The sequence below is a fragment of the Pholcus phalangioides genome, unplaced genomic scaffold (assembly GCF_987345545.1).
Source record: "Pholcus phalangioides strain wild (caught in Gottingen) unplaced genomic scaffold, Ppha-v1.0 ptg000015l_1, whole genome shotgun sequence".
NCBI classification, from domain to species: Eukaryota; Metazoa; Arthropoda; class Arachnida; order Araneae; family Pholcidae; genus Pholcus; species Pholcus phalangioides.
In genome coordinates, this window is record NW_028301608.1 from 66,493,407 (window position 1) to 66,743,076 (window position 249,670).

Sequence of the window (249,670 nt, forward strand, 5' to 3'; positions counted from 1 at the left end):
CAAAACTTAACTTTTTATCTGGTCAACTAGTCCTAAAAAAATCAACAAGAAAATTGTTTCCCTGTCTATATATATATTATGGGGACCACAAAAAAAATTCCACGTTTCCGAGTGCAATATTCACTGAGATATTTAAATTAAAAAATCGGAAAAAAGGTGGGAAAGAACAGGATAAACTAACGGACAAGCTCATTATGTTGATCTTTCCAATTTTTTCTCAGATTTTTGAATTCAAATATTTCAGCGAATATTGCACTTGAAAACGTCGGGTTTTTTTTGCCTCAGAAGAGACAGGTCAACACAACTCTCTAGTTGTGCTTTTTAAGACAGGTTGAATAGATAAAAAGTTAATTTTTTTTTGTTTCTTCATGAATACAACCCTCAAATAAATTACGAGATTTTAAGAAACCGCATGTCGTTTGCAAACTTTTTATAATTAAAAGTATACTTCCAAAGTCAACGGTTGCAGAGATAGTCCCACGGACAAATAGCATGAAACAGCTCGTATTTTAATATTTCTATCATCTTATATATAATGTGTTTCGTATAATATATTATTTTTATTCAAACTACTCATATTAGGAAATAGCTAAATTTATTCAGGAAAGTAAGTGATAATGAACGTTATAAAAATACAGAAACAAAGTTCAAACATGCAAAATGCCCAACTAGATGTGGAAATCTAAAATCGAAAAACTACGGAATATGTCGCCATTTATACAAACAATAAATCTACTCCGAATCGGAGAAAATATGACAAAACAAAACTTATTGGAAAAATAATTTTTTTGTGTATGTTAGTTACTCTGCCATGTTTGAAATTAACGATATCTGAAGTTTTAAAAAACGGTTTCAGCCATCAATTTCGTTCTTCCAGTAACACATCATTTCTGATCTGGCAATCTCATGTTGTTGTTCTCGTTCCGGAAAATCGGATGCTTAATTGTGATCGAAAAACTAAAAGTTACGCGCTTTTAGTGTTTAAAAACTTTTTTTTTAATTTGTATGTAAATCTTTTTTTGTTTTAAGCAAAAATTTATAGATTCCATCATAGAATTACATTCGAAAAGTTCTGTATGTTTTTAAAATCAGAGCTTATGTCAAGAACAAAAACCTTCCTGAAAATTATTCGTCAATAAATTAGCTGATTTCTATTTGATAAATGCAAATTTTCAAGCTCAGAGCGAGAGAAAAGGGGAAATTCTTTTTAAGATGTTTGAGAAAGCGAATCATCGAACGAGAATTCGATTAAGGGAATCCAAAATTAACTGGGTAAAAAAAAGCACCAAACAACACGAGAGATTCTAAATTTACGTTCGATCCGAAATTCCTTCTGGCATTTCTAAGGAAAACCGAGGAACCGAAAACTCGATTCCTTTCAAGTTTGACACAAGCTTTTTGACGACTCCAAAGTAGGTGCGATCGATTTTTTTTAGAAAGTGTAGATACGTACATATGAAATGAAAAATAAAACTTATACCCCCACACACCGTAAAACGAAAAGTTTTAGGTTATGGAAAAACGCTAAAAGCAAGAAAATGGATAAATGGTAGGTAAAAGGGGAAAGTTAGATCCCAGAAATGATAAACGGATTAGGTTTCTCTCCTTTGCACGCTCCCAAAATTCCAGAGAACAAACTTTGTTAGAATCTGTCAAAAGAAATTAAGACCCAGTAATATTTTTCCGAGACCACGGGGAATAAATTATGCGTTTTTCGCTATAAAAATCCCTTTAAGAAAGAGGAAAGGTTGGTGCTGGAAAGAACCCTAATCCTTCTCCTACTAAAAGTGTCTTATATTTTACTCCGCGCATATTTTTTTCCCCCTTCTATTAGTGATTTCTCTACTAAAAATTTATTTTTCTCTTGGTCATAAATCTTGATTAGTAAGACCGTTACACGAATAAGATTTATGGGGACTGTTCGCTAATTTAAAATTAGATTCCTCTCCGGTTTAAGGATAGCGAAATTAACAACTGCGCTAATATTAATGAGAAAGATTTCTTCGCGATATAAACCTCTGATTTTATGTAAATTTTTAAGTAGCTTTTTCCTCTCTGGAATTAGAACGAGGCTTTATTAGTTGAGTTAAATAAATATTAAACGGTTGAGCTTTGAATTTCGGATGATTTGTTTGAGACCTGGAGGAAATTAAATATTTTCTGTTTTTGTAAATATCTTAATGATTCGATGAATATGTTTCGAAATTTTGAGCATTAGAAAGTCATGGAAATGAAAAGAAAATAAGCGCTAATGCTTTAAAGGTGCTACAGAATAGGAATAAATTTTGCAAGAAAATTTTAGTATCTAAAATAAATTTGAAGATTTGCCGTAAAGTGTGTCAATTTTTTTTCCTATATAACTTCATAACTAACAGTTAGTCAAAACTATTTTGGCATAATTGAATTCTTAAATTAAAAATTAATGCCAAATCAGAGGGTATGGAAATATTTAAGATTTCATCTCATTTGTGATATTTTCCCTTATGTGTGTGACCATCTTTTTCATTTTAAATATGTTTTCCATATGTTATATGTTCTGGCGCAGATCCACAGCGGGCGATGCAGGTAATCGCTCCTCTCAAGGGCCGAATAATATGGGAATTCGTTGCTGTCACATAATATACGGGATGATCCAACGAGCCAACACGATAAATCCCTCCTCTTTTGACACATCGCCCTGGACCTCCACCATCGTTATCGCACGAGATATCACGATGGTGGTGACTAGACTCTCGCCAGCTTCCTCTTCATTCACAGCTGGAGATGTCTTTCTCTGCTTCATTTCCAGCTGAAGATGCCTGCCTCGGCTTTATTCGCACCTAGAGATATCTTTCTCTCCTCGTTCGCTGCTGTAGATACCTGCCTGGATGTCATTCACAGTTGAAGATGTCTATCAACGCACCCTTCTCAACTGAAGATGCCTTCCTTCGATTCATTTGTGGCTGACTGAAGATGTCTGCCTCCGCTTCATTCACGGCTGGAGATGCCTATATCGGCTTCATTTGAAAGTGAAGATGTTTTTCTATGCACCATTTCAGTCGCAACTCAAGATACCAGCCTTCACTCCATTCGAGATCATCAAATACGGCTTTAACACGAAATAAAATGGAACCCTGACTGTTTTTAGCTGGGAAAAAAAATATGGAATTTGATTCTCTCTCTCTCTCTCTCGTAAGGAACGAGAGAAGGAACGTAACTAGAACGTAACTCTCAGGAACGTAACTAGAACTTTTGTTGGTGGCCGTGGGGGAATAAATTTGTGACTCCATTACTGTAAAATTCGATGATTTTAATGCGGTATTTTCGCTCCTTCCCGAAATTGACCGCCCCCTAAAGTTTACCACACTTGGCAATTGCCCCCATTTGCCCTTCTTTAGTTTCAACCCTGCGTTATCATAATAATTATTTCATTCTCCGCGTCGGTTTATTCTTATACGTTTCTAACCTCTTCGCTCCAGAAGAACACATGTGTTCCTCATTTTAACGGTTTTAAATAATTTTAAAGATGCGTGCCTCGACTCCATTCACAGCTAGAGATATCTGCCCTCGCTGTGGCGTGAATCCAGGAAGTGGGGTTCCGAAAAGCTGAACAGATGGAAATATTTGTTCTCTCCCGTAAAATATGGGAAGATCTAACGAACCTACACTACAAGTCACCTCTTTCGACAAATCACTCTGGATCCTCCCCTGATTATTATATAAGATGAGCTTTTGCCTTCATTAATTTCTGGTCGTTTCATGTAAATGTATCTCAACTTTTAATTTAATATTTGAGTGAGAAATTTTGGTAATGGCGATATACAATAGTACACATAAAGGAACTTAAAATCAGTTTTTATTTTAATGTCAGATCTGCGTTATTTTATTTCTTTATTTATTTATTTGATTTGATTTATCGCTATTATACGAATAAATTTCGGTTCATAAATATGATTTTTTTTTAATTAAATGTATCACAGCTTCCTTAATTCTTCAATATTACAAGAAAAAAATTGCAACTGTGTGTGTGTGTGTGTGTGTGTGTGTGTGTGTGTGTGTGTGTGTACCTATTCAGTCTATTCAGTTCCCATATAATGTTATAAAAGTGCGCATTCCTATTCTAAAAATTATCCCAAATACTTTTTTTCGTAACGAACAATTTTTTTCATCGGAATATTTCGTCCTACACCTACCATTACGTATAAAATATGTGATGGCGTGGATCTTGATGGGTGGGTGGCTGTAGAGGCTTGATTACAAAATCGATTCTGAAAGATCACTATCAGTTGTAAAACAACGAAAATCTGAAGAAGAAAAAAGCAAAATAAATTTTAGCGCAGTGGATGCAATCAATGAAAGAATTTTTTTCATAAAAAATATAAAAAAAGGAAAGATTGATGACCACAGCAGACGAAATAATAAGCTTACCTTCTCCTCTTATCGAGACGATCAAAGTCGTGTTTACGCTCTCAAAATTGTCGATTACATCCTGTAAAACATTTGAGATCATCAAATACGGCTTTAACACGAAATAAAATTAAACCCTGACTGTTTTTAGCTGGGGGAAAAAATATGGAGAAGTTGATTCTCTCTCTCGTAAGGAACGAGAGAAGGAACGTAACTAGAACTTTTGTTGGTGGCCGTGGGGGAATAATTTTGCGACTCCATTACTGTAAAATTCGATGATTTTAATGCGGTATTTTCGCTCCTTCCCGAAATTGACCGCCCCCTAAAGTTTACCACGCTTGGCAATTGCCCCCATTTGCCTTTGCCCTTCTTTAGTTTTAGCCCTGCGTTATCATAATAATTATTTCATTCACCGCGTCGGTTTATTCTTATACGTTTCTAACCTCTTCGCTCCAGAGGAACACATGTGTTCCTCATTTTAACGGTTTTAAATAATTTTTAAAGATACTTTTTTCAAGTTAAGACCTCAAATGGTCCTAGTGAATAAATCGACCAAATTAATTAATTAATCAGTTAATTAAAAAATCTTTTTAAAGGGTATTTTGACATACAATAAACAAAAATCAGTCAAAAAAATTCTTTTTAATAGCCAGTTTTGGCTCAGGCGTGAATAGGTTATACATTCCGAAAACTTGTTTAGGACTATTTTGTGAAAAAGAAAATCCGATAAAACAATTTTTTCGACGTGTATACAAAAGTGTGTCAAATTGATAGTTAACCAATATCGAACAATGTATTGAAAAAGTGATCAACATTGGAAGTAACTTCCAAAATGTTAAAAATTCTTACAAAAACATTGAAATTTTTTATGAAGTATTCAAAATATGTAGAAAAAGTTAACAAAACTATAAAAATATAACTTTTCAAGTTGAAATAACATCCAATTTAAAATAGATTTCAATAGAAATGAATATTGAAAAGAAGGAGAAGAAAATAGATTAAAACAAAACTTACTGAAAAAATAAAAATACCGAAACTTTTATGAAATTACATTTTTCAGACCAAACGTGGGTTTCTTTATTTGTGTGTTTTATAAGAACATAACTTTCCGAACACTTCTCTCCCAATAATTTTATTGTAGACTTACTAGAAGAAATGGCTTTTTTGGAACAAGTAAAATGTTATGATGAAAACGTGTGATGAAAACATTCTGTAATCATAATATATTAATTGATAATAATATAATTAATAATAAACTCTTTGCTTCACCATTTTTAACGGTTTTAAATTTTTCTTATATAATGATTCTTTTTCCCATTTAAGATATGAAGTATGCGTAAGGGTACTTAAATCAAATGGTCCTAGAATAGATATTGACCCTAATTAATTAATTTAAAAAAAAAATTTTAAGGGAATTTTGACGTACAATAAACGAAAATCAATCAAAAAAATTTTAGTAGTCAGTTTTGGATCGGGTTGAAGAGGATAAATATAATTAATAATATGTTAATTAGCAATAGATACATGACAGTCGTAATGCTTAGATAAATTAAGACAGTTTGCTACAATGACTAATGTCTAAACACTCTTCTATTCAATTAAAAAACACAGCAGTAGACAACCTATTCAGTGCGGTATATATATTTAAATCTAGTTTTTGATTCATAAATCATAAGACGCACACAGTTCCTGAATAATTAATTCGTCTCTCACGTTACATTTTCCGAATGGATTTATGGAAATATAATGATTCTCTGCAGGTAATACTTTCTCTTCCGAATCGTGACACTCTCTGCCATATTAATTGTGCAAAATACGTTCTCATATTACATTTCTCTGCTAAGATAATAAACTTTCCCGGAACAAGCTCCACAAACAGCTGTCTGATAGACAGAATTCCCGTCATGTCCTAATTCACGTAAAACTCCATCTTATAGGCTTAAAGAGTGATGCTCACGTTGGAACAAAATCATACTACCGTCTTTCTCTATTTCTAAATAGAGTTCATTGTTATACGAACATTTTTAAACACATGGTCAGAAATCGTCGATGCTGTTGAACTCAGTCAGAAAATGCAGTATATAGCTTGCTTGTGGAATGGCTCAAGTTTTGGGTAATACCGTGCTTCAATGTGTATATAAATATATAAAATTTTATACATTTAAAATTTACTTCAAAATAATTCCTTGTTCGAATTGAAATGTTATTTCATTTAATTATTTATTCATTTTCATTAAAACTAAATCCTTTTCAACCTACTACATGCACCTGAAAAACTTGTAACGGATTGGTAAATGTCGAACCTGTGTTCTGAGTAAAAGTGTGGCGCTTACGTATCTACTTCGTCAGAGTTATGCACGTATCGTACTGGTGCCATTATCTGTCTTCCATCATTTTTGAAGTTCCCTCTTGCTCTTGGTTGGGGGACTTTTTCAAATGGGAGACCGTCTCTTATTCGCACTTTAAAAAAAAGCAGAAAACTAACTTCAGCCGACCATCACTGCACCGCCAATGGGATTCTAACCAAGATTCTCACGATGAGAGTTCAGCACAGCACAGTGACCACGTGACCACACAGCGGCCATCCAGAGTTAACTACAGTCATATTTGGATCACTCCATTTTGTTTTGGGGCCGCCTCAGAGCCATCGACCTTAGGGTGCGCGACATTTGCAGTCGCACTGGGCGACTGCGGTTTAAGGGGGCTCCGCACTTGATGGAAGTGGAAAAATATACATACAGTCGATCTCGCTTATAACGTTCCCACTTGTAACGTTCTCCCGCTTAGTACGACGTATTTTCGCAGTCTTAACCCTAAGTAATTCTCATTAAAATTTCCTGTTTAAAGCGTTTTCCCGCTTACAACGTTTTTTCACGACGGTTTTTTGAAAACGTTATAAGTGGGATCCACTATATATTAAATACTTTTTCTGGAGTAAAGAAGGTGTCTGAGCTTCAACTAATTTGGTTTTGGAATTTCGTCAATATTCTGGAATTATGTCTTCCATTAATTCTTGAATTTTCATCAATTATGGGATTTTTCCCCTCTCAATGAGATTTTAAATATATATATATATATATATATATATATATATATATATATATATATATATATATATATATATATATATATATATATATATATATATATAATTCCGGGATTTTTTCTTTCTCATCAATTCTGAATTTTCATTGTTAGTAGCATGTATTTTTCAGCATTCTTGTGTATATTCACTGATAATACATGAATCTTTGGATATGCCGATTCTAATTCCTCCCTCCTCCCCCCCCCCCAAGTATATACAAGGGGGATTAAGGAACCTGAAATTATTTTCGCACCGGGTCCCGTGTCTGATGAGGGCGGCCCTGCTCCTTCTTGGACGTTTAATATTTCGGGCGTACCAACTAATTCAAAGTATTTGTGGGCGATCAGTTTTGGTGTTTTCTAACAATGTTTTCACTTCAATCGTTTTATTTTCTGTCATTTATATGGTGTCAATAATAGCGCTGTTTGTGGCATCGCATCTATACTCTACAATCATTAACATGAATATCATTAAAACTAGATATAACCATGTGTATATCACGTTCCTTCTATAATATTACTTTAAAACACACACACACAAAGCTTCCTCCTTCATTATTCTTTCCATTCAGTGATATTCGTGTTAATGCTCGAGGCGAATAGATGCAAACAGCATTATCATTGGCACAATATAAATGTCAGTGCGAAATAAAGAGAGTATGTGTATCTGGAAAATGTGTCGGTCGTTGGTTTGATAGGATTGTGCTCGCGAGAGCAGAAAAGAGATAGAAAATGTCTTTCCTTTTGTTTTTGTTTTCTAACGTTTCTGATTTACGATCATGTCACTTGCAATCCATACGCCAATAAATATAGACAAAAAGAACGGAGAGGGAAAAAATAATAAGTGCGTTTTCTCTCCTACGAACGACACCAGAATTTTTGAACTCTCTTCCAACGATGAATGTTGTAATATTATACTGTACTTATCGATATTTGATCGCTTCTTTATGTCGCTACTCGGTGTTGTAAATGACCACTCTACTAAAAAAAGGGAAAGGAGAAAAAGGAATGGCATTTCTCTCTACGGTGAATACATCATAATAAAAAAAAGCTATTCTTTTCCAAAAAAGAACGTGGAAAATGTTATTGGTATATGAAAGTCTCTCTGGGATGATAATCATAATTTAGATGTTGTCATCGCCAATACATCTGTACATTAAAAAAATTGGATTATGTGTAATCACGGGGCGGATAAAATGAATGAGAATCAAAATATATCAAAACACTGGACGTAAAGGTCATCAGAATTTCAAGCAAATACTGTACTTAATATTGTTTCAATAATTCCTATTCAGCATCCACAATGAAAAAGATAAGTCTGAACAAAAAAACTTGCAATGTAACTTCTGTTTTTCGCATTTGAACGCGTGACTAAGTATTACTTGCTTATGCGTCGTAGGCTGCTACAAAACATTCGCGGAAATATTTTTAATAATCATTTTTGTATTTATGATAGAAAATTAAAAATAACTCATGTACTATTTAACTTTTACTGCATCTGTTTTTTTGGTGTTGTTGATCCATTTTTTTTTAATGCTACAGTAATTATTGTTGCTATTAAAATATAGAGGCTCATTTATGAAAATAAAGCTTATATTTTTAAATTTTCAGTAAATAATAGATTTTACATCTGCGTTCAGTAAAAAATAAATGGCCAAAAACTAGGAGAAATAAACTGAACGAAAAACTGGGAGGGGGGGAGTTTTTCATAGGTTTATTAATTTTTTTGAAAAAAATAAACTTTTTTTAATTTTACAGTAATATTTCCCCACTATAAGGTATTAAAAATTATTTAGCCAACTATTATAAAAAATTATTTTGTCAATTTTATATGGAAATTATTTTGTCAATTTTATATGGAAATTATTTAATCAATTTTTTATAAGAAATTATTTAATCAATTTTTTATAAGAAATTATTTAATCAATTTTTTATAAGAAATTATTCAGTCAATTTTTTATGAGAAATTATTCAGTCAATTTGATATCGTCTCCCTTATGACAGAAAACATGAATGTGTGAATTCTTGGGGAGGGGAAAGAACGTCGGAAATGGCGTTTGAATGTTTACTCCACCTATGTTACTCAGTCCATGTCATTTTCTCATATGTTTTGTAACATTGTTTCAATGGGGGGTACACAATCGCGTTTCTGGCAAACTGAAAGCAAAATAAGGGATACAACCAATTGAAAAACCCAAAAAGTGAAAATTTGCACATTCGTGTCTCTGGCATTATGAAGACGATATAAAAAATTATTTAGTCACCTTTATATGAGGAATTATTTAGTCAATTTCATATACGATTTCATTACAATTTCATATAAATAACCAATTCTATGCGAGGAGTTTTGTCAATTTATAAGAAATTTGTCAGTCAATTTTATGTGAAATTGTTTAGTCAATATTCTTTAAGAAATCATTTAGAAGAGCAAGTCAAACTGCACCAACTTGCCCTAAATGTGTTTTGCTTGATTCAAAATGCCAAATGATCCGATATCAATATGGCATAAACTCATAATTATAGCGAGGAATACAAGAAAAAATCATCTTTATTATTCATGATAAATACGTTACTGTATCGCTAATCTATCGGGAAAAAAAATAAATCAAATAATTATGGAAGAAAGTGACTATATCAAAATATATAATAATTATAAATCACTCACTATATACAGATTTCGAATTTAAAATGCACTTTACTATCATAGAAGATAGATTTAGAATTTATTAAAGTATCAGTCATAATATTAACCGGAATTAATTGGGAGGGCTTGGGGTCACCTCGGTTAATGAGATCATAAAGGAGACGATCGTCCGAAACAGAACAAATGTCTGCAGCGATCACAGAAAAATTTACTTCCAAATAAAAATCGAGCTTCGATACATGGTAGAGGTAATTGTAATTATGTAAAAATGTTTTCAACTCACCATTCGACTAGTTAGTTCTCTTACCCATAATATACAGCAAAGCGTCAATGAAAGTTTACGCTGCCCCGGTTTATCTTAATCCATCCCCCGTGGCTCAGTTAATAGAAGCTTCCCCTAAGTAAGCTCGGTTAATTATCTCGGAATAGAATTTCGGCCGAGACTGTGTAGGTGTATAACCTTCTCCAATGTTGTAAATCTGTATAACGTATTCCCCACATTAGCCGGCGTGCCGGGAAACATTGAGGGAGACAAACATTCTGAAAATACCCGCATTCTGAAATTACCACAGATGCTGTAAAATTCTTAAATATCTTTATTCTAAAAATCAATTGAATTGGCTGAATGCATACTTCAATCTCTATGAAACCTCGCTTTTCCCGGCATGCCGGGAACAGGCCAGACCCCAACATTCGCAAATCTGGTATCTCTTCGTGTTGATACAGTTAATGCAGGGGAAATACGGTATTAGCTTATTTTCGCAAGTCCTGCTGATCAACTATAGTCTACCCAATGTATTTTATTCCTTTTGTAAGGGGTCATTAAATTATTACGTCAGCTTCGATAGGGAAGGAGGTTTCGTGCTTGCTGACTTTTGATGACAAGGAGGAAGGAGGGGTTTGAATGAAGCTTATACGCCATCTCAACCACCCTTTATATATGAAATATCCTTAATGGCATCTTACTCGATGCACCAAAAACGAGAAAAACCTTTCGATAGTTTGTGGGCACCTGAACTAACATTCTCTCCCTATTAATAAGTTCTTTATAGAGACACTTGAGTGATCTCTAAATGTTCCTCGAATTCTTCAAGTGATCGGAAAATGCGTCCGGGCCGCTCAAGTGTTCTAGAAACGTGTTGGGAGTCGCTTAAGGGCTGTGGAACTGTCCTGCACGTCCCTCAAGTGATCCGTAATTATATGCAGTGGATCTCTTAAGTAATCTGGGAATTGGCCGCTGGTAACTAGAGTGATTTAGAACTGCACTGTGGGCCGCTTAAGGGCTCCAAAACTGTGCCACATGTCACTCAAGGGATCTCTAAATTTATCCCGGACCTCTTAAGTGTTCTGGAATTGTGTAGCGGAACACTTGAGTGATCTGTGAATGTGCCATGGGCCTACTTGATTGATCTGAATATGTGCCACGGGTCACTTAAGCGATCTGTAAATGTGCCGCTTAGCTCATTTTTACAAAATTATGTTTGAGGTGTGGCGAAACACATCGATAACCCCGACGGCCATGGGTTCAGCATAGTGAACCCTACACAGATGAAATAACGTCAGCATCTCCATCGAATTTCCTACCAGGGAGCTTCTCTTTCAGCGTCGGAAATAGCCAGATATCGTATGATGCGAGATCCGGACGGTAAGGGAGTTACTGCATGATTTTTAATAATGCATTTGCATGCTATTATTTAGTTTCGATAAGTTTGCAACGCATATCGAGAGAAAGCGTCGTTGAACTGTTAGGAAATTGGACACGATATTGATCACGATAAAGCCCGCTCGCATGTCGGTACTTCTGTGTTCAGAAATATCTTAGTACAGTGATGAGCAAACTTTTCTAGGAGCATGCCGAAAAATAAAAATAAAATATTTCGACGGGACGGAAATTTTCTACCATTGATTCATAATTTCAATTTTTACGCTTAGAAGTGGAGTGGTGAGATATATTGTATTCTCCGATGACTGCGACGGTTTCATTGCACAGGACAAGTAATGATCCTATACAACTGTGAAAATAAATAAGTATATTTTAATAACTATGCATATTTATTAGGGCGTGCTTCAGTTTTTTCACATGCAAAAGTTTTAGATAAATTTCTATTTAAATTCTCCCAGATATATTTTGCGTATGCAAAAAAATGGAACAAGCACTTAAATGAATTTTTTTTGACACTGAAATTGCAAATTTCTACACTATTAATCTAAAATTTATGGCGGACTGGATAAAACCTCTAAACAGGTCGCAGTTTGCTCATCACTGTCTTAATATTAAAATCTACCACAACCTCCTCACAGTCCGGATCTCACACTGTGCGGATTCTGGCTGTTTTTGATATTGAAGGTGCTAAAAAACTCAATGAAGATGATGAAGCTATTTTTAGCTATATTTGAGACAGCTTCCAGAAAAAGCCGTCTCTACTTGCTCTGAATGTGTGTGTGCGCACCTTGTAATTACGAATGGAGTAGAACGGGGCAAGAGTTGACTGGTAGGACTTGTGAAAAAAAATCAAATATGCAGATTTGCATCATTAGAGAAGGCACTTAGTCTCGACCGAGATTCAATTCCAAAATAATTAACTGAGCTTCCATCAATCGAGGCTTCTATTAACCTAGGCACGAGGCCAGATCAAACCAGGTAGCTTAACTTTTCAACGATGGATTGATATGGGACCATTGCATATCATCTGAAAGAAGAGATTTTGAAAAAGAATTGATTATTTTTTGCTGTACATATATTTCTTTATTTCTTTTCTATGTGATTTTACTCTGAGTTCTTATGGAATGCACCTTGTCTAAGCAACACAAAATGAGAATGTTCCTGAATGGAAATAATCAACTCAAGCAAATAAAACGATTTTTCAGTGAATGAAAAAATAAACTTTACATTTCACAAATAAATAGGTTTTTTTTTAAGAATACAATTTACAAAATTATGGTAATTCGGAAGTGAAAATAAATTAGAGGGGAAAAAAGGAACTGAGATAGTTAATGTTATCATTTCATCTACATAATATTCTGATATTATAATATTTTCAGAAAAGTATTTTATGGCTCTTTTTATCATACCCAACTCATAGCACGTGTATGTACATCATTGTACGCAGGATTTTTTTTCTTCCGAGAGAAGGACCGCCCACAGCAAATGCGAATACATCACGCATAAAACTTTTGATAAAACCTCGGGAACTTATCTTAGAAAATAATGGAAGAAAAGTTGAATTACTTTTTAAAAATATAGTTCATACTTTATTACAAGAGAAATATAAGGAGTAAAAAAATTATTAGTTTGCAGGGGTTTTAAGCGGAGAGATTTAAAATTACGTCAAGTAGATAAAAGTTATGGATCATAACTCCGTTATCTTAGAGAGAACCTCTTTTCGGTGGAAAAGCTTCTACTTTTTTTTTCCGTTTAATTTTCCAGATTAAAAGCGCCAAACATATACTCGGGGCATTTGAATTTATGATTAGAGTCATCTTTTTGTTATCTCAAGATGTGGAGGATTTAGAGACGGGAAAGTTAAAAAATAATTGTAAAGCACATTTTTTTGGATAAGAATTAATTAATTATACGTTTCAATAACTTTTCTTAATTATATTTCGATTCTCACGAATGAATTTATGATGATAAGTTTTGAACAAATTAATGATGTTTTGTTTTTGTCGTGTTTTGTCCCTGATTTTTTTAAGGAAATCTTTCAATTAATTTTTTTCTCTTTTCACTTAAAATACTATTAATCAGATATTTTCCATAATATAAATTTTGCAACTAGCTATAGTTGAACAATAATTGTTTTTTCTCCTGTGTAATTAGATTTATCAATTTTTAAAATTCGATTGTTTTTTCGATATAATTGTCATTAACACGGACTTCATAGCAAATATTGCCATCATTATTTTTCTTAGGAGAAGAAAAGACAGATACTAAAACAGAAATACATATGCCGTAGTGTATATTTTTTTAATATGAATTTAATTTAATTTTTAGATAAGTTTTTTTTTATTTTTAAACAGAAGTTTTAGGAACATTAATAATATTAATACTTCTTATTTATATTAAAGAAATTAAATTCTAACGAAGTGAAAAATTGTTATTTCAAAATAATTCAATCATGAAAGTTAATCATGTCATTTTTTTGTCCTGGAGAAATACTTATAGACTGTATTTAAAATTTTTAAAAAGTGTCCTTTAAATTGAAATTTTGGTTTTAAATTGGGAGGAAAAGCATTAAAACAATTTTTTCTTTTTATGAAATGTTTTAAAGCCGACAATTGTTGTATAAAATCTGATAGACAGTTTGTTTAACTTGAAGAAATTGGCGACCAATACATTTTCAGATTTCTTATGTTGAGGTAAATGTGATAAATCGGTGATTATTCATAATTACTGGTAATTATGCATAATCACCAATCTCTTCGGTAAGTTTGATAAATTCACCCATATTTATCACTTTTACCGATAATTATACGTATTTGCTTAATGACATTGGTAAGTATGATAAATATGGAAAAAATCATGCGGAAATATCACTTAAATTCAACCATTTATCGGTGTATTATTAAATTACAATAATTGTTATACGAATAAAAAATTTTAATATATGTATATAATATGTATAAATTATTATGAGGCTTTCTTCAGATTTTCATTATTTTCAAATATGATCACCATCATCCCAGACTAATCTGAGCAAAATTTCCAATAAATTTAAGTAATTCTTCACGATTTACCATACATACTGAAAAAAAACACATGATCACCGGTAAATGTGATAAATTAGCAAAATTTGTCAAAATTGCTGAAATTGTCGGCGATTATGCATAATAACTAGTAAATATACATAATCATCAGATTTATCTCAGTAACCGTACACTTACATCTTATCATAGCTAAGCACCAAGAAAACTCATATCTAGGCCATTAGGTATACCCGTTGATGTCGAAAACACAAGACAGTCATAATAATGTAGCTCGACTGTGTAAAAAAAATGTGAAAAAAAACAGTTGCGAACGAAAAATGGAGAATAAAAACTAAAAATATCATTTATGTAGCTTGTTGAAATATATTAAATATTTTGTATGTTTGCCTTTCGTTTTTTTCTGCCGATTTCTCGGAGTAGGAAAAGATCTTACATTATCAGTTTTTCTCATTATCGAAATAAAAAACAAGATTCTCATCTTTCCTCTCTTTTTTCTTCCAGTTATGCCTTAACAATAAATAAATAAATGAAAACGATGGAAAAATTTGAAACGGGGCCCAATAGCAAAAACACTGTTAATATGTCTTCCCATCACATGAAAGAAAAAATAAATAGCTAAAATAAATTATTATATATATATATATATATATATATATAAATTATGTTGGGCAAAATAATTTCCATCTTAGATTCAACTTTTGATCAGTCTCAAGAGATGAATTGAACTGACCTTAACCTTTTTATAATGAGACTAATCTAAAAAAATTAAATTAACTTTTATTTGTTTTATCAGATATATTTCAACAACCTGATTACTTAGATGTAAACCCACTTTTATATTTATATAAACGGTTCGGGCGGTCGAACCAGTGTCCGCAGTCACGATAAATTATTGGAGGCTTTCACCTGTGAATTTTTATCAATACTGAAATTGTTTTACACCGTCAATTCTGAATTTTTATCAATTGCAAAATTATTAATTTCATTAAATTTTAATTTCATCAGTTCTTTAATTATTATTTCCTTCAGTTATTTTTAATTTTTTAATTCATCAATTTTGGATAAAACGAATTTGATTTTGGTTTGGATTTGGAAAAATTAAGAAAATAAATCTTATTTCGTGAATATTTTGGCAAAAGAAAAATTTATTGCCAATTTCATGTGTAACATTAGCATATTTTCAGTACTTGTGCTAGACATTGTACACCAGAAACTACTGCTTGTATAAACATGTTCTTCACACATATTATTGCTATGACATTGTTCTGTGCAATAGACTGAAATTTTTAGAATACTATGACAAATTTTTGAGATAAGATAGTTTACGTGAAAAAAAACAACGAAATGTTTCGTAAAAAAATGCTTGATATTCTCAATTCAAAAATTATGCAAATGAAAAGTCTCAAACATATCGCTTAGTTTTTAGTTCATTGCACAGCCAGAGCTGTTTAAAATACAGTGGCAAAGTTCCATAGAGATATTTTTAAAATTATTATTATCGCTTTAAAATTATATTTATTGCTTTTTCGTGAAATGAAAAAGCAAAAACAAATCTTCAGAAAACGCATTCAAAGATTTCGTTTTCAAATTAAGAGCATTAAATTCGTTCTACTTAATTCGCAATAATGTTGCTTCTAGTTATTGTAGGTATGAAAATGAAACAGTTTTGGATTTTTTCTAGATTAACTGCACTTTCAAATGAAACAGTTGCCTTAAAACACAAAATATTTTTTAAATTGCTTTGTTGTCCAAGAAAAAATTAATTCACTCATATGGGCACCATTTTGAAACAAAAAAAATAAATAAACACACATTATTTTTTCACTTCACTAAGTTCACATTTTTTCTTATATTCAAGTTCAAAACATTTTTCTTCTTTTAACAAAAATATTAATATATTCATCTGTTTTGAATTTTGAAGATGAACACAACTTATTTAACCATAATTCGGAAAATGAATTTATGGAAAAGAAATTTCATTTACATTTTACATTTTTCATATAAAACAAAAAAAAGAAGCTTTCTTAATTGAAATCTCGATTCATTTCGTCATTATGAAAGGAGGGAGAGAGAGAAAGCAATTGCTAAATGTGTTTATCATTATTTCCGCCTGGCATAACCCTAATGAATATTTTTAAGGGGTTTTAATCATGAGAGGAAAAAGAAAGAAAGACTAACAAAAAAAATTGTTCGCAAAAATGTTTTTATTCGCTGGTGATTCTCACATATCCGGAGCTATTTCCCGTGTTTAGCAAGCTAAAGTATATATACAGTATATTGTTAAGGTAAGTATAGGTAAAAGCTGCTTGTGTGGATGGTCCCGTTGTTATCACAGCAGTCTACCCCCGTTCCCCCCGACAAACAAAGACCATCATTATGTTACCCTCTTCGCTTTCTTCGTCTCCTTTGAGATGACGCCGACGAGAACCTAATTACGTTGTTAATTAGAGTTCATTAGCGACGGTGAAACGAGTTGCTGACGCCGTAAAACTCCCTCGGCTACCCTTAAAATATTTCCATCACTGAAAAATGTCGCTTCTCTGACTCGTTGTCTCGCCCCCTTCATCGTCGAATGAGGGAATACGTGACTTTTCCCATCAGTGGAATACGTGTGTTCGCACCGTACTCGTCGTCGTCCTCGCTGGTGAAATTTATGACAAATAAAACCGTGAGCTTGAAGAGAATGCATCTCGCACGTGTTTTAAGTCTCTTCTTCCAACATAAATACAGTTATATACACACATATATTGATGCTAGTTTTAAGCAACTCCTCTTTTTAGATCGTTATCCTGGTGCACTCAGTTTTTTGTATGAGAAACATAATAAACTCGTTCATAAGCTTCATTGATTTCTACCTTTATGAAGTGTATTTCCCCATTTAAACTAAATGGAATTTTTTTTACTATGTTGGTGAAGCTTGGCTCCTCTCACATAGTACATACGATAATGGGTTGTTGTTGTTTAAAGTACATTTTCCATAAAGAAAGAAATAGGTTCATTGGTAGTTGATGAATGTATTCCTATAAATCGTATTTTTAAATTTGCTTTTTGTTTTAATTTTATGCCATTCCAGATACTTTTTTTTTCTTTAACCCTCAGAATGCTCACATCATGCACAGATCAGCTTAGTAGCCTGCTCAATCATCCTGTGATAATCTGAATCTTTTTTTTACACGAAGTTCTTAAAATGACGTATAGATGGCGTACGCATATATATATATTCGAAGGATTTTTTTTAAATATAATTTTCAACCTGATTTTTTTGCTTGTGCTATATAGGAATGGGGAACATTGTTGAATAGTAGTAGAGTGTCTCGGAGTATCTCTCACCATTGTTGGTGATTGTGGGTTCCAATCCAGGTTCTCTGTGTCACACTTTTTTTTTCGATTGAAAAATACCGTGAAACCTGTACGAAACGTCAAGACACTGAAATAATGTTCTAGGTTTCACTGTATTTGCAACGTATGAGTTTAAGTGCCATCTATTTTTCACAAAAAGCAACTGAAAAAAAAAGGAAAATTTTTTACACTGCCGGGAGGGCAGTGCATAGGCGGAGATAGACTTGGAAGTCTGGGGGGGCACGGTCATTATTGCTGGGGGGGCAAGATGATGATGATGACAATTCATATACGCATATATACATTAGATCAGTCGATTCCATCTTTGACACTGAGGGGGCAATGCCCCCTCACGAGCCCCCCCCCCCCGTATCTCCGCCCATGGGGCTGTGTGGGAAGTTTTGAGGGGAGGAATTCTCTGACTATTCTTGCAGCGTAAGAGTTAAATGACTCACGTCAAAAATATGATCACCATACATGAATCCTAGCTTACAGATCTTCATTCGATCCAGGTCTAGTTTAGTACCATGAGCCGCCGTGCTGTCGTGTGATCATAGTTCGAGGCGTGAATGCGACCCATCTCCCCGTTAAAATGTCTCGCCATAAACGTACAACGGTACATGTATTCAATCATAATACTTCACTCATAGTTTATTAAATAGATGGCAGCACTGTTATTTCTTCAAGAGAGCAATGAGGCCACCAACATTTAAAATATTCACACGTCACTGCAAGCAAAAATTAACCAGCCGAGTTATTTACTTCTGAATTCGGAAAAAAGATGGCAGCACTTCATAAGCAACGCATTCCAAGCATTCTTCAAAAATAAACTTCTCGTTAAGTTCACAACATATACACGCACATTCTGATATGTATTTATTTATTAGAAATTCTACAGACTAATGTGGACGAGACCCATGTGCGGTTTAGTAGACGTAGTAGCGCTATATATAATTCACTTGCAACACTAGATACGCACTCAGACAGTTTTGCACACATGCACACTTTCGGCATAATTCATTCGGTAGTAAATTACCCATGACGATAGACCGGAGTTGTGCTGAGTTTGGTGCATGCCGGAATGTGTTGTGTGTATGTATATGTGTGATCCTAACGTATTTATTGTGAGAGTTATAGATACGCGGGGTAGTTATAATTGATCCATGGCCCCCCACATTCTGGAGCAGGTCTCTTGGGCTGAGATATTTAAAATTATGTATTAAGATGCCTCTGGCCCCACTATTATTTTTGACCAGGTCCAGCGTCTGACAAGGGTAGTTTTTCTGTATTATTATTCATTAATGTTTAAGAGAGTTTCACGTTCTAAACTTGCATAAAATCTTAAAATTTTCATGTTATATCATCAATCCCCATGATTTTCTGAAATTCTTGGAAATGATTGAAAAACTGTGATAGAATATAATTAATAAATCGTTGCTTTTAGATTGCAGGAGGAGGTGTACTATACTAATTTAGAAATCAAAGAATAATTTACGCATATTTTATACAAAGTTTTTTATGAAGTTAATCTTTTATTTAAGAATATATGCGTAAGAGCTTTTTTTTTTTGTCGTAAAGACCAACTATTCTGACGTTTTCTACGTCAGGAAAAAGAACTAAAATTGATTTTTCTCTGCCACCGAAACACATTCGTATAAATTATATCCGCAAACACGATTATATTCTACGATGTGGAAAAAATTATTTCTTCCAATTTTTTTTTTTTCTTTTCTCCTCAAAAGTCACCGGGGAATACGAATGAATGAGAGAAGAATCGATAGTTGGTGGCTCATCAGAATTCAGACGATGGTATTTCTTAAAATATCCGTCCACAAATATTTAACATTGCCCTTCGTTATATTGAAAGAGAGCTCCTTGTCCTCAGAGGTCTCCAGCTGATCATGGACTCGACGTTATCGGTCCCAGAAGGTACTTAGAGAGTCTTATACTCTCGGTCGGTGACTCTTGAATCAGATTACGTCGTTCATCAATTATACGGGGATGTTCAAAACATCTAGTATCGCAGGAAATCCTCTTAAGGGGGGGGGGGGAGTCGTACAGTCGTGTGATAATAATTCTTCGCTCCTCTGAACGAGTTTAAAGGCAGATACACACACACACGAAAAGATGGTAAAGGGATTTGAGAGGGAGTATATTTTTGGAAGACAGCGAATGCATTATTTCCATCTTTCCGTGAATTATTTTTGATATGGGAATTATTTCACCGTGAAATCAGGTATAAAATTTTCGCAAAAGGAATATTTCCCGAAATCATGTCTTCAATAGGATGGCTTTTCCCTATGTTGTAATAAATAGAACGATTTTCTTAGATAGCGATGTTCGTCTGTTGAATATAAGAAAACATCCAGCTGTTTGATAATGTTTTTTTTATTATTATTATTCTACAGCTATTTGTAATCATCATTTCTGTTTCTACTGTTCTGAAATTATAACCTAAACTCGATGTATCGTATTTTCTTACGCATAATCCGCGGATTGTACGTTAAAAAAAAAGTCTATAAATTTCTTTTGGATAAAGTATATACCGCTGCATCTTATCTGTGTAGATATTTTTTCCCGAAAGATTAAAATGGGAATTTTTAAAAGAAAAGATTTTATAGATAGTACTTACTTATATATATAGTATAGGGAATACAGACCTACATAGAGATGGTAGCAGAAAAATCAACATTTTTTTTCCACAAAAGCGTGGCAAAAAACTCCTCTTAACCCTTAAATCAGTGGTTCTCAAACTTTTGCAACTCGCGTCTCCGTTGAGCTATTTATGATTCATCTGCGGCTCCCCAGAACAGTTTGGTAGGTAGTGAACATCCATAAAAAAACCGCATCAAAGCATTAATAGGCCAAGCACATCAAGATTTCCAGCTCATCACGACTTCCCTAGGAGCCGTGACGCACACTTTCAGAAACAGTGCCCTTATGGCGGCAATATGACGAGATATCTTGTCTTACTTGACTACTTCGATTTCGGCAATTCCAAAATATCTCGTCTTTTCAAAACCCTCTCATTTGGGCAATCCCAAGCCCAGCTAAATCTGTACAGAGACTTTGTACAAACTCTTTTTGGGGGCACTGGTTGCCACCTGTAGTTGGTATTTTGCAGTTTTACAACTTTGAGCTGCGCATGTGTGTTCTCGCCCACCCTGTATAATTTATAAGTTGGAAAATAATTTTTACCCTTGATCCCAGTAAGGAATAAAAATTCAACTGGGCTTCTTTGAAAATACGGGAAACAAAGGGCATTTTTATAAAAGTCAGAATGGCCGAAATTATGTGAAAATGCCTGAATTAAATGCGTCCCGAGAAAATACACGTCATATGGTCACTCTACGTTTTATCTGAAAAAAATGGCTGAGAAAATCTTAAAAAGTTTAATTTCTCATACGAAAACTCACGCATATAATAAATCTGGAAATGAAAACTAAATAAATAATCTTCTCCTACAAATATTAAAACTTATTTATGCGCTGCAGCACATCAACCTCATCATATCCAAATAAATGTTAATTTTTTTTTCCTAGTTATGAAGTCAATCCTCGTGTTGTGAATAAATATTTAATAACATGTCTCTGTGTATAACAATAAAAATGCAAAGCCAACCTCTCCCTCAACGTCCCGCTTTGGTCCCGAATTAATCTTCATGCTCGGATGCTTTTTCAAGAGAAAACCATGATTAGTAAAAACAAAGACAATTATAAAGACCTGCAATGCTCTACACACACACACACACAGTGCGGGAACTGTTTTCCCGGGCTTTCCCTGCTGCTACCCCTTTTATCCTCTTATTTGAATTAGGTTTCCCCCCCCCTCCTCATTCTGCGTTAATGAAAGAAAGCAATTACGCCAAAAAAAATGTTATTTTTCTCTGGCGTTTTTTAAGGACGTTGTTTTTAATTTAGAAGAAAGGAAAATAATAGAGCATATACAGTGTAGCAAACATTACTTTGGGAGAAATTATATGAACACAAAGGAATTTTTTTTTTAAATCTGCAGATTGAAATACATTTTAAAAACTAATAACAAATCAACCAATTGCCATAAGAAAGTGCGGTTTGCACTACTGCACTTCTGCTACTGCTTGACCGTGCATAGCACCTCGTACACATTCCTCTGCTGAATTTCCAATAGATCGGTACATGCGGAACGTGTCGTAAGTGTGTAGGTATATGCGTGCCCCCCCCCCAACTACTCTAACTACTCATGTTATCAGAATTGCGCTAGTTTCGTGTCCTTGGTGCTGCCATCCTGCACAGTTTGCACTAAAATACTTATCATGGAAAAGAGTTGTTTTTTGATAATTAAAAAAAATTTACTTACAAGTGGCACATTATAACGAAAAACTGGGCATAACATATAAAATGCATAAATTGCAACATAAACAGTATATAATTAATGTTTATGACAATTTGCTTTGCATAAAACTACCATATTTCAACATGAGCACCCTTTCACCGATTTAGATGTAGTTCGACCTGAAAAAGAGCACTCATATTGAAATGTGATAGTTTTATGCAACGCAAATTATCATAAACATTAATTAAGCACTGTTATTACACTGTTAGAATGGCATTTTACGTGTTTTATGTCGAAATTTTCGACTTACAGCGCTACCTTTGAGTGAAATTTGAAATTTTTTCAATTTATCAAAAAAAAAACTCTAGGCCACGATAATCAAAGCCGAACCTTTTATGTGAATTATTTGATTGGTTATTAATTTTCAAATGTCCCCAGTTCCAGTTCACGTTGTATATTCGCCTTCGAGGAGCGAATGCGAGACGATCTCCACATTATAAAGTCACCGCAGAGAGCAACAGGCCTACCCTACAACGGTACATGTATTGAATCATTACACTTCACTCATAGTTCGAAAAAATAGATGGCAGCACTATAATAAGCATTATACAGAAACAAACTTCACACTAGATTAACAACACATACATGCACATTCCAACGTGTGCTCATTCGTTAGAAATTCCACAGAGAAATACGGGCTAGGTACATGTTTAGTATTAGTAGTAGTCCACCCTGTATATTTCCGAATGGTTATTACTTAATAATTTGAATGTGAAATAGTCAAAAACATGCTTCTCTCTCACTATGGGAGAGTAAAAAAAATCCTTTTTTTTTCAGTTTCCTTTTGTGAAAGATAGATGGCAATCGAACTAGAGCCGTGACTAAGCTGGGGCACTGCCCCTCGGCCCCCCCCTAGCCGAATGGGGGACACAAAAGTTTACATTTGTTTTGCCCAATAATAAGCGTATCAAAAGGAGCCCCAAGGAAAGTCTGCCCGATACCCCGAGAAGGCACACTACTGCCCTGAATCAAACGCATACGTTGTAAATTCAATACAATCGCAAAAACGGGGTGATACAGACCCAAAATCACCAATACGATATTGATTGGAGCCATACGCTCTACCACCACTCAATCACATGTATACCCTTCCATACAGTGCAAGCAATCACCACATGATGATGAGCAGGTTACTGCTCTCATCAGCTGTGAATGATGGAAGCGCTCTGAGAATTTAAAAAAGTAGACCTTGTATTGAATTCCATTACAAATTTCCCGTCCTATATGTCGAAAGCAATACTATACTATATTATACACACTTATACTATATACTATAGTATAGACTACTTGTTAAAAGTTTTGTAATCCTGACTCGAGGACGTCAAATGGCATCTTCCAGCACTGTACGTAAAGACTGCTGATAGCCTGATACCATTTTTGGATCGACTTCCATGAGTTTTTCCTCACTTTTCATGCATAATTTATTTTTTCAAAAATGATGTGATGAAGTGTGTGCGCGCGTTCATTCCATCGTCATACCTAGCTAGGGTTATAGAAGATAGGGAGCGGGATTTTGCGGAACATTTTTGAATTTCGTTTAAATCTTCAGGCGTTAAGAACCCCCCCCCCCCTTCGATTTCAGCGGAAATAACGACGAGAAACGAACTTCCGACATCTAAAGGACGAGACTTGAATTTCCCGCAAACAATGTTCGTCTAAATTCAAAGGCTCCGAAAAGAAAAATGGAACAGCTTTTAACATTTGAAAGTATAATGAAGCCGAAATGCCACTTTCGCGTGAAATGCGTCTCGAGGGGAAGGTCTTTTTCAGAAAGAAAAAAAAAGAATGATTTTTCTTTTCTCTTTTTTCTACGTGCAGTGTGTGTGTGGGGGGGGCTATTTTGACTAAAAGTTAACGTTATTTCTGCCATCCGACGATCAGAGTAAACTCTCAATACTGGTACCTTTTCTTTCATGTTTGTCCTTAAAAAAGCTTTGTAAAACAATATTGATGACAACAACAAAGTCGTATTTACAGACGAGGGGGGAGAGTTATAACGAACTATAGCCCAGGATAGCGAGTTCGGCGGTGAGGAAAATTTGAGGAATAAAGAAAGACGGCAGAAATTGCGTAGCCCACAGGCAGTAAAAGTAAAACCATGAATATACATCCCTGTCTGGAAAGCAAGAGCCCTTGTATGCCAGAGAGTGACGTATGTAAAAATGTGAAATGACCCAGACAGCGTGAAAACATGTGATTGAATGACCCAGACAGCGTGAAAGTGAAAACATGTGATTGAATGATCAAAAGGTGACGTAGAGAACGAGGGACCAGATCAGTAAGTGACCAAAAGGGTAATACCAGAATGTTTGCAAACATATGAATTTCGAAAACAATGTGCAGGCATGTGAGTGACGAAAAGAATAACTTGGAGACAGAGGTGTGAGTACGGGGTGGGCAGCAAATTTGAAGAATGAATGATCAAAAAAAATAAATAGTATGACAGATGGAGGGCAGAATTTTCATATCCCACAAGCAGTAAAACCATGAATCCACTTCTGCCTAGAGAGCAAAAGACGGCTAAAAGAGTGACCCTGACAGTTTGCAAGCATGTCATTGAACAAAGCAGTGTGCAAGCATGTGTTTGACCAAAACAGTGTGAAATAATGTGTTTGACCAAAACAGTGTGAAATAATGTGTTTGACCAAAACAGTGTGAAATAATGTGTTTGACCAAAACAGTGTGAAATGATGTGTTTGACCAAAACAGTGTGGAAATAATGTGTTTGACCAAAATAGTGTGTGAGCATATGATTGACCAAAACAGTGTGCAAGCATGTGATTGATCAAAACAATGTGCAAACATGTGAATGACCAAAACAGCTTGCAATCAGTGATCAAAAAGTTACTCAGAGAACGAGGAACCAAACCAAATCAGTGTGCGACCGAAAGATGGGACCTAGAAAGTTTGTAAGCATGTGAGTGACCAAAACAATGTGCAGTGTGCTTTGAGTGATAAAAAAGTGACCGGAGAACGAGGAACTAGATCACTGAGCGGCTAAAAAAGTGACCCTGAGAGTTTGCAAGCATGAACATTGAACAAAACAGTGTGTAAACATGTGATTGAGTGATGGTCAAAACGGTATGCAAGCATGTGATTAATAAAAATAGTGTGCTAGCATGCGACTAATTAAAAACAGTGTGCAAGTATGTGATTAATAAAAACAGTGTGCAAGTATGTGATTAATAAAAACAGTGTGCAAGTATGTGATTAATAAAAACAGTGTGCAAGCATGTGATTGTGATAAAAATAATGTGCAAGCATGGGATTGAGTGATGGTCGGAACAGTGTGCATGAATGTGATTGAGTGATTAAAAGTGACCAATAGAGCAAAGTATCAGGTCAGAGAGTGACTGAAACAGTGACCTAAAGAGAGAAGGACCAGGTGGGGCCTTCGTGATTTTTTTCCTTCTTACCTGCTTAGGAGGGGGGGGGGGGGAATAAGAGGAAAAACGAAAATCAGATCAGGTCAGCGAGTAAGAAAAACTGTGATCTAAAGAGCGTGCAAGCATGCGAGTATACAAGCTTGCGTTTTCGTAAAAAAAAACTACTATTATTATCAACACTGTTTCAGAAGAAATGGGTCACGTACGCGAAGCCGAACGACGAATCCAGCAGCAGCAAAGGGCCGCAAAATGAAAATAAAATTTTTTGAGAGACTCTTCATCATTCATTTTTCCTCGTAACAAAAAAATTCCATTCTCATCTTTAAATACTCCAAACTCGATTCCTTTTCAAAATTAATAAATTCGTTTCTTAATTTCCTTTCTTTCATCTTTTTTGAATTCGTTTTATTGTTAAGCAACAAAAGAAAAAAGAGAGACGGAGGGAGAAAAAATAAATTTTATTTCAAGAAACAACTTTAATGATGAATAATTTTGAATATAACTTTTTCTTTTGCAAAATTTTTGATTTAAATACAAAAATGGCTTTTCGACTAATTTCGATTAATCTTTTACAGCAGAACATCAAAGAAGAAATAACTGTATTAGTGCTTTTCCCTCTCAGTTTTAAATATTTGATGAAATTTTCCTTTTACAAAGGGATTTCGGATAAATTTGTTATTCAAATTTGATCCCGTAGGGTTTTTAGATTCCGTTTTAAAATTTGATCAAATCGAATTTCATCAAAATGACCTTCGGCATTTGGTTGTTCGTATTTTATGGGAATAGATTAATACTTTGAATTACAGTATTAGCTGAGTGAATTCCAAGATGAGGAAATAATGAAACGCTGCCATCGATTTCCTATCGAGTGGAAATGTTAGGTTATTTACTCGAGCTTTTACATCAATGTAACCGATAATTGGTTGTTTTTTCTTCAAATTCTGTAAAAGATTTTTATTAAACTTCTACTGTGTAGTCCCGATTTTGGACATATACGAGGGTCGTTTGATAAGTAAGGCCGGCATTACACTATAAAAGTTTAATGAAATATCTTTTACGAAAATTTAAAAAAAACCTATAAGCCCATTTGTTATATTCGGTCGAATGCGCTTATTGGCAGTGTTTAATAACCGATGCGCTTATTGGCAGTGTTTTGAAGTTTTATAAATGAACTTTTGTAAACTTTTATATGTAATCCTGGTGTCAAAGGTGTTCACTTTTTTTTTTGTTTTCTTTTTTTTTGGAAAATTCATCAAATTTTCCTTCAAGTTCCATCTATTTTTTCAATGATGTTCAAATTTCTTTATCCCGTCAGAAATTACATACTGCAAAAAGTCATTTGCAGCGATCTCTTCATTTGATGAACAATTTTTTCAATATTGGGGGGGGCAGGAAAAATTCTCGTGGGGTCAAATCCGTAGAATACAGTGGATGGGAGATTTGTACGTAGCCCAATTCCTGAAATTGGACCATTGCAATGGTGTATCTGTGCGTTGGGGCATTGGCTCAGTGAGGTAGGGCTCTTATGTGAGTCAAATCTTGGCCACTGCTTCCCAAAATGGCAATATTGTCCCCTGGGGGAAGATGGAATGGTCCAGAAGGGTGGTAGAAGTTGTGAGTATAAGTTTTGATTGCTGTTTCGTCTGTGGTGTACACTGGTGAATACACGTTTCACCCACAGCCGAAAAGCAACGCCGAACGTCTCAAGTGTAAAAAAGCAAAATTCGCAAATTTTCTTTTTGAAATGTCTTTTGCGTTCGCTTTTGTTCAATCGGGACCATTCCCTGTGCACCCATCTTGGACAAAGCTTTTTCAATTTCTCGTAGAGAATATTGTAAACTCGTTCTATTCAGAGGCCCACTGCTTCACTTATCTCAAGCAACTTCAATCTGTCATCAAGGTGGCGGCCTAAACCTAAGGTGGAGTCGACTGTATATGTGCACATATGAATTGACATCGTCATCATCGTGCCCCCAGCAATAATGACTGTGCCCCCAGACTTTCTGCGCCTATGAATGGAGCAGAGGCAGGTACCTCCAACTGCGAACGTAGCCAAGGCAGATGCAGTACATTTAGCTACGAATTAAATCGAGCAGATGCAGTATATTCAGCTACGAATGAAATCGCCAGCAGATGCAGTATATTCAGCTACGAATGAAATCGCCAGCAGATGCAGTATATTCAGCTACGAATGAAATCGCCAGCAGATGCAGGTTCGCTCGCTTCTTTGATATAAGTTCGTAGGTTTTGGACGTTAGTGTTAGCAAACAGTGTATACTTTTTCCCGGGTACTCTCAATAACGTTGTTTTCCTTCCATTTGGGCCTATTGTTGTAGTGTTAGTGTTTTGAGATAGTTAGCTAAGTTGTTAGTTAGTTAGAGTCGATAGTTAGTTAGAGTTGTAATTCTAATAAGTATAAATTGTACTTCGTAGCTTAATACTTTTTTTAGAGGGTGTTGTATTCTTTATATACATATTTATTTTATTCTTCGTGATTTAGTGCTGAGCATTCTACTTTACGTAAGTTTTTCGTATAATCTCTTACGTATATTTTGCATAGTAATGTATTTTACATTATTTTAATTTCCAGTTAACGTTTCTCATTTTCGTATTGTTAAGTATTATTATTATTATCTAGCTTTAGCAATAGTGTTAGTATGCCTCGACCTCGACTAGTGTTGTGTAGAGCTTGCGACGGGAGGTTTCCCTGGTCTAGGGGTATAGTAGCTGATAGTTTCAATTGTAAGGGGTGCTTGGATAGAAAAAGGCTGGAACACGAGGTCGAAGCTTTACGGGAAAAAGTTAGGGTGCTAGAGGGTCCGGTTATAACGGACCCTCTGGTCGTCGAGCCACCTGTTGATGAAGAAGCAATCTCCACGAACAACGACTTTTTAGAGGGCGAATGGGTGGTCGTGGATGAGGTAGAGGGGGATAGTGATAGGGGTTTAATCATCGGCGATTCTATGGTTAGGGAACTTGGGAACCGAGTGTGTAGGGATTTTCGGGGTTTCGAGCGCTGTTGTCTTCCTGGGGGGAAGATTGGCAACGTTCGAGACGTTTTTCATCGCCGAAAGTTGCCCTTGCGGGTGATTCTGTGGGTGGGAACAAATCAGGTAGGAGCGAATATTAGTGAGTCTCTGTCAGAGTACCGGGATTTACTATTATCCGCTAGGGAGGGGGGTTCAGATGTGGCAGTGATTCCAGTGCTGCCAAGGGGTAGTAGGGGATATAGGAGTAGGATCCACCAATTCAATATAGGCCTGAAGGACATTTGCTCCTCACTTGGGGTCACGTTCTTGGAGCTTCCCGCATTTACCGATAGGTGGCTTCGTTCGGATGGGATCCATCTAAATAAGAGAGGGGTCTGGGAGGTTTACGATAGTCTTAGGTCAGGTTTTTTACTCCCAGACCACGTAGTCGGGAATGCGGGTTAGTTAATGATAATCACAACAGTACTGACGGGGAATTACCCACCTCTGACTTGGATGGCTTCTCGATTGACAACAAACCACCGGGCAAATTAAAATGTGTGTTAATAAATGCCAGGAGCTTGGGTAACAAGAAAGATTTTTTAGAAACTATGATAGTTGTGGAGGGCTTGGATCTTATAGCCATTACAGAATCTTGGGCAAACGATGGGGATGAATCTTTCTTACACATCTCCGGATACGATACTTTTTTGAGAAATAGATCTGATAGGAAAGGGGGTGGAGTGTTGATATACGTGAAATCATGTTTGAAGGCTAGAGAGTGTAACGTACAGAGAAGTGATATTGAAACCATATGGGTTGAACTTGAGAACAAAAGACGTCATAAGCTTATTGTTGGGGTTTGTTACAATCCACCGAATAGGGATCAAAACTACATCGCCAAAATGCACGATGAAATTTCCTACATGTGTAAGCGAAAGAGGGTTCTCATACTAGGGGATTTCAATTACCCGGGTATTGATTGGGAGAACCTTTCATCTGGAAATCAGTATGAAAGAGACTTTCTTAAGTTGGTGCTCGAAAATTTTTTGTATCAGCATGTATCAGAAGCCACTAGGGGTACTGCTATTTTGGATTTAGTTCTTACTAGTTCTGAGGATCTAGTTGAACATGTTTCGGTGGGGGAAGAGTTTTCTTCCAGTGATCATCGTATCGTCAGATTTCACTGTAACTTTTCCTCGGGTAAGGTTGATAACAAAAGACTGGTTCCTTGTTTTCGGAGAACTAACTTTGATGTTTTGCGAAGAAGGTTAGCGGAAGTTTTCAAAGACCGGTTGGAATCAGTAGGGGTGGTAAGTCAATGGGAAGAATTTAGTACGAAGCTGTCCTCTGTTTTGCACGACGTCATACCCTTTGTTCGAAAAAAGCGTGTTTGTACATCACACCCTCTATGGTTCACGGATAGCGTGCGGAACCTTTATCTTGAAAAGAAAAGAGCATTCAGAGAGTATAAAAGTGGACGAGGTGACCTATCATTGTTTACTGATAAAAGAAGACTGTTGAAGAAAGCGATAAGGGATAGTAAAAAGCAAGTTGAATCTAGGTTGGCAGATAACATTGGCTCTGACCCAAAATCATTTTTTCGATACGTCAATAATGGATGTAAGGGGACAGTTGGCCCCCTCTCGATAGGAGGCTCAAAAGTAGAGAGCAATGTAGGCATGTGTAGTGCTTTCAATGACTTTTTCGCGTCGGTTTTTAATGGAGATAATGATATTCGATATACGGGTGTTGCATGGGGTAATAAAACGCTCAACGATATTCAAGTGGAAGACGTGGAGGTCCTAAATCTTCTAAGAAATGTATGTGCAAGCAAAGCACCAGGACCAGATGATATCTATCCCAGGGTTCTCAGGGAAGGTGCTAATGAATTGTTGGGGCCAGTCGCACAGATATACAGGAGTAGTGTTGCTGAGGGTATCGTCCCGAGAGATTGGAAACTGGCTAACGTTGTTCCGATATTTAAGAAGGGTAGTAGAGAAGTGGTGTCTAATTATCGTCCAGTGAGTTTGACGAGCTCCCTCTCGAAAATTTTGGAAATTATCATCAAAAGGCAGTTTGTGAAGTGGATAGACGAGAATAATGTATTGTCGGATAATCAGCATGGGTTCAGGAAGGGGAAGTCATGTGTAACTAACCTCCTTTGCTTCTATGATTACGTGACTAAGGCTTTGGGTAAGAGCAAAAATGTCGACGTTGTTTACCTTGATTTCCAGAAGGCATTCGATCGGGTCCAACATGGCAAACTCTTGAAGCGTTTACACGAGATTGGAATAGGGGGCAACTTGCTGAATTGGATAGAATCGTGGTTAAGAGATAGGTCGCAACGAGTTATGGTGAACGGGGAATTCTCTGCTTGGACAGACGTCACAAGTGGAGTTCCTCAGGGAAGTGTCCTTGGCCCCATACTTTTTTCACTTTTTATCGATAAACTCGATCAGGGTATCGATGGAATTACTAGCAAATTCGCAGATGATGTGAAGCTAATGGGGGTAATCGGGAATGAAAGCGATAGGGAGTTGCTCCAGACCAACTTAAACAAGATTGCAGCATGGGCAAATGAATGGAGCATGACGTTTAGCGTAGATAAGTGCATGGTCGCTCATTTTGGTTCGAACAACCCACGGTTCTCTTACGAGTTGAATGGTGTCACTATCCCGGATGCAACTAGAGTCACCGATTTGGGAATTCTCATTGACGAGCGACTTAAGTTTTCTGAACATTGTTCAGCGGTGGTCAAAAAAGCGAATAGAATGCTTGGTCTCATTTTCAAAAAGTCTCTTCGCATTCTCCTAAAGTCATTCTTCCGCTTTTTCGAGGCTTAGTTCGTCCTGGACTGGAGTATGCTGTAAGGTTTTGGAGACCATACCTACAGAGGGACATAGACTTGGTTGAAGGGGTGCAGAGAAGAGCTACGCGTGTCCTTATTGGCACACAGGGCTTGAGTTATGAAGAAAGACTTCATTTTTTGAATATGTTTACATTGGATGAACGCAGGTGTCGAGGAGATATGATCGAAGTGTTCAAAATTTTCAATGGGATGGATAGGATGGACCATGAACTTTTAGTACACCGCCAATCGACTGCTTTTACAAGGGGACATCAGTATCGATTGGTGAGGGACAATGCAAGGTTATGGTGTCGCAGGGAATTTTTCTCCAATAGGGTTGTTAATAAATGGAATAGCTTACCCCCGGAGGTAGTAAATTGTAACACAATTGACACGTTTAAAAAGAAATACGATAAACATGTTGGGGTAAATCGAGAAGCTATCCATTCTTAGAATAAGACAACCATAAGTAATCTTTATGGGCATCGTATAATATTTTATCATGTGTATATATTGTTTGTAATTTGTGTTAATTGCATTTTTAATTGGGTTGCTGTATTTTTGAAACATATGACAACCATATTTTTATGGGCATCTTTTTATCAGCCACCTCGTTGGGCATTTTGCCTGTTGTGGCGTTGTATTTGTATTTGTATTTGTATTTGTATTTGTATATTCAGCTACGAATGAAATCGCCAGCAGATGCAGTATATTCAGCTGCCGCTGTGGTGGTCGAGAGGTCATAGTGACGGACTCGCATCGCAGGAACCCGGGTTCGAGCACCACAGTGGTTCCCAACTTCAAGGTGCAAATGCGAGCCGATCTCCCCGTTAAAAAGTCGCGCCACAGAGAGCAACAGTCCTACAAACAGTACACTAGATACGCACTCAGACTGTTAGGTACACATACTTACACTTCCGGCACAACTCACTAGGTAGTAAATTGCCCATGGCGATAGACCTGAGTTGCGCTCGGCTTGAAGAAGAAGAAGAAAAAAGTATATTCAGCTACGAATGAAATCGCCAGCAGATGCTATCGGCTTCGAATAAAGCAATGACAGACGTCTTCAGCTGCGAATGAAGTGAAGACGGACACCTTCAGCTAAGAATGAGGTGGAGACAGAGATACCATCTCCTGCGATACATTCATATTCCCATGCAGATATGTCCAGCTCCGAATGGAACTGAGGTAGACTTATTCAGCTTTGAATTGAGTGGATACTGATATCAGGGCCGCTGATATAGGAGGGTGCAGGCGGGTCTCGTGCCCTGGGCGCTAAACCCGTGGGGGCGCAAATTTCATTCTGTAACCTTGCCTTCAACATTACAAGGGGGGCATCAAAATGCGCGCTTGCCCCGGGTGACCAAGCATCTAGTTGCGGCCCTGGCTGATATCATCAGTTATGAATGAACCGAGCCATTAGTTTAGTCTCATCATCCCGCATTTCGTCAGATAGAACACTTTTCTCCTCATTTTTTGGCTGTTGCAAGGGGTGATTGCCCCCCCCCCCTTCTAGATCTGAATATGAGATGACCCTGCAGAAACGTGTAGTTATATCACGCTACGCATTTGTGTCTTCCTAGCGTGGTGCATCAACTGTTCTGTCGTCTGCATATCCAAGCGTTTGATTTTCGATGTGAACGCAACAGAAATGAAGACGCATTTGACTCCAGAAGCCAATCGCGCCAGACGTAAAGAGCTGGCATGAGTTGTGCTGCGCTCTGTGGGAAAGTAGTCGTACTGCTTCTCCTATTGGTGAGTGGACGGCATGTCATGTTGCGTGAATCACGTTGCGAGTGGCGCGGAAAACTTGCTTTCACGAAAACCCGGCTTGAACTAAGACATTGTAAAGGCAAAAAAACTGTTTATCATAACCCCCCCCCCCCCACAACATGTAAACAACAATGGCGGCGTCGTTAGTATCGCATTGCATTTTCAATAGCATTTCATGTTTCAGCTTCCGCCGTTCGAGTAAGAAAAACAATTTTCTTTCTCCTTGATTTGAAAAAGTTTAATAATTAATTATCTATAATTGATAATTGATAATTATTACTGAGGGAAAAAATTATCTCAAGACAAAAAAAAAACCGCAAATTTTTTTCTAAATATTGCCATCCACTTTGTTTTTCGCACACTAGTTTGAACCTATTGAACTGTAAAACATACATGCTCAACCCACGGCTCGTGAATTGATCTGATGTGGCCCGCAATCTCAAACCTAGTTTTGTAAAAATGAACTATATGAGCTGGCGACACATTTACCTATCGCTGAAGTCAATTGCAGCCCAGTTTAAGAGCATTTAAGCTGGGAACAGGTGCTGTATAATCCAGAGATTGGCGATTTCTGGCGACTTTTTTTTCGGCGCCAAACATGTTCGACGACCCGACCAAAAGTCGCCAAGGCCGTTAGACACTGCGGACGCCGAAAAAAAAAAATCGCCAGCCATAATAAAAACCCATTCAAGTATGAAAAATATCAGGAAACATAAATGAAATATAATAGTATAATTAAATAAACAACGGTCATGCATGTTGTATAAATAAGCATATTCTACGTATAAAAAAAATTAAAACCCGGACTATTTCCGGGTATCCAGATTCTTTTAAATAAAATAACGAATATTAATAAGAAAAATAAATAAAAGGGATAGAACCTTACTGGTCGACGAAAATGTAATCCTAACGCTCAGAACAAATAAAAATAAATGACTATTCAAACATTGGAAAAGACACGCTAAAAATTACTAACAAAAGGTAATTGCATTGGGAATAATCCAAGACAACGACGCTACTGCACAAAGGGAAAAAACGCTGTTATCCGTTTGAATTGCCCACACTGTAAGCGCCATCTATAATGGATGGGTAATGGAAGCTACCGAAGAACAATCTAGAACAGTGACAACCCGGCAAAACAAGTGAGAGCCCCAATTTTCAGAACTGAGAGCGCCGGCGTTGGCGACTTATAGCACCCTTGGCGATCTGGATTATATTGGATTTGGCGGTCTGGATTATACAGCACCTGTTCCGAGTTTGTTATAACTGTATTTGACTGTATTCCTTACGTTCATTCCCCCAGCGCATCAGTCGAAATGTGGCACGCAACCAAACACATTGACCTGGCTATGCCTGGGGTTCTGACGGGTAAAGTCACACCTTCGTTTGTTGAATTGAGTCAGCCGTGCCTCAGTGCAGTTCCGCATTGCTTATGTTACCCGCAGCACAGTTCCAGATCACTTTGGCTACCTGTGGCACATTTCCAGATCATTTACGTGATCCACTACTACTACTTCTAAACCAGACACGCACCTTATCCATATTTCTTTGCGGAACTTCTAACGAATTGGTACATGTTGGAATGTGTGTGTATTTATAGTGAACCTTCCATGAAGTTTGTTTCTGTGTAATGCTTGTTATGTGTAGTGCTGCCATCTACAATCAATTTTTAAAACTGAGTTTTTTCTCAACTCATAGTGAGTGAAGTGTAATGAATGAATAATTGTAATGTTGTAGGCCTGTTGTTTTCTGTGGCGAGGCTTTTTAACGGAGAGATAGGCTCGCATTCGTGCCTCGAAGTTGGGAACCGCGGAAAACCAACTCCAGCTGACCACCACTGCAGCGACGGGGGAAGTGATCCACAGCACATTTATATATCATGGAAGTTACCTGCAGTGCTGTTTTGGCTCACTTAAGTGGACTGCGACACGTTTTCAAACCAATTAAGTAGCCCACATTCATATATAGGTTGAGCACCCTTGCTATGAAACCTATCAAATTTCTCTAGCGAGTTGATATTTTATTGACAGAACTTTTCATAAATCGAGGCAAAAACTAAGAAAAATCAAATATAATTTAAAAACAAATTATTGCATGATTGTGATGTTTCTATTCTGTATGGTCGTTTACAAATACATTTCTGTGTGTTTAAGCCAAATATTCACCCATAATTGGTTGTTTTTAAATTATTTACAGGTTTTGGCATCGCAAGGCACTTTTTAAGATCTTCCTCACAAGCAGCGGCAACAAATACAGAGAGTACAGATGAACCTACAGAAAATGTTGCTAAAGAAGACTCGCCTCAAAGCTTCCAGACCCTTGCAGATTATCGGTTTGTACATAGGTCGCACTTCTTACATAATCTGTATTCAACCCTTATCTATTTGCACCATTTTTTATTATATATTTTCTCATGCGCAGTTTACCTACTTCATACACACCAATATCCAGTGAAAATCCTGTATAACAATATTCTCTATAGCGATAATAATCTATACAAGATCGGATGTACACCCCACAGTGCTACGCAGCTTCAACTGCAGAAAAACCATGTTTGAGCTATGGCTGGCATAGCGTTGTTGGGCTATTTCAATAGACAATTTTGCATAACCACCCCTCCAAACCAGTTTTGTGCAGACTCAGCTCGATGATATTACTCTGGTCCTCAGGTGCACTTTAATAGTGTCAATACATTCCATCTATAACAATAACTCCTTTATAACGATAAATTTCTCTGGTCTCTTGAGTATTGTTATATAGGCATTTAATAGAAGAGAAAAGGAAGTCCCCGCTCAAAAATGAAATCTGGTTCAAATTTTCTAGAGTAGCATATGACTTTGCCTGGTAGAGGGCTTCAGAAAAATTGCTTGGCCTGGGACCCATGATGCCCTTAAGATAGACGGCACTGTCCCAAACTATCTATCCAATATGTGGTAGCTATGTTCAGAGAGAGTTACGTTTCTCTTTGGATATAACCATCAAGAGTGAAGATGCACCAGCTGAATTTCTTAGGAGCCAAGCATGATTTTTTTTCCCATGAAAAACGTTCCTAAATAATGTTTTTTCTCACTTTTCTGGGACTTTGTATCACCTTCCTATGTTAAAAGACACACTGTCATGAAATCAGAAAATTTTGTGTCATTCACGTAGACTCCAATTTAAAAATCACATATAGAAACATTTTGTCACTAATGATGATTCTGTGGTTGCTGTTGTGACCTTGCGCCTGGGATTTGTCATGCCCTGTCCTTGACTGTTTGTAAATAAAAAGTGACTTGGTTCGAACAATTCCTCACAAACATATTTTTATCAAGTTATCAATATTCAGGAGTCTGTCCAGGCTTTTCATGTAGGGTCCTGTTTTTGTGAAAATGATCAAGAATTTTGCAAAAAGGAAATTTAGGGAAGCTAAACAATCTGATATTTCATAAAAGTCAGCATGTCAAATTTACAGTTTTGTAAATTTGTGTTTTGTGAAGGGTCCATTTTTCAGACCCAGAACTTTATGAAGGATCCGAAAAATGGACCCAAATTTCTGCTGAACAGGCCTTTGTGATATTCATACTAAAAATTTGGTGAAGCAGGCCACATTAAAGGTGTCCCTTAAATAGCAAGTTTGCCCATCCTCTAGATCAGGCAGGACTGCAATCCGGGAGGGAGCTGGCAGGTCTGGTGCCCCGGATGCTGGGCTGGAGGGGGGCCATTGAATTCACCCTTCAACTGCTCCTACATTACACAGAGGTGTCAAAATGTGTACTTGCCCTAGCTGATAAAGTATGTAGTTGCAGCCCTGAGATCAGGGGGTGCACAACCTGTTTGCTAAATGTGGCCTGCAAAGGAGTTCCATCCAGCCACAAAAGCAGTGGCATATTTACCGGGGGCTAAGCAGGTTACTAAACCACACATGTACCTTGTCCATATTTCTGTGCAGAATTTCTAACAAATCGGTACATGTTGAAACATAGGACAGCAGAATTTAAATAACCCACAAGCTTCGCAAAACCATAAATCCGCCTTAGCATGAAATAGGTTTCAAAAGATCAATCCAAGGATAGTTACACCAGTTTATGTGCGGTACATAGCCATCTTGCCTATCTGACCCACCAATTCAAAACATTATGCACCCCTGTTCTTGATCATCAACTGTCTTAGACTTTATGACCACCCAAAAGTGAAAGTCTGATTTAATTACTCAGAAAGTATTGATCAGCACCAGAGCTTGGCAAATCCTCAGCACCAGATCACCATAGCAACTGAAAAAAGTGGCGTTGGTGCCTGAAATTTTCTGTACATATGATGACTAAATTGGAATCTGGGGAGGGCAATGCAAAATTTTTGGAATTTATTTGGTTCCACAAACATAGGAAAAGATCACAGAGGTCCGAAAAGCCTAAAAAAAATATCCTTTGCTCCTAAAAAATTTGGCTGGCGCCTAACTTTTTTTTATTTGTCAAGCCCTGATCAACACCTCCATTGCAATTACATTAACATTCCTCCTAAGGATTTAAGTTTAAGGCTCTGTCAAAATTGGCTACAAATCAAAAAGCTTGAGTCTGCAGATCTGACCATCATTTCATGGACATTGACAGAAGTAGATTTACGGTTTTGCTGCCTGTGAGCTACACAAATTCTGCCACCCTTCTCCCATTCTAGTCTGATTTTCATGGCCACACATTCTTTGAATTTGCCACCCTAGGCTATTGCCCGCTTAGCCCCACTCCTGTAAATATGCTTGTGTCTCTTTTGGTCACTCACATACTTTTGCATACTTTTTTGGTCGTTCTCATGCTTGTACACGCTCTAGATCACTTTTTTGATCACTCACTGACCTGGCCTCTTGATTACTATTTTGGTTATTCAAATGCTTGCACACGCTCTAGGTCACTCTTTTTGTCAATTGCATGCTTGTATATTTTTTTGTTCTGTCAGGCGCTTACAAACTCTGTAGATCACTCATTGACCTAGAACCTCATTCTGTGGGCAGAGGTGGATTTATGGTGGGCTGCATAAATTTTGTTGCCTTTTGTCCTATTATAATGTTTTTGGACACTTATTCCTCAAATTTTCCGCCTCTCCGAACTTGCCACTCTAGGCTATTAGCCTGTTTAGCCCCCCCCCCCCCACACACACACACACACACACACACATTAATAAGCAACTGAGCATTGAATGAATGGTATTGCAAATTGATTCATCTGTGTAATTTAGTTATTACAGTGCAACCTGTAAATTGTTAATTTTTCAGTTTTAATTTTAAAAAAATGCTTTTGAATCTCTATAAACTTGGAATATAATGATTCGAGTTGACATATATTTTTTATTTATTTTTTAATCTTTAAAGTTTCATCTACCCTGAATTTCTACCTGAGCCGCAGTTTAATGAAAGGCACAAGATCAAAGAAAAACTAGAGAGGCAAGATATGCTGAAGAGAAGAAGCGTCATTGATATTCCTGAATTTTATGTTGGTACGTAACAATATTTCAAAGTTCTGAATCTTCGTAACTCATGCCAGTTCAAGTTTCATGTGAAAACTCTTTCTTCATTATCTTTTGTAAATTAATGCATCTTTTAAAGGAGCTTGAATTCTTGCTCACCAACTAAACATTAATGGAATATAAAGCCTGTACAGTTTTTCATTCAACGTTTGTCGTTGAATGAAATGAATATTTTCGTCTTCTTAAGTCTTTCATTCTTAAGTGCAAAGGCAGCCAAAGTGAGCACATCATTGTCCAAGTTGTACATATCCCAAGTACAAACTGGTTCTTATGCAAGCATACTTGTACCGTGCTATATGGTAAAAGGAAAATTGGAAAATTGTGTGTTCTTGTACTAAAAAAATTAAAGCCTTGTACTAAAAAATTATTGTCAAGCTTGCAGTTATGTTTGTGGCCGCCTGAAGAAAAGATATCATTGCACACAATATGATAAGTACATGATATACCTGTGAGGGGTTAGCCATATTGTATATCTGGTTCAAAAATTGAAAAGGTTCTGTGACCCTGACTAATCTGTAAATATAAAATTGGTTTTCTGTCTGTGTATGTGCTCTCTATACAAATCTACAATTTTAGATAATTTGTTGCCAAATTTTGCATATATATACCAATCGGGACCCGACTTAAATAATAAGCTACTTTAAAAATTCCACAGAGCTGAGAAAATGCCTGAAATGGGCGAGAAACTGTTGAGCAACAACAGTTCCTTGACCCTCAAAATTTTGTTAATGTTTACTTTGGTTACAGTGGTTCCCAAACAATTCGTTTCTGACATGTATATGCCTTTACAATGGTTTGTCACTTTTTTAATGCTGTCGGTAGGATGTATAATAGTTTATTCCAGGGGTTTTCACACTTTTTGCCTCCTCCAACCTTTGTCATGACAAAGGTTTTCGAAAAGATTATTTGTTAAACTGCTCTAGGGAGCCGTAGATAAGCGTTGATTAGGAAAAGTGGATGCCACAGGTTGAAAGTTTGAGAATTCCTTTTTAATGGTTTGTCACTTTTCAATCCTCCCAGTGATTGAAGAAAACCTGAGCAACACCGGATATTATAGCTTGTACAATCATAACAGTTCAAAGCACATCAGAGTCATTAAGAAACTGGATACTCTAATGGTCACCATTTTATTGTCCATAGATTCATTTTAAGAATTTTTTTGTACGTGGACCACTGAGAAGCACAGATATCAGTTGGTGTAGAACTGTGTCTGCTGATTACCTAATAGAAATGTTCATTTGCTGTCTAATCCCACTCAATTTTTTCTTCTCCTAATTTTAGGCTCTGTGCTCGCTGTCAGAACATCTGATTCTTTCGCTCCTGGAAAAGAAAGCAGATTCGTAGGAATATGCATCGCAAGGACTTACTTCGGTCTCAAAGCAACATTCACTTTGAGAAATATTGTTGATAGGCAAGGTAAATAAATGTGTTTAATAACCAAGTTATTAAATGCCAAATCAAGAAACTAATAACGTGGTACACATATAATGATGACAATCAAACAATTTATATGTGTGTGAATATTATTTTTCAATTTCAGGCATCGAAATAATGTATGATATGTACAACCCGACGATCCAGCAGATACAGGTACTGAAGTTGGAAAAAAGACTAGATGATGAGCTCTACTACTTAAGGGATGCACCACCTGAATACAGTACATTTCCATTTGACATGGAACCTGAATTCATTGCTGAGGGGGAACCTGTTCGTGTTAACCCACTGAAGGTATCTAAAATTTTATTTTTAGAATGAACTGAAAATTGCAAAATATGAAATCAACCAGTTGGGAAGAGGAACAACTCGTATTAAAATGCTCATCATGTTGTAAAAAAAATTTCAAAAATAATAATTCAAAATTTCACATATTGATGACACTGTTGGTATGGTGCAACTAGATACAGTAGACTCTGGACTGTCTTGCCTAATGTGGCGGAAGGACGGGTTGGATAACATAAAAGCCGGATAGGGCAGACTTCTATAAATGCTCACTTTCTACCTCCACCCATACCATCACAAACACCCTTTTTATACCAAAACCCCCTTCTTTTCATAATTTCTGAATTCTAGACTGGTGTCTTCATTGGGCTTCCAACATAGAATTTTTCACAGGCCCCTTGTCACAAGGCTGTGGTCTCACCAACATATTAAATATTAAAAGAAAATATTGCTCAATAAAATAATCTATATTGTGCCTCATTAATTATTTATTACTTAAAATGTAAATATAGATGGGTAATTATGTTTGTTAAGAAATAATTGTCTATTATCAGAAGTGTCTAATTAATTAAACAAGTAATATTAAGTCAGCATTGTATGGCACTCATCCCTTTCAAAAAATTGATAACGATAAAAAAAAATTGGCATGGGCAGAGATGCAGAGATATGGGGGGGGGAAAGCATCGCTTCCCCCCCCCCACTGTCAAAGGTGGAGTCGACTGATCTAATGCATATATGTATATATGAATTGACATCATCATCATTGTGCCCCCCCCCCCCCAGCAATAACGAAATGACTTCCAAGTCTATCTCCGCCTATGATCCTGAGAGTGTTTTGTGATGCAACACCGAAGTTTTCAAGGCCCCTCATTTTAAAAAATTTAGTGCTTCGAAAATTAAAGACACTGTCACAAACAAATCCCAAAATGCCTAGTACTTTGAACTACACCCTTGTCAAACTGTTCCAAGAACGAGTGAGCTCTCTCTCTTTTCTCTCAAGAGGCTATTCAGAGAGTTAACTTTTTGTTTTGGTTCCTTTGTTTGTTCAAACAACCAATTTGACTGGTTGGACAAATCATGAAAAATATTTACATTTATCTGGCTCTTTAGTGTGTCATTGGAGCTAAATCTCAGGAATCATGACTCATAGCTGCACTACACATAACAAGCATTACACAGAAACAAACCACGTCCACTTCACTATGCACACGTGCAGGGCTGCAACTGGGAGGGGTGGGGGGGAGAGCAGACAGGTCTAGTGCCCCGGGCGCTGTACCAGAAGGATCGCTGAATTCACTGTGCAACTGCTTCTACATGGCTAGGGGCACCGAAATGCTAGTTTGCCCCTGGTGACAAAGTATCTAGCTGCCGCCATACATATGCACGCATTCCAACATGTATCAATTCGTTAAAAGTTCTGCAGAGGAATGTGGACAAGATGCATGTGTAGTTTAGTGGTATTATTAGGTGCCACTGTGGTGGTCAAGTAGTTATAGTGATGGACTCGCAAGGGTATCGCAAGGATCCAGGTTCAAACCCCACCATCACCACAGGGGGCGGTCGGCTGAAGTTTGTTATCTGTGATTCTCAAATTTAAAGGAGCGAATGCAAGCCAATCTCTCTGTCAATTAAGTCTCACAGCATAGAGCAGGCCTACAACAGTATATTATTTGATCATTGCATTTCATTCATGGTTGAAAAAATTGATAGTAGATGGCAACACTACACATAACAAACATTACACAGAAACAAACTTCGCGGAAAGTTCACTATACGTACACACATATTCCAACACATACCAATTTGTTAGAAGTTGCGCTGAAGAATATAGACGAGGTGCATGTCTGGTTTAGTAGTATTATTAGGCAAAGTTTATCTATGCTTCCATTTTTTAAAATCATGTTATATTTAATTTAACATTAGTTTACATTATATTTGGCTTCAAAATTTGGTTTGTTTTGCTGTGATTGAATAAAATATGACTGTAATCAATTAATTTTTTTACTTGCATGCTGAAATAGTAAATAAAGTAGTTATTGCATTTAAAACTTTGGTAAATGCGAATTAAAAAATGACTATTTTTTTTACAAAATAACCATTTTCTAACCTTTATATTCATACAAAAAACAAAATTAAGCTGAGAAAAAATTCCCATTTTTAATGCATTTTTCTGAAATAATATGGCACTGTCAAGGGATTAAAAATTTTCCTCCAGTGATCTTCAGTCAAAGTTCACTATTTGATTTATTCAGTTCACTATTTGATTGATTCACTCTGTGTATTTTTCGCAGGTGAAATTGAAGCCAAAACCATGGCACTCGAAATGGCAGTTGCACAATTTGAAAGGAGTGGAACCGTTCGACGAGCATCTCGACAAGAAAGAGGTGGAGAAAGCGGAGAGGTTCCAGAAACCATGGGAGAAGTACGACTTGATGAAGCAGTATCGAAGGAGCATCCCAGAGGAGGACCAGAAAGAGATCTGGGAGGAAGTGGACGAACACAGGAAACTTTTCCAGCAGAGCAAACAGAAATGGAAGCAGAGGATTTTGCTCAAGGCACCGAAACTAAAGAAAAAATATTAAAAACACACTCCTTTTTTTTGTATTTGAACTGATTTATTTCTTTTCTGTGTGTTGGAAGATTGTAGCGAGACATGCAATTTACTACATAATTCAGGCACTATACTCAGAAGCTCTTCAATTTTTGGAAAATTAAAAACAAATTTTTTTTTAATGTAACACTTTTTTAGCATTTAAAGTACCTTAATTTCCTGCGTATAATCGGCACTTCAAAATGTCTGGTAACTGCATAACCAGACTGGTAACCTGAATAACTGCTGATGGAATTTTCAAGAATGGTAAGGTTTGTTGATCACAAGCATCAATCATTCTACTCATATCCAGCGGCATATTTATAAGGGAAGCTTAGTGGGCCTAACCTGACAGGGCGGCAAGTTTGGAGAGAAAAAATTTTGAATAATGAGTAGACAAGAAAAGTTGTAGAATGGAAGAAAAGCAGCAGAATTATCTTTGCTCGCGAGTGGTAAAACTATAAATCTGCCTCTGCTAGAGAGCGAGGGTCAGTGAATGACCAAATGAATTGCATGAAGAATTGCAAACATGAAAGTGACCCAGAGAGCAAGGGGCCAGGTCAGTGAGCCGCCAAAAGAGTGGCCTAGAGACCATGTCGGTGAGCATTCAAAAGGGAGTTTATGACCAAAATAGTGTGCAAGCATGTGATCAACCAAAAGAGTGACCTAGAGAGTATGCACCTACAGGTCATTAAGTGACCTAAGTCAGTGAATAACCAAAAGAGTGTGTGTGGCCATAGGAGACCTAGTAAGCAAGGGGACAGGTCAGTGAATGCTCAAAAGAATGATCAAGAAAATGTGCATGTGAGTGATGGAGAGAGTGACTTAGAGTGGTATTCAAAAATGGTTTAAACCAGTGTTTCCCAAAGTGGGCGATGGAAAGGGCCAAGGGGGCGATAAAAGCCACGGGTATAACATAGGTTCCTATGGAGTGAGTTGGGGGGCGATGAGGGAAAAATTTATCTGAAGAGGGGGGGGGGGCGATGGAACAAAAAGTTTGGGAAACTATGGTTTAAACTGTAGTTAAAATTTTTGGGTAGGAGATTGGTTAAATTCGAGTTTTTGACCAATCTGTGCCGATCTTCTATCCAAAATTTGTGACTATAGTTTAAACTATGTCTGTGAATAAAGACACTCTTAGAGACAGTGGCATGTTTATAGGGGTTTGGGGGAGGGCTGAGCATGTTATAGCCTAGAGCAGTAAATCTGAGGGATGGTGAATAAAATTAGAATAGAGAGAGGAGAAGGGCAGCAAAATTATGAATCCGCCTCTGCTCATATCAGTGCTTGACAAAATAATAAGTCATTTATGTGGACAGTGTCTAAAAATTATATATACATGATATAATATCATGTATATATAATTTTTAGTTTATATAATTGCACTTTTTATTAATTGGATTGCTGTACTTAGAAATATATGACATCCATATTTGTTATGGGCATCTTTTTCTCAGCCGCCCCATTGGGCATTTTGCCTGTTGTAGCCTTACATTTGAATATTTTGGGAGTATGGGTGGAGATACGAAAGGGTGGGCGTGTACGGTAAACAGGGCCGTCTTAAGAGCATCATGGGGCCCCCGGGCCAAATGGTTTTTCTGAGGCCCTGCCTGGTAAATTCTATAAAATTTCCAGATCTCATTTTTGTGAGGCCCTTCTTCTCTTGAGGCCCCCTGGCCGTGCCCGGGAATGTATTGTGCCGTATTTGAAATCAGAATATACCGTATTTTCTCGAGGAGATGTGGCCCTCCTAATGGTCATTGTTTTCATGCACTTTTCTTTTTGTCTTTACCAGCTATAATACCTGGCGCTGCAGGGGTTTTCTTCAATTACTGGGGGGATTGAAAAAGTGACAAACCATTATAAACCCACAGCCTTAGAGAAATGACAAACCATTGTAAAGGCGTATACGTGTCTGAAACGCATTGCTAGGGAACCAACGTAACCAAAGTGAACGTTCCGAAAGTGATTGTTGAGGCCCAGGGGAACCATTGTTGCCCGGTAGTTTTTTCCCATTTCGGACATTCGCCCAGCTCGGACAACAAGTAGCCTATGGTTCAATCCGGCCCCGTTTGGTGTACATACACAAAATTTAGCGACGATCTAAAATTCTAGATTTGTATAGAGGATACACAGACAGAAAATCAACTTTATCCATATATAGCCTGACCGTATTTGCCCGAAAAAAATACGTAAAGCTGGGCTTCGAAATACGGGACATTGCCAATAATCGTCAAAAATGTTGCCGAAAGTAAGCAAAGTCGCTAATAGAGGAAAATGAAGCGCCACTTCAAATTGCGAATTACAAAAACCATGACAAATATGTGAAATAAATGTTTGTTGTTTTTTTTTTGGTGTAGCAGCAAAATTATCGTAATGCAATTTCTGAGTTGGGAAGAGAATTTGAATCGTTGATTTGAAGAATAAAAGCCAAGTTGGTTTCGTTGAAAATACGTGAAAAACCGGGACATTTTTGCAGAAAAGTCGGGACTGTCCTGGAAATTTTGGGACGTATGGTCACCTTAACTATATAGATCTCGGGGAGGGGGGATGTTTTTTTTTCATCTAGCCTATGCTAAAAACGGATTAACCTGGGGCACTGCACTGAGCTATAAGTAAAGCAGGTTTAGTTATAGCTCAGTGACCTAGGGGAATCATACGTTCGTATTTGTCGGGACAGTCCAACATCATACTAGAAATAATGCCTCGGAACTGGAATGTGACGTCAGCACGAAATGGCTCAGACGAAGATGCATTGGTGCAACACCACACTAGAAATAGTATATTTCTAGTATATTTAGTGTGGTGTTGGACAGTCCCGGTTTTTCCTGGCTGTCCCGACTTTTTCGCAAGAACGGCCCGGTTTTTCACGTATTTTCAACGAAGTCAACTCGACTTTTATATTCAATGGAATCAACGATTAAAATGATCTTAACTCAGAAATTACATTTAGGATATAGTTACGAATACAAATAAAAATATTTATTTCACATATTTTTCATACTTTCTTTTAATTCACTGCAATTTGTAGTGGTGCTTCATTTCCCTCGATTGGCAACTTTTCCTTGATTTCAGCACGAGTTTGCAATTTTGCCTACTTTTAGCATCATTTTTGGCGATAATTGGCAATTTCCTGTATTTCGAAGCTCAATTTCATGTATTCTTCTCGAGTGAATATGGTCAAATTAGATCAGCGATTCTCAACTAGTGCTCCGTGTGCACTTCCCAGAGGCTCCGCGGCGACTCAAGGAAAATACTTTACAATAGATCAGTAACTTTGATAGATAAATAAAAAAAAGAGGTCCCTGCCATAAAAATTGCGTACAAAATCTCGAGTCAAACAGGGCTCGGCCATAGGAATTATGTACTGAAAAGGGCTCCGCGAGTGAAAAAAAGGTTGAGAACCGATGGCAGATTAACCTGTTCAAGTGGAACATAAACAGGTCTCTTCGCTAGATGGCAGCACAACCTAAATGATTCATGGCAATTTCGGAGCTCTCCCTTTTCGCCAGTAGGTGACAGCAAAAGTCGCACAATGAAATTCCAGGGAGTACGGTTATATATTCTTACACAGGAACAAACTTCACGTCAGGTTTCACTACACGTACACACACATTCCCGCATGTACCGATTCGTTGGGGGGTTCCACGGGGGGTTGTGGGCGGGGTGCATGTGTGGTGTAGCAGTAGTAGGTAGGGCTCGTAGGTAGGGTAAAAAAGGGCTCGGGGGTCCATGATGTTCTTAAGTCAGCCACCTCGTTGGGCAATTTGCCTGTTGTGGCGTTGTATTTGTAAATTTAATGAACATAGAAATACTTCACAGTGGTTTCAGCTCAACCTTTGGATTATCAGACGTCATCCTACATTTCGGAAGATTCGTCCTTTTTCAGGAAGGGGGGGGGGCGGTTTCCGGGATTATTTTCTTTTTTCCCACTGAAACATTATACAGTAACTCTTTTGAGCTTGGCCTCAGTCAGGCATTCCGCCGTCCACGTACGGTCCCTTTTACGAGCTCCGAGGGAAGATTGAGATTCGTTGCCTTTGTAGTCTAGCGCGTTCACCCGGAAAGTGAAAGGACGTGGAGTCGAGATTCCCCGCAAGGGCAGTTGAGAATTCTCTCATTTTCCAAAAATTCATCTTCGCAACAGCCAGTTCTTCAAACCTTCATATACAGTCGAATCCCGTTATAATGAACGCCAAGAGCCCGGAGGAATCACTTCGATAAAACGAAATTTCGTTATAAAGGAATTCCAGGTTACCTAGTATCGTTCCTATGTAAACTTATTTGCGGGATTAGAAAAGTATTCGCTAAAACGAGATTTTCGCTATAACGGCATTCGACTGTATCACTTCATTGTTTTTTTCAGCGATTGTTTCAGTTGAGAAAAGTTGTTGCGGGCCGGTCGAAATGAAAGCACCATCTGTTGTGAAAAGTGACGTTACTGAGGGTGTGAGCAGGCATCTTCCTTTCTCAATTTAAGAGCATCATGGGCCCCCGGGTCAAGATGTTTTTGAGGTCCTTACCTGGAAAATCCTCGAAAATTTCAACCACACTTCATTTTTGTTAGACCTCACCCTCCTCTTGAGGCCCCTGCGAGCCCATGCGTTAAGACGGGTAACATCAGAGCAGGGGTTTCTAACCGGGTGTTCAGCGAGTTGTCTGTGAAATATATATCTCTCCCGATTACAAAAATCAAACGTCCATCCTCAATGGGCCAAGTGTGTACCATGGCCCATAGGCGGAGATTGACTTAGAAGACTGGGGGGGGGGGCACGATGATGTCATTCCATATATATACATTAGATCAGTCGACTCCACCTTTGACGCTGGCAATGCCATGTCTCTTCTAGAACGGGAGGCTCGGCACAAACTTCAGTTTTTTACGCTATAAATCAAATATAGAGGCACGTTTCCCCCTCCCCTCTGAAGCCTACTAGAGAATTTATCCAGTGGGTGATTGAGTGAGTGTTGAACCTGGCTCTGGAATGTTGCAAGGGGGGGGGGGTTTAATAACCAAGATGTGCTCGCAGAAAAGGATTTTTTTCCCCAGAACATAATGAAATGTTCCCTCTAACTTTTTCTCCAGGTGAGGGCTTGTTTCTCTTCACATAGAATTTTGATATCTGTGCAGTGATAAAATAACATGTTACCTTATACGAGAGATGTGGGAGAAAACTGGTCACCAATGGCAACCGAAGTATAAGGGTGTTTTTATTTGATAGGTGACAGCAGGTGCTATAGTTAAATGTTTTTTTTTTTTGAACATGTAATATAATACTGTACTGTATAGTTATTTTCAATATTTTTCAGAAGGCATATTTTTACCTGTTTATTGGTTATGAACCAGTCATTTAGAAAGGCATAATTTTTCCATGTTGAATAAGTTTAAAAAATTTGAAATGTTAGGAGTCTGAGAATGTGCTATGCTTCCATGCAGTGCCGTAACTAGGCCAGTGCAACTGCACAGGGCCAACTTGGAGGGGGCCCTGTATATAGTTTTTGCTGCGCAGCAAAAACTATATACACATGGAAGCAGTGCCGTAACTAGCCATTCCTGTGCAATAATTTGCATTTAGGCCCATTTTGCCCCCCTCCAAGTGGGCCCTGTGCAGTTGCACTGGCCTAGTTACGGCACTGCATGGAAGCATAGCACATTCTCAGACTCCTAACATTTCATATTTTTTAAACTTATTCAACATGGAAAAATTATGCCTTTCTAAATGACTGGTTCATAACCAATAAACAGGTAAAAATATGCCTTCTGAAAAATATTGAAAATACCTATACAGTACAGTATTATATTAAATGTTCAAAAAAAACATTTAACTATAGCACCTGCTGTCACCTATCAAATAAAAACACCCTTATAATACTTCGGTTGCCATTGGTGACCAGTTTTTGATCGATGATACAGCATAAAAAAACAGTATGGTATATTAATAGATATTTTTTAAGCAATAATATAAATTTAATAATTAAGTTTGCCTTAGAATTTTAACAGTTGATGTGCCCTCAGTCGAATCAATTACAAAAAGCCAAGGAGGGCTCCAACCCATCTTTGCAATTTTTATCTATGTTATTTTACAGCAAGCAAACATCAACTGTTAAATTATTGAGTTTGCCTCAGAATTTTATATAAATAATATTATTGCTTAAAATATATTTATTAATATCATACCAGTTTTTTTATGCACTGCATATGATCAATTTCAATCGAAAAAATAAAACGCAGCAGAGTTCTATCAATGATGTGTTTTCTATAATGTATAAAATACTGCATTCAAAATTATTTTCAATATTTTCTAAAAGTCATATTTTTGCTGGTAAAATTTTATTTTTACCTGTTTATCGGTTATGGACAATAGGGAACCACTTTTTCATGGTGCCTAAGTTTTCAGAATAGGAAAGTTTAGAGACTGAGAATGCATGAGAACAAGTGTGTATCGAGTTTTTGCTGCAGAATCTTTTTTTGCTAAAATGGCAACAATTTGCATTTTACTTGTGATGTCATTTCAAGGTTTAGAGAAAAGGGGAAGTAACATTTGTTTTTAGAAAACACTTCAGGAAAAATTTTTTACAACCATGGTCGGTCGAAAATCTGGAGATATAAGGAATTTTTCTGGAGTCAAGGAGATGGAGTAAAAATTCGGAAAACTTGACAGCTATGACATGGTATAGCATGATGCAACACAGATACATGAAAATAAAAAAAACGAGAGAAATAAAAAGTCTTTGAAATTAGTTTTCCTGTACATTTATTCAGCGATGATCAGACATATACACAGTATAAAGCTCTTGCACTCGTAAATACCAATATGAAAGAGCTAACATGAAATGTTCGACTGGAACCCACACACACATAATCAGATCAATTGAAAAACAACCTAAAGAACTGCCAATGGCCACTATAATAAGTCTCTTTCTTTATTCTCCGATTTATTTCGACATATATGTATATATATATGTACGCACATATATATACATATATAGATAATTCTCAGTTGCAATCAAATTATTTTTGAAAAAAGATTTTTTTTGTATGTGGTTTCTCATAAATTATACATATATATAAAAAAGAAAATGAAAGAACAGCCATTGGGTTGCTTATAATAATAATTACTCATTAAACAGTCGTAAAATCGGTCACTATATATATATATAATTTTTTTTTACAATTCGTCAGTTTTATGTGCATCAATTTCTTTCTTCTTCCTCCGCTTTTCCCTTTTAAACACCAACAACAAAGTGGCTTTTCCTAAGCTTCGCCATTTTTTCTTTCCCTCATCTATATATATATATATATATGTATATATGTAAATATACATACACACACATATATATAATTACATATAACAAAAGATGTGATGTACCCATAAGGTAAATGACGGGGTAAAATTACAGTGACAATATCTACAAAAGTTATATTCAGATTTTTCCTTTTTTTACGAGTTCTCTGTGTAGAGCTTGCTCCAAGAGTTTTTTTTTGCTGGTGTCGTCCCCGGTCGGTCGGTAACTTTGCACGAGCATATACACCCAGCCAAAGTAAAACAAAAGACGAAAGGAAAAAAAAACTTCCTGCAGATTCATGCAAATATCAAGGCAAAGGCTGAATCAATTATGCAGTACGTATTATGTTCAGTTTTTGAAAGTCAGCACCAGCTTTTGTGTGTTCGAGAAGTTTGGTGATGAATGTATCGCCCTCTATATATATTTATTTATTTTAATATATATATAAACTAACACATTTTTTTTCTCTTTTCTTTCAAATGACAATATGTATACTTTAGAAAACACAAATATTTCGATAATCCTGATCGATTAATAAATACAACTGCACGTTAACCCGATCGCTCTTTTTTTTTTGTTCGCATCATCCCACTTGAATTTTCTTCCAAGCATGCACACACACATACACACACAACAACAATGTAAGAGCTGGCAAGGTGCAGCGAGAAAAAGGCATCTATGTTGCTCTATTGCAGAAGTGTGTGCACACACGTGAAGTATGTCGTTCGCTCAGTCATAGCAAATGGCTTTCTATGTATGAACAAGACTGATTTTTTTTTCCTTGCACTCCTGGATTTTTTTTCTAGATTAGCTACCTCGTATTACGATGACGTTACTACAGATGGAGATGGGGTGGATAACGTTGACTTCTCTCCGATGGCTGCGATGGAGCATAACGTATCATCTACTATATCCTGTGAGCATTCATATAGAACATCTGCTATGATCGATGCGACTCCTTGATCGAGTATTTGTGACATAACTAAAGCTAAGAGCCTCTGCTGATGCTGGAGAAATAATGTCCTGTTGCTAGGCACTCTAGCCAGACACCGTAGAGTGCCCGCTGCTCGCCTCACCATGTCGAGCGTGGTACCCATGAGTTCGGGATTCTCGCGAAGAGCGTTTATTCCCTGGGAATTTGCAACCTGTAATGCACTTTGTTCAGCCTGCTCAACAAACGTAATGAGTAACGGTATGCAAGTGCCTTGTAGAGCAATAGCCCGAGCCATGCTGCTGTCTGCCTGGGAAAGATTTGACAGGAGAACAACGGAGAATTCGCGTAGAACCTGATCTTCGTTACGGCTGAGCCACTTGGCCAGCAGAGAGAAGAACCTGTTGATTCGCTGCCACGGTGGCGTCGCCATCATGAGATCTACGTTGCTCTCAAGCACAGAAAGCTTGCACAGAGCTTCCAACGATAACCGCTGAGGGGAAAGGACGGACTGCGATGGCTGGGTGGGGAGTGGATCTTGGGCATACGACGAAGGACAAGTTACCCAGTGCATCAAACCATCTAGAAGAGGAAAGCTTATTTCTTCTGGGAATGGGGCTAAGTCAAGCTGACCGGCAATGTTTGCTAAGGTGACTAGTGTATTTTCTCGAAGCAAGTGAAGCATGTCCCACCACCATTCTTGATCACAATTCAAACTACTGCACGAATCCGCAACAGATGTGCTGTCACTGTCTTCCTCACGATCATAATGTCTCTGAGGAGGTTTCCTCGGCGAATGCACATGGTTTAGGAGTAAAAGTCTTCCCATCACCATAAGAAATCCAGGATGTTTCGACATTTCTGTATCATTGCCAGGTACGAATGAAAGGTTTCTGAGTAGAGTAGAAATGCAGATGCATCTTCTGATCAGTGAATCTTGTGCATCCGTCGTCGTGCACAAGGAAGGCTCATCTCTGTTATAGGATTCATCTTCCATTTCTTCCAAACTTTTCCGTTTCCGAACGCAAGGGGAAGGTCGTACTTTTGGAAAGACTTCGGTTTCTTCAATCAAATCCTTTAATTCTAATTGGTCATCCGATTTTTTCTCTTCAGGCGATGGACAACTGCCACTCTCTTCTGCACTTTCGACTTTGACCTCCTCACCCTCTTGTTCAGGACTGTCTTGTTTTGCATTATCACATGCACCATTTTCATCAACTTCCTGGTTTGCTGTTGCCACTTCGTCTTTGCTTTCTACTTCTTTGGTCGCCTCATTTCTTGGACTAGGTGCACCACACGACAAGCCTTCATCTTCTTCCGTGTCTGAGCCACCACACTCCTTCTTACAGCTGTGGCCATCTTCTGCAGAAACGTGGTTGCCAGTTGTTTCGTTATCATCCACGACCGAAAGTCTGTCCTCTGTTTTATCAGATGAATGTTGTTTTTCTGTCTCTTCCATGATGCGAACAAACCGCACATTCCTGTCTTCATTTTCGAAATGAGTCTGGATGTAAGAAGTTGATTCTCCTCCACCATGCTGCCAATGACTGCTACCACTAATGAAACCTTCGAAAATATCCCATTTCTTGGCAGGGTCGAGAAGAAACAGAGCTTGCTCTTCGTAACTCCTCACATACTTTCGACACCGTGTCCTTTGGGTATAATTCACAGATTTCAGCACTGGAATGCTGTCACCTTGGAGAACATCCTTAGAGAAGTAATCAGTCTCTTCTGCAGTATAATTGTCCCTGTCGAGCTCGTACCATTTCTGGTCTGTCTTATGTACTATTTTCCTTCCGCAAATGTTTTCCCCAGCAATAAATCCCACCTCCAAGTCTCCAAGAAGATCGAATATCATATTGAGGCAACATCTGTAATGATCCATCAGCACTTCCAGTAGACCCGGCATATGACTGAGGCCAAAGTACAACACCGTTGAGTCATCACAAATAAGAATTGAAAGCACATCGAGCGCCCAGGTGCTTTCACACAGTAATCCAGATTTCAAGGCCATCATTATCCTCCATGGATCGATGGGAGATAGATCTTTAGCTACCAGTCTCCTTCGTTTCGACATCACTGGCGACACAGCTTCGACACTATCTGGAGGAAAAACAATTTCTTTTCTAGCTGAAGATGGCCCGTATTGAGATGGCGGCCCCACACCTGGATGAGGCTGTAAGAACAAAAAGATAAAAATTTTATGTAACACATGAATGTGTAATTTTTACCACAATGATGAGTATGAAAGTACACATTAAATTAAATAGGCAAAAATAAAATAGGAACAGACCCTGAAAATAATTTTACGGATACTTTATGCCAATAAAAACGAAGGCCAGATGTTCACAAACCCATTTGCTGAATAATATACAGCATATGATGAGAAATATTAAGTTAATTAGTTGTTTTTTCTCATCCAATGGATTGCCCTGAAACATCTCCAAAAAAAAAAAAGTACCCCTCCCCCCCACCAACATTAGGAACCACTGGTTTAAAGCCACACTTCCTGGGGGGCAGAATTTTTCCTAAGAGCAGTGGTTCTCAAACTTTTTGACCCGGTGTGTTCCCTTGTCTAGTCATTGTTTGCGGCTTCCCAGGATTAGCTGGGTCCCTTAGGATTTTAGTTTCATTTGACATCAATATTTTTCATGGGCATCTTTTTTTCAGCCACTAGACATTTTGCCTTATGTGGCCTTTGCATTTGAAAAGAGAAATATAGAGATTCAACCAGTTAAATCAAGTTTACATATTGTACTGTGATTTTACCCTTTTCTTTGTCAAATCTTGCCAAAATCAGTATTGCACTGGGAATGTAAAAGCCAGCTTCATTATTAGAAATGTTCATAAGGTTAGGAATGCATTAAGCACATCAGATTTGCTGGGTTCCCAGCGAAATCCACTTGATCATTTCTCTGACCAAAACAAAAATTTCCCTAACTAAAACTCCAGAAGGAAGGTTAAGATTTTGGATTATATTTCTTTCAAATTTAGAGGTTTTTTTTTTCCTCTTTGCAAAATTTCTCCTTGATGTTTATATAAAATATTTTACATTTTCCTTGCCTTCCCTTGACTTTCCAGGTCACCAGCAACTCGGATTTATGATGTAATTGAGTCAAAGCAGTGATGCCAATGCACTAAAATCAGGTCTCTCTTGTGTGACATTAATGTCATACAAGGCACAATTATATTTTTTATCAAAAACCGAAGATAATCCTGCAGTTTGATAGGCAATTTCTCTAGAAGCTAGAAGTGCACATTCTTTAAAAATAAATGTATCAAAAAACAACAGCATAAACTTTGAGCTTTTTTCTTTATTTCCACCAACACATTTTTCACCCGATCCTTTAAAAAAATTAAAAGACAGAAAAGAAGAACAAAACTTACAGGCATTTTATTTGGTGACATATATCCCCGGTTGAGGCCTATTTTAGGTCCCATACCTCCAGGCCCCATGTGCTGTGAATATGGATCTTGTTGTGGCCCACTGTAACGAGGCCATCCACCACTTCCAGGAGTCTGACCGTCTCCGTGCCTTGACATGTCCCATCCATCACGGTGATACTGATTAGGGCCTGCACTATAAGGACGACCATCTCTAGACCAACCTAGTAAAAATTAAGACATTAGTAATTTTTAAAAACATTCATTAAACATCATTACATACACTATCGCACAAATGTTGATGGCTGCTACATCCAATTATATGACAAATCAAGTTTTTTATTTCAAAAATATTTCAGTAATTGACAATGTTGCTAAATGAAAGTGACATCATGATAAAGGAGATTATTATTTTTAGGGTATCATTATACAGGATGTTAACTATATATATATATATTTTAATTTTAGGTTCAACGTATTTTTTTTACATGGTGGGACAGAAAAAAAAAGATCCTTTATAATGGAAATACTCTTTGAGTATATTGTAGAAAGCTGAAGTTCAATGATAATTCACTCAAAAAACAAAAATGAAACACCAGATATCTGTTTCAAGATTTTTTTCTATTCCTCTACTATCATCACTATCAAGCTCATCTTTCAACCTGGTCACATGTTTTTATTTAAGGGAGTGGCCTGCATTATAATAGGCTATTTCCACTGAAGAAGAGAATTATATTAGCCTTGTAACAGCTGTCTGGAGTGTTCAATTTTCATATTTTTAGTGAATATTGTTGGACATTATCTTTATAATTGATCCTTTCACTGATTAGCAAATATAATGTTAATCAAGAATGTGAAAAGTAAACCTGAAAACTAACTTTCATTCCATATAAAAAGAAATCAATCTTACCAGACTGAGGCCCTGTGGGTGATGGAACGCCATGAGTTGGACGATAAGGATACTGACTTCGATCTAAAGACAGATTTTCTCTATTATTATTCATGAAATCCAAACCACAAAAAATGCAAAAACAAAGACTTTGATCACACAGGAGCAGACCTGCCAACTAAAATCCTGTAACATTCTTATGAAAATTCGGCAAACATACTTTTGAACATTTAAAATTCTTTATCACATGATAAAAAACAAAATAAGAGGTAATACATGAGTTACCATAGGCAACCATGTTACCCATATTTTACAAAACATAGCTGGTCCTATTTTTCAAAATCATTTGGTGTCAGAATATTCTAAAGAAATGCAAACTTTTTTCACACAATGATGCTTCCATAAATTTGGTATTGAACATTTTCATTCCGTTAATTTTTTTGTGTGTGAAGTTAATCTCAATGATAGATCTTTATAGAGGCCCTTGACTTTTTGCCCATTGGCAATTTTCAGCAATAAATTGGGAATTTTACCTATGACTGACAATATCCGGATTTTCTATAATTGCTGCTATGAAATACGGTCCACATGAACAGACCACCATGTTTGTTCACGTTCATAAATTTAGTAAGCTTTGGACAAACTAAATATATTTTCTTTTCTTCATTTTTAAGTTTTTATTTTTTTTTACATTGATGGCAATAATTGAAACCCGGCAATATTAATTCATAATTCTGAAGCCCTGTGAATGTCATGAAATTCAGCATTGCCAGGCTAAATCTAGAAAGCTGGCAGCTCTGCAAGAGGTTTGAAATGCTCACTAGTAGGTAATGATCCAAGATTTGAATAGCTATCAAACATCTGTGTGCACTTAATGAGTCAGATTTTGACTTTATTAAATGAAGCTTTCAATAAAACTTAGGTGGAAATACATGAAAATGAACACAAAGAAATCTTGCATTACCATATGGTCCCTGAGATTGTTGCTGTGGGTAAGAACCCATGTGGTACTGATCCTGCGAAGGTGGTCCATGGGGGGGCTTGGAATATTCTCCATGTCTCTTGGGCCCCATTGAATAAATCTCACGTTGGTACATGTTTCCAGGCATATTGCTTTGTGGAGCCACTTTATTGGGAGGGACCATGGATTGGTTGTATATACCTTGCTGGTTTGGAGGATAATTCTGTTGGGGAGAGAAAATACACACAACACTTTAATTTGCACATATTTTTCAACAAAAAACATATTTTCAACTTCCAAGACAACAAAAATACAGCTTGTAGGTTTGAAAAACAAAACCATTCTTTTCATACATGATTTGTGACAGAACATGGTGTGTGTGCACGTATGCAGTGATTTGTTACACATGCATGCATATGAATTTAGAACTTGATAAATAAACAAAAGAAGGCCAGTTGATGAAAAAAATCATGCATTTCATGCAATACTTAATACAAGAAAGAACATTTGAATGTTTTGCAGCTTCTTCAGATCCTTAATGAACTTTAATAAAGAATTTATCTAAGTCATTAGTGCAAAGATTTTGCATGCATGATATAAACATTCATACAAGAAACAATGGAATGGAGGATTTGTTATACAAAAAATAGGTACTTTTGCGTAAAAGACCCTAAAAATATGGAAGCCAAAACACATTTTCATGTTAAGGCTGGAATAAGTGCCAGACAGTACATCAGCCGAAATGTACAGATTCCAGTAAAAAAGAAAAACATGGTTCTTTTCCTTGCCTGAAGAATTCTAGTTTCTGCAAATTCTAGTTTTGCCTTGCCTGAGAATAAAATGACAAGACCTCTCTATCACTTCAGTATCGATAAGGCAGAGATTATCCACTTATTAATTAAATCTTGTTGCCTTCATAGCACGATAATATTACATTTGCATGTTTGTCGAAGCCTTCTATTGCATACATAAATACTTAATTGCATTAGATTATTGTTAGTAGCCAGAGTAAAGCGTTATTAGTGTTTGTTGACTAAATTCTTCTGTGGACATACTTGGTTCTTAGGTTGAAGTCTTTGAATCAAAGTCGACTGCAGCCTTGACATCTGGGGCTGTGAAATAACATAAGGTAACATGTATTTATTGACTAAAAATTTTTATAATCAACACACATATATATATATACACACAAAAAATTCCTTTTTTTCCGGCAATAGGCTCAAGAAAGAGAGTACTGTAATCTACAAATGGATGATTGTGAGGGTTAATGCCCTTCATTGAAGCAGAAACTATTACCATACAATCATAGCAAAACAGAAAAGAAGTTGCATTTTGCCCCATCGTATTCACATTCATGTTGAGTGTACGAAGTACGGTGAAACATGTCTAAGAAAGACTATCTTGTACGGGATAGAAAAATAGTCTAGTGGATGATTAATGCTTTTTCAATCATCAGGGTCATCTTAAGAGCATCATGGGTCCCCGGGCCACGGGATTTTTCTGAGGTCCTACTTGGCGAATTCTAGAAAATTTCAAGCAGTTTTTATAATTGGGGCCCCCGGGTCGTCCCATGCATTAAGACAGACCTGTCAATCATATCCCTTTAAGATGGAAGCTGTCTAATGCAGAAACGGAAAGTATATATATATTTATTTATTTAGTCAGTAATTATATTAAAAAAAACCTGTTTAAACCAAAAGAATAGTAGTTAGAGTGATATTCTCAAAAAAAAAAAAAATAAAAAAAATAAGTTTCACAAAAACAATCTAAATAGCACTGCATATATTTATGTGAGTGCATGTGCTTTTTTGAAACAGAAAGCTGTCTGGAATATAAAATAAATTCAGTCTTTTAATGTTCCATTTTATATAGGTTTCAATAAACTGATTCACTGATTATTTAATTGGTGAATCGACTTAGAATTTATCTCTGCATTATATTGCAAAACTTACTTTGCAATATAATGCAGAGATGACTTTTTGGAAATTCTGCAGGCCTAAGTGGGGGAAATTTAACCACAGTCACATTGCAATCCGAGTGAGTGTGCTGAATGCACACTTACTCTGCATTCTAAAGAAGCACTGATTCTTTAATATTTTCCTTCTTTACAGCATATGTAAACTGAACAGACTTTGCAATAGACAGTCTGGCCTCAGTTAACAGATCATAGATCTAACATTTAGAAAAAATACAGACAATTGGGGACAACTTTCGATTCTCCACAGATATACACTTGTCTATACCTTGTGCAAATAATGGAGAGTGAATTATTATTTCTGAATGCGTGGCTAATGAATTTTCGTGGAAAAATTTCCAAGTACTCTGAACAGTGAACGAGTGTACATATAAAAAATTAAGATTTTTATTTTAATAACTACACAGCCCCTTGCAACATGAATGCATATCTGAGTAGTACACATTATTTGGATACTTTTCCTAACTGGAAGTATGCCTCTAGTATCAACGGTTCGCCAGTAAAATAACATACGCCCTGTTACATGCATCCCATACATATTATTTTATGGCAGTATAGACCTCGTAAGTTTCAGTCTTCCTCTAATCTGAAAGTTTTTGTAATCTGAAAGTCTCTCTTAAAAGTACCTAAGAGTAATGTTTGAGTATCATGTGCGTGACAAGCGTAAGCATCTATAATTCTTGAAGGAAAAAGAAAGCAAAATTTGCATTTTGAGACATTGTAGTGAATTCAATCGGGTCCAACATGGCAAACTCTTGAAGCGTTTACACGAGATTGGAATTGGGGGCAACTTGCTGAATTGGATAGAATTGTGGTTAAGAGATAGGTCACAACGAGTTATGGTGAACGGGGAATTCTCTGGTTGGACAGAGGTCAAAAATGGAGTTCCTCAGGGAAATGTCCTTGGCCCCATAATTTTTTCACTTTTTATCGATAAACTCGATCAGGGTATCGATGGGATTACTAACAAATTCGCAGATGATGTGAAGCTAATGGGGGTAATCGAGAATGAAAGCGATAGGGAGTTGCTCCAGACCAACTTAAACAGGATTGCAGCATGGGCAATTGAATGGAGCATGACGTTTAGCGTTGATAAGTGCATGGTCGCTCATTTTGGTTCGAACAACCCACGGTTCTCTTACGAGTTGAATGGTGTCACTATACCGGATGCAACTAGGGTCACAGATTTGGGAATTCTCATTGACGAGCTACTTAGGTTTTCTGAACATTGTTCAGCGGTGGTCAAAAAAGCGAATAGAATGCTTGGTCTCATTTTCAAAAAGTCTCTTCGCATTCTCCTAAAGTCATTCTTCCGCTTTTTCGAGGCTTAGTTCGTCCTGGACTGGAGTATGCTGTAAGGTTTTGGAGACCATACCTACAGAGGGACATAGACTTGGTTGAAGGGGTGCAGAGAAGAGCTACGCATGCCCTTATTGGCACACAGGGCTTGAGTTATGAAGAGAGACTTCATTTTTTGAATATGTTTACATTGGATGAATGCAGGTGTCGAGGAGATATGATCGAAGTGTTCAAAATTTTCAATGGGATGGATAGGATGGACCATGAACTTTTAGTACACCGCCAATAAACTGCTTTTACAAGGGGACACCAGTATCGATTGGTGAGGGATAATGCAAGGTTATGGTGTCGCAGGGAATTTTTCTCTAATAGGATTGTTAATAAATGGAATAGCTTACCCCTGGAGGTGGTAAATTGTAACACAATTGACACGTTTAAAAAGAAATACGATAAACATGTTGGGGTAAATCGAGAAGCTATCCATTCTTAGAATAAGACAACCATAAGTATTCTTTATGGGCATTGTATAATATTTTATCATGTGTATATATTGTTTATAATTTGTGTTAATTGCATTTTTAATTGGGTTGCTGTATTTTTGAAATTTATGACATCCATATTTTTATGGGCATCTTTTTATCAGCCACCTTGTTGGGTGTTTTGCCTGTTGTGGTGTTGTATTTGTGTATTTTAAAATTTTCAACTCCCTATAACTATATATTTTTTGTATCTTTAACATTAGCTATTTGGCAATCACTTGCAAATGACTCAATGGTTTGTGGTAGCGTAATTCTTGTTATAAGCTGCACCTATTTAATCAGACGTTAACTGTAATTCAAGCCTCCACAGTACACTTTTACTAGGTAAAATACAAAATTTTCCTAGCAATCACGAGCCCGAAAAAATTTCGGGGGGTGGCCTAGTTGCCTGTTTATAGAGATTCAAAAACAAAAGGCATATTGGTGGAAGCCAAAGAACCCAACATTATGACCAGAGGACTGAATCACTACTATTTACATGCAGATATTAGATTATATCAGCGTGAAACATTAGATTTTCAATATTACTATTTCAATTTAGATTAGCAAATTATGCGGCAGCAAATAAAAGTAAATTTTATACTTTCTTTCTTACTGCTTGCATATTCAGTATCACATTTATGTCAGCATATGAAGAAATTCTTTTTCAACCCCAGCCTAATATATTTAATATTAATGCTAAGAAATAAAAAGTTAAACATGCTGTGATTTGGAACAATTTATATGAAAATATCATGCTTTATGTGGATACAACAATTTCTTGCTAAACACATTGACCATGCAGTGAAAACCATGAAACTACCTTACTCATGCTACAAGAAGCATGCACTACACTTAAAATTTTCAACAGACTTACTGGATAGTCCGTAGAACTTCTGTAAGAATCCTGCTGAGACTGCGGATATGACTGGTTTGAGGGTTGACTATTGGGACCTTGAAACGGAGTCTGTGGCATCTGTGAGCGGGCTTGGTAAGAGCCCATTTGCTGCGCTGTCATGTTCTCCCGAGCAGGCATCGATGGACTGGGATATCGATGAGGAGGAGGATAGCCTGATGGATCCTGTGGCGTCGCGCTAATGGCTCCAGACGACTGGGATCTCATCACCGTTCCCTGTGAAGCTGGCTGATCATACCTACTGATTATATTTTCAAAAAAATTCAGCATGGTGCAGTGAAATGAATACAACATGAAATTTTATTTAGTTGCAGACAATTGTATATTGTAAAAAGGACCCCAAAATATACCAAAAACTGTGACACAAGTCGCAGAACTATCTCAAGAAGAATTTTAAGAAATTATGGGAAAAAGACTTCTGCATAGAAAAGGTATAGCTGTAATTTTTACTGAACATTTTCAATCAGCTGAGGATTCACTTTCTTTCAAACTGAGCACAACTCCAGTCTATTGCCACAGCAATTTCTATCGATTGTGTTGTACCGAAAGTGTGAGTGTGTGTATCAAACAGTCTGGGTGCATACATAGTGTTGTGTCTAATTTTTCAGATCTGCCATCTATATTTTAGGAGTGAAATGTAATGATTGAATATTTGTACCATTGTAGGCCTGTTGCTCTCTGTGGCAAGACTTTGCAACGGGGAGATTGGCTCTCAAAATTTGCACCTCAAAGTTGGGAACCACCAAAAACCAACTTCAGCTGATCATCACTGTGGTGATGGTAAGGTTCGAACTCAGGTCCCCGCAATGAGAATCAATTGTCAATGGCGACTTGCTACAGAACACAAAACATTCTGCTTTGGGGTAAAGGATACAATTGATTTGTCAAGCTCTGCACAAAGCTAAGGAAAAAAATTTGGTGGCAGTTAAATTTCTTAAGAAAAAATCATATTTTATAATTCTTCCCCCCCCCCTTTGTCATCCTGACCTTTCCAGGATATATTGGCTTCTTTTTTATGGTTGTTGGCACGTCAGCACAACTCTAATTTAGCACAAGTGCATCCTGATTATTTTAAATTATTTATTATTCAGATTACACTGTGCAACACAATTTTTATTCTTCAGTAGTCAACTTAATTTCCCATTTACATGCGACTAAAAACAGCAAAAAAAAGCAATTTTATATTTTACACTCAGGAGAGCAAATGTTTGTTATTTTGTAGATCAAATACCTGAAAACCAGGACTATGCGAGTTCTAATGAAATATCATGGAAATATTGTGATAAATTAAAATTTTTCCTCACTATTACCAGTTCTTGTTCTTTTGAATCATGGCTATCAAAGGGTGGCCATGTTTCTTTAAAATTAAAAGGGAGCATGCAACTCCCCTTTAAACCAAAAAAGGCAATGAACCACCAAAAAACAATTATTTATCAGATTAGAGTAAAAAATGTGGAATAAAGAACTTCCCAAAAATAGTCAAAGATTGAAAAAATAAACCTGGGATATCTTTTTATACATGCTTTAACCACTTCTCAGGTAACATTACCTGTACTACCAGAAACCTTGCTTGTGGAAGAACAAAAAAAATCTAAAAAATTTAATGCCAGATGTCTCTCTCCAAGTAGCAAATAACATGCTCCACGTTCATCTTGAAAAATTCAAAGGCATGCGTGCTTACTCAGAAGAGCACTTTTCACAAAGGAATAGATGCTCTTAACTAAGGCCATCTGTGTCATCAAAAATATTATCATGGAGATTACTTTCAGGACTTTCCAGTATAACGCAAAAATGAAGTGTTTATGAGGAAAAAGCTTCATTATTTTTTAAATTTTATTTTAAACTCATTAATTTCATTTTCTGTGAAAGGTACTTATATTCTGAAAGTTATTTGCAGTTTTAAAAGTACTGATCAGTGTAGAAAGTTTATTTTTATTTTTTATTATACTATTCCAGTCACAAAATCAACCAATGTTAGTGAAACGACCAATTCACAAATATTGCTCCCCTTACCACAAAAGTAAAGTTTGAGAGGAATAATCATTTTTATAAATCCCCCAAAAGCAAGGGTTCAAAAATTATACCCTCTTTTTCCAGTGAGGAAAAAAAAAGTTGTCAAACAGGTTTAATATTAAGGGAACTCCATTTACGCAGACACACTCACCAGTGTTTAGATAGGACTATAGTCACACTATATCATTACAGTGTGACTGAAATGTGTGAAAGCTCTATGATCCCTACACACTTTTAAAAATATGTCAGGATCATAATCTATAAAACTATAGTCTTGATTACCATGTGAGAATCAGTGGGTTTCAAGCAAGCAGTGATTCACTTTAACTTGAATCGTTAGAATTTCCTTACTACTACTAAATCACACATGTACCTCGTCCATATTTCTTTGCGGAACTTCTAACAAATTGGTGCATGTCGGAATGTGTGTGTCCATGTTGTGAGCCTAACTTGAAGCTTGTATCTGTGTAACGCTTGTTATAGTGCTACCATCTATCACATTTTTTGAACTATGAGTGAAGTGTAATGTTTGAAGATTTTACCATTGTAGGCCTGCTGCTCTCTGCAGCGAGACTTTAATGGGGAGATCAGCTTGCATTTGCACCTCGAAGTTGGGAACCACAGAAAACCAACTTTAGCCGTCAACCACTACGGGGACTGTGGGGTTCGAACCCAGGACCTCGCGATGCGAGTCTGTCAAGAATTTTCTTACTGCAATACATGTAATTATCACCCTTGACAATTAAGGTTTTAAAACGCCATTAAAGTGCACCTATGCAATAAAAATTTCCATGCTGATTTATAAATTTTTTTTTACACTTATAGTAGTCCTTAAAATAAAACCAAACACTACATATTCCCCTTTAATACACAGCAAGGCCATTAAAGTGCACCTATGCAATAAAAATTTCCATGCTGATTTATAAATTTTTTTTTACACTTATAGTAGTCCTTAAAATAAAACCAAACACTACATATTCCCCTTTAATACACAGCAAGGCTTTGCTCAAAACAAACAAAAAATTTCATTCAGGTAATAACAGGTATTAGCTGTAGAAAAATATTCTAATGGATAAATTTAACAACGGTTATTAATTAAAAATAAATAAAACAAGCATAAATTACCTTTCTTGATCGCATGGTCCTTGGTATGGAGGATAGGTAGGCGGATTTGAAGGGCCTACAGTCCTATTAGGAGGATATCCTCCAGGTGGAACATAAGGATCCGAAACCATGCTTCTATTTCCATAAGTGGTTTCTGACGATGGAGGCCCCATATTGTTCGAGTATTGATCACTGTATGGTTCCTGTTGGTTCACAGGTGTATTTCCGTATGGTACATATTGTCCAGATGGTGGTGCTATGCCAGGCTGGTTTCCTGAGAAAGGTGGAATGCCACTATTGTTGGAAGACTGGGTATAGCCATATCCGTCTCCCGTAGAATGCCGCTGAGGATACTGGGATCCGGTCATTTCGTCGCTGAACGGATCAACGGCTCCTTCAGAACTAGAGTGGTTCACCATCGGTCCAGCTGGATGCATGGAGTCACTGAATGGTGGATGATGACCAGGATATTCAGCATTTTGCATCATGCTTGGGTGTGGACCTGAAGATGGTGGATAGGCACCAGGGTAAGGTGAAGTGTAGCCATCCATCATTGGGCCACCTTGGTGGTAGCCTTCTTGATTCATCACTGAAATACCAATGAATAAAAAAGGCATTAGATATCCATGGTTCATAGGAAGAGAAAAAAAATTGCTTGATTTTTTTTCACACTTTTTTTCATCATCAACATTATATATACATGCTTCCAATATAATTAAATTTTTCATAATGATTGTGATGACTAAATAGTGACCTCTAAGAACTTGACATTTAAAGAAAAACCGGAATATACAAATGAAACAAGTAAATGAATTTATTTTGAATGAGTCAATGATTTATATGCATAATTACTGCTTGAAATTACAATGAATTTAAGTAAACAAACTAAATGTTGATCAATAGCAGATGGGTTGGTATCATTAGCAGATGGTACATAAAATATGGAAGTATGAAATAGATATTTCAATTAAAAATCTTTCCATGCATAAATTTGCTAAAAAAAAGAAGAAAATGTTGGTTCAATAACAACCAAAACATTAGAATGTGCCCAAAAAACATGTTTTTTTTACCTCATAATAATAAAATAAAAGCAATGAGAGAGAATTTAAGACTAATAATGTGCATGAAAAAAGTACCAAGTGCATCAAATTTGAAACACTAAAATCTTATGCTCAGTAAACCAATAAAGATTTAACATTTTTTTAAAGATTCAGAAAAAAAATCCACATTTTCTTACAACCCACAAGGCTTAGCTGTAGGTTTCCTTCTGAACTTCTTTCTTCTCTCATTCAAAAGATTCTCCATGTTATGAGAAAGGAAAAATGAACTCTGAGACCTCATCAACATCTTGGAACAGCTAGATTTGGCAAGTGGATTTTATTTTTTAGTGTATTTTCACTAAGATTAATTTTTTTTTTTCCTCTGTGATATTGTTTGCATCACAAACAAAACTCTGGCTTTGGAAAAATTCCAAAATTATTATAAATAAAGAGTCAAAGCCGTCCTTAAATTTAAACATCTAGACGTTCCTGACTGCTGAAAATAAAAAATTCTTGGTCAAAATAACTGATGTAGCCAGACTCAGTGTAAAATACAAAATTATTCAATGATTGACAACACAGATAGTTGCCACAAGTTTATAAAGAGTTAAGACACATTATTATAACAAATTAAAAAAAAGATGTCTTCTACTGCACAGACTGCAGGAGATAACATAGAAAAAAATTTATAATTTATTATTGGAGAGCTTCAGTGGGTATCGAACACCCACCATGCTGAGCACAGCCTGAACAAATAATTCTTCTGGCAGATAAACAGATATAGGAACCACATGTCTTGTTTATGTCAGCATGTGTCTTTAAGTGGTACCAAATATTCTCAACTCTACTCCCACATGATGCAAGCAGCAACAAGATTATATGACATGTGGCAGACTCATACATACTGCAAAAACTTTTTTGTTCAGTGAAACCAACAAGTTTTTCCCCATTGATATAAAAACTACCACAATCATTAAATTGAGCCATGAAAAGACAAGACTGTACCATTCCCTCTCCCTCCACTACAGCCTGGTAAACAAATGCAGCCTTAATAGAAAATGATAATTATTAGTTTATTACTAAACAATTGTTTAACTAATTTTGTTAGTTTTTACATAATATAGAAACAAAATATGGGAAAAAAATTCAATCATAATCTGATTTTAAAATAAAATAAAAAAGTATATGCAGAAATTATACGACACTTACTAGCACTTTTGACAACATTCTTCTTCCTCGAGTTTGATTCAAAGCTATTTATCAAAGGTCCGGGATCTATTCCACCTCTGTCGTATTTGCATTCAAATGGCAGCAAATGCTTAATGTACTGCTTCCTCAAAGTATATGCTGCACTAGATGAAGCTCCAATACCAATAAGACCTGCGATATCTTTCCATAACTTTGCTTTCATAACCTATCATAAAACAAAAAATATATATTGGTATGATTCTTCACAACATTTTTCATGAAAAATTGCACAAAACAAATCCATATGAAAATAGATTAACTCAAAAATTATAAATGAATACTACTAATGATCAGGGCCTGTTTTTAACACAGGCAAATGAGGCATGTACTCGGGACCCACAAAATTTTCAGGGTCACAAAATTAGCTGCTTTTCATATTATAGGGAAGGGTACTACACCTCTGTGCCTCAAAAAACACTATATATAAGGGGACACAAAAATCCTTGTTTGCCTAGGGTCTGAACTTAGGAGAAACAGGTCCTGCTAATGATTAATAACTTGAGTGACATTTAGATGTACTTGAAAATATTTCAGTGCCTGTCAATCGAGCAATAAAACATTTATACAAGTACACCAAAATTCCAACTCTCAAATAACAGCTAATCACGGTAACTCAATAACATTAAATAACAGTAAACCGCCGCATACAAAAACAACATTTGAATTTTCATTGGTAATACACTTGTTTACAATATAGTTAGCGATTCCTAAGAACTTTGTGTTGCAAAAAAGCATTCTGCATGAGTTGAACCATTTCTTCATAATCGTTCAAACAAATCTTTAATTTTGAGCCAAATTAAAAAATTACTTGATATATATATATATACAGTAGAACTCGGTTAATTCGAACATTAACACACTTTCCTTGAATTTTCTATCTAATTTAATGTTTAAATTTCTGGTTTAACTCAAACTTTTTGAATTCAAAGTTAGAAGGGAAAACATAATTTTGTGTGTGTGTGTGTGTGTGTGTGAGCAAATTCAGTTTCAAAAAATTCTACAAAAGAAACTAGCCTTTGCTTTTCTCGATCAAGTTGTTAAATAAATTTTTAGACTAATAAAAGTTAGAAAAGTGTATTTCCGCTACCCCCCCCCCCTTTTTTTTTTGATAACATGCGCTTTAACATTGTTCAGCTGGAATGCATTGAGACTGTAGGCCTACCACTTAACACCAATTATACTTTTCGACCTATAAAATCAAGGTTTAAAGTTCGAAATCTAAATCTTTTTGTCGTTATTAAAAGTACAAAAGTATCAAAAACTTCAGATTGTCATGCATTAATGAAAGTATATTTTCTTGATAGCATAAGAATGATTTGGGAAACTGATATCTCCAAAAAATGGCTTTTTGATCTAAAAGTAAGTCTTGCTAATTGTAACTAATTAGAAGTGAGATAAATGCACAAATATGTGTGTGTGCGGCTAAACAACATGATGATGTATAATATTTTCATTTGTGTGTATGCTTTATTTTTTATTTTCAAATGACAATGAAAATGCTCATATCTCAAAAATGTGATTTTGGAGTTATCGTGTTCTGATTAAACACCAAAGAATTGTCCTATGTGAATGTTGATGATTAAGTTACAATTTGTAGTCATTTTTACAGATCCCGAGTAGATTAATTGGATAATTTGAAATTTTTTCCAGTGACTTTAGATGTCAAATGAACCAAGTTTGACTATATATATTTGCCCAAATCTTTTAAAGTATTTTGTTCTCTCGTATAAATGGTAATTACCTCAGCAAATCCTCCTCGTTCCTTGCATGCAATGTACAACCTGTACAAATCTAAAGGCTGTTTACTGATGGTAGGGCACTGAGAAATTGGAGTACCTCTCTCCTCATTGTATATTATTAATTTATCGAGGAACATCCTGCGATCAGGCTCATCTGACATATCATATAACTTCAACATTCCATCAGGCCTCTGAAATTGAAAATTAACACTTATAAGCACCTTGAGCGATTTCAACATGGCCCATATAAGCATTACCTTACTTGTGTTCAAAATATTACACATTTGATTCCATTACAGAAAAAAGATATAAACTTACTTTGATTGGATGGTGATCATAAGTTTGATTATTAATCACCTGTAAAAAAAATATACCCATTTCATTAACTTTGCATGAATATTTTCCTTACATTTAAGTGTAACTAAATACTTATGAAGACAAAGGCTATTTGTAATCTCCAAGATTATTTATTTGAAAGGAAAAAGAAATTAAATAAGAATTTAAAAAAAGAAAAAGAAAATACATACTGGACTTGCTGGCGTTCTAGGCCAACTTGGACTGGAGACGCTTTCAAATTCATCATGAAATGAAGACATCGATGCAGCACCTGGAGAAGATAATGCATTTGGAGTAGGAGGATGGGACATTGTGGGCTTGCTGTTGGGTTTTGGTGTTTCAACTCGTTCTTCTGGCAATGACGATGATGCTGAAGCATTTGATGCCTGGCTTCCTTCATCAATTATAGGTGGTGGAGGGGGCCCCTGTGGCATGCCCATAGGACCTCGTCCCTGTTGTTGCTGAGACTGCATCATGTCAGAGCCCATAATAGATGGACTAGAAACAGTTACTGCACTTGGTACAGGACTGCTTATACTCTGAGTAGTGGCTGTAGATTGTGGACCTATGATTATTTTAAAAATATTAGAAAATTTACATTCAACACAAACACAAATAATAACTATTACGAAATCCTGCATGACAAACATTCATCTAGGGAATTTCTAACAAATTGATGATGTCCAAGAGTTGTGTGCATTTCATGTGAGAGAAGTATCATTTCATAAAAATAATATTTAACCTATCCTCTGCATGTAATGCTCTTAATGGAGCAGTTGGGAAAGAGACATCCATAAAAAATTGTTAAACCTAAGTACTGCATTTGTGTATCTGCAGCACTTTTTCCAGGATGGAATTTAAACTTTATGTAATCATTGTTTTCACGTATTTTACAAGAAAATATTTATTAGAAAATGCTTTCTAAATGCTCAGAACCAATTCCAAACTATTAAATGAATGAAATACTATCAATTAAATTCATATTTGAACACCATGTCATAATTTTCATAGTCAATTTCTTCATGTGATTGTGTTTTTTAAAGCAAAAATTAATGGAAGCACAGCATTGTTCAAAATTACGCTTTTAAAAGCAATAAGCAGCAACAGAATAGGACAAGAAATACTATAATAACTACCTCCAAAGTAGAATATGCCACAATCTGCAACGTACATCACAGAATAATCAGTGCTGCTGAAGAACAATCTCAGGAAAAATTTTAACAAAAAGAGGTTTTTTGCATCAGCTGAGGGCCCTTTGCTGAACAATGCAAACCGTTCTGCTTTGGAGATAACTTACCACTAATATTTAACAATGCATGCACGAATGTGTTGCATGTGTATATTTGTGGCTCTATCGTATGTACTATTTGTGGATACGTATTTATATTGCCAGCATTATGCACATTTGGTGTTTTAATGGTGCTGTCATCTGCCTTTAATATTAGAAATGAAAGTAGTAGATGCCTGAACTCTCGTTTTATACAAGTATCCTGTTGAAGGTCTCTGTGGAGAGAATAACTGGGAAAATGTAACTATGCAGTGATTTTTGAACCCCAGAGATATTATGATCATCAAATTAATCATGTTAAGAGAAAAACAGAAACTAAAAACCATCCTTTCTATCATACAATAAGATCTCTCTCTATCTTGTGGATGCCCACGAGACATAAAATTGTTTGTAAAAGAGAGGTGACCATTAATCACAAGTTTGAAATAATTACTTATGCTTGCACAAGAGGGAAAATACTATTTGGCTGTAAAAGAGGAGTGATGGTTATGAGAGATGTTTCGCTATACTTTCCCAAACTTAAACTTGTGTGAAATGTATGTCTTCATTCAGCTTTAAAAAAAAAAAAACATGTTTTTTTATGTTTCTACATATAGTTGTGTGTACAAATTTATGCAGATTGCGAGATTAAAAACAAATCATAATCATTACCTAATGAAGGTGCAGATGTCTGGGTAAATCCAGCAAGCGTCATTGATGACTGCACAGAATTATTATCACAGCTTGGTCCTCCTGGTGTAGACACTTGTGGTGACATGGGTGGTACTTGGCCCATACTTGTTGGCTGAGATGACGGAGTACTTGATGGAGGTGGCATTGGTGCAGCATCTGGCCCCACAGTTGGACCAGATGATCCAGGAGCTCCTGGTGGAACAGGACTCATCGAAGAACCACCATAGCCTCCTGGATACATTTTTTGCTGCAAGTGCTGCCTCAAATACATTGGTGACTGGCGCATAGAACCTGAACTTGCTGCAGCTGCCATAACTGCTGCTTGAGCAGCAGCCTGAGCACCTCCAGTAGGAGGAGGCATAGCGTTTGCCTTTGGGTACTGGTTTGGAGGGGGCATCATATTACTCATGCCATATCCTGCTGATGAAGGTGGACCAGAATTTCCATACTGGGCATTGGGATACCCAACTCCTGGACTAGGTGAATTATAGTTGGTAGGAGCAGCACCTGCATGTGATGTCATTCGGTGGGATGGCATTGGGGATTGAGGAGGATAAGCTGTCCCGGGCAACTGTCCAGGGTATGAACCTTGTGGTTGAGCAGCACCATAACCTTGAACATTCATGGAATTAGGTGGTCTGTGATATCCACCTAAACAAATATTGATATATTAGTCATGCGAAATGTTTAATTTTTCATGAAATACTTAGCATTTTGTCCAAAAAAAACTTATAGCAATACACATTTTCAATTATATCTTGACAAACGGTCAAGATTTAACCCATTGAAGATGACCCATTGAAGATGACCCATAGATGATTTAACCCATTGAAGATGACCCATAGATGATTTAACCCATTGATTCTTAGAAAGAAGAAATTCACTGAGTGAAACCACTCCCACTATTTATTGGCAAAGAAAAAAAAATTAAAATGTCGAATGGCAAATTTTCTTACCAACTGGCGTCAAATGGGTTGAAAAATGTAATTGACAATAAAATTCAATTTGCGACAAAGGAAATCTACACAAATTTCACATCAACACATTGCATGATTATGAAAGAAAAAAGACCATGTTATTCACCTTGTGCATAGTGTCCGGGTGTTTGGTGGGAAGAATATGGACCAACAGGTGATCCACTTCCACTCATCATTCCTTGGTGCATTTTGTTTCCATACATGGATGGTGGTGCCATTTGTTGGTTGTATCCTGAAATAAGGCAGAAAATACGTAATTACAACAAGATTATAGTTCAAATATACTACTAGGATGGATGACACTTCACAACATAACATGCCACCAAGGGTTCAAAAAAAATATGGTTTGGATGCAGAAAACTGATAAAAATTATCACCAATCATTCTCATTCGCAATTTTTTTTTTTGGAATTTATCTTTTCAAATGTTTTTATAACTAAATTCTGTTTCATGAAATATATCTTGTATATGACCATGATAGATACACATTTGAATTTAATAAATAAAACAGAAACCTAGGGAAGAAAACTTAATGCATTTGCAGTAGAATTATCCATGAAATTGTGAGAACCAGTCATCACTGAGGGCAGAATAATCAGCTCACTCAGAGTACAACTTTTCAATAAAGGATATATATATGGGCAGTTAAAAAATTCATAAGAAAAATGGAAATGGGTCCAGACAATTATTCATTCAAATTAAAATATATATATAATTAAAAGACCTTTAAAACTTTTCATTTACACATTCTGTTTTTGAACCATGTGAAAATTTACCTTGTCCTCCAGCAACAGGAGGAGGCTGGGACATCGGAGACTGTCCACTACTATCAGATTGACTTGATGATGGTCTTGGAGGCATAGGAATGTTCTGTTGTTGACCTATGATTACAAAAATATATACAAGGTAATTATTTTATCATAATAGAAATATGAAAAAAATGTTGGGTAGTAACATTTAAAAAAAAGTAACTTTACAAAAATGCACCTTTCCATATTTTCATTAATCATTTTGTCAAATACTTATTGTCACCCAAGCCATAACCTATAAGGATTCTCTGTGATTTCTGGCCTTTCATACTTCAAGAACCTCTATAAATCAATAGGAAACACTTTCCCACTCTCCCCAAGATCTGCACAAGAGACTTTCATACCACTGAAAATTAGTGGATAAGCCACCCCTGAAAATGCAGGGGAGGTGTGTGTGTGTGTAATCCTAGAAATGCATAAGAAGCTTGCTAATGACCATCGCCCTCCCCCTATACATTGTGCCATAACACAAATCTATGAGCTACCTGGGGGCTCAGGAAACCTAGAAAAACAGCTAAGTGGAACATAGAAAAACTACAAGACCCAGAGAAGCATACAGAATTTTGACAATGGGGAAATGAACTTATAATGGAGCTGAGACGGGGGAGAACTCAGAGTTCTGTTGAAAAATCGTGGGAAGATATAAAAACAGCTGTAACAATGGCGACAACAGAGATGCTAGGATGCCCTAAGAGAGACACACACAAACCATGGATCACAGAAGAAATACTAAACTGAATGGATGAAAAGACGATATACAAAAATGATAAAATGGAGGGGCGCGGTAGCCCAGGTCGATAAGATACTCACCTAAAGTACCAAAGGATGTTTAGAGGTTTGCGAGTTCGATACCCGGTTCATCCTTGTCAGAAAACTTTCCTGACACAGGGGTACAACAGAAACAGCGACATGACCGCAGAAAAAGTTCCTACCACTGGGAGTCTCCCATCAAGAGGTTAGCGCACCAACCCCTCGACGAGTATAAAAAAAACAAGCCTGCTGTTCGGAATCGGTAATAAATTGTAGGTCCCGGTCTCATTAGCCCTCGTGTGCATGAAATGACAATAAAAATGATCAACGATCGATAAAGCGAATGGAGGCCAAGAAAAATATAGGAAACTTCGCAACAAAATTCAAAGGGAATGCAAAAAAGTGTGCAAGTAGTAGTGGCAGAGGACGTGTAAAGAAATAGAGACTCTTGATCGCCGCGGCCGCAGTGACCTACCGTATAAAAAGATCAAGACAACCACCCATAGATGCAAAGGATATAATCCTAGAACGATGGTTGACGAGAATGGAATAAAAATAACTGAAGCTTCAGCTAAGTACAAAAGGTACCAAAACTTGATACCGTTATGTGTAACAGCTTTATAGTGACCCGTATGCCCAACTGATAAATGTTGAGGTTCTCCGCCCAGAGGAAGATGAGAACCAACTGATCTTACAAAGTGAGTTCAAAGAAGCAATAACAGCACTACCAACTGGGAAAGCGGCAGGATTGGATGGCATTCCCGCGGAACTATTAAGAGAAAGTGGAAACACCATCAGAAATCTGCTCTTTGATCTTGTTAACAATATCTATAAGATGGGCAAATGGCCTGAAGAACATTGCACGATAGTTATCATACCAATACCAAAGAAACCTCAGCTTAGAGATGCAGTGAACACAGAACAATTGGCCTTATCAATCATGTGTCGAAAGTACTACTTCATATAATATGGAAAAGTATGGAAAACTGTATTGTAAAATACCTACATAATTTGCAATTCGGCTTTAGGGAGAAATTTGCAACAAGAGATGCATTGGCAGATTTAAGAATGATAGCAGAATGCCTGAACATGATGGGAAGAAGGTTATACATCTGTTTCATTGATTATGAGAAGGCGTTTGATCGGGTGAACTGGGGCAAATTATTCCCACTATTACAAAGAATTGGATGTCCAGAAAAATTATTAAACCTAATTCATGACCTATATACAAGACAAAAGGCAAGTATGGGATTAGAAGAAGGCCACACCAAACACCAGCGAAACCACTGCATCTGTCGTGGCATCCGACAAGGATGCCTACTATTACCAGTGTGTTACGATTGCATCTTACACACACTCTCTCACCCTCTCGTCTTCTCATAGAGAAACCACAAACCACACATCATACATACATACATGGGATGCAACACGTGTGCTCTCCTTTCCCTCACCAGGTATTTCTAAGACGCACTTGAGCACCGAATAAGTACGTATTACATAACATCATCACAACTCTGCAGACAGACATTGTGCCTCTGGGCCAATGAAACCCCTCACAGAAATCAGGCGATTGCCTTTGACCAATAGCAGTGGTCTTCACCAACTTGGTTTGGGAACACACGAGGCTTTAGCCAGAGAGAGAGAGGTATTGCTGAAGGTTGGACGTCCAACATGTCGCGCTTGAAGAGTCCTGAATTTATCCTAACCCCGGGTCGAGATCCCTCAATGTAGGGGACGCAGGAAAACCTTGCCCGAGATGACGGTGAGTGATTCAAATTATATAAATAATTATTGTGTGTTTAATTTGGTGGAGTGAGAGTGTCCATGTTGAATATAAATTGTATCGAGTTTAGTGTAATTCACAGTGTCGAAGTAATTTCAATGAATGAATAAAGTTAAATTGTAATTCGCTAATTGAAAAGGTTATTATTATTATTTTCGCAATGTCCTGTTCATAATGCCTAGTAATATATAATATGTCGTGCTACGAAACTAGTTCGTTTACATCTCCGGCCGCGTCCGGCGTACCTCTTCAACATAGAGTGGTACCGGCGAACCAACCTCCCCAACAAGTGCTATTCAATGGCTTTTCAGAAGTAATTTTAAATAAGGCTTTTGGTGAATACAATGTTGGTATCTGACTGGGGGGGGGGGGGGCGCAGATAGCGAAAACGAAAGCAGACTACTCAAGAACTACCTTGACTACCTACTCAAGACTACCACAAGGTCCACAAGTACGGGATGAAAATAAATATAAGCAAAACGAAAACAATGTCAATGGGCTAATGGGCAAGAAATCTCATTGCTTCACAACAAAAATTAAAGGGTCAATAACTACAAAAAGTAACATCGTGTAAGTACTTGGGGGGGGGGGGAAACTTGATCACGGAAGATGGCTACTGCAGCAACGACATAAGATCTAGAATCGCCCTTGCTATACAAGAATTCCGTGCTAAACGAGGATCGTTAACTAACAAAAACTTACCGATTAAATTATGAAAGCACCTGATTAATATATAAATGGGGTCTATCATACTATACGGATCAGAGTCCTGGACCATAAGGAAGAGAGCCTTGAAATTATTAGAAGCACTGGAGATGGAGCGCATAAGCTGGGCATTGAAAAGGTCAAATTCAGAAGTACTAACACAGGTTGGAGAGAGCCACCAAATCCTGAAAAGGATTAAATAGATGCCTACACTGGATGGGACATGTTCTCCATCATGGTGGATCGCTGGGAGATGTGATTTAGGGCAGGATTGAAGGGGGGGAAAGGCTCAGGATCACCTGGATCTCAAAGCTAATAAATGATGCAGAATGTACCAGCTATAACCAATTAAAAAACAAAGCCCAAGACAGAGAAGAGTGGCGGCTGCTAAACATAGGGACAAACCGGTCTTAGGACTGACGTACCATTGATGATGAACCGAAGTTTCATATTTTTGAACTCTTTACTTGTTTAACCAACTATTGCCGATTTATTTTTTATGTACCCTTTAAATCATCCATTATATATCCCCTGGGGTTATACGTTACTACCCACAAGTTCAGGGCCACTGTTATAATACATTTGATCGAATTTAAATTGGTTATACAGTAACCTAATTGAGAGTTCAACTGCATAACCTCAGAATTTTTGGTAACTCAGAATCAATGACCAACCAGCATTCAATATTAAGATATGCAGAACTTGGAATGAATAAAAATCAGATTTATAAGAGATAAATGGTAGAGTTCATGGCCATCAAATAAAAATAATAATCTGTGGAAAATAAAAAGTCAAAAAATATGTTCAAAAAATGTTATAAATGGCTAAAAGTATATATCTTAAAAATGTATACGTATGAGTTTAATTTAAAATTGCATCCACTGGGGAAAAACATGTGAATAAGTATTTATATCCATGTATAAAAGAAAAATATAGTCAGACCTCCGCATAACATCGCCCCTAGAGAACAGATAAAAATGACTAAAAATTAAATGGAACGATTTAATAACAAGTAAAACCAATATCTATTTACACTGGCAGGACCTTTTTTAAAACTGACATTATAAGCATTAATAAGCAAAGCCACATTAAAACTGGCTGACGTTATATCAATGTTTTATTGCTCATATTTTCCAACAATAACTTTTGGAAATGAGGTCCTATTCACCCAAACATTTCACCATGCCCATGACCAGAAGAAGCATTCTGGTGTGTATAATCTGAACAGAGAAACTATAATGCTTACATTTAGCTCTCCCAAAATGTGTGTGGATTATTTTTGCATAAAATGGTTTAAATACCCCCCACAAAAAAGTTATCCAGACTTAAGATTTGTTGATCATGATGGCCACTGTCTGTCATCCAAAAATTCTTTTCGCTCTGTTGCAGCAGAACTGTGTTATGACAGGTTACACTGCTTTGTTGTATCCAGCCAGCATTCATGTTTATCCACTTCGAAAAAGGCAAACAATATCTTGACAGGCCTCTCTGAATCTTATGTCAGAAAATGGGTGACTGATATATTAATCTTTTCTTTCTGATATTATTTCTACTCATGCAATCATTCTTGTATGATGCAAAATTTAAACAATACTATAAAATATTCTTCCACTTTGAAACAGTCAGTTTTTAAAAAATTTGTTTCATTTTAATAACATTTATATTTTCTTTAGTTTTTAGGTCATTTTATACAGTCATTTTGCAGGATTTTTTAAGTCAACAATATTCGGGCCTTGGTTATAATTTTCATGGTCAATTTCTTGTTGGTTGTGTTTTTGAAGCAAAAGCTAATACAGGCACAGTATCATTTAAGATCATGCTTTTAAAAACAATAAGCAGCAGCAGGATAAGCTAAGAAATACTGTAATAACGACTACTGATATTTAACCATACATGCATCTCATAAACAATCCTTGAAAAATTTCAAATGATTCTGTGCATGTCAGAATATGTTGTAGTATGACAGAATTTCGCCTTACAGGCCCATTTAGAGATAAAACTGTACTTAAACTGTGAAAAACACATTATTTGATATGAATATGCCCTGACTATATGGTTTATCACTACAAAAAAGGGGGAGGTAAAGGGATTGGTCAATGTGCAGAAAATGTGATAGGATTTCACAGAGGGGTGGGTTTAGACCTATGGGTGCGCCACTTGGTCTTTATATAGGAGATTGATTTCTGAATTAATTGTGAGGGGTGCTACAAAATACCATTTCTTCTGTATAATTCGCGGATTATCTGTTAAAAAAAGTAGTTAAACATTAAAAAATGTGCAGAAAATAATGTTATCAGCTTGATGAGTCTGAGTTTCGAAGTTTTTGATTGAACTGTAAATTATGTTTTGTGCATAAATAATGCTATTTTTTGTAAATAAATGTCATTAATTAGCGTATCAATGTATTGATTATTGAAACACGATGTTTTTCTTCTTTTTAAATCCTGCGGATAATACGCCGTGGTGGATTATACTCGTGGTTTTTTTTCTTTCTTTAAATTTCGCATGCGAATTATGCACCACCGAGGATTATAAGCAGGAAAATACAGTAATACGAATGCCTGAGCACGCACCCTTCCCTCTCCGACACCGTTGCCATTCCAAATTGAACACACTGTATAATTCCATGTTAACTGATATTCAGCAACCTATTCAAAATATTTAGAAGACCCACATGAACGTCTGAAACGACATCCATTCTCACCCTGCGAAAGACTTCCTTACTCTCTATCCTGCCTTTCTGGTTTACAATCCAAAATTAGATCACTTCCCTACAAACTGCACTCACTGTTGAATAACCACCACTCACTCTCACTGATTTTCAAGGTCATTGCCATCGATAGGTGAGTCATCTCTCTCTCTCTCCCACCCAGATAAAACCAGGTCAAATCCATAAACACATCACAGCGCGCGTGCATGCATGCATTCATTCATTCATTCATCCTCATACAATGCATACTGCTGCTAGCGAAAACGGAAGGAAGAGGGAAGATTTGGAAGGAAGAGTGGCGAATTCTCCTTGTCCTCCTCCTTTTAATGAGATATTCAGCAGGACCGCCAGCGAGCCTATAGATGTCGGCGGGATGAGGGACGGACGTACAGGTGAATAGCCCCGAGGATATAGATTCCATCTTCACTCCCTCCGCCGCGCTAAAAATAAAACATGAAGATTGCCAGCGAAAACTAACCGAAACTCCTGCAAATGACACAGGTGTCAGAGTTCGAGTGAGAGTAATAAACTAAAAATGCAAAAAAAAAAAAAAAAATCATCCAGCCCACCCCCATCAACATCAGAGAGGAATCTATTGACATTGCTGCTGCACTTTTGACAGTTCCGTCGGTACCTTCGCATTCTCCCTCTTTCCCTAAAGTAAATCACCAGCTGCGACCAATAACGAGAGGCAATCGATAAGACCACGCCCACTTAGATGCAAATGATAAAGAGGCTGTGAGGAAATAATTATTTTGCAAAGTCGGGGCGAGTAACAAAGTTTCTAAGGAGCTGGATTGGGGGGGGGGGGAGCACCTACGCTTTGCACATGTGAATATAGATTTCTTTCTCAATTTTTTTCCTTCCTCACAATGCATTGTTTTTCCTCATTATTTGCGGATGGTTCATTTGCAATGACAGAAATACGTTCGAGAAAAAGATGCACAGCTAAAGAACACTCCATATTACGATCCTGATTGCCTCACACACACAAAATAACAAGAGCTCTCCAGAGAAGCAATTCGAGAACACAAGAAAAATTAGAGTACAGTTGAATTGGGAATTATTTCTTTATACGATATCGGATTTCTCTTGAAAACCTAGTCGAATTCACCCGAGATTTCTCTGGACCAATAGCTATCCATTTCAATAAAGAAATGAAGGCTTTCACGGCTGGTATCATCGGTAGAAGCTTATCATTCCCCCAGTGGACCTTAACCTGGAGCCATATGGCCACCTTGTGCTCCTAAACAGGCCACGGATGAAAATCAGGTGAAAAAGAAAGCCACATGTGGAGAAATAAAACTTTCAAGTAAACTTATGTGGTAAAAAAATTCAGCAGAGCTGTCCGTAGAAACGGCCATCTTAACCCATGGGCTCATTTGGGCATGACCTGGCGCCTTATATGGGGTTTGGCTATACGATGAGATCTGGTGCTACGCTTTTCTGTGTAAATATGTAAGCTGTTACTTTCAGCTGAGTATACTCCCCCCCCCCCCCCCCAACCCCAGAAAACCACTTTGCCCGAGGACCCACGACATTGAGACGGCCATGCGTAAAACCCTTTCAAGAAGGAAAATCACTGAACTTCAGCCCAGGATTGGTGCGAACGATGTGTTGGGAGTTTCGATTTATTGCATAGGTTAGTTGAATCACCCGTATTTTACGAAGACCTATTTTTCTTATATAATTCGGCTCTTGGGAAGGATAATCAAGCACATTCTGGACCCGATCCATGGCCTGCCCAGGATACCAAAGAAATCGATCTTTTTATAAAACCTTTCTTCATAATATAGTTTTGATTAAATTCAATTCGATAAGTGTAAATGAGCCACGAGAAGAAAATATCGTATAAAGGGGGATCATGGACTTGAAAAAGTTTGAGAAACACTGGTCTAAATTAGTGGTGGGCAAATTACTGACCGCCAAGAGATTCGATCCGGTCTGCCACAAATTTCAAAATAATAGTAAGAAACTTTCAACAATTTGTGTTTAAAAAAAATTTAAGGGGTTGTTCCTTTTTTTGCACACGGCATAATACAGAAGATTGACTAACCATATCAATTAGAACAGCATTTACCTTATGAAAAACGATGCCTTCAGCTGAGAAGTACCCGAAATCGAGACGCGTTTCGCCAATGACTTGAAATAAGTTCATAATCACGGGGGAAATAGCTCTAAGGCCGGGTTTTAGTCTATAAAAGTTTCATAAAAGTTAATTTATACAACTTGTAAAATGCAGCCAATAAGGTAATCAGTTAAATTTGAGCGAATGTATCCAATATTATTGGTTATTTTTTCAAGTTCTGTAAAAGATCTTTTATCAAACTTTTATATTGTAATCACGGCCTCGTACATATATATATTTAACATAATATTTTTCCCCCACATCGGCAAAATACACGTTACAACGACTTTGAATTCAGAAAATGACTCCGATCATCTAGAAACGTTATCATAGTGGAAAATTATTCGTAATCATGAACAGTTGAAATTTTACACAGAATTAACCGTCCAACGCCAGAAAGAAACACAATGAAATTTTAAAAAAAGTTAACTCACACACACCCTTTTCCTCTCCTCAATTAATCGAATAAACAACTTTTATAACACTTTGATTTTCTTGACATAATACGTATTGTAGTTGATAATATATATACATCAAAGAATATTTTTATTTTGAGAAAAAATGTAAGAAACTGATTTATAATCAAAATCAAGGGGGTATGGAATGAGAGAGCGGCACGTTGACGAAAATAATTACAAGCCGGTCTTGAATAAAATATATATATATATAAACTTGGTAGAATCAATTAATTATAAGATTTTGGTCTCAAATTTTCTTTCCGCCTCCGAAACAGTAGTCGAAGCGATAATTAGTCACGTCAGAGGTCGGTAAGACGATGGAAATATGAGCGGGTGGAGTTGGTGGTATATATACACGCTGGCGCGAGAAAAATCAAGGCCGCCAAATATTCTGAGAAGAATGAGAATTTTTCCGAGAAGGAAATTGGATTTCCCCCCTTTCCCCCCCCCCTTTTTTTATTACGGAAAATACTATTCGGCAGATCATTAATACGGTAATAAAAATGAGATTTCAAAATTGATTTGGAAGATGGAAGACTTGGGATAGATTCAAAGTTGCTACCACGTTCAATCAGCTCATATGCGTGTAGAATACTCCTATTAACAATGGGGGGGGGGGAGAGTTTTATTTTTTTTACTCTGCCGGCTATAAGGTTCTAAATGAAATTGCGAAAATAAAAAGAGTTGAAATATACCGGAAAGTATAATTTACCTAAAGACGATGACATAGAAGGAGATCCAACGGTAGGAGGCCCCGAAGGAGATGGCACGGGTCTATGCGGTGATACAACGGGGTGCGGAGGCGTCGTAGGCGTTCTGAGACCTGGCGTCGTCGAACCGCTGCCACTACCAGTTGGAGAAGGATCTCCGGCAGTAGGTCCGTCATCCCCGGGGGTTCCACCAGGCGGTCCACCAGCACTGGTGTTGTTGCAGCCACTGCTTCCATTACTGCTCACGTCCTGCGGAGAGACATCACATTATCACATATCGCACATTCATCCCATTATTTATAATTAAAAACTGAAACACAGAAATGCATATCAATTATTATGTCTGGAAAACAGTGTCGTCTTAACGCATGGGCACACCCGGGCGCCTCACAAAAATGAAAACAGGTTGAAATTTTCGAGAATTTGCCAGGTAGGGCCTCAGAAAAAGTACTTGGCCCCCGTCCCCATGATGCTCTTAAGAAGTCCCCGCTGACAAATGCATATTATACAGGGTGCACAGGGAAGTGCACAGGTCTCTTTACCCTGGAATAACTCGTGAACCGTTAGTCATAGAAGCATACTTCCCATTGGTAGAAATTATCCAAATAATGGTGAGACCTGAGATACGTCTTTCATATTGCATGAAGTTGTATAACAGACAAGCTTATTCTACGCTTTATACGCTGTTCTTTCCCGCATTTTCAGCGATTTTCGAATTGAACTATCTCAGCAAACATTGCACTTGAAATCATTGAATTTTTTTTTGTTGGGTTCAGGAAAGACCGGACAAACTTTGGTCTTTTTAGGACAGGGCGTCAAAATAAAACCAGAATTAATTATTTTTATTTTAGTAACTATACAACTCCTTGCAATATGAATGACGTATCTGATGTCTACACGCCGTTATTTGGGTACTTTTTCCAATTGGAAGAATGCTTCTGGGATCAACGGTTCGTGAATCAAAGGGACTTTCCTATGCACCCTGTATACAAACTGGATCAATCAGCAAATGAGTTTAAACATTTGATCTTTCAATCTCTCCCTCACACACGTAACTCTTTATCATCCAAATACTGGATTAAAAACATAACAACATCGTGGCCATAACAGATTAAATAAGAAAAGCGAAGTATCTCACAACGCCAAGGGAAATTGATCCGTATGCGTGTATTCCAAACGGGTTTCGGTTGTTGGGAGGGGGGGGGGGGACAATCATTATTTCATCCTAACTAGGTCCGCTAGTAAGTTCATCCAACACGGACCGTGGACATCCCACAGCGTGCTACTCCAACGGATTAATATTTAATTAATGAGTCTTTGATATAAAAAAATGAAACACGACAGAACAAAACAGACATCTTTTGAGAGAGAAACCCGAAACGCACGTTCAGGGGGTTCTCAAAAGAGGGGATTTATAAATTCATGCGTATTTTTTAATGACGGTACCTATTAGTGGCCACAGAGGGACAGACACAAGGCAACGGAAATATCGAACATTCTCTGGCGCAGGTGTTTGATCTCGCCATCAGCAATAACAATCATCATCATCAGTTGCCTCCACTAAAAAAAAAAGGTTTTGGGTTTAGTATGGCAGCAATGGACCGTTGCCAACAGTTTTTTTTCTTTCTTGTGTTACTTTTTTCTGGCATGGAGGCAGAAAAGCTCCGCGCACGGCAACCTCTACAACAGCAACAGGGAGGAAAGCAAAGGGAAGTTTAAAAAAAAAAACATTCGACATCGTTGGCAACTGCCCGGGGGTCGGGATTATACCTGAGTATTAAGAGAAAAAGAGGAAAGCAAGAACGGATAATAATCCACGGCAAACAATGGCCGTCAGTGTGGACGGCAAATCTGATGACGCAACAGAGGAAAACCACGAAAGAGATAATGAAGAAATGAAGGGATAGCCTCAACATTACGCGCAGGGTTGCCATTCGCCACTGAAGGAAAAACAAAGAATGGGGGGGGGGGGATGTACGGGCGCCTAGAGAGTGAGGTCATGTGAAGAAGGCCAAAACAATAAAAACCATTTTCTCACGGGCATTTGCTTCTACAACGACAGAGAATGGGGCTCTGGACGAACCTAAATAGGAGCGATTCACTTAGGCCTGAAATAACTTTCGACTCGGGTTAGAAACGACTGGAACTGCAGGTTTGTTTGGGCCCAGATTAGATTGGCGACACTTAAAATACGCTATTTTTTCAGCTCTTTCTCACTCGAACGCAGACAAAGCTGGAGGCACAATCATTTTCACTCATCGGGTGACAAGATACTGGAAATCTGAACTAATTCGAGACGTGGGGAGGGGGGGGGGGCAAATTGCGTTGTTTGTCAAAGTTCTGAATTGGAAGTAATAAATTTGAAGAAAAAAAAATAATAATGAATACCAGATAAAATTCGAAATCTTGGGTTGCATTTGCATGATGGGAATCTTAGAGGAATAAACAAATTGATTTCATGAATGATGTAGATGACCGTGGGAGAGAGAAAGAATAAAAAAAAGGGCAGACACACGCACGAGAATCGTCAGAGAATTTGCTTCCTTCGCCGTAAATTCCATCTCGCGACGAAAGAATTTGTCACGTGAATAAACAATAACACACCTGAAGATTAGAATCGGGTGGGTGAAGGAGCGGAAAGAGAAATAAAAACAGTTATCGTCATCATCATCACCACCACCAGTGTCTAGGTCGATGGACTCTCGAGGACAACGAAAAACCATTACGCAGAGCTCAATGTTAAAAATAAATAAATAAATAAATAAAGGGAAGAAGAAAGAACGCGGATGACGTAAACGGCATCATTATTATCGTCAAATGCAAGAGACTCGTAAAAAAAATTTATGCATCGAGCGATTCTTGAAATTTCGGAATCTCTGGGATATTTTTTTGGTTTGAAATATTTTCACAAATTACGAAAATACAAAACTTATTTTTTTTCGAAATCCACGGGCGATTTAACCGAAGAACAAAATTAGAAGGGAATGCGGAGGAAATTCTATGAAGTATATTTCTTTGTAATACGAGACATGAGAAACGAATTCATTTGACGAAATTTTCTGGCTGAAAAATCAAAATGATTATAAATTGAAGATTCAGCCATAGTTATAACCTCTCTGAAGAACCACCACCTACACATCGAATTCAATTTTTCAATGGTCCAGGCTTTTCCAATGCATTCTACATCAACACACCACCTCTTTTAGGGCCAGTTTTTTTCGGGAGATTCCCCCCCCCCTCCGCCAAAATCAAAGGGTGGCCATCTTGGATGTTTTGCTGCATATGAAAACCACTCGTTGGAGATAAAAGACATCACCAGGCGCAGATCCAGAGGATGGCAATCAATCCTTCCATGCGCCAAAAAATTAGTTTGTCAAGTAAAATTCGGGACGATCCAATTTTAACCTACACAATAAATTACCCCTCAGGACACAATACTTTGGATTCGCGCTCGGACATCACTCAACGCAAAACGGCTTCGTGTATTTATAAACTCACTTTTGAGCGCGTTATACAGCATAATATCGATCATATTTTACTGATAATAGCCAAATTCTTTCCCCCGGGGATATCTGCATATAAGTTAAGAGCAAGTGTCTTCAGCCTTTTTTTCAGCGAGCACACCAATTAATTACATCCAACATCAGAACACTCAATTACTAACTCTGATATAAGCTCACACACACAGACCAGTATAATGTGAATCATTTCTTGAAACTTCAACGTCGTAATTTAATTGAGATATTTATCAACGAGGACGGAAATTGAAAAAAAAACACTGCACTATTTAATGCTTCCAGCAAACTCAACGATGTTCACGAGCAACAGGTGTAGAAAATGCACACCAATTACAATAAAAATACTGATAAGAAGATTTCTAAGGCATTTCCAATTGCAAGAATTTTTTTTAAGCCTACATGTCCCACATTTCTTCGAGAAACCTAACGAACATTGAAAAACCGTCGCTACATCAGCAGTGAAGGCTTCAAAGTTAATAATTGTTTTCTTTTGGATTATACCTAAATTAACCTAAGTCTACTTTTCGAACACAAAAAGCACTAACCTTCTTGGCATTTTTCTTTTCATTCAAAAGCAAAAAAAAACTTCAGGTGGAATAAGAACAACAGACTCCTTATGGCTGATCTGTTATCAAACAAAATCGTACTACTAGGTTGATGGGCAAAGTACGAAAAAAAAAATGTGGTTCAGGGTGGAGGAAGTTAGAGTGGATGGGAAATCCTAGACAAAGGACGTGTGAGCCCCAGACAGCTTGTCTGCCGCAACCAAATGATCTTTCGAAAGGAGAAAAAAAGTATGATCATGGAGTTTGTAATCGACACAAAACTCTCCAACCACTGTCTTTTCCCTCCGCGAAAGCTTTTCTCTCTGTCGAAAAGCTACTAAACCTGGCAACTCCCCAATCACATAATATCTTACGAGACACGAAACCTCGCGGTTACTGTTCATAATTGATTACTCAATTTTGAACCAATGGCGGGATTTCGGAACAAATGAACAAAATTCTATTTTCAGCGGCATCATTCATTGATAATGATAATTGCAAGCATCTCATTCAGTCATAATTTGAGATCTTTACGATAAATCAAACCACAACATTATGTGAATGGAAATACGATCCCTTCGAGAGTAATCCAGCGATGCGTTAAAATAAAATAAGTTTTCCCAGAAAAATCTGCTCGCTCATTAAAAACCCAGACCAAAGCTCAAAAATTTCCCTGATAGAAACTGCCGAAGAAAGAAATGCAATTAAAAATTTTAACTTTCCAAAAATATTTCCCGAGTTTGTTTCCTTCACAAAATGCCTCCCTGACTTTTACCAAATGTTTTACATTTTCCCTGACATTCCATATAACTGGGAACCCTGAGGGTACAGAGAGTAATTTGGAAAAATTCAACCACCCCCCCCCTTCTTCCTAGTTATTTCTCTACCCTTTCTCTCACCTGAAAATAAATTCATTTGATAGCACGTTAAGCCACACACACACACTATATATAAAATAAGAGAATTTGAAGAAATATCCCCCCTTAATGTTTTCAGCCCTTCCGAATTAATGTGGACGGGTTGAAGTTACAGTGGAGTAAGTTACACTTTCAACAATTCTGACCAAGGCTAGAAATGAAATCTGAACTGTTGGAAACAAAAGAAAAAAAAAGGAACCAAGTCACAGATTCAATATTTCACCACTAGATTATGAAATCACAAAATTTTTAAAATGGGACTATTAAAGTTCTAGTAACACGCCCCCCCCCCCCCCCACCAAATGATTAGTGACTATCATCACTGTAACTTTAACCCGTCCATTTGTAAATGTAATCAACAGAATTTAAACCGCACGCTATCCTGGGTGCAGTGTTTATTACTTTCAATAAAAATCGGGGTGTGCAGCTTTAAGGATGCGCGTTTTACTGAGAACTCAAGCAGAAGACGTCGATGCGAAGGAGGATTAATAATCAACAATAATCTAAAACAGAGCTAAAAAGTTAAGCTGTTTTAACGAAGCCTTCAACTCGTATAACTTTACACACGATGACTACAAATGTTTCATGATCTAGAACGCAACATATTTATAATTAACGCAAAAATGAATACGTGAATAAGCGAAATGTGTTCAAGAACTTCGAAGAGAGAGAGAGAGAGAGAGAGAGAGAGAGAGAGAGAGAGAGAGAAAGAAATACCTCAAAACGAAACACGTAACAAATTAAATCCTTAATGGAGAATTTTCTCTTTTAATGACTTGTGCGCGAGGAGGTCGTCTCACCATCTCTTCCTCCTCCCCTTCACCTAACTAAAACTCTCGCCGTCGAATCTCCTTTCTCCTAATCGCTGCAACCGTTAAACGTACTACTACAGAAAAGAGTAGGAAAAGCGCGGGAAAACGTTACAAAAGCAAACTCCCCTGACTCCTACCGACCCTTTCGAGCTTTTCCACACGCGCTAGCGCTTTTCCATCTTGATTTTGGCTGCAAATGTGTTTCTGAAGAGAGCGAGGAGATCCGTTTCCTCCTCCTCCTTCATCAGCAGACTCATCACATTTCGCGCCTCATTAAGCTCCTTTAGACACTAGTACTATGAGGAGTGAAAAAAAAAATCTCACCTACACGGATTCGAACACGAAACATTTTCGCAAGGTGGTTGGGGATTTGAAAAGACCCGTTCGGTGGCAAACAGATACAACGGCACACAATCCCCCAGTGGCGAGTCGTTAATGAAAATTAGATAATAATTGTTCGCGAATAACGCTCGCTGGAAACATTACACTCACACACGATACTTAATTTATGAATAATGAAGACTCGTTGCTGTTATGCTAAATATTTTTTCTTTGCCGGGTCTTCGTCGAATGTCATCGAACATGGTTCGGGCCATGCGAATAGCAATCGACAAGGTATGGCAGCAAAATGCGCTCGGATACAGTGACGTACTTTTTGTGAAATGGGAGTAGTCGTTTACTTCCATGTGCATTACGTTTGTGTCGGTTTCGCCGTTGAAACAAAATATCCACAACATATCGGTCGGCAAACAAGGCTTATTTAATCGGTTGGGGGTGGGGAAAGTTAAAGATTTATGAACCTCCAACAATTTCCTTGCGGGGGGGAAAAATAGCCCGCGGTCCTTTACAAAGCAACCCAACAGATGGCGCTAAGTGTCAGGAATGGTTAACATCCCTTACGTTATCGGAGCGGCTGCCTCCTCCGTGAAGAAGCAGAAATTGCGCCTGCGCTATGGCTCGTCCACCAGCAAGCAAGCTGCTCGTTCTGAGCAAACATGGCGGAAAACCAAATACAGACATCACGGAAAATCAACACTGTTTTCGCCTTATCCCAGCATTGAGACTCGCGAATTTCGAGAATTCATACCCGTGTACGCTCTCTGGAATAACCCTTTCCTCAAGACGTTTAGAATTCGAATGAAATGAGAAATATCAAATTTCACCGTGAACGTGAAAAATACTAAATGAAGGAAAACGTGTATTGCCGTTTCACTGTGAAATGAAAATTTATTTTTTTCGACGAATCATTCAACATGCGTTGCCAGAATAAATCTTTCTTGTTCATCAGCACATGATAGTGTCAAGTGAAGCGCGGAAGATTGTTCATGCGTACTTTTAGCTAAAGTTGGGGGGGGGGGGTCCTCAAAATGCCTAAAAATTTTAGTCCCTTAATTAAAATCCGTTCAATCAGCTCCACAAGATTTCCTTTTCCTTCTTAAATGGTCTTTGACCTCGATGTCAAACGATTAATCAAATCAAAAGTCGCCGCAAACAACTCTCTGGGATGAGACGAGGCAATAATAAATATAAAATGCTCTAACATGGGAGAGTGGTAAAAATTTACGATTTCACCTTGAAAAACGATAAAAGCTTGGAAGTTGTATTCACAAAGGATGAGAAAAAAAATCGATTTAAGGTAAAAGTTTGTCCACGTGACAAACACGTTCCCCTTCAGATTCTGCTCTGCAAATTTCTTCAACTCCAGAAAAAGAAAACTTTTAAATAAAATATTATCTTAAAGGGAAATGGTGTGTATTTTTGAAGGAAAAGCCAATGTTGAAAATGCGGCCAGACTTTTCGGAGAAAAGAGGAAAGGAGAGATTCAAGAGAGTGAGAGGGGTGAGGGCGCTGGTAAGAGACAGAGCCCGCCATCCATCCATTCATTCATACAGTCGACCCATCCATAAACACACATACATACCAGTAGTAGTAGGTAGGAAATGGAAGACTTGGAGGCAGATGGGGGGGGGGAATGAAGGGCACGAAAACAGCTGATCGAACAAACACGTCTGTAAAGGGAGAGCAGCAAGCACCCAAACATTCCTGGCAGCTCTTTACAGAATCACTCACCTTCCAACTCATTTATACATATAAAAGCATCCTTTTCACAAACAACGTGTCCAAATATAAAAATGTATATTATTCGTGACTATAGCAAAAAGACTGACGATTCATGCAAAAAATATGTACTTTCATTGTGGACGTGAATACAGTGATGGATAGAACAAAAACCAAGGTTTAGAACAAGATTGTGGTGAAGCTGTAATCACAAACATTTACACACACAGGCATGTTTACACGGAAGGGCGAGGCCCTGGGCGGGCAGTTTGGAATAGTAGTCGATCCATGCAATGCGTAGTCAAGAAAATGAGACTACAACATTGGTTTTCAAAGTTATCACTCGTGACTCCCTCACCCGCATTCATGGTTCATCCACGGCTACCCCGGCATAGTTTAGCAGATATTGTGCATTCATAAAAAACCACTACAAAGAAATAGACAGACAAATCAATATTTCCAGCTAGGAGCATCGATGCCTTGGGAAACACTGGACTATAACACAGGTGAACCGCAAAACCTTAAATTCCCTTCAAGGATTATATTTTGATATATGACTGCGATTCCAGTACACGAAGACCCATCAAACAAAAACCACTCAAAATTATTCGGTAACAATTCACTTGTAAAAAAGTCAAATAGAAGGTGTCTAATATTTTGGTCTGGTAACCTAAGCCACATGCAGGGTTCTCGGCAAAATCCACTTGACCATTTTTCCTGATCAAATCTTCTGAAGAAAAATTCTAACCTTCCAGATACTTTTCCAAGTGTTCTCCTCCACAGATTTTTTTCCCAAGACTTTTCGTGAACATTTTACATTTTTCGTGAATATTTTAAATTTTTCTTGACAATTTTACATTTGACATGAATATACGCTCTAGTATATAGCTCATATATTGTTTGTAATTTGTGTTAATTGCATTTTTAATTGGGTTGCTGTATTTTTGAAACATATGACAACCATATTTTTATGGGCATCTTTTTATCAGTCGCCTCGTTGGGCATTTTGCCTGTTGTGGCGTTGTATTTGTATTTGTATTTGTATTAGCGAAGGAAAATCTCTATCTCCTCTCTAGCTTAGTGGTCAGAGCACTCGTCCGGCAATCGAGGGACCCGGGTTCGACTCCCGGTAGAGGCAGAGAAGAGTTTTTTCCTTCCTTAAAAAATTAACATCTCAATTACTAAATATCTTCACAACATCCAGTCTTCCGTATATCTTGAATTTTACATTTACCTGATCTTTCCAGGTCGCTAGGAACCCTAACTAGAAAAAAAATGCAAACTGGTTTGGGTCACAATTGAAATACACACGATAGCTGGGCAGAGCGTCTCTGTTGAACAACTTCGGAAAACAAAAAACAATTAAAATTTATATTATATAACATAAGAATGAGAGAAAAATCCAAGGGATCATAAATAGATAAGCACTGATAAACACGAATTATTTTGGTAAAACATTGCTCTTTAAACATCAATTCAGCAATGAAATGAATTTAGTCGTGGTTTCCCGGGCATCAAGTTGGACACCCATGCATTACACCAGGAATTGACAAATGGAAAAGAAAATCAGGCACCGAGCAATTTTTTCCCCGACAAAATCGGCCCAAAATACAGTCGATTCCCGTTTTAACGAATACCGTTACATAGCAAACAAATCTCATTAAAAAAAAAAAAAACTTTTCTAATCCCCCAGATAAGTTTACATACGTAACACATAATCATAACATAATAAACAATCATTCATCGACAGAGCCTGGGCGTGCTCGGTTCTAAACTAAACTAAACAATCATTCATCATACACAAAAAATATTTGGCGCAATTATAATTTTTTTAGTCGCCACTGCAACCTGGCGTCAGGGATTTGTCCATCTCTGCGCTACACAATTTTTCCCTTACTGTAGCACTTTAAAACCTCACAGCAGAATCAACAAGATGTGTCGTACGTCTCGTACTCAAGATGTCTATTCTCAAGGGATTCGTCACTTATCCGTCCAGGAAATTTGTTAGCGTTAATAGATATCCGTGCCCGAACCAGGATTCAAACTCAGACCTGCACAGTGAGAGGCTAGCTCCCTAACTGCTCGACTGCCAGGCGGCAAATACAAGAATTTTTTAAACATATTAACTGTGGGGGTTTTTGTCCCGCCAGCCTTTCTATTCGGCACACAAGAGAAAAAACGCTTACTTGTAATTCTAGACAGAAAAAGAGTTTTTCACTCATAATTCCCACATGGCACTGTTTATTGCCCTTCCTCCAAAGTGGCCCACCAGTTTGAATTTCTTTTAAAATGGCCTATGGCAATAAAAAAAAATATTAAAAAAAAATTAGACAACAAAACAGCCTTAAATTGCCATGGCTAATTATGAGCATGCCCCCCCCCCTCCACAAGGGTGGAAGCTGACAGGGCTACAGCCATGGGGCCAGAGACAAAACACCATCACTTTATTTTTCCCGATATAAATTCACTATAGAAGGGCCCCTGAAAAGTACGGCTTGTGGGTGACTACGAGAATATATATTTCATATACACCTTGCCACAAGGGCGCGTCAAAGAATAATGATTTTGAGAACATTAAAAGAATTTATATTTTACATTCCTAGGATGCGATTAAATCCTAATATTCAAACAAGCCTCCCACCTCTATATCATGATACTCCAGGCGCCCCGCCCCTATCCCGAAGGCAATAAAAACAGCTTTTCCCGCCAAAACTCTGAACAGGAAGAGGAAACGTATGTTTTCGTAGGGCCTGGTACCGTTAAAGATTACATCGGAGAGGTGGGGAGTCTCATTCTTCACCACCATCTCGTGCGTGTGTTGCGGGAAGGGGCGATCCTTGAGATCAAGCAAAGCATCCGCAACAACAAACCCACGTGACTTTCACCTCACAGCAAGGGGTTATGCCCTCCATCCATTTGTTCGGGTTTTTTTTTTTTAATCACGATCCAGCTGCCGAGGAATCTTGAGGAATACGTTCAACATGACCTGGAAATTCATCAATCAGAATTTGGAGAACCAGCAAATTTATTTCTTCGTGAAGACCGCAGTTCTCTTCCCCCACCCACCTCCACTTTTCCCGCTTTCATTTCACACGTGTAGTATTTCCCTATATTTTAAACTGACTCTTGCAAAGTGAAATGTTTCCATCACTGAAACGTCTACACGACCGTCAGAGAACCCCAAAAGCTTTCGCTCAATCAATAGGATGGAAAATAATTTCAACGCTCGTGTAAATTGAATAGTTAATATAGATGTGACATGAACACACGCATACGTGGGAATCGATTCACGTGTTTGATACAAATACTACTCTCGGTACTCAACAACGATTAGGGGGAAAGTCTCATTCTGGCAAAGCGATAACTATTCGGGGGACGGCTGCTCTCTTTCCCTGCCACATTGCATTAATATATATCGAACTCTCGGCCAAACGTTTCGGTTTCTCAATTTTAACGGCCTTCCTGTTTAATGCTCGAGCGTTGATGAAATTATTCCACCAACTCCCTCGCTTTAAATGCTTATCAACTTCGGAAGATTCACAGTTTAACGATTCGAGTGTATGTGGTGGTGTCTTTAGCTCTACCATCCAATCCACACACGCAGCTGCTTCGGTCGCGGGGAGACACTAAAATTTAGTGAGGCTCCACTAATACAAGGCAACGGGTTTGAGTTGTATGTGCCGAGGACTGAACACATACACACATCACTATATCGAATAGACTGACAAGTATTTCGTGTCGGCAATGCTTTCAATTTACGTGCCCGCGATCGGAAATTTCCATCAACATGTTTCTATTCTATTGTGTGGGAGAGGAAACGGGCAAGTAAGTTTGAGCATAGTCCTGTGCCTATTTCTCTTCCCCCCCCCCCTTTCTTCCCCTGAACATTCTCACAAATTATGCCGAAGGATGTGTTTATCTATTCCGTGTTAGGCTGATTGAATATTTGATCGCACTGTCGGGACACCAAGCCGTCGGGCAACCAATCCACCCAGCTACCACGTGGCAAAGCTTTGAAGATGAATAATTCGCGCGGGAAGAGCGTCTTTCATGAGTTATCTATCCTCAGTGAAACGAATTCCTGAAACAATTCGCTTCAAAAATTCATCAACACTGACGAAAAAAAACACCTCTTAACACAAACACGCCATTCATTTGATTCCCTAAAAACAGTCAATGAACTGGCCAATTTTTTATTTTAATTGGAAGTTCCTCAGAGAAGCTGAGAATGACAATCACACCAAATAATTCACCCGAACAACAAACGTTTTTTTACTCGCATTCATCGTGAACGAGTAAAAAAGTAACATGCTATATATGGTATATACAGTCGAACTCTTGTTTATAATCAGTTACATAGAAGATTCCGCCAAATTTTGTTATAACTGAGGTTTCGTTACAACCTAGATTAACATAAGCTTTACAAGACATTTCAAGTGTGAAAATACATTAAAATGCAATCCTAATAGTCAAAATAGTGCGTATGAGAGAGAGTTAAGTTGTTTTATTATAAATTAGAGGGCGGGGGTGACCACATTGATCTGGAAAAATTGCGATCATAAATACAGGACATCACCAATTCTCGCTAAAAATTTTGCCAACTGTTAGCCAAAAAATGGAAATTATTCCTTATAAATAACGTTTGGCGAGAAATGCAGTGCTATAGCAAGTCTGCAGGGATTTAAAATAAATTGTATTTCATGGGGGGGGGGGGTTAAACACAGCTAGAACGTTCTCAAAAGCATCACATGCCTCCGGGCAAAGCAGTTTTTGCGCCCTTCTCTCCCCCCCCCCGGATAGAAATACCTGCTAACAAAGTTACATACTGGAAAGTGTGACCAAATCTCATCTTCATAAGGCAGACTTTTTCTGCACCTGAGAGGCCCCTGGGCTGTGCCAGGTGGGACCATACGTTGAGACGGCAGTGAAAAACGTGTCAAATACATGAGATAATATTCACATTTATAATAATAATATAAACTATAAATTACGCAAATTATCTTCATCCCCGATTTTAGTAAGGATTACTTACTAAAGTAAGCTTCGTTGAAAAGGGAAGAGTTTTTAAAAGAAAAGTCAAGAAAGTCAAAATTGCGAAATGGACCGTATACGCGTCATATTATCACCCTAATTATGATAAATAACACGGAATAACGAAAAATATTCGAGGTCGTTGCATTTTCATAAACGTAAAAGCAAGGTTAATAATTAACATTATTCTCTATGAGAATAAGTGCCAACCGTCAATTATTGGCGTCATAACCGAGATTTCGTTATAACCAAGTTCAACTATATTTAAGCTGAATACCCATATACTCCAAGGTGCGAGAGAAGAATCAACGCGAAAAATTCAAATAGGCCAAATTCAAATAAATTGAATATTAACAGTTATAAATAATTAAAAAATAAAATATTTAATCATTCTGAAACTGAAAAACAATCTAAAATTGCTTCCGTGGTCCGGTGAAATACCAAAAATATCAGGGTATAAAATATTTTTCAATTTTTTTTTTTAATAAATGCATTCCTTTTTTTCCCACACAAACAAAAAAAAAACAAAAAAAAAACAGACATAATTTGATTCTCAAGTTTCAAACAATTGCGGAACAGTTATTATTCGTGCAAAAAGCATCAAGCGGCATCATTTCCCCCTCCAAATTACGGCCATGAAATTAAAACCAAATTCATTAAAATTACTTCCGACTGGATAACAGGGAGAGAGAAGTTTTTTTTTTTCTTCCTAACCTTATTGAAAGAGCGCGAAATATCATCAACAGAGGAGAGGAATTCAATGGACATGTGAGGGAAAAAAGAAAAACTTAATGAATCTCAAAAAGAGGGGAGGAGAAGAAAGTTTAATTCACCAGACCCAGGCACAGTCATCGTGTGTGTGTGTGTAGGGGGGCGGGGGTTTCCGACACACGAGATACGGAGGATCACGTGGCGATTGAAAATAGACGCATATTATCACGTGGTGTCGTGATCTGGCACGGACTGGACTTCATCCAAATGGTTTCCGAGCGAAACGACTTTTATATTTTGGAAATTTTCAACTTTTTTTTCCTTCTTCTGCTTACATTTTCTTGAACATTAGGAACAAAAGCTGATTTAATGCTTTTCATCAATTAAGATTTGATAGTAGTAGTTTGTGAGTTCTTTCATAATTACATAATCGAAACTCGTTATTAAGAAAAGGATACAAAAGCCGCTGAAATCATTCAATATTCGCCTAACGGCTCTACATGGAGGATTCCCAAAAGATGTACCGAAAAGGCACGACATCGGACAGGGGTTCGGAGACACATTTTAGGGATAAAGTTATACTTCCCGTAATTAATTAAAACACCGATTCCTTCCACAATGTTTCACACACTTGCCTGCTGATCCCCCAAGAACGTATGTAGCATGCTTCGAGAAACTTGAAAGCCTCGAAGCAAACCTAATCTCTTTAAAAAATTAATCAAATTGCATTAATCTCTTTAAAAAATGAGACGCTAATCCCTGCTCTTTGTTCAAACATACATAACAGTTTTCCGTAAAGCATAATTTCGCGATACTGTGTTTATCATTCATACCATACAGCCGAATCCCGTTATAACGAACTCCAAGAAACCAGGGAAATCATTTCGTTATGAATTCCAGATTTTTACATTGTTTATTCGTAAACTTATCTGGGGATAAGAAAAAGCTTTCGTTAAAACGAGATTTTCGCTATAACGGTATTCGTTAAAACGGGAATCGACTATATAAGATTAGACATTTGTAAGGAAGGAAAGGGGTCATTCAAGTATTACGTCAGTATCGATGGGGGGGGGTTCGGGTGTGCCGACTTTGGTGACAAGGAGGGAAGGGGAAGAAATTCCATTTCCCCTGAAAAAAATGTGAGGAATGAATGAAAGAAAACCCCTGTCAGATAAAAACAATAGATCTCGATATTAAGGGATGGGGACAGGGTGCAGAAAGAAAAATAAACATAGCAATTTTACTCTAATGCGGTGGTTCACAAAGTCTGGATAGCGAGACCAAGGATATTGATTTTTACGCCTGCTCAGTGGTTAGAAGTAACAAGAATTAAGCAGGAGCTAGTCAATTCGAGCAATTATTTTTATCTGGGTATCATAATATTAGGGTACGTAATAACGGGGATAGGGAGCCGCGGATATCAAAAGTTTCACTACTGCCTTGATTGAAAATTTCAGTCCAAGAAGAGGGCCCCTCCTTTTCCGACAGATAAACATGAAGCGGGGAAAAAAATGTATAGTGAATTTCAACCCCAAAATGCAGCCCATCTTATACATTGGACGTTCGAATTCTATGCTTAGTGGCAACTATCTAAGACTGGCATCAAAGGATTAACGGCAATGCAACAACTTATAAAGTTGGCGGGGTTGGGGACCAAAATTTAACGGAAGTCGTTTGTGTAAACATGGTTTCATGCTTCGGAAACGAAAATTACAGCCGGAGAAGAGGTTAAAATATCATCTTGAGAGACTCAACATCTGCAGATGAAAAAAAAATGATAGTCACATCACCAAATCGAGCGTATCACACTACTGGGAAGTCAAACAGAAAAAACACTTGCTTTCTTCTACATAAAAGTGGTGAAAATTTTGTTAAAGAATGAGTTCTACTTTCGTAAGTTTAGTGTGGCAACCTCTCCAAACTCAGGCAAGATAACTATTTTTGTTTTCTCCCGAGACATCTCTCTGCCTGCAGACGGAGTGTACGGGAAAGAGAACCACTGAAAGGAACGCTTTTCGTCTGAGAATGCCCAGACAAGTGTCCGACAAATATGAAAAATAAAACACCAGCCCGACAAAAAATAAAGGATACAACTAAAAAAGACAGGAGTTGCAGATACCGCCTTATCAGAGTCGGACAATTCTTGAAGGAAAAGAAGAGATAAACGGAGCAACGCATCGTAAATAGTGGTCGATTCATATGATATACACAAACACGAAATGCAGACAGTTACCTTCCATGCAACAAAAATTTCACCAACAGCAGCTGCTCATAATATTATCACATGGAGCAGAGGTAAATAAATTTCGCAACAGAAGCTCGGTTTAGAAAAACGTGTTTTGGCCTATAAAAACTATGGGAAGCTCAGAGACACTTAATTACTATCAATAAATTTGATCAAGTTCATGATTTATTTCATGGATAATTTCATATCAACATCAACCCGCACGCGTCCCTTTAACATTCTAATCATCACTGGAAACTTTCACTTTTTTTTTTAAATGAAAACAGACATTGAACATTGAAGGACCGGACACACCCTGCTTCCCATCTCGATTGAAAACAGACAGCAAAATAAGGCATCACGAAAAACTGAAGTTTGTAAAAAGTTTAAAACGAAGCTGAACAGAATGGCTTCGAATTGAGCACAGCGATCGACACAAACTCCCTTGAAATCAATGGAAAGCAAGGTGAACGTAGCAGCACATGAACGAAGTAGTGAACAAACAGAATGATCCGTTACAACGATTTTGCGGTTTCTCTCCTTATGATGAGACATAGAAATTCCATCGATGCGTCAACTTGATCAGGTCAGATGACGAGATCGCCTGAGAATACATATATACGCATTGCACCTACGCGAAACTTGACGACCAAGTTAGAAATCATAGTTAAGAAAATTACATAAGCACTTTCGGGGTCATTATCCAGGAAAATTACGAAGTTTGTGAATAGTACTTCTAACTTGTGTTTCAACAACAAACAACTAATTTCTCACTAGGGCCATTTTCTGTGTTAGTAATTATGAAAGAAATAGTAAAAATCACCGTCAAATCAAGTTATATTTTGAACTTCCATAGCATATATTTTATTCATTATTACTACTCTTTTTGGGTGTCTGCATTCTGGCAACAATAACCCAGTATAATTGAACGTAGCATCGGTATGTATGTGTGACAACGAAAAAGAATTCCGAGTTGATGGAGAGGGGGGGGGGGGAGAAATGAAATCGTAAAACATCCATTCAAATTCAAAGGAGAAAAATACAGCGCTCAATATTCAAACAGAAAGGAAAAAAATTTAGAAGTAGGAAAAAAACCTGAAAGCACAAAAAATTTCAAACATCATACAAAGGGAATATAAAAAAAGGATGTCATCAAAATGTTGCTCGCTTACAAAACACATCACCACTCTCCAAAGCAACATAAAATATGGAAAAGAACAAAAACAAATAAAAACACATAACACTGAAACATTCCTCGCAGATCTATTAAAAGGACACAAATGCTACGATTTACATCCAAGATGTGTTCAAAATACTCGGACAGAAAAAGAAAAAAGGATTATAGGAAACGCTGAGAAAAAAAACAAACTTGCAAAAAAAAAAAAAAAAAAAAAAAAAAAAAGCAATTTTTGCATATAGATGAAGGTCTTCAATTAAATCCGACATTTCAGAACACGGAGAAAAAAATAAAAATGCCAAGGCAGGAAAGAAACGCATTTAAGGAGGGGAAGTTTTTTCCTTTAGTTTCAAAATGTCAAAAAATTGCGAGCTCTCTCGCTCTCAAAAGAAAAGAAAAATAAAAACTAGTTTCTCTTCCCCCCCCCCCCCATCAACTTTTTTTTTCGGCCGTACCTTCCTGTGAATTACCGAGAAGAGGAGTAGGAGGGAACATAACGAAATGAAGTAGAAGGAGGGCTTCCAAGGAGACTCAGAGGCTGTCATTTTCTGAACGCTCCCCAGGTTCTAAATTCCTCCTCCAAAGGTAATCATCCCTTTCTCTCCTTACCAGCCAACCCCCCGGTCCGAAAGTACAACCACTCACTGGGTACGCGTGTGTATATATACGCTAACCCTCCCAAGCGAACTTTAAACAGGACCCACACAGAAGAGAGGGAGGAATCCAGAAAAGTAAAAAAAAAAAAAAAAAAACGAGTATAACCTAAGCCTTATCTTTTCCCCAAGCTAAAGTCTTCACTCCCTTCATACAACCAACCACCACTTTTATTTCCACTCAAATTTTTCCATTTTTAGGAGATAAAAAAAATAGAGAGATGGAGAGAAAGGTGTATGTGTGGGAGCTAAACTCACAACACACACAGAAATAGAAGACAGTGGAAAATTTTTCCTCCGGAGGAGCTAGAAAACACATAGGGCGCGGTGGAGGGAGCATAGGACAGCAGGGAGGAATGGATATTACTGGCAGGAGTATTTAGTCCAGGAGACTGCCATCGTCAACATAGATTTTTTTTTACTCTTCTTTTTAGGTAAAAAAATTTTTTTTTTATCATTTTCCTAAGATGCTCCCCTTTTTCCATGATCATGCTTAGAGGCACTAACACTCACGCTCCCGCTCTTCTTTCTCGGAGTTGCTCTTTCTGCGCCAGGCCTCCAACGATCTACCTCCTTCCATCAAACAATTTTTTTTTTATTTCGTTGCCTTCAAACGCAGAGAGAGATTCTGTGAGTGAGAGCCAGAAACTTTTCCGCTCCGTCAAAGTAATGCAAGACTGGCCGAGAGATTTTGAGCCCAAGTGAGGGAGGTGGTTGAAGGGAGAGGGGAGCAGGGAAAAGAGAAAGCCAGACTTTCAGTCATTATCTCGTCCAGAGCAGGAGGTGGGGGTTAGAAAGAAAGATCTAAGGGGTGGAAAGAGAGGTTAGGAGGCAAAGACAGGCATTTGATATGGAAGGGAGGAAGGATAATGTCCCGCAAATTTTTTCCGAAGAGGAAGGGAGGGATGCAAATTGACCTCTCTTGAGGGGTAATGTGAGCAGCCAGTAATCTTGAGCATCTATAACTTTTTTTAAGCACATGGACAACAACTTTTTTTTTGCTATCAAATCTGCAAAAATCAGAGTAAAAAGGACCCAATTTAGATCAAACAAAAGAACCAAAAGCAAAAAAATAGTTTTATAGATGTTTTTCAACACATTACCAGGTTCCCTTCTATAGTTTTGTTTTATCCTAATACCTCGCAAAAATATTTGGTCCTTTCAAGAACAGGGTGCGAAAGGAAAAAAAACACCCGAATGTCTCTCACCCCTTTTTGAGAGGGAACAGATCTGAAGGAAAAACACTGACTATATATATATTTTTTTCCCCAGCAATCTTCCAACTACATCAAATAAGAGGTACAATGGAAAAAGAACGAACTAGAGGAGAAGGGAGGGTGGAGGGAAAGAGATCCGAACTTACTGCCAGGGAAACCTCGAACAGAATGCTGGTGTACTCGAGTTAGTGCGTGCCTATGTGTGCAAAGAGCGTTATATTCCGCCAGGGGTCCCCCCCCCCTTCCAAACTCCATGCTCCAATCCTCCCGCTTTTATGTAGGATCTGCAAGAGAGAGAGAGAGCACTCTCTCACACGCACACATACACACGAAGAGGAGTGGGGAGAGAAGGGACAAGAGGAAAGAGCGAGGAGAGATCTCCCAACTGACAGCCGCTGTGCGCGTATATTCCAATAGCATTGGGGGCGACTCGGCTGAGAGAGAAAAGGACTCAGCGGGGAGAATACGGGCAAGGAAGGAAAGAGCAGAGGGAGAGGAGGCAAGACAGAAAAGAGCTTAGTGCGCCCCTCCCCGTTCGGTTCTCTCTCTCTCTCTCCCAGAGCAAGGCCCCATTTATCATCGGGCCCCGCACGCATCGGCGCCCCCTTCGCTCTCTTTCCCCCAGCCATCAACCCCCGCCGTCGTCTCACTGGGTAAAGTATAGATACACGAGGCGAAGGGGTGTGTTTCGGAAACGGAGGTCGACAGGGAGGCAATGAAATGCCTAGCCTCGTCGCGAGGAGCCGATCTAGTCAGAGCATTGTTGGATAGCTAGCCTCGTCGCGAGGTCTCACTCTAGTAGAGGCTTTGAGCCGCGGGCGCCAGTGCCTCTCACTCAACTCAAAGGTTCTTTTTTTCCTCCTCTTCCTGGCTTCGACCCCGCGACCGACCGCCGTCGTCCCATTTGCCTCACGCGCTCTCCCCCTCCTGCTCCTACCAGCAGCATCAGCAGCAACGGCGGCGGCAATAGCATTAATCGGGCAGAAGGGAGGGAGAACGGGGAGGAAAGACACAGAAACGACTATGACATGAAAGAGCCTGGCAGCAGATAGAGGAGAAACAAGGTTCTATGGCGTTCACGAAACTATACCTCGGGTTGGGAGGCGCTTCCTCGCCGATTTGGCGAAAAACTTCGCTGAGCGATTTCCGAGCCGATAAATCTTGTTTTTCTCCCCCCATCGGTATTCGAAATGTCACGCGCGCATTTACCCCAAAAGTTCCTGTAATAAAGTCACCAAAAAAAGAGAGAGAGATGGAGTGTATATGTGGGAGGTTATAAGAGTTTGCTAGAAATATATCGAATGAGTTCTGTATTATGAATGCTCAGGGAGGGGGGAGGAATGATGCGCATTGGGAAACGTAAGAAAACTTTTTCCTGGAGGTTTTCGGATTAAATGACGAGAAAATGAAGTCGGCAGTTAATTTCTCTTCCGCAACAAAACTACAGTTTTTTCTACCCTTCTCAACCGCCCTCTCTCCTTCCTCCCACATCCTCATTTTCCATCTTACCTCAAAGGCACAAATTACTTCCCAACCTAAAATGGGATGGGGGGAGAGAGAGGGGAAGGTGGACACCACTTTTCTGGAATAAGAGAGAGGCCAAATTACAATGGTGTTGGAGAGAAAGCAGGAAGATTGCTCACAGGAAGCAGTAGCTATGACACAAAACAAGGAAGGGCGCCGGCAGGAGTCGGTTGTGAAACCATGCAGAACCTTGTTTCACCGGATCAAATTCATTTCCAGTTGAAAGTGGCTTTTTTTTTTTCGCTCATTACAGCAAAAAAAAGTGTCCTGAAAGCAAATTCGAGAACCGCGGTGTCTAACTTAACTATACCGTTTACATGGCGAAACGAACCAGAAACTAACTCGGGCGAATGTGCCTCAAAAAGTAGTCGAGTATCTTATATTATTTTTCGTCCAAGACTCATAATAATTAACTATAATTAGTAGCCAGTTATTCAGAGACGAATACTGGAAGCCGTTATACAGAGGAATCGGTCACGTGATGACCGACGTTGTTGTTTCTCGCCCATAGGGCCCTCAAGTGGTCTTGAGATATTCCAAGGGTCATTGGTGAAAATGAAGTTGAAGGGAAGCCACGACAGCCTGCTAAGGGGGCCCACAAAATGCTTTTGAAAAAAAAAAAATTCAGAGAAATAAAGCTACTTAGTGAAATAAAGGAAAAAGTGATTAGTTTTAGAATCCAGCAGAGGTAACCAATACCGTCATAACGCCCCAACTGGATCAGTACCTCGAGCGAATAAGGGGCTTCTAATCAACATCTGATACTATATTTTTCGAAAATAAGTACGGCATGTGTTGGTATGAAGGCACTTCCAAGGGTCTCTGGTGATATTAACATAGAACCAGGGTCATCTGAATATATGGGAGCTAATCTGGGCACAGATGTCCACGGGAGCTTTACATAAAATCTGGTACCATGATTTTCGAGAGTGTACAGTACATAAGCTGTTACTTCTAGCTAAGTACAAGGCCCTAGGACAAAATTTTTTCGAGGGCTCTGGTGTCGAAACAGCTATGCCACCCAGAACCACCACAAGAACACTCACTGAATCGGAGATCGACCTCATTTAATAAATTTTTGTTGTGTAAATTTACTCAAAAAAATCAATTTGACATATGGGAAGGGTTTTGTTCTTGGATGAGAGTAAAAAGAACCCTGGAAAGGACACAGACGTCATGAGAAGAAAAAATGGTCAGCGGGCGAAAAAAGATCAAGAAACACTGATACAAAATACACTTATGCAGGCCGGTTAGCTTTTAAAGCAGTCTCCGGACAACGAACGGTGTAACAGGGTACGAATTTGTTTCTTTCAAATCACGCGATAAAACCTAGAAAACGATTCACCTTCATAGGTGACAATCGAGCACAGAATGAAATAGCGAGGTGCGAGTTATCTACACTTAATGTGTAAATCTCGTGACGAGGTGAACATCTAGGCTTGTGTCAAGAATTCGATTAATCGGTTACGATTAGGATACCGGACAATCAATCTATCGTTTGTCATCGTGCACCAAACGGAAGAAACGCCTTTTCCCTCCATGCTGAAAATGGAGTATTGTCTTTTTTAAAAAATGATAATACAGGAGAATTAAAAATAAATGATTCGACCATGAATGGTTTAGAAGCATAGAATGAAAACATAACTTAGAGTGATGAGCAATTTTACTGAAAATAAAACTTTTTTTCCTAGTTTAATTTCGTCCATGAAGAGATTCTGAGAATGATTTGATAGAACAAAAAAAAATCTAAGAATTCCGGAAGAAATATCTTCACGAATGTGAAAAACGGGGGGGGGGGGGTCCCTGATTCAGGCTACGTCATTGTAGAATTCGAGTTATCGCTCCTGAAAACCCCCACACATCACTTGATTTTTCTTCACTCCTTCGAAGGCGTACTCCCGAAAGCCCCCTCTAACACAAAAGAGCACACGTGGCCTGCCAACAAAATCGACAATAATTTATCTTCATTTTTGTGAACACGGAAGAAGCCTGGGAAACATCTCCCAACCCACCTAACCCGCCTGAGCTTAGTTTCTGGGTTGTGACAGAGAAGCGCGCTCTATACGAAAGAAACAAACCGAATAAAAATATTTAAAAAAATAAAAGAAACGTCTAAAACACAGAAGAAAGCCATGAATCCCTCCCTAAGGAAGGACAAAACAAAGGATAAACTGGCTCACGACGCCCCTCCCTTTCTCTCAATCTAAACGACGAGAAAAGAAGCATGATATTTGGCGAATGGGGGAGGGGTAAAGAAACGAAATAGAAACGTTGGATAATACTATACATACCTGATTGACCTCAGGCCAATCACAGTGAATAAAAAGGGGGGGGGGGAGATAACCGGGAAAGGTTTGAAAAGGTAGGACGCGCACAGACTTTACTGATTGTCCACAACAACGGCCCATCGTCATGGAGGCAATTTGCCAACGTTAAGGCACTGAAATAAATATTCGAAACATGAACGGGGTAAAAATACCCAATATATATATAATAAAATAAATTCCATTTCGATACAGCGCAGGCCGCTTAATTGGATCACATCGGGACCAGGAGGTTTCTGATAACCGATTGATAACTGTATCCCGGTAATAAGCACGATAACGATGTGCTGTTCGGTCGAACATGACAACTTCGTTTTTCTTTCCCACATAAAAATTTCAAAATGTTTAATCAAGCCTTAATTTCCTAACAGGTTTTTGTTCGAAACAGAATCCCCCTCCCCCCTTCAAGCTGAAATCAGAATGAAACTGTAATATGAATAAGGAATTACAATATTTTTTGTAACGTACGGTGCGTTCGATAGATACCCTTGTGAAAGTCTTATAACTGTGTATTATAAAAGTCTTATAACTGTGTATTATAAAAGTCTTATAACTGTGTATTATAAAAGTCTTAACTGTGAATGTGGTCAGTTGAAAGAAACTTATCGTGAATTGAGAAGGTAATTGTAATTTTTTACATTACACATGCCTTCACTAAAGAAAAGAAATTGCAAAAGCAGCGTACAGCAGTGCATCGATCAGGTCTCCCCGTTGAAAAGTCTCGCCACAGAAAGCAACAGCCTGCCTACAACGGTAAAATCTGCAATCATTACACTTTACTTATGGTTAGAAAAATTGATGGCAGCATTTACATACAACAAGCATTACACAGAAACAAACCACGTTAGGTTCACAACACGGACAAGTACATTCCGACATGTACCAATTCGTAAGAAGTTCCGCAGAGGAATATGGACGAGGTGAATGTCTGGTTTAGTAGTAGTACATCGATCAGGGTACATTTAAATACATACACTCAAAACACATTCCGGTATGTAACAATTCGTTAGAAATTCCGCAAAGGAATGTGTACGAGACGCAAGCATTAGTAGATGGATTATATTAAGACATTTTGAACTGAGTATGAAATTTTTTGACAGTAAGGGAGCCTTCTGACCTCCTGCATGGCCTTGTAGACTGATAACGATAACGTATACGGAAAAAAACGAGTATGATTCAACTTTAGCTTAAAGATATGCAGAAAAAAAAACTTTCGGCAAAAAAAAAAAATTTATAACATGAACCGAAGTCGTAATAACTGCAAAATAATTTTTCCCCATATTATGATATTGGTCCGCCCCATATTTTACGAAAGCGATAACAACACCTGATTGATAACATTATCCGTTATTCTAATAAGCTAGTAAGCGGCATCTACTCGCTTAGAAAATATATCAGAATAAAACAAGCATTTATAGTTCTTTTTTTCCACATTCAATTTTGATTTCACGAGAATTCTTCATCTCTTCGTTAATTGAGAAGTTCAAGTAAAACTGCTCAAACGATTCATTTAAGTTCCTAATGTTTACAAAATAATAAAGTTCAAGACAGTGATAGCCACATTATGCCGAATCGATAAGACTCAATAGCGATTAATAATAAACACAGAGATAAATCAACCTTGGGAACGCTGTTGTAACACTCAAATACAACAAATGGCCTCTGATGAGGATATGGACTAACATATCTACGGAAAGTAAACAAATTCTACAAACTATAGAATTAGACTAGTATTTGATTTTCAATTTAATAACAAACGCCTAAAAAAAATTACCCAATACTGGAAGTCAAGATACGATCAAGAACTGCGAACAGGACCCCTAATAAACCAGTGTTTCTTGAAGACAAGCATCCACATCTATGTTGATATCACATCAGCAACACAGTTGAATACACTTACTAGTATCATAAGCGAATTACCTCCGATTAGGTGGAATGAAATAGCACTCGTGTGCTACTTACATGACTTAAATTCATCAAGTGCAATATACAGGATGTATAGGGAAGGCCTTCCGACCTCAAATAACTTCAATGGTGAGGGGGGGGGGGGATACAACTTGATCGTTTCAATATCCAGATCAGGTGAAATAAATAGCAGCACGTGAAATAGTAATTAGAGAAATAAAAATTTTAGTTCTTACACGGACCTTTTTCCGGAAAACGTCAGTAAGAGTTAAATTTACTGCTCTCACATTTTTAACGAAAGAAATTCATGTGACATTTGGATAAAAATTCCCAGAGGTAACAATAATCGAAATTCTACATTTTAGCCATTTTTCCCAGCTTCTGCATTCCCCAGCTGTTGTACAGTCCTGGTTATGGTAGCACTTGAGAAGTAGTAAATCTAATCAAATATCTCCAATTATCAATTTCCATCACCAAAATCTCGGCGAATTTTTATCCAAAAGAAATGTTGCGCGGTGAATTTCGCTTCTTCACCAATATTTTTTTATGTGGGAGGGGGAGAGAAGCACATACGAACTTCAATATTTTTATATCCCTCTCCAATTATTATTTTCAAGATGTTTTTAGCATCTGATCGAGCGTACCTTTTGGGTTATTCCAAATCCAAAGGATTTTCTAAGCACATGCGAGTAATGAAAGTCAAAAAATGTCCAATGATTAATGTTTAATCTCAGAGTGTGCGCCGAGGAGGGGGGGGGGCCCGCAGGGCATCGGGGTCGAGCCTAGGATATATATGTACACGGTTAATTTGAAGGATTTAGGATTAAAACCTTGCGGGGGACGTGAGCATACGATAACTAAGGCGAGGAAGACGCACGTCTGATGAATTTTAAAAACTATTCCCATTGCATTAACACATTGTCAATATTATGACATTTATGAGATACAGAATTACACGATAGGAATCTAGTTGTGACACGTCGATGCCTGATGAAAAAATAGCTTCAATAACGGATACAACTAACACTAGTGAGAGTACTCCAACTCCCATAAAAATACTGCATGCATTAATGAAAAACTGCAGGGCGGGAAAACAATTTTACAAGGAAATATCCAAATACTTAGTCACATAACAACTGGTCGAAAGGAAACGGTCGCCAAGCAGAACTAGTTCTGAAGTGAGCTAGAGGATGTGATTCAATTTCAGAACATGGAATGGAGTAGAGTTTCTCCCAGCAACCTTTCCACGTTGAAGTTTAGGAAGGGCATGGTTGCTTTGGCAGGCAGGCGCTCAACGAGGGGATATATATCAGGGAGTTAGAGGGTTGGGCTCTGCTCCAATGCACAATGTCAGATACGGAGTGAGAGAGACATGCCCATAGCAGTAGAGATGACTCTCCTATCAAAGGTTATGGGAGTAGGCTTGGCTCTCGGGAGATCGAAAAGCCCGAGCTGAGCCCATATCCCTGCTGCTAACATAGATTGCTGGGAGCTTAGTATCGAAAGCTGAAGCACCTACACACAGCTCTAAACTCTCATCTGCTACCCTTTTGTGAGGTGTATTCAGAAGGGAAAGGGACTAGCCTCTCTGGTTTATGCAAAGTGCCAAATCATACTGACTATTGGCGATAAGATGACAGCAACAAGCCAGGTGGTTGGCGCTTCCATAACAGCTCCAGGGCGCCAGGATAAATATGATATACGAGACTTCTCCTATGCTACCTTCCTGAAGGCAGAAAGAAATCTTCCAAACGAAGCAGTGTTATTTTGTGGAGTGAAGCATATCCGCGTTTCAAAAGAGGCATGAAAAAATTAATGGTCCAATTATAGAAGAGCGAGGAAAAATGACATTACTTTTTTTTGAAAATCAATCCATCCATAATAAGTTCCAGATGAAACATCTTACAATTAACCGTTATGTGGTTGTGGTAGAATTTATGTATTACAGGAAAAAAAAACGAGCCACCTTTAGGCCAGTTAACATAGATGACAAATTTTTTGGAAACAATAAGTCAAATCAACGTGATTCGTACGTCATGAACTATAGAAAATGTTCCAAAATTAAAAACTTCCAGCAACCTCTAAACGTTGAAGTTTAGGAAGGGCATGGTTGCTTTGGCAGGCAGGCTCTCAACGAGGGGATATGCATTAGAGAGTAAAAGGGCTGTGAGCTGAGGAACATTGTCCTCATGCATGAAGACAGATATTCCTGTCGGTTATACAAGGTACAGTGGGTTCGAGCGGACTGCTTTAGGTTAGGTCAGTGTTTCTCAAAAAGTAGACAAGTTGGAAATATTGATGTGTGTCTCTATTTAGGCTTTGAAATGGCTCTTTTATGAATGCACAATACCTGCTAAACTAGTCTGGGCAGCCGCAGATGAACTATTAATAAGCAAGAGAGCCACGAGTGACAAAAGTTTGAGAAACAATGGGTTAGATGCTGCGGAACCGGGATAGTTGTGGAGAGCTAACCTTTTCAACACTACTCTGTCTAGGAGGTCTCGATGGAGAATGAGAGCTCGGAGATACCGAGCGGTCTGAAGTAAAAAAAAATCGCAATAATGTTATTTCCACTTTCATAAAAGTGTTTCAAAGCGTACAAAAACATCCACCACTGACTCGAGCGAGAGCCCCCCAGAAATGGAGTCGACGATGTCGAGAAAGAACTGCACATGGAATACCTAGCTTTTCTACAAATTCGAGAAATCTGATTTTTTTTTACTATTATTAACGCTTCAGTGGAATAGAATAAAAAAAATACCGAAGATCTAATGCAAAAAAGAAATGACACAAGAGAGATCCTCACAGCAAAATAAAAAAACCAGAATGGGGAGAAACTAAACGGAATGACGGGGAGAAACTGAAAACAAAAGAAAACGCCAAGACGGAAATTAAAGAATACAAAGACATAAACGAAAAACCGAACACAATCAACTGAAGAAAATGCGGGAGAGAGAGAGAGAGACGTTCTACTTCTCTCTCTCTCCCCGTCCAGAACATTCAAAGGGAATCACCTATAAAACAAAACGTTCCACACGTGACTAGAGAAGCTTCGGGGATAAGTGAGAGCCGGGGAAAAAGCGCACAAAAAAAAACACACCAGAGGCAAAAAAAACTTGAATGCAAGAGCAGAAATGAATGAGGTAACAAAAAAAAAACGATGTTGCTATAGCAACTGCATAGTGGCGAGATAGAGAATTAAGGCGTGAGTAGGGGAGAAGTGATACTGGAAAATTTCCCGCTCTTTCTCTAGTCTACCTCTCCCACACCCTTATCGGCCTTCTTCCGCAGCTGTGTGTATGCGCATATACTTACCTAATATCACACAAAAATAGATCATGGTGAAAGAGGGAGGAATAAAAAAAAACACAGAATCGACATAAACACAAATAAGCGCGGTGAACGTACGGGTCTAGGTCAAGAATAAGGTTAAGGATATAGGGAATGGAATGAAAGTAATTCAAAACATCCAATCACTAGCTTCTGGTAGATTGAATTTAATTATACCGGCGGCGGCAGTACAGCGAATGAACTGCTGGTTGCAACCACTCCCCCACAAAAAAAAAAAGTTTAAAGCAGTGGTTCTCAAGGTGTGCGTCGCCAACCCGTCAGTAGCGTCGCGAGGAGCTGCTGCACTGATCTGTGCTCGTTCAGTGATTTGAAGCGAATCTTTTCTATAATATTCTATGGTGCTGCGGATAAACGATGACCAGGAAAAGTTAGTCGAGGATAGGAAAAGTTTGACAACCAACAACAAAGCAATTATTTTCAAAAGCAATGACAGTATTATCAAATGCTGAATAGCGTAAAAACCCTTTTACCCGCATCTAACGCTGTTCTTGCCTAAATTTCCTCCGTTTTTCGAATATCGCTGAATCTACACTTGGAAACATGCGATTTTTTTTTTTTTTTTGTGGGCTTCAGGAGAGACAGGGCAACAACTTTCTGACTAGAAAATAGAGCACAGGGGGGACAGTATAAAAATTTTGTTTTTTCTTATTTGTTACACACTGTATTTTCACTCTCACAACTGGTACAGGAAAATTTTTGAACGCCTGTTGAGTATTTTGTAAATTGGAATCATGCCTCTACGACGGATGGTTGATGAGATAAAGGACGTGCTAGCACTTACAGGACACCTTGTACATGCCCTTATTATAATAAAAAAAACTCTAAAAATTCCCAAAACAGAAATCACACAGATCTCTTGGAATAATTTTTTGTCGAAGAAAAAAATTGTTTTCGAAAAAAATTATGATTAATCAGTTGAAATATTGATGCAGCAGGTAGTACTGCATCTTAAAGAGCGTATACATTTGCGCGCGGATCACGCAATGAAAGCATTCGCAATTGGTTGTTCAGCAATTTGTACCGTGTTGTGGACGAATCTTGGGCTGTTTGAACCGGACCACACGGAATCGGTTTTTTCAAGGAACACGAAGTTTATGTACCCAGGAACGGATTAGAACAGCTGCAGGGGGTCATACGTTGCAAGCTCGGCGCGCTAATGTATATGCGCCTGTAAACGGTAACGCGAAGAATATATTGAATTAATGATTATTTTAATGAAAATTTTCCTATTAATCTTTATTAATATTTAATTCTATATTTCTGATATTAGGGACAAGTCTTCAAAATGAACTTTGCCTTCCTGCGGTAGCAATGGGTTCTGCGGTCATCTTGTCGCTGTGTCGGGGAAGATTGTGCCAAGAACCAATCGGATATCGAACTTGCGACATTTGTGAACGTCCTTTATTACATATTGAAGCGGAATTTAGTCGGTTGAGGCCCGGACGCAAGAGAAAGGGAAAAAATTGAAACCCCCTCCTCTGAAAAAATTCTGCATACGCCTATGTTCACACGTGCCCTACAAAATTAGCGTAAAATGTACTACCGTTTTTATTACTACTATTTATATCACTATTTACTTATAACGCAGGCGGATTTTGTAGCGTCGCTGTTTGTTTAATGTAATATCAATCGATTCGGAACGGCTGAACAAAGAACACATAAGGGATTCGAATTCAGCCTAGGAGAGTGGAAGATAGGTGTGTCAACTCGAGAGCCAAGCGGCATATGCTATTTCACGAATCCAGTAAAATAACATGCCGTTTTTATAAATTATTGTGCCTTAATACTTTAAAGCTGAATTTTTCGGCTAAATTCTTTTTGGTAAGAACATTTTATGCACTGGTGATGTGAGAAAAATCGCCTAACTATGCTCTATCCTTGTTTCACTGAATATTTTAGCAGAACTAACCAATGAATGAACAGCTAACGCTAAGAAAAATGTCAAATCAATCACCTTTTTGGAGAAAAAGTGGAAAATACCACCAACGCCAGTCTAATGGCTCTTACTTGCAAACAATTTTTATTTCCAAAAAAATTTTGTAAATAGAAGTTACTTTAGCAATACTTCCATGCTTCAGCAATATTTTCACGGTGAACATACTAAACTCTGACACTCGATCATTCACGATAAACGTATAAAAGTACAATGATCTCCAAACGCACTTGATTACATTTACAATCAATCATAAATGTAACGGGGTGGAGGAGCTAGCTGAATATTTCACCTTCAGGAAATATAACTTACGAAGAGGAAATGAAAGGTTATTATTGATAGGTAAATTAAAATAAGAGTATAATAATATTATGGAAGATTTTGTTTAACTTTCAGTAGAAGAAATTTAAGAAATGTAGTTGAAACTTAAAGAAATGGAAAACAGAAATAGATCCCATTGTAACGCTAAACATCTGTTAAGAACAAGAGGGAAAAAAATTGCTTTCACTGTATCAATAACTTGCAACAAAATCAAACTGGTAGATTTTTTATTTTTATTTTTTGATTGTATGGAACATCTCACAACTTATTCGAATACACACAAGCATATATAGGTAGAAGATTTGAGAAAATTCAGAAATACGAGGTCTACCTTCTATAAAGTCAAATATGAAATTGCTGTTGATTCTACGATCAGCGTTACGGCGCTCATTTTGAATAAATAACAGAGCGAAATTTGCCCAACACATTTGCCTAAAAATTCGTGGGAATCTATATTTCTTCAATTGTCTCGACAAGTCACGAAATTCACAGAATTGTTTATCTCAGAAAAAACAGAGAAATCTATAAACAATTCGATCGCGATCGATTATGATATGAATCGCTATCATTCAGTCCCATTCACAGAGAATAACAACAATAATTTCACAGCAGTCAGACGGAAAAGACCGGTTTCGGGGAAGTAAACAACTTTTTGGACGAAAGAATTTCACTATATGAAATAAGCATAAAGGAGAGGTAAAATAACTTTTAGAGCCGGAGATCGATTTATGGGAACCGATCCTTTGTTCAAGGATGGGTAAAAAAAAGAGCGAACTTCACCGCGATACCTTTGCAAAAACATCTTCAAACTACAGTTGTTCGAGGGAAAAAAAACATCAAGACTACACACACTCCTTAAAAACGCAGGGGGGAAAATTCACAACAAATTGCACATGTGCCTCACGTGACGTCTAGAAAAACTGATCCGCGAATCTTCATCAACTAGGCAGAAAAAAATGTTTGCAAACCTTTCAGTAATGATAGTGTTAGGTCCCTGGAGGTGCACCTTATTTTTAATGAATCTAACCTTTTCTCCCTTCGTTAACACTTTCCGCGGTTTTATAAATTTCATTGAGTCACATTATATAACGGGCACGGTTGATATTACTAAATCCTTGTAAAAGGCCACATCTTTTTTCCAAGAGAACCACTTTTCCTATTTTGCGTCAGTGATAGTGCTTCTATCTCCCTCCGAGATAGGAAAGAAATACTTTTCAAATCAAACCCAGGAATAGAAATGTTATTTTTTTTATTTATAACTATAGGGTACGCATTTTCCTACACTGCCCAAAAAAGGATATATTGAAACCTCACTAAAAAGATACTCGATATAACGATAAATCCCTCCACAACGATATTTTTTTTCAAGGCTTGCTCCGAAATGTAGTCTAATATTGAAAACTACCGCCTCTCGACAATCCCTCTATAGCGATATTTTTTGTTAGTCCGTCCGCAGAGTATCATTATATAACAGGTTTCATCACTATATATATATTTCAAATACTGTTTCTCTCTTCCTGTTATCAAAATTTTAACAAAAGCTAACTCCGCCCACTGGCAGTTGATCTAACAGGTTAAGCGGGGGGGGGGGGAAATGTTCTAGGCTCGTGATTGTCAAAAGAAGTGAGTTTTAAGAAGGCGAAACATCGCGAGATTGCCGAAATACACAGCATCAAGTCAGACGCGACATTGCCACCGACAAGGTTAATGATGATGGCTTTCGTATTGGAGAGCATGACAAATCCCTGGAGTTAGGATAACTAAATGAATACCTGAAGACAGCACAAAATTATCGAAAATTATATCAACGTATTTGCTACGAGTGAGAAGAGGGGTCCCCAAGCCCAAACAAGTCTAAGAATATACTTTTCTGGACTGATTTTGTCGAGGGGAAAAAAGCTTGGAGCGAGCCTACGAAATTTTAATAAAAAAATTTTTTCGATTTCTCAAACTCTTGTGTATATATCTCACTGTCAAAGCCCGAAATTAGCTAATGCGCAACGAAGAAGACTACTTCGCAAATTGGTCAATTTTGTTAAATACTGACCCAGCCAATGTCCGAAATTCGGTCACGGCCAGCCAGATCGCGAAGTGACCGGTGATCCCTGACCAAAGTCCGATAACAAAAGGCATGATTCGGGATTATCGTGAAGTTGGAGTATTTTTTCGTGATAATTATATCCACGTTAGTTGTGGCAACTCATCAAGCCGCAGTCACGATACGGTAATTTTTCTCTCCAAAATTTGGCAAAAGAAAAACTATAAATAATTATTTTTATAGTTTTTCTCACAAATTTCATTTTTTATCTCTTGCCACGTAGAGCTAATCCAATATTGCGGCTATATATAGACACATATCACGTTGACGATTTAAAAAATGGATTTCGATCCTATCGGACGTCTTACATCAGCTCATCGAGCTTTGGCCAGGTATCTCCGGCCACTTCTCGAAATGGCTAGCCGAAGCCCGAATCATTACTGTAATTCGGACGTTGACAGGCCAATATCCAAATTATTGGCTGGGTCAATATTTAACGAAATTAACCAATTCGCAAAGTGGTTGGCCCTGTCGCGAATTGGCCGATTTCGGGCTTTCACATATATAAGTAGAAAAAAATCCTGTTCCTCTGCAGAGGGATCTACACTACGCGTGGTCCTTGAGTGTGTGATTTGCTAAGGGGGACGACAGATTACGACACACGCAATGAACAGGCTGCTCGCCGAGATTCATTTAGTTCAAAGAAACTCGCGTAATATCCCCGAAATTTGAACGAACTGCGGAAAGCTGATCACAACCGGTTCATGCGTGAGCAAAAACAAAGGTCAGTTGTATTTACCAGTGAAAAAGCGAGCACGCGTGGTGTGAACCCACCGTGAGACTATCCGGTTCATTATAATAACGTGCATGTTATCGATTTCATGCATGCGTATCAGGATACTAATGCAAGAAACGCACAACGAATGAAACAATTAACTATTCCGTTATGCTATGTTCCTGTAAAAAAGGGGGCACTCCGGGAATTTGTAGCAGAGAAAAGAAATTAATTCCTCCACACCGTAAACAGAATACCTTGCATACCAACGACCATCACGTCACCTTCCAATCCAAAGGCATTCCTCTCAGACAATGACGTAGACATCACGCGAGGCGTCACAACTGTGACGTCACGTAGACGATAAATCACCACTCGCAGATCAGCTGTCCGTTTTAATGTTCCTAGAGCTGAAACAGCTAACTTCCAATCCCCCCCCCCCCTCCTTTTCCTTAACTTCCACCATCTGCTCGCACCAAAGCCATACACATACATTCACAAAGGAGGAAGGGCAGAGAGAAAGAGAAGGAAGGAGAGAGAGAGCCACCTTTCTTCCCGCCTAAAGCATCCCTTTCGGTTTCGTTTTATTCACAGTAAAAAGTCTATTTGTTCCCGAGATTTTGAATATCAGAGAGAAGCTTATCGTACGTTTTCATTTTTGAGGAGGTTCTGTTTCTTGTGAGCGAGCTACCATATACTACTTTCTAGGGAACTACCAACACTACTACTACTACTCAACGTATAATTTGAAATTGAAACCAGAATTAACACGAAAGAATCATAAAGTCAATAAAGTGTACTTCATAAAACACAAAACTTCGCATGTGCAGAAGAAGAAGAAAAAAAAAAACAACGAACGAATCAGTATCAGTATTTTCAAGAAAATGGCAAACAAAAACACGTAAATTTAATCTCCCAGAAATGTCTCTACCAGTGGTCTCGATTACTGGTACACGAGAGTCATTAAGTGACTTCAGAGAACAGTCTCATTACAGTTATTAAATAAAGAAATATGCATAAAAGAAAGGACGATGCAAGTAAGGAGGAAAGAAAAGATAAAATATGCATAAATAAGCGAAACATAAAGCGTTATGTTCCCAAGTAAGGCACGAAGTTATTGGTAAAAAAAACTAGGAGAAGCAAAGCACAAAGCCCGGAGATATGTTTTTCAAGAAAGAAGAGAAAAAGTAATAGTGCGAGAAATTTTTTTTCTTGTTGCCACAAAGTCATTTTCTATCGAGTCGTTTTCCATTCGCCGAAAAAAAAAATTTTTTTTACATTATTACCAAGCATAATGAGCAAAAGACTAATTGTAGGTCATTAACGTTAATGCTGGCGGGCATTAAATGGAGGGACCGAAAAATGCGAGGGAATGGCGCAAAAAAAAAAAAAAAAAAAAAAAAAAAAAAAAAAAAAAGGCGACATCAGTAGAGGAGAAGAGGGCATGGAAAAAGGAATGCAACGAAGGAAGCCCAAAACACAAGGGAATCGCACCAAACTTGGGGAAATTCAGAATTCACCAATCCCGTATTTTTATTATTTGAACGTGAGATAGCGGAAAAAGAAACAGTCGTGTGTTTTATGGAAAGTATTGAAAAGGGCAGCAAAACGCCAAGAGATTCGAGTACCAGAGGAAGGCTTCGGAAGCATCATTTGGATATTAATGACTGCCCCGACAATTAGCGGAATGGGCACGATGAATTCAAAAAAGGGGGGGGGGGAAAGCATCGAGGAATCACGAGCACAAGAACCGCTTCAAATTTTTTTGTCTAGGCAATTATTATTACTACCGTTATCAAAGTCATTTTTTGACACTAAAAATTGTTATTGCTTTCGAATAACAGGAACTGAATAATATTTGGGAAAAAAAAAAGAATCAGGATGAGCTACGCATTTTCCTATCTTCTGACAGCCTTTTTTCTTTTTTTAAAGGTTGTGAAGCGTAGAAGAGTTATTAACTTCGACTTCTATATGCATATATGAAAAAACCGTACCTATCAGTGGGGAAGGTGGGGCAGAGAGTAATGACATAGATTATATCCCTACAGATCTACATGATGGTACAAACATCAACAATCTTTCGATTTAAGCTTTTCAAATGCAAAATACAACCATTTTTTATTTTTTACACGTAATAAAAATTATTTTTGTGATTTACGAGATTTTCCACATATTTTCTTTCAGTCATGCCTTTAAAAAACGAACTGCTGGAACGAAAAACTAATTGGTTGAGAATTGACAAAAAGAAATACATTAAAATATCCGAAATTTTATATTCTCCAATCAGGCGTTTCACACTGATGAAAAGTGCGCAACAACTTAATGAAAGCAACATTTTAGGTAGATATGAATGACAAACCGTAAATATTTGGATGTTTAGAAATAACATAATTGCCCCCGACAATATAAGCGAAAACACCCTAATTTTGTGTTTTACAAAATTTTAATCCCAGAAGTCTCAGCAACAACATAATTTGTCCATTTGAGGTTTGAAAAAAAAAATCATTCAGCATGAAAATTAAAAAATAATCACGTCCCAATAATCATTGACATTTTGAAAATATCAATGCTGTGATACATGCAAGAGGGTGAAAATGAATCAAGACACCAGCTTCTTGAATTCTATCCACCATAAGTTAGAAAACGCGAGATTTATCAAACTGGGATTTTATTAAATTGCTAATACACGTGATTTCACTTCCCACGGAGAACATTGGAAGAGCAAAACCCAAATACCTACACTGGATTTCTCAAACACCGCGACTTCTCTTTCCACCATAACACATGACAATACTTTCTTATTCGTTTCTGAAATCCGGAAGATTCTTTTCATCCATACACTTTTTTTCCAACCAGTTCTTGTTACAATATATTTCTATATGACTTAGAAATGTGGCAGCTCTCACCCTCATAATGTTGATAAGGATATCTCCTAATAACAGGGAGAAACGGAGGGGGAGAATTCGGAAAAAAAAAATACATGCTCTGAGAAGATAGGAATGAAGGAAAGATTGAGAAAATGAGGAGATCGGAGCAATTTTTTTTCTCTTTCTTTACCAATTCTCCATACTAATGGAGAAAAGAAAAGGGGAAAAACAGTCTCCATGGCAACGTAACAGACGCCGTGTATTTTCCCCTCCTTAGGATACACATTCCTTTTCCCCAGTGGAGTTTCAGTTTTAGCCATCCTCCACAGCCAGAGCGCAAAATGCAAATCAATTTTTCGAAAGAGAGAGAGAGCTGCTTAGTCTTTGGGAAAAAGCTAGACAAGTTATCCCCGCTTCTCCCTTTTTCTGAACACATTCACAAGGCAAGGAACAGAAGAAACTATCGAATTTGTGAAATTGCGAGAAACCGTCTTTTTATTTCTGTGGAGCCAGCGAATGGAGAAAGAGAGGTTCGGGTTGATGTTCTCTCTCAGAGCGAGTTACCTCTCAGTAGCCTGGCTCGACGTCAGTTCTGGAAAGATACTCAGAAAGATTCAAAATAAAAAAAAAACATGGGAATGGCAGTGCATAACTTCTCCATCAAGGCCTTTCCCCAGCCTTTCTCATTGCCTCCCAACATACTTTTTTCCCAAAAAGGGCAAATCGAAGATATTTTCGCCCAGTGAGCGAGTGGATTCTGTCCTCCATGCAAATTAAATAGAAAGAGTATGTTTGGTTGAAAAGAGCGATCCAGAGGAATGAGTAAGGGTAGGAAAGACTATTTCGGGGTGAGGAGGAAGTCTTATAACGCCGTATTACCAATCAGGAATTTATGAAGAGAGATATTTCCTACTGAAATTTTTAGAGCGGCGAAAAATTGAGGAAGCTAACGCAAATGTACTAAATAGGATTTTTTTATTCATGGGAAGAGAGCTATTTCGAAAAAAATTCTCCTCATGCTTATTCGATGCTCACTAAAAAATAACATTTATGTAACGATATTAGTGAAATTGGAACTCTTCAAAACAGAATACAGTATTGAAGATGTCAGTAACTTGTCATCAATAATACTTCAACTGAAAAAGGTTCATAATTTCAAGCAGCGATTTTGGATCACTTATCAAGCATGAATCATGCATACATGCATATAACAGCAATTAACTGCTACACAAAATTGGGAGCCATGAAATCGATAGAAACTTCTATCTTATTTCTATCCCATGTTTACCACTCAGGAAAAAATTCTATAATCCTATACCTAAAAGGATTTGTCCTCTTAAAAAAATCGCATTCATTAGGAAGGAAGGAATTGGATTACAACTCCAGGACATGAATTTCATACATATAGAAATATGCTTAATCAATATTGACAAAAAAAACCTTTGATTACTTTTGCAACGAATTGCTGTTTTTACAAGGGCAAAGATATAGAAAAGAACTTTTCACATGAAAAATGCTTAGGCAATAAAAGACTGCAAAAGACAGCATAAAAATAATGAATAAGTAAAAAACATCATGATGCACAGTTTTGAGAGGTCGCATTTTTCCAAGTATGATTATTGATGTCATAAAGATCAGGGGGGGGGGGGGGGGGAAATTCCAAACACAAATGGTGAGAGCTTGAAAAAGCCATGTTGATGAATTCAGATGAGATGATCATGTAAATAAGAAATTATTAATGAAACCTGCAAAAAAATTTCCATCCCGTATAGACGTCCAAACATTTTTTTGAATGGTACCAATTTACCCTGTAAAGCTAATTGAATTTTTCAATGAGCGAATTTAAAACATTGTGAAGATCAAAATATACTTTCGACTCACTATTCTCACAAATAAAAAGCATCATCGGATAGAATTTTATTTCATGATCCTTTACGAAAATGTCGATGCTCTTTCTTTCAGAGGACCAGCCAATCCACATCCACTGTTCTGCTTTACACCCACATCTCCGGCAAGAACATCCGTTTTATAATACCTACCTGAAGTACTTTTTTTCCTGGCAGCGATGGCATACACGGGAAAGAAACAAGAGGCTCATAACCCCCCCCCCCTTTTAAATCTTAAAAATGCTTCAAAAGATAATCGTCTCGACCACTCTTCCTTCTTTTCCAATCCACCATGCTCTCTTCACCACAATTCAGCTTTTTGTTGATTTTCTCTTCTCTCTCCTTAATAAAAAGGAGGTGTAGGAGAGAGAGATGCCGATATACAGTGCTAAAGACCAAAAGATACATTTCGAGCTCAAAAAGGAAGACATAGATGAAAACGACTTAGTTGGGTAGGCGGAGGAGGCGGATGAAAAGCGGATAGTTTTGAGCATTAGGAAGCAGAGAGAAAGGAAAATAAACGAAGTAACGGCTCCAGCAAAAATTTCAATCCTTTTTATTTCAAAGGGAATTACCAAGGAAAGACTCGAACGCTTCCAAACTCTGACGCTCTTTTCTTATCGCGCTTCTCGAATTTCAACATACACACACACACACACACACTCGAGCAAAAAGCGATGCAGTCGATTTGTTAAAACGGCTGCGCGCTTTTGTTTCTTCTGAAGAAATAAATAAAAAATTCGCAGGGAGAAGGAAATTCTGGAAATTCGACAAGGTAACGGGAGGAAGAAAGAGAAAGACATGAGCAAGAAACAGGGCGAAATGAATAAAGTGTCCGGGAAAGGATGCTGAGGGCGCTAAGCGCAAGAAAACGAAGAATCAATGGAGTAAAGCGACAAAAAAGGGGCGACGGCAGTGGAGTAAAGAAAAGAGATCGGGAAACTATAAAGAAATAAAAATAATCTTTCGCTCTTTCTCGATTCTTTTGAAAGAAAACGACAACATTTGTGAAAAGAAATGTAAAAATAAATAAATAAAAAGATTCAAGAAATGGGCTAAAGGAAAGAGTTGGAGGAAAGATAAGCGGGGAATATGGGAAAGAAGGAAACAACCAAGGTCCTGGGCGTTCTAATTCAATCGCGTGAAAACGTCGCTCACTAATGGTTCAATTATAGAACGCCAATTGTCGCTTTTCAAATGGGGGTGATGCAGGGTGGATTAGAAGGAGAATACGTGGAAGCAAAAGCAAGTAACCAAAAGGGAATAGTAGACGATGGGGTTTTTTTTTCCTTTGGAAGTGTTAAAAAACAAAATTTAAAATAAAAGCTCCAATAAAGGATGTGGGGATGCCAAAAGGAACGGGTTGGAATTTGTCAGAAGGGGCAATGGGAAAAATTGGCAGCGGGGGGAGAAGTTCTTGTCAGCCTATGGCTCCTTGAGCTTTTCATCTTTTCCGAAAGAGGGGAGCAGTGAAGCATGAGCATAACATAGGCAAAAAAATAATAATAAAATAAAATTCTAGAAAGTTCTTTTGAGAGCATTGAATGAAAAGTAATAATGAGAACCGAATACTTCTGATTGCGTATTTTTTTCGTCCCTAAGGCTGATGACATAGCAGACTGAGACCGATGCAAAAACATTCGCGAAAAGGTAAACACACTCCGTGTCTCAAATCAAAATGAAATCTTATTATGACATTGAGATGAAAGGGAAAAAAAGTTTTCGGGAACTTCGAAAAAAAAAATCTAAATAAAAGCTCTAATAATTCAGAATCAACAGCAATCGCACCTTTTTTCAACTAGATATTGTAAAACGAATAAATTAATATCGGGTTTTCTCATTGCTCAGGGTAAAAATGCGATAATTGTATAATCAATGACAGTCGTAATTTTTACACGTTTCAGACACCCGGACATGAAAATAAAGTGAAGGGAGCCACGCGAACACGAAATGAGGTAGAGAAGTTATTTCTGGAGAGAAAAGAGCAAACCAAGACAGACAACAGAATAAAAAAAACCACCATGCAAGGAGGTAATAAATAAAAAATAATGTCGTATCGGACTTTGCCCCTTCGCTAATCAGCTAGAATTCCAGTAGATTATCAAGAGCAGCAAGACAGGAAAGAAAACGGACTTTACTACACTCATCTGGGTACACTTATCTCAAACAACGTTGACGAGCGATATCAGGACTTTAAAATTCATACAGCCTCATTCTTTTTACGAGAGTCATATCATCAACGCATATTGAAGGTAATCATTTACAGGTCACAGTAAGAGCACATGTATAATATGTACGCATGTACATGAGCTCATTTCACGCCAAGGTAAAAAAAATGATCCTGCAAACCGTTATCAACCCTATACAGTTACTACATATCTTGTAGATACGTATTCCAATAGAATCGTCAGGTTGAAGAATGGAATAAGTCAAAAAATCAAGTTTTTGGGAAATTGAAAGGAAACTGTATAAGTGGTACACTAACTTCTTAAACCTTACACTTGTTTTCAAGGGACCATATCTGCCTCTGGGACTAGTTTTGGTTTCTTTCTTACCACTTGCGTGTACAAGGAAGCTTGAAGATACAAAAATAATTGCCTTTTTATAGTCTTTATTCCCTTCTTAAACCTGATGATTCAATTATATGTTTTGTAGAGAATATACGCACTGATACACTCGCGTAGAGGGTTGAAGAAAATCCAAAATATTCAAATACCTGAGTACTCTGTTGCTGTAAATGAGGCGGAGGTTGCTGCTGTTGCTGGACGTGTTGAGTTTGGTGTTGTTGAGAAGGTTGTTGTGGGTGTTGGGATTGCTGTTGCTGTGTTTGCGGCTGTGAAGGAGGTTGCTGGACAGATGGAATTTGAGAAGCAGATGAGGCTGGGGGCATTTGTTGTTGAGACATAGGTGGAAGCTGCTGCTGATGGTGCTGAGGTGGTGTGTGCGAAGATTGCTGCTGGGCTTGTTGCTGCTGCATGTGAGGTTGGGCTCCGCCATACTGTGGCATAGGCTGTTGCTGACGTTGGTGTTGCTGATCATAAATAGCGGCTGGCCCAGCAGAGCCCTGAGATGGCGAGGGTTGTTGAACATTCGTCGGGTACTGCTGTATACCCTTGAAAAAAGTAGCAAATCGCATCTAAGTAAACAAATCTCGTCGATTGATTGTAAGTCCATAGAAAAAGATGCCCTCAAGTAATTTATTCTAAGACAAGATTATGAGTTGAAAATTAAATTATACCACTCTAACCTCGCATCCCATACAAATCTATGCATGTACTATTTGTTTGCAAAAAAAAAAAAAAAAAGTTTCAATTATTGCAGTCAAATATCTGACACATTAATCAAGCACAGATATTCAGTTAAGAAATGATTATGCAGAAAAAAAATTGCGAAGTTTAATCAATTTACACGAACGGTAGCGGGATGCCAAATTGTGTTCAATTTCACACCTCACAAATGAAATTTACAAAGTTGAAGGCGATCTCAAATAAAAGTGCGGGCTTCAGCTAAAGAGAAAATAAAATTGCGTGCGATAGGGAGAAAGAAACTCTGAAGGGGGAGGGTGGAGTTCCAACATAAAAAAAATAAAAATACATTCCTCTTTCGACCCAGTTTCGGTTTCGATGTTTTGTTTTGACTTTCCAACCGTGACGTCATCCGCAAGGTTACGGTCAAGGGGACTTTTTTTTTTCCTCTTTCAGTAATAACCAACAACCCCTCCCCCATTTCTCCAACCTCTTCTTTCTAAATTCCTCTGGGCTCCGTTTTATTTCTCTGCCCCTCCCCTCTTCTCCATTCGGTATACATATCGTGCATGCGCTACCTCTCCCAGCAACCATCATTAATTCTGCTGCTGGTTTCTTTAACGCGCCAAAAGCTACGTAAATAAAATGATCCAATGAGAACGTATCTATTGCACCATTACATGCTTGTAACAGCTGGAATTCTATTGTGGGAATGCAATGATGCATAAAAACCGAATAGGAAACCACATTTTGTGTGGAATATATTCATTCAATTTCACTCAGTTATTTCAATGAATCTATAGAATGAGTATTCACTATATACAATACTACGAAACAAATACCTGCTGAGGATAGTTCTGAGACACAGGCGGTTGCCGAACGCCAGTCGGCGGTCCCTGCGATTGTTGTTGCCCATACTGGTGGTATGGCTGAGGAGCAGCATACTGCTGTTGTTGCGGTTGCGACTGTTGCTGGTTACCCTGAGGAGTTGCGGCACCAGCCGAAGGCGACGACGATGACGGCAGCTGATTGCTGCTGTTGCTGGCCGACGGAGGGCCACCGTAGGGCGGTCGCTTCATGGAAGCGTCAGGCATATGACCACCGCCTTGCTGTTGCTGCGGCGGTTGTTGCGTCGGTGGCGGTTGCTGATACTGCTGGGGCCCCTGAGGTGCTGGACCAGGCGTCGGACTGGATATTTGGCCACCAGTCGGTCCACTGTATGATCGTTTCATAGCTGGATCGCCGATGTTCGGACCCCCAACCTACAAATCAAAATATGTTGAATTTAAAGCAATTCAAAATATTCAACCAACTTTATATTCCAAATGAATTGAACAAAAATTGAATCAAAGTCTGCGAAAATTACGCTTTCACGCGAAAACATTACAATTGGTGAACACAGAATTGTGAAAAGAAACTAATTTAGTCTTTATAAATTAACTTATTTATTCTAAACTTTTTTTTAATGCAACACACGCACGCACAAACCACATATCTTCTTTAATAAATCACGCTGAAGTAACATTGCATTTTGCTTCAAAAAGTATAGAAAAGCTGCAATTCATTTCAAAATCGAAAATATATTTCGAATAAAAGCGAGTATATAATTCATCAAAACAAATTACCCTACTCTCCTAACATAAAGCACGTGAAAATAAATACATCATATGTGAAGAATTGGATTTGGCTCAAAATTTTGATAGATTCAGAAAATTGAGATTCCTTAATATGATGATGGGAAAAAATTAAACATTTGACGTTACGTTATTTTAAATTGCTATTAAGGTTACAGCGATACCTTCGTTCTCTGACCCAGAACGAAGATGATGCGTCAAACATGTCGAGTATAATCAATCACAATAGTCTAGCAAAAGAAAATGTTTACCTGTTTCCGTAGCTAGGGCCTCACGAAAATATTTTGAACGAAGGTTATTAAGTAACCCTCCCTCCCCCAAATTGTCCTTGCGCACACGTACAAGTCAGTATGGCATTAAAACAAAATCTGTATTATACATCAAAATCGTAGGTAGTGGGAGGCGGGGATAGGGACGAGAGAATCCCCCCCCCTTTCCCGTCCCCCGAAAATTTTTTTATATAGGCGGGAAAGCGAAGTTAGACATTAGCCCCCCCCCCACCACAGTTTACAACATTACCCTCGATTATTACCCCCCCCCCCCGTTGTAGGAGCCTATATCCGCTTATGATCATAACATCTGGCTTACTTACTAACCGAAACGGCGACCTAGTCCATATTCCGAAGAATTTCTAACCGATAGGTCACCACCGGGGTAAAAACAAGTATGATAGGAGGCAAGAAGTCAAGGTGGTGTGAAAAATCAAAGCACACATGCTAGTCCGTTGCATTCCGAGTATCATACAATAAACAATTTTTACATGAAAATAGATGAAAAAAAAAAATCCAGTTACAAATCATACCACCACCTGGCTAGCCCGAAGCCGGGCTTGACGAAAATCGGGGCAAAAAATTAAAATTAAGTACATGCCAGATTTATTTAAGAGAGCAAAGCATCTCCAGGCTATTTTTTTTTCCGGGCCCCCCTCTTGATTTTGGACACGGTAACAAATTTCGTAAAAACTGTTTTGCCCTTAGTCCACAATTTACTAATCCACAAGTTGTCGAATAATATTGTTTTGCTTAATTTCAGCATATTTAAATATGCGGGGCAAATTGTGAAGCGTATTAACATTTGAGCATAGCACATATGCACAAGCTCAAGGCATGCTGACAATTTCTCTTCAATCACGCTTGTATCGCCTAAGACAGGGGTCTTCAATGCATGGGCCACAGGCCACATTTGGCCCTCTGAACTTTTCGTTGCGGCCCACCGATCATTTTCAGAAAATGGCTGAAAAATATTGAAAAACGTTCAATTCTAGAATTAATGAAAGAAATAATTTCGGAATTAACGAAATAATTCGGGAACAAATTGATGAAAACTCAGAATTGATGAAAGAAATAATTTTTGAAGCAAATAACTTTAAAATTAGTGGGGAAAAAAAAACATAAATCAATGAGAGAACTATCAACACAATTGATACATTCAATAAAAGTGTAATCTAGAAAGAAAATAGTTTCGGAATTAACCGAAATAAATAACTAAAGAATCATTTAAAAAGATTTCAGATTAAAATTAATTACAGAATTAATGAACTTAATCCGTAATTAATAAAAAAACGTTCAAAATTAGTGTTAAAATATTTTCAGAAGTAATCAAAATTAATAATTAATAAAAGAAATAATTTCAAAATTATTTTTGTCCCTGTTTAACCCGTTTCCCCTTATTAAGATGAAACTAAATTACATGAGTTGATGGCCCGCCGCGGCTGAAAGGCCCGCCCTGGCTTTTAAGCGTTCTAAGGGGAAAAGCTCGTGGTACACAGGCACGCAGATATACTGTGCCAGTGAATAGGTCTAACTTCTTTACTCATGTGATAGCCAACGGAATAGCTGATGATGTCGGTAAATTGAAAATTGCGTTCAACCCAACATTCACTGTATGAGAGGAAATTATACCTCTAGAATGACAGGCAATGTGTGTGATTCCCGGACTATGGAATTTTAGCGAAGGTTTTTGGTGAATATTTATTTACGGCCCAGCTTTATATATAGTTAACTCTTTCCGCGGTTTTATAAATTTCACTGATCCGCATTATATATATAACTGTCACAGTAAAAATAACCGGAGAAACTTCGAAAAATTCGGCATCTTGTTTCAAGACATTTTTCCTATTTTGTGCTGGATGATATGTTGTTCTCCCTTCTCCTTCCTCAACTCGAAGAACGAGGAAGAAAAATATTCCACCTTTTTCTGTTATTTATACTGTTACGAGCATATCCCTAAGCTACCCCAAACATTATGGCCCAAAGTGGGGGGGTTTAACTCAAACACAGTAGTCTCCTGTCACCAACATGTGTACAAAGGCAGACTCACCCATTGGCAGTTTGGCAGTTGATCTGACACGTTAAGGGGAGCGGGGGTGAGAAAGCATGTTCCAGTAAAGCCAACATTAAAAACACTCTGGGCCAGGGCGGTTATAAGGATTTTGTGGGGGCAAAAAAGATTTCGCCGCCCCTCCACTGAAAAATTCGTTGATTTTCAGTTCAATTTTCATCAAATTCGTTGATTCGATATTTTTGACCTTTCAGAAAATCTGCCGCCAACAAAAGTTTGCTTCTCGACACAGCTTTGCTCTGGGCTCATCATTGCCGAACTAAGAAGGTTTTGAAAACAGCGAAATATTTCGTACTGACACTGAGAAGGTTAAGTAGCAAACTATTCTACAACATACTACGTGGTTTCACAAAAATACAACTCCAATACCCACGGCCCATATTTTCCCGGGAAGTGTCCATACTTCTGACAATGACATAAAAAGAAGTCAATTAACCCGTTATATGTTAGGCGGCACAGCAGAACGCTGAAACCTCCCTCACTTAACCTCTCTCAAACTGCCATATCTTTTTTGATGAAGTAGGGCTACCGATTTTCAGCTACTGCAAACGAAAGGATATAGGGGGAAGTATGCTATATAGAGAAATCAACTTTACAAAATACCTGGGCTCGTCAATACTAAAATAAGCTTAAAGTGAGGCGAGATATCTCGCGCCAATGCCACTTAGAGGGTTAAGGACACGAAAAATGCACATCGGCCTCAAGCAAAACTGGTTCAGAATCTTCCGAATGCATTCATTAATATCATGCAAAGACATTTTTACACGAAACACAAAATTGAAACATTCCGAAAATAATCTTTGCGGAACAACAAGGATGGCCATCCACTGGAAGTGCGTACAAGTAGCGCGTATACTCGTCTTGCGCATACACGCGACGCGACTTATCGTAAGCGACTTAATCGTAACAGATTCAAATGAACGATCAGCCCAACAAACAGCAAGCAACTCGGGGTAAATGTGGATGATCTTAACAAAAACCACGCTCACATGATTTTAGCGTAACAAATCGCATTCGATATTTGCAATACCACAATCATTTGAGAGGATTTTCAAAAGGGAATTTTTCCACTTTCTTCAAAATGTGCCTTTCAACGGTTTCTGAACATTCAGGATGAGCTCTGTAGGATTATGCAACGGGGCATTGGCGTTACGCAAAAAACGTAATACCCCCCCCCCCGAGAAGGAAAAAAAAATTTAAACCCCCCCCCCCTTTAGAAAATTCTGCATACGCCTATGCAACAGGGTTTATTTAAACGGGAATAATTTTGATAGAGATTACAATATTAAGTTAATCGTTTCTACCAAAAGGTAACACATCCACCTCGCTCATTTATTTCGTTATTTTTCATTCAAAGGGGCAACGTAACAAAGCGGTTGTCCTACTGGCGTGGAGATTTTTTCAACTCGGGGCATTTTTCATAGCGCTTTCAAAGTCGCATTTTACAGTAAAACCTCTCGATAACGGACACCCATGGGACAGAAAACTTTGTCCGTAAAATAGAATTCCGCTACTACTAAACCGGACATACACCTTATCCATATTCCTCTACAGAACTTCTAGTGCTCATGTTGTGAACCTAATGTGAAGCTTGTTTCTGTGTAATGCTTGTTATAGTGTTGCCATCCGCCTCCTATTTTTCGAACTATGAGTGAAGTGTAATGATTGAAGATTTTACTGTTGTAGGCCTCTGCTAAGGCCGCTTCTAATGTTGCCCTGTGGCGAGACTTTTTAACGGGGGGATCGGCTCGCATTCACGCCTCGAAGTTGGGGGGAAGAGTTCCACTGTAGAAATTATTGTGTTTTCTGTGTTACTCACGAGAAGACAGGGTGCCTTCCTTAGCTAGGTGGACCCTTCTAGAATTAAGAGGTTACGTAGAAATTTCCATTTTTCAGACTTGGAAAAAAAAAACCGCTCCAATTTTAATCAAATATAAGGTAACATTTTCATTATTTTTTTTCAAAACGGAACGTTTCTAAAATTCAAATGTAGATAACACCTTTGAATATTGATCTAGAAACGCGATATTTAAATGTTCTTATACCACTCCTGTATGCTGATCGTTGGGCTATTTTCCATTTTTGTAAAGCAGCCAATTTCAGAGGTAAAGGGGTTTTTTTTCGTATTTCTCTTGTAAATTTAGCAATTGTGGAAATGTTCCCTTTTGAAAATGAGCTTCTCACATTTCACTATATACAGTACTTGTTTCAGGTCAATGAAATTTACGGATAGGTTCGCTGTTCATGAGTTTGTCTCCATCAACTCTCACAAGGCAGGGTATTATTTTTACACCAGACATTTTAAATTAGTGCAGACTTTGTAGGAATTCCTGCGATTACTTTCATCATCTTGGTCGCAAGCAATTACTCATAATAGATCACTATTCTATAAACATCCGCGTTTCTAGAAGTTTCACGGCAAATAGGAGGTTGCTATTGAAATGACAAGCCTTTTTGATAATGTAAACCATTTACTATAGATTTCCTAGCGTGAAACATTTTATGTGATAAACTGGTACGAGATCTTTCTATAGGCGGTATCCTAATAAATTTTGATAAAAACAGGAAAAAAAGCGTTTTTCCGAATTGTACTTGAATCTTTCCTCCGGATATAATGATCTCCAAAAGTTATCACAAATATAATGGCTTTTAAAAGGGTTAAACCAGGAAAAAATGTTTCACCGTTTGTAATCGTAACTAATCCTTTCGATCATGAATAGCGGACACTTCAAAATATAAGATGGAAAATTCAATGAGAATTCTTTTTTGGCGCGTTCCCCTTCTACCGTTATCAAACAAACTGTAAACATTTCCTTCTCACCGCCATATCCTCTATTCTTTCTCCGCCCTCCTATTCCGGAAGAACAGCTGCTGTCAAATCAGCTGTCGATATTTTGATATTTTCCCCTCTCCTTTTCTTTTATACTGCGTACGGGTATCTTCACAGGGGTGCACTGAAACATGCGAATTTATTTCTATGTAGCTATCGCTACAGATATGCCAATATCTCAGGTTTGAAGAAAACCTCTTCCTATTTCCTGTCGGAATTGATGGAATTAACGTGTTTCTGAACCCACGCAAACACATTTATATAGTTGAACTCAGCAAGATGATTTCAAATTTTCACGAAATGTCTATGAAAAATTACTTGATATTTTAATAAGCAAAAACGAGACATTATTTGCAATAGTACAATTCAGACATGAAAACTTGACAGTAAATTCAAAAAGTTGGTGAAATTCGATTGAAATATGTGCAGGACGATGTCTACGAGCGCCAAAAACGTAAAAAAATAATGGGAAAATTTCTATTTACATAATAGCATGTGATTTGTTATGCACCTTAATTCCTTAAGCGGCAATGACGAGATACCTCGCCACGATAAAAGCATCTTATTTCAGCATTGATAAGCCCAGATATTTTGTAAAGTTGATTTCTCAATTGAAAACTTTCCCCTCTACCCCTTAGTTTGCAACTCCTGAAAATCGAGAAAAAACCTACTTCATTGAAAAGATATGGCATTTTGAAGAAGGGTTTAGTGATTTATAATTGTCGCTTAAAGGGTTAATTACCAACTAAGAAACCCTCGACATTAAAACACATCTGCGAAGAGACCACGCTGGTCGAAATTGTTCACTGTGGAAAGGTCACTTACGGGGGTTGGTGCACGCAAATTTTACAAAAAACACATTTTCCAATTTTTAAATAATATGAAAATTTCTGCGTCCAACTGTGTTCAAGTTTTTGTCCTACCTGTACCAAACATATTTTTAAAATATTTTAATATAAACTGCTGGCAGACATTACACATGCTAACAGTTTTAAGAAAAACACATTTTAGTAAAAAAATAAGTTTTTTTGTTATTAGATAAGGAACATTTTTTCGAACACCACTCAGTCAAATGTCTTGAAACTTCATGTCTCTCAACACTATGGTTTTAAACGAGAATTTATTATTATTTAAAAAAATTTTGACACAAAATGTGTAAATTTTGGTGATTTTTGAAAAAGTTCCATGTTGTTAAAGTTAAAATTCATGAAAGAAAATAACAAACAATTAAAATTCTAAAAGCTCGCACGCGTGTTAAAGTATATAACTCCATAGTGTTGAGAGAGGAGAAGTTTCAAGACATTTGAATGAATGGTGTTCGAAAAAATGTTCCTTACGTAACAAAAAACTGTGTATTTTGAGAAAAACGCATTTTATTGAAAAACATTAACACGTGTAATGCCTGCAAGCAGTTTATATTAAAATATTTTTAGTACAGGTAGAACAAAAACTTTAACACAGACGCAAAAAATTTCACAGTATTGAAAATTTTTAAAATGTGTTTATTGGAAGATTTGCGTGTACCAACCCCCTTAACAGGGTTCCCAGCAAAATCTGCTCGATCATTTATTTCCTTGACCAAAGCTCCGGAAGAAATATTCGAAATCTTGACCTTCCAAATTTCGCATTTTTGTTCTCCCCCTCCCCTTTTATTAAACATGAGCATATTTCACCGACTGCCAAACACATGTTACGTTTTCATTTTCTGACCATTTTTCATTTCCCCGACTTTCCAATTCGCTGGGAACACTGCTCAATCCTTGAAAGTTTCGAGTGTGGTGGGGGGGGGTGGAGAAATAACTTTATTGAGAATCTTTAGAGACCCTGGAGGAAGGAAATCATTTCATGATCGCAACATTGAGAATTCGTGCGAAAAGAAAGGGTAGTCAGAAATAATTACATGAAACGATAGAGTAAAATATTCATCAGCCCCACCCCATCATTATAGTCATCCATTCATTGAGGAACAATTTCACAAAGTGGTCCTTTACAAGGAGAGAAAAAATAACAAAGGGGGAAAAAAATCCACACTACCGTATTTACGAAACGACCACGTGGCTAATTATCATAAACCTCACGTGGCATGGTTTTACGGAAATCGACAACACAAACTTCAACGCAGTTATTTCCAGAGGAACATCCATTGCATTTTCGCCGCTTCCTTGCCCATCTCCCTCTTGTACTTATCCACCTTTTCTATAACACACGCACGCACTCGCTCGCTCACTTCGCCCCCCAGCAGCCGTCGGGATCGCAATGCAACCTCTTTCCATCACCCTCCTCACTGAGAAGGGCCTCGCACTCCTCTTCCGCGACCACCGCCCCGACTCACTCTCATAGCAGCAGACTTCACCCTCCTCCTTTGCTCACCACCGCCCTCGCGCCGATGGATGGATGGATGGATGCAAGCATGCATATATGTCTGAAGGAATGAAGGTGTGTGTATGGTGTGAGACGGGGGTCGAGACCGGGTAAAGTGGGGTGGAAATGGAGGTCAATGGCACACACACAAAATGGAGATATAGACAGACAGTGGAGGAGACATAGCGTGTTTACAGAGAAAAGATTAAAAATATGCCTATATATATCAACACTCAGCACACACACATGCAATAAATAACAAACATAAATATAAAATCTGACAGAAATAACTCTCAAACAAATATATTATCGATAATAACCGAATAAACAAGCATGCATGTGGAATACAAAAAAAAAACTTTAGAAAACATGGTGTAAAAGTAATCAGAATATCAGTGAGTCATCGGATGAATCAAAAAGATGATTTTATAAACACAAGAATATGGAGAGAGAAAATATTCACACACCGTCTGTAGTTTTCGAAAGGTGGAAGAATTGGAGTTTTCTCTGTAGCCCTGAGCAACCATTCATTTCGGCACCCGCTGCCTTTAATTTTGAACGAACGAAGAGCGGATACGCTTATAACGTTCCCACTTCGTACGAATTATTTTTCGTGTTCCCAATTCTTCTTACTCGAGATTTCCCATTTAAAGCTTTTCGCACTCACGTTTTTCCATGACGGTTTTTTTAAAGAACGTTATAAGCGGGATCCGCTGTAATTTATCACGTCGACCTGGCCTGGTGCACCAGACCCGTACGCCCTTCTCGAGTTGCGGCCCTGTTCTCAGATTTCTCAGGATAAGTACCACAACAAAGCACAAAATAGTAAAAATATAGCGATTAATATGCCATGGCGCAGGCGCATGATAGGTTCTTTTCATATCCAACAAAGGCTGTGTTACGAGTACGTGCTAATTAAAAAAACACTGCACAATGGTTTTATGATAACTCAATCTCTAATCCAAGTTCATCTAGGAAAATTTTTTTAAGCCGGATGAGAATAAATATCCAGCTTCTTAGAGCTTCTGCTCAAAACATGGTAAAATAAAAATGCACCAATTCACTAATGAAATCCTAGCCGGATGGACTGCTCAGTGATGAAACAACGAACATGATACACATGAAAAAGATGAAAAGTTAACAGTTAATTTGTGATTCATGGTAGCGGTTTTTGACGCTTTCATGCTCAAATTTTTATTTCTAATTTGAGATTTTCCTATGGCACTTACATTTCTTTCACATGTTTTCAATTTAAAATTGATTATTTTCTACAAGAAAGTAATTTTTCCCCCACGCCAATGCGAATTAGCTATCGTTCGCGGGACAGAAAATGGTGTACCTATCGTGTTTTGCGAATTCGATACTTTTCACACACACCTTTTACGGGCCGAAGGTTTGTGCACTTCTGAGCAACAAGATGCTTTTAAAAGTGTTTTATTGGACCACACCACCAACAAACTTCAAGTACCCTTCTAGCATTCCCAGTGAGCTTGAATTTAAACTTCTCCCCCCCCCCCCCTATCCAACAGTCAAAACAATTGCTTCTGCCGAGAGAATTATTTACGTATAGTGGTAAGTACATTTATGAATGAATAAATGCAAATGTGCGGAAGTTATTTCTGTTGAGAAAGTACTTTTACTCCCTTACATTTAAATGATGCAAAAAGTAATGTACGTGATTAAAATCTGATCCCAAGTTCATTTCATCTCAACTTCCTTTCAAACCCCTTTTCGGGGATAAACTGAATGAAAGAACACGTTGCGGCAAAGCTATATTTTTTCGAGCTATATATTAATGCATATATGTGCGTGCAGAAAAAGTTTGTCAAACAGTCTATTTATATTTGCGTACTACACCTACAAGTACGAGAGAAGCTCTTATGCATTCTGACGTTCGATATTTTGCTGGAGGAGTGAAATAAATAGTAAATACGAGGAGGAAGAAATTTTTGTTTTTTTAGAATCCTTCCTTTTCCACGTGCTTATCTCTGTTGACTTACAAATAAAATATGATATACATCAATGACGTCACTCAAAAACACAAGCTACCCTCCCCCATCTCCCACACTTCCCCATACAGCTACTCTGACCGAGACGGGGAACATAACATATTACGGTAGGTCCTAACAGCAGGTCGCTGTTCCTAATTAAGTTCCTGCGCGATTTTTATTAGCGGCGGCTGTGTTCATTCTATCATCAAGTTTCCATAGCGAAGGGGAGAGGGGATTAAACATCGGGTCTCCTTCAATCAACCCTTTATTGAAAGAATTTTTCGATTCATCTATGCAAGGGGTGAATCAACCAGGGGTACGCTATAGTATTAGGAGCAGCAAGCGAACGCTTTTCAAAAATTAAAGAAATTCTATTCCATTTTTCACACAATCAAAGAAATTCTCTGCGACTTTCAAACAATCCTTTTCTTACGAATGATGGTCTTGTAAGCTGTCAAGCCTATATTTAGCATGGTACTCTTGAAATAATTACCTGATGACTTTCTATGTAATGCATTTCCGTTTAGTTTTCACTTATGGGCATAGTTACTGGACGTCCCATGTGCGAGATTGAGGATCGTTCGTATGGGGGTGGGGACATGCATTGTATAATACAATTACATTATAAATACATGAATTCTTTGAAATGGGGCAATTACAGCTCATAAAATTTATTGGAGCCGCCCCACAGCTCTGTTTCCCGTGTCTATGCTCAACATGTTGCAAGATGAACTTCTACCCATATACGTGCAAACACATTCATACACAATCTGCATTGCGATAACCGTATTTATGACTCGAAAATAAGAATTTAGAGCTCGATAGTGACATTTTTACGAAAATTTGAGAACAGCCAAACAATATTTTGCAAGAACGGAGGGAATGCTCGTGTTCCGTAAAAACTGGACGCATTGTCTGCGTGTTAAATTTTGTAGATTGGCACGCGTATCCATAATAATCTTTATTGTGGCATGGCTTGTAAAAATGTTGGCCACCTCCAAAATATATTTAGTTATAATAAAAAATATTACCAAAGTCTATTGGAACTCACATTTAAAACAGTCCATGCCGCTTAATATGATAATATCGGGACTGATAACAATAACCGATTGACTATACCCGAAATAAACCGGTACGGTAACCGGACGGGACACATGGTCACGATTCTTGAAACCGACGAACAGGACAACCGTTATTTACGTTACTCATCACATAACTCACTGCAAAATGTGTGTTCAACTGTTCCGTTTTTTTATTTCCCATATTCTAAAGCGGGTTTCTCTCCCCCCCCCCCCTTCAGTAAGCAAAATTTTTTTTTTTTTTTCATTCAGTCACTCACGGTGAGGAGTTGGAATGGAACTAATGTTTATCACGAATTACACGATACTTTTTGTAATGTATGGTACGAACACTTGAATCTGAATAACCAAAAGAAACTGACCAAGAACTAAAAGAAGGGTGTGCGCGTTTTTTTTTGGTCGTACATTTGGTTCACTATAGGATAGTCAATGCAAAAGCAGCTCCACACGCATATGGATCATATACATTAAATACGGAAATGTTTACCAACAAAGGAGGAGAAAGAACACTTTATAGCCTCCTACATAGTTTCCAACGATAACTTAGAGGAAAAAGTTCGATTAAACCTTAGCTTCACAATGCGCGAAAATGCTTTCAACGAAAAACAGATTTGATTGCATACACCGAAGTCCCGATAACTATAAATCGGGCTTGGACGAAGGCACAAAAAAGTCCGAAAAATCGAACACTTTCGTGTTTTTATTACATATGCCTTGAAAGATTAATTTCTATGTTACTGAAATTACCATAAGGCCGGGATCAGTTATTTTGCGACTCACCACAGTAACTGCACGGGTGCGTAATAAAGTAATTACGGGTCTTTACGGCATACAATACAGTGTGTCCAGAAATCTTACTGGGGGCGGAGGGTAGTAAAATGAATGACGCATGTGAAATGGGCACGTTATTCAGATACGTTTCCCAACTTTCCCAATTGAAGTGTTTCCATAAAGGGTTGAGGATAAAAAAGGCTTGAGTAAGGACTTCCTGGACTGTATAATAAGGTTTGTCGACGGTAGCTCCTAATTAATTGTTATTAAGGAGCTACTAATTACCATTTAATTTCCAGCTAGGACTTGGGCTGTTGGCATTGTCTACATAACGCATTATGTAGTCAATGCATTTCAAATCTTTCTTACTTTTACGGCCTTTAATATTTTGCGGTCTGGTGCTCCAGTAAATACATTTTGTAATATTTTTTGTGGCATGTAAAATACTAAGGCATGTATATTTTTAAGTCACATGCCCGACGGGGTATGTAATTTTTTGAAGATTTGTCCAGCCCTGCTGTGAACGAATTTTTTTCCCCATGTTATAGTATTGGTCAGTTTTGTGCTTGGTGAAAGTGATACAATACCGAATGATAACAATATCCATGAGTATAATAAGCGGCGTCGACTGTAGTTTCTATATCTTCTCCTCCCCCCAATCCTATTCGGCCCTCCCAGATGAGGTACATATCCAAGCATAATACTAAATCATGACAATAATTATTATGGGGAAATGCTTGCCTTCGTATGAAAGTCGCGTGTGTAACTAAATGTGACAATTGTATGCTCGAATCTTTTTTAAATAAAGAAAACTATTAAATTTTTGTTTACTTATCACCTATAGGAATTACAGAAAGGTTTGAATATTAGAACCACAACCAACAAGCCAACGACCGATCACAACCCGATCCTGCAACGATTTACAGCCAGCTACCTCTAATCTTGAAACCACAACAAAAAAACACACAAGCTGTTTACATGGACAGTGTTTCTGCTTCCCAAACAGTTAAAAAAATAGATTGGAGGAAATGGTGATAACACCTGAAATGTGCACCTCAAACTTTCCAGCATTTGATGATCATATAATTCCCACTCTCGGAGAATAAGTCTGTTATAATGGATTTCAACTGAGGACATAGCTGATAGATTTTTAAATACTAAGAAATGCCCGATATATATGTAATCTGCATTTCGCCATCTATTTTGGTCAAATAGAAGGAATAACCCTCGATCGCGACAGCAATGACAGACCGGATCGGGATAAACACTACAGAAATGAAGGAATTCTGATGAAGCGAGAAAACATTTAATACCCCACCGTGATTTGGTTGTTGGTTCTTTTGTGAATGACAGGTTTTGTTGCCAAAACTATCTATCATGATTATAAAAGACAAGCCAGTCCCTACGTAACAAGAAAGCCAAAAGTTTGTGAAACGTTAAAGGGCAATCGTGGAAAATAATGATTACGTAATCGATAAAACTTTTCTTTGAAATATTCAATTTTTTATTTCAAATCAGGATGAACTTCTGCTATCGGCCAATATTCTTTATCCCATGATTGGATACAGTATAACCGGTTCATCTTCGTATCTGGATCCTCAACAAAATCTTCATTAAGTGGATAATATAGTTTTTTTAGTCTAGTCCCCATTTGAGTTGGATTTAAATTTGAATTTTAGTTTCTTCCACAAATAAAGGGTGAAATCACTTCAGAACAGTGGTTATCAAACTGTGTGTGAATCATTAAGTTTCTTTTGTGAAATCGAGCACATCAAAATTTTAGAAACTATCCAGCGTAATAAACTTTTTTTTAATCCTTTATGATCCCGTGTATATTTGAATATACAGTAAAACCCCCTCTTAACGGACACCAGCTCAGAGATGCGGTGTCACTCCTCTTTTACGACCAAAAAATAATTTCCCGTTGCATAATAAAAGGATGCGTTCAAACCTCGGATTAACAATCATCCCCCCCCCCTCCACTTTTTTTTTCCGGACGAATTTTTTGTCCCGCCGTGTACGCAAAGGAGAGGATTTACTGTATATTTCAAATACATGGTCGAGAAAAAACCTATTATACCAATATCTTTTCTCAATTTCTTTGGTATTCTATAAATATAAAGCACATCGTTTGGGGGATTTCAATACAATACGGCTATATAAGTACCGTACAATACTTTATCTGGAAAAAAGATGACTCCTTGTCAGTGTCATTTTCCGAGAGTTGCTGAGAAATTTTAATTAGAGTTCAGAGATTAAAAGCGCAACTCAATTGAGGTGATTGGAAATAAAATTCAAAGTAAAAACTATTCAACTTTTCTAAACAACATTTTAGCTGTTGATAATGTTAAAAATCAAGGCAAACGGTATATTTTCCCTTAATTGAACATTTTAGCTGATTCAGGGCCGTATTCACCGACATGGTTTAAACCTGTAGTTACAATTTTTGGATAAGAGATCAACATAGATTGGTTAAAGTCTTGAATTTAACCAATCCGTATCGATCTCTTATCAAAAAATTGCGACTATAGCTTAAACCATGTCGGTGAATACCGCCCTAAAGCATCCACTTTAATCAAATTGCTGTTTCAATTAAAAATATAATAAGAGCACCAATTTACATCCGGTTTTGTAAATAAATAAATAAATATATATTTATTTATTTATTTAAGGGGGGGGGGTGAACCATAGAGGGTTGAGTGCTACCTTGATAGGAATAAGAAACGGGAAAGCGTGCAAATGAAAATGACGGAAAATATTGAGAATTTTGAATGAAAACTTGATACAGCACAGTAGGCCCGTCATCCTAGAGGCCAGGGCTGGATTTTTGCCGGCAGACAGTGGCAAAAAATTGGTAAAAATTACTCTTCTTACTCAAGACACACCAAGCTTGTTTTTTCAATTACAAAATATTTTTTTTCAATATAAAAACTTAAAAAACATGTGAAACTTATGAAAATACATGGTGTAAAAATAAATATTTAACCAAAAATATGTATATTTTATTTGGATAAGTTTTCATCATACAGATTTGTTATAAAAAATTCATAAGTAAAAGGCTTAATGATTATTCATTTATGGAATTCAAAAAACAGTTAAATCCTATTTTTCGTAATTCTATAAATGTTTGCCAGGTGGCAAAAACATGGAAATATAATACAACATTATATGTTATAACATAATATATAATGTTAAAACAAAATATTTATCCAAATAAAATATGCATCAATCAGATGTGTTACAAAAAAATAAATATAAGGCTTTACAATTATTTATTCCTAAAATTCAAAACAGATAAATCTAATTTTTAAATTCTATGAATTTTTGCCTGACAAAAACGTGAAAGGAACTATTTTTGCCGTGACGGTTTTCACCATGGCTTTTCCCAATGCGACAAAAAACTTGCCAACCCTGCTAGAGGCTTACTTCAATTAGAAAAATTATCAAAATAACGTGTAATACTCAGATATTTCATTCATGTTGCAAGGGATTGTATAGTTATTATAATATTAACTTTTTATACGGTCACACTGTGATCAAGAACCCAATTACAAAGTTGTTGCCTGTCTTTCCTGATGCCAATAAAAAAAAATTTCCACGTTTCCGAACGTAATATTCACTGCGAAATTCGAATTTGAAAAACAAAGCAAAGTTGGGGGGGGGGGAGGAGAACAACGTTAAAAAGGGGAAAAACGTTTTATCCGCATTTAATGCTGTTTTTTTACTTTTCTCCGTTTTTCGAATTTGAATACTTTAGTGCAGCGGTTCTCAACCTTTCTTCACTGTTTGACTCAGAGACCATTTTTGTATATAATTTTTATGGCAGAACCTTGTAGGCCTCTTTTATTTATTTATCTGTCAAATTTACTGATTTATATTATTTTCCTAGAGTTCGTCGCGGAGCCCTTGGGAGGTGCACACGGAGGCCTTGGGGCTCCGCGGCAACCAGATGGCCACATGCTTACCATCTGGTTGGCCTATGTCATTCCCGAGCTATAAGTTGATTGTATACGCCGTCCATGTACGGTGCCTTTCAACATATATATATATATACGTTCCAAGATTGAAATAGTCTATCTGCTTCCATGGCTTAGATGGTAGAGCACTCGTCCGGCAAGCAAGAGCCCGGCGTTCGAGTCCCCGTGGGGCAGTAATGAATTTTCTTCCTTGTAATCTTCATCTCCACAAATAACCAGTCTTTCAATGAATCTTGTATTGACAAGTGGAGAGGACATTTCTATATATGCAAAACTATTCAATCTACATAACTGTACCATTTCAATTGATTTTTTTCGTATTTATGTGCGAAACGAGAATTAATGAAATCTTCACTGTCATAATGTACATATTTTGATAGGAAAGTTTTACTCGGCATTACGCTATTTACATGATGCGAATAATTTTCAAGAACGAATGGGTCTAGTAGGTCACAGTACCATAATGCACCACTTTCACCGCATCATGATCTTATTTTCTGTCTCCAATTCGTCATCTAAATTGTTTATTTCGAGTTAATATTCCCCCCAATTTTTTAAATTTTTCCAAAAACGCCACAACAGCTACATATTGGATATACCCTTGCCCGTGACGAGAAAACCTCATTCAAACAGGAACGAAATGCCACAAAGAAGATAAAATACTCTTGGGAAAAAAACTACACTTCCTAACACTTGCGAAATGTTATGTAAACTTTATAATGTACGTAAATGACTATTACAGTATTACTAAGAATTTTGCAAACATTCGCTAATAATTCTACTTCCAATTTATCTTCATTTGTAGAAATATTACAAAATCTCGATTCAAATAAGAGTTAAACAGCCACAATTGTTTTACATAAATTCTTATCTATAACAGTAGGGTCAAAACAAGAGGGGGAGGGGCAACTTCCCCGGGCGGAAAAATTCAGGGGGCAGCAGTATTAGGAACAAACACCGTTATAAAGTAAATCGGATTTTAACGTTGTGGGGGCGGCAAAGTCCTACCGTGTTCCCCCGAAAATAAAACCCGGTCTTATATTAATTTGTTTCATTAGGGCTTATTTTCGCGGGGTAGGACTTATAGGAGCACCCTGAAAAATCACGCCAAGGCATATTTTTTAGGGTGAAAGTATAATTGTTTGGTAGAAGAATAACGAAGGCATTTGAATGACCGTTACACAAAAAACTTCATAAAACATTTCTTTTTGGTGTTATTGTTTGAAGTAAACAAGTTGTGTTTAGATTTTCAGGACCAAACGAGGCGATGTGTCCGTGCCCGCCAGAAATACTTGTCACTTCATTTGGCCCTCGACGTCGAACTGTACCGGTTGTTTACTTATAGACGGGATTACGCTATAAAAGTTTGATAAAAGATCTTTTGCAAAACTTTTATTGTGTAATCCTGGCCTATGACGACATTCATTGGGTAGCCGAATATGTCATAGGCCGAGATCACACTATAAAAGTTTTAGAAAATTTCTTTTATAAAACTTGAAAAGCAATAAGCCTATTTAATTAAATGTAACCTAATTTCGGTTATATTTGCTCGAATATAGCCAATACACTTTTAATAATAATAATAACGTGATCAGCACGTATTCCCAAGAGATCGTTACGATCTCTCCAGGAAATTTGTTAGTGTTAGTAGACATCCATGCCTGACCCGGGATTCGAAACCAGACCTGGACAGTCAGAAGCTAGCTTCCTAACCACTGGAGTACCAGGCGGCAATTTGGTTGCATTTTTAAGTTTTATAAAAGTTTTAGAACTTCTATAGTGTAATACCGGCCATATGTTTTTTTATTTGTCATAACAAACGCTGTGAGTAAAAATTTTCTTTGTTTTTTTTGATAAAAGTCAGTGTCTCATTTATCTGTTTACGTAGGCGTCCACCTCTCGTCCAAGCAGGCCTGTTTGGGTGTTTACGAAAATTTAATTTTTGTTTATATCAATTTATTTCAAGTATAAATTTCAATATCATTCATTTATATTTTTATCTAATAATAAATAATAAAACTATCATCAATTTATACAGTTCAATACATTGGTCATGTGTTGCAACGACATGCTAAATGCGTCTGATTGACGATTTTAGCTAGGGCTTATTTTCAGGGGAAACACCATAGTTAACATCCCGCATAACAGTGTCTCTGGATACAATGTGTTTGGAGAACAGTTATGTTTGGGGGGGGGAGAACAAAACAATTATTACTGATAAAAAATAAAGCATAAGTAGTTCCCTACTTACAAGCAAAAAAGGGTAGAAGTAATGTATACAGAAAAATTTTTGTACTGTATTAAATGTATAAAAGTGTGCCTCAGGTATGTACACAAAAGCAAAATGAGTATATAGAGCCCTAAAAATTCCAGGAAGGCAACCTTCATTCTTGACCTTGAATAAAATATGGAGGGGGAGAGGTGAGGATACATATCATCAAAAAAGGGTGGGTTTGTGTGTGTGTGGAGGGGAGCTCACACTGTCATCTCCCTGGGAAAGAGGGGCAATAACACCTAGTACCCTATATAGTATGAAGTAAATGGAATAAATGTAGCCTGTCCCCCAAACAATTTCATCATTCCTGAAGATATAAAACATAAGAAATTATTCTTAAAAACAGGGGGTAAACCTTTCAGGAGAAAAAAAATATTGCAAATGTGTGTGTGTCTCATATATATATATATATATATGTATATATATATATACCCTTTGATATAGATTTAATCTGATTTTCTGTTTTCGTTTATTCAGAAGATATTCTTAAATAGTTGTAGGCTATGCAGTAATTTCTTGATTATTGTGAAAAATAAAATTGTAATAGAAACAGTTTGTGATAGGTCTTTACTTCAGTTGCACAACAGTGACGATAATAATAAAAAATAATTGCAGGCTTTGGAAAAAATATGAAGATTAAATTCCTATTTTTGTATGTTTTGATGCACAGAAGGGTATATGAATCTGGAATGAACATTTGTTTAGCGTAATCGATAAAACATAACCTTTGTCAATGGGTCAATGGATTTCTTTGTCTTGGATGTATGTTCGTATGAATATACGTAAGGGCAGTATTTCCAAGGACGTAGAGAGAGGAAGGGACTGGGGAGTCCACCAGCCCCAGAAAAGTGAGAAAACTGCTGTGTGTATTTAATAATATGACTAAGTCCAGGGCCGTAGTGTGCCTTCTTGGGCAGACTTCTCCTCGAGAAGCTCCCTCTTGAAAGGGTTACGATTATGCAAAACAAATGCAAACTTTGTGGCCCACTCATTTGGCTCGGGGCCCCAGGGGCAGTGTCTCGGTTGCCCCAACCTAGTTATGGCCCGGGCTAAGTCTATTGTTACATCACTTGGTCCTCAGTATGAAACACAAGTTGTCTCCCCTCTGAAATAAATTTTTGGCTCCGGCCTGAGTGTTTCTCAACCAAAGTTTGTGAAATTTTTTTAATTCCTCGAGATGTCAGGGGTTCCACGAGAACAGGGTAAATTGTTCTAGTAATGTGTTCCAAAGAACTTGTTCAATGTTTAGAGTTCTCTACTGTCTAAAATAGTAGTTTTGAATTTGTTTTACTGGACCGCAACCCACAGCGAACTTTGATTTTAAATTCTTGCCTTCAAGTAAAATAGAAAACTTGAATTTACATTCTCACCCCCTATCACATCAAGGAAAATTTTCTAGTTCGCAAGTCCGACCACTGACAAGTATTAAACAATTCTACGAACAAATAATCAGCACCATGCGAGTCTGATTAATCCCAAATTATGTTCAATATGCAATTTTGGAAGAAAATGTCATTTTTTTGGTTTTGATGAAAGCCTTATTTCTTGTGATTTCAAGACAGGCATTATTTTGTTTATATGACGCTTAGAACTGATACTCTGTTCTTAGTGTTGCACTTTTTGCATGCAAGTAATCAGGGAATAAAACCTTAAACACGTTTTGCGAAGAATGCTATTTTTGACATTTTACTTGAGTTGGAATCAATAGATTTTTAAAAACTATATTTCAAACATTACAAAAAATTTTAATACAATATTTTGTTAATATGTTGTTAATGTTTTGTACCAAAATTGTATAAGGTTCATCACACATAATTTTTCTAATTACAGTATTTTATACATGATATGTGCAATGAAATTTCAAAAAATTCACATATACATCAACAGATTTGGGTGTAATTTATGAGTATACTATACAATCCTTAACATTTTTATACCAAACCTGCATAATCACTAGCTGAAATGTACTGTGAAAATAACAAAACATTTCATTCATAAAATTTTTCGTAATCGTTTCAGAATTTTTCGCAAATATTGCATGAATTTTGCTTGAAATTTGACATAAAAATGACTTTTATAGAAAAATGTACTGTCATAGACAGTACAAAATGTATTACCATTTGGTTTCACCATTTGGAGACACTATCAAAAAATGTTATTAAACTTCACTCCTGTACCATTTTATTGAAAAGTGGCAAGAAAGGTAGTCGAATACCTTAATTGGAATTAAGTTTTCAGGTGGTCCACAGACCACGTGATGAGTACACTGGCCTAGAATATGGATGCTATTTTATGGGTTCGACAGGGGTGAAAAGTATGAGAAACATTGGCATAGGGATACAAGAGTAACATCAGCCCACGAAAAAGCAAGACCAGCACAAAATGATAATCAAGATTTAAAAAAAATTCAACTTCTACATCATTCGGAATTACGTAGCAAGTAATTACTGCAACTGCATATTATATAATCCGTCTTTTTTTTTTTTTTTTGAAAGGGATCACAAAGCAGTACTACGCTTCACCAGCTACATGTGATGACTGGCAATCATGTCAGAACTGATAGATTTTCCCGCCAAAAGAAAGAAAACGATCTAAATCAAGAGGGGGGAATGGCGTGGGGATAGAGGAAAAGGCATTCGGTAATCAGCTGACTGCTGCTGCACGACATAACAAACTGCCACCCTGCCAGCACTGATCGTTCACCCACCTGCCGATCATTTCCCTGCATTTGCCGGAATCCCAACAAAAACCCAGAGAGAAAGAGAGGGCATTTATTTACGAGACAAAAAGGAAGATGGCAGTGGAGTAGGTGGTAGTATGGCAGGAGAAAGTTTTTTTTTGGCTCTGCTGCCAAACGAAATGATCATGCTAAGCCTACCCTTCTCTCTTTCCTACACACAGGACACCATTATATGCATCCATTGTTTGCTTTATGGACGGCTGTTGTCTTTGCATCATGATGCTGTTGAACGGAAAGATCAACGACCTTATGACACTACTCACTCCACCTCCTCTTTTCCACACACTACTTTCACTAATTCTTCTTCAAATGGGGAGACAGGGCAACGTGTGTGTGACCCTGACATTGATAACTTTTTTTTCTCCACTTCCCCTAGTTATCAACAAAGTATTTTTACCCAGCCGGATTCTTCGAAGAGGGAAAAAAACCAATGCAAATAATAGTTTAGCTACCTGAAAGTAATAGGTCGGTGTATCCAATGGTGTAGTAGAGTGGAATACTGTATACAAGTGTTTCTCAAAGTGCGCGTCGCGACGAGCTGGAGATATTGATGTTTGTACCTATTCGCGCTTTGAGGTGGTTGTTTATTTATTTTTTTTATGGATGCACAGTACCTACCAAACTTTTGCCAGGAGCCGCGGATAAACGATGACTAAGCAAGGGGGGCCAAGGGTGACGAAAGTTTGAACAAAATGAGAACCAATGACAAAAAAAGAGAAACAATGCTGTACATCAATCTATAAGTGAACCAGAATGCCATTGTTTCTGTTATTAAAAAAAAGTCACCAGAACCTAGAGTGCCACGAGATCGGCCAGTTGTGTCCAGATATATTTGTCGGTAAGAATAAATTTAAATATTACTCCGCTCCATGTAATGAGTGCCTCAACACAGGGTCGTAACTAGAGGGAGACGGGGAGCCAACTGTCGCGGGCGGCAAAATTTAGGGGGCGGCAATTTTAGGTGGGAACAAAGAACACCGTGTACTACCGAATTTTAAAGTTGTGGGGGCGGAAAAATAATGTTCGCACCGGGCGACAAAAATCCAAGTTAAGGCCCTGCCTCAGCATATGGCAGGATGTCATTTAAAATTTTAATATTCTCAAGGATGACCACGAGCATAAAAAGTTTAGGAACCTCCGAAAAATGTATGAAAATAGAATTATTATCGATTTTCACGCTGATTTAAGCACCAATAGATTTTCCATAGATTTCAATAGATTTTCACCCCCTCCAGATTTTCCGTTTCATTGATGTGCTGTACGTTTGGAAAGAGTCATGAATAGGCTTACAACCATATCCAGACGCACCTAGTACACACTACATTTCGTACATTCAAACATTTAGTACTGACGTTTTACATCTATTTTTAAGATGTATCTGGAGCCAAGATGTATCCTATAAGTAGCACATCAGTTTATTTTACTCTTTTAACGCAAAAATTTATCCTTAAACCTGGGAAGGAAGATAACACATTGACTGATATCGAGAACATATTTAGACTCGTGAGAAATTTTAAAAACATCTCAATGTAGTTATGTTGGCCTCACTAAAAATGAAGAGCAATCGAATAAATTTAAAATAAGGTTGTTTTATTATGATTTCAAATGAAAGGAGGTTTTCAGAGTAGGGGACCCGATAGACGAAATTCAGGCATTAACTCTTCCAAAGATTCGAATGCTAGATGAACCGAACAATGGCAAACTGATCGTTATAATGATTTACGTTCTCTTGTAAGTCAAATAAGTGTAACATTCTTTAAATTGACTGATTCATCAAATCCTTTCGGATGAAATATTCAAACTGCATTTCTTTATCGAGGGATCACGAAACTTCGAAATGGAACTTGGACAAACTTGTGACTGATCGAGCGTTCTGGGCGATCAAACAACAATCCAAATGACAGCGAATGAATAGTGAACGGTTTCATGATCAGTTCTGAACTAGTTATTGATATTGTGTTCTCATCCACACTCCGAAACACACGGGAGACGATCCGTAACGTAATATCAGCTCAAAAATTGTGGGTGCATTTGAATAAGAGACTTGGCATTCTAAAAAAGAAAATCGAAATGGTCTATAGAATGAAATCATATTCTATGAAGACGTTCAAAAGCATCGAACTTGATTGGACGCACCGTTAATGCTTGTACATTAAGAAAATTACATGAATGTCGGAGCCCCGGTGATCAGTAGTGTTTCTATTTCAAAAAATTCCGAAAAACCACGAAAGGAATATGTGTTTCTGTTTCTCTACAATGATTCCCCCACCAGATATGGATCATCACTGTTGCAGTAATCAAAGAATCATAAATAAATGAGAAAATGAAAATGTGCATGGTTGGGCGAAAAGAAACAATCGCCAAATCCTCCCACCAAACAGTCACCAAAACGGGGCAAACCTAAAAGAGAATATCACTGAAAACGGATAGAGGAAACAGTGGAGGAGAGAACGAGAGGGACAGGGAGGGAGGGGAGAGCAGAAAACAGCTCTCCAACAAGGAACAGGGTAAAACCCGCAACTGCCAGAGCGCTCCGAGAAAATTGGGGCCGTTCGCAACGCTAGGTACGTGAGCGAAACACGCATACACACTGAAAGAGGGAGGGCAGAGATAGAGAACTTGCCTATGCAAGTCCTGACTGCGGGCTATTTTCTTCCTTTTCAAAAAGGGAAGGAAGCCTATCTAAGCACAGAGAACATAGCATGCTAAAGCTGACTGCTGCTGCCAGTTGTTGTGTGTTTCGGCAAAGACCGGCAATACCAGTTTGGCGGGTGGGTTGTCGTTGCAATGAATAAAATGGAAGAATAAAAAAAAGGCTCAGCCAACAGCGGGAAAAACGGCTGCGCGGCTGCAGAGAAAAGGGGGGCAAAACAGCCAGAGCTTTTAAAAAAAGCAGGCACGCAAAACCACACGGATGGCGAGTTTCTGGTTCGCGTGATGAGAGAGGAAAAAAAGGCACATACAGGGACAGCTTTTATTTTCTTTCTCTTTTGCCCAGTGCTCTTGCAACTTCAAAAGCATTACGTATAATATATCCTCAGTGTGTTTTTCTGAGAACTCTTCTCTCAGAAGATATGATTGCACAAGACGTGAAGAGAGAGAGAGAGAAGTAGTACTTGCATTCGTTTGGCTGTTTTTCTTTTCCTTCAAGCAAACTCTTTTTCTTTTACGCCTTTAGCTTTTCGAACGAAAGCTAGTTCAGTTTCAAGCCAGCAAATTCCACGAGCTTCATTCAATGTGAACGTCTCGATTGAAACCAATGAAAAACAAAAATCACGGAAAATACAAACATTAACGATAGAATTTCGGTTTTCGTTGGTGATGTTTGAATCATTCAAAACTGTTGCAATTGCCGAATCGCAATCACGATTAAGGTATGTCTATTGCCTCGGAACAGGAACTATGATATCTTTGATGTACTGCAATACTAATTACTCAATTTACCAGTCGCAGCACTTCTAACACGAGGTTTTGCTCGAACATTTTTGTTACACAGGTCTTTGCTTTCAAGAATCATCTTTCATCTCATTAATTAGCTAATGGCAAGTAACGAAACAGCCAATATGGATTTAATTTTTGAAAAAGAAAATTTACAATATAGCAAAGAAAATGTACTACAACTAGGCTATGTACTACATCACATGATGGAACTGAACGGTTCAGTAAAAAGATGACTTATTAGCTGTTATAAAACGAATTCATTTTCGTAAATAAATCGCGTTCACAAAACACAAAAGAATCAACTCTACCTATGGCTCTACAAAAAATGATAAAAAGATTGTTGTTCTTGAGGAAGCCATTTCGAATGATTGAGACTGTGGGACCGATACTTGAAGGTACCACAATCAATCACGGAATATCCAGGGGGAAAAAAATCGTCGCACAAATTACCAGCACAAACATACTAGGCCAATATAACAGGAGGCATAGCTATACCAGCATGCACCACATTTTACTGGCGAACCGGATCAACTAGTTGATCCTAGAGGCACACTCCCAACTAGAAAAAGTTCCAAATAACGCGTAGAACTTGGTACGCGGAGAAAAAAAACTGGATAAATGAGGGTAAAACGATTCATCCTGTTTTTCCCCAACTTTCCCCCATTTTGTTATATTAAATAATTCAGTGAATACTGCATTTAGAAACGTGGAATTTTTTTAGTTGGCATCAGGAGAAACAGGGCACCAACTTTTTCCATTGGATTTTTGAGCACACAGGGTATCTCCGTATGAAAAGTTATTTTTTTTATTTTAATAACTATACAATTCCTTGCAACATGAATGATGCTATGCAACTCATGCTCCCCCACAAGGGTGGGGCTGACACCGCTCCAGCCCTAGAGTCCGGCGCAATTGTCATCATTTGTTTTTTTCATGCTATATGCTAAAACCGTGCATGCACCTCTTGCACATTCCTCTACGGAATTTCTAACGAATCGGATCGGCACATGACTATATATTTACTACTAAACCACACATGCCACATGCTCCTCGTTCATATCCCAGCTATATATTAACTACAGAACGGCCCGTGAAAAGTCTGGCTTGGGGGCGCGCGAAAGAGGGCCCTGTTTCAGTGTGTGGGGCATGGTGCACCCTGTACGTATATGTTGCAGCCAAAGTCCACCCACTCAACAAAGTCACAAAAACATTGGCAAGACTGACAATGACAATAGAGTTCAGAAAGTCTTTAAAATGTTGGAAATAGCCTTGGGCAAAAATTAAAATATGCTGTGGGTCACTATAACTAAAATAGTTGTTTCAAAATTTAACTATAGATCATATACATTAAAACAGTGAGTGGGCTGTACATATTACATAAAAACAAGCAGCTCTCATTCTAACATTGCATTCATTATAAGTGAAGAAAAATACAATGTAACACATACCGAGGTAAAGTAATGCAATTTAAACTGTCTTGAAAGATAGTTTTTACTTAATTTGTCATTTCGTGTAAATCAAATTTCAACATAAAAATAACAACTGAATTTCTCCAGTCCTTTATGTTAAATAACTGGAATAATATGTTTAATAGTGATTCAAGAATGATGTAGCTGATCAAATCACAATACAATCAGTCTGCTTGTACTGTGAGCGTCACAAGTCATAAATATACCAATAAACTGAGAATTACCTATTATAATATTACACAGAATGCAATCTTTGATAATAAATACACACACACTATATGTAATAAACATATTTTTTAAACAATTTGACTTGCAACAGAAATTTTTTTGGTAACTTGAATTAGTTTAGGCCAATCATACTAATTTACGGAAGATTATGGTCACCTGCAGCTTTACAACAAAAATTATCATTAAAAACAGTCAAAGCATTTTGGTGTCTGTTCACGTGTTTCATGCAGGCACACTCAAAATGTCAATAATATTCAAGAAGATTAATGTCAGCGTAATGTATTCTTGAAAAAAAAAGCCGGCAACTTATGCACAGCATAACAATGATATATTTATATATATAGACCTATTTAACAAGTACCTGTACATTGAGGTAAACCATGAATTTTCAATCGTGAATTTCTTAAATATAAATATCAATTCAAGGATCTGATAGAGATTCCCAAACAGTGTGCTGCAACACCCTAGGATGCCACTAGATTGGTTACAGTTACACCAAATGAAATAATAGGGGCTAAAAATTACATTGAAGGTAGCATAATAGGACCTTTATTCACAACCAGTATGTCTAAGCACAAAATGGTTCCAGAGGCTCTATGGAAATGATTTGAGGAAAAACAAGAGAGCAGTAAGATGTTTACAATTACAATATCTCATTCCCAAGGGTGTCACAAACATAAAATATTCAGGAATCCCTATGGTAGAGTCAAATGAAGTCTGTAGCCTTCAGGAAACAATCACAATTCTTTATGCAAGAAATACTGACACTGTCAGTAGCCATTTAGTCAATACTTACAATTAATTTCTTGTTTTTATTTCCTAGTTTAGAAGATTGTTTTAACCAGCTTTCAAAAGTATGATGCCATGCCTATGTATAAAGTTCCAAGTGAGAAAGAGAAATGAATGACACACATGCAATGCACTCAAACAAGAACTAGTAACATGCAAATAAAAAAGCAAATATTAATACCATTAAGACAGTTAACACAAAGGCAGCCAGATAAATAAAATTAAATATAATACCATGCATAAAAAACCAGTCAAGTTCTGTTGCCCACAACCAACCAAAAAAAATGAAAACCATAAATAAAAGTTTTAAAAGGGGAGAGAGAGAGAGAGAAAAAAAAAGACTTCGTTTAGAAGTAATATCATGCAATAGAAAATTTCACAGAGGTTATGAAAAGTTAATAAATCAAAAAAAGTTGAATTAAAAAAACCCCTTCCTAAATTTCAATGTGTACTGGTTTGTTGGACAATAAGTACATAAAAAACTATATAGACCCATTCACATTTAGTGCACTCTAGGTATTTCAGGGTGAAGCTTGCAAGCAATGGATTGAAGATGCCTGCCATAGAGCATAATAACTACACCACATGTGCTCCTGCTACAGACCTTCCTTATTGTGGCAGTTAAAAAAAAAAAAAAGATTGGATAACATTTCTGTTGTCCTTGCATTCACAGTACTCTCTCTTTAATCTGGCACATATCAGAACAGGGTGGTGCTAAATTACTACTACTTAACCAAACATGCACCTCATACAAATTCCTTTATGGAATTTTTAATGAATTAACACATGCCGGAATGTGTGTTTTGAGTGTATGATTGGCCCTAACAAATTTATGTCGTCGAATTGAGCTTGTTTCGTGTTCATGCTGCCATTCGGCTTTTCTCTGCCAAATTACTGGAATTTCATTGGAAAACCCCATTTAAATAACAAACTTCTGCGCAGACACGCAATGACACATTTTGCTCTTCTATGACTCGAGGAAAATCTGCCTAAAAATGCTGGGTTACTGAGCAGGCTAGACTAGCACATGGCCAGATTATAGTCCACTGTACTTTTATTTTATCTCATATTTACTAGTATTTTTGTTCTTTTGCATTTCCAATCCTGTTTTTTTTTTGTTTTTTTTTGAATGGTTGACAAGAAAAACTTCCCCCAAAATACATTAAAACGATTCCATATTTAGCAAGTAAATTAAGTTGATCTTGCCAAAACCTAGAACCACCCCATTCAGTGGAAAAATTACATTATTGGTATTTCACTACACACTGATTTGCCTTTCCTCCGCTCAAGGACCCTATATCCGCTCATGACCAAAATTGATTATTTTATGCTATGCATACCTAAAAATGTAAAAAGCATGATGCGCTTCAAACGCAAAAGATATTAAACCTTTTGTACTCTCAGTTTTCAACTTTGATAATGGGACGCCACAAAAATGTTACTTTATAGTCTGTTTAAAGAGCTCATTTTCTATGGCAACACTAGAATCAGGTTGATTTCAATCAGTGATTTTTTTTTCTTTTTAGAGTGCATGATAGTCTCCTTCAAAAAATGTATTGGGGGGGGGCAGCAGAGGTCACTATGGATACAGTATAAGACTCTAGAATTTGCTGAAGGCAACTCTGACAAAGAAAACACTAGACAATGGCACTGCAGCTTGAAATAGACTATGTATGATGATTGAATTGGAGTTTGAGAAAAACAAAAAATTACCAAGGGGGGGGGGGTGGTCACCCTGTCATGGAAAAGCCTAAAAAATTATTTTAGCTGTTCTCAGAAAAAAAAATATTTGGCTCACAGAAAATTTGGCTGGTGCTTAATTTTTTTTTTGATTTATCAGCCCTGCTGTAAGTATCGTACGTGTAAACTATCATTGTATATGCCTATGACCTCTTTATATTATCTATATATATATATTGAAATGTCCTGACTGATTCATCATAATCGAGCCGAAACCACTGGACTTATGAATATGAAATTCAGTCAGTAGTTTTATTTTATGAAGTAAAGACCCACTAAGAAAGGGTTTTTCGAAATTTGACCCCTAAGGGAGTTCAAAGGTTATGCAGAAAAATAATGGGGAGCCGAAACCACTGGAGCAATATTTATGAAATTTGGTCAGTAGTTTTATTTTATGATGTAAACACAGACTCAGAAGGGGTTTTACAAAATTTAACCCCTGAGGTGTGTCATAAGAGGGTTCAATGGCTACATAGAGAAATCATGCCTAACTGAAACTAGTGAAGCTATATTTATGAAATTTGGTCAGTAATTTTATTTCATGAAAAGATTCACTCTAAGGTTTTTCAAAATTTGACCATTACGTGGGGGGGGGGGGGGGGGGTTCGTAAGGGGATGAAATGCTATGTAGAGAAATCATGCCGAGTGAAAACTGCTGAAACTATAAATTTGAAATTTGGTCAGTATCTTCATTTTATGATGCAAAGACAAATTTTCAAAATGAAGGATTTCTCAAAATTCACTCCCTAAAGACATTTCAAGGAAGAATTTTCAGATTACTAAATTCACGCGAGCAAAGCCGCGGGTAACAGCTAGTAGATGTATATGACTAAGTATTTTCCCCAAAATTTTACACTCATTTTACAAGATTTTTTTTCTGAATATTGATCATCTTGATGTGCCTGTGGAACATATTTTTCAGTTGAAGGAATCTTCAGTCACCCTGTACATGTCTATCGTACATGTTGATACACTAGTGCCATTGCACCAGTGCTTGAAAAAAAAAATCGGAAATTTTTTTTTAAGAGCATAGCTCCTTTTCATGCAGACAAACGCACTGATATAAATTTATAATTTTCCTAAATTTTTTTGTTCTTAAACTCTAATGTATCAATTAGAGATGCCAGTAGGAGGGTGACTATTGCCAGATTAGGTGCCAGTCAGTGATAAAATAACTTTCAAGATTAATTTCACTCCTTTCCAAAATTTTAGGGGTAATTTTGTAAAAAAAATTTTAATGAAAAACTGAGAAATAAATCCATGTGGGGAAAAAAAAAAAAAAAACCACCTAAAATTTGTAGGAGTATTTACACTCAATGAAATTCGGAGTGAAATTGAATTTTTATGCGTGAATCACACATCTAGATGTGTATTGGCAAACACTGGTACCAGTAAACATTTTTTAGTTGCCAAGGCGACCTGGTACAGGTCAGGCCTTGCATTACATATATTCTTAATTCTTTCATTCTGAGAACCGCTTACATATTTAGAGAGCAATTTGCACATTTCACCAACACTCTCTCTGAGCAATCGGTTTTAAGAAAACTGTCAACTGGTTTCTCTCCAAACATTTACAAGAAATCCATGTTAAAATAAGCAAGTTTCATTTTCCTCCACTTCTGCTATTTCTTGAAATTACGAGAGTTCAAAAAGGAAGAGTCTTCAAATAGAATCAGAAGAAAATTTGATTTACAAAATCCTGATTTCAATACGCAAAAATAAATAACATTTGAGGTTTACATTTCAACTAAACCCACATGTACTTTAATGATACAGTACTACTTTAATGAATACATTACTCTCCATAATTCCAAAATTTGTTAATCCGGCCCATCCAGAAATCTGGCATTTTTTATTCAAGCATAGAAGAGGAAAACGTGCCACTATGTTCTGTGCGCAGAAGTTTGTATTATTTAAATGGGCTTTTTCAATTGACTTCCAGTGATCCAGCAGTTTTGTCAATCTGGCACACTCTGGTCTGATATGTTAGATTAGCGAGAGTTTAACTGTAATAAAACCTTTTACCATTATATCAAATCAAGCCACACATTTTAACCTTTAATTAATGCAGTCATCTTTTACCGGTATCATGCATACTTGTGATTCTATGAAAGAAACAAAGAATTGAGATGAAGAGATCAATAACGTATGAAGATATAATTTATATGGACAAGCTATGTTGCTGTAGGAAAATGATGTCCCAATTAAATCATTATGCTAATGCATGTGCATATGTTAAATTGCTTTAAAAAAGCAAATTAACTACTGCACAATACATTCACTTCGTATAAACATTCCTCTAGAGCAACAGTTCTTAACCTTTTCTGACTCGCAGAGCCCTTTTCAGTATATAATTTATATGGTGAAACCCTGTTTGACTAGAGGAGCCCGATTTAGTATATGTTATATGGCGGAACCCTTTAGAGCTTCATTTTTTTCATCAAATTCACTAATTTATTTCATTTCCCTCAAACAGAACCCTTAACATAACATAAAAGAGCTTGACAAATTGCAAAAAAAAATTAGGCACCAGACTTTATTTGGAACCAAGCATAGTTTGACCTTAATGGCCCTTTTTCATTGGAAGACATTATGAAATTGAAAAATTTTCCGATTTGTAAATGAAATTTAGAAAATTTAAGGTGCCAATATGGATTTTATAGTCAGCATGGTGACCTGGAATTTGTTAAGCAATGAAATAGAGTATATTGTGTCGTAGCATCTTTCAACATGCATTGACTGGTATGACTGCTGACCACCCAGAGAGACCATTCTCATCCTCTAATAACCAAAGCATGTCTAAAACATGGAAGGAGCATCTTTTCCTAGAATTATTTATCTGTGTGGACTTGTTTCATGTACCCCTGTTCTGTTTCCATCACATATATTTCATTTGATTCAAATATATTTGATACTCACAAAATAATTTGTTGATAAGAAAAATTTGTTTGGAGTAAAAACTTTATTCATTGTGGCTTCTAAGAAAGTCTTAATTTATTAATTATAATTTCTTGAAAGCGTCTAAAATTTTCCAATTGCAGAATGTAAAAAAAAATTTAGTCAAACATGCTAAGCCAGAAATACCAAGAAAAATTAATTGATAAATTAAAAATAATACATATTCTCCAATATTTTGAAAGTATTTATCAATGAAAGTCAAATAAAATTACACTAATGGTGTCTGTGAAATTCATATCTGACTTCAAGACATACCCTGTATTTGCATCTTCTTCAATCATCAACACCACTTTCTCAAGTACCGGGCCCTAACACTAGTCCGTAAGATTTTCACAGTTTCATTTTACCCATTAATTTCTCGTTAGTTGTGTGTATGACTAGACCTTTTACTTACACAAAAGAGATTTACCGAGCCGGTCCACACAACCATCATTGAATAATGTGAAGGCTTTATCTTTATCTGAAACCGACTATAGCTCAGGCCTACCACAATGAAAAAAGTGATGCCAACAGCACGCGGTGTTCCCAGGTGGTCACCCTCCCAAGTACTAACCGCGCCCGATGCTGCTTAACTTCGGTGATCGGACGAGAACCTGTGTTTTCAGCATGGTATGGCCGTTGGCTAATGTGAAGGCTAGCCATATAGATGTTTGCATAATTTCTGATCAAGCAGCTGAGTGCCAGATGGTTAGGAGGCACTATAAGGGACTTTAACGACATGGTGTTCATGTGTATTACACAGTATCCAAAGAAGTTCAAATAGCATGGCTTTACTGTCAAGATGACTAGTGGAAATGAACAACACTGTTCAAAACAATCCAGGAAAAGTGTTTTCATAGTCCAAGCTTCCTATAAGTTCCTACAAATACTGGATGCGGCTTATTCTTTCCTTTCAATGCTCATGGATTTGAGGATTTAATGACTTATGGCATGCAAGTTGTGCAATACACCAACTTGCTTAATTTTTTTAAATCCCAACCACAAAAAAACAGCACTTTACATCGATACCTATATGCCTCTAAAGTTGAAAATTTTCACTTCTGTGGTTACAGAATTGGCTGATTAAATTTTGAGTTCTTTTTCTCACAATATATCTGATTGTAATTATTGATAATGATATATATATATAACAAGCAACCACAGCAAATTTTTAATTTTTCTTGCAAATTTTTCCACATTCAGAAACATTTTCAGAAGCTTTGAAAAAAACATTCAAAAGGGGGTTTTAGAAACATTTAGTTGACATCAGGGCTGGATAAATCCTAGGTGCCAGGTCGCCATTACAACTAAAAAATTTGGTATATTGGCATGGAACTGTCTAATATATATCACAAATTACGGTAGTTATTTTAATGTACAATATGTTTCATAGAAAAAGTCTCTTGGAAAAATAAATTTGAATCTGCTCAACTGAAAGAAACTGATCAAGAACTGAAGGAAAGAACTTTTTTCTGTCATACATTTGTCTTCAATATAGGAAGGTCATTATGAAAACAGAACAGCTTCACAGGTATGTGGATCATGGATCACATATGGAAATGTTTGTCAACAAGGGAATCAAGAGAGAACAACTTCTTAGCCTCCTAGATAGTCTTGCACCCTGATAACCATAACTTACAGGGGGGAAAAGTTTTGTTAAACCTTAGCTTCAGAATGTGGAAAAAAAACCTCTTTTGAAGGGAAAAAATTAGTAACATTATCCAATGTCCTGATAACAAAAAACAATTTTTTTCGCATATATTGGTCCATTATGTCCATGAAAAAGTGATAACATTGTCTGTGATGTGATTCTACCAAGTGCTGTCCACTGTGTAATATAAAATCTAAAGTAAAATAAATCTAAAAGAAGAATGAATGGATAATTGTGTTTTACTACCAGCAGAATGGAAATATGAACTACAGTAAAACCTCGTTAAGTCGTCACCCTAATAAGTTGTAGTTTTTCTTCTGGCCTGTGTAGCTTTTATAGAAAACAATGTTATTAAACCCTCGTTTACTCATTGCTAATTTCAGTTAACTCATCACAATGAAAAAGTTTGAGAGAGAGGAACAGATGATTTCTATGGCTTCCTTTAAAAAATAGCTTGTTAACAGTATTGCCATATACTTAAAAGTCGCCATAAAAGCTTTATGTACCAAAACTGGAACAGTTCAAGTAACGAAAATTACGCTGGGGAAGTTCATTTGCCGACCAAAGTTTTTGAAATGTTGGGGACTGTTCGAGATAGACCTGATTTCTGAAAGTGTTCCACTAATTTAGGACTTCTAATTTTAAAAAAATTATCTTCGTTGAAAAACCAGGCATTTTTTAAAACGTTGGTCTTCTAATGTGAGCTTTTTCCTTACCCAGGGCCCCCTTGATGTCAAAAGTGGACCCTGTGTTCAAGATTACCTTGTAGTTAGTATGTGAAAGATTACCTTGATAAATTTTACTAGGATTGCCTTGTAGCTGTATCATGAACTACTGATGAAGAATTAAAACTCTATAATTTTTTAAATTTCACGTGCATGTAAAATTATTGAGCAATAATTCTGTTGTGAAGAAAAGCTAACTATTCTAACAGTTGCTCTGATTAGTCTAAATTAAAAATTACAAGTATAAATCAAAGTACCATTATATTTTACCACAATAAGTCAAGTAATAAGAGCTCAGAAAAGGTTAAAAAAAATTTATTTTTTTTTTGCAATCTATAAATTTCATTATTAAAATATGAATTAAAATTGGCATATTAAACGTTATATTACTTTAAATTTACACGATTTTTACAATATAGCACATTGAAACTCATGGCACTTCGGTTAAATCGTCACTCCGCTTTAGCCGTCATAATTTTTAGATAACATGAGGTAATGACGGCTTATCAAGGTTTTACTGTATTTTTAAACTGAAAATTGTTCTCTCATTTAGATGCACAAAAAGGCTGAAACCATAAAGAAAACACTAATTAAATACTATATTGCATTCATTTGGAATGTTAATTTTTGTTTATCACAGAGAAATCAAAAATTTACAACACTAAAATAAAAATACATGCATAGGCCTACATCTCTACTCATCTATTATACCCACTATTAATCCAATTCATGTAATGAGAAATTCTATTTCTTGAAATCAAACTTGAGGCTTTATTCAAAAATAAAGTATATAATAATTTACAAGATCCGTACTTGTTGCTGATAACATGAGCTCTACAACTAAAAATTGAATAGTTGAGTACTGTAGGCCGAAAATGTATCAAGTCAACAAAATATGTAAAAGTATGTCAGTTTACTGTTTTGATTATTATAAATTAACTAATTATGAATTAGTCTGTCCCTCCTTCAAAGAAAAAGAAACCACACCAATTAAAAGAAATGTGAAATACAATCCAAGCACAATAGTGGTTACAAAAAATTTTGAGAGGCTGGAAATGAAAACATGACCTATTTGAAGTTTTAACGAAATCTAATAAATAACTCAAATTTAAAATTGAAAAACCATTGAAAATTGCCATAAACACTGTTACAAACTGAAAGATCAGTGGTTCCCAACCTGTGCCAGGCAAAGCTCTTCGAGCTATGTGTGAACTTTCAAGATACTCTGCGGCCATTCTGAGAAAATGAAACAAACCAGTAAATTTAGTGAATAAATATAAAAGGGAACTCGCCATAGAAATTCTTTCTAAAAAGAGCTCAGTGAATCAAAAATTTTAGAAACACTGTAATAGACAAGGTTAACTAGAACGCTGAGGAACAATTTGAATAGATACATTTTACATCACTTAGTTAAGGAAATATGTTTCCCCACAATGAAGCATTATAGACCTGTGGCTTGTGCAAAACTGAGTATGATGAATGAAGCACATCAAATTCTCATTCTGAAAGCAAAAGTTGTAAAAGCCTTAAAGATACTTCAAGGATAATTTCGTATGCACTATAGTGATATCTTGGCTACAATTATTTGTTCCAGAATTACATGTGTCAGTCAAAACATGATTTCTTACAGTTTCTGTAATATATATTAATCAGTATCTTCAGTTAAAAATTTGTTCTAGGGTAGTTAGTTTGTTCTTCCTATGGCTCAAAATGTAAAGGTAAGTTTTATAAAACGCCAAGGAACACTATAAAAAATATATTTAAAAAAAACTATGGCTGAAATAATCAAAATCAAAATTGGAAGTATTTACAGGAAGATGAGCAACTAAAACATGAAACTGAATCCTAGTGCAATAAGGTGGAGGTGAGCATGAATTACTTACTGAAAATGTACCTACACAAGAAACTTATTAAGCTACTGAAAGAGGCTTAAAGGGGCAAAAAGAACATCTACAGAGGGAAAATAAGAAAATAAATCATAAATTTTTCATGATGCATTAACTAGTTGAGAGTAAATAATGGTTGACGAGATGTAAAACTGACAAGTTGAAGAAACTGATTCTGTAATTAATACTAAAATACAATATATCATCGTTAAATTTAAGCGTCTCAGTATCATGGCAATAAAAATCTTTCAATTGCCACACTTTTTAATATTTAATTTGAATAATTAAAATTCAATATCATTCAAAATTACCAATTTAATTTTCAACTAAAAACACTAATTTTATTTCAATAGTGGTGAATTTTAAGAAAATTGGTATTCTGCGAAATCACTCTTCGTCCCTTCCCTATTAAGGTATCCTACATCTTGCAATGGTAAAATCAGATCAGTAAGTGAAGTTCAGTGTGAATATGAATTGAACATTTCAAAGTTAAATATTGGTTCATTAATTGTGATCATATATGTGTGGTTGACAACATTATCACCTATACCTATCAATATTATCTTCAATTCAGACTATTACTACAAATGTTTCTAGCATGTTTTGAGGAAGACGCCCATAAAATTCTCAGTAGGGAGGTTTCATGTTAGTTTAGCCTTCAATGAAGTACAGGTATCTCTCAGTTTACACGGTTTTGCTATAACATAATCTTTAGAAATCTATTTTAGGAATTTCGACCTGCAAAATTAGACTTGGGGTTTAACTTTAATCTTGGAAATAGGCTTGCAAATGGAAGATACAACATTATTAAATCCTTTGACAACCAAATACGTTGAATTCGATGATGTAGGTCAGACAAATATGAGTGAAATTCTCAGAATTTGCCAGATCTCGCTGATAAACACTGTTGCAGTGCACAATGAACAAACACCAAATGGCAATGCCATGAGAAATTTAATTGAAAGAAACTAGAAGTAGAATTTTCACATTTGCGAGAAATATGTGGAATTATCTGGCTTTGCTACTAAAGTTTATATAAAGGGGCGAAAAATGTTGCCAAACCTCGAATATTTCGTTAAAAAAGTTATCAGCCTATCATACCAGGCGCTTCAGGAAAGAAACATCCATACTGACTAGAATCATTCAGAAGTAGTGAAGACAGAAAAAGTATTAATTTAGTTACAGGATTTATTCAAATAAATTTCAATAACTCATTAAAAAAGTTCCTTTGCTGTTAGATTCAATCTTTTTAATCCTGTTGGGAAAAACAAACTGCCTATTCCTATCTTTTCCTTCATGTGACTATTTCGCAGAACCAATTAATCACATAAAGTGAGAGATGCCTGTGTCTGATATGGCATTTCTGTCACTAAAGTAGTACTTAGGGGAATAACCTTGATATACTTAAAGGTGTATTTAACGCAGGTAAATTACCACCTAGATAACTAATTTATACTTGAACACAACTATCTACAGTGCACAGCAACTCTAGATAAACCAGAGTGGAAACAAGACAATGGCACTCCAGACATAACAAGAGAGGGGTCTGAAAGGGGTTTAAAACCCACTTCCAGAATTTTCATCAATGACTGCTCCCCATTTCTTTCCTTACAAAGGAAAAAGTCGTCAAGCAGGTGCTAGAACTCACAATGCTACCGCAATATTTACACATGTGAATGGGGCTATAGGGTCCATTTTTTGGAGAAAAAGTAATCCATAATTTGGTATAAAGTATTTTTTTTGAAAGTGAAATAATCTGGTCAATTTTTACAAAAGAAATAAAATTTAAAATTTATGATTTCGTTAATTTGTATAGTGAAACCTCCACAATGGGCAGATCCTATCAGCAGACACCTATTAACAGACACTTTTGGAACACAACTGGAACAAAAAAAGCTTCTATTTTTTTTTCTTTTTTTTTGAAAACATTTACTGTTGCTTATATCATCGAAGCATGAAATTCTCTTACCAATGAAAATAAATATGTTAATGATGCCAAAGAGACTTGGTTGTAGCTTATTTGCACATGCAAAGTTTCTTGTAATTTTTTTGGTTGGAACAGCAAGAACACAACAGCTCATCAGAAACAATGTTGCTAAAATAACTTTGCGAAATTTTAGTGTTGCTAAAATAACTTAACGCTATTAAATAGTATAAATGCACCCTGTACGTGTAAACCACTTTCCCAACCTTTTTTTTCGTCCCATCACCCCCTTCAAAAAAAATTTCCCCCATCGCAATCTAACCGATAGGATCCTATGTTATACCCATATCTTCTACCACCTCCCTGGACATTCAATCGCCTCCAAGCGGGCGTTAATGCCCACATTGGGAATCACTGGTGTAAACCATTCCTCTGAGGAATTTCCTAATGAACTTGCACATGCATGCTGGGATACGGTATAGCCCTAAAGTATTAATGATGTTGGAGTTATACTCATTTCATGTTCAAGAAGTGCTGCCACGTTTTCCATATTAGATAGTAGCAGGTGCCTGAATTTTTGTGTTTATATAGGCCTATTGTATTGAAGGTTTACCAGTTCTTTGTGGAAAGAGTTTTCAAATGTATAACCAGCTTGCATCCACACCTGAACATTAGAGTGTCAAAATGAACCAACTTCAGCTGACCACCATGCTGCCTGTGGGGAATCAGACCCATGTTTTTATGTCTAGTTTTATAGGAAAAAATGTTGTCTATTATGACGTCCATGCAATTGGACAGTGGCAAATCACATGAACCAGTTGCAAAAAGTCTAGGATTACAAAATTTTTAATGTGTCTATCAAAAGTATATTCAATTAAAATTAACAAAGATCAGGGCTTGAAAAATCAAAGGCAGAGCCAAACTAAAAATATTTCATAATTGTGTGTATGGTTTGCCTTTCGTGACAATATCATACATGCAAAACAATCTTTGTCTTTTAGCCAGCATAATTTTAAATATTCACAAGCAGTAGCAACATTTTCTTAGACTGGTTTCTGCTTATAGAGGAAAAATTTATCTAGCCATAGGTCACTAAAGGTTGAGAACCATTGATAATAGCGCTTAATTGACTGTCAATGAAATATATAAATATATAATGTAAAATAGTGGTTTCATGCACAGAACAATTAACATAATGGGTATGTTAAGGATTTCTTGTTTAGACAATTTTGTCAATATACCAGGACTTGATGAATCCCAGGCCAACTATAAAATCTGTATTAGCATCTAAAATTTTCTATATATATGCAGTACACTCCGCTTAAAGCGACCACATTGGAACTCTGGGTTTTCGATAATTATCTGAATGATAACTATATCTGAAAAAGTCACATTTGACCACCATACACCCTGTTCCACCCAACAGTATTGTAAACAGGTATTAGTGAAAGGGCGCAACTGCTTTTCCTTTTCACATAATTGTTTGCAAAATGTTAAAATAGTTCCCTTTTTTATTTTATTCTAAAACAGGACTTTTTTTTTTGCCATTAAGCTAAAATGCTGCATTTTTTTTATTCAGCCATTGGGAGGTGTTTCAACTGTTTAATGTGTAGTACGTACAAATCACGATACTTTTCATAATGTATATGGTAAGTTCTATACATTCCCTTGAGACAGCATCTTAGAAAAAGAAATTAAAATCTGGTCAACTGATTTTTGATTAAGAACTGAAAGGCTTTTTTTCATCATACATTTGCCTTCACTATATGTAGGTAGATCATTGCAAAAACAGCTCCACACATATATAGATCACAGCGAATACTACAGATGGATTATTACACTGAGTTCAAAATTGTTCGTGAACAAGAGGGGTGAAGAAGAATACCTTCTAGCCTCCTACATTGTCTTGCAACGCGATAACGATAACTTACAAGGGAAAAAAAATGAGTTTGATTAAACCTTATTTTTAGAATGTGCAAAAAACTTTTGACAAAAAATTCCTGATGGCTAAAAACAAATCTTTTCCCATGTTATGATATATTGGTCTTTTCCATTAGTGTTTTCTAACTTTTCTTAAAATTCTTCCAAATTGGTCTGCAGTAGTACCGATTGTTCTGCAACCTACTTCACAGGCATATTCTGCTTTGGGATTTCAATGTAAGTTGCTCTCAGACTAATTTAAAGTTTTTGAATTATCAATTTGTCTACCAACATGGAAAGGGAGTTGACAACAGTATGGTTATAACAAGGTTTTACTGTGCAATATTAAAATATTGTTTCCATGTCAGGGTTGAAGCTATGGTTGCATTTTTTGCAAAATACACAGGTAGTTTTACAAAAAGCAAGAAGTAGTAGCTACTTTCACACAAATGCGTACAGGATGTACGAAACGAGCAGACATCCATCAATAATTTTTTCCCCATTCTCACTTTTGTTGTTAAAGGAATTTTTTATCTAGCTTAAACCCTCTTCCCTGTCAATTATTTTCTGGCAAGTTATTTGAAAAGAAAAATTGCAAGTATGTTTTCTGAAAACTGAAGCTCTTCCGTATAAAAAATTCCTGCAAAAAAACCTGATTGATTTGTTCAATATTTTCTAAATGATAGAAAGGACAATGAAAAGGATGGTGTGAATAAAGTCCCTAAGAGATACCAAATGAAATGGTTGAGACACTGTATAGTAGTGTTTCCCAACCAGTGTGCCCCGGCATTCTGCAGTGCCGCGTTATCAGCTAATGGGTGCTGTGAGATATTATGGAGATAAATAAGAAACATGACAGTTCACACTTAAGATCTTAAAAAAAATTTTAAGTTGAATTAATTACTCCCCTCTCATGCATGACAGACTCATTGGATAAGTCGCCATCTGGTGGCAGTGTCAGCAATGTGAGCTTTGGCCTGAGTTAGGTCTGGCTGTCCATGTACGGCACTGTGCAGCCAACACTATCTATAGCAGAAAGCCTCCGTGTAAAGTTTGTGACGTCACTGAAGAAGTCCATTTCACCTATAGTCCTTGCATATACTGCAAAAAAGGTAAAGATATCGCACACATCGACCTGCTATATCCAATGGCTTCAAGTGAAATGGACTTCTTCAGCAACATCAAAGCTTCGTGTGGAGGCCTTCTGTTATAGATAGTGTTGGTTCAGCGCACACGAGCTTAAGGAATAAGGATTCATTGGCTTTGTAGTTTAATGGTCTTGGGTGCTTACCCAGCAAGTGAGAGGACGTAGGTCCAATTCCCAGCAAGAACAGTTGAATTTTCTTTCTTGGATTTATCTTTGCATCAGCCAGCTGTCGAAACTTCCATAGTAACAGCGGAGAGTGATATCACCATCAGATAAGCTGAAAGACATGCTAATCAAGATTGCTAGATGCAATAGATATGTACTTTCCCTCTATTTCCACTAAGAATCTAGACCGGGTTGTCTCATTTGATTTTGCAGACAGTGCGGAGGAAATAAATTTCATTGCTTGCAAATGAGATGAATTTATTAATCTGTGTGCCGATTCCACACTCAAAGGTAAGTTCACCAAGAGTGAGGCATCGGTGGCTGGTTTTTGGCTTGGACTGAGAAAGGAGTATCCTAATCTAATGAAGAAAGCAATTAATGAACTTTTGTCCTTTTCAACATCATATCTATGCGAGCAAGCCTTCTCTGCTATTTCACCAAAATACAAAGTAAGAAATAGACTACTACTACTACTCAACCATACACATGCAACTTCTGTACACATTCCTGTACAGAATCTCTAACGAATTGGTACATGCCAGAATGTGCGTGTATATGTTATGAATGTAACATGAAGTTTGTTTCTGTATGGTGCTTCTTATGTGTAGTGCTGTCATCTGTCGAGAAATACACTGCAAGATCTTGAGGACAATTTACGTGTTTCGTTGCTAACTGTAAGGCCTGATTTCAAGTATCTGTGCTCTAAGCATCAATCACAAGTTTCATATTACATATTATATTCATTTCAATATATTATATTCATTTCAGTATATTATATTCATTTCAGTATATTATATTCATTCATTTTACATATTAGTTTCATTTACATATTAATGATTAATTGAACAAAACTTTATCGATGTATTTTTACTCTGATTTTTGTTGCAGTAAACTGCATTCTGTATTCAAGGAGGGGTGCCCTAAGTTTTTAATGTTATTCCCGAGGGTGCCACAAACTTTAAAAGGCTGGGAAAGGCTGCTGTATAGACTCATTCTTTTTACAAAGGAATGACATCTTTTTTTTAAAGACACAAGTAGGTGGGCCTACTACTTCAAAATCCTGAGTCAAAATTTCCCTTCCAGACATACCTTCTATCTAGCCTAAATGGTCAACTTCAATATAACTTTTGTCAAAAATTTAACTAGTGATTTTAATCACTAGTGGTAAGTAAATGTGTAATTTCATAAAGGTTTTTTTTGTTCAATAATAATAGCTCAACATTTTCACTAAATGTGTTTTTAACAAACATCTGATTTTTTTAATCGAATTTAATTCAATTAAGGGAAATCGCCCTTAAAAGTTCTGCAGTGAAAATTCCCATAATAGTATTTTTTACACAGAGGGTAGGTCTTTTAAAATTCTTACTAAGATTGTTCAGCAGCAATGATTTTTTGACATGTTCTGCATTGGAACATAAACCTCGAAAACATTCCTCTGGGATATTTTTAGTGAACTGGTATGCAAGTGTGTATGCATAGCTGAACATGTATTTATATTGTCACAGTAATACTTGTTTCATGTAACACTAAACCATATCCATCAATATCTATTGCAGCAAAACCTACTTCAAAAAGTAGAGGCAAAACACAAAGGTGCCATGACCCCCCACAAGAATTTTATTTCAGCCAGGAAAGAGACATCCATTTCCTACCCTGGGTGGCACCTACTTGTGCATGATGAAAATAAACACCACACCAGGGCTAGACAAATTGCAAAAAATTCTGTCTACTCACACACAGAAAATATTAGGTGCCGATACCAATTTTTCAACTGGCAACCTGGCATTTAGGATATTTTAAACCCTGGTCTTGAATATTGTACTCTCTTTGCTTCAAAGGACCCATACAGACTCTTGGGTTCCATGTTTTTAAATGGTTTTTAATGATTTTTTCCTTCAAATTAAGACCAGAGGTACACATGTGTTTACCTGACTCCAATGGGCCTTGTAAATATATCAACCCAGATTAATTATTTTTAAAAAATGAAATCTTTTTAAGGGATATCATTTTATAATCATTTTGACATTCAATAAATGCAAATCAATGAAAAAAATTTAATAGCCAGTTTTGACTCGGGGATAAAGACGTCACAAAAAAGGATAACTTGAAAAATGGAAGTAATCCCCAAAAATTCAATCTCTATGTAAACTATGGGATCACAGATTATGGATTATCATTTTGTTGGTAAGTTTTCGCAATTGTCTGTTGCAGCATATATACCTCTTCTCAGAGATTATTTTTCCTTCGGTGCTTCCATTTTAAGCTGCAAAATTCTATAGTGCAGCAGTTCTCAATCTTTTTTGACCAGCGGAGTCCTTTCTGGTAGGCCTATTTTTATTCTGTTCAAAGTTACTGACTTATTTTTATTTCAAATCAAAATTTTTTATTAAAAAAAAAAATCAATATTTTTATATCGAAATATGTATAATTTTTTTTTTCAAATTTACTAGTTTTTTATTTTCCTGGAGTGGCTGCAGAGCCCCAGTTGAGAACCCCTGCGCTATAGTGTATCCATATATCGCTTTAATCCCCTCCACACACACTCTATCCAAGGGAAACCATGGATGTGGGAGTTTTCCACATCAGGAAACACTATGGCTTATAGTTGAGTAATGCAATTAGGGTGAGCGGTATTTGTTTGAAAAACATGGAATAAAACTTATTGATTGAAAATACGGGATCACGTATAAAAAGGTGTTAAAATATTTCTAAAACATCCCCTGAAAAATCCCAACACTGCCCATATTTTTTTAACCCCTTAAAAATGGTGGGGTTATTTTGTATCCCATGCATTGCTCCTCTTGCTACCCCGTGAGAAAGAAATGTTTCTGGTTCATCCTTTTATCGGCACCTTTCAAGCTGGTTGCTTACACATATTTGACAAATTTATGACGTTCTTCTGCTCCTTTCTACCATTGCTCAAAGTTTCCATAAGGTACAAAATGACCCCACCACAGATCTGAATGGCAGCTTGGAAGATTGTTAATTATTTCAATTACCATTTCAAATTATTTGTGAAACATCAGATAGCAATATTCAAGATTGAGCACATGAGGACAGTGCTGTTAGTGAATTGTACTAAAGATCCACGTAATCAACATGTCGCGGTGTTATTTGCAAGGACTGTGTTTCCGACTTCGAATAAGGCTAACTTTGGTGCTTGTGAAAATATGGTAAATATTATTTAAATTTATAAATTAAATTTCCCGCATATTCATAAAATTATCAGTTCAGTTTTTGAATAGAAAAAATTTCATTCAAAAAAATGTAACAGGCCTACATAATTTTAAGAAAATTACAAGTCATGTATACCTCACTTTCTTTCAAATGCGTGTCTCAGTAAAAATTCATTTTGAGAAAATAAAGAAAATTGACACATTTACTTAGTGAATTGACCGTTTGATGAATGAAGTCACCAAACGAATGAAGTCACGTAGAAAACTGAATTGCTTTCACAAAAAAAAAATTTTTTTGATTTTTTTAAAATTGCATTTATACTTGCTGAGATCAAAATGACACTATGATGCCAGTTAAGGGTAAATGCACAAGGTGTCAATTGAAACTTATTTTGCTTGTGTCTCTCCCACTCTCAACAGAATTAAGATGATTTAGATGAAATTACACAAAGATTAGAAGAATGACTGCAAACTAAAGTCATGGAGAAAAGTCCTCTCAATGGAAAAAGTAAAGAAAAAATGTAAAAAAAAAAGACTCCATAAGTCCCAAAAACACCCAAATTCTATAAAAAAAAATGTATAATTCAAGAAAGTGAATTCAGAGACAAAAATTTAATGCAAGTTTTTAAAAATGATTGGGGAGGGGGGATTAATGAAACGATGTTATGTGACTTCACACCTTTTCCCTTTTATCTATGATTTCTCTGAATCGGTATTAGGAACAGTTAAAATGAGCTGGGGTGGGTGGGGGAGGGAAGACGGTTGCGCGGGCGGAATGCTTTACCGAGAGAGGAGGAGGAGGATGGATTGGGGGGGGGGATAGAGAAAGAGAGATAGCAGCCAACAAGAGTGACAGATGTGATTAATTCAAGATTTCCAAGAGGCGCAACGGACCAATCGCAGTCCACAGCGCTCAGCTGTCAGAGATGGCTCACTTTTTGCCTCCAAAATTTAAATTTCCTCTCTGCCTCTCTTTCTTTGTGGGATGTGCCATTACATCAACTCTCCAGGAACGTTTTTTTTTTCAATGAACAGCACCAGTAATTTTTCAGCACTTTTCCCCTCCATATAATTGATTTTTCCCCGTGTTCAAGCATAAAAAAAATTATGGTAAATCATAAAACACAGGGAATATTCAAATCTAGGCTTTTCAAGAAATACTCTTCAGAACTAGCATTCATAAAAACAGTGGGTAATACAATTTTTTTTCTCCTCTTTCGTAATGTTAATTATTTAAGAAAAACCCTTTATGCTGAATTCACACAACACAGCAAATTTATGACTACCACATTTTTCATGATCATTATATTCATCAAGAAAAAAAATTTCCAGCATCACCTGACTTTTTTTTTTTGCACAATTTAGACTCAATTCAAGAAATTAGAAAATTTACTGATATGACAATGTTACTCAAGAGTTACCTCTGATAAAGTTTAAATCTACAGTTTCTGTTAATCAAACGTGTAAGAATCTCTACACTGTGAACGCGCGTTTAATACCTCCATTTTTGCTTCAAGAAATTGAAAATTTTACTATTTCAAGAATATGCAACTAAAAAGTATCACTGATTTAGTTTGAATAATAAAACAGTGTATTTTTTTTATCCAGCTCGAAAATCCCCACACTGTGAACGCAGTCGAAACTCTCACTTTTATATCAATAGTTTACTTCATCTATAATTAGATTTCACGTAGCTCTGTGAACATAAATTTGTGTGTGAATGCTGTTAATTATCAGTGAATAAATGCTACAATGACTTTAACGAGTAATGAAAAATATATAGGAAGATGTTCTAAACACATTTTCCCCTCGTACTTGCAAACATTCTCACACATTTTTTTATGTAATACTTGCGAGCACTCTCACGCATTCTCAACATTGGTATGTACATGAAAAATTACACGATTGAATATGAATTTCTAGGGCATTGATAAACTTACACTGGTAGAAAAGACATTAGAAAGCAAAGATAGGACATACCTGATTCCTGTACATTGATGTGCCTATTTGCTGTTGCTGGGGCTGCTGGTATCCAGAAGCTCTCATACCACCCCAAGAACTATTTAAGCCCGGATATTGTGGATTAGGGTTGCCCATATTCTTGTGTAGGCCCTGGTTGGAGCCGTACTCGTAACTGTTGTGATAACGCTGCAGCGAATTCGGGGCCTGCAGCAGCTGATTGAGCGTCGGCGTGGGCCCCGTCTGCTGGGCTATACTGGGGCCCAGCAGAAACCTCTGCTGTTGCTGGGAAGATGCTGCTGCTGCTGCTCCGGCGGGGTACCTGCCCATCGTGGGCCCCGGCGACCTCTGCTGGGGGCTCATCATGTTCCTTGGAGACTGGCCGTAACCGGGCCTCATCTGCGACTGATTATACTGCGGGTACATTTTGTTCGGTTGGGAGTTCGAAGAAATATCACCAGAAGAAGAAGAATTGCCCATGTCACCGCTGACATAGCCACCACCACCACCACGCGGATATCCGAGTTCGCACCCGTGATTATAGCCATCGGGAGGACCACCCGCAGTCCGAAAGTCGTCGTTGACCATCGGGTTCGGATCCCTGGCGGCGTTGCTTTGATTAAAAGATTGGAAATCCGAATTCATTCGCGAACGGCTATCCACATTGTAAGTGCCGTCGACACTCATTCCACTGCCAGGCCTGCTGTTTGTTGCAGGTTGTTGAGAAGCCGCACAACCACCACCACCTCCTCCATCTTGAAACTGCTGCTGCTGCTCTATCGTTTCGCGACCGTGTTGTTGTTGTTGGCTGGATGCTGCCGCTCGGTTTTTGACCACCATGTTGCCGCTGCCTCCTCCTCCGGACGAATCCTCCGAATCCTCGAAAGTCGTACCATTTTTCAGTGACGACTCCGGGCCATCCGGCTCGCCCGAACCATCGGGATTTTTCGTTTGATCCGAGCAGGCCATCCTCGTCGCATGAGCTGGCGTAGCCATGCTGTTGTTTTATGGTAGTCAGGCGGCCGCCAACAACAGCATCTCGCTCCCCTCGTCGTTATATCCACTCACACACACACACACACACTCGCGCACTTTTTTTTCTCTATCTCTGTTTCGCCGTCACAATCTTCGCCGATGCATCGCGTCACCGAAACAATCTCCACCGGTGACCGATTCACGAAAATTATAAAACGGATTCTTCACTTAAACAAAAATTACAATAAAAAAAAAACAAACAACAGACACTAACTTCGCGTCGACCGAACAACTACCATTATTGCCGAAACAGCGCTCGCCTCGCTCTCTCTTCTTCAAAGCGGGAACATTTCTGATACTGTGTGTGTGTGTGGTGTTTTCTTTTCGAGTAACCTTCCGCGATTATTGGGAAAAATCGAGCACCAAAAACTGCCACAAAGTACTCGCGGGACGTCCACGAAACGTCCGAATCCCGACGTCGGACGTTTTTCGTATCCGAAAAATCCAGTCTCGAAACAAATCCGGACGAAATTGAAATCCACGGAGACGGAGCAAGCGCACTAATTTTCGCAGAAGTGTTGGCGGAAGGATATTTCAGGTCGGCTGGAAGTGGTGCGTCATCGATGAGTTTGTGTGTAGGTTATAATTTGGCGACCTTGGCGACTTCCAACAGGGAAAAAAAATTACGTTTGCACATTTTTTTCCTTTGATTATCTTTCCACAAAGACACAAAAATCGAGGAATTATAAGTTGAGAAACGATCGAAATTACCGAAGATTTTTTTTTTTTCGTCGAAGGGATTTACATCCTAAAAGGAAATTTCGAAATATTTTACAAAGAAGCGATGCACAGTAGTTGGTGGTTGTGATGGAGGAGGTTATATAAAATAACGTCGCCAAAAACACTCGCTTTTTTTTCCTGCAGCGAAATTATTGGCGACCCCCCGAAAAAAAAAAGCTTTGAGCCTGACTCAGTGCCTGAAAAACAGCTTTGCATCAATCGAGCGCGCTTTTGTTTTGAGGTTTTGACGTGTTTTTTTCCTTTCTCTCTCTCTCAGTGTTCTTTCCTGTCGCTTTGATTTCCCGTCGATTGCCGCCGCTCGTCGATGTGTCCGCGATATTCGCGCTCCTTCCTCTCGAAAAATTCATCGACGAGAAATTTCCCTTCCCTCGTGCTCGTAGCCTAATGTCCAACCCATGGCTCCAGCCCCACATCAATTCCATCATTTATTTATTTTTTTTTAGACTACATATTTACTATGGAATGGAACGATAAAATTCCCAGCATGTGAGACCCAACTCAAGGGTGTGGAAGCCGCACAGAGTCGTATTTACAGGAGGGGGGGGGGGAAAGGGAGCTTAGTGGGCCATAGCCCAGGGCGGCAAATTTGAGGAATGAGTGGCCAAGAAAGTTAGTAGAATGAGAGAAGAGCGGCAGATTCATATAAACCTCAATAGATCCATCTCTGCCCGGACAGCTAGGTCAGTGAGTGGTCAAAAGAGTGACTTAAAGTATGAGTAAGAATGTGATGAATGACCAAACTAGTGATCTACAGAGTGAGGGACCACGTTAGTGAGTCACCTAGAACATCAGCAAGCATGAATGTGAATGACCGAAAGAGTGACTTAGAACGTGTACCAGCTTGTGAATGACCAAAAGAATGACAGACAGAGCATGTGTAAAAGTGTAAATGAGCGAAAGAGTGACAGACAGAGCATGTGTAAAATTGTAAATGAGCGAAAGAGTGACATATAAAGCAAGAAACCATGTCAGCGAGCGACCAAAAGAGTGAGTGACCTAGCAAGTGTGTGAGTAACCAAAAAGTGTGCAAGCATGTGAACGACTAAAAGAGGGACGTGTGAGCATGGGAGTGACCAAAATATTAAATTAAATCTCCCTTGTAATGTTGAAAGATAGGTTTAAGGCAGAGGGGAATTCATGCTTTGCCTTGGGCTACACAAATTTTGCAGCCCTTCTCCCATTCTAGTCAAACTTTCTGGACCACTTGTCAGAGGTGATTAAGGTCGGTTGAGGCCCCGTGCGCGGAAGAAAATATTGGGCCCCTTAAAGTAGAAAAAATGGTTAGAAGAGTAAAGTTGAAAAAAGTGGTGTTTCGGGGCCTATCAAAAGTCGGGGGCCCAGGGCGTGAGCCTGCCTTTAAATCCACCTCTGCCACTCGTTCTTCAAATGTGCCACCCTCTTGGCCCATCAGACACGAGACTAGACGTACGCACTCAGACTATTAGGTACACACACTTACACTTCCGGCACAACTCACTAGGTAATAAATTGCCTATAGATGGCGATAGACGTGAGTTGTGCTTGGTTTGAAAGAAAGAAAAGAAAGCCCTCTTTGCCCTCCTCCAACTGTCTTCAAGGCACTCTTTTGGTCACTCACATGCTGGCCACATTTTCTTTGTCACTTTTTAGGTCACTCCTCACTCTGGAACCTCGCTCTTTAAGTCACTATTGTAGTCATTCACATGCTTGTATATTCTTTTGATCATTCATATGCTTGCATACTGTTTTGATCACTCACATGCTCTAGACAGGGCCGCAACTAGTGGGGAGAAGGCGGGTCTGGTGCTCCTGGCGCTGCACCAGAGCGAACGCAAATTTCATCAATCAAAATTCTTTTAGCATTACAAGAGGCGCCAAATGTATGCTTGCTCCAGCTGACTAGGCATATAGTTGCGGCCCTGGCTCCAGGTCACTCTTTTGGTCACTCACATGCCTGTGAACTTTTTAGGTAGCTCACTGACCTGGTCCCTTACTCTCTAGGTCACTCACACGCTTGTAAACACTCCACTTCACTCTTCAAGTCGCTCACTCACCGGGTCCCTCACTCTGTAGATGTCACTCACATGCTTTCAAATTCTCTAGGGCAGAGGTTCTCAAACAGTGGGCAGTGGCGCCCTATGCAGTACCGCTGACGAAAATTTTGCGGAAAATGTTCTTAGTTAAACAGCTAGCTCTAGGCAACCGGCGGAGCTCGCGAATAAGCATTAAATAAGGGGAAGGGGTGCCATGGGTGTAAAAGGTTTAAGAACCCCTGCTCTCGGACGATATTTTGATCAGTCACATGCTAGTAAACTCTCTAAGTTAGTGGTTCTCGACCTTTTTTTGACTCACGGAGCCGTTTTCAGTATATAATTTCTATGGGGGAAGCTCGGTTTGACTGAGGAGTCCCTTTTTGTGTAAAACTTTTATGGCGGAACCATGTGTAGACCTCTTTTTTTAATTATCTATCAAATTTACTGATTTATTTTATTTTCCTCGAGTCGCTGCGGAACCCCCGGGAACTGCATACTGATCCCCAAGGGCTCCGCGGAGCACCAGTTGAGAACCGCTGCTCTAGGTCACTCTTTTGGTCATTCACTGATCTGGTCCTTTGCTCTCTAAGTCACTGGTTAAGTCACTCACTGACATAGTCCCTCGCTCTCTACGCAGAGGCGGATGTATGGTTTTACCACCTGTGGGCTACACGAATTTTGCCGCCCTTCTCGCATTCTACTAATTGACCGATCATTTCTCAAATTTGCCGCTCTGGGATAAACACCGCTAAATCAAACATACGCTTCTGGTTAAAGGTTGAAATTTGTACTCTTTTGGTCCGTGGCACCAGACCCACCGGTTCCCCACCCCTCTAGTTGCGGCACTGCAGGCCAGTATCTATACCACTATATTAATAATGAATGCGTCGTCCCGAATGCTGGACTAGAAGGGAGTACCGAATTCACCCTTTAATTGTTCCTTCTACATTACACTGGGACGTCAAAATGATTGCTTGCCCAGGCCGACAAAGTGCATAGTTTCGACCGTGCTCAAACGGAAATTGTTTATAATTTTATGTCATGAGCGGATCCAGAGGGGGCAATCGTGGGTCACTTCAGTGATATGTTTATGTGCCGCAGGTCATAGTAATCTGTGAATGTGCCGTGAGCCGCTTGAGTGAATTGGTTATATGCCGCGTGCCACTTAAATGAGCTCAGAATAGGCAGCGGGTCACTTTATTGATCTGCAAGTGTACCACGGGCTACTCAAGCAGGGCCGTAATTAGGCTGGGGCTCTGCCCCAGACCCCCCGAGCCGAATAAGGGGACCCAAAAAAATTACACTTATTTTGCATAATAATAACCCTTTCAAGAAGGGCCCCCAAGGAAAAATCTGCCCCGGGGCTCCGAAAAGGCACACAACGGCATTGCACTCAAGTGATCTAGAAATGTACCACTTAGCTAATTTTCACATAATTATGTTTGAGGTCACATTAGAAGACTAGGAGGGCCACATTTGTCCCGCGGGTCATAGGTTGGGCATGTATGGTCTACAGATATCCCGAAAATGTCTATTAATTTATTGGGCTGAGCAAAAGACCGTCTAATTCTTTCTACCGCCAAAATGACCACACAGCAATTAATAAAAAGACACTGGGCGCTGGGGAGTGTCATGGTAGTGATCATGTGGCTCTTTGGTTTGGATTTTCATAGGCACCTTTATAATAAATTTATATTGTAAAAAAAGAAAAACTGATAAGGTTCATCTCAGAGCTACGCTACAAGGGGTATCGGAAGCTTTGTGTAGCAGATTTTGAAGCCTAAATAAAATTTGGAGGTGGCCGGACCAGTGCTACAAAGCCGATGTCGCTGGCCTAAGTCCTATCCGCAGGGCTCTCATCTCCTGAAGCCATGAAAACAACCTAGGATATTTGGCAAGTCACAGGATAGGTTTTTTTACAATCTCCTTTCAATGCAAACTTGTCGCTCAGGCTAGAGCCCTATCAACATTATCTCCCCCCCCCCCTACAGGACAGGGGGATGTAATCAAGCCTTTGTGGGCAGGGGCGGGTGTACGAAGGATCTGCTTTTGGGGGGGGGGCACAAGGAATCTCTTCCAGGGAAATGAGGTTGCTAACCTTCGAAAAGCATTATAAAGTAACAGGAACTGGTCAAGAGATAGCATATTAAGAATTTTTTTATTATGATATTGATTAAAAGGATTGCATGAGGCACTGGCTCCCTATGAATCTCCTCATGTCCCCATTCTTCCTGCAGCAAGGCTCCAGCTAAATACTTTATCACGCGGGGCAAACGGTCATTTTATGCGCCCTTTGCCATATAGAGGGAAAAGTTAAAGGGTGAATTCGGCATCCATTTCTGGTCCAGCGACAGGGATACCAGACCCGCTGCTCCTCCCCAGCTGCTGCCCTGCCTAAGGCTAGGATCTTTGGCAGCACCCCCTCCCCCCACCCGGTCAGATGTTTCCCCAACAGTGAAGTTATAGTGTGGAAAAACAAAAATTTATTCTTCGTGGGTCAGTCCTACCTTTGTCAGGGCCCACGCCTCTGTATGAGGGTTATCAAAAGTCACCCATTTCCTACCGTATCTATAGACGGAGCATTGTAAGAAAAAAAATTCTGCAAATTTTAAGAAATGCAAAATTTTGATTTCACGAATGATAGTTAAATTTCATCAAGTCTGGGAAAGGGAGCTCAAACAACACACGAAATCAATCATCATTCAACGCCCGACTATGAAAATACATCAAGAACTTTCGCTGTTTCAGTTAGAAAAAAACTACTTTCGGCGGAATTTAGAAATTTTCACCAACACTGCACACATCTAATTATTCTTCCCTTCAGATCGAAATTCTGAATTCCGTTCACCTTCTGCCATCTGTAGTTAAAAATCACCAAGCGTTGTTAAAGAATTTTGATTTATTCATGAAATAATTAAATAGTATTTTTGTTGCACCGAAGATGGCAGCACCATATGATCATTTAGAAAAAGTTTCCTGAAAAACTGCCATAAACAGCAATGGCTACTAGTGGGTAATTTCCCGTACTCGGCGAAAAACTGCCAAAATTCGCCCACGTGGGAAATTTCTTGCATTTGTGGGAAATTTTGAGAAGAGAAGTCTAACAAAAGAATTTTTTTTGAAACAAAAAAGAAGATACACATATTCGAGTGAAGTTTGCACTTTTCTGTATAAAAAATACTTGACTAAGTGTTTTGCCCTATAGATGGCAGCACATTATTAGGAATGTGTGAAAGGTCGATTCGAAACCTGAGAAAGGAGGACGCCTGCGCATAGGGTTATCAGGTTCCAAAACTAGGAAAGGAAGACCCCTGCACGCACCCTTAATGACGTCACTTATTATAAATTTTAACGATAGATGGCGTTACTATTCCAACCAATAAAACAGGCCACAACAATAAAAGGATAAATTTCCCCAACTCTTTAAACGAACTCCAGAAACGGAAAAAATTGTGAGAATTTCGACGGCTATTGATGAATGATGAATACGTGTGGGAAAAAACACAAAACATTCATATCAATGAAGAAATGTATGTTTCGCAGTGGAGAAAAAGAAAAAAATTCCGAAATCCTGGAAAAGTGGACAAAAGGGCAAATTTTCCCAAACGTAGGAGGACGCTTGAAATGACATCAAAAAGAAGGACATCTCCTAAAAGAGAACAGGTTGGTAACCCTAATCTAGATGCGTGATTCATGCACCAAAATTCAATTTCACTCCTCCAAATTTCGTTCAGGAGTAGTGCCGTCACGCATGGGCCCACCCGGGGGCCTCAAGCTAAGAAGGGGCCTCACAAAATGAGATCTGGTTGAAAATTTTCTAGAATTCACCAAGTAGGGCCTCGCAAAAATCACTTGGCCCGGGGGCCCATAATGGTCTTGAGATGGCCCTGTTGAGGAGTGAAAATACACCTTGAAATTTTAGATAATTTTTTAATATAGTAATTTTCACTAAATAATATAAAAAAAATACTCCTTAAAATTTTGAGGAGGATTCAAATTACTCCCCAAAATTATATTTTTGGATAGCACTGGAGGGACTGGACATCCCGAGGTCCCCCACACTACGGCCTTGCCAGTTATAGAATGTTAAAAAAACCCTTGGAAAAATATGAGCAATACAGGGACATAGTCTCAGAGGTGATTAAGTAGGGTTACCAGATGTTTTCCTTTTAGATGTCATTTCAACTGTCCACCTACGTTTCGGAGAATTTGCCCTTTTGTCTTGTGTTTCCGGTATTATTTTCCTTAGGAAAATTTTTTTTCCACTTTGAAACGTACATGTACAGTATATCTCTTTTCACTGACGTGAATACTTTTCCTGGTTTTCTTTTGTATTGACTAATAGCCGTCGAAATTTCCCTTCTTTTTTTTTGTGGTTCTGTTTTGGTCCGGAAAAATTATTGTTGTAGCCCGTTTTATTGGTCAGAATCTTAGCGCCATCTGTTGTGAAATTTGGGGAAAATGATATCAATAAGAGTTCACGCAAGTAAGGCGACTGTATAAGGACCATCCAAACTTTTTGTTCCATCTCCCCCTTCATCAGCAATTTTTTTCCTTTCATCGCCCCCAACTCAAGTAAACAAATAGGATCCTATGTCAAGTCCGTAGCTTCTATCGCCCCTATCGGACCATTCCATCACCCACCAGGGGGCCCATATTGCCCACTTTGGGAAACACTGTTCTACACAAGGTTTCTAGAATATATACAGTTCTAGATGTTCTACAGGCTATAGGCGCAAACATCCTCCTTTCTCATTTTTCGAATCTCGTAACCCTAATCTAGATGCGTATTGGCGAACACCGAGTCCCTCTCCCGTACAGGTACGGATTCAGAGCGGGGAGATGACCCCTCTTAAGAACCACGAATAATATTAGAAAAATTGGTCTGTCGCTTAAAATACGTGGTGATTCAACGAACTTACACAATAAATCGCCCCTCCTAACACATTTAGGGTTACTAGACGTCCTCCTTTCTCTTGTCATTTCAAGCGTCCTCCAACGTTTTAGAAAAAGAAAATTGATCTTTTTGTCCTCCTTATTATTTATTTTTTTGCACTCTGAAACATTATTTCTTTTATTCATTACATTAATGTACGTGTGTGTTTTTTCCACACATGTTTACACGCTTTGTCCAATCGCCGTCGAAATTTCCAGATTACAGGAACCCAAGTTGCCACCAGCAAGACATAAGATACTATTCTAACCATAGCCCAGCTTGCTCCAGGATAATATGAAAAAGACAGTCCGGAAAACAGCTGTGGAAGAAAAAAAAAACAAAACCACAACACTTCCATTTTGAGAATACCCCATTGTTTGCTCACCAACATCTAATGTTGGTTTCCAACTAGCCCTGCGGTTCCGGGACAGCTTTTTTGGGGGATTGCATGATCAATCGCCCACGAAACCCTTGAAAAACCCGGAGAACTTGCAAAGAAGAAAAGTTTCTTGTTACTAAATACTCGCAAAGCTGTTCTTTATTTTGAATTTTTTTTTAACGAGATGGCGTCTTTAAAAAAGAAATCAACAGATTGAAAGAACAGCATAAATCGGGAAAAGAAGCGCTGTCCATTAGTTTGTTTTTTGGTTTTTTATTGCTCTTAGAAACATGGATTTTTTTTTGGACTCAGGAGAGACAGGGAAGCAAATTTCTAATTGGGTTTTTGAGGTCAGGGGGTGCCTGCATAAGTTAAATAAGACTGTAAAAGTTAATTTTTTTATTTTAATCACAACCCCCTTGTTTTTACAACCTTTTGCAATATGAATGGGGTACCTGAGTTTTACGCGTTACTTGGATACTTTTGCTAACTGGAAGTATGTCTGTATAATAAACAGTTTACCAGTAAAATGCGGCAAGAGAATTTAAGTAATCATCCTGGAAATAAAGTTTGTGAAGTTAAGTCCTTAGACTCCCTTTATCTTTTGAATCGTTGGTTATAGAAGTATGCTTTCAATTAGAAAAAAGTATCCAAATAACATGTCCATCTCAGATATGTCATTTATTTTGCCAGGAGCAGTATAAGTATCGAGATACAAAATTTAATTTTTTATACGGTCCCCCGTTCTCTAACTTTCAATTAGAAAGTTATTGCCCTGTCCCTCTTGTTGATGCCAACTCTTGAGCTAATTCGAAGAACGGAGGAAATTTCTTTAAAAAAAACAGCGTTAAATGTGGGTAAAACGGGTTTTCCGCATTTAACGCTGTTCTTTCCCAAATTTCCTGCGTTTTTCGAATTCGAATATCCCGGCGAATATTGCACTTGGAAACATAGAATTTTTTGTTGGTATCAAGAGAGGCAGAGCAACAACGTTCTAATTGGAAGTTAAGACGACAGAAGGATTGCATAAAGAATTAAATTTCTTGCTCAAAAAAATATGAGTCAATATCATACTATATTGAATTTTTCAATGCGGCACATTAATCAAAAACCGGTCATCAATTTCAATCGAAGAATCACTTCAGTTGTATTTTTATTTGATAGGTGACAGCAGCAATTCCAGTTCAATGATGTTTCTAATAATGCAATATAATATGTATAACTTATTTTCAATATTTCTAGAAGGCACATTTTTACTGATGAAATTTCATTTTTGTCCGTTTATTGGTTATGGACAAAATTAAAAAAGCGAGGCACCATTTTTGCATGTTGAATAAATTTGTTAACTACGAACGTTTACAGCATACATCTTCAACCTGTTGCTCACGAGTACCATGGTTGCAGCCTGATGTACCAAGAGTGCTCTGTGCCCGATTTCGGGCTCGTGAGCACTTGATCAACGTTCCAATCAAACACAATGGAGGAATTGTGCATTCAAGGATTGAAATCATTTCATGCATTCGTATGTTAAACTGGTGAGGGCTCTTTGATGACGAGTACAGACAGTGCTCGCGACTGGAAAAGGTTGAAGACCTTTGGTTTAGAGTCTGGGAATGACTGATAATACTTCCCTGTACACAGAGTTTTTTTGCTGAGCAGAGAAAAATTCTTTACATTGTATAAGGTAGCATTTTATTTTCGTCATTCGCGCAGATATCGAGATATGAAAATTCTAAGCGCAGAGAAACAACAGGTCTGTGCAGGTGAAATAAAAGAGAATGTGTCCACTGTCTGCGAAAGAAAAAGACAGCATTTTTATAATGCAGGGATGACTGAAAGGTTTTCCCCTTTCACAACGAGAATCTCGGTATTCACCCATGCATCCCCCCCCCACAACCTAGAACCAGACTCCCTCGAATGAGATATTTGGGGGGGGGGGCTTTCACTCTGTAATCAATTTATAGTATAAAACAACAAAACAAAAAAAATAAGATTTTTCCCGATTCTCCGTGTTAGAGCCGTGCCTGGTCTACCCATGGTCATGGTGCTCATTTAAACCATTCAGGATGTATGCCTGCTTTCGTAATCAGAAGATATTCACAGACAACTCGGATGAACACCCTATGATTCAATGATCAGCATCATGAATCATGATTATTTCATTTCAAGAATATGTTAGTTTTTTCTTCTGTGTGTTGATGGTTATAATCAAACCTCTTGATTCATTTTTTGGAAATTTTTTATCCACTAGAACTGAGGATTCTTGGATTGCAGAATTTATGTGTACTTTACGGGACACACAGGGCCATCTAAACACATGAGTCCCATTCGGACACAGCATGGGGACCCATGGCTTCCATATCCTGCAGTAGAGACAGACCCTAACATGAAAATTCAAGCATTTCTATCTTTACATCAGAAAACAGAAGCCAGATGGCAGTATGAACACGAAACAAGCGCAACTTGACAACAAATACGTTAGGGCCAAGCATACACTCAGAACACACATTCCGGCATGTGCCGATTCGATAGAAATTCCGTAGAGGGATGTATACGAGATGCATGTTCGGTTAAGTAGTAGTAGTAGAGACCCTACGCTGGAGTCTTAAGCGGGCTCCCAGGTCAGACTGTTAACGGACCCATCTATTACGAATTTGTAGGGTGAGAGAAAAAATGATGAGATAATCATCTCGGGCCTCCGGGCTGCAGCCTTGTCCAGACACCCCCCCCCCCGTGAGGGCTGTACAGGGACCTCATTACATAGAGGCTTCCACGATAAGTTCTGGCATAATGATTGATTTATACGAAGATTTTCAACAGCTGGCTGATGCAAAGAGGTGAATTCATTAAAGAAAAAATATTCAACTGCTCTGGCGGGGAATCGAACCCACGTCCTCTCACTGGCCGAGGAAGCGCCCTAGACCACAAAGGTAACGAATCTCAATCTTTCCTTTAGAGGTGGTGTGCGCTGAACGGGAACGTACATGGACGTCGGACGTAACTCAGGCATGGCCCATACGGGGGGGGGGGGGTGGACAGGGCTCCAGCACTGGTAGTGAAGGGGACCCGTGGGGTAGCCTTTTCGATTTTTTCCCCTTCAGATGAGTCCCATAGGGAAACAGGAGATTTTAACATTAGTCATATCAATTTGTACGTGTATCGGCAGATATCTTGAACTGCCTTCTTTTCTTTTTTTATTGGATTTTTTTTTTTCAACAATACATATGTATAAGTAACCAAAAAAAACGGGAACGAAGAAAAGAACAATGTACAAGAGACCCCCAGGGCCGTAGTGTACCTTCTCGGAGCCAAGGGCCAGACTTTACCTTGAAGAGGGGGCCCCTCTTGAAAGGGTTATTATGCCAAAAAAAGTAAACATTTGTGGAGCCCCGATTTGGCTCGGGGCCCCGCTTGCCCCAACCTAGTTACGGCCCTGAGGGCCCGCTTTCGGAGGCAGTCGTTCTCCGACGAAGGAAGAAAAGACATTGTGATTATCACGGCTACTGACATATTTCCCTAAAGACACCACCATTGCGTGTCCTTAGGGTTGCGTGTTAGGAAAGTGCGGGCCAGTTAATTGATTTCAAACAGCATCGCGGGTCACGTAAGTGATCTGTAAATGTGCAGCGGGCCGCTTGAATGATCTGGAACTGTGCCGCAGGTCAATCAAGAAAACTGTAAATATGCCGCGGTTCACTCAAATAATCTTCTTCTTCTTACCAGGCAGGGACCTGGCTCTGTCCCGCTAGGGATATTAGCCATTTACTCGGCTGAGTTGGTCCGTGCTGGAGAGTGCTGAAGGTGTCCGACCGGGAAGCCCTCGAGATACATTCGAAGGCCACCCGGTCCGGCACATCCAGCCCTCTTTCCTCTTTTTATCCATGATGAGGGCACTATCCAGTCCCCCCCCCATCAAGCAGCTTAGCATCAGTACAAATTAGCTTAGCATTAACACAAACAGTACAAATATTCAGTCACTACATATCACTCACTTCACTTTTGAGATATAGATGGCAGCACTGAAAAATCATACACAACACTAGATACGCACTCAGACTGTTAGGTACACGCACTTACACTTCCGGCACAACTCACTAGGTAGTAAATAGCCCATGGCGATAGACCTGAGTTGTGCTCGGCTTGAAAAAAAAAAAGCTTAGCATTAGTGGTGTCCCTGTGGGCCGCTCGTACTCAAATAATCTTGAAATATGCCGCGGGTCACTTAAAATGATCTGGGGGAATGTTCCGTAGGTCAGTCAAGTAATTTGTAAATACGCTGTTGGTCATTCAAGTACTCTGGGAATGTGCCGGGGTCGCTTAAGTGCTCTGGGAATGTGCCGGGGGTCACTAAAGTGCTCTGTGCCGCGATGATCTGAAAATGTGCCGTGGGAAATTTGTGCTCTGGAATTGCACCACAGGTCACTTGACTGGCATAGAAATGTCGTTTAGTTTATTTCTACAAAATTAAGTGTGAGGTCGCGGGCCATGGGTTGAGTATGTGTTACATAGCACCGGTTCTCCATGTGCACTCCCCAGGGGTTCTGCGGGCCGCTCGAGGGAAATAAAAAAAACTAAATTTGGAAAGAATATTTTTTTAAATTTAAATAAAAATAAATCCGCAACTTCGATGAATAAATAAAAAAAATGGGAGTACGGGGCTCCGCCACAGAAATTATATACCAGAAAGAGCTCTCCGCGAGTCAAAAAATGTCGAGAACCGTTGTTGTATAGTATTCTCTGGCAGCAGTAAAGATCATGACATAAACGAGTTTGCACTCCAATAATTTTATGCTTTTCCACAACGTTAGCGGTCTGACGAAATGTTTCTTGACCTACGAATAATAAAGAAACCAATAAAGTTTTGTTCAAACTTCGAAAATACTTCATAAAAATAAGCAGGATATAATTTTCTAAGCTGAAAAACTAGTTTGTCGAAATGACACTGCATTTCTACTTCCTACTGAGCGGATTTTGCAACCCCCCCCCCCATATTTTTTCTTTAACTAACGATGTTAACCAGCTATAGTTGGTCACACTCAACCGCACACGAGCAGACACACCATCTTCACGTCACTCAGAAAATAATGCACAGAGGCTGAAAACGGGATTTTTTTCTCTCTTTCAAAAGTCAACTCACAAGATATAACGAGAATTTCCATTTTCAAACGGAAACAGTTCCCCTAAATATTGTTCTCCTTCTTTTCCCTCACACTTAGCTCTTATGTTCTAAACGCACTGAAGTGCGAAAGCTTTATTTTGAAAAGAAAATTAAAAAATTGTTTCGCGTGAAATCGCGGATTTTCAAATGCATTTTGCGAGAAATCCGGTAAATGCATAGGAATGAATAGCTACAAACACCACCACTATGAATGAAGCACGTAGAATTAAGTTTGAATGGAATATATTTCTTTTTTGACAAAAAACAGTGCAATTCCGAAGAGTAACTTGCTACTGAGCGTGAAAGACCGGTATTCAGCCATTGTGCATGCGGTCCAGTTTTCAGAGTGAGCAAGCGGGCATTTGCTCAGAGCCCAAAATTCAAACAACATATCGCACACATTTATTTCAAAAGTGACACAAATAAAAAAATAATGTGGTTTTTTATTTTGGTAGGATTGCGAAAACCTATGAAGTGGGCTTATATAAAATTTGCATAAATAATAATTTCTCCAAAATTTATAGGATGGGACCTCAATCTAATTTTTTGTAATTTTGATGTTCGATAGAGGACTGTTTATCCAATTCATACAGGGTGATAACTCAAAAATACAAATTTTTGACTTGTGCCACTTTTGGAAATACCTGTGCAGAATATTCATTGACAAACCAAACATCTTTGATCCTATTTTCACGGCATGGCCACCTATCCTGGAGCCGAGCTTGTGGGGGCCATATCTGAGGCTCCCTCTTCTGTCAGTCTGCCCAAATTTTGTGATGAAAGCACACTTGTGGGCTAGAACATATATATACTTATAAGCAAAATGATACAAACACTGCGGATCAAACAACGTAAAGCATGGGAAGATGCATGCTTTAGTCATTTTTAAGAAAAGACAAAATGAGCTACTTGGATAACTAAGAAGCGCCCAAATTAGAATTATATGCCTCTGCGAGAATCATTATTTTTTTTTGTCAAAAAGGGCTGATCATACGCTGTTTGAAGACAGAACAGAGATGAACTACAAATATTCTGAATTTTATCCCCGAAAATGCTGAACACGTGAGAAGGTATTCCCTAATACGGTGGAGGGATGACCAAGCTAGCTGGAGTTGACTGCATGGGGTACAATATCAAACAGAGGGAAAAATTCAGAAGAGACATCTAACAGTGTGAGAGAGAATATCGAAACTTTTTTCTTTTAAACCAAGCACAACTCTGGTCTATCACCACGTGATAGATACGGTTCTCCCGGTATCGACCTAGTACTTGGCCTGAACCAACATTTAGGTTTAATAACTGCTTATGATTCTGGTTTTACAGATAAGAATAAAAAATCTACCAGTTTCGATTGAGTAAAAAAAAAAACAGATTAGAAAAACTGTTTTTCCCTTCTAATTACACACTTCACCATACAATGGTCTCAATGCATAAGCCTCCTCTCAAACTAATACCTCTTAGATGAGGTACAAACATATAATACATCCTTATGTATTATATGAGCACTGTTTCGAGTCCATAGAAGGCCTTGTGATATATTTGGTACTAAGATTTCCGAGAGAGAATGTGAATTGGTAAGCAGGCAATTTCAGCTAGGTAAAGCCCCAAAACATCACGTTGCACCCGGGGGTGCATGATGGTGTTAGACACACAGCCCTGCCTTATGAAACTCACCCAAGTGTGGTTGATTAATTTAAAACTATTCATTACTGGAAGTATTCAAAACTATGCAATTTTGGTCTTGTTGGCAATCTGAATCAAGGGAAGCTGATGAATTTATAATTTGGTTAAATTATCACTACCTCCCGGTAGAGGTAGTGATGAGTTTTTTTCCTTCCTTAAAAAAAATTAACATCTCAAATAATAAATATCTTCACAACATCCAGTCTTCCGTATATCTTGTATAATGAGATTATATACAGCAACGAAGTGACATGGCAAAAAAAGTTTTTCTATTTTGTGGAAGCCATATTTAAAGTATTTGTAACTTAAGTTAATGAACATATATTTTTTGTTGCAATCTCTTTCACGAGTGTGACAGTGTTTTTAATAATTTTTTGACAATGCAGAACAATTATAATTCAGCATTAAGGTGGGTTCACAACAACATTTCAATACTTATAGGCCTCTTGTTTCATAATTCTCAGAGACCCCCCCCCCTTTTACATTTGAAGGGTTCGCCCGAATAACAGTCAATGTGGTTTTTTTTTAAAACTTTAGAGGAGACACAATAAAAGTCATCACTGAGCTAGAAAAACACCTCTTTTGCTTGGAAAAGTAACATAGACCATTATTCCGTCAAACTTCTATGACCGATGTGGGAAGATAGCAAAAGAAAACAATGAACACAATGGCAGCATAACACCACCATTTGCTGGTTTCTGCAGGAACTTACTTATAGAATGCATAGTGTACTGACATCACACTGATCCTCTCGAGAAAGCATCACATGTTACTTTAACTTTACTTTAGCTTTGTAAACCCATTACAGAATATACATGGGTGTGGACACAGCTCTAGTTTTCTTTTGCTTTCAGAGAATGAGGTAATGGGAAGGCATTCATAAAAAATATGGCAGCACTATAAAAAGCATTATTCAGAAATGAATTTCATGCTAGGTTCTCAACACGTCATGCATGCATGTTCCAACATATACAAATTTGTTAGAAGTTCAGCAGAGGAATATGGATGAGGTGCATGTGTGGTTTAGTAGCATTCATCAAAACAAAACCATAAAATAAAAAACCAGTTAATTTCACTGTGTTTATAACAGATCTTGTTGAGGCAGTGCATCAAAACATGATTTAATTCATTTTCCAAAAAATAGCATTTAATTGCAATGCAATTATACATTGATCAAACAGAAAACAAACAAAATTATAAATATATCCAGATGATCTTTCCACATATGCCACGTTTTGCATAAAATTAAATATACAAACAAATAGCATATTATTGTGAAAACTTACATGAATTCAAGACCATTTAACCCTTTCAGTACTGAGGATACTTTGAAGTACCACTTTCTTCTCAACCCTGCATCATCCCTTACATACACTGTTTAGTTTCGACACTTTTGAGTATAAAGGCTGTATAACTGCTTTATGATTATCATGTGATAGCACAAGTGTGGGGGGACTTTGCTTTAACACAAACGTTCCCTAAAAAATGTATAACATGAATTTTGGCTTTCTTTGAGGTAAAATAAATAAATATTCATTATTATGTATTATCATAGCTGCCAACTTTTGAAAATGAAAATTCGGGAGATTTTCGCGCAAACCCGTATTTTATTCTAAAACCACTCCCTAATAAATACAATAGGGATTTTTCCAAATAAAATAGGGATTTTCCAAACATAAACGTTAAAGCGTAGGGAATAAAATCCCTACTCAAAAACTGAAGTTAAATTAAAATAGGGATTTTACACACATGGAAGTTAAACCCTTGGGAATAAAATTCCTACGCAAAAAACAAGTGAAATTGGAGGTCAAAACATCAATGATGTAAAAATAAATATTGTGTTCAATCAGAAACGCTGTGAACAAACATTCTGCGCGAATGACCCCAAAATCATTGGAAGATGAAGGAAAACACCGTCAATTTTTGAAGAACACTGACTTTTTGTGACACTTGCTTGTTTTTTTTTTCATTTCACATGAGTGATGATGTCACTCTTTCCACCATGACCGATGTTTATGTCCGTAACACAACTTGTACAAAAAGGAAAAGTCTGCCCTCTTCTGGAACGTTTGATGAAAGGAAATTCATCGGAATAAGTATCTTTAAAATTGATTAAATATGTTTTTGCTTATCAGTATTCATGCTTTGTTATATCGCACGTACGTAACTTCAACAAAAGAATTTTTGACCATATGAGCGTCACTATAATCTTCAATTATTATCCAGGACTATTGGCTGCTAAGCCATTCCCCTGCACGATAAGACAATCAACTTTCTTGTTACCATCAGAGGGTTTGTAAAACTTCCTTAAAAAGGGTATTTCCCCATTTACGAAGTGTGACATCATTTCGAAAGGGAAAAAAAAGAGGCTTCATGCAGAGACGGCCCTGCTTCATGCCCCACAAGAAATTCCTTAGGGATTCTTTTCATAAGCGGGGATTTTTTTTAATGAAGTAGGAAATTTTTAGGGACAATTAAGAATTTTTGTGATTTTCGTAAAATTTCGGGAGATTTAAGAACTTTTCGGGAGGTCAAGCGATGAAGTTAAAATTCGGGAGATTCCCGAAAAATTCGGGAGATTTGGCAGCTATGTATTATTCAACATACAGTTTTAACCTCACTACAACATCACGTTACACAAAAAATAAAAAACACACGTTATAACAAAATTCCTCTAGAATGATATTTAGTCAAGTCGTGTTTAGAAATGTCTATACTTTAATGCCGGGGTTTCTAAACTGTGCTCTGCCAAGGATTTGTGGGTGCTCCGTGAAGAAATTGGAAAATAAATAATTTTCCCCAAGTATTTCAAAATTTTACATTTACACTAGGCTGAGATTGGGAGCTATCTTCTTTTTGAATCAAAAAAAGCAAATGTTTTTAATATGATAAAATTTATTGGAACAAACATCAGAGGTTTTGTTTTTGAACAAAACTGCATTTATTCCACAGGGCAAAAAATTTGTAGAGTTATTTCTTTCCGGGTTGAGCCCATGCATAAAGACAACTTTGCATCATGGCACCATCGAATCCCAATGAACTGGTATGATCTAAATATGGCGTGTTAGATCATATTTTCAGCCTTGCAACAGCCTAGTATGGTTGGAAATGAGACTAGTCATTTCATGCTATTTGCTCCTAATTGTTGATAGTCTTTTTACTGTATTTTCTCTAGCCAAAGCCTCCTAGAAAATTCCAAATATAATTATGCATTACTCTGGCTCAGAAAAATGTTTAGTGATTCACTTTCAGCAAAGAGTTACTCTCTGCTGAAAGCGAGTTTTCTGTTCCTGAATCCATGTGTGTGAAAGGGGCCTACACACACCCCTTTCAAACACTGGTTCAGTCCAGACAGAAAAATGCTGCCTGTCTTTTTTCAATGGGTGGGGGAAGAGTGAACTGAAGAAAGAATGTGGGACCCTTTACAAAGGACTAATTTTTTCCATCCACTGATGCAGCTGGCCCAATGGCTAAGAAAAGATGATGACCAGAGGGCAAACCATACGGCATTTTTCCGTCTGGAAAAAATTGGTGTGTGTGAAAGGACCCATACCATTAAGTGTGCTCTGCACAGTCCATATACAGACTATCCCGCTGCATTCCTCATTCAGCTGGGTGGTAATCTGATTTGAATATCTGACTGAAAAATGTCTACAAGTTGATGGTAGATGAAGTGATGGATCTCTTTTGCATGCACCAACAAGAGTTCATGGACGGTATCTCGTCTGAGGAGGAGAGAAGTATGGTGGTCTCTCACATATAAAATTAGATTAGAGAGATGTGTGGGAATCTGTGCAAAACTCTGTAGAAAAGAACCACCCAAATAAAGCTGTAGCAAGGTGCAAACAATGAATCACCAATGAGAGAGAGAACACTGCAATTTACCATTTCCCAGAAATCCTAAAAAAGAGGCAAAAGCAAGTGTCATTGGATTAGGTTCTTCTTGAATGTCACGCAAAAAGATTTGCAAACAGTGACTCTGTAAATTACCCTAAACGATAGTCACCCTCTCTCTTGTTGTTTATAGCAAGTTAATTTGTAAATATTATCGTATTGTATGTATATTTATGGCGTTATCTATATTATGTATATTTTATTGCATTATGTATAATTATTATTTTATTTAAAACTAAATTGCTGTGCACTAAATGATACATATTTTTTTGTTTTTAAGCCTTAATTGGAACTAAACTGACCTACCAAAAACTTTTTCATAATGTGGTACTGAAAAGGTTAAAAATTCTATGAAAATTAATTTTTATCTCTTAAACAGCAAAGGCGAAGGAGATGATATTAGATGCATTGTTATTGCAGTCTCATAACAATTAACTGTATAAATAAATTTTGAGTACCATTATTCATTCGCAGAATTTTTTTCCCCCATGTGATTCCTTTCTACTGTTGTTGAGAATATAGAATAAATCTACCCCAGAGCCAGGGCAGTAGTCAGTAACTTCTTTCAGAAGGGGACAACTGGTATTTTGAGGAAGTGAGATGAACCAAAGTAATGCAAATTCTATTGTTCAATCAAAATAGAATTAATCATATTCCATTTTTGTAAATTCTATTCTCAGCCACCATGTAGCTACGTGATCATAGTGATGGACTGACATCCCCAGAACCTCCCCCACCCGGCACAGTGGGAGGTCTGCTGAAGTTGGTTACCCGTGGTTCCCAACTTTGAGGCGCAAATGCGAGCCGATCTTTCCATAAAAAAGTCTTACCACAGAGAATGACCAACAATAGTACAAATATTTAGTCATTAAAATGTGATAACTATTTTAAAAAATAGATGGTAGCACTAAAATTTATGCACAACACTAGATACTCAGATTGTTAGATTTACATGAATCACTTTTGGCTCAATTTATTCAGTATGAAGAGTTTCTGATTTGAATGGAGATTTTTGAAATAATGCTTTCACTAAAGTGTCTTCTCAAGCTACGTTGGGTGGCACATTACCTGGAGTTTAATAACATTAAAACCCCATAGAGGAAAATTTCCAGGGGGATTTCCAAAAAGTGACCCAGTAAGCAGAGTGATGCATTACCCAAGTGACTCATTAACAAGGTTTGAGTAATCTTGCCAAGAGGTTAGTGCAATAACCCCCTGCTGGAAACTTCCTTAAGTAGCGATGCATTCCATGATAATTTTATTATTGTTTCTGTTGCACTTCATGTCAGAAAACATTCTGACAAAGACAAATCTTTCATCATATGCCTCTGATAGAGGCATTGAACTTGTAACATATCTAAACATCTTTCGCTACAGTAGGCGAGTATGTTATCCACCTGGGCCCCATTTAATGCAAAATTCAGAACAACAAACATTTGGAGTTGCATTCTTTCTGGCTCTGAGGTACAAGAATTAAATAAAAAATATTTCACACATCTCTGAATTTTTTCCGCAAGAATGAGATTGATAACTGAATGGTAGTTACCGTCACATTATCATCAAATAATGGTGGGTTTTGGGCAATTTTGACCATTTATAAATTAAACTTTTTGGAACAAATGCACAGACAACTCATAAAAATGACATCAATGCCCTTAAATTCTCGAACAGGACTAATTTTTCTCTAAGGATAATGAAATACTTAACCAGGATAAACAATTTTGAATTCTTTTGATCACTGGAATTTTCACTGTAATATTTGAATATAATATAACCCCAAAATATTTGAATTGTCACACCCTAAACAATAAATGCATTATAAAACCGTGTTTTAGAAAAAGTCTCATTACGCAGTCTTAATAATTTGTAGAGAGTATATTGTGTCCTGGGTGTATCACAGATGAAAACTACAGCAAGGCAGTATTTTAACAGATAAATTAGTTCATTCCAACGCGCACACCAGGCAAATGTTGATTATGAATATACTTGAGCATAAACTTTCACGTCCTATTATGTCCAAGTGTACAAAGAGTTTTCTGCAGTGATAGCATTGATACCACCATCTGCAATGGCAGGGTTCTTTGAGCAGATCTGCTGCAAGAAATGACTAGGTAGACCACAGTCCTTCAGATTTTCTGTAGTAAAAGCAAGAGGAACTGTAGAGTTTTGAAGGTCGAGCAAAGCAAAAGCAGATGATGGCTGAAATGTTGACACTGTGGCAGAAAAACTTCCATCTTGGGTCGTATTCAATAATGAACACAGAGAATGGAGTGTGTTCGGAAGCAGGGGACCACTCAGTTCGACAGCATAGACGTCTGTGTTTCCATCTCGTATCTTCCCATGCCTTACCTGAAATAAATTTCGATTTTGAAATATTGAAACTGAAAAAACTGCAAAATAATAATTTACTCATCTTAACAGAACTATAGCAGATGAAGAACACAGAAGGCAATGATAATGGTTTTTATCTTGAATTTTAAAAAATCAACAGAAACATTCTCAACTACAATTATCTATTGTTTTAATGCAATTGTATTATTCGTTTCGGTGGGAAAGCAGAGGTGGAAATTGTCCCCACCCAGTTCATTATACTCTGTGATTCGCCTCCCCCCCCCCATTTGAGGAGTCTGTATCTGAGTACGATTACTGATTGATAGTTATTGTTTTGTGTGATTATCACTTTCAATATTATTTCATTCTAGAACTATTGTGGGGGAACCCCTTTGTGCCCTAGATAAAGTGTTGCGCAAGGACTTTGAATTTTACACAGACGTTTTACCTTGAACATCCTAAGCTTAAAAATTTTTAATTTTGTGTAATTTTAACTTTTATTTTAACAATTTCTCTTTTTTCTTTTGAAGTGTAGACAGACAAATTTAATCTTTCCCTCACACAGAAAAGCAAAGTGCATGAATATACAATAGACATGTATGCATTAAAGATCATAGCATATTGTTTGTTACCTTGTGAGAATGAAGGGTAGCACCTAGAAAAGACACTGGTGATAGAAGTGTTGGCGGAATTCCGGCCAAAGACCCTGTTTTGCTGGTGCAAGGTGGGTAATTCAACAGGAAATTTACCAGCGCTTGTGTCTCTGATCCTTCAATAAAGACAGCAGACTCTGGGCGATGGTCAATACCTTTACGTTTTGATTTTTCCCTGAATCATATGTTAAAAACCAATAGAAAAAAGTATGATGCAAACACAAGAACTTTCAGTTATAAATTATAAAAAATATAAATCACAAGAAAACTGTTACAGCCGGGATTACACTATGTAATTCTTAAAAAAAGTTCTTTTATAAAACTTGAAAAATGCAACCAATAAGCGTATCATTACATTCGAGCAAATGTAAACAACAGGATAATTTTTTTTCTTCATATTTTGTACAAATCTTTTACTGGGTAATCCGAAGGTATCATACTTTAATAGTGTAATTCCGGCCAAAGACAAACGTTTTATATAAATCATGAGCAAATTAAAAACTTGAATAAGCAAATACACGAAAAGCCTACATTTTAATCCTTTTAGGATTAAGTAATGGAAAGTCTTCTTGACTAAGACCAAGACTTTCAAGCCATGTCCCAGGTTCTTCATCTTCACCATCAGCTCCATATTCTTTACCCTCACTGAAAATTCAATTTATAAATCATTGAAATAAAAAATTACAAGTAAAAACTATTTTGATAGAAATAAAATTTTATAAATTGGTCACACATTTGAACCATAAGAAAATTAATTTTGAAATCATATCCTTGTTTTTGTTAGAAATTATGATAGATGCAAAATTAAAATGTTTTGAATGAGCTGTAGTCCATTGAACCCCTCCCTTTTCTTTCTGCATCTTTCAAGCATTTTAGTAATAAAAAAAAAGTCATATGTAGATGAAAATACCATAATACCCTACAAAATACCATCTCTTTTTTAATTAAGTATTCCGATTTTCAACAAGTGCAAAGTAAGGGGGTATAGGAAAAGGTGTTTCATTAAGAAATCAACTTCACTAAATATCAGGGCTTGGCAATGCTAAAATTAGACTCCTTTCAGGAGACGAGGTATCTCGTCAATACTACTTAAAGAATTAATAAAAGATATTTCATCCACATCGAACATTAAAATTCACACCTGTCAAGATTTTCTGCTAAAGAATGGTCTTCTTCCACTCCTTGGGATGTTTCATCAGTATTTAGTCCATCCTGCTGTTCACTGTGGTTCAAAGGCATCGTGAATTCTATTCCTAAAAAGTGGGGGGGGGGGGGTTAAACAAAATATTAAATTTCTTGAAGATATGGATAATCAACTTTGTAGAGTGGAATATTGAATAAAAAGGAAAGTTGTCTCTTGCTATTGTAATTGAGATCATCATAGTTTTTTTAACCATTCTGCGGGAATGTTAATGTCTAAAAATTGGATGACCATATTTAAATATGACAAAATCAGTACATTTCCAAAATATGCCAAGACAGGCCCTTTGAAATACACATGACTATCTATGAAGTTTGTATATTAAGGTTTATGCTTAACATCTAGGAACTTGGTAAAAATGAAGAGAAAACACAATCAACTGACCTTCTTCCTTTAAGGCATTCCTAAAACCTCGTGTTGTTGGTGTGATGACTGCATGAATTTCAAGCAGAGATGCAATGCCACCTGCTCGAAATAGCACAGTGAATGTAGGAGCACACAGGTAAAAAAACGGGCATTGACACATTCTTACTAGCTGATAAAGAGATCGGAAACTGTCACACCTGTAATTAAAGAAAATCATGTTTCTTATGAATGCATTTAATTCATATATGAAACTGATTATAATTTAAATAATTATCATAAAAAATATGAATAGATATGAGAATAAAAAAGAATTACAAAAATTAATTTTTCACAATTATTATGATACCAACTAGTTATCAGAACACACATAATTTTAACTGAGTCACAACACACACTTTTTTGCAATTCATCAACCTAGTTTGAGAGAATGAATATCGAGACTTCAATTTTTCAAGACTATAACAAAAATAATTTCATGGATGTACATACCAGTTGGAGTGTAATACATCTTGTTGCTTTTCATCCAGAGGAGGGAAACTATTAACAAAAAGTATTCAAATAATTATGTATATATATTTGAGAAACAGAATGAATTAAATGTAATAATGCATAGTAAATGGTATAATCCCAATTTCTTTTCTTCATCTTTTATGGCAGTGCAGTCGAATCTTGTTTTAACAAATACCATCACAGCGAAAAAATTTCATTTTAACGAATACTTTTCTAATCCCCCAGATAAGTTTACATAGGAACAATGCAAAAACCTAGGACTCCTTTTTAGTGAAATTTCGTTACAACAAAGCAATTTCACCAGTCTCTTGGAGTTTGTCTAGTCACAGGATTTGACTGTAATATCATTTGGTTAATATAATCATTTATTGATAATTAATATATTATTTATTAATTAAACTAATTATAATAATGTATTTGTTTTCTTTCTTAAGTCAAAATTTCTCAATTATTCCCCCGACATAGATTTTTTTCAAAATTTATTTTTGATTTGCTTTAATTACATTAGACCAGCAGTTCTCAACTTTTTTGACTCGAGGAGCCCTTTCCAGTATATAATTTCTATGGCGGAGCCCTTTCTTGTACATAATTTTGATGGCAGAACCTTGTAGGCCTCTCTTATTTACTTACCTATCAAATTCACTAATTCATTTTATTTTCTGTGAGTCGCAGCGGAATCCCTGGGAGGTGCACACGGAGCACCGGTTGAGAACCGCTGCATTAGACGATTATTTAAAAATGCAAAATAAAGACTAACCCCCTCCCCCTCCATATAGAAATGGTTAAGGTGCAGTGAAACCTTGCTACTACAAAACTCAATATAATGATAAATCCCTCTATAACAATTTACTTCTTAAAACCGCTACAATGATATTTTTTAATAATTTGCTTAAAATTGTTTTGAACTTGATTTTAACTTCATCACTTGTTTTCGTTCTTCTGAATGCGTTTCATTACATTAGTATTTTGCACCACAGGATCACCAAAAGTGCTAAGAAGGTAATTAGTATAAATACTTTGTGTGCATGACAAAAAAGTACAACGATGAATGCCTCTACGGGGGTAATACATCTAACTGAATTTTATTAATCAACTAATCAATTGAAGTTTTTTTTGCGGTGAAAAAATACATAAAAGCACATTTTTTTAGTGATACTAACAATGGCAATTCATAAAAGATAACAGCATAAATTTGATATGCGATGATAATGCTGCCTCTTGATATAATGATAATCTCTTTTACAATATTTTTTCTTGGTTCGCAAAGAGTATCGTTATATCAGGAGGGGGGGGGGGGGGTTCCACCTCATATAAAGGGGATAGAAATCATTTTTGCTTATGAAAGTTATGATTAGAGCCCGGATTACATGCATTTGCATTAATGCATATAAATGCATAAAATATAAGAATTTTCAGAATAAGTGCATATTTTTGAAAGTTTATTTAAGCATAATCACTTTTTTATGATCTTTCAAATAAATATTGCTAATAATACAGTAAAACCTCTCTTTTGCGTTCATCGGCGGGATAAAAAAATTCACATGTAAAGATGGCATGGCCGTTGATCAGGGATTCGAAATGAATACTTCCGTTATACAAAAGGGGAAAATATTATTTGGCCGTAAAAGAAGGGTGACCGCATCTGGGGGTGGGGGTGTTTTCACTGTATTTTTAGAACACCAGATTTTCTGCCACCTCAGGTAGAATTTAGTGAATTAATAGAGATGTTTGTATTTTCCAAATATCAAGTGTTTTATTATTAAGGCTATTTCTAGAGATATGTCAAAAGCATTCAATTTTTTTAGAAATAGTGTTGAAATTCCTTTGTTACCAGTATTTCATTACTGAGCAGCTGCAACAAACTAGAAATAAAAAATGCCTAGATCGAAAATATGTAGAAGTTTTTTGCATATGCAGGTTATATGTGAAGATTTTTTTTTTTGTAAATGAATATGCACTAAGAAATAGAAAATATTTATTTTAAAAGCATATCTGCAATTTTTGTATGGTGATTTTTTGAATGCATATTTTCTCATTTTTGATAATTCTTAACTTTTTATGATTTTTTAATATATATTTTAAGTTTTAATGCACACTTTTGCATTTTTGTGTGTATTTTAGCATTTTTACGCATATTTTGGCATTTTAAGTGCATATTTGCATATTTTTAGAGCATATTTCGTCACTTTTTTCGTGTGTATAATCCTGGCTCTAGTTATGATTAAGCTTCCTCTCTGTTCTAGATAATTTTAAATTAAAGTTGGCATTATGATGCAAGTATTTCTTGGCCCATTCCGCTGCATGGGTGTAATTACATCTCCTGCACCTTTTTAACATTAAATTTTTCTCTCTCACTTAAATACCATTTTCTTATATTCTACAAACAAATATTTGTTAGAAAATTCAACTTAATGAGTTGATATTTGAATGTTATTCTATAATTTTCATAGCTTATTTCTTGAGGATTGTGTTTTTCAAAAAAAAAAAAAAAAAAAAAATTCAGGTAGGTGCTACATTATTGTAAGTGCAGGAAGCTTTCAAAACTATTTTCTCAAAATTTCAAGTATGGTGGCGGTTGGGCCAAGAAAAATATTACATATACACATGCATTCAGAGCTTACAGAAAGTTCTATCAAAACTTGTTAGGACAAAGCATGTACAACTTTGTATAGATATTTTTTTTAAATATCTTTGGATAAATGCTTCTCAGCATTAAATAGTTGATATAAACTGAAATTACCTGCTGAATGATTCAGAATGGTTGGAGCGAGGAAACAAATTCAACCAAGGAATAGATGGGTGAATCCAGACAAGGCATTGTTGATAAAATTTGGCCCCATGACTTGAGTCTAAAGAGCACTGTAAAAAACATTGAAAACATTATATATATAATATATAAAAAACATATACACACACACACACACACATAAAAGATGAAACCTTACCTTGATATGCTACTGAAAACAAGAATCTTGTACCATAATCCCAGTAGCCAATCCAATGCTGCATTCAAAATACAGTGTATGTGTATATATATATATATATATTTTGAATGCAGCATTGGATTGGCTACTGGGATTATGGTACAAGATTCTTGTTTTCAGTAGCATATCAAGGTAAGGTTTCATCTTTTATGTCAAGGTTCAATAGACTAAAACAATAAACAAATAGTATAAAAGACTAAAAATGATTTCATTGATGTCAGTGAGCTGTTCAACACATATTTCACATACTGGAAGAGGGAATATAATAAAAGTGGGTTGAATTGAATAATAATAATAAATAAAGGGCATTCAGATTGGGGGAAGGGGAGGGAATTACCACATTCAGAATTGAAGTGATTTCTGGAGGAAACTGCACATTATTGTAAGCGACACAGCTGTAAAAAATTAATAACTAGGGATAGGCATAAATATGACATTGTATATTTTTTTATGTTTTTTATATATATTCCAAGAAAAAGAAATTTCCAAGAAGAAATTTATTCACTTTCACTTATACAAGATGAAAAAATAGGGAGGAGGAGGAAAATATATGCACAACATACTACAGACTGACGTAATTATTGATATGCTGAGTTACATATGAGTTGACAAGGGGTAACTTGGTTACCCGTACTGACAACATACTATGAAGCTAAAACTAAAAAGTCACTAGGGAAATTGGTATTGCTATGTTGAATGTGTGAAAAAAAAGACGTATGGGAAAAAAATATACATATATGTGAATGGCAAATCAAGAAAATACATGTATTGAGTATAAAAAATAGAGGTGGCGGACAGGTATTTATTTCTCAAAAACTCGTCAATGAATAAGGCAAACACCAAGAAATACTAAAAAATCCTAATGCATTTCGACACACCATGGGTGTCGTCTTCAGAGGATAAGAGTATCATCCTGACTGAGTTTCCCACTTGGATTGAGTACCAAATTTTGTCTCTTTTGTTGCTCAGCAGAACAAAAAAAAAAAACCCATGTCTGTTCAAGTCAAATGTCATGGCAAGAATGAAGCAAAGCACCTGCATGTAAGTCTTTTGCAACAACCTGATTGGATGCGTACAAAATGGAGCTGTCCGATTGGTCTATTTGAATTTTCTTTAAATTCCTCCTCGTAATGAATTTAAGCCATGGCGATGCGATCGGTGGTGTTGATTTACTGCCGTTTACTAATTTACTTTTGAAGGCCCGGATGTATGTGCCTTCGCATAAGTCTCAATCGGCTATGGATTTCACAAAGTGATTAGGAAAATCCATGGCCGATTGAGGCTTATACGAAGGCACATACATCCGAGCCTTCAAAAGTAAATTAGTAAACGACAGTAAATCAACATCATCGATCGCATCGCCATGGCTTAAATTCATTATGAGGGGAAATTAAAAAAATAATCGAATAGCTCCATTTCCTAAGCAGCCAATCAGGTTGTTGCAACAAACATACATGCAGGTGCTTTATTTCATTCTTGCTATGACGTTTGACTTGAACAGACATATTGTTTTCTTTTGTTCCACTGAGCAAACAAGATTGAAGATTTGGTACTCAATCTAAGTGGGAAACTTGGTCAGCATGATGCTCTTATCCTCTGAAGATGGCACCCATAGTGTGTCGAAATGCATTAGGAATTTTTTTGTATTTCCTGGTATTTGCCTTATGATGACATTTGCCTCGTTGATGATTTTTTGAGTATTATTAGGCAAAGTCACTTTTCCATAGGTATTTATTTGTAAAAAAAATAAGCAAATCACTTCGGTGAAACACAATCAAAATGTATAAATTTATGTCTGAGTATTAAAATAAGTTTCAATATTTGGTATGTTAACAACGTATTTTTGAAGTTATCATTTAAAAGCAGGAAATGGTGTTATATTTCGTAATTAAATAGGTAAAGTGCTATAAATTTTAGGAGCACTGTAAAAAAAATGTTTGCAAAAAATATTTTTTCTATATATATATATATATATATATATATATATATATATATATATATATATGTGAGGGAATCTCAAAGACCACATGAGGTTGTCTTAAGGAAACACTCATTTTGGGTGGGCAAAATTTTTTATTTTATGCGCAGAAAAATTAGTGCTTTATAGAAGACAAGTCGTAGGTTTAGGATATATTTATTATGTAAAGAAATGTCATTTGAAGTTGAGTACTTGGGAAATTTGAATTGAATAGTTAAAATTGGTAATAAGAATATATGGTTATTTTTATGTGAATGAAATTTTTTGTTCATGATTTTAAGTTGCTTATAGGCATTTTTTCAGATTTTCCCAACATTTTCTGCATATTCAATCGATTTTAATGAAAATGAGTGTTTTTCTAGCAATCTCAATTTCTAACTGAAAGATTTGTACAGGAATGAGATTAAAAGGGGTAGATCCCCCTCCTGTTAAGTCTGCCTGTTACTTACTGATTCTGTAAAATCAGTAAGTAATAGGTCATAGTAAACTGAAGAATTTCAGTCCAAGCAAAAACTGATTTAAAAAAATAGCATTTAAATACATTAATACAACCAAACCCTGTTGTAGTGCCACCATCAGTCTCAAATAATTTTGGAGCTGTAACAAGTTTGGCGTTATATCAGAACATGGTTGGAATAGTATTTCAGAGAAGCTTCATTGCATAAATTTACACGTTTATTATGAACTACTGTACCTCAGTGTCTTATTAATGTTACTCCATAAATAAAATAACCTACTTTATACATACACATTTAATTTTAGGATAAGAACATTCATAAATCTGTAAACACTGTACAATTATAATAATACAATTACTTAAATATTTCTTGATACAAACTTAACAGGAAAAACACATTTCAAAATATGTTAATTCTGCATAAATTTAGCGACATATTTTATAAGTACAAAAACAAAGGGAAACAATGGCAGCATTGCTTTTAGCTTGTATTTGTTTTATAATCATACATTTCGTTTCTCGGATATTGAAAGAACAGCTTCTTTCAACACGATTTGAAGGATAGCACTCAAAGAATAATGACCAGCAAGTAAAAACCATGCAATGTTGAAGATTTTTTCTTGGCAACCTTGAACAAACTTGGGTGCAGTACGTTTATTGTATACTTTCCCTTATTAATAAATGTTTCTTTGAATATGTTGGCTGTTTTTTGGTCCCTACCCATGTTCAGATATTCACTGTGCTCCCTAAGATCCCCCTGAAATGACTATTCTTTATTTTCCAAGTCATATGCTCTAAACTATTGTTATGCTGACTGATGACAATGGAATGAAAATGTTAAACCCCAACTCCTTTGGGGGGGGGGGGAGGGAAGGGGGAAACAAAACAAGAGGATAGGAGGAGTGTATAAATTCTTGGAAAATGACACATTCATTTTGCTGGGAGGGGTTGGTGCTATAACAGGGTTCAACTGTACTTGTCATTTTCAAATTATTTTGATAAAACTTATGTTACTGGAAATACAAATACAAATACGACGCCACAACAGGCAAATTGCCCAACGAGGTGGCTGACCTAAGAACATCATGGATCCCCGAGCCATTTTTTGGAGGCCCTACCTACTACTGCTACACCACACATGCACCCCCCCCGCGGAATCCCCCCAACGAATCGGTACATGCGGGAATGTGCGTGTACATGTAGTGCAACCTGACGTAAAGTTTGTTTCTGTGTAGTGCTGTCATCTGCCCCCAGTTTTTTTTCCTAACTATGAGTGAAGTGTTATGGTTGAATGATTTACTGTTGTAGGACTGTTGCTCTCTGTGGCGAGACTTTTTAACGGGGAGATCGGCTCGCATTTGCGCCTTGAAGTTGGGAACCACAGAAAACCAACTTCAGCCGACCACCACTGTGGGGTTCGAACCCGGATCCTCGCATCACGAGTCCGGCACTATAACCACTCGACCACCACAGTGGCAACAAATAGGAAATGAAAATTTCAAGTTTTTTTTGTCTTGCTTTATAGAGTACATTTTTGGTTTCTTGAGGCATATTTTTAGTTTTTATAGTGCACAAATGCATTCTTTTACAGTGAGAATTTTTTCTACCAGTTTTAAGGTCATAAAAATTCCAGCTCCACTAAAAACACATGAAATTGGTCTCGTGAATGCAGTAGCAATAGAAAGTTTTGAGATGAAATCTGAAACGTTTGGTGAATATTTCTTTTAGATGGTGGAAGACCTTGACTTCATTTTAGCTTACACTTGCACAGGGACACCAGGGAAGGGAAACCCTAGAATCAACACATAGTTTTATTGGCAAAAGTATTTTAAAAAAGCTGCAAAATACTGCTGTGTTGCTTTCTGAAATGACAGCAATATTTAGAACTTATGATTCATGATGACTTTTTATTAAAAGAAAAAAAAGGGAGAGGGTGCTTTTCTTCAGTGAGTTACATTTTCATATATGTTTACTAATATTTATGGAAGCACATCATGAATGCATGTACAGATCCACACGTAAAGCAAATTAAAAAAATTCCATTACATGCTTTGGGCTATCTGGATGCAGACATCTAACAAAACCAGTTGTTCCACTAGCTTCTTCAGAAGTCTTGAAACTACTGCGCCATGGAAATGGTTTGGCTGAAGTCAAACGGATCTTTGTTTTTAAGCTCCAATCTACTGGAAGATATTTTTCCTTTGGTCGTTCCACAACCTTCATCGATACAAAATATAGCATACCAATTAAAAATGAAACATAGCTATATCTAAACACAGCTGTCTTCAACAAGATTTCAAAAAGCTGCACGGAACATTGAAAATGTTGAAAAGGAATTAACTTACATCTTTCTGATTAGAAGACGTTATAAAATGTTGATTGTCATACCCTAAATGGGCATTTTCGTCTACAAGTGCAGGAATAACAGGATCATAATTCAGCGGTTTAGCATCCTTTAAAAAAATATTGTGTTTGATTTAGAAATTGAAAACAATTGCAAACACAACATGGATATAACATCTATCTACATTCTTTTAAGTTTTTTACTTTTTCTGTTCAATAAAAAATCTTCAAATTTAACCCAATTACCCATAGGTTATCACAATTACCTAATCACACACACACACGCTGAATTTATATTAATCCATTTATATCTTTCCTCTAAATTTACCACCTGCACACCAAACAAGAAACACATGAACATCACTATACATGTGGATTATTTTATGCATGGTGATAATAGATGCTCACCATTTTACAATTATTTCTCTTACAAATGGAAATAGGCTGACGACAAATCCCAAGCTGCCTCTGTGACAGAAAATTTTGATACTGACACTTCAAACTTTCTAAGAGTGATTACTATATTACTGGGTATATTAACATTATTATAGGAATTTTTACTGCTAAATATCTTCAGTCAACTGAGGGCTCATTGCAGAACAAAACAAAACATTATTCTTTTTTTGGAGGTTACATAGTGTAACCAACACTAGTGTAGTTGCTAATTTTTTAAGTTTTAAGCTTCTCAAAAATTTGTGTGGGAACTGAATTTTTCTTTGATTCCTCTGGCTTTGCAATGGCCAATATTTCATAATTGGTACAGGTTGAATTATCATAAAAGAATAAAATATTTAAAGGGGTCTGTCACAGATCCTTTACATTAATACTAATTAAAAAAAAAAAACATTTGAAATTTTTATTTTTTTGTGCGATAAATTAACTAGATTGTTTCACTTTCCACTAAATTATAGTGTGACCACATGGAAAGATGGTTTCTGACCTTGTATGAAGGTTGTTATGAAGATCATCTTCATAATGAAAAGAGGTTCATTTTTCAGCAGGGAGAAATGGGAAAAAAAGAAATAAACATCCTCCAGGATCACTATTCGTTCCCCCTTTTTCTCCCTACTGAAGGATGAATCCTGAATGAAGGTCATACAAGGGCAGAAGCCATCTTTCCATGGTCACACTATACTAACCATTTTCACAAAAGCAGGACTCCCAAAAATGTCTGGACAGATTCCTGATTTAAGTCATAGCAGTTAATCAAACTAACAAAGCATTTCATTCCTGTCAACTGTCTATCAATTAAAAGAAAAAACTAATTTACAGCAAAAATTGACACACTCTTACATAGCTTTCTCAATCCACCCCCCCCCCCAGTGTCCAAACTATAAAAAACAGCACTTTGAACTAAATTGAAAAATTGAATGTGCAATTCGATGTAAATGGAACAAGTCTTATAGTAGCAAACAGTTTAGAAATGAATGAACAGCTCTCACATGAAATCCAGAGGAAGAAGAAGAGATTGAGTCATTTCTAGTCCTACGATGTAAAAAGGAGTCTTCATCGTCCAGAACAATTCTTTTCCGTTTCTCAATGCATCTAAAATTAACACAAGAATAGAAGAAAATCAATATTAGACTGTTGAAAGTATTAAGTGGAATTGCAATTAATATGAATATGCAAATAACACAGGGATCATAAATACAGCGGATCCCATTTATAACTTCTTTTTTTTAAATTAGAGTAGTACTGGGGTCCATGGGCTGGAGCCCTGTCAGCGCTACCCTTGTGGAGGGCATGAGGAAAATGCTTTAAACAAGAAATCTTGATGAGTAAAAGACTTGGGACCACAAAAATAAGTTGTACTAAGCGGAAAAACATTCTAACTAAGAATGTTATAAGCAGGATCCACTGCGCATTACTGGAACAAAATTCGTAAACAATGTTCATTTTCTAGAGTTAAATAAAGTGAAACCTTGCTACAACAATATCTAATATAACGATAAATTCCTCAACAACAAAAAGTTTTCAAGCCTTGTTCGGAAATGCATATACTCTAGTGTTAAAAATTGGTGCCTCTTGATATAATGATAATTCCTCTACAAATATATATTTTTTGGTCAGCAGAGTATTGTTATGTCAAGGTTTCACTGTACTGTTTTTTATCAATGAAAGAAAAAGAACATAATTGTGGAAATAAAATTCCTTAATGCATTTAATAAAACTTAACACATATTCAAACTCAATTCAACCCTAGAATACCAACTCTACGTCTCAGCAACATAGACGTATGGGCAGTTAACATGCAGTTTTTATCAGTTTGTATTTTAGTTAGTTAGAGTAAAACATTTATTCTATTCCCCAAGGAAAACAAGGACAATTTCCATCATAGCAACTTCTTGAAAGATTGCTAAGCTTGTAAAGTTGCATTTTTTTGCTCACATGTTTTCCTCTGTTCAATTAAACCTCAAGTAGAGAATAGATGCATAATTTTGACCTAATACTACTACTGAGCGTCGGTGACATGGTGGTAAGATGCTCGTCTACTCCACCTAGAAAGTTGCATTCAGGCCCCAGGTTAAAAATGGGGGAAGAATATAGATAACAAGATATTATCCTTAACAAGCTTGTGGCAACCACTGATAAATGGCGCCTTTAGTTCCAACCCATATGGCGATGTGGCCTGGGTATCTTTCGGTTTGACGGTGTGTTTTGCATTATTCTGCAACAAGCACTCGGCTGACTGGAAGTGTTCTGCAGTAAAATTTCCCATATCAGTACATTCTATCCTTCTCTTAAAATTCTTTCAGATTGTTTTGTGAAGTACGTTGCTGATGTTGGCATATTCTGCTTTGGGATTTAGAGGTACGATATAAATTCTTTCTTGCCGGAATCTTTCTAGACACTGCAGTACAACAAAAATAATGAATAGAGGACCACAGAAAGTCCTCAACCGAGAAGTCAGCACACCAGTCTTTCAGGGAGACAAAAAATCAAACACTGCAGTTTAGAATTATGCTTCGAGGAGTGAAGGCGAGCTGATATTTCCATTAAAAATCTTGTTGCAAAGAGCAACAGGACTACAATGATACAATTATTACACTACACTCAGTTAGAAAAATTGATGGCAGCACTACACATATAACTATTAAACAGAAAAAATTTCAAGTTACGTTCACATGCACATTACAGTATTCATCAATTCGTTAGAAATTTCATAGAGGAATGTGTATGAGGTGCATGCATGGTTAAGCAGTAGTTTATAATTAGCAATAAACTGTAGGTCCTGGTTAAATTGCAAAGGTTTCGACAGACGGCTTATGCAAAGAGAGATCCAGGAAAAAAAATTCAACTGCCTTTGCAGGAAATCGAACCCACGTCCTGTCACTCACCCGATAAGTGCACTAGTCTACAACCAGGGTTGGTAAACTGGGCCCAGCCCAGAAAAACCCACCCAGGTTTTTCTGGGCGGGCCCACCACCCAGAGGTTCAAAAGTGGGTTTTTTGCTAAATATCATTTGTTAGCACACAAAATCCCACTTACATTTATCATTAGCAAAACAACTTTACCAAGCCTTAGTTATTTTTTTAAAAATAGAATTTAATGTTATATAGCTGAATGTAATTTCTTTGCATGGGAGAATAAATTGTTATCCTAATGTATTCAAAGTACAGGCCTAACTACAAAAACCCACTGAGTTTTTGCTAAAAATCATGTGTTAGCTCACAAATCCTGCTTATTTATAGTCTTCAGCAAAATGACAACTTTTTTAGCCTTAGCTTTTTATAACCTAGACAGAAATTAATATAGTAAAAATCCTATACGAGCCTATTCACATAATAATCATCAGCATTACTTTGAAGGATAAGCACAGGATGACTGCCTCAGAAATCAATGTTAAAAGTGCATATTTCATCGTGGAAATATAGAAATTTGGAGTTTTTAGCCACATCAGTAATTTTAAAAACTGAACCCTTTGTTTTCAAATTCTTGAATATACTTGGAGATAAGAAGATGAGAAAATTATTTGTAAAATTATATGCTGAACCTAATTATGAGTTAGTCATAAGTGCAATAATATTGATAACTATTGATCTCAACCTGTTAAAAAAGCTTCTGCAATATCCGTTGTGAAGAAAAGAAATATGTTCATTTCTATATTTCATACATCAGACCCCCCCCCCCTCAAATTAATGAAATGAGTGTCTGAGGAAGCTGTCATGTCTGTTACATTCGATACGGTTTGTATTTCCCTCAATCCATTTGCTTAGGAAGGAACATATCATGTTACACAAAAAGCCTATGTGATATAACAAGTGATGTAATGATACTCTGTACAACAATAAATCACCTATACAACAATATTACTTTCTGGTTCTGGTGCACATTCCAGTGAATATATTGTCTATAATAATAAGTTTCACTGATCCTTTCGCTATCATTATACAACAGTTTCACTGCATTTTATACCACCTGAATACAATTTTTTTGCATGAGAGAAGAGAATGTTAATCTAACATATACAGTAGATTATGCTTACAACGTTCCCATGAAAAACATTTTTCCAGCTTAATACACCTTATTTTCATGGTCCCATGACTCCAACAACGTCTCATTAACATTTCCAGTTTATAGCATTTTCCCACTTACCTTTTCACAATGGTATTTTGAAAAATGTTATAAGTGGTATTCATTGTATAAAGTATAGGCCCAACTAAAAAAACTCACTGGGTGTTTTTTTGCTAAAAATCATTTTTTGGCCAACAACCTCCCTCCCCTATAATCTTTAACAAAACAATAATAAAAAAAGAAATTAGTAAATAAATTACTGGCTGAATACAAGGATTTTTTTTGCATGGAAGAAGAGAAAATTATCATAACATATGCAAAGTACATGAAAGCTCAGAAACGTTTTAAAGAAATCAAGATTTAACATTTTAAAAGTATAACTCATACTAATTTGTACATAGAATTAGTACAATAAAATTTAATCAGCATGATAAATTTATTTATCATGCAATATATTAACACTAATTACTAAGTATTAGTAAGTTTGTATACATCTAATTAGATGTATACAAACTATTTTTGTATTTATTACTTAATATATATAATATATATATGTAACATTGCAAACGGCACATTCATAAAAATCCGGGCGGGTTGGATTTTTGCCAACCCTGTCCACAACGCTAAAGAAGGCAATGAAAGGGACTGAACATGAACAGCCAGACCTAATTCAGGCCAAAGTTCACACTGCTGACATTGCCATCACATGGCCACTTATCTGAAGATGATGTCTCTCTCCACTATTAACACAAAGGTTTCGACAGCTGGCTGATAAGAAATTTAGGAATGAAAATTCAATTGCCTTTGAGAGAAATCGAACCCACGGCTTCTCACTTACCTGATGAGTGCGTTAGACCATTACCCTGCAATCACTATTCTTATCTTCCGGTAACATTAACTCTTGTGTAAAGAAAATGACAATGGTGTGACAATCCACACAAACCACAGCCAACAACCACTGTTCCACCAGTGGGGTTCGTATCAGATCCTTGCTACAAGAGCTCATCATGATGCCAAGACAGAAAAAGGGGCAATTTTGACCTACCACAAAGCAGCATTTTCAAATAAGTCACACAGATTAACTAATTAGCATAAATTAAATCAATAACATAATGAAAAACAGAGATTTTCCTTCTATAAACAAAGCGATTTGAAATTAAGTAAATATATTTCATGCTTACTTGAATGGATTTATACATTTGACAGGAGAATTCAGTAAAAACCCAACTGGACAAGATTTTCCAATGCTTTGGACATTTACATCTCGTGAGCTGAGAGGTTGACTGTAAGAAAGCCTCTTCTGTTTTCTTTTGAAACATAAAGGTTTCGGTTTCAACACGTTCGGAGACTTTGGCGATTTTGAAATGAGGGCATTCTCTTTCCCTGTCCAAAAGAAATGGGAAACAACTTAGAAAAAGAAAGATATACTTCACACAAGTATTATAGGCTATCTACCTAATGAATAAACTCACATTCTTAGGCAAAAAAAAAAAAATTTTAAGGGAGAATGATCGCCCTGCTCCCTCCCTGTTCAGTGAAAAAATTGTACTATCGCATATCTACCAACTTTAGAAGATGAGAATCAGGGAGATTTTTGCATGTATTCAAATTTCCTATAAAAAAATTAATATTAAAGGAATATTTTAAAAACAATATGGGGATTTTTCATAAAGAAAAGTAATAAAATAATATTGTAGAGATTTTCCTCCCTAGCAAAAACATGACATCATGTGAACCGTTGCCAATCATTGCCAACCAGTATGTCAAATTACATTGTCATTACTATTCCCAAATCAAATCTCACCAACAAAAAATCCCCATTGGGCCCGAAACAGGACATACGGACTCAAGGGAACATATAGCCAAGTCTAAGCAGATACAAGTCCTTGTCAACTTCAGATGTCGAAAGGTTGAATTGACGGTGGCTGTTTGGTGAATTTCGTCTTTCCCTCCACTTGAAAATGAAAAAAAAAAAAAAAAAAAAAAAAATTTTGTGATTTGACGTAATGGTAACAACTTACTATAAGCTAGTAATATTATTTCAAGAATAAAAACAAAATAGTCTTTTTTTTTGGGTAAATTATTTGGGAATAATTCCCCACCCAAAAAGTAGATTTTCTTTGCAATCATGATTGAAATTTTTCAAGATACAGTTGAATTCCGTTTTGATAAATACCCTTACAGTGAAAAAAAATCTTGTTTTAACAAACTTTCTTAATCCCCCAGATAAATTTACATAGGAGCAATGCAAAAACCTGGAATCCCTTTATAACAAAATTTCATTATAGCGAAGCGATTTCTCTGGTCTCTTGGAGTGCATTACAACGGGATTTGACTGTATAAGATTATTTTGGGAAGTTTAGGAGAAGTAGAAATTTGGGAGACTTGGCAGCTATGCTATTTGCATAAATGAAAGCTGGGGGCAGGGGGAGAGAGAGAAGAGGTTCAAACGCATCACTCATTCATTCACTTTACACACCCTCTATGATTTGCCTCTCCTGTAGGAGAAATCTGCTTATGGCTCATCTTTCACTAGCCCTTTCTATAGTGAATTTACAGCATGAAGAAAGAAAAAATAATAATTGTTCCAGGCCCCTGGCCAGCCTAAGCCTTGTGCGTGTAGAGGGGACACATGGGCCCAGCCTGTTTGAACAACACTGATTAGTTTTACTGATTTCGAACGCGCTACTATTCTGTAACAAGGGTGCAACTAAATTTGGTGGTTTTTTTTGTCGTCAACTGATTATCTTGGCGCTTTAGCTCTGACAAAATTTTTCATTGGCGACAATAATGATTTTTCAAGCCAATGTGCTATCCTTATCTATTTCAGCAATGTTTTAATTTCTTATTGCCATCAGCATCTTAGATACTGTTATAGTGTTTGTCCAGAGGTGTCAGAAGTGTTATGCAGCTGTGGGTGCTTAGACCAGTAGTATGGAACACTGTGGTTGCTCGAGCATCCTTAGCTTCGAAGCCACTGTGGTAGTCACATACATGCACACATTCATGGCATTATATTTTTGAATTTAAAACAATTTATTTTTTTGGGGTCATCTTGATTTTCAGGGTGGTATGAAATTTAGATACCCTTCAGAAAATTGCCAAATGTGACACCTTGGTTACGTTTGTTTATGTTCCTCTGTGCTTACCTACTCCAATTAGATTTTGCTGTCTTGTTTATCTACTAGGGCATCAAACCTACTTAGAGAAATAATCTTTTACGACATAATAATAATAATAATGATACTTATGTGGCAACAATAATAAGTTTTTCAGATTTAATTTGAATAAGGTTCCAGTTGCATCAAGTCGACAATAATAATGGCTAGTGAGTGTGACAATAACAACAGCTAGCAAGCACCCAGCAAAGTTGGGCCTTGCTATCATTCATTGATGCACAATATATTGTAATACATTTGCATAGCGGTAAGCTGCTGAATTTCTTATTTCTTAATATTTATATTCGGCGCTGAGCCGTCATGACAAAGTAAAACTGAAAGCTCATCTATGGTTGTAGCAGTGATAATTTCACTACGTTCCTTCTTTCATTTGCATATTCACACAAAGGTACGTTAGCCATCGGACAAACTTTTTTCTCCACTGTTGAGCTTTGTGTCATTTTACTTTCATTGCACAGTGGTGCTGCGGCATACTCTGCTCCCAGTGGCATTTCAGCGCAGATTGTTTTTCCTCCATTGTGCTTTTGGTGTTAAACTGCTACTGTTGGTTCGAGGCTTCACAACAACTTCAATCCCTGCGGAATTAATCTTTTTGGTAAATTTCACCTTACATTTCCATGATTTTTCTTTTCAAATTTTGGTGATGCCAGTGAACTGTCTACTCAATTCTGTGAATATAAAGAATGTGTGGATGTCATGATTAGTAGTAAAAAAAAAAAAAGTGTTTTGATTTTCCTATGTTATGCGTCGGGTTGCAACCTGGGGGTCTTGATGCTCAATAAAAAAAACTACATTCCGTTTTCAGGATGTTGAGCATGTTTGGTGGAAAAAGAATTGTCACCGGGGGATGGGAGCAAAAACCTTGTCGAAATTGGATATCGCCAAGTCTGGCACAACCCCCACTAACGGAATATCTTAGCCATTTCGAAAACGAAACATTTTATTTTAATCAGGTATATTCCATAAGATTTTCAAATCAAAAATAGACCGATGGGTCACAGAGTTGGTCTTGTTGATTTTGGGTCGCAGCTGAAAAAAAAAAAAAAAGAAGTTAAGAACCCCTTCGAATACCCCACGGGGGGTAAACGTACCACAGGCTGGGAACCACTCACCAGCTTGATCTACACGCGTAATGCAGTTAATCAGCACTTAAAAAATAAACAATAACAGTATAACAATCTTACCCTGGATCACACTCATTACTATCACCGAAAACGGTTGGTCAATTATCAACGATTAAATTTCCGTGGGAAAACAATTAGAAGATCATGTTTGATTACGGGCGGGAAAATCGCACTGAAGTTAGTCGAAATCAAAATAATCAAGATCCCGTAATCAACTCGACCTAATCAAAATTGAACTCGTGGTGAAAACAAACTTTGAAATTGACCACAACGGCCGGCCCAGCCAGAGTTGCCAGGTCCTTAAAAAATTTCCAGCCAAAATCCTCTTCAAAAGTAGCCAAAAAGTAGCCCAAAATATTTGAACTTGTGCTGCCATCTATGAAGTAACAAGCGAGCTACAGTTTGACGATATTCTATCCTGCAAAAGTGGCTTATAACTCTTTTCCTGTCACTAACTCCCCCCACTTTTCACTTTTTCGTGAAAAAATATGTTTTTTTTAGAATTTTGCGAAAGTCAGGGCTATACATTCTCTCTCCTGGAAAAACGGCCCAGATGTGGCCTCAAGTGTAGGCCGTCTTAAAAGCATCATGGGGCCCCCGGACAAATTGATTCTGCTCAGCCCTCTATTCAGACTGCAAATTCCAACTTACCAATTCACATGCTTAATCTCGCAAATCTTAACCATATATCATTTTTTATCCCCCCCCCCCCCCCCCCCCCGCTCTTCATTCAAGGCCTCCGTGACGTGCCCGGGTTGGCCCATGCGTCAAGACGACACTGCCTCAAATTGTGCATAGGTGCCTACGAAATTTGGTACAATGATTTTAAAAATTAGGTATGGGTCCCAGACCAGATTTTTCACGGTCTAGTAAACAAAAAATTTAAGAACTCTTCTGGGTTCCTGGCAGGGCCGTTTTAAGAGCATCATGGGCCCGAGAGCCAAGTGATTTTTCTTATTCCCTACATGGAAAATCCCCGAAAAATACAACTACCTCTCGTTTTTCTGAGCCCCCCCCCCCTCTTCTCTTGAGGCCCCGGGCCATGCTCGGGTGAGCCTATGCGTTAAGACAGAACTGGTTCCCGGGCTTGAGCCCTGCCAGCTCCACGCTTGTGGAGGCTACGGTTTCTTTCACAGGCTTCTGTGGTCTAGATACTGTTTCCCATCCGTCAGGCCAGAGCAACACCTTCTATAGCTGAAGGCCTCCGCGCGAAGCTCGTGACGTCACTGAAGTCTCCCTTATAGTGTTGGATATATTATAACCGATTGGCCGCGGTATCATGAAGGTTGGTTTTCAAACTTTGATCTAGAGCCTAGGACAGTTCCAAAGTTTTTGTTTTACGGTACCTTCAATCATTGGGTGGCAAAGACATTATGGTTGAAAGTTCTGGCTTTCCATAGTTGGGTGAGATGTTCCCACCCCTTCTGCCTTGTCAGGAAGAAAACACAACATGAGGTGGGGACTAAAGTGAAAAAAAGAAAAACTTCTTTGCTCGCAAGCAAAGAAAAATAGGGAGAAATTCGCCATGAACACAATTTTGGAAAAATCGCCCAAAAAACCGCCACCCGCCAAAGCCAAAAATTTCCCGCCGAACCGTTTTCAAACCAGCCCAATTTGGCGGGAAAACCGCCAATCTGGCAACTCTAGGCCCAGCGTCTGTCTCTGATTGTGTGGGTCGGTGTTGCCATATCAGGTTAATAAAAAAATAAACAACAAACTTGTTTTTGTTTACTCGCATATTTCATATATTGTTTGAGGGGACATTTGAAAGGATGGGAGAAATAAAAAAAATTATATAGATAATTTTTATTTTTTTTCGAAACAAAAATATAATTTGGCGGGAAAAAGAAGTCTGACTCTAATACGCTGCTGCCATCTATCATTCATTGAATTCATTTCGTTGTATCTTGGGTCTATTGAGCAGAGGGTCCACAGAGGCAGATTTATAGTCCCGCCGCACAGTGGTCAATATCATGGAGGCATAGGTTGGAGATTGACTTGGAAGTCTGGGGGGGGGGGGCGGCACGATGATGATGATGTCAATTCATCTATACATATATACATTAGATCAGTCGACTCTACGTCACGCCCCCCCCCCGTATCTCCGCCCATGTATGGAGGAAAGAATAACTCCTCCATGGGTCAATATAGCGAATTTAGGAGGAAAAAATATTGTCTTGAAAACTAATGAATATTTTAGAAAACTTTTTTTTGCTTCACATCAAAGATAAGCATCCACACAGGCTGAGAAGTATAATTGAATTACAATACCGTTTGGTAATTTTAAAACTACTTTGGCATGATTAATTACTACGTTTTCTACATTTTTTCAATTCTTTCCATTTCAATGAAATAATTACTTACTTCTAATTAATCTTTACAGCTGTTGCTGATGTTTCCTGCCTTTCTGATTAAAAATACTTTTCTGTCTCCAAAATAATAATGTATCACTCATATTTCTTACGAATAATATTTAAAAAATTATAATAATACTAAAGCACATTCTAAACAAAATATTTCCGTGAAAACTTGAGGGGGGGGGGAACTTAATTGAAGTTTGATACGTAAAAAATCAAGATTTTCACACAAAAAAAATAATAAATTATTCTCTTATAACACAAAACATTAAAAATAAACAGTGCAATAAACAAAAGCTATGATTTGTGGGCTTGATTACCGATTGAACATTTAAAATCTCCATGCTGAATTTTTGTAGAGGAAGCGTGTGAGGGTCTTGTTACTAGATCTCCATTTTTTTGATAAGAAACTGATGAAACATCTAATTTTCAGACAAAACTTACTACTCTTGACTTCCAGGCTATGTTCAAATTTTGACTTTTACAATATATACAATATATATATATACAAATACAACGCCACAACAGGCAAACTGCCCAACGAGGTGGCTGACTTAAGAATATCATGGATCCCCGAACCCTTTTTTACCCTACCTACTACTGCTACACCACACATGCACCCCGCCCACGACCCCCCCGCGGAACCCCCAACGAATCGGTACATGCGGGAATGTGCGTGTACGTGTAGTGAAACCTGACGTGAAGTTTTTTTGTTTCTCTGTAATGCTTGTCATGTGTAGTGCTGCCATCTGCCACCAGTTTTTCAAACTATGTGTGAAGTGTTATGATTGAATGATTTTTCGTTGTAGGACTGTTGCTCTCTGTGGCGAGACTTTTTAACGGGGAGATCGGCTCGCATTTGCGCCTTGAAATTGGGAACCACAGAAAACCAACTTCAGCCGACCACCACTGTGGTGTTCGAACCCGGATCCTCGCATCGCGAGTCCGTCACTATAACCACTCGACCACCACAGCGGCTGTCTCATCAATATATTCATCAATATATTGGATTAACAAGTCTGCTGACTTTTTAAAAGGCAAGCTCAACCCACCATTAGCGCGAACAACGTCAAAGAACTCTAGAGCAGGGCCGTCTTAAGAGCATCATGGGCCCCCCCGGGCCAAGTGGTTTGTCTGAGGCCCTAGCTGGTAACTTCTCGAAACATTCAACTACTTCTCGTTTTTCTGAGGTCCCCTCTCCCTCCCTTCTCGCGAGGCTCCGGGATGTGTCCGGGTGGGCCACTGCGTTAGGACGGCACTGCTCTAGACGAGTCACACATCAGGATATTTCAAAAATTTCTTACGTAAAAAGGGGCGGCTACGCATAATGCAAAACGTTCACCAACAATGTGTGGAACATCCGGAAAAACATTTCACGATTGAGCAAAGTTGAACTTTTTTTACAACTCACTTTTTGTACTCAAAACTACTCAAAAATATGCCAAACTTTAAGGACGAATTAGAGAGGCTCACTCTTCTAGTATGCGCAGCACTAGTATGGTGCCACTATTGCGACCAATAAAACCAGCCATAACAATAATTTTTCCCGACTCTTAAAACAGAACCGCTGAAAGAAAGCAGAAACAGACGGCTATTGGTGAATGCGTTAAGGAAAAAACAAAAGAACTAATACAAATGAAGAAATATTTGTTTCAATGTGGAGAAAAAAGAATTCCCTGAAAAAATTATAGTTTCGGAAACTTGAAAAGGAAGACAAAAAAAGTGAATTTTTCGAAACGTAGGAAGACGCATGAAATGACATCAAAAAGGAGGACGGTTGGTAACCCTAGAGCAGGGCCGTCTTAAAAGCATCATGGGCCCCCGGGCCAATTGCTTTTTCTCAGGCCCTACCAGGAAAATTGTCAAAAATTTGAGTTAATTCTCATTTTGTGAGGCCATTCTTCTCTTGAGGCCCCCGTGTCCAGGTGGGCCCATGCGTTGGACTGCCCTAGACGAGAAGAGAAAAAATTCTCTAAAAAAAAGAACGAGAAGGGTGAAATTTTTTTTTCTTTGAAAACAAACTGATGTGCTGCCATCTACCACAATATCAGAAAAGTATGAAAGTACCTATAACTGCTAACAGGTGGCAACAGGTATTCCATCATTTTTTTATTATAATTTATTCGCGCGTTTGGCACAATTTGTTTGCATTTATTTCCAACTGCTGCTGTGCGGAATCGTGGGGGTTCGTGAGAGGGGGGGGGGGGGCGGGGGCGGGGGGCTACGATGGCTTTCATGGGATTCAGTATAGGAAACTGAAATTTTCCATTGTGTTGCCAATAAAAGTAATATCTGCTTCAGAGGAATATACAGGTGCGTCATTGGCGTAAGAAAAGGGGCGTACGGCTGGTTAGGACCCCCCTTCCCGAAGCAGAGATTGTAGTGTTATTTTGCAGGAAAAAATGTAAACACCCCCCCCCCCGAGAAGAAAAAAAAATTGAAACCCCCTTGAGAAAATTCTGCGTACGCCTATGAGGTGTGTTTGGGTTCCCCTAAAAGTCTTGGAAATATAGGGACCAGCACGACCTTTTTCTTTCTTTCTTTCTTTCAAACCGAATACAACTCAGGTCTATCACCATTTATGGGCGATTTACTACCAAGTGAGTTGCACCAGAAGTGTAACTGTGTGTATACCTAACAGTCTGAATGCGTATGTAGCGTTGTGTTTTATTTTTCAGTGCCGCCATCTGTATTTCAGAAGTGAAGTGAGTGATGTGTTAGGATTGAATTACATTTGTGTAGTTTGTAGGTCTGTTGCTCTCTGTGGCTAGACTTTTTAAAGGGGAGATCGGCCGGCATTCGAGCCTTGAAGTTGGGACACCCTGCACGACCGAAAGGGTGGGAAAACTCTATAGTCCAGGGGGACTCCAACACATGGTCCGCGCGGCCACATTTAGCCCTCGGAGGTTTTTGTCGTGGCCCGCTGATCATTTTCAGAAAATGTTGCAAAATGATTAATTCTAAAATTAATGAAAAATAATTTTGAAATTGATGAAAGAAATAATTTTGAAATTGATGAAAGAAATAATTTTGAAATTGATGAAAGAAATAATTTTGAAATTGATGAAAGAAATAATTTTGAAATGGATGAAAGAAATAATTTTGAAATTGATGAAAGAAATAATTTTGAAATTGATGAAAGAAGTAATTTCGGAATTCATGAAAATTTAAATTTTTTTAAAAATTTCTTTACTGAAAAAATAATTTTTGAAGCAAATAATTTCTGAATTAGTGAGAGAAAAAATAACTTAAAAATCAGTAATAGAAACAAATTCGTAATTTCTGATAGAAATTATTTTACAATCGTTAAAAGAATAATTGCATAAATATTGCAAGAAATGATTTTAAGATACGTATTGGAAAAGAAAATAATTTAAATTCCTTAAATTTAATAAATTTATTGAAGAATTAATTCCTTAATTCTTTATAATAAAGGAATGTTGATCGCGCGGAGCAAGGCATCTATTATTGAAAGTACCGACGTTACTCGATCACCCACTCGTTGCAATGTTGGACTAGAAACTATGACAGAAATGTCGTCCGCATAGGCAATAACCTTGATATTCCTCGGCCATTGGATTTTGAGGAGAGGATCAATGACGCTGTTTTAAAAGATAGGCCCCCAGCAGGAACCCTGGGGACATCCTCTCGTGAGCGTCTTGTGAACAAAGCCCGTAGGGGTTTGTAAAGCCACTGTTCTATTTGTTAGAATGCCTGCAGAAATATCAAACAGCTGGGTAGAAATGGGTATGAAGTGGAGTCTCTGTCGGATGATGGGATATTCAATGGCGTCGAAAGCACCTTTGATACCCAGCGAGATTATCGCGATGTTATGCCTTTTGAACTATTGTGCCTGTATTTCCTGTTTGATTTGCAGTAGGGCTGTCTCGGTGGAGCTGCCGGCTCTGAACCCATGTTGCGCATCATGTCAGAAATTGTTTGATTCTGTGTGATATTGAATCCGGACGACAATTTTTTCCTAGACTTTGCCCACTGTGGAGAGCAGATTTATTGGTCTATAGGAACCGATCAGCTTGTGTGTGTGTGTGGAGTCTTTATTCTTTTTCAAAAATAGGAGTAAGTTCACCTTTTGAAATGTGATGGGAATAAGCCGACTTGAAGACATTTGTTGAACAACTGGAACAGGAATTCCGGAAATTTTTTATTAATTTCCTTAAGCAATACGTTGTTGATTCTGTCTGGACCAGGGGATTTTTTGTCATTCAGTCTATCGATGACGCGCCGAATTTCAAAGTTGGATATCTTTCTTTCTTGTGTAGAAACATTTGAAATTGTTTCAGGGAAAGAGAAGTCGACACCATCTGGCAAATCTCCATCCGGGAAAATGCAGGAAAGTTGCTCGGCAGCGGCTTCCTCAATGCTGCGGTTGTCGACATTTTCTAGCATGAGTTGAAGGAGTAGCGCCTTGAACTTGAAGATTGTTTAAATAGTTCTGTGAAAAGTTCTCTATTCTTCTTCTTGCGTTAGAAAAAGTTAGTTTATGCGTAATTATTGGATCTTGCATAATCTCGATAGAAATATATTTGTGAGGACTCAAAGAGACTTCATCTTCTGTGTGCCAGGAGATATTGTGCAATCCGTGGTTTTGATTAGTAAGAGTAATGTCAGGGCTTCGGATGCCTCCTTCAACTGGTATGTAATACCCCCCATCATTGAGGAAAACTAGATTATGGGATTGGATGAAATCCAACATCTTAACTCCACGGTTATTAATATCCTTGTATCCAAACACCGTGTGGTGGCTATTGACATTAGCCCCTAAGAGTAGCGGAGTGTCTTTGGCACAAGCAACGATTGAGTTGAATTTGGCAATCATAATCTCTACAAGTTGGTTTGGAATATTATATTACATACAATATATAAATATTTTTTACATTTAGCGATTCAATTGATTTTGACAATATTTTTGGCTATAATTGGTGGCTTTACTTTCCATCGACAATTTTTTTAGCTTGATTAGTGACTCCTACCTGAATTTGAGAATTTTTCTTGCTCTAATTCGAATCTTTGTCTGGTTGATGGTATTTTTGGTGATATAATTGGAAATATCCCGTATGAATTCCGATTTCCATGTAGTTTTATGAAGGGAACATTATCAACTTCGGTATTTATCTTGTATGCGTGTTGATAGTTTTTTACCGGAGCACTTTTCGCGGGTCAGTTGGGGCCATTTGGCGGTCCGCGTTTGCACCGCGAGCTCCTTACTTACTGGAAATGAGAAGTCTGTATTGCAAAAAAAAAAAAGAACTTTTTAAGTTGCAAGAAGAAATTGTGTTTGAAGTTCCGATAACCCGTTTTCGCTACCTCGGTGTCCCGTTTTTGTCCGAAATAAATATGGTCAGCCTAGGTATAAATGAAGACGTCGTATTTCAACATCGAAAACTGCGAGGACGCATATAAAAGAGTGAATTTGTGAGCAATTTAAAGTTCGCAGTCAAAGTCGTAGACCTCTGTTCTCACGAACGTTTGTTGTGATGAGATCGCTCTAATTTTGTTTCGGTTCGCGATAAATACGAGCGTTATTAATATGCGAGTTGCCGCTGACTATGCCAAAGTCAGTTGGGCAATCATTTTTGACGTTGGCTATTATCGTGGTTATTATAAATAATGACTCGTGTGAAACTCCAAGTGTCGAACATGAAGACGAAAATCCGCCATCGTCAAAGAACTCAATTGAGATCCAAATAAAGGTATGCCAATTTTTCAAAAAAGCTGTACATTTACATTGGTATGTGCGATATGAACTTACACGTTTAAATAAATTAAAAATTGAAATTACATACAGTGGAGTAGCTTATGCTTGATTATTATGTTCCACTGCCATTTAGTGCACTAGAAAACAGTTTAGAGTCGAAGCTCATTTTAACTGGTCGCGTCTTTGTGAGAGTCACGAATCAAGACTTGAATCCAGGCTTGTTAACAGGAGGGTCGTACACCAACTATCACTACTACTTCACCGTACATGAACCTCGTAAACATTGTTCTGAAGAATTTCTAGCAATTCGGTGCATGCCGGAATGCCTTGCATGTGCATAAGTGTAGCCCTAACGTATGTGTGTCCCGTGTTTTAGTAGTGCTGCCATCTAACTTCGATATTAGAAGCGAAATTTGCAGACGCCTGAATTTTTATTTTGCTTAAATATCGTGTTGAATTTCTGCCTGCTGTCTGTGGAGAGGCTTTTTCCCAAATGACAGACCGGCTCGCATTCGCATTTCGAGTTTTAAAAACCGCAGAAACTTTAGCCGACCACCATTGTGCGACCAAAGGGGTTTGAACCTAGAGGTATACCAACTAATCAGCTGTCACGTGGACAGCTGGAAATCATGCAGTCAAATCATCTGTGATTTCTGTCTGAATCGACCACCCAATGGACTCCGCTCCACTGGTTACAATAAACATATGGTCACCTTACAGCAGTGACATTTCAATCCGGGGGGTGCGAACACGGAAGGACCGAAAACATCAGAAAAGATAGTCATTAGTCTAAGATTCAGTGACAAAGTGGGGTCGAACGCGAGTACAGTATGTCACGGTGGCTGCATAGCAAAGAAGTATACTTCTACATAGAATCAATGGTTCGCGAGTTACTTCAGGATAAAGGCACTTTGCTACGCACCCTGTATATATAAGTATTTACTACCGGAACCCCTCTTAATAAGCCGTAGCGGTTGAGGTGAGAGATGAATAAAACTGAATATGCAAAGTTGGGTCACGGGCACCAAAACGTCGATAAACACTACCTTACGAATTTTCCAATGATAATTTTGATTCTTATAGGAAAATTTTAAGATCCCTTTTTGTCATGCAGCGTTTTAAGTACACTTCATGCCATAAAATTTTAGAAACAAATAATATTTTGTTTATGGGAAAATCTGTTTAGAAATTTTTTCGTTTTTTAATACGAGAGAAATAGGCTAGGTATTTTTGATACAAACGATATCATAAGAAATTTTCAGTGCTTCACAAAAATTTTTCCTTGTGAATTGAATATTCATAATTTTCGACTTTTCAGGATGAAGGTATTGAGGAACTTTCCAGAGGAGACGTCGCAATGATTTTCTGTAAGATGGTTTCACTTTGTGTTTTCAGACCATTATTTTTGCCGTTTTAGCGATCATAAAGAGTATTCGTGTTTTTTGTTTTATATTATAGTTAAAGATCGTTTTCTTAAGAGCAGATTTTTTGCGTCGCGTGCAACGTGAATCACCTAGCGTAACACGCCATTCACTCACCAATAGGAAAAGTGATATGATTGTTTTTCTACAGAGCTCAAAACGCCTCTCACCAGCGCTTTACGTTGGACATGATTGGCAGATTGGTTCTCTGGAGGAGTCAAAGGCTTCGTACGCCACGCGTTTCACCGATCTTTTCTGTGGTTTTATTGTGTTCTCACAGAAATCAATGCTTAAATGGAAATATGCAGACGATAGAACAGCTGATGCGCCACCCTAGGAAAACACAAACGCGTAGCGTGATAAATTGACACGTTTCTGCCGACGCGAAAAGATACCATTCGGTTGATCAGTTCACGTGGAGCAAAAAACCTGCTCCTAGGAAAACACGGCTTAACTGTTACGTAAATAATTGCATTTGAAACTTAAATTTTTCGCGAGAGAGAGAATCTCTCTCTCTTCATCTCTTCCTACCGAATATTCATCTGATCATTTCAGATATAACTGTGAACAACTACGGTGAAGACTCGGCAAACTTGTCGGTGAAAGCCACGAAGTGCTGCCAGAATTTCTCAAGACAGGAGATGGAAGATTGCGAGGCATTTATCTGATATTCTTTCACACTTAATTGTTCAATCAATCAGTAGTGGGTGTATTTTTATTTAACAATTTTTATCTTTTCCCACAGTCAATGAAACTCATAGGTGGCGACATGGGTGTATTGGGCCCTGGTGATCCTAGGAATTTAACGCTCATATATCCAAACATGGTAAGTAAAACTGTGACTATATCTTTCTTTTTATTATGATGGCTGGCAGTAGTTAAAATTGTTTTATTCATTGAAATACTACTATATTGATATCGATACCTGAAAAAGAGTTAATCGATTTGCATCAGATCAGTTTTACATATACGAGGTTATGTTTCATATTTACGTATATACACAAAGATTTATGGTTTTGCCGCCTGTGGGTTGTACAAATGTAACCACTCTTACTCATTCCAGTCTAATTTTCTTGACCGCTCATTCCTCGAATTTGCCACCCTGATCCCCCTTCGCCTCCCCGTCAATATGCATCGTCACTGTATTGGTCACTACCATTCTTTCCCATCCTCTTGGTCACTACGATGTTTACACACTCTCCAGGCACTCTTTTTGTCACTCCCCCATGCTTACAAAGTCTCTAGGTCACTCTTACGGGCATTTACATACTCGCACACTGTTTGGTTCGCTCACATTCTTGCACGCTCTCTAGGTCGTTGTTTTGGTCCCTCACATGAATTTACACTTTCTAGGTCACTCTTCTGGTCGCTTACTGACCTGGTGCATCGATCTTCAGGCAGAGGTGATGTTTATGGTATTGTTATCGTTCTTCAGTTCCACTCTAAAATTTTCTTGAATGTCATTCCTCGAATTTACCGCCCTCCGAACTTACCGTTCTGAGCTATAGCTAAATAGTGCGCGCTAAGATGGAATTAGCATCGGCATTTCAAATCTCTTCGAAATACAAACACCACAAGTGAAGAAAAACAAAAAAAATTTCATAAAAACACATGGATGCAAATTATATTTTAAAATTCAGCAACCAACTTCCCCACCTTCCGCTCAAACAAAAGCAATTTTCATGAAAGAACAGTCAGAAAAAAAAATTAATTAAAACAGAATGAAACATTGCCCACACGTACACATAAGAAGTTATGGTTGTCTTCATCTGAGTATCTCGGGTATTTTTGGACAGAAACTAATTCTTTCTTTTGGAAACAGCGTAAATATTTTCTCAAACTGTATTCGTTTATTTTATCTTTTAACATTAGTACCTCCATGATCGAGTCGGCTTCTGTCAGATCTTGATCCAATCGAAAGGCAAGGATCCAATCTCTCGAAACGTGAAATTCAATACAACTCTCCCACGCGGGAAAAATGTCAAGATTTCGAGAATCATCGGCAGTAAGTCAAAGAAATATTCATATTTATATATAGGGTGTCCTATAAGTCCTAATTCATCCTTTACATCATTAACTGTTTTTTGTAGTTTGTCATTGTTATTGTTTATTGTTTTAATTTTTTACATAAATACAAGAATACAGCCAAGGAATGAAAACCAAGAAAATCAGCCAAGGGGTCTAGAGACCCATACTGGATGATACATTGCAAATTTATAATGAATAATAAGGGACACAGTTCTTCGTAGAGGTATGGTTTCAATTTAAAAAAATTTCAAAATGTGTTCAGAAATCACACTGCATCAGTTTTAAGCGCGAAAATGCAGTGTATCACAAAATAAAATAAAAAAAAATCTAAATTTTTATGCACCTCCCCGTCCTTTGACTTACAATTAAAAAGTTAATGCCCTGTCTGAGCCAAAAAAAGAAATCATGTTCCTAGCTGTAACGTGAATATTAGCTGAGATATTTGAGTTCAAAAATCGAAGAAAGGTTGGGAAAGAACAGCATAAACGAGGAAAAGGAGTGTTGTCCGTTAGTTTATGCTGTTCTTTCCAACATTTCTCCGGCTTTTGAATTTAAATATCTTAGTGAATATTGTAGTTGAAACATGGGATTTTTCTTTTGTTGATCTCTGAAGAGACCGGCCAACAACTTTATAAGTGGAAGCTAGAAGACGGGGGTGGGAACGTATAAAAATTTAGATTTTGTATTTTGTTACACACTGTATTTTCACTCTCAAAATTAGTAGTGGGTGACTTCTGAACACACATTTTTAGCATTTTTTAAACTGGAACCATACCCCTCTACGACGAACGGTTGATGAGATAAACGCCGAATTAGGACTTGCAGAACACCCTGTATAGCGAAAAGAAACTTTTACTTTGTTTTTCACTAAAATACTTGAAATTACATGCACACAGAAATAATCGGTTTCTTCAATAATGATGTTTTTTGTTTTCATGTAGATTATTACGACGTAGATGAGTTAATGGATTGTGACAGCGTGGATCAGAACCCTCTTAACAAGTGCAAGCCCGTGAACTGTTTGATTAAATATAGCGGATATAGGACTTACTACAACCAAGAAACAAAGAGATGTGAGAAATTACCACCGTGTATATCAAAGAAAGAAGACAAGCCTGACAAGGTGAGGTTCTCGTTACTTTCTTTTGTTCAAAAATCCAGGTTTATCCCGCATTTTTTAAAAAGTAATTTTTGTTTCCCTGTAAAAAAAATAACACGCTCACATAATATGTGAGAGAAAAAATGTTTAATCTTATATGTAACTGCCTTGAGGAACACTACTGAGGTTGTAGGGATTTCTATAGGTCTAAAGCAATTTCACCATCATCTATAGAATTTTGAAGCGATTTTCATTCCGATAAGTTTAACAGCAATCCAGCAATCAGATGTGAAATTTCTGTATGTCCGTTTGAATCGGTGATTAGAAAATGGATCAGACGCCCGTGCATTTACGGAGATGAATTTCGATGATATTTAGTTAAACAGTATTTAGTGTACAATAAGTTTTGGGAAAGTAAACAGAAAATTCTTTCATGCGTTTGGACCCCTCACTTCCATTTTGTAATATTCAGTACCCAATACCGAACATGCGACAATCAGAAGGTAACCAAAAAAGTTCTGGTCATTTTGAATTGCCAGAAATGAAATGGTATACAGCAAATGCCATATACCACTACTACTACTACTAAACCACACGTGCACCTCATCCATATTCCTTTATAAAATTTTTAACGAATGAGTAATGTTCGTGTATGTGTAGTGAACCTAGCGTGAAGTTTGTTCCTTAGGAATGGTTGTTATGTGTTAAATTAGTGCTGCCATCTGTCTTCCGAATTTGGAAGCAGACAACTCAGCATGTTAAGATTTGCTTGTTGTGCCATGCGTGAATTTTTAAATGTTGCAGGCCTGATTGTGTGTGTCTGTGTGTGTGTGTGCTCTCTGTGGTGATACTTTTTAAATGGGAGATCGGCTCGCTACATACATACCATGTCTTCAGAAATCCCATCAGCAATCAGCACCATTTCTCAACTTACCTTTAGTAGCGGATGCTAAATGTTTGTATGCTAAAAATCGGGGCTCTCGAACGTAAAATGCCCGTGGGTGCTTGCCGCGAGTCTGTCTCAATTGCGAATTATTCACATAGAAGGTAGTTGTCCAGGAAATGGAAAAAGCGATACTAATCTGTTGGCATAAGGTCTAGGGAATACGGTGCATGACACAAGATATATTATGGATCCTGTTCGAGCAGGTTATCGCCTCTTCCACTACTTGAACAACCATATTTGTTAGAAATCCATCGAAGAAGAAGCAGGCTTTTGGCAAGCACACAAGAACTTCTTTATGTCAAATACCACAGATTTTTATCTCCAGAGATTGCTCAGCTAAAGTAACTGTGACAAGAAGCCCTTGATACTAATGGAAATTGTATCCATTGAAATTGTATTGTAGCACTGTAGATCATCCGAAAATTGGCTGTATAAAACTTTAATTTCAACGATTGAAAGCGGGAAGTACTTTTTGGTTATCCGATAACATCATGAAATTTAACTTTCTTCAATTCCAGGATTCAAATCATGTTTACCAGCGTTTTCAATGCAAAAGAAGTTTTAAAATAACCGACATGTCAATTGTATTTTCTGCTATATCAATTATTTTAGCAGCAAAACTTACCAATATTTAGATGCGTAAGTAAAAAAACTAAAATAATATTCATTCTATCTGTTTTTCCGAGAAGCTTATCTGTCCGTGGTAAAAAGATCAGCTGAATTTATCGGGAAGGAAAGGGGAATGTAATGACAGATAAGGGTAAAAAAAAACCACGGATTTGGTACTGATGTTTTCAGAAGAAAAGGAGTCCTTTGCTTCTTATCTAGAAATAAGATAAAAAGAAGCAGGAATTCGGTCCGAAAGGATGCCCCAAAACTTACTTTCACGTAAGCGAACGATGGAGAGAAAAAAGAAAAAAAGGGAAATGGGACAAAAATAAGTAATCAACTGAGAACGGGCAATAGTTAAGAGATGAGTGGAGGACACAGGAAAGAGATGAACGCTGTGTGTATTGGGAGAAAGAGCTAAGGTAGGATTAAAGAATAAGAACGAGGGAGAGAAAGATAGAGATAGAGAGAGAGAGAGAGGCATAATGACCACCGGCTACTCGTCGGTCCTTTGGGACCGGCACGGAAAGTGGGCATTAGGAGAACCAAGACAAGATGAGAGTACCGAAGCTTAGCACGAGGACGGCAGGGGGAGAGAGCAAGCAACTATATATAGTCTTCGAATAGAGACATTGTGGGCGGAGTTCATCTCAGCACTGCCGGTCTTACGCGGTGATGGCAGTAGTAGTATTTATCCTTCTGCCCCCCTCCCCCATACTGGATTATGTGTTTTTTTTCCATCTGACTCAAAATGGGTCAACCACAAATATTCGCAGTGTGAGGATAAAGTGAACTTTTCTACGTGGCATTCGCTTCGATAATACATCCATAATCCCATATAACGTTATAAATACACATTTAGAAAAATGATCGTCTTGGTGAAGGATATATATATATATATATATGTACCAAACAAACTCTATATTAACTATTACGTTGTCAAAAATTTCTGTGCAAGTGATTCAAAATACACTATTACTTACTACTACAGTGAAACCATGCTACAACGATACCCGACACAACTATAAATTCCTCTACAACGACACTTTTACAAATCTTGTTTGGAATTGCCTATAGTCTAATGTTATAAACACTTCTCGATACAACGATATCCCCTACATCTATCGGTGGTCACCTCAAGCTCGTTAGGGAAAATATCTTGCTATCTATATTCTTCCCTTAGATCGAGCCTGTGACCTAACGGCAATCTTCACGGTGGTAGACGAGCATCTCACTACCATTCCACTCGGGCGCATCAGTTCATACTGGTGCTGCCATTTGTTTTCCATAGTTTGAAATGAAAATTGCAAATGCCTGAATTTTCATATTATGTAAGTACTGTGTTGAAGGTCTGCCTATTCTTTGTGGTGGAACGTTTCAAATGGAAATGGTTCCCGTATATACAAGCGCATTCGCGGGAGAAGGAAAATACATTGCATTGGTTTTTTTTATTGGGAGGGAACTCAAACAGCCTCAGCTATTAGGTTCCGGCGCCCATGCCACGATAATAACGTTAACTATTACTTTACTATCGCATAATTTTACTTAACTGATAGTACAGAATCAACATACAAGCACTTTACTGGCTTTTTAACTATCATCAGAACTTGTCAACTGGGTTCTGAATGAAAAAAACCAAAGTTTATCAGCTCTTCAAATTTATTGAAAAAATTTGAATATTGAATCGTTGAAAGAAAAAAAGATTTTGTTTACTGTTTTCATGTTTCGTTGGCATTTATTACCGTCTTTATATACAGGGTGATTATAAAAAAACTATCCCGACATATGGGCCCCTAACTATCATACCATTCACAGAAACTGAATGAAATTTTGGCATAAGGTATTTTGATGTATGCGCTCAAGAATGATATGGAAAACAACAGTGTCACTCTAACAGTTACGGTTACAGTGAGAAAATATCAAATGGCAACACCAAGTTTTTTGTATTGGAATGTGATCTCCATTGTGAAAAACAGTAAATAGCGTTCGAACGGCAACTGTAGCATGAAAATCACCGGCGGTAGATAGGCTAAAAGTGAGGACAACCAATAAGGACAGAGAAGCAGCATGAAATAAAGCATTTTATTGTGTTTCACAAATTTTCCACATGACCTTGTGGAGGACTAATCAGGCTGGGATCTCAGCCGAAGAAACGGTGTGACGAATGAAACGAACATTAATGCTCTGGTGCACGGCAAAGTCCTTTTTACTATTTCCTTGCCTAGCTCCGGGGATTTTCGTGCTACAGGTGCCATTCCAACGCTATTTAGTGTTTTTCAGTATGGAGATCGAATTCCAATACAAAAAACTTGGTGTTGCCATTTGATATTTTCGAAATTTTCTCACTGTAACCGTAACTGTTAGAGTGACACTGTTGTTTTCCATATCATTCTTGAGCGCATACCTCAAAATACCTTATGCCAAAATTTCATTCAGTTTCTGTGAATGGTATGATAGTTAGGGGCCCATATGTCGGAATAGTTTTTTTATAATCACCCCGTATATAAAACTTCATAATTTTTTTAAGGAAGGATATTTGAACTTTTAATAATACGACAGCCTAATCAGAGATTGAATTTAGGAACCAAGAGGGTGTACCAACTTTTCATCGGCAGAGAACGCTTAGTCCAAAATTATGACCGGTTAATAAGGGAATTGAAATTCCTCTAGAAGAACTTTTTTTGTCCTTAGTTAAAGCAATTGCCCCGGGCGAAAAAATTTACTGGGTGGCAGTTTTGCGTGGGAACAAAGAACACCGTTACAAAATTATATAATTTTGAAGGTGTAGGGGGGGGGCAGCAAAATAATGTTTGTCCGGGCGGCAAAAATCCTAGTTACGGCCCTGGTTAAACACTAAAAAGGTTAATAGGATCGCATTAAAGAGAAGGAAGTCGTATATTCGAAAAAATATCTTGATAATTCCGTTGTTATATTTTCTAGCTATAACAGAAATTTACCATTATTTCAATTCAGAAAACATTCGTCAATAACTGCTTTGACAAATGATGCGAACGCAATCTTACACGGCTGTACCTATAAGTGTGCTTCACGGAATAGTAATAGTAGCTGCTGTGAAACAAACAAAACGAAAAAAAATCTTTTACGTCAGTGAAGATAAAAACGCATCGTACCCATTAAATAAAAAATAAGAATAAAAAAATTAATTAATTAATTAATTAATAAAATAAAATAAATATTGAACCACATGCAGTTACTCATTGTCTCAAAATCACCCACAAATACTTGAGAGGGCTTCTCATATTAATTTTATAGTAGATACACGGTTCAGGTATCTGACATTTTCATTTCAAAATATGGAAGGCACCAATAGGACAAGTAACGAGCATAAATCTGGCGACATAAAATAAATACGTTAGCGATCCGCATACGCACAGAACACACGTTCTGGTATGCATGCACCAATTTGTTAGAAATTCTCCAGAGGAATGATCGGTTAGTAGTAGTAGTAGTAGTTGAGTACGGTTTAAAATATTAAACAAAATATGAAAAGTTGAGATGACTTCACTTCCCAGCTCTAGAACCACACTGTAAGCTCTTTACGTTATAGGGTTGGGTCACTCAAAGGCTAGAATCTTGTTACCCTTTCCCATGTAAGGAATCGTGAGTCACAATTTTAATTAAAGTAATTAAATCCTTTTATTTCTGTAATAATTGACATTATAACCTATTTGCTACTAATTCCGCCTATCAAAAGCTTCTTAAGACGGGAACCAAATGAAATAATTATTTCCTGTTTGAACAATGATTATGTAAATAATCATCTATTTTTGAGAGAATGGGATTTTAACCTATCTCAGCAAATGATAAATTAAAATAACAAAACTAAGTTCTTATGAGATAGTTGTAAGAAGTTAACAGCAACGAATAAAATAGATTCACTGATTGCTCCCGAATGAACAGTCACGAGTAGCTACTAAATTTCCAAATATTTTTCCTTTATTTAGCTCTTAAAATATTCAACTTACTTCCACAGTTATTGATTGAACAATCTTCATGTGTGTACATCTTTTTTTTTTTATTTATAAATATAAATCATGGTTATGAATTAAGAAAATTTAAATTAATTATTTGACATTGTAATGTAATCTTCTTTCATCTTGCATACGCTGCTAAATGCCGACTTTTTTTTTTCAAGTCTATCAACTTCGTTCCTTTTGCCACTTATTTCTTTATATTATATACATGTGCATTTTTTTCTTTTTTTCCCCTCTCATCATCATTTGTACCGACAAATATGTATCAATTACTATTTTTGTGAGCTGACAAGCTAGATAAGCCCCTAAATATTTTTTGTGTATCTGTGTTTCAAGTTAGTTCAGTTAACTAGTTAAATAAAAAATTATCGTATCTAATTATCTTCCCTTAAAAAAATTATGACGGGGCAACTTCATGTTCACAGCATGAATCATTTCATTAAATAATGAAATTCTGATTTAGAAATTTTTGTTGTTAGTCCCTACCAGAAGCTAGCAAATAAAGACACATATGTTGTCTAATGGTCCAACCACTGGGCAAACTTCCACACAATCCACACTTACTTGAACCATCAGAGCTTGATTACAGCTGTATGAACTGAGTAAAAAAACTGGCTGGGCGGGGTAATTGGCCGAGATTACAGTTTTCTGAACAATAGCGGAAATCATTTGCTGACGGGAGCTGCTCGATCGGGGGGAAAATGTTCTCTATTCATACACATACACAGACGGATACGATTTTTTTGGTGGTATATGTAATTGTGTGGACACTATCACTCAATTCCCGAAACCAAAACATGAAACGAAAAGTTTGATAGAGCAATTTCTAGTTGCTTTGAAAGTTTGATGCTGCAAATTTTATTAATTTCATTCGAGTTTAATCAACTCAGGCTCAATAAAATTGAGGGGTGTGTAGGCATCCAAAAATAATGGCTTATAGTTGGAGAACCACCCATGATTTGTTATAAATTTAAGTTGCAATTGAAGAGAGCAATTCTCAAATTTATTTGCAGGTTAATAACGTTCAATGTGATCACCCTTGGTGGCTCTGCAGATGTCCATACTGCATTCGATCTCTTGCCAAGTAGCGTGATATCATTTGAGATGTTATTAGATCAGCTGCTGTGAGCGTTGTGTTTTTAAAATCCCGGGAGAGGTTATACATTTTACTCAACGCATACACGGTGTCTAACGCAGGTCACTAATTTACGTAAATTCAGCTAGCCTAAGCATGCACTGAACCTTATGTTGTGGCGTCCACATGCCACTATTAGTATTACTAAAAACTGCACATACATCTCATAAACATTCTTCTGAGAAGCTTCCAACGAATTGGTGCATGTCGGAATACCTGTAATGAAGCAATGTGTTGCAAGAGTGCTGCCGCGCACTATGCGTGCATTTTAAATGTCTTAGGCCTCTATCTCTTTTTTTTTCTTTCAAACTAAGCACAACTTCGGTCTATCTCCAAAGGCAATTTATTACCGATTGAGTTGTGCCGGAAGCGTGAGTGTGTATACTTCGGTTTGAGTGCGTATCTAGTGTCGTGTCTGATTTTTCAGTTCTACCATCTATATTTTAAATTATGAGTGATGAATAAATAATGATAAAATATTTGTACAGTTGCAGGCCTGTTGCTCTCTGTGACAAGACTTTTTAAAAGGCAGATCGGCTCGCATAATGTTGTAATTCGAAAAGCAAGCGTGCCAAAGCAACTACAGACAGGGCACACACGCGACCTTGGTTGAACACTTGGATAAAATACTTGGAAAATTCCAATATCGGCCGATTGCACAGCACTTTCATAACCAACGTGTGGTTCTCTCAGTATTAAGCCATTGCTTTTGGACACCTTTAACCTAGACACCTTGTGTAATACACAGAATAACGTTTTTATATATATTAAGCTAATTAAGGTTTCGTTTAGATGGTAGAAAAGTTGAAATGTTAAATGCAATAAATTACACATTGATGAATACAGGGTGATTTAAAATTGATAGGGAAAAAATTTAAGAGATGATATAAGACACCTGAACAAGCATTTTTGATCATATGCTTTGGAATCGCAATAGCAAAGGTGTTTTTAGAGAGTGCGCAACAGCACTTCACCAAAAACAAATATCATATTTTTCCGACGGATTTGTGTCAATATGTGTTATCAACCATTTGAGGGTGCATGTGCATCTGCAGATTGGATTGGAGTTTTTATTGGTGCAACCATCAAGGTTCCGCTTCGCTAAACAATGACTTGTGGTAGAATTTGCGTTACCTATGCTGCACCATGAAAAGGCTTACCACATTGCAATACTCTGCACCGATCGAATGGTTGATTGTACTTATTGCAGCAAATCAGAAAAAAAAGGATATTTTCTTTTAGTGAAGCTCTGTTTGCGCACTCTCCAAAAACACCCTTTACCGCGTTTGCTATCGCGATTTGGCAGCATACGATCAAAAATGCTTGTTCAGGTGTCTTATATATCCATCAGGTGTCTTATTATCCATGAATTTAGAATAATCCTGCATAAAGTCTATAAAACGATTTCTTGGACGCAGTTTTCAAACTTTTAGAAATAATCAATGTGAAAATGTTCTTTCGTTTTTCACTGTGAATATTTATGGTGAAATTGAAATAATTACCGTTATATTTTGTTGATGTTTTAACCAGGCTTATATCGCACAAAGCAACAACTGCACGAACATAACCCAACGTCTCACGGAAGAGGATAAGAAAGGGTTTTCAGAAAGTCAATTACAGAGCCAAAGCTTAGCGCATTTCAAGACGTACAAAATGGCAAGTATTACAATACATATTTCTGCATTCATTTCGCGATACTCTTGCGTATGTAGTCTCACGTCATTTGAAAGCATTCGGCTCATGAACTAAATAAATACATGTTCCAGGTCACTCAAGCAGCCTGTGGCATATCTACAGATCACTTGAGTGTGACCTGAAAGTCGAGAAGTGTGAACCTGTGGTAAAGTTCCGGAGTGCTTAAGTGGCATATGTCACATTTCTAGATCACTCAAGTGATCTGCGGCGCACATAGATCACCTAAATGATTTACGTCACAGTTTCAGATCACTTAAGCGACTCGCGGCAGATTTTCAAAACAATGAAGTGACCCACACTCTCCTATAGGTTGTTCCCTCTTGCTCTAACATTTAAAAAAGCTGTTGCCTCCGATTTCTGCGACATGCTGGTTAATTCTCACTGCATTCGCAGGGGGGAAGGCAGTGAGCTTTAGTGAAACATGCCATTCACAGCAACTTTTCATTTGTATTTGTTTCCCGTAACTGATAAGTTTATGTTGTGTTATAATGATGTTTCATAAATCGAGTTTAAGGATACATTTTTTTCCCAATCTCATCGGGATTTGAACTTTTTCGGAAAATTGATTACAAAATTCACATATGCAGTATTTTCTATTTGTGCGTGCAGAACATCCGATGTCATCACGGAGTGCTGGAGGATAGCGGTACCGAATGCAAATGTGACGAAGGATGGGACAGCGCACCGTTCGACCCATATTCTTTCAATTTCGACGTTCAAGTTTACCACATGTGCACGGTATGGACGGGAGAGTTGACTGCTGCCGAAGCTGCCAACATAACTCATGCGGAAGTGAGACGCCGTTCTTACATGAACTTCGTGATTGTATCCTTTTCCCCCCATATGTTAAAGAAAGTTTCAACGCATGCTATACTAACTTATCAGAGTTTAGCGGTGGTCATGAAATGAAGAAAAGTTTCTGCAGCTGAAGAGTCATCGTCGGGATAATTTATCTCTCAAGTGCCTGCAACCAACTGATGATCCATTTGCAGATCCAAAACGAAGTGTCGGGAGGGGCGAATTATGTAAGTTCTTTGAATCATCCCTTATTTTACAGGACAGACAAATTTTTCCATATAATTTGGCTTTTGGGAGGGACGATCGTTCCCATCCTCACTGAATCTGTGCCTGAGCGAAGGCAGACATCTTTAACTATGAATAAAGCTGAGGCAGATATCTTCAGCAGCGAATGCAGTGGAGGTGGGCATCTTCAGATTCGAATGGAGTGAAGGCAGGCATCTTTGCGTCACTGTTGTAAATGGAATGAAGGCAGCCATTTTCAACTGTGAATGGAGTGGAGGCAGGTATCTTCAGCTGCAAATGAAGACAAAGCAGACATCTTCAGATTTGAATGGAGCGAAGACAGATATGTGACAGACAGACTGTGCTTGGGTGCCTTTCTGGGAAAACGTTGAGGGTAAATACAAACCAACGATGACCTTTTGGCCTGACTCCTCTTCATGTACAATATTTGTCATGTTTTATTCTTAACGTAAATAAAGTTTAGAATTTACTATGGTGAGTAAGTACAAATACTTTTAATTCTTTTTTACTGTTAATTTTATTTCCAAGAATTTTTTTCATATGCCAATAGGTTTCTTGTTTGGTCACATTTTTTAAATTAAAAAATTACGAGAGAAAAAAACCTTACTGAAGAGTTGAAAATCGAATTTTAAGTTTGTTTACTTTGGCTTTCATCAAAAAAACATTCGATTTTGATTTCAAGAAAAAGTACTCATTTCCTACATATATGCTAATTTTTCGTAGGAATAATACAAATACAAATACAACGCCACAACAGGCAAAATGCCCAACGAGGTGGCTGAGAAAAAGATGCCCATAATAAATATGGATGTCATATTTCAAAATATAATTATTATCGTACCTCTCATTCTGGTTTATTACATACTGTGAACTTCATCGAAAACTTTTTATAACTTACTGATTTCATAACGCGGACGTATTTGTAGAAAAAAATGTATTGAAGTAGCAATTTTTTTTCCGATTTGTGTCGTAGAGTTACATTTTTAGTAGAGTTTGCTATTGTTTGTATTGTTTTCATACAAATTTCATCTTGTAAAGTGAAATCAAACCAAAAAGCAAAATTTTGGCTGTAAGAGCTTCATCATGGGTCCTCTTACGAAACAGTAAAAAGAAAAAAAAAGAACACTAAAATAAAAATATCAAAAGAAAGAGAATCGTTCAGAGAAAAAAAAAACAGCAATCGAGGCAGTGATTTATATATTTTTATCGTAAGACATTTATTCTTTTCTATCGTCTAAACCACCTACCGTTAGAATAGTATAATATCAGTATCTTTCTTTCCCATCTTGAAAAAAAGAGAAAAAATACAGGAAGATAAGAAATAAGTACGAAGAGAAAAGGATTAGAAGAAGAAGTGGAAAAATAATTGCACATTTCATCTTGGAAAACAGAGAAAAATGTATTAAACCAATCCATTATAAGAAAGAGAGGAAAAAATGAAGACAGAGAGGAAATAAACGATCTTTTCATGAAAAAAAGGAAAAGATATATAAGAAATAACCATACAAAAAAAAGAGAGAATTGGATTTTTCTTCCGATTTTAGTCTTTATAAATCTCTTCCTAGCAGTTCATTATTTTTCGATGAGCTTATTGGAAATTGTGCAATTTGTTACAAGCTTGGACTCGGAGAGGTTAATAAAATTTAACGTATAGTACTCCTACCACAGAGATAGTATAAACTCAGACTTTTCGTAGGAATATCGAATAAAAGAAAAGAGAAAGAAAATAAATGAGTTATGAGCGAAGAGAATATGTAAAAAAAAAAGAAATGAATTGTAAATTATTCCTTGACTAGTGATAAATTTATACTCTTTAATATGACAGTTTTTCAAATTCTGTTATTTTTTCTATCTTTTAGTCATGATTTAGCTCCGTCGTGAAATATGAATATTGTAGATTAAAAAAAATTAAATAATGATATTTAAAATCTCACGGGTCTATAATTAATAAGTCAAAATTATAAAGGGTTATCTTCTTATCACTCTTATCATTGTCCAATGGCTATTTCTTGAACCGTTGGTTTTAGAGACAACTTTTAATTAGAAAAAATGTTTCAAATAATGTCACCCATTATCTTAAATGCCGTTGAAATGGAAAAAAAATATTAATAAAAATGTTACAAAACTTAGATTTTTATATGGTTCCCCCCCGTCCTGTAACTTTCAATTAGAAAGTAGTTGCTCCCTCTTTCTTGAGGCCAACAAAAAATTTCTGTGTTTCTAAGTGCAATATTCACTGAGATATTTGAATTCAAAAGCAATGAAAAAAGGGAGAAAGAACAGCATGACTAACGGACAACGTTCCTTTCCCTCATTTATTCTGTTATTTCTCCCCCCCCTTTTGTTCTCTGTTTTGTGAATTTAAATATCTCAGCGAATCACTTAGAAACATGTGAATTTTTTTTTGTTGGCCTCACAGGGGGACCGTATAAAATTAAAATTTTGTAACTTTTTTTATTAGTAATTTTTTCCAGTTTTGAACGACATTTAAGATGATGGGTGACATCATTTGAAACATTTTTTTAAATTGAAAGTTGTCCCTAACACCAACAGTTCAAGAAATAGCCATTGGAAAAATTATGAGTGGACACCCTGTATATGCACGCATTGCACTTCCAACATAAAAAATTAGTTAATGGAAGAAATGCTTAATCTTTTGTAAACCTGTAAAATTCGTGAAAACTTGAGATTAAATATAACTAAAGCCAGGATTACACTATAAAAGTTTTTAAAAGTTCTTTTATAAACTTGAAAATTCAACCAACAAGCGTATCCGTTATATTCGAGTGAATGTAACCAATAGGCCTATTGGTTGTTTTTCAAGTTTTGTAAAAGAACTTTTCTCAAACTTTTATAGTGTAATGCTGGTCTAAGGGCTACTTGCAGAGTTAATAAAATATTCGAAAAATCATGTAGATTGATAGGCATTTGACACTGGTAGTCCATACGTAGGTCTAATCTATACGTAAATAAAAATTTCAGAATTCGGACATTCTATAAGAATCTCTTGAAATTTGTATAGGACGTTATTGGGATTTTCGGCAATATGCGTGCGTGATATAGAATGCTGCAGTCCTTTTTGTGTCCTAAATCCATTAAAATTGATAAATTCATAAGAATATTTGTAAACGTTGCATGAAAAGCATGTTTGAATTTACTAGTGAGGGATCCTTGACTAACTTTTGTTCAGTTCGCTACTCTTGCGTGCATTTTTATAATAGTGATCTGCGCTATCTTCGCGATGTACTGCCAGCAGAGGAGAAAAAAGCCGAAAGTTTTTAGGCCTTCCATAAATGGTTACCGCAGAGTGAGCCTGGAAGACGAAGATGCTCTTTCCTATCAAGAGAACGATGAAGGTGGATACGATGAAGGTGACGTCAGCGATTGGGGCTGAGCTTCCGAACATCATCGCGAATCGCGCTCGTTTTTCATTGACTTATGAAACAGTTGGCTTTCGATGACTGAAACATTAAATGGCAAATAAAAATTTAATGTTTTTTTAAGCATTTCATATTGAATTTTTAATTTCTTTTCATAGTTATTTCTTTGTTAGTTTTTTTTTATAAAAAAAACTTAGCTTGGTGAAGAACGAACAGATGAAGAGAAATTGTCTATGTAAGTTAGTTGCACACACAGCCAAATGTTCTTACCAATATCTATGCATACGCATAATTTTAATAAATCAATGTGAAAATAACATCTTTCATCATCTAATCATGAAATAATGTTACTCAAAAAATAAAAAAATATATTAAATTATAATAAAATATTATTTTATTTAATAAATACGAGAATATTTTCTCGCAATGATGGGACGAGAAAAATGAATGAAAAATCCCTTCTTAATGCTGAATAGAATAAACTTCATTGTATTTTTGAACTCAATGATTTGATATGCGTGCATGTAAGAATAAATAACTTGGGCGTTGTGCTACAGAGGGACATAGAAAATAAAAACAATAGAGATGCAGAAAAATGCAGCAAATAGTCCAACAAATCCATCAATAGGATTGGAATGAAAACATGATATCGCTCTGCGTGCACGAGACATTTACCTGATGGATGCTGTTTCACTAATGTCATGGCCATCTCATACGGGACTATGAAAGCTCAATGAAAAACAGCGGAAAAACATGCATTATACAGGGCATCCTGTAAGTCCTAATTCGGCCTTCATCTCATCAACCGTTTGTCGTAGAGGTATGGTTTCAATTTAAAAAATTCTCAAAAGGTGTTCGAAAATCACCCTGTACCAGCTTTAAAAGTGAAAATATAGTGTGTCACAAAATAAAAAAATTTTATGCGCTTCCCCGTCTTCTATCTTCCAATTAGAAAGTTGCTGACCGGTCTCTTCTGATACCAACAAAATAAATTCCATGTTTCCAAGTGTAACATTCACTGAGATACTTGAATTCAAAATAACTTGAATAAATGTTTAATAATTGCTAATAAACTTTCCTCCATTATTCGAAAATTGACAGTGAAAATTAATTTACAAAATTCTGTTAATGTTAAATTTTTGTTAATATTAGACATAGTTTTTACGAAGGGTGCATAGGAAAGTCATATTTTTATCACGGAATAACTCGTAAACTGTTTATCCTAGAAGCGTACTTCCAGTGGGAAAAAATATTCAAATAACGTGTAAAACTCGGATACGCTATTCATATTGCAAAGGGGTTGTATAGTTATCAAAATAAGCATAGAATGTGAGCTTGTCCGTTAGTTTATGTGGTTCTTTCCTTCATTCCCAGCGATTTGTGAATTCAAATATCTTAGCTAATATTGCACTTAAAGGCATGGAATTTTTTACTTGGCATAGGAGAGACAAGGCAACAACTAACTTTTATCGGGTTTTTTAAGATAAGGTGGCCAAATGAAAAGCTATTTTTTTTATTCCAATAGCGATACAATCCCTTGCAATATGAATGACGTATCTGAGGTCTACACATGATTTGAATACTTTTTCTCCAATGGGAAGCATGCTTCCAATTAAATTAAAATAATTCGGGAGAAAGTCGGGAAAGAGCAACAAAAACTAACAGACAACACGCTTCTTTCCCATATTCCCGATTTTTTAATACAGATATCTCTGAATATTGCACTTTTCTCTCTTTCTCTCTCTTCTCTCTTTTTCAATATCTCTAGAATATTGCACTTAGAAACGTGGAATTTTTTTTTGTTAGCATCAGGAGAGACAGGGCAGGAGAGACGGGGAGGGGTAATAACTATACAACGCCTTGCAACATGAATGACGCAGCTAAAATTCCTGACTTCGCACATTTATATTCCGCAAGAATGATTTCAATATCTGTCACCGTTTTGTTGCTATTCCATTTTGAAAACCGTCAGTTGGTTGTGGGACACTATGTATTTGAAAAGCTTCTCGTCATACCATGCTATTAATTTCCTATGGTCGCGAGTCCAGTGGCGATGTTCCCAAATTGAGACAAGGTGAAAATCGGCTCTTGAAACTCATGCAATGGAGAGAACATTTCACAATTCTCACACTAACGCTTGTTAACCCCTAGTGATCAAATTTGACTAAATATCTGTAACCGTGTTTGCTCCATGCAAGTTGCGTGAAATAGTTCTTGTCAGTCGACGCTGATCATGAATACACTGTTGTCGAAATTTCGAAAAAATGTTTTGCCAGAACACGTACTCACGATTTACACTTCAAGTGCCAAAACTCCAAACTTCACCTCCAAATCTATGGATTTTTAGGTCAGTGAATTCTGACGTGTGCAAGTTTGCGTATAATAAAAGACTTCTATATATCTGAACGATACCGATAATGAGAACAACACGAAAAATTAAATTGTGAGTTTATACCATGCACACAATCTATAAAGTTATGGAATATATCTATAAGTTTAACGAAAGAAAATTAATTACCCAATGCTCTTTCTACGGGGTTCAATATGATATGAAGCATATCTGTTTCAGAAAATGTTTCCGATGTTCTTACGTCGAAAATCACGAACAGAAAAAAAAGTTAACGTTCATTAAAACCTTATATCACAAAAGTTTTCACTTATATCCAATAACAACAACAACACATAGATGGTCTGGGGAATCGATGAAGTGTAACGACGCGATTAGTATTCGTCACCAGGTTATTCGCAGTCGATAATTTCGTGTGAAGTCATGAACCCTTCGCCACTATCGATCACTTTTCCTCACACCATCTTTTCTCCTCCTCCATCTAAGATGTCAGAGAGAAGGAGAAAGAGATTTTTGCCCAAGATCCGATGGGTTATTTGTCATATTTAATTAATTGTCTTATTATTCAAGGTGATTAGCGACCAAAACTAATTTCAATCCTGCCAGCTACCGCTTCCAGAGAGAAATAGACGACGGGGCAAACAACCAACAGAGGAAAAGTGTGTTATAAATGACGATGGACGGGTGGGGGGGGGGGGGAGAAGGGGGCATCGCCTTAAGTAGAATTTTTAAGCGGAAATTTTTCAATCTTTCGCGCGTAGAACCTCAGCTGTTTCTTAAACTTATAAAATCCTTAGCAAAGAACAGGCGGGAGCGCCTGTTGGGCTTGAAGTGGCTCATCAAACTTCCAAACAAATATTTAGAGAGAGAGAGAGAGAGATGGATATTCTAACTCTTTCCTCCATCTTCCACCACTTCTTTTAGAATTTGAAAGTTTTCTGTTCATCTAAACTTTCCTAATTATGCGTTTTTGTTTGCTTTTGACAGCCACCAGGGCGTTTTAAGATGAAACTTTCTTACCGTCCCTTACTTGAATAATTTATTACGTTATATTTATATACCTGGACATAACCCCTTTCGCTAGTTCTCAACTAAGGGCAAGGTGCAATGAATATGCACTGAGTATAAAATGGATATTTCAAAGCAGGTTTTATTGTAAATGCAGTTAACTCACCTTCTTTAAAAACTGGTGATATTCGAAGAGTATTAATTCAAGCCAGCAAGACAGCAGCTAAAATAACTACCAATACAATTCTAAGAACAAATTTATACCACTCATATCAAACATTTTTGTTCACCAGGCGTTAATATAAAACTTGTTTGATGAAGCGTTGAATTTTATACCGACATTTTTAATAGGTGTACAATGTTATTTGAAAAGTATTTTGGAAGTTGAAATATGTACTACAACTACTGCATAACCGTACATGCAACTTGTAAACATTCCTCTGTGAAATTTTTAATGAATTGGCACATACAGGAACGTGTGTCTGTGTCCGTGCATGCGGTCCTACCGCATTTATGTTGGCAACTGTGCTTGTTTCATGTTATACTGGTGCTGCTATCTGTCTTTCATATTTTGAAGTGAAAATGATATATTACGTAGATTTTTACGTCACGTAAGTATTGCGTTGAAGATCTGCCTGCTCTTTGCGAAGAGACTTTTCAAATGAGATATAATTTATGTACTACCACATAATAAAATACATATTTATAGTGAAATATTAATTGAATACAATACGAATGTTGATGATTAAGTTGCAATTTGGAGTCAGTTTACGGATCCAGGATAGGCAAATTTCATAATTCGAATTTTGGGTAACTCGAACTTTTTTCCAGTGGCTTTTAACTTTCAATTAACCAAGTTTGACTGTATAATGAATTCTTCAGGTATACTCTCTTCCAAAAGTTACGTCCCTGATTTTTACTTAGACGTTTTCCTGCATTCAAATTTAGCCACCATAGCTTTCCTATTTCTAAGTTGTGTAAAAAAAATTAAAAAGTAATTCTTATTCGTGTATGGTGTATTTGTGCATTTTGTTTAATATATGTACTACACACTTGATATACTGTATTTTATTTATATCCTGTTTTGTCATTTTTCTCCATCTGGTAAATTTCTACACCATTGCAGTACATCTTATATGTATATATATATATTTGTATGTATGAATAATGAAAGTGAGTTTTATAAGAATAATTATTAATAATTGTAAACCGTTAGAGTTTTAAAGTTTTTAAATAAGTTTTTGTTTTTCTGATTTTGGTAATTTTTGATAAAAATATGTCTTCCAGTTTCAACCTAGTATTACCTACGAGTGCAATATTGTATGATTGAAAAATAGATTGGAATTGTTTACAAAAAAAAAATTCAAGATGTACTGTAATGGTGTAGAAATTTACCAGATGGAGAAAAATGACAAATACAGGATATAAATAAAATACAGTATATCAAGTGTGTAGTACATATATTAAACAAAATGCACAAATACACCATACACGAATAAGAATTACTTTTTAATTTTTTTTACACAACTTAGAAATAGGAAAGCTATGGTGGCTAAATTTGAATGCAGGAAAACGTATAAGTAAAAATCAGGGACGCAACTTTTGGAAGAGAGTATACCTGAAGAATTCATTATACAGTCAAACTTGGTTAATTGAAAGTTAAAAGCCACTGGAAAAAAGTTCGAGTTACCCAAAATTCGAATTATGAAATTTGCCTATCCTGGATCCGTAAACTGACTCCAAATTGCAACTTAATCATCAACATTCGTATAGGATAATGATTTTATCAATTATTAAAATTTTATCATCAGTTATGAAACTGTTTTCTAAATTTTATTAACTTATAATTATGATGACGATTAAACGATTCAGATTTTCAATGGCACAGTTTGATCCATAGGTCAAAAAACATAATCGGTATTACATGGTAAACATTCTCATTGTATACTTCACCTGAACAATGTTAAAATGAAAGTTAAATTATCAAAGAAAGAGTAGAGGGAAAAACAAAATTTTCAAGCTTTTACTCGTATTTGTTTCCAAAAATTCGTTGTTTAACAATTTGGTCAAATAAAACAAAGTCTGAAAACATGCAGATTTTTTCCAAACTAAATTTTCTCATACAAAGGATCATAATTTTTTCCCTCCAACTTTGAATTATCCAAAACATTCGAAAAAAAATTTCGAATAAGACAAGGAATTTTAACATTAAATTAGATAGAAAACTCAAGAGGAGTTTGTGCAAGTTCGAATTACCCAGAATTTGAATTTATCAATTTACCATATTCCACTGATACACGCACAGACTTCTCTGTGTGAATATACTCAATTTATGATTATTTTTATTTTGTGTCTCAACGAATCCAAATAAAAATGTATGCTTATATTCAGCGACTTTCTCCGACATAAACAAGAGCTCGGATACTCTTTGTTTTTAACCTTATTTCACACCGAGATAAATTAAGTCGAGTAATTCACGAAAATTGCTCCGAAATTTATCTCACGTAGTCTCGATTTTTCGTAAAGTTGTTGTTTGTGCTGACGAACAATTAATTAAATCAACCGCCAAGTTCATTCACTGCGGGCATAAGGCTGCGCATAATAATGTAATACTGCTCTTGTGTGTGTGTGTGTTGTAGAAAATGGGGACGGAGAGTAAAGATCGGAGGAGAGAAAGCGCTCGTAATATGTTCCAGAGTACTAAGGGTGCGTAGACTTAACCTTAATTTTAACCGAAGAGCAACACCCGATTCCCTTTTAATTTTTGTGGCCTTCTTCTTAAAACCGCAGTAAAACAACCATCAGAAAATGCTTACCCGCTGTTGAAAAGGCCTCGGTAAACCCAAAATTACTTTTAAGAGGCTCAAAGAGAACTTTCTCCCCGAAGTGAAATTCGAAGTGAACGTTCTTTGATATATTATATTGCTTGATAAATTACCAAAAATTTCAAACTCCCAAAATATCTGACAGTAAACTTTTTTTTTTCTGAACAGCTGTTCAAACTTCGACGATTTTCTCGATGGTTTGTGCTCATGGGCTCGTAAATTTCCCCTTGACAAAAAGCAGCCGAATTTCTCAATTCTTCTAAGATATACAGGGTGTCCCATAAATTCGTATACAGTTCAAAAATTCATTAAAATTGAAGGAATTGGTGTATTTGCATACGATTTGCGAAAAAAATCATTTTCATAAAGAAGGATTTTTTTAGTGCATAAAAACGAGTTGAAATTGTTGGCAATAGAGGGCGCTGCACTGAAGCCAACCGCAGAATTTTGTGGACCCGAATGTTTTTTTAAATCTCTTCTGTGTCCGAAACGTACGTAATGCCTCAGACGGTGATTCGCGAGTGAAGTAAAACAACTTTACCAATAGTGATCCACCAACGTCAACATCACAATGAAAACCTTATGTAAGCACCAGTAACAGGAAAATTCAGAAATTAGCTGTTAATCGTACACCTTGCATTTTATAAGACTCTGATTTGCATATTTCCAGTGATTTGCTTTCTCGCAGCACGATCGACAAATATCGACAAAAATTTGAATTAATTTCTTTTTATGTACTAAAAAAAATTCCTCTTCGTGAGAATAATTTTTTCACAGATCGCATTCAAATATACCAATTTCTCCAAGTTTACTGAACTTTTCAACTATTGATGAATTTATGGGACATGTAAACATATGATTGTTTAAATTTTTCTGCCCAGGATTAATTTTTATTTACTAAACGCCATTGGTAAGAATTTGAAACCGAGCCGCATCGACTATATCCGCGGAACATCCATCTAATGTTTTTCAGTCCATCTGAGGTTTCATGAATTTGAAACCAGTTCAGTTATTATTGGTCCGGCATAACTCCTTTACACCTGAAATGAAGTAAAATGCTAGAAAATTATATACAGTGGCGATGCACAGGGGTTGTTGCTCGAATTATATCTTGTTATTTTTACACAATGGCACACACAGTACTACTTTCACGTTTGGGGATAATAAATTTGTCCACTACACTTATCGTAATTTGGTTCCATAAAAAATCGGCTTGCAATTTAAGTTTTCTTAGAATTAGTTGATGATATTTTGATAAGTTGATTTAATAACTACTGTATTGGCTATAGTTGTCGCATGTTCTCGAACATTAGGTATTTTTTACACAGAAACTTCATTTTCTTATTTTTTTCTCCATCTTCCGTTATATTCGTAATCTGTGTATATTCAATAAAACTCATTGGAAATGTTCAATTTTCTCTTTGCTGATTTAATTATGCAATTAAAATTGTGTGAGATTACATTTTTAGTTTATTTTTTATAAAAATGTTATCCATTAATTTAAATTTTATTCAAATAATGATAATGTTTCGATAAAAAGTTGATTTTTTTTTAAAGTTAAGTAGAGCTTAATTAACTAATGAGGAAAGGAATTAACTAGATTGGCCATATTGCGATCAAAGTCTTTAATGTAGCCAATACGGCTCTGTGAAACGGATCTTAGATAATTTACTTTTCTTTTTATAATAATATTCCAAGATAGTTTTTTTACCATTGGATGATTATTTTAGAATTTCTCTTTCTCTGAAAACTGCTCCAGAAATTCACTGAAAGCCAAATCATGCCCACATTTCTTTCTCTCTAAGATGTTAATTACCATTATATGCACGGCATTAGCTTGTTGCGATTGGGTATCTATTATTTTTCGATAACTGCAATCCCTCTCATCGATAAACTCTCACAATGACAACTGTAGGTAATAAAAACACTGTGTACAACGACAGCAAAATATTGAATAAATACGATTTATTTTATTATTCATTCATGCGTTACGGTTTTTCTTCATCAAAGTTTTGTTGATGCATGAAACGCGTTGTGCTGTATATAAATTTATTAGGGCGGAGATACGGGGTCTGATCTAATGTATACGTGTATATATGAATTGACATCATCATCATCGTGCCCCCAACAATAATTACCGTGCCCCCCCCCCACCCAGACTTTTAAGTCTACCTCCGCCTATGTCTTGATTTCTGTCATATATAAACACGATAATTTATTCGATTGATTGAAGTTTTGTAACATCCGTAGCTGATAATAGATGGCGCAACCATCTTATTTTCAAAACACGCTCTTTCGCTAAAAAACGAATTTTTGTGAATGCGTAATTTCATTTTTACTTATGATTTTCGCCCACTTTTAAAAAGTTCTTTTATCCTTTCACGCTTACTCCCAATTTTTCGGTAAAAATATTTTTTTAAAAATAAATATAAAAACTATTCTAGTCTAGAATAACAGAATCGGAATAAATTAAAATAACGTGTAAAATTATTGCGTTGATATGAAAATGAAGAAAATTCTGTGAATGGAATAAGAATTAGAAAAGAATTTGGAAAAAATGCGTGCGATTTGCATTAAGTTTTTTCATTTCATGCAATTCCCGCAAGCTGCAGTGAAGGGCCACCTCTTTGAAAGAGGTCACCTCTTCTCAGGACAGTCATTTCAACTTTTTCCAGGGGGCGGGGGGAAGCACATGCACTCAATGTATGTATGTATATATATACCATTTTTAGTGTATTTTCAAAAGCCAGCCCCCCCCCCCTGGTAAATGACAGGCCTGCCTCTTCTTTTCTTTCTTTCAAATCGAGCTCAACCATTGCAATGGCATAACTCTGGTCTATGACCATGCAATGCTGTATTAACGGATGGGCCCTACCAGATGCGGCCCGAGGGCCTTATGATAATGGGAACTGGTATATGATATTTTAGTAAGATTAGTTAATTATTAAGTATTAGACTTGGCAAGAACGTATTTCTAGTTAGTTGGGGGGGGGGGGGGGCTCAGAAAAATCACTTTGCCCGGGGGCCCATGATAATATCAAGATGGCCCAGTCGCCATGGGAAATTTACTGCCGCGTGGGTTGGGAGTGTGTACCAAACAGTCTAAGTGCGTATCTAATGTTGTGCTTGAACTTTTTGTGCTGCCATGTGTTTTTCTAACTACGAGTGAAGTGTAATGATTGAATATTTGTATTTGGAGGTCCGTTGCTTTCTGTGGTGAGACTTTTTTAGCGGCGAAATTTTTTCGCATTCACGCCACGAAGTTGGGAACCACAGAAAATCAGCTTCAGCCGACCAACCACCAGACTGTGGTGGCGACTGTGTCGCCAGCGAGATTTGAACTCGATTAAAGGGGGCTTTCAAGTAACAAGAAGGCCAATTTTTTCTGGTTTCGGACTTTTTTTCTCCTAAACGTTGGTTCACCCCCTTCTATTAAGGCAGGGGTTCACGAACCCTTTGGGGGTCCTTGGAGAGTCTTTGAGCTTGAATGAGAAAACAATTAGTTTATAGTTTTAATTTATTACGTGTTTAATATTATTCTGTAAAAGAGTCCGTGGCCTACATCTTATTGGCCAAAATGTCACTGGTCTTCGTCTTATTGGCATGAAGGATGCATGGGACATAACACCAAACATGGGCCCCGCTCTGTCCCTCGCGGGATATAAGCGGAGATACATGGGCCACAAAACGTTGAGAGCCCATGCGTTAAAGCGTTTGCGACACAGCCTTGTCGTGCTCGGTTTGAACTGTAACTGTATTAAAGGGTCACCCACTGAAGGATTTTTTGTCTGAGACGAAGGATGATCCTCTTTTAGGGTTTACATAAAATTATAGTTGAAAGAAAATGATATCGAGCATAAAAAAAGCAACAAATGCAGTTTATACATAAAATCTGTTTTTTTTTTTTAAATTGCTAATAAAATTATTTGTTTGTTATTCCAATGATAGTCAATACAATAGTTTTGATATCACAGTGAAAGCGAAATTTATTTGTTCCCAAACTTTTTGAATTGGACACTTATAACTTTGTATCAAGATGGAATATGCGTTCGAGTTGTGAATACCGTTATTCTTCTTGAAGGACACGTGACCCAATTGAGGAAAAACAAAAAAATTAACAGATTTAAACTTCACATTTTCACAGGTAAATTTTTTTATACATTTTTTCATCGTTCACATTGATAAACTGCAAGGTGAATTTCTATCGTGATATTTATTAAGTGATATTGGCGAAATATTTCACCGATATTTATCCATTTTTGACTGACTTTGCATTTGTTTAAAATTTAAAAAAAAATTCCTGTAATATTCATACAAATTTTTGTATGAAATTAACATTTTTGAAAATTAAAAGGTGTGATGAGAGAGGGTACCATAGTATTTTTTAAAATTTTTTTGCAAAAAAAATGTTATTTTTTATGATTTTTTAAAAATGAATTTTTTTGAAAATTTTATAGTGTGCGTGTAATTTCCGATCTTGAATTTTTTTTCCCCATAAAACAGAAACATAAACAGAAATAAATTAAAAGAACTTTTTCCTTAAATTTTTTGTGATGTGATTAAAATAAGCGAATTAATTCATATTGATTAAAAGTTAATTAATCGGAAATTTACATTAATTACAAAACAAAACATACTAAATTAATATCTATTTTTTTTAACTTCTCAAATATGTTATTAAGGTACCCAGTTATCATATACAGTCGAATCCCGTTATAACGAACTCCAAGAGACCGGAGAAATCACTTCGTTCTAACGAAATTTCATTATAAAGGAATTCCGTGTTTTTGCATTGTTCCTATGTAAGCTTATCTGGGGAATTAGAAAAGTGTTTATCAAAACGAGATTCGACTATATAAAAAGAAATTGGGAAATTTGGTCATGAATTGGAGGATCGGACAAAAATGGGTTAAAATAGGGTAAAAAATAGTTTTAGTTTTTCATTCAAACGCAGTCATTTAGGCTACTTGTGCCTTTATTTCTTAAGTCATGTATTCTGAAAGAAAATCAAAAACTGTCATGTTATTAAATAAAACTGCGCACGTGTTTTGATACATGCCACCGAAATTTGTATCAGGCGTGGTTATATCATAATCTACTCTGAAAACAAAGATTTGTGTTTTTCACCCCGACTTTTCTAATACAATTTCCTGCACATAAAACAAACCTGAGCAAGAAAAATCTAGGGAAGCATGATCTCTAGAGTGAGAGATGTTTATTGAGCACGCTACGCTGGTCAGCTGCAACCACTTGCTCAGTCACCGTCGTCTACATATCGTAGAATTTCTTGGGATTTTTTTTTCGTATACATACATACATATATATATATATATAATTTCCCTGGACCATGTCTGGGTAATAAATTCTGTTATAACATGACACATTTGCCACTTCCTAAGCTTTTTATTATTGGTGTTGGTAAAAATTCAATACTCGAGAGAGCAGAGGGCCAAAGACCTCAACGACTCTTTTTCGTTAACGAAAAAAAAAGAAGCTGGAAAATAATTTGTAAAATTTTATTTGTCTCAAATTTGAGTGTCAGAATTAAGTAAAAGAAGATGAGTTAATTTTTATGTAATTGTTAATATGTGGGAAAAAAATTGTGAAGCGCGAATAAATTAAATAATAATTGACGTATAAGTATGTACATTCGATTTAAAATATTTCTTTTTATCATATCTTAAAAATAAGTAGTATGGGAAAATAATATTTTGCTAATTGGTTTTATTATCTTCAAAAAAAAGTGGTGTGATATCCAGATGCGAAGATATTTCCGGGCTAAGGAGTTATGCCAAAGTTTCCTAGATACTACTATCTACTGCGCAGGGGTCTTCAAAATTCAAACAAGGTGAGCAAAATTGAAACTTCCCACGAAGCCCGTAGGCCACCAACTCATGCAATTTAGTGACATCTTTTAATAGAAGGGGAGAATGGGGGGCCCCCGAATTAAACAGCAACAAAAATAACGGAAAACTTTTATTTATTCTGAAATTATTTCTTTTATTGATTATCAATTTTGATTAGTTCTTAAACAAATTTTTTCATTAATTCTGAAAAGGTTTTTTTAATTAATAAATATAAATAAATAAATTATTTTACTTCCCAAATATATTTTGAAGTCATTTCTTTCAATAATAACTCTTGTTTTTTCTTTCAATTACTCTTCATTGATCAGAATAATCAGAAATTGTGAAACTATTTTTCTCGCATTGATTTATAAGTTATATTTTCACTAATTCTGAAATCATTTGTTTCAAAAATTTCTTTCAGTAATTCTAAGTTTTCATCAATTTGTTCCGGAATTACTTTTTTCCATTTATTCTAGAAAATTTTTTCCTAGAATTTATTCTAAAATTACTTTTATCATTTGTTCTAGAATAACTTCTTTTATCAATTCCGAAACTATTTCTTTCGTTTATTCTTCTTTCTTTAGTTCTAGAATAAATCGTTTTT

The 249,670-nt window shown here is 37.0% G+C and overlaps 3 protein-coding genes and 1 non-coding gene across 8 annotated transcripts; 1 reads left to right on the forward strand and 3 right to left on the reverse strand.

The window, feature by feature from the left end:
- Positions 1–33,469: 33,469 nt before the first annotated feature.
- mRpL19 (mitochondrial ribosomal protein L19) lies at positions 33,470–43,329 on the forward strand. The gene is made up of 6 exons (XM_089244132.1): positions 33,470–33,708; positions 35,707–35,842; positions 38,852–38,976; positions 40,288–40,422; positions 40,547–40,734; positions 43,017–43,329. Exons 1-6 carry the CDS (start codon positions 33,642–33,644, stop codon positions 43,305–43,307), a joined length of 942 nt encoding a protein of 313 aa, XP_089100258.1. The 5' UTR covers positions 33,470–33,641; the 3' UTR covers positions 43,308–43,329.
- Positions 43,330–50,053: 6,724 nt separating this feature from the next.
- On the reverse strand, positions 50,054–171,933 carry LOC149076555 (trithorax group protein osa-like). 5 transcript variants are annotated; one of them, XM_089244134.1, is made up of 19 exons: positions 170,154–171,933; positions 150,910–150,981; positions 123,820–124,239; positions 122,449–122,844; positions 81,948–82,194; positions 72,669–72,773; positions 71,999–72,124; positions 70,895–71,566; positions 69,147–69,520; positions 68,938–68,976; positions 68,622–68,810; positions 66,842–67,046; positions 64,614–65,181; positions 61,437–61,713; positions 57,823–57,879; positions 56,771–56,990; positions 55,828–55,890; positions 54,921–55,141; positions 50,054–53,709 (listed from the first exon to the last, which is right to left on the reverse strand). In XM_089244134.1, the coding sequence occupies exons 1-19, from the start codon at positions 171,126–171,128 to the stop codon at positions 51,424–51,426; spliced, it is 7,512 nt and encodes a 2,503-aa protein (XP_089100260.1). In that variant the 5' UTR covers positions 171,129–171,933; the 3' UTR covers positions 50,054–51,423. The 5 variants fall into 5 exon arrangements, with proteins under 5 accessions (XP_089100260.1, XP_089100259.1, XP_089100263.1 ...); XM_089244133.1 differs by having other exon boundaries at positions 61,437–61,716; positions 170,154–171,932; XM_089244137.1 differs by lacking the exon at positions 122,449–122,844 and having other exon boundaries at positions 61,437–61,716.
- Positions 156,105–156,223, reverse strand: LOC149076556 (5S ribosomal RNA). The gene has a single exon (XR_016194279.1). It is a non-coding gene; the product is annotated as a 5S ribosomal RNA (ribosomal RNA).
- A 15,209-nt stretch (positions 171,934–187,142) lies between the features above and the next one.
- On the reverse strand, positions 187,143–211,921 carry hd (humpty dumpty). The gene is made up of 12 exons (XM_089244138.1): positions 211,673–211,921; positions 208,491–208,692; positions 204,236–204,338; positions 202,796–202,903; positions 202,497–202,667; positions 197,772–197,890; positions 195,011–195,058; positions 194,540–194,718; positions 194,096–194,207; positions 193,486–193,599; positions 192,934–193,129; positions 187,143–192,319 (listed from the first exon to the last, which is right to left on the reverse strand). Exons 1-12 carry the CDS (start codon positions 211,686–211,688, stop codon positions 191,981–191,983), a joined length of 1,707 nt encoding a protein of 568 aa, XP_089100264.1. The 5' UTR covers positions 211,689–211,921; the 3' UTR covers positions 187,143–191,980.
- Positions 211,922–249,670: the final 37,749 nt, after the last annotated feature.

Excerpts from the sequence above, each read along its gene's own strand:
- mRpL19 (XM_089244132.1), top strand. The coding sequence starts at position 33,642 with ATGGCGGCGTCGTTAGTATCGCATTGCATTTTCAATAGCATTTCATGT. Across the intron at positions 33,709-35,706 it reads TTTCAGCTTCCGCCGTTCGA|GTTTTGGCATCGCAAGGCAC; the intron begins GTAAGAAAAACA and ends AATTATTTACAG. Across the intron at positions 38,977-40,287 it reads TATTCCTGAATTTTATGTTG|GCTCTGTGCTCGCTGTCAGA; the intron begins GTACGTAACAAT and ends TCCTAATTTTAG.
- hd (XM_089244138.1), bottom strand. Across the intron at positions 202,668-202,795 it reads CGTCTTCTAATCAGAAAGAT|GTTGTGGAACGACCAAAGGA; the intron begins GTAAGTTAATTC and ends GTATCGATGAAG. Across the intron at positions 194,719-195,010 it reads GATGTATTACACTCCAACTG|GTGTGACAGTTTCCGATCTC; the intron begins GTATGTACATCC and ends CTTTAATTACAG.
- LOC149076555 (XM_089244133.1), bottom strand. The coding sequence starts at position 171,128 with ATGGCTACGCCAGCTCATGCGACGAGGATGGCCTGCTCGGATCAAACG. Across the intron at positions 82,195-122,448 it reads TACAGCAACAGAGTACTCAG|GACGTGAGCAGTAATGGAAG; the intron begins GTATTTGAATAT and ends GTCTCTCCGCAG. Across the intron at positions 71,567-71,998 it reads ACCCGGACACTATGCACAAG|GTGGATATCACAGACCACCT; the intron begins GTGAATAACATG and ends ATATTTGTTTAG.